General features: G+C 41.1%; 6 protein-coding genes across 10 annotated transcripts in view; 2 read left to right on the top strand and 4 right to left on the bottom strand.

Annotated features, from left to right (window-relative positions):
• Positions 1–8,254: 8,254 nt before the first annotated feature.
• On the bottom strand, positions 8,255–62,034 carry rnf20 (ring finger protein 20, E3 ubiquitin protein ligase). The gene is made up of 22 exons (XM_061930643.1): positions 61,901–62,034; positions 61,440–61,627; positions 61,291–61,359; positions 61,099–61,197; positions 52,663–52,810; positions 52,392–52,577; positions 52,159–52,274; positions 47,481–47,627; positions 47,339–47,413; positions 47,086–47,205; positions 41,320–41,499; positions 41,121–41,256; positions 40,908–41,029; positions 40,654–40,810; positions 38,141–38,441; positions 34,089–34,206; positions 33,811–33,960; positions 33,526–33,738; positions 33,297–33,422; positions 23,174–23,314; positions 12,984–13,088; positions 8,255–8,679 (listed from the first exon to the last, which is right to left on the bottom strand). Exons 2-22 carry the CDS (start codon positions 61,614–61,616, stop codon positions 8,503–8,505), a joined length of 3,063 nt encoding a protein of 1,020 aa, XP_061786627.1. The 5' UTR covers positions 61,617–61,627; positions 61,901–62,034; the 3' UTR covers positions 8,255–8,502.
• An 18,169-nt stretch (positions 62,035–80,203) lies between these two features.
• Positions 80,204–101,379, top strand: aldob (aldolase b, fructose-bisphosphate). Its single transcript, XM_061930692.1, has 9 exons — positions 80,204–80,304; positions 80,728–80,840; positions 80,920–81,131; positions 90,380–90,434; positions 90,609–90,769; positions 100,480–100,563; positions 100,627–100,801; positions 100,863–101,062; positions 101,202–101,379. Exons 2-9 carry the CDS (start codon positions 80,729–80,731, stop codon positions 101,295–101,297), a joined length of 1,095 nt encoding a protein of 364 aa, XP_061786676.1. The 5' UTR covers positions 80,204–80,304; position 80,728; the 3' UTR covers positions 101,298–101,379.
• Positions 101,380–103,691: 2,312 nt separating this feature from the next.
• Positions 103,692–130,929, bottom strand: LOC133577050 (uncharacterized). Of its 4 annotated transcripts, none has more exons than XM_061930565.1 (8): positions 129,315–130,929; positions 129,025–129,166; positions 128,839–128,949; positions 125,040–125,096; positions 124,827–124,967; positions 124,644–124,757; positions 104,103–104,194; positions 103,692–103,763 (listed from the first exon to the last, which is right to left on the bottom strand). In XM_061930565.1, the coding sequence occupies exons 2-7, from the start codon at positions 129,154–129,156 to the stop codon at positions 104,114–104,116; spliced, it is 636 nt and encodes a 211-aa protein (XP_061786549.1). In that variant the 5' UTR covers positions 129,157–129,166; positions 129,315–130,929; the 3' UTR covers positions 103,692–103,763; positions 104,103–104,113. The 4 variants fall into 4 exon arrangements, with proteins under 4 accessions (XP_061786549.1, XP_061786552.1, XP_061786551.1 ...); XM_061930568.1 differs by lacking the exon at positions 103,692–103,763 and having other exon boundaries at positions 103,866–104,194; positions 124,827–124,855; positions 124,948–124,967; XM_061930567.2 differs by lacking the exons at positions 103,692–103,763; positions 104,103–104,194 and adding an exon at positions 115,931–116,114 and having other exon boundaries at positions 124,827–124,855; positions 124,948–124,967.
• Positions 130,930–130,942: 13 nt separating this feature from the next.
• On the bottom strand, positions 130,943–171,384 carry tmco6 (transmembrane and coiled-coil domains 6). 2 transcript variants are annotated; one of them, XM_061930570.1, is made up of 13 exons: positions 170,944–171,384; positions 160,688–160,794; positions 156,538–156,650; positions 156,283–156,466; positions 156,101–156,205; positions 155,946–156,037; positions 149,522–149,638; positions 149,307–149,421; positions 142,506–142,686; positions 142,284–142,378; positions 142,031–142,198; positions 131,190–131,321; positions 130,943–131,117 (listed from the first exon to the last, which is right to left on the bottom strand). In XM_061930570.1, exons 1-13 carry the CDS (start codon positions 171,032–171,034, stop codon positions 131,100–131,102), a joined length of 1,518 nt encoding a protein of 505 aa, XP_061786554.1. In that variant the 5' UTR covers positions 171,035–171,384; the 3' UTR covers positions 130,943–131,099. The 2 variants fall into 2 exon arrangements, with proteins under 2 accessions (XP_061786554.1, XP_061786555.1); XM_061930571.2 differs by lacking the exon at positions 156,538–156,650.
• Positions 171,385–171,393: 9 nt separating this feature from the next.
• Positions 171,394–200,426, bottom strand: tcof1 (treacle ribosome biogenesis factor 1). The gene is made up of 7 exons (XM_061930569.2): positions 200,156–200,426; positions 191,394–191,458; positions 182,047–182,108; positions 181,879–181,928; positions 181,646–181,805; positions 173,769–175,280; positions 171,394–171,691 (listed from the first exon to the last, which is right to left on the bottom strand). The coding sequence occupies exons 1-7, from the start codon at positions 200,261–200,263 to the stop codon at positions 171,615–171,617; spliced, it is 2,034 nt and encodes a 677-aa protein (XP_061786553.1). The 5' UTR covers positions 200,264–200,426; the 3' UTR covers positions 171,394–171,614.
• A 26,095-nt stretch (positions 200,427–226,521) lies between these two features.
• Positions 226,522–228,300, top strand: part of arsia (arylsulfatase family, member Ia) — a 10,514-nt gene continuing 8,735 nt past the window's right edge. The window contains exon 1 of the mRNA XM_061930431.1: positions 226,522–226,835. Coding sequence (XP_061786415.1) covers positions 226,522–226,835 — 314 coding nt within the window. The remainder of the gene's footprint in view (positions 226,836–228,300) is intronic.

The raw sequence follows: 228,300 nt of genomic DNA, 5'->3' as shown, positions 1-228,300 counted from the left end.
AGGTGGACTCCAGTGAGAACCGTCCTCGTTTTCCCGGTGTAAAGCTGCGAGCCATTTGTCTCGTCTCTGTGGGCTTTTAGCACGCTTTGGCAGAACAAAATACGACCATTGTTTTCCCTGTTTCCAGTTGTGGTTTGCACAACCAAAAACAACACAGTTTTTTGGCATTTTGGAGGCAGAATGACGGGTTTAATCAGCGCAGGTCGACAGGTTAAAGAGTAATGGCGACGGTTTGTTTTCAACGCCAGTCAGGTTGCTATGGCTCGAAGAACCCGTATGTAGCTCAGTTGCCCGGATGTCGGCCCTGCCCCATAGACGTGGGGATCTTGAAGAGGCTACGAAGTGCATTCTGGGAAATGTAGTCTTATACCCCCATGGGCGAGGGCGGACCTACGTCACTTCCGCCCTCCAATCCCCTAGCAACGCGGTCGCCATATTGAATTCGTTGAAAACAAACCAGCTCACAGCGAACACAGCATTGACAGAAAAGGCATTTAACGAGGTTTCACGGCATTTTAAACTGTTCTAAATGGCGTATGATTATGTAAATAGTCTTTCCAGTGAGGCTAGGTTAAGATACGAGTTAAAATGTTCTGTAGTTGGATTAAACGACTGCCCTTACCGCCTTCCAGCAGATGATAATCCTACACAATGGCCGGACATGGAATTTGGAAATCTTTATGTCTACCTCACAAGCGCACCAGGTCGGTTGTTAGCTTCGGTTGTTATATAACGAATAAATCACATAAAAATTGTTAAATCACCCAAGGTATGTTGATAAATGATAATAAGGATGACACGGTGGCTACCAGTATCTGTATATTTATTATATCTGTAGAGAGTTCATTCAAATTCAGTTCAGTATTATGATTTATTATTTGCTGAATTACTGGAAATAGCCTTTATACCGTATGTTATTGTTGTGCAACAACAACTTCAGCTGTCGAACGTTATTCAGTAAAAATTCAACGGGTTCAACATTAGCATGGACGGTATAGCCAAGTTGTGGTTAAGAAGGTGGATTTTTGTTCCTTATATTTACCAGAAACGGAAGTAATCCGAACACACGACCCGGGATTTTGGGGGACTCCAGTGAGAACCGTCCTCGTTTTCCCGGTGTAAAGCTGCGAGCCATTTGTCTCGTCTCTGTGGGCTTTTAGCACGCTTTGGCAGAACAAAATACGACCTTTGTTTTCCCTGTTTCCAGTTGTGGTTTGCACAACCAAAAACAACACAGTTTTTTGGCATTTTGGAGGCAGAATGACGGGTTTAATCAGCGCAGGTCGACAGGTTAAAGAGTAATGGCGACGGTTTGTTTTCAACGCCAGTCAGGTTGCTATGGCTCGAAGAACCCGTATGTAGCTCAGTTGCCCGGATGTCGGCCCTGCCCCATAGACGTGGGGATCTTGAAGAGGCTACGAAGTGCATTCTGGGAAATGTAGTCTTTTACCCCACATGGGCGAGGGCGGACCTACGTCACTTCCGCCCTCCAATCCCCTAGCAACGCGGTCGCCATATTGAATTCGTTGAAAAGAAACCAGCTCACAGCGAACACAGCATTGACAGAAAAGGCATTTAACGAGGTTTCACGGCATTTTAAACTGTTCTAAATGGCGTATGATTATGTAAATAGTCTTTCCAGTGAGGCTAGGTTAAGATACGAGCTAAAATGTTCTGTAGTTGGATTAAACGACTGCCCTTACCGCCTTCCAGCAGATGATAATCCTACACAATGGCCGGACATGGAATTTGGAAATCTTTATGTCTACCTCACAAGCGCACCAGGTCGGTTGTTAGCTTCGGTTGTTATATAACGAATAAATCACATAAAAATTGTTAAATCACCCAAGGTATGTTGATAAATGATAATAAGGATGACATGGTGGTTACCAGTATCTGTATATTTATTATATCTGTAGAGAGCTCATTCAAATTCAGTTCAGTATTATGATTTATTATTTGCTGAATTACTGGAAATAGCCTTTATACCTATTTTAGCGTCCCTTCACTGGCTCCCTGTGAAGTTACCGAAGACATTTTAAACTCCTTTTATTTGTTTTTAAGTGTCTAAACAACCTCGCGCCAACCTATCTCTCCGACCTCCTTCAGCCTTACTGCCCCACCCGATCCTTAAGATCAGCCGATCAGCTGCTGTTGACGGTCCCTGACACAAGGCTGAAGCTTAGAGGTGACAGAGCTTTCGCCGTTGCTGCTCCCAAGCTCTGGAACAACCTACCCCTGAGTGTTAGACAAGCCTCCTCTCTTCCTGTTTTTAAATCTCTCTTAAAAACATACTTTTATTCCATGGCTTTTAACACAGTGATATCCATCCTGCAATGGCGCCCCATAATACACCTGCTGTGATCCTGTTTTTATGTTTTTATTAATTCTATTTTAATTATTTATTTTTTATCGTGTTCTGTTTGTGTTGTGTTTGCTCGGTACTCGTTTTATCTTTTAACCTGCTCATTGTACAGCACTTTGGCTACCCCTGTGGTACATTTTAAATGTGCTCTATAAATAAAGTTGATTTGATTTGATTTGATGTTATTGTTGTGCAACAACAACAACTTCAGCTGTCAAACGTTATTCAGTAAAAATTCAACGGGTTCAACATTAGCATGGACGGTATAGCCAAGTTGTGGTTAAGAAGGTGGACTCCAGTGAGAACCGTCCTCGTTTTCCCGGTGTAAAGCTGCGAGCCATTTGTCTCGTCTCTGTGGGCTTTTAGCACGCTTTGGCAGAACAAAATACGACCTTTGTTTTCCCTGTTTCCAGTTGTGGTTTGCACAACCAAAAACAACACAGTTTTTTGGCATTTTGGAGGCAGAATGACGGGTTTAATCAGCGCAGGTCGACAGGTTAAAGAGTAATGGCGACGGTTTGTTTTCAACGCCAGTCAGGTTGCTATGGCTCGAAGAACCCGTATGTAGCTCAGTTGCCCGGATGTCGGCCCTGCCCCATAGACGTGGGGATCTTGAAGAGGCTACGAAGTGCATTCTGGGAAATGTAGTCTTATACCCCCATGGGCGAGGGCGGACCTACGTCACTTCCGCCCTCCAATCCCCTAGCAACGCGGTCGCCATATTGAATTCGTTGAAAACAAACCAGCTCACAGCGAACACAGCATTGACAGAAAAGGCATTTAACGAGGTTTCACGGCATTTTAAACTGTTCTAAATGGCGTATGATTATGTAAATAGTCTTTCCAGTGAGGCTAGGTTAAGATACGAGTTAAAATGTTCTGTAGTTGGATTAAACGACTGCCCTTACCGCCTTCCAGCAGATGATAATCCTACACAATGGCCGGACATGGAATTTGGAAATCTTTATGTCTACCTCACAAGCGCACCAGGTCGGTTGTTAGCTTCGGTTGTTATATAACGAATAAATCACATAAAAATTGTTAAATCACCCAAGGTACGTTGATAAATGATAATAAGGATGACACGGTGGCTACCAGTATCTGTATATTTATTATATCTGTAGAGAGCTCATTCAAATTCAGTTCAGTATTATGATTTATTATTTGCTGAATTACTGGAAATAGCCTTTATACCGTATGTTATTGTTGTGCAACAACAACTTCAGCTGTCGAACGTTATTCAGTAAAAATTCAACGGGTTCAACATTAGCATGGACGGTATAGCCAAGTTGTGGTTAAGAAGGTGGACTCCAGTGAGAACCGTCCTCGTTTTCCCGGTGTAAAGCTGCGAGCCATTTGTCTCATCTCTGTGGGCTTTTAGCACGCTTTGGCAGAACAAAATACGACCTTTGTTTTCCCTGTTTCCAGTTGTGGTTTGCACAACCAAAAACAACACAGTTTTTTGGCATTTTGGAGGCAGAATGACGGGTTTAATCAGCGCAGGTCGACAGGTTAAAGAGTAATGACGACGGTTTGTTTTCAACGCCAGTCAGGTTGCTATGGCTCGAAGAACCCGTATGTAGCTCAGTTGCCCGGATGTCGGCCCTGCCCCATAGACATGGGGATCTTGAAGAGGCTACGAAGTGCATTCTGGGAAATGTAGTCTTTTACCCCCATGGGCGAGGGCGGACCTACGTCACTTCCGCCCTCCAATCCCCTAGCAACGCGGTCGCCATATTGAATTCGTTGAAAACAAACCAGCTCACAGCGAACACAGCATTGACAGAAAAGGCATTTAACGAGGTTTCACGGCATTTTAAACTGTTCTAAATGGCGTATGATTATGTAAATAGTCTTTCCAGTGAGGCTAGGTTAAGATACGAGTTAAAATGTTCTGTAGTTGGATTAAACGACTGCCCTTACCGCCTTCCAGCAGATGATAATCCTACACAATGGCCGGACATGGAATTAGGAAATCTTTATGTCTACCTCACAAGCGCACCAGGTCGGTTGTTAGCTTCGGTTGTTATATAACGAATAAATCACATAAAAATTGTTAAATCACCCAAGGTATGTTGATAAATGATAATAAGGATGACACGGTGGCTACCAGTATCTGTATATTTATTATATCTGTAGAGAGCTCATTCAAATTCAGTTCAGTATTATGATTTATTATTTGCTGAATTACTGGAAATAGCCTTTATACCGTATGTTATTGTTGTGCAACAACAACAACTTCAGCTGTCAAACGTTATTCAGTAAAAATTCAACGGGTTCAACATTAGCATGGACGGTATAGCCAAGTTGTGGTTAAGAAGGTGGACTCCAGTGAAAACCGTCCTCGTTTTCCCGGTGTAAAGCTGCGAGCCATTTGTCTCGTCTCTGTGGGCTTTTAGCACGCTTTGGCAGAACAAAATACGACCTTTGTTTTCCCTGTTTCCAGTTGTGGTTTGCACAACCAAAAACACAGTTTTTTGGCATTTTGGAGGCAGAATGACGGGTTTAATCAGCGCAGGTCGACAGGTTAAAGAGTAATGGCGACGGTTTGTTTTCAACGCCAGTCAGGTTGCTATGGCTCGAAGAACCCGTATGTAGCTCAGTTGCCCGGATGTCGGCCCTGCCCCATAGAGTGGGGATCTTGAAGAGGCCACGAAGTGCATTCTGGGGAATGTAGTCTTTTACCCCCATGGGCGAGGGCGGACCTACGTCACTTCCGCCCTCCAATCCCCTAGCAACGCGGTCGCCATATTGAATTCGTTGAAAACAAACCAGCTCACAGCGAACACAGCATTGACAGAAAAGGCATTTAACGAGGTTTCACGGTATTTTAAACTGTTCTAAATGGCGTATGATTATGTAAATAGTCTTTCCAGTGAGGCTAGGTTAAGATACGAGTTAAAATGTTCTGTAGTTGGATTAAACGACTGCCCTTACCGCCTTCCAGCAGATGATAATCCTACACAATGGCCGGACATGGAATTTGGAAATCTTTATGTCTACCTCACAAGCGCACCAGGTCGGTTGTTAGCTTCGGTTGTTATATAACGAATAAATCACATAAAAATTGTTAAATCACCCAAGGTACGTTGATAAATGATAATAAGGATGACACGGTGGCTACCAGTATCTGTATATTTATTATATCTGTAGAGAGCTCATTCAAATTCAGTTCAGTATTATGATTTATTATTTGCTGAATTACTGGAAATAGCCTTTATACCGTATGTTATTGTTGTGCAACAACAACTTCAGCTGTCGAACGTTATTCAGTAAAAATTCAACGGGTTCAACATTAGCATGGACGGTATAGCCAAGTTGTGGTTAAGAAGGTGGACTCCAGTGAGAACCGTCCTCGTTTTCCCGGTGTAAAGCTGCGAGCCATTTGTCTCATCTCTGTGGGCTTTTAGCACGCTTTGGCAGAACAAAATACGACCTTTGTTTTCCCCGTTTCCAGTTGTGGTTTGCACAACCAAAAACAACACAGTTTTTTGGCATTTTGGAGGCAGAATGACGGGTTTAATCAGCGCAGGTCGACAGGTTAAAGAGTAATGACGACGGTTTGTTTTCAACGCCAGTCAGGTTGCTATGGCTCGAAGAACCCGTATGTAGCTCAGTTGCCCGGATGTCGGCCCTGCCCCATAGACATGGGGATCTTGAAGAGGCCACGAAGTGCATTCTGGGAAATGTAGTCTTTTACCTCCATGGGCGAGGGCGGACCTACGTCACTTCCGCCCTCCAATCCCCTAGCAACGCGGTCGCCATATTGAATTCGTTGAAAACAAACCAGCTCACAGCGAACACAGCATTGACAGAAAAGGCATTTAACGAGGTTTCACGGCATTTTAAACTGTTCTAAATGGCGTATGATTATGTAAATAGTCTTTCCAGTGAGGCTAGGTTAAGATACGAGTTAAAATGTTCTGTAGTTGGATTAAACGGCTGCCCTTACCGCCTTCCAGCAGATGATAATCCTACACAATGGCCGGACATGGAATTTGGAAATCTTTATGTCTACCTCACAAGCGCACCAGGTCGGTTGTTAGCTTCGGTTGTTATATAACGAATAAATCACATAAAAATTGTTAAATCACCCAAGGTATGTTGATAAATGATAATAAGGATGACACGGTGGCTACCAGTATCTGTATATTTATCATATCTGTAGAGATCTCATTCAAATTCAGTTCAGTATTATGATTTATTATTTGCTGAATTACTGGAAATAGCCTTTATACCGTATGTTATTGTTGTGCAACAACAACAACTTCAGCTGTCAAACGTTATTCAGTAAAAATTCAACGGGTTCAACATTAGCATGGACGGTATAGCCAAGTTGTGGTTAAGAAGGTGGACTCCAGTGAGAACCGTCCTCGTTTTCCCGGTGTAAAGCTGCGAGCCATTTGTCTCGTCTCTGTGGGCTTTTAGCACGCTTTGGCAGAACAAAATACGACCTTTGTTTTCCCTGTTTCCAGTTGTGGTTTGCACAACCAAAAACAACACAGTTTTTTGGCATTTTGGAGGCAGAATGACGGGTTTAATCAGCGCAGGTCGACAGGTTAAAGAGTAATGGCGACGGTTTGTTTTCAACGCCAGTCAGGTTGCTATGGCTCGAAGAACCCGTATGTAGCTCAGTTGCCCGGATGTCGGCCCTGCCCCATAGACGTGGGGATCTTGAAGAGGCTACGAAGTGCATTCTGGGAAATGTAGTCTTTTACCCCCATGGGCGAGGGCGGACCTACGTCACTTCCGCCCTCCAATCCCCTAGCAACGCGGTCGCCATATTGAATTCGTTGAAAACAAACCAGCTCACAGCGAACACAGCATTGACAGAAAAGGCATTTAACGAGGTTTCACGGCATTTTAAACTGTTCTAAATGGCGTATGATTATGTAAATAGTCTTTCCAGTGAGGCTAGGTTAAGATACGAGTTAAAATGTTCTGTAGTTGGATTAAACGACTGCCCTTACCGCCTTCCAGCAGATGATAATCCTACACAATGGCCGGACATGGAATTTGGAAATCTTTATGTCTACCTCACAAGCGCACCAGGTCGGTTGTTAGCTTCGGTTGTTATATAACGAATAAATCACATAAAAATTGTTAAATCACCCAAAGGTATGTTGATAAATGATAATAAGGATGACACGGTGGCTACCAGTATCTGTATATTTATTATATCTGTAGAGAGCTCATTCAAATTCAGTTCAGTATTATGATTTATTATTTGCTGAATTACTGGAAATAGCCTTTATACCGTATGTTATTGTTGTGCAACAACAACAACTTCAGCTGTCAAACGTTATTCAGTAAAAATTCAACGGGTTCAACATTAGCATGGACGGTATAGCCAAGTTGTGGTTAAGAAGGTGGACTCCAGTGAGAACCGTCCTCGTTTTCCTGGTGTAAAGCTGCGAGCCATTTGTCTCGTCTCTGTGGGCTTTTAGCACGCTTTGGCAGAACAAAATACGACCTTTGTTTTCCCTGTTTCCAGTTGTGGTTTGCACAACCAAAAACAACACCGTTTTTTGGCATTTTGGAGGCAGAATGATGGGTTTAATCAGCGCAGGTCGACAGGTTAAAGAGTAATGGTGACGGTTTGTTTTCAACGCCAGTCAGGTTGCTATGGCTCGAAGAACCCGTATGTAGCTCAGTTGCCCGGATGTCGGCCCTGCCCCATAGACATGGGGATCTTGAAGAGGCCACGAAGTGCATTCTGGGAAATGTAGTCTTTTACCCCCCATAGCTGTTGCAGCTTCGTCGGAAATAATTTAACTGATGAAAACGAGGGCGCAATTTTAGGCTTTAGTCTCAAGATTTCAGTACAATTTTTCAGCAGTTTTCAGAGAGGAATACTAAAAAAAAGAAACAGCAACAAGTAGACAAACATTACACATTCACACGTTCATTGCAATGCTGCTAATCCTTTGTGTGTGACTGCCTTGTTTTAAGGCCACATACAAATTCAGTCAGTAAAAAAAACAATCACCTAAAAGCTAAGTATTAACGCCTTCAGTTCAGTTTGAGGCCGGACAAATACAGTAGAGCCGTTTTCAACACAAAAGAGGAGAACAAGTGCTGCGGGCAGCATCTGCACTACACTGCTTGTCGTCTTCCTGCCTCACATTAAGGGTGGACTAGCCAATGTAGATGCGATGAAAGTCGTTGGCCCCGAATGCGGCGTTGCACTTGGGGCATTTCCTCTGGCGCGTGTCGTAGCGTGTCTTGACGCACTCGAAGCAGAAGACGTGGAAGCACTTTGTCAGGACGGCGTCCTTCACCCGGGAGTTGCAACAAGGACACGTTAGCCGGGCCTGGGGGGAGGCAGAGAGAGAGCGGAGGTTGTTTTGTACTCAGATGAATGGTATTAATGGCTGCACAGAAATATCTAGGACAGCAAGGGAGGTTATGGGATCATACTGAGTGGCATTCAAGCTCAAGCGTCTCAAAGCACGGCACCATTTGACTGTTTGTTAACTTTGGAGTGAAAAGTAAATAGTAGGGTTGTCCCAACACTAATATTTTGATACCGGTACAAAAATGTATTTTGATACCGCTACCAAAATCATACCTGCCAACTTTTGAAATCAGAAAAACCTAGTAGCCAGGGTCCAGGGGCCGCAGGCCCTGGTAGGTCCAGGACAAAGTCCTGGTGGTGGGTTCAGGCTTCGCCCCCACGACGCAAAATGATTATTAGCATTCAGACAGGTTAAAATGTTGCTAAAACCATCACTTTTCTATCAGTCACAGTGACTTTTCAAAACAAAAATATTACAGCAAAAATCATATGGGTTGATTGACATGTTTATTCTGTAAGCTAACTTCAATAGTTTGAAATTATTTTGACAGTTAATGCCAGTTATCCTGTCAACCTTTCACAAGACTTCAATTTGTTAATTGAAAGTATAAACAGTATAAACACTTTTTACAGTAAACAAATGGTAAAACAGTACTAAACAATTCCATTTAAAAAAAAAAATTGGTGACATTATTAACTTTCTGTCCAAGCTTGTATAATCTACTGCCTTGTTCAATTGTAAAAAATATTCTGTGCCTAAAATTCACATTTCTATCACAATGATCATACTGTAAACATGGTAAGCTAACTTCATTAAAATTAATAGTCCTGTCAATAGCATGGAATTACAATTCAAATGTAGGTTTTTTGTAAGCCTTTCAAAAGAATTCAAAATATGAAAAATTAATGAAAATGAATTCAAGCCATCAGACACTTGAAAAGTGGCACATCACATCTCTAATGTAATCATTTGAACTTTTCAACAGAAATAGCACTGCAAAAATATTAAGGACATACTTCTGTATTTTGGTAGTTATGCTGTCAACATTTAACAAGATTTCTTCAACTTGGACTTGAAAGCATAAATAGTACAAACACTTTTAACAGTATAACAGTACTAAACAATTCCAATAGATAACATTGGTGTCATTACCTTTTTGTGGCTAAAATCCAAATGTATTCTATCAGATTGATCATACTGCAAAAATGATATGGTAACTTTATGATAAGTTTACTTGAAGTGGCATAAAACACTGAAAGTGATTGTTCCTATAACCCCTTTGTTTTAAATGTTTTATGCCACTTCAAGTTGTCAAAGACGTGCTGTGAAATACAGTCGACAGGATTGCGCACCAAACACGAAGCAAGGCCAAAGGGCATGCATGGTGCAGGAGAACAAAGGACTTCTTTCATTTAAGGTTTGTGATAAACCATCAAACTCATTCGTTAAAAGGACTCTATAGTAATATAAAGTGAGTTTTTCTGGACATTATCATGCAAGAAAAGTTTATTTTTGGGACCGCGATCACCGCGTAATGATTTTTAAAGGTTGCATTACAAACATTTAACTGTCCCGTGTGATTGGAAGTCCATGCTCAATTATTGCCTCCGTAAATAAAACTTCGGCATTTATCACATCCAAAGAATCTGTTTGGGCGACGAAAAACGTTGAAAGTTTTCCACTTGTATCGCTAGCAACGGCATTAGACTTGTGTTTTTTTGTCCCAACGTGGTCTTTTACATCGCTAATTCCTCCGTGTCCGATCGAAAAATCTTGTCTGCACAAGGTGCAATTCGCGTAGTTTTCACCCTTTTTTTTTTCATTAATGAAAAACCGTATTTTTTATCACTGCAACCGTAACCCGGAATAGGTTGATGAAAACTGTACTAATTACGGGAAAACCGGAGTAGTTGGCAGGTATGCATATGTTTCTTATAGCAATATATAAAGGGTCCTAATTTAGCTGCTGACGTAGTGAAGTGAATTATTTTTATACAGCGCTTTCCTCTCGTGACTCAAAGCGCTTTACATAATGAAAACCAATATCTAAGTTACATTTAAAGCAGTGTGGGTGGCACTGGGAGCAGGTGGGTAAAGTGTCTTGCCCAAGGACGCAACGGCAGTGACTAGGATGGCAGAAGCTGGGATCGAACCTGGAACCCTCATGTTGCTGGCACGGCCACTCTACCAACCGAGCTATACCGCAGTAACATATGTAATTGTCCATTCTATTATTATTATGTCAAAATTAGTAAGGACAAGAAGAAAATGAATTATTAATCTACTTGTTAATATCTGCTTACTTTCTCTTTTAACATGTTCTATCTACACTTCTGTTAAAATGTAATAATCACTTATTCTTCTGTTTGATACTTTACATTAGTTTTGGATGATACCACAAATTTGGGTATCGATCCGATACCAAGTAGTTACAGTTATCATACAATAGTCATAATTTAAGTCCTCATGTGTCCAGGGACGTATTAACATAATATACTTTTTTTTTTTTTTAATAATTTGGTGATGCTAAAAAAATAGATGTAATCATAGTGGTATCGACTAGATACGCTCCTGTACTTGGTATCATTACAGTAGATGTTAGGTGTAGATCCACCCATGGCGTTTGTTTACATTGTGACGCCGGTGAGCTACAGTGTGTAGTGAAGCATGTTTAGCTATTCCTCGTCCTGCAGTGATAATGCTACTTGTAAGAAACTTACTTTATTTGTCGCCATGGAGGCCAGGATTAGTGATTTAGAAGTAGCTAAAACACTGCGGCTGGACGTTAGCCACTAGCTAGTTAGCCATGTCTTAAAGCACCTGAGGGTGTTTCAGTGTTATAACTTCACCTTTATCTTTTCTTTTTAGGCAAAAATGCATCCATTCTCCCTTTTCTGTCCACACACTGTGTCTGCTTGTAAGTACTCCGTGATTGTGCGCTGCCGAACATACTCCTCTGCTCGGAAAACCAGCGATGTCACAATGTGACGACGCGCCTTCATGCCCGTTAAAAAAAAAAGGGGAGGTGTTTTATACAACCTTTTTAGAGCCTGTATAGTACAGAGTATGATTAATTAGTATCACGGTACTATACTAGTACCGGTATACTGTACAACCCTAGTAAATAGTAGGGGTGTAACGTTACACAAAAATTTCAGTTCGGTACGTACCTCGGTTTAGAGGTCACGGTTCGGTTCATTTTCGGTACAATAAGAAAACAACAAAATATAAATTTTTTGGTTATTTATTTACCAAATTTGTAAACAATGGCTTTATCCTTTTAACATTGGGAACACTATAATAATTCTGCCCACGTTAATCAACATTAAACTGCCTCAAGTTGTTGCTCAGATTAAATAAAATGACAAAACTTTTCTTCTACATATAAAAAGTGCAACATTAAACAGTTTCAAGTCAACTCATCATGCTTAATTTATTACAGCATTTGGGAAGCCTGTAGTTTTTTATTTTTATTATGTAAATGTTATATTTTCATCAACATGTGATAGCAGGGACCCTGCCATTCAAAACTAGGCTGCTGCATTACTAATGATTCATGTAACTATAGCTAAAAAAAAAATAGTACAATAGCAATAGGAGAGACTATTCATCCCTGAACACCATGGAGTTCATGTAGGCTTAATGATGCACTTACATTATTATATCAACTATCAGAGACAGAAACTCTTCATTTAACATAATGTCCTTTTTTGCTGCTTCAACACAGCTCAATCAACACAGAAAAAGGTAAAGTGAAATGACAGACAGGGCTTTGCTGTCCGTAACACACACACACACACTCACACGCACACGCACACGCACACGCACACAAGCTAACGTTACGCTAAAAGCGAATGAGCCTTCACCTCAAGCCAGGACTGCGAGCGAGCTGAGCTGCCATTTATATTTCTAGAAGGTCAACGGGCTCATAGTGATGTTACTAGTAGTTGACTGGGAGGTGTTTATTATCATTTGGAGGGAGTCCGCTGCCTGATGCTTACCTGCTAAACGCTAAGCACTGACTACATGCGCTCTGAATACGCACTGCTGATTGGCTGTTACCGCTCTGTTTGTAACCAATCAGATGGTTGAGTGGGTGGGACAATGCTGGGTGTGTGTAGAGGACTGACAGAGACAGAGGCAGAAGGAAGCGGAGGCGGCTACTTAATATGTTCGTGTGGAAACTTGTTCGGTACATCTCCGAACCGAACCGAAACCCCTGTACCGAAACGGTTCAATACAAATACACGTATCGTTACACCCCTACTAAATAGTGAATAAAATAAAGGATTTGGCAGCTTTGCACCATGACAACTTACCTTATAGTCACTAATTTCTTCATTTAGGAGGTCGTCGCCATTGCTAATTTTCTCAGCGGGTTTCTTGGCCTTTTCGATCTTTCGCCTCAGTTTAGAGATGTCCTCCTAAAACAAAATATACAGCAATGTCATAGCTATTCTGTTCACTCAGGCGGCATCACATTGCATTTTGATGTCGCTGTTATGGAAATAAGATTCTCAACAACACAGGTGTCAAACTCAGTTGTGGCCTGCCACTTCATTTTATGTGGTCCTCGAAAGCCTGCAAATAATATGTATCAATAAAGTACTGTAACTTTTCTTACTAAATGTAATTCTTTCTTTCTATTTTGGGAGGAAAACAATATATGTACTCCATGTAATCGCAAATTATGTTAACTTAAATACCGTGTAATTATTCAAAAATATATTTTCAAACATTCAAACCATTTTTTTTAAATAGAAATAAATACTAATAATAATGATTTCAAAGCAAGTTATCCATCAAATTGTGCAATGTAAAAGTAGCAATAGATTTCATGGTCAAATTGTGAAATGTACTGTGGTTTTTACAGCATTTTTCTTTAAATGAAAAAAAACAGTACGGTACTTTTTTTCATTGTAAAACTGTGGTGCCTTTTTGGCATTTACAGTAATACACCCAAAAATCTACAGTTGTTGATTTGCGGTTAAAAAACAACCCAAAAACTGTCAGCTCAGGTGCCAAGATTTTACTATAAAATTGCATTTTTTTTTTAAATTTACCTTAAAAAAACAAATGTAAATTTTACAGTAATATTCTGCCAACTAAGCGGCCTTTTTTTTTTTTTTACCATAAAAACAGCAATACTGTTTTTTCATTTACAGTAATATATACTACATTTTGAGGTGAAATTATTGCAATTTACCATATTTTTTTGACATTTTAGTTTAAAAAATATATACTAATAAAATGCATTTGACACATCTACTCTACAAAATACACTGCATGATATGCTGCTTGCCTCGCTGAGTGAAATAAATAAAGTGCGCACTAATCTGCAGACGAATAGAGGTAAACTAACATGTTGTAATGAGCTTACTTGTGGGGGAAAAAAATCCAGATTTATTTTGCAGGTCAAATCGAAGGCCAAAGAAAACTAAGGCAGCGCTAGACAAATCACTTGTGTTGCCATCTATTTGGACAATAATGGTTGTGTTTTAACTTATTTTCAATAATGCTGAGACACGAGGCAGTACGGCTGGACGATTATAGCAAAAATAATAACCACACATTATTTTGATTGATATTGTAATAATGAATAACACGATTGTTCATTAATTTAAAAACATGAGTATTTATTGTGCTACCAGCACTTTACTTTAAATGTAGTTTAAAAAAAACTGAGATAAATTAGTAACAAATAAACAAGTAAAACAATAAGCATCATAGACACGATTTAAATTATAGCAATATAAAAAACTATAAAATGTAACTTTTACGTTTTGTTTTTAATTCTTTTTTTTTTACCTTCTACACTTATTTTAGCACCATAGAGTGCATGCTATTTGCGTCAATTACATTGCGTAGGATTAATTACATTGAATGTACCGGTAATAAGATGTTTGTTAATAAATGCAAAAATTCCCACATTTATTGGTGGAAACCAAATTTTGTTGAACTTGTGAAATGACAATAAAGATCCATCCAAAACATCTTTGGAAAATTTTGACCAGTATTTTAGGTCAAAGCATAATAATAATTGTGTAAATGTATCAATAAGTGCTTTAAGTACATTATGCGCGTGTAAAGTATTTTTTTTGAAACCTTTATTTTGTTAGACTTAGACAAACTTTAATGATCCACAAGGGAAATTGTTCCACACAGTAGCTCAGTTACAAAAGATGGAAAGGATAATGCACACAAGGGCACAAGAAGAGGGCGAGAAAAAAAAGGTATAAAAGTAGACTAAAAATGTACCATAGTAGCAATATATGTAATATTTCCATATTATATATACAGTATATAATATATACTATATTATTATATTATATTACATATACATTATACCGTATTTTCCGCACTATAAGCCGCACCTAAAAACCACAAATTTTCACAAAAGCTGACAGTGCGGCTTATAACCCGGTGCGCCTTATATATGGATTAATATAAATATTTATTTTCATAAAGTTTCGGTCTCGCAACTACGGTAAACAGCCGCCATCTTTTTTCCCCGTAGAAGAGGAAGCGCTTCTTCTTCTATGGTAAGCAACTGCCAAGGTAAGCACCCACCCCCGTAGAAGAGGAAGCGCTTCTTCTTCTACGGTAAGCAACCACCCGCCCCCATAGAAGAAGAAGCGCGCGGGTATTACGTTTCATTTCCTTTGTGTGTTCCATGTTGATATACGACTCCATGCGCGCCCACATCACAGATGGTGTCAAAAAACAAGTGAAGCACACAAATACAACACTCGCCGTCATTCCGGGTGGATTAACCAAAGAACTCCAACCGCTCGATATTGGTGTCAACAGGGCATTTAAAGCACGACTGCGAACGGCGTGGGAACAATGGATGACCGAAGGCGAACACACCTTCACTAAGACAGGGAGACAGCGCCGGACGACATACGCCAACATCTGCCAGTGGATCGTAAATGCCTGGGCGGATATTTCGGTCACAACTGTGGTCCGAGCTTTCCGGAAGGCAATGACTTCGACGAGACGGAGCCGGCCATTTTGGATCCCGTATTCGCCCAACTTTTTAATTCGGACACGGAAGGAGAAGAATTCGAGGGATTTATGAATGAAGAATAACTTCAGAAAGTGAGCGTTATGTTTATTTTGTGTGTTGTGACATTAACGTTCGAGCAACATTAAGTTATTGATGTTATTGCTCTGCACTATTTTGAATTTTACTATGTTTGTGATTGCACATTTGCACATTACCGTACATTTTGGGAGTGAACAGAGTTGTTAGAACGCTGGTTTTTAATATATTATTAAAGTTTGACTGACCTATCTGACTGTTTTTTTGACATTCCCTTTAGCGCAGTTAGATGCGGCTTATAACACGGGGCGGCTTATAGGTGGACAAAGTTTTGAAATATGCCGTTCATTGAAGGCGCGGCTTATAACCCAGGGCGCCTTATGGTGCGGAAAATACGGTATAACAAATCCCAATTACCATGTACAATATTACAGGATATGTAACAGCTGCAGCAAAAAAAGGGCAGCATAAAATAAAGAGTAGATCCAGCAGAAATTATACATTATAAACAAAGAGAGGCAATAGAAGCGGTCAGGTAATAGGCAAACATCATCTATTGCTGTGTGGCTGTTTCAAGGGGCCGTATCAAGATTGAATAGTTCAGGACAGGGCGGTTGAGTGTGTCGGGGGATGAATGAACACATTATTTTCACAAACAAATGTTCCTTCTCCTCACAATAACATTTCACTCACATTTATGTCAATTTCCCTAATATTCTGGTTTTAATTATGTGACTCTGTCCGGGTTACGTGAACGCACGCGGAAATCATATGCCTTTTTTTGTCGAGTGATTATTGATTATGCATATTAGCGCTTTGTCAAATAAAACGTAGCAACCATGGCGAGATCCTAAACTTTGAGTAGATGTGGATTTGTTTTCACTTATTTGTTCCTCATCTGTTTCACTGTTATAAGCTCCGGAATTTGCATGCACAATTATTATATTTTCTTAATCGTGAGAAGCCACAATCAAAATTTGATTAATTGTAAAGCCCTACGTGACAGTATCAAACGAAAACTAGGTGAGTGCATGTACGTGTCAGGCTTTTTGTAGGCTCTTTTTGCTTTGCCGGGTCTGAAAATAAACTACATCTCCCATAATCCACTGTGGAGCACAGTAAAGGAGAGCGAGACGGAAGCAGGAAGTGAAGTGTGTTCAACTTCGTAGTCAATAAGAGGAATTGATTTTTTTTCAAAACAACTGAGTTTAAGTTGCTAACAATAGGAGGAATAGTTTTTTTTTCAAAATAACTGAGTTGAAGTTGCCAACAAACAGACAAACCAACCCTGGCAAAAACAAAACGCGCCATGTTCGCCTGGAGCAAAGACAAAACAGACTGCCTCAATGCGCTCTGGGCTGAGGGAAAGCAACTACTGCACACCCAAGCTACTCGATAAGCTACCATCACCCGGAAGAAATTACGCCAGTCAAGCTCAACGTCAATTTGTGAGGTATTTACATTATTGAAAGTCAAAATGTCAGTTAACATTTCTGAGAAACTGCATTTTCCAATCGGATTTAAAATTGTCCACTGTAGAGGACTCAAAGTAAAAGTTGAGAAACACAGTGGATGTTCTATGGCGTCACATTAGTGCCAAAAATCCGAGCGCATAAAAACTGTTATCGCGCGCTGATTCTCCACTTCGTGCGCGACACCCTTTTGCGCGCGCGTGGTGCCTTTTTGCGCGCGCGCGGTGCCTTTTTGCGTGCGCGTGGTGCCTTTCTGCGCGCGCGCGATGCCTTTCTGCGCGCTCTCTGTGTACTCCTGGCATCTCTCCTTGCGCTCTCATGTTTCTTTTTGGCACTTTGGGGGCGGGTATGCTTAGACGGCCCCTTCTTTCTGATTGGTCAGGCGAAAAATGCTGACAAATGCTCAGAGCCAATCAGAAGTATAGCAGGGCGGGTCATCGTCAATATGTATCAAGATTTACGGAGGTAGAAGTGGATAAAAAAAAATGTCGCGCGCTGATGAAGGTTATTTCATACCACATAAACACAATACAGGGTAATACAAAATGTGACCCAAATAAATAATAAGACAACAAACACCATAATCACATCTTTCAGCCAGAACTGGTCCACCAGCAATAACATTATTTTATATTTTCACTTCTTCTTGAACATTTGTTTTCTAATTTATGGAATTTCTTTTGATTCAGCCATATAATTAATAAAATAATCTTTGAATTTTGTTTTTAAAATGTTAAAAATAGCTTTTAATAATGTATTCTGAAACAGTTTAAAATAATCAGAGAACTGACTAACACTGACCCTACACAACTATGTTGCACAATTAAGTCTTTTTTTTTTTTCAAGCGAAAGAGGTAATTTCAACAGGTACAGCATCCTATGTCATATCTACATGTAATAAGATTTGTAACAAGGCAAACCGTTTGTAAATTGGTCGAAAATCGAGCAAGTTATGGTAATTAAGTAGTACATGTACCATTGACATCAATGTAATGATTGAGGCTAGATGTCCGAGGTAAGATGGCTACCAATCATTCTCCAGTGTAGCAACGTTGTAGCCATCTTACCTGTTGAAATTACCTCTTTCGCTTTAAAAAAAAAAAACGACTTAATTGTGCAACATAGTTGTGTAGAGTCAGTGTTAGTCAGTTCTCTGATTATTTTAAACTGTTTCAGAATACATTATTAAAAGCTATTTTTAACATTTTAAAAACACAATTCAAAGATTATTTCATTAATTTTATGGCTGAATCAAAAGAAATTCCATAAATTAGAAAACAAATGTTCAAGAAGAAGTGAAAATATAAAATAATGTTATTGCTGGTGGACCAGTTCTGGCTGAAAGATGTGATTATGGTGTTTGTTGTCTTATTATTTATTTGGGTCACATTTTGTATTACCCTGTATTGTGTTTATGTGGTATGAAATAACCTTCATCAGCGCGCGACATTTTTTTTATCCACTTCTACCTCCGTAAACCTTGATACATATTGACGATGACCCGCCCTGCTATACTTCTGATTGGCTCTGAGCATTTGTCAGCATTTTTCGCCTGACCAATCAGAAAGAAGGGGCCGTCTAAGCATACCCGCCCCCAAAGTGCCAAAAAGAAACATGAGAGCGCAAGGAGAGATGCCAGGAGTACACAGAGAGCGCGCAGAAAGGCGTCGCGCGCGCGCAGAAAGGCACCACGCGCACGCAAAAAGGCACCGCACGCGCACAGAAAGGCACCGCGCGCGCGCAAAAAGGCACCACGCGCGCGCAAAAGGGTGTCGCGCACGCGCGCACGAAGTGGAGAATCAGCGCGCGATAACAGTTTTTATGCGCTCGGATTTTTGGCACTAATGTGACGCCATAATGTTCCTCCACAATTCGACACCCTTTTGCGCGCGCGCGGTGCCTTTTTGCGTGCGCGTGGTGCCTTTCTGCGCGCGCGCGACGCCTTTCTGCGCGCTCTCTGTGTACTCCTGGCATCTCTCCTTGCGCTCTCATGTTTCTTTTTTGGACTTTGGGGGCGGGTATGCTTAGACGGCCCCTTCTTTCTGATTGGTCAGGCGAAAAATGCTGACAAATGCTCAGAGCCAATCAGAAGTATAGCAGGGCGGGTCATCGTCAATATGTATCAAGATTTACGGAGGTAGAAGTGGATAAAAAAAAAATGTCGCGCGCTGATGAAGGTTATTTCATACCACATAAACACAATACAGGGTAATACAAAATGTGACCCAAATAAATAATAAGACAACAAACACCATAATCACATCTTTCAGCCAGAACTGGTCCACCAGCAATAACATTATTTTATATTTTCACTTCTTCTTGAACATTTGTTTTCTAATTTATGGAATTTCTTTTGATTCAGCCATATAATTAATAAAATAATATTTGAATTTTGTTTTTAAAATGTTAAAAATAGCTTTTAATAATGTATTCTGAAACAGTTTAAAATAATCAGAGAACTGACTAACACTGACCCTACACAACTATGTTGCACAATTAAGTCTTTTTTTTTTTTTCAAGCGAAAGAGGTAATTTCAACAGGTACAGCATCCTATGTCATATCTACATGTAATAAGATTTGTAACAAGGCAAACCGTTTGTAAATTGGTCGAAAATCGAGCAAGTTATGGTAATTTAAGTAGTACATGTACCATTGACATCAATGTAATGATTGAGGCTAGATGTCCGAGGTAAGATGGCTACCAATCATTCTCCAGTGTAGCAACGTTGTAGCCATCTTACCTGTTGAAATTACCTCTTTCGCTTTAAAAAAAAAAAAAAGACTTAATTGTGCAACATAGTTGTGTAGAGTCAGTGTTAGTCAGTTCTCTGATTATTTTAAACTGTTTCAGAATACATTATTAAAAGCTATTTTTAACATTTTAAAAACACAATTCAAAGATTATTTCATTAATTTTATGGCTGAATCAAAAGAAATTCCATAAATTAGAAAACAAATGTTCAAGAAGAAGTGAAAATATAAAATAATGTTATTGCTGGTGGACCAGTTCTGGCTGAAAGATGTGATTATGGTGTTTGTTGTCTTATTATTTATTTGGGTCACATTTTGTATTACCCTGTATTGTGTTTATGTGGTATGAAATAACCATCAGCGCGCGACATTTTTTTTATCCACTTCTACCTCCGTAAATCTTGATACATATTGACGATGACCCGCCCTGCTATACTTCTGATTGGCTCTGAGCATTTGTCAGCATTTTTCGCCTGACCAATCAGAAAGAAGGGGCCGTCTAAGCATACCCGCCCCCAAAGTGCCAAAAAGAAACATGAGAGCGCGAGGAGAGATGCCAGGAGTACACAGAGCGCGCGCAGAAAGGCACCGCGCGCACAGAAAGGCACCACGCGCGCGCAAAAGGGTGTCGCGCGCGCACGAAGTGGAGAATCAGCGCGCGATAACAGTTTTTATGCGCTCGGATTTTTGGCACTAATGTGACGCCATAATGTTCCTCCACAATTCTTAGCACTTAAAAACGCTCGTTTGTAGAAATAAATATGATTGGTACATTTTAGCATTACGATTGGGTTAAATTACAGTAGGTGTGTTGATCCTAAACATTCCTGCCACTTCAATTTACACACTATGGCATTTTGAAGTCTTTTTTTTTTTTCAACATTTATCACGTGGCCTTAATACTGTGATAATATCGTACCGTGAAATTTTGATATTGTTACATCCCCAGTGGATAGTAAAATCTATACTGCTATTACGCTGTACACTGACTTACTTTTGGCCCCTTGAGAGAATACTGATTAAATGTGAGGATTGGACAATATTTTGTCTCTCTCAGAAAGCCTACCATATCCTTTGCCAGTCTAACCAGGTACACTGCAAAAAGTCAGTGTTCAAAAACAAGAAAAAAAAATTACAAAAATGAGGGGTATTTTATTTGAACTAAGCAAAATGATCTGCCAATAGAACAAGAACATTTGGCTTGTCAAGACTTTCCAAAACAAGTCCAATTAGCTAATCTCAATGGACCCAAAAATACCTTAAAATAAGTATATTCTCACTAATAACAAGTGCACTTTTCTTGGTAGAAAACAAACAAAAAAAAGAGACCTTTTTGCTCAATATGTTGAACAAATATTCGTAAATGCTAGTGCCATTATCTTGACATAATGATATTACATTTCTTGAAACCAGCAAACTGATACTAAAAACTAATGTATTGTTCTTAATGGAAAGGCAACGCTTGTTACTCTCGGGGTCTCCTAGCCGCTCAGGCAAATCATATTGTCTAAAAATGCATTTTTCCATCGATAACATGACATCATCGCGACAAGTGCGTGCTCTTCCAGTCAATTAGTGCGCATATACTGTATACAGCCCGGCCCCCGGTCAAATTTTTTTAAATTGTAATTTTGAAGATTTTATCGGAATGTGCATGAACTATCTCTTTTCAAAATTGTTTGAAATGTCTCATGTTAAATATTTAATTACTACCGTATTTTTCGGACTATAAGTCGCACCGGCCGAAAAAGCACAATAAAGAAGGAAAAAAACATTTATACGTCGCACTGGAGTATAAGTCGCATTTTTTGGGGAAATGTATTTGATAAAAGCCAACAGCAAGAATAGACATTTGAAAGGCAATTTAAAATAAATGAAGAATAGTGAACAACAGGCTGAATAAGTGTACGTTATATGAGGCATAAATAACCAACTGGTATGTTAATGTAACATATTATGGTAAGAGTCATTCAAATAACTAACATATAGAACATGCTATACGTTTACCAAACAATCTGTCACTCCTAATCGCTAAATCCCATGAAATCTTCCTCCCCGGTGTCGCCTCTGGTATGCGCCGTTTCCTTTTTCTGCTGCTCGATTGCCGTTCTCTGGTGCATATTTCACTACGTCCAGCTTGTAATCTGCAGTATATGATTTCCTTTTCGCTGCCATTTTAGTTCAGCCCTTCTCAGTTTTTAGAAGTTACCGCCAATGTTGATGTGATCCATTTTAATAGTGTGAAGTGAAGTGAGTTATATTTATATAGCGCTTTTCTCTAGTGACTCAAAGCGCTTTTACATAGTGAAACCCAATATCTAAGTTACATTTAAAGCAGTGTGGGTGGCACTGGGAGCAGGTGGGTAAAGTGTCTTGCCCAAGGACACAACGGCATTGAATAGGATGGCGGAAGCGGGGATCGAACCTGCAACCCTCAAGTTGCTGGCACGGCCACTCTACCAAATGAGCTATGCTGTCTTACCTATAGCTACGGCAGTAGCATATAGCAGTTAGCATCCCATGACCCACAATGCACTTCTGCCATGACCCTCCCCCGCCGAATTCTTATTGGTTGACGTGTGTGTGACGATTGCTGCCATTTGCTTCGTCTCTTACGCGAATTAGATAAATATTATTACTTGATATTTGACGGTAATGTGTTAATAATTTCACACATAAGTCGCTCCGGAGTATATGTCGCACCCCCGGCCAAACTATGATAAAAACTGCGACTTATAATCCGAAAAATACGGTAACTGTCAGTTTACTGTACTGTGCCAACTGTACTACTATATGAGTACGTATTTTCTATTGTTTCATTGAAAATAAAACTGCTAAGTCCATTTGGTGGTCATCTGTTTTAATTATAAGACACAATTTTGTCAAAATCATGATTTTTTTTCATGCTTGAAATAAGAAATGATTACTTTAAAAAAGTAGTTTTATACTTGTGAGTGTTGATGACACAGCTTTGCAACACTTGATATTCTAGTTTCAAGCATGTTTTACTCAATATAGGTCATCACATCTCAGCAACAAGCTGTAATATCTTACTGAGATCATTTAGGACCAAAACCCTTAAAACAAGTAAAACACTAACATAAAATCTGCTTAGTGAGAAGAATGATCTTATCAGACAGAAAATAAGCAAATATCAGCCTTATTTGACATATTTAATCTCCCTTAGATATAGTATCTCGTACGCTGGGATTGGAATCCCTTGAGTTTGTTGCGTGCTACCTGTGCTCGTCGGGCGTTGAACGACTCCTTCTCCCTGGAGATGCTGTTCTCTACCACCTCTTCTCTGACCACAACAAGCCTCTGCTGAACCTGCTCCAGCTGAGTTCGCACTTCCTCCGATAACATTGCCGACTCCTGGGCCTGGAGGACAACAACAGGGAAATAAGGGAAGCAAACATGACCGTCAAATCGTCAATGACTTTCATTTGAAACATTCCTCAAGCTTAGGTGAAGGCTTGTGCAGAAAGTTTAGTCATTCCTTTAGAAACTAGAAATCGACCGATATGGTATTTTCAGTAAAAGTTTTTTAAACATGTAAGTAGGGTTGTACAGTATAGCGGTACTAGTATAGTATCATGGTACTCATGAATCAAAAACAGTACTATACTCTGTTTGGAAAGTACCAGTTCGCCATATACAGGTAAAAGCCAGTAAATTAGAATATTTTGAAAAACTTAATTTATTTCAGTAATTGCATTCAAAAGGTGTAACTTGTACATTATATTTATTCATTGCACACAGACTGATGCATTCAAATGTTTATTTCATTTAATTTTGATGATTTGAAGTGGCAACAAATGAAAATCCAAAATTCTGTGTGTCACAAAATTAGAATATTACTTAAGGCTAATACAAAAAAGGGATTTTTAGAAATGTTGGCCAACTGAAAAGTATGAAAATGAAAAATATGAGCATGTACAATACTCAATACTTGGTTGGAGCTCCTTTTGCCTCAATTACTGCGTTAATGCGGCGTGGCATGGAGTCGATGAGTTTCTGGCACTGCTCAGGTGTTATGAGAGCCCAGGTTGCTCTGATAGTGGCCTTCAACTCTTCTGCGTTTTTGGGTCTGGCATTCTGCATCTTCCTTTTCACAATACCCCACAGATTTTCTATGGGGCTAAGGTCAGGGGAGTTGGCGGGCCAATTTAGAACAGAAATACCATGGTCCGTAAACCAGGCACGGGTAGATTTTGCGCTGTGTGCAGGCGCCAAGTCCTGTTGGAACTTGAAATCTCCATCTCCATAGAGCAGGTCAGCAGCAGGAAGCATGAAGTGCTCTAAAACTTGCTGGTAGACTGCTGCGTTGACCCTGGATCTCAGGAAACAGAGTGGACCGACACCAGCAGATGACATGGCACCCCAAACCATCACCCAACCATGCAAATTTTGCATTTCCTTTGGAAATCGAGGTCCCAGAGTCTGGAGGAAGACAGGAGAGGCACAGGATCCACGTTGCCTGAAGTCTAGTGTAAAGTTTCCACCATCAGTGATGGTTTGGGGTGCCATGTCATCTGCTGGTGTCGGTCCACTCTGTTTCCTGAGATCCAGGGTCAACGCAGCCGTCTACCAGCAAGTTTTAGAGCACTTCATGCTTCCTGCTGCTGACCTGCTCTATGGAGATGGAGATTTCAAGTTCCAACAGGACTTGGCGCCTGCACACAGCGCAAAATCTACCCGTGCCTGGTTTACGGACCATGGTATTTCTGTTCTAAATTGGCCCGCCAACTCCCCTGACCTTAGCCCCATAGAAAATCTGTGGGGTATTGTGAAAAGGAAGATGCAGAATGCCAGACCCAAAAACGCAGAAGAGTTGAAGGCCACTATCAGAGCAACCTGGGCTCTCATAACACCTGAGCAGTGCCAGAAACTCATCGACTCCATGCCACGCCGCATTAACGCAGTAATTGAGGCAAAAGGAGCTCCAACCAAGTATTGAGTATTGTACATGCTCATATTTTTCATTTTCATACTTTTCAGTTGGCCAACATTTCTAAAAATCCCTTTTTTGTATTAGCCTTAAGTAATATTCTAATTTTGTGACACACGGAATTTTGGATTTTCATTTGTTGCCACTTCAAATCATCAAAATTAAATGAAATAAACATTTGAATGCATCAGTCTGTGTGCAATGAATAAATATAATGTACAAGTTACACCTTTTGAATGCAATTACTGAAATAAATCAAGTTTTTCAAAATATTCTAATTTACTGGCTTTTACCTGTATATATTTTTTACAGGCATGACAGCACGTCGTCGTCTGCTGGTTTTACGAGCAGACGAGCATTTTCGGCAGCGCACAATCACGGAGTACTTACAAGTAGACACAGTGTGTAGACAGAAAGGGGAGAATGGACGTTTTTTGGCTTAAAAACTAACGATAAACAATATAACACTGAAACGCCCTCAGGAAGAGGTGATTTAAGACATGGCCAGCTAGCTAGTAGCGAACATCAATCCGCAGTGTTTTAGCTACTTCTAAATCACTAATCGTGGCCTCCGTGGCGACAAATAAAATACGTTTCTTACAAGTATCATCCCTGCAGGACGAGGAATATCTAAACATGCTTCACTGCACACCGTAGGAGGATGCAATAGCTCACCGGCAATGTAAACAATGCTATGGGTTAGGGGTGTAACGGTACACAAAAATTTCGGATCGGTACGTACCTCGGTTCAGAGGTCATGGTTTGGTACAGTAAGAAAACAACAACAAAATATACATTTTTTGGTTATTTATTTACCAAATTTGTAAACAATGGCTTTATCCTTTTAACATTGGGAACACTATAATAATTCTGCCCACGTTAATCAACATTAAACTGCCTCAAGTTGTTGCTCAGATTAAATACAATGACAAAACTTTTCTTCTATATATAAAAAATCAACTCATCATGCTTAATTTATTACAGCATTTGGGAAGCCTGTAGTTGATTTTTATTGTGTAAATGTTATATTTTTATCAACATGTGATAGCAGGGACCCTGCCATTCAAAAGTAGGCTGCTGCATTACTAATGATTCATGTAACTATAGCTGAAAAAAATTGTACAATAGCAATAGGAGAGACCACACACACACACACGCACACGCACACGCACACAGCAAAATGAGCTAACGCTACGCTAAAAGCTAATTAGCCTTCACCTCAAGCCAGGACTGCGAGCGAGCTGAGCTGCCTTTTATATTTCTAGAAGGTCAACGTGCTCATAGTGATGTTACTAGTAGTTGACTGGGAGGTGTTTATTATCATTTGGGGAGAGTCCGCTGCCTGATGCTTACCTGCTAAACGCATGCGCTCTGAATACACACTGCTGATTGGCTGTTACCGCTTTTTCTGTAACCAATCAGATGGTTGTGTGGGTGTGACAATGCTGGGTGCTGAGACAGAGGCAGAAGACGCAAAGCAGCTTGTTAAGACTTTTGCTTAGAAACTCGTTCGGTACACCTCCAAACCGAACCGAAACCCCCGTACCGATACGGTTCGATACAAATACCCGTATCGTTATACCCCTACCATGAGTGGATCTACACCTAGACATCTACTGTAATGATACCAAGTACAGGAGCGTATCTAGTCGATATTACTATGATTACATCGATATTTTTTTTAGCATCACAAAATCTTTTTTCCTTTTTTAAAAATGTATATTATCTTTATAAACTCAGGAAATATGTCCCTGGACACATGAGGACTTAAATTATGACCAATGTGTGATCCTGAAACTACGCGGATCGAGACCTAAATTGGTGGTATCATCCAAAACTAATGTAAAGTATCAAAGAAGAGAAGAATAAATGATTATTACATTTTAACAGAAGTGTAGATAGAACATGTTACAACAGAAAATAAGCAGATATCAACAGTAAATGAACAAGTGGATTAATAATATTTTTTTTACAGCTTGTCCTTCATAATTTTGACAAAATAATAGAATGAGAAATGACACAATATGTTACTGCATATTTCAGCAGCTAATTTAGGAGCCGTTGTTTGCTTACTTACTACAAAAAGACAAGTTGTCTTGTATGTTCACTATTTTATTTAAGGACACAATAGTTCTTTGATTGCAATAAGAAAGCTGTTTAATGGACCCTAAGATGTTTTGTTAAAATAAAGCCAACAATGCAATTTTTGTGTGGTCCTCTTTATTTCAAAAAGTATCAAAATACATTTTGGTACCGGTACCAAAATATTGGTATCGAGACAACCCTACATGGAAGTATGCGTCAGTAAACAGCTGGACAAGGCTTTAACCTCTTAAGGCCCAAGCTGTTTGTTTACATGCTTTTTTTTTATTTCTCTTTGCTATTTGGGCTTATTGGACCCTAATTAGAATAAAAACTAAGAATCATCTTTTGATATGATGTACTTAGTCCATAAGTACACAAACGTGTACTTCATGTTTAGTGACATGCTAATTCTTATTTTTACACTTTTTTTTTTCCAAATTCCATTGTATGTTATACTCTTCTGACACCACCAGATGGCAGTATAAGTGTCCACATAAGCGGCCATAAGACCCCAATTCAGTAGTGTACACAATTTTGGAAATAAGAGCTAAACGGTGCTGTCCACGCATGTGGCCACTACGCAGATGTTTTTTTTAAAACATCATTTGTTTAGGAAACATACAGTAGGATGAGTAGCGGTATAATGTTTTACGCGGCGCAAATGTTGTGGTTAATTTACCACTAAAAAATATCAGGGGATTTTACTAACACCTTTATTGCGTGCGCCTGAGAGGACTATCAACATTTGCATTTCAAAATATGGGAAACATTGTAAGGTTTCCTCCTGAGGAACCCTAAAATATAAGTCAATTCTGGGCTTCTTCATGTAGCGAGACATTTTTCAAGCTGACTGACTTTCTTTCTGGATGTTTAAGAAAGTGTGAAAATGCTGCCTCTTCTTTAAGTTAAAGTTAAAGTACCAATGATTGTCACACACACACGAGGTGTGGCGAAATTATTCTCTGCATTTGACCCATCAGCCTTGATCACCCCCCTGGGAGGTGAGGGGAGCAGTGAGCAGCAGCGGTGGCCGCACCCGGGAATCATTTTTGGTGATTTACTTATATTGTCATGCTCTGTCATGCCTTGTTTTTGGTTTTGTGGCATTTTTCCTGTGTTGGGGGTGTTTTCCTATTAAGCACTTTTATTTTGTATTGACCTTGGAGAAACGTGTAATTTAAAACATTTGTATGCACGTACAACACTTAAAACCTTTAGTATGTCAGTATGTGGACTTAAATTATGGAATGGATTAAGCAAATAAATCAATGTACTAATTTGATACAATTCAAGAAACTCTTCAAACTAAAAGTGTTTACAAAGTACAAAGAAGAAGAACTATGATAAACATTCTGAATTTATTCCATCCATCCATTTATTTTATAGATATTATTATTTATCTCACTATATGAAATATAACTTACTAATAATTTATTTTTAATGTTATTAATGATGGAGTTTATTGTGAATAAATTGAGAACAGGAAGTGAACAAAAGTGTTAGCAACTGCTTTGTAAAGGAAAAGGGGTAGAATTAAATAAGCTCTGCTTCTTCCTACTCTTTTTTGAACATGTTGGATATAGTGTATTGATTGATGTATTGTATTGTATTGATGTATCATGTTGTATACATGCATGTTCGAAATAAACTCAAACTCATTTCCTGTTCGGTTGGTGTTGTCGTGCAGCTGCTTCACTACGGCTACGGGTCTCATCATCGGCTGGTCATTAATAATTATTGTTCTCACCTGAGCCAAAGTATCAGAAGGCATGGCAAGACAGTTTCACAGCTTAGTTGGTGTGAGATTATTGTTTTGGTGTTCATGCTTCGCTACGTTGCTTTCCGCGTTCAACCTCCCTGCGCTTTTGGTGCACTCTCCCATTGCACACTTTTCTTTTGTATTTTTGAGCATTAAAGATTATTTTACCTCCACGCTGTTGCCGGCTGTCTATCTGCATCGCGTTATTTGTGAGAGACATGAAACAAAAACCTTTATGTAGGTGTGACTTAGACCTAGATTTCATAATAGTATATTCTCGGGCAAAAATCAACAGGAAGTTGGCAATTCCCCCTTCAAGACAAAAAAGTTCTAAAAACAGTCACTTTTGCCTCTTTGAGCTGTAATTTGACCCCCTTAACATGCTTCAAAACTCACCGAACTGAACACACACATCAGGACTGGCAAAAATTGTGATCTAATAAAAAAACCTAACCCCAAATCTCAAAATGCTCTAGCGCAATTTTTTAATGAAACGCACAAAAAACTGCTCCTCGGATGAAAAAACTGACAAAACTGCCTGTAACTCTCCCTGGGAAGTTCGGAGAGACATGAAACAAAAAACCTCTATGTAGATCTCACTTAGACCTACATTTCATAAATTGACAACCCCCAGCAAAAATCAAAGGAAGTTTGCTATTCCCCCTTCAAAACAAATTTTTTGTAAAAACCGGTCACCTTCCTTCAAAAACTATCTCCTCTGAGCGCGTTTGTCGTTTCGGCTTCAAACTAACACAGGAGAGAGATTAAACCCTTGTGTATAAAATAACAGAACAGCGTTTTAATACCTGCTCCGGTTTTGATTTTATGACCCTTCAAAGACCCGCTGCGCTGATGCTGCTGCGCTGCTGTTTTTTTAAGATGGCTGCTTAAAAGCAGGAAGCACCAACGTGCCCACACAATGCAGACAAGGTAGGTACACTAGACAAAAGTCTTGGGACACTTCAGACTAAAAGTAGACAAAAGTATTGGGACACTTAGGACTAGCACCTGCCAAATACGCGGGCCCGACCAATGCTGCTTGCAGCTTTAATTATAAATTGTTTCTCCCAAAAAGTAATTGATTAACGTGGACCCCGACTTAAACAAGTTGAAAAACCATTTAGGTCAATTGTACGGAATATGTACTGTACTGGGCAATCTACTAATAAAAGTTTCAATCAATCAAAAAAGGTTGTAATTGTAAGAGTAACTACTCAGCAAAGTGACTGAGACGTTATTTTTCATTTCGTTATTTTATAAGCTATTACGTTTGATAAAACATTTTAACGTCAACAATGTTTATATGAACTGATTGAAAAAAAACAACACTGTATACATTATTTTAGAACATTTGGCATTTATCTCAATAGATTGCAGTGTGCTATATGATAAGCATAGCAATGTATAAAAAACATTATATATTGAACCTAGACTTAGGTAAAAAGACACAAAATAGCATTTGGCCTTTAAGTAGTGCAATAAAAATACAAGTAAAATAAACAAAAGTATCCTTCATCCATATTTTTATCAACTATCACAACATTTAGCTTAACTTAATGGTCAAACTTAACATTAAGTAGGACTTCACACACAATAGTCAATATTTACAACACTGAAAAGTAGTAGTCAAAATTCATGTATTCTCCACTCATTCACACAGAGAAATTTAAAAACATGTTTTTATGCGCTGCCTTTGGCTAAGCAGGTATGTATGTGTGTTGTGAAACGGAGTTACGATGCATGCCTTCATCATTATTCGTTTATGAGTGCGGTAGAAGCAGCAAATACACATAGCTCACTTACAGTCTGTAGATGCCACATTGACGTCAAAAATAAAAAGGTGCCCTCTTTACTGTTCACATATTACGGCGTCGAACAAATCCACACATTTTTGCTTTGGCACTGCTGGAGAGAATCTTACCTTCCTAAACAAGGAAGGAAAAGTATTTGATTGGCTCTACATTGTTGCTAACCCCCAGACCTCACCCTGTCTCATATCTAACACTATTCAAGAGCTGTGATTGGGTATAATTTAAACTTGTCACACCCATCGACGAAATGAAATATACCGGTAAATGGATTTTCATCGACACTGGTTTACTGAGGGCTGATATGGGGAGGGGGGCTAGGAGGGTATACTAGTGTATCGTGTCTCTTTTTCAGCGGATTTCTCCGCTATTGGCGATAATTTTCTCATCCCAATCTTTGCTGAAACCAGACATTTTGCGCTTCATTCAACCAAACTAGTAAGACGCGACTTCAAATTCTCAGTAACTGCAACGGCGTTGCAATAATGGCAACAGTCCATCCATCCATCCACTTCCGCTTATCCGAGGTCGGGTCGCGGGGGCAGCAGCCTAAGCAGGGAAGCCCAGACTTCCCTCTCCCCAGCCACTTCGTCCAGCTCTTACTGTGGTACCCCGAGGCGTTCCCAGGCCAGCCGGGAGACATAGTCTTCCCAACGTGTCCTGGGTCTTCCCCGCGGCCTCCTACCGGTCGGACGTGCCCTAAACACCTCCCTAGGGAGGCGTTCGGGTGGCATCCTGACCAGATGCCCGAACCACCTCATCTGGCTCCTCTCCATGTGGAGGAGCAGCGGCTTTACTTTGAGCTCCCCCCGGATGGCAGAGCTTCTCACCCTATCTCTAAGGGAGAGCCCCGCCACCCGGCGGAGGAAACTCATTTGGGCCGCTTGTACCCGTGATCTTGTCCTTTCGGTCATAACCCAAAGCTCATGACCATAGGTGAGGATGGGAACGTAGATCGACCGGTAAATTGAGAGCTATGCCTTCCGGCTCAGCTCCTTCTTCACCACAACGGATCGATACAGCGTCCGCATTACTGAAGACGCCGCACCGATCTGCCTGTCGATCTCACGATCCACTCTTCCCTCACTCGTGAACAAGACTCCGAGGTACTTGAACTCCTCCACTTGGGGCAAGATCTCCTCCCCAACCTGGAGATGGCACTCCACCCTTTTCCGGGCGAGAACCATGGACTCGGACTTGGAGGTGCTGATTCTCATCCCAGTCGCTTCACAATTTAAATTGCTCGTTGCTGAAAAAAACCCTGCCATTATACTCTAACGCCATTATAACCAAGACTGCTGGTATCATGTGTTGGAATAATTGTTTGTAAGTTATCACAAAAGAAACGTTGTATTATGAATGCTGTCTTTCGAGGCCTAACAAGAGGAAGAAGGCTCGTAAAACTCCACTGTGATTTCAACACGGACAGATGGCAGGATCTGCTCAACTTCCAGAGGAACTTTCTTTGAAGTGTTAAACGAACTCTCTTTGAAGTCAACGCTATTTACGACCCGCTGCCCTTTTGAAGCAACTGTGGTCAGGAGACGGGAGGGGTTATCCATTGTCCTCCAACACCTGCCCCAGCTGGATCCAGGAAGAGCCCAAGCCCGAGAAATCCCACTTCTTGGTCTTCAAAGCGACCGAAAACAATGACTGTTTTACATACTCCCCATTCCTGCTGAGACATGTGTTGGTGCGTGAACATTGAATATTGTAATAAAGAGGAGACGAAAACCTTCTTCGTCAGAGCGTGGTGCAGGACTGTACAGAGAGTGCAGTGGCCATGTCTCTCCTCAATATTGAGTCCAAATTGAATTCTGTCTCTGTTTGATTCCTTGCCTTTTGTCTTGTTTAATAGATGTCCTCAGTGTTTGAACGTGACATCATGTGTAGTATGTATTGTATCTGCTGATGTAGTTATGTTGTAGTTGGAAAAATAAATAAATAACTACATTAAAAAGAAAAAAGACCAATAACAACAAAGAGGCTGATACCGATATACAGTACAGGCCAAAAGTTTGGACACACCTTCTCATTCAATGCATTTTCTTTATTTTCATGACTATTAGGACTATACTATATAAACAATGAATGAACAAATAAAGGTGAAATAACCGAAAACATGTTTTATATTTTGTTTTCTTCAAAATAGCCAACCTTTGCTCTGATTACCGTTTTGCACACTCTTGGCATTCTCTCCATGAGCTTCAAGAGGTAGTCACCACCTGAAAGGGTTTTCACTTCACAGGTGTCATAGTTTTGATGCCTTCAGTGACAATCTACAATGTAAATAGTCATGAAAATAAAGAAAACGCATTGAAATGAGAAGGTGTGTCCAAACTTTTGGGCCTGTACTGTACGTCAAAATGCCAAATATTGGTGCCGATAATCGGTCGATATCTATTGGAAACTATGAACCATCTTTAGTTACCACCTCAATTCTTCTCAAATGCTCTGTAGCTAAGTATAGTGTGTTACTAGCTGCAAAGCTACAGCCATAGTAAAGTTAAAGTTAAAGTTAAAGTACCAATGATTGTCACACACACACTAGGTGTGGCGAAATTATTCTCTGCATTTGACCCATCACCCTTGATCACCCCCTGGGAGGTGAGGGGAGCAGTGGGCAGCAGCGGTGGCCGCGCCCGGGAATCATTTTGGTGATTTAACCCCCAATTCCAACCCTAGTACATTAAGGGAGACAAAATTAGCAGTAAAAAGGGCAAAACAAAAGCTTGTGAACATGACGAAATGATGTGCTACCTTGCGTTTGTTCATGTCCAGTGCTTGTGTTCTTAGAGCTAGTTCTCTCTCAGCAGTACTAATAGTGCCCTGCAGCAGGCGCTCCTTCTCCTCAAGCTTTCTCACCACCTGCAGCTGGGCATCCACCTAACAGAAAAGCACACAACACATAAGAGGAAAAACCACAACTGTAACAGACGTGAACAAAAGTGCATGTATTTAGGTCTCGCAATTTCCCCTCAAGGCTCACCTGAGTTTTTAAAGTGAGCAGTTGATCCGACAGCTCCTCCTTCTCCTCTTTCAACAGCTTGTGGATCTGGTTGGACTTGATGCGCTCGCTCATCAGCTTGAAGTTGGCGTCATCTTTTTCTCGGAGCTGCTGCATCAGGCGAATGTTCTGTTCCTGCATGTCCTCAAAGGCCTGGCCCGTCACGTCCATCTCGCTCAGCAGGGCGTCCTCCTCCTGCACAGGCAGCCGTTTTAAAAAGGAAGAAGATCCAAGTTGTGAGCATTCAGCTGTCTGACACTCACACACCTGCTTTGCTATGGAGAGCTTTTTGTTGAGGATGTCGATCTGCTCTTCCACTGAGCGAATCTTTCTTAAGGCTTCCTCGTCGGCCATCTTCTTGCCCTCTCTCCTTTCTCGTTCCTCAAGCTCCCTCAGCCTCTGACGCAGCTCCTCTGCCTGTAATCCGCATCGTCGGAGAAACAATATCTTAAAACATCTTTGCACCATTGACAAAATATCATCGTAAAGATTGAGAACATCGGAAAAACTGCATGCTAGTAACTGGTTTGTGCGAGGCTGATCACCTCCGACTTGGCTTTCTTCTCTGCTGCCATCAACTGGACTTTGTCTCTCTGTTCCTTAGGGGCTGAGCGATACATGTCTAAGAGCAGCTTCATCTCCCTCTGGGACTCCTGGGCTTTTCTGAATAGTCATTGTAAGAGTCATCATTACACCAATAGCACTTTCAGCCAGACGCCAACAAAGCAAACACCTATTCTAATTACCGTATTTTCCGCACTATTAGCCGCACCTAAAAACCACAAATTTACTCAAAAGCTGACAGTGCGGCTTATAACCGGGTGCGCTTTATATATGGATTAATATTAAGATTCATTTTCATAAAGTTTCGATCTCGCAACTACGGTAAACAGCCGCCATCTTTTTTCCCCGTAGAAGAGGAAGTGCTTCTTCTTCTACGCAAGCAACCGCCAAGGTAAGCACCCGCCCCCATAGAACAGGAAGCGCTTCTTCTTCTACTGTAAGCAACCACCCGCCCGCGTAGAAGAAGAAGAAGCGCGCGGATATTACGTTTCATTTCCTTTGTGTGTTTACATCTGTAAAGACCACAAAATGGCTCCTACTAAGCGACAGGGATCCGGTTCATGAAAAGACGCAATCTCTCCATCCGCACACGGACTACTATTTCACAGCAACTGCCTAAAGACTTTCAAGAAAAGCTGGCTACTTTCCGTGCATATTGTAAAAACAAGATAGCTGAAAAAAAGATCCGGCCAGAGAACATTATCAACATGGACGAGGTTCCACTGACTTTTGATATTCCTGTGAACCGCACTGTGGATACAACGGGAGCACGTACGGTGAATATTCGCACCACAGGGAATGAGAAGTCATCCTTCACTGTGGTTCTAGCTTGCCATGCTAATGGCCAGAAACTTCCACCCATGGTGATATTCAAAAGGAAGACCTTGCCAAAAGAGACCTTTCCAGCCGGCATCATCATAAAAGCTAACTCGAAGGGATGGATGGATGAAGAAAAGATGAGCGAGTGGTTAAGGTAAGTTTACGCGAAGAGGCCGGGTGGCTTTTTTCACGCAGCTCCGTCCATGTTGATATACGACTCCATGCGCGCCCACATCACGCTGGTTTTTAATATATTATTAAAGTTTGACTGACCTATCTGACTGTTTTTTTGACATTCCTTTAGCGCAGTTAGATGCGGCTTATAACACGGGGCGGCTTATAGGTGGACAAAGTTTTGAAATATGCCGTTCATTGAAGGCTCGGCTTATAACCCAGGGCGCCTTATGGTGCGGAAAATACGGTACCGTATTTTCCGGACAAAAGGGCGCATTGCTGATAAATGCTCTATTTTCGATCTTTTTTCATATATAAGACGCACCGGATTATAGGTCGCATCGAAGGAGTCACATTATTCTTTTATTTTTTCTTAATTTAAAACACATCCTTGTGGTCTACATAACATGTAATGGTGGTTCTTTGGTCAAAATGTTGCATAGATGATGTTTTACACGGTTTAATACGGTGCGCCTTATGGTCGCGAAAATACGGTATAGTGGCTTTGATAACGGGAACCGGTTCTCAAAAAGGGATTCACATCCATGGAATCGGTTCCGTTCTTATCGAACAATCGGGAGAACTGGTTTCGAACATCATCCCTAGTCTTCTCCCTGTCATCTTTGTTGTGTGTGCAAGGACGGAAGTGGAAGAAGTGTCAAAAGATGGAGCTAACTGTTTTAATGACGTTCAGACTTTACTTAAAATCAATAACGGAGCAGCATCCCCTCCAACGTTCCCTCTAAGGTGCGCGCCTGCGCAATTGCGCACCGCTCAAACGTCCTCTGCGCACAGCAAATTAATGCCGCGCAGGAAATCAAAAATCCCATCTGAACTTTAAACAAAATGAACACATTACAATTTATTCTGTATGATTTTGCAATACAACTCTGTGAGTGACAGGTGACAACAAGAGTGGCCACCAATGAATAAAACAATCTTTGTCAACACAGTTCAATTATCGTCTGTCGAGACACTTTACGGACAGGAATTCCATCAATCACTTTATTGAGCAAAACTGTTTGTAACCACACCAAAAACATGAGTAAAAAAAACTTTTATCTATAAAAACTGGTAATTTTCTGCCATACAAACCAGGCTTAAAACAACGTTATCATCCGTCATTTTAACAGAAGCCGCTCGCTCTCTCACCTGCACCAACTAGGGATGTCCCGATACAACCTTTTCACTTCCGATACGATACCGATATTGTAGCCTTGAGTATTGGCTGATACTGATATCAATACGATACGATATAGGCACGAATCATACATATATTTATTCCTTATTTTGTTGTGTGGAATGTTAGAAAAGGCTTGATAAAGTGATGTTACTGTTACTGATGTTGTAGTGTTAAAACACAAAACAATAGTCAGCAAGAGTAGGTATAGGAAAAACTGACCCATTTATTATTAACCAATTGGTTACATAAATTTTAACCTTCAACATAAGAGTATTACCTCAACAAATCCAATAAAAACAAAATGTTATATTTAAAGTGCAAAATAACCACTAATACCAACATAATTATACAATTGAATAGAATAAATTAAAAATAAATTAGAAGACCCTGAAAAATAACCTAAATAAATCCAATTAAAAAAAAAAAAAACGTTTTAAAGTGCAAACAATTCAAGTTCACTTCAGTTATTTTTTTACTGTCAGCATATGTTGGAAACAACTGTGGGCAGGGACAAAAACAACACAATATTGTCCATGAGTGTTGGTGCCACCAACACTCATGGCACTTAGCCAGTGCTGCGTTTATGGCCACACAAAAAGTCGGACAACCCCAACGCCACACAATGTGTAAATGTTGTAACACTCTGACTCCACAATCAGATGTGTGCTTATTTTACTGCCATTTATTAAGAATGTTAATCTAAGGATATTATTCATGAAATATTGTCACTGGATTTCATAAATGCTAATAAAAAGATGTATTTTACAGACAGAAAGTTACAGGAACTAAATGTAATCTCTGAAAGGGGTAACATTTCTTTTAAAGGCAGAAACCGCAGCCAGACATACAATACTAGCACATAGGTCATGAAAAACATGTTTTTTTGTTATTGTCATTTTAAGAGGGCAAAATCACTTATATCAGAAAATTATTTTAATAAAACATTTACATTGTTATGATGTCAGGTTTGGGACAGGTGTGACGCTGGTGTGGCCACAATGTGCACGTCTGATGTTGCTCACATGTGCTCCACTGAATGCTCAGGGAGTTTGTGCGTTTGCTCACACACAAGAAAAATTAGAGGGAACATTGATCCCCTCATCCGCCGGAAATGTGTTCCGTGAAAAACCATCCGACCGGAAATTTCTAATAACTAAAGCTCCTTGGGTGAATAATGTAAAGTCACTACTAATGTCACATAACAAGAAGATAGAGAAAAAGAAGAAGCTTATCAACTACAGACTACAAAGGCGGAGGCATGCCATTTTTCAGGACTTATGCAGATCCCAAATACAGATCAGCAGGTACCAGAAGGTAAGAAAAGTTGCTTTTGCATAATATTGTGAAACAAAACGCCAGATAATGATTCTTACATTATACACACACTATAATAATATTTGTATGTTGAAGCACAGTACAATTCATCTAGCGGTGTGGCTTCATAGCTTACCAAAGTCATACTAAAACATTTTGATAGATTTTTGAGCACCGTGTGTAATGTTCTAGATTTTCAATGGAACATATCAAATGTTGGTGTTTACTTTAGTCATAATGCAGTCTACACCTATCTCTTGTGTGACTGCCATCATATTGCAGTCTACACATATCTCTTATGTTTGACTGCCATCTACTGGTCACACTTATCATTGCACCATGTACCAAATAAAAACAGCTTCGAGGTCGGAAAGCAAAACCAGAATTATTCTGTACATTAAGCGCACCGGGCTATAAGGCGCACTGTCGAGTTTTGAGGGGAAAAAAAGCATTTTAAGTGCGCCTTATAGTTCGGAAAATACGGTAAGTAATACATTTTAAAATATAACTGACAAAAACATGTGCTACACACATATCACTCACTTGAGCTCTACTCTGACGATCTTTAGCTGCTCCATCTCTTTCCTTTTTGGCACCCCAGCTGAAGAAAGGCGCTCCCCAGAAGATTCCTCAGATTGGTGGCTACTCCCTGATTTATCCTTCTCTTCCTTTATGCCGCTGCGAGTTGGCCGGTCCCTCTCCTTTTCCCTCTCCCGCTCTCTGTCTTTCTCTTCTTTCTTGATAACAATGTCTTTCTTTTCTTCCTTTTCTTTCTTCTCATCTTTCTCCTCCTCTTTGACGGATACCTCAGGTTCGACTCCTGGCTCTGTTTTAACTGATGTGCCTGGAGAGAGAGAGAATCACAATGACAATCCGCTATGATATTCTAAATACGGCGGAACAATTTATAATTTTCAGGGAATGTGGGTCAGTTAAACTGTACAAAAGTTCAACATTTTAGTCAGCTTTACACGTGATGTTATCATGCAAGATCTCAGTGTGCTTCATAACAGCTCAGTTCAAAGATGAACTATGAAACATTAGCGCTTACAAATAAAGTTAAGGCACATTGTTTTTTTGTTGTTTACAGGGGTTAACTTTTTTTTAAACACATTTGAGTAAAAAAGAGTGTTGTGTTGTTTGAATGTCTACATTAGGACTGCAATGATTAATAGATTAGAAAAAAAGCTTTTTTTTTTTGCATTCTGTTGCTTCAGTTATTGTTTAACCCTTGTGTAATGTTCATATTGTTGTTACTCCACCAGCGTTTGTGGGTCTGATGGACCCGTTGCATTTTGTGGCTTTTAATGCCTCACAATCAAACACTTTTATGTTAAAATACTGAACAGATGTTTACCTTATTCCAATAAACATCTGTTCAGTATTTTAACATACAAGAGTTTGATTGTGAGGCATTAAAAGCCACAAAATGCAACGGGTCCATCAGCTGAGTAACAATAATATGAACGTTGCACGGAAAATTTCTCTGCCAGTTTCTGCATCCCACAGGGATTCTTCTTTTGTGTTTCTGCACCTGCGGTTCCCACACAAGGTTGCAACATTGTTTGTCAACACTGTCTGCTCTCATTTTCTCGCACATTTGACCCTCTGATGTTCTGTGTACCTACACTCTGTCCTCCTCCTGTCTAGGCCTGCTCTCTCTCTGTGTGTGTGTGTGTGTGTGTGGGGGTACACAGAACATCAATTTCCACACTTCTATTAGCCCGGGTCCAGTGGACCCGGACATCTTATATGTAATATAAATGTGTAGGGGGGGTGTATGGTGTGTGGTCATTAAATATGTATTCTGATATATGTTCTTCACAGAAAATGAGCCAAAGTCAGTGAGTCTCAGTTTGAAAAATTAATTAATTGTATCATTTTTCTTTTAATAAAAAATGAAAACGGGTCCCACAGACCCGAACACCAGTCGTGGAACTACCAAAATTCATAAAATCCGGAACACAAAGAGTGCCCGGAACTATATATACACAGACATAGTTTTTGCATGACCGCTGCTATACAGTGAACGTGAGCGTGGTGGTGTGTGGGTGGCAGTTAACAACGGAGTTAAAAAAAAAAAATGTTTTAAGAGTACCGGTATTTTTATTATTGCACACATGTTGAAAGTGAAATGTCAATGATAATGATGTACATTTATTATACATAAAGAATGAAGGTAAAGGCAAGCAAACAATATTGTTATGTCAATTATTTCCCCTAAAATACAAATTGAGGCAAAAATGTGTTTTATACTAGTTCTTAGTGCTTGCTCGTTTCTCTTCTTTTATCTTTTAACCTGCCCATTGTACAGCACTTTGGTAAATTTTAAATGTGCTTTATAAATAAAGTTGATTTGCTTTAACAGGGGACAAATATTTTTTTTATATTCCAACTGAATTTTTTTTCATAACTGTAAATGTCTTTAAATACACATTAACATTTGTTTATAAATGGCAGTGACATGACCACCCTACTCACTGCACTGTCAAGGTTTGAAATAAAAACATGGATAAGTATGTATACGATTATAATAATCTTAGCATTGAAAATAGCTAGCCATTATCGCTCCAGTGGCAAGCTAATAATTAGCGGCACTAGCTGCCAGCTAGCTATTAGTGGCGCTATAAAGTATTCTTTAAATATCTTACAATTGCACTATAACAAAGTATCTTTAGGGTCAGTTTAATTAAAAACACAACTTAATGCAGGATATACAAGTAGGGGGTCATTGGCCTGTTTTATACCATGACTTCATTAATTGAACTACTCAATAGATTACTCGATTACTGAAATAATTGATAGTTGCAGCTCTAGTATGTATGTATCAACAGTTATATTTACACTTTTATGACAGTTCACAGTGAACATTGTTTGTCCAGTTAATATAAGTCTTGTAGTAGCGCCACTTTGAAGCAAAAAACTGATTATTTCCCAGATTTTCTGGGAAATGACCAAACAGGAGCATCCCTGAATTGATTTGTGTTCACCCTTAGAGATTGCAAAGTGTCCAACATTGTAACAAATAAAATGTAAACAAATCAACTTGGACCAACCAGTGCTGCTTGGCGTAGAAGAGCCGTTGTCAGGAGGCTCAGTCTTGACTACAGAGTCCCCTGAAATCGCGGTTGTCGTAGGAGACGTCTCCTCCTTCACATCCATCTCTGTGCTGGACTGAGATTGCAAGATGGTGTTCCCCTTTGAAACGCAGATCTACGCAGACAATAAAATACATCATCTTTTGTGCTATTTATTCTGTTGTGTTTTTCTACATCAAATTCTTAAGATTGACTTTCTCTTTGCATCCAACCTGGTTGAGTTCAGCTTGTGTCTCTCTTAGCCTCAGCTTGAATTTCACAACCTCTCCCTTCATCTGCTGGTTGTGAGTTTGTAGGGTGCTGATCAAATGGCGCATCTCTCGGTTTATAGGGCCTGATGACAGAAGAGCGCAATGTCTCTATCAACCTTCACACACACAAGGATCATAAACTGCCGACCTCAAGCAGCACCCCTGGATACACACCCGCTTGCTCGTTGGCGGCAAGAGTCTGTTCGAATTCGATGCGCAGCATCTCATACTCCTTCCTGACTTGAGCCAGCGTATCTTCCAGCTGAAACACCTCAGTGCGAACCTTCCTCTGCAGTGTCACCTCGTCATTCTGTTCGCACCAAAAACAGTATCAGTGAAGCAAAGCTCGATTTGCGGAAACACACCTACTTGCCTCCATGTGCTCCAGTTGTCGAAGTCGTGCCGTCCTCGTCGTGTTGAGACGAGCGCGTGTCTCATCCAACTGAGCCTTGAGTATCAAAGACTCGTTGTAGAGCACAGAAAACTGAGACTGCAGACAGCGATACTCAGAGGTTTCCCTCACCAAGCACTCTGCTCGACTCAGCAGCTCTGCCTGAGAGAGAGAAAGAAAAACTGGTGTGAGATGTGAGCTGAATCTCTGTGAGTGTGAGAGCTCGGCGTTGTACAGGCCACTTCACCGTCTTATATACAGCCAGACATTGCACTAAAAAACTAGTCTTTAACCTTTCAGACCAGTTGATCTGCCGTTTCTTTTCTGCTCTGCCCCCCTCTCCTTCGTGGAGGGAGGTACATAGATTCGGTGACCACAGATGATGCGCTAGCTGTCCAAAGTCGGGACCCAGGGTGGACCACTCATCTGTGCATCAGTTGGGGACGTCTCTGCGCTGCTGACCTGTCTCCGCTCAAGATGATCTCCTGCTGGCCCCACTATGGGCTGGACTCTCACTATTATGTTAGATCCACTATGGACTGGACTCTCACAATATTATGCTAGATCCACTCGACGTCCATTGCACCGGTCGCCCAGAGGGGGGGTCCCCACATCTGCGGTCCCCTTCAATGTTTCTCATTGTTATCCCATTGGGTTGAGTTTATTCTTGCCCTGATGTGGGATCGGAGCCGAGGATGTCGTTGTGGCTTGTGCAGCCCTTTAAGACACTCGTGATTTAGGGCTATATAAGTAAACATTGAATGGTCCATTGCCTGCGCACAATTCCCGAACTTGAGTGCCCAAACAAAGAATCACAGGTGTTGGTGACCGAGTCTTGTTGTGTTATTAAAACAACTGCATGAGGGCAATTGTGCTCATAATGTGTCTTCATTACAAAATGTCCTGTGTTCACCTGCTTTCAACTCCTCACCCAGAAGTCATTCACTCCAAGTTCTGTTGCCGTTTAATGTCATCACTGGTTAACTCTGTTGCTACAGTATTTGCAAACTAACACAGTTACACCACTGGTCTCTTTTAATCAAGTACGTCTGCAAAATAAGCCACCATTAAAGTTGCAAGTATAGGCACTTTGATAACAAATGCTGAAAACACTATTCAAGGTTAAGGGTTAAGATACCTGAAGCGGTGGAGGCGTGGCTAGGGACGTGGTCAATATGACATTATTTTCTATGATACATACAGTATACTTTCTTTAAAAAGGCAAACAAATATACATACATTTAAAACAAGTCTGTTCTTTTTATAGTATCAACATATATCTTTCCTTACATTATATCCTTTTATTTTTCAATTGTTACTGCTTATTGTACAATGTACTTTGATATTTTTTCCTAGAGACTTTTCCAATCCTTTTAGACACGATTTATTAAAAACGACTGGTAACAAATCTAGCATCTATCTATGGTGTTATTTTAGACTGTACTCGTGTTTAGAGACACTTTACTTCTGTTGCTCCATGTCCACGACAAAAAGCGAGCTGCGGAGAGCTTGACACCACACTTGCTTCCATTGTGTGACGTAAGTGTCAACTTAAATTTTGTAGATGGCTGTTCGCAGGTATATCTTGGATATATTAAGGAGTAAAGCATGGAGGCGGGCGTGTGTGCACTGAGCAAATACTTGCTGGAATTGGGCCCGATGGTAGTATGAGATTGGCAATAAAAGCTAAAAACAGCGTCGGACTTTGTGTGTCTTCTTTTTGATGCAACAACACAATATCTTACTTAATTTTGTTTTCACATTAAAAAAACACATTTTTAAGGTGTGGCGGCTAATATGTTGACGTGGCGCACCGTCAAACTCAAATACATTACGGGTAAACTCTGCTTTCACGTTCAACAAGTTTGTGAGGCTCTACCTGCTTCCATATCCGCTCATCGCCATCTTTGCCAACAAAAGTCTTCAATAAAGTGATTTTATTTCATTCATAATTTTTATGTTTTCTGCATGTGAAACTTTAAATATTGTTTAAAAACGTACATACAAATTGCGATTTTCATTTAATCCAATTCGAAATAGATTCATAATTTTTAAGAATCGATAAACTTTTTTTTTTTTAAAGTACTTTGTCAAATACATTTTTGGATTGAAAACATAGACCAGCTCTTATTAATATTATTGATACTGTGGCTTTTATTCATTTTAGATTGTCCTTTTTTCAAGTATTGTACAGTGCATCCGGAAAGTATTCACAGCAATTCACTTTTTCCACATTTTGTTATGTTACGGTCTTATTCCAACATGGAATACATTCATGTTAAGCCCTTTGAGACACTTGTGATTTAGGGCTATATAAATAAACATTGATTGATTGATTAATTGATGTTTGTCCTCAAAATTTTACACACAATACCCCTTGACAATGTGATGTTTTTTTATTTTTTAGAATATTTAGCAAATTTTTATATATATTTTTTTAAACTACAAAATCACTTGTACATACTGTAAGTATTCATAGCCTTTGCCATTGAGCTCTATCGTGAGATCAGGGGCTTCCTGTTTCAACTGATCATGCTTTATCTGTTCCAACACCTGATTTGTTGGGAGTCCACCTGTGGTAAATTCAGTTGGTTGGACATGCTTTTGAAAGGCACACACCTGTCTATACATAAGGTCCCACACTTGACAGTGCATGACAGAGCACAAATCAAGAAGTAGTGTCAGTAGACTTCAGAGACATGATTGTCTTGAGGCACAAATCTGGGCATGGGTACAGAAAAAATATCTGCTGCCTTGAAGGTCCCAATGAGCACTGTGGCCTCCATAATCCATAAATGGAAGAAGTTTGGAACCCCCAGGACTCTTCCGAGAGCTGGCTGGCCGTTTAAACTGAGTGATCGGGGCATAAGGGCCTGAGTCAGGGAGATGACAAAGAACCCGATGGTCACTCTGTCAGAGCTACAGCATTCCTCTGCGGTACACTGTTCTCTTCCACACCTTTCTTTGCACTTCTATATTTTTATATATTTACACATTGTTTTCTTGCATGCACACATCGCACTGTATGGAATGGCCTCAATCTCGTTACCCTGCATAATGACAATAAAGCTGATTCTGATTCTTCTGAATGCCAGGCATCATGTTTGAAGGAAACCAGGCACCGCTCATCACCAGACCAATACCATCCCTACAGTGAAGCATGGTGGTGGCAGCATCATGGTGTGGGGATGGTTTTCAGCGGCATGAACTGGGAGACTAGTCAGGATAGAGAGAAAGATGAATGCAGCAATGTACAGCGACATCCTGAATTAAAACCCGCTCCAGAGCGCTCTTGAACTCAGACTTGGGCGACGGTTCATCTTTCAGCAGGACAACGACCCAAAGCGCACAGCCAAGATATCAAAGGAATGGCTTCAGGACAACTCTGGAAATGTCCTTAAGTTACCCAGTCAGAGCCCAGACTTGAATCCCTGGAGAGATCTGAAAATGAATGAGCACCGACGCTTCCCATCCAACCTGATGACGCTTGAGAGGTGCTGCAAAGAGGAACGGGTGAAACTGCACAGAGATAGGTGTGCCAAGCTTGTGGCATCGTATTCAAAAAGACTAGTGGCAGTAATTGCTGGCAAAGGTGCATCAACAAAGTATTGAGCAAAGGTTGGGACTACTTTTTTATTTTTAATACATTTGCAAAAATGTCTCCAAAAAAAAAAAAAACTTTTCACATTGTCATCATGGGGTATTGTGTGTAGAATTTTGAAAACAAAAACGAACGGGGCGGCATAGCTCGGTTGGTAGAGTGGCCGTGCCAGCAACTTCAGGTTTCCAGGTTCGATCTCCGCTTCCACCATCCTGGTCACTGTCGCTGTGTCCTTGGGCAAGACACTTTACCCACCTTCTCCCAGTGCCGCCAAACACTGCTTTAAATGTAACTTGGGTTTCACTATGGAAAACGCTTTGAGTCACTAAAGAAAAGCGCTATATAAATATACTTTACATACTTATAAATGATAAATGGGTTGTACTTGTATAGCGCTTTTCTACCTTCAAGGTACTCAAAGCGCTTTGGCACTACTTCCACATTTACCCATTCACACACACATTCACACACTGATGGAGGGAGCTGCCATGCAAGGCGCTAACCAGCACCCATCAGGAGCAAGGGTGAAGTGTCTTGCTCAGGACACAACGGACATGACGAGGTTGGTACTAGGTGGGGATTGAACCAGTGACCCTCGGGTTGCGCACGGCCACTCTCCCACTGCGCCACGCCGTCCCTTCACATGTATTCCATTTTGGAATAAGGCTTTAACCTAATTAAATGTGGAAAAAGTGAAGCGCTGTGAACACTTTCTGGGTGGACTGTATTTAAAGTATTGTATTTGTATGTCTTCTCAATTGCTTTTTGACATTTCTATCCTAAGTATTGTAAAGCTGGGATTGGGTTGGGATTGCTTTACTGTATTTTATTAGATTGAGTAACATTCTGTGGTTTTGGTAAGTATAATTTTAAAAGACGTTTTAGGCCAAAATCATACAATATTAGCCTTTTTTTTAATTACAATTTATATACTAAATAATATATCTTACGAGAATGGTGTTGAATCGAGAATGGTTTCCGAATCGTCACCCTAAGAATGGAAACATGAGGTGCCCAAATATTTCCACCTCTACTTAAAATATATTTTGTGTACCGTATTTTCCGCACCATAAGGCGCCCTGTGTTATAAGCCGCGCCTTCAATGAACGGCATATTTCAAAACTTTGTCCACCTATAAGCCGCCCCGTGTTGTAAGCCGCATCTAACTGCGCTAAAGGAATGTCAAAAAAACAGTCAGATAGGTCAGTCAAACTTTAATAATATATTAAAACCAGCGTGATGTGGGCGCGCATGGAATCGTATATCAACATGGACAGAGCTGCGTGAAAAAAGCCACCCGGCCTCTTCGCGTAAACTTAAACTTACCTTAACCACTCGCTCATCTTTTCTTCATCCATCCCTTCGAGTTAGCTTTTATGATGACGCCGGCTGGAAAGGTCTCTTTTGGCAAGGTCTTCCTTTTGAATATCACCATGGGTGGAAGTTTCTGGCCATTAGCATGGCAAGCTAGAACCACAGTGAAGGATGACTTCTCATTCCCTGTGGTGCGAATATTCACCGTACGTGCTCCCGTTGTATCCACAGTGCGGTTCACAGGAATATCAGTTGCTGTGAAATAGTAGTCCGTGTGCGGATGGAGAGATTGCGTCTTTTCATGAACCGGATACCTGTCGCTTAGTAGGAGCCATTTTGTGGTCTTTACAGATGTAAACACACAAAGGAAATGAAACGGTAATATCCGCGCGCTTTTTCTTCTTCTACGCGGGCGGGTGGTTGCTTACAGTAGAAGAAGAAGCGCTTCCTGTTCTATGGGGGCGGGTGCTTACCTTGGCGGTTGCTTGCGTAGAAGAAGAAGCGCTTCCTGTTCTACCGGGAAAAAAGATGGCGGCTGTTTACCGAAGTTGCGAGACCGAAACTTTATGAAAATGAATCTTAATATTTATCCATATATAAAGCGCACCAGGTTATAAGGCGCACTGTCAGCTTTTGAGAAAATTTGTGGTTTTTAGGTGCGCCTTATAGTGCGGAAAATACGGTATGTATTTTCAGATGTCTGGAATGAACAGACATTTTTATGATAAAATTGCCTTGGTTGTTCACACATTTCGGTCTGCGTCTGACATTTTGGAACATATTACTAAGGAAAACGGCGCTCCCACTGTAATGTACTGTTTTATGACACGCACCTTCATGTTGTTGTTCTCCTGCAGCACATTTTGGAGGTCCTGCTGGAGTTTCTGAAGCTCAGTGAAACGATTGTCTGCCAGCTCTTGGTTCTCCTCCAACTCGCTGTCCATTTCCTCAAACTGCACGAGCAGGATTAAAAAATAAAATAAAATCACAAAAGGAACAAAGCAAAAAAAGTGAGGAAAATAATTACCGGTACAATGAAACATGTGGGTACTATCAATGCAATATTAAATTGTAAAATGTTCCCACCTTCCTCTTGTTGATTGTGATGGTTCCACAAACACTGCTGGCCTCCCCACACACCTTATAGCCTTTGCTGTTTACCTGATGTGATGACAGAAAGTGTCATTTTAAACCAAACGCGGTAAATAGTCTGGTAATTCCACCTCACCCTTTCAAGTATTTCGCTCATGTGCGCATTGAGGCGATTTTCTCGCCGACGTATCTTCTCCATATCCCACTGAAGCTCTTCGATCAGAACCTGCAGCTCGCTGACACGCTGGTCTGCCTTGTTTGCAGCGCGGGCCAGAGATCGGGACTGGACAAGTAAGAAAGAGAGGACAAGATTTAACGCACACATGTCTAACAGATCCGGCCCAACACGTCATTTAATGTGGACCGCGAAAGCCTGGGAACAATGTGCATACTTCATCTTTCTTACTTTCATTGTTTCAATTTTGAGAGAAAAAAATGTATGTAATACATGAAATTTCATACGTTTTAAACTTTGTTATATTTACAAATATATTTAATTGTTATTGGTGTGAATCTTTGGGCACCTCACCATTCGATTCCGGTTCTTAGGGTGAGGATTTGATTCCTAATCAATACTCTATTCTGGATTCAAACTGATTTTTGCAATGTATTATTTGGTATAATAATAACAACAAATAACAAGACCGCTTACAGGTTAAAAAAACTCTTTTTGGTTGCTGACGTATGACTCATACGTGCACTAAGTAAGCATAGATATGGCCTAAATTATTTTTATTTGTTTTAATTCGTTCAAAAAGATAAAATAAATTAAATTTTTGAAAATTACAACAAAGAAAAATCGGGATTTGAATGTGATAAAAAACATTTTTTAGCACTCCTAATTATTATATACCGTATGATAGTTTGTAAAAACAACAATATATATATATATATATATATATATATATATATATATATATATATATATATATATAAAAGGTTTATTTGAAATAGGGAGAGATACGGAAACATAGATATCTGAAACAGTTATCTAATGTATGCATCATAGTGTTTGTAGCCAAAGCTAATTTACAACACTTGTCCCCAACAACAACAACAACAACAACACAGATCTAACATTAAAAATAGGAAAATAAAAAGAATAAGGCAAAGAGGAGTCGATAATAATGATAATAATAATAATACAGACAAAGTGCAAACTAGATAAAAGCCAATAATAATAATAATAATAATAATAATAATAACACAGACAAAGTGCAGACTAGATAAAAACCAAATAGTAAAAACTAAACATGGGAACACGGTTGTTGCTCAACTAGCCACAATTTTGTTTGTTTTTTGAAAGTGACAAGTGCAGGTATACTTTTCAAAGTGTTACGTAGAGAGTTCCATAGTTGTATTCCTTTTATTGAAAAGGCAGTCTGGGCAAAAGATGTTCTACGGAATGGAACGCAACAGTTGCCTTTTGACCTTGCTCGGGTGGTAGATCTGGTACCACTTTGCAGTCTTGTAATTGCCTTGCAGAGCAATTGGGGAGCAGAGTTATCCAAGCATTTAAAAAACAGTCTGACTGTGTAACAAAATAAAATTGGTAAAACTTAAAATATTGTATTTGGTTAAAATTTGGCAATGATGATATTGTATACTATTCTTGTTGATACTTAAATATCTGCTTGTCACCTTGACTTACGATTTCAAAGCAAGTTATCCATCAATTTGTACGTACAAAAATCAAATAACCAAATGCATAGGCAATAATATGAGGCAATTATACTTTTATATTCTTACATTCACTGTTACATGCGGCCCTCTGAGGGCAGCCATGACTGAAAACACGTTCGACACCCCTGATATAACACGCTCTATGCCTTGACATGCAATAGCCACACCTTGGGATGTAAGGATTACCGTTATAAATAATAAATTGCAGTAAAATTCTAGGCGGTTAGCATTGACGTTGTAAATTCTAATTATCGTAAAAGATTGAGTGATTACCGCACTTGGATAAACTCACTGCATGGTGACACTGCTTATTTTCTAGGGCTGCAGCTACCGCTTATTTTAGCTATCGAGGGATTAGATTGTTTGATCGATCAAGTAAATCAGACAATTATATAACCTCAATTTAGGGAAAACAGTTTAAATAAAACAATTTTTTCTTCTTGTCATAACTTTCATCCTCTTTAAATAACAAATACATATACAGTACAGGCCAAAAGTTTGGACACACCTTCTCATTCAATGCGTTGTCTTTATTTTCATGACTATTTACATTGTAGATTGTCACTGAAGGCATCAAAACTATGAATGAACACATGTGGAGTTATGTACTTAACAAAAAAAGGTGAAATAGCTGAAAACATGTTTTTATATTCTAGTTTCTTCAAAATAGCCACCCTTTGCTCCGATTACTGCTTTGCACACTCTTGGTATTCTCTCGATGAGCTTCAAGAGGTAGTCACCTAAAATGGTTTTCACTTCACAGGTGTGCTTGAAGCCAGGTTTTTAATTCAAAAATAAAGGTGCATTGTGAAGTGTTTTGCTGTCCTCGTGGCATTGACAACACTACAACTCTCTTCGAACAACTTTTAACGCCATCACAAAGTACAGTATGATGAAAGTACAGTATGATGAAAGTGTACAAGGCAAGTAAACAGTTGTCAATAGCCGCAACCAATAGCCCAACTACTCCAATAGGCACAAGGTCAGAGTGTTTTTTTCCAACCCGTTTGGCGTTATGCTCAACAGCAATCATAGCAATAAGCAAAGTTCCTGCTCGAGGTCTCGGCAGGTTTCAAGAAGTCAATGTTAAGACTTATTTTAAACCATAATGACTAAACTTTAGGATCATTTCACATCCAAACTGACAAGAAATGAGAAAGACATAGGAAAACCATAGGTCCAGAATTACTTGTAACTACTGTATATAAATACATCCACTGCCCTTTCGATGCTTGATTTAACAAATAACACCACATATTGGCAAATATTCAAATAGCCATTTTCCAGACTTTCCATTGAATTCCAAAACCTTCATGCCCAATGTTGTAGTAAAAGAAAGGTACACTGTGCTGTTTTAACAACCAGAAAGTTGGCCATGATGGAGGAAAACGCAACAATATATCGTCTGTGAAAGGGACCGTTAGCACCTCTGCTAAATTTAAATGGTTAACTCGTTTTTGACGGTCAGAATTGAGCAAGCAGAGAAAAATGTCAACACTACCACCATCCATCCATCCATCTTCTTCCGCTTATCCGAGGTCGGGTCGCGGGGGCAGCAGCTTAAGCAGGGAAGCCCAGACTTCCCTCTCCCCAGCCACTTCGTCCAGCTCCTCCCGGGGGATCCCGAGGCGTTCCCAGGCCAGCCGGGAGAGATAGTCTTCCCAGCGTGTCCTGGGTCTTCCCCGTGGCCTCCTACCGGGCGGACGTGCCCGAAACACCTTCCTAGGGAGGCGTTCGGGTGGCATCCTGACCAGATGCCCGAACCACCTCATCTGGCTCCTCTCGATGTGGAGGAGCAGCGGCTTTACTTTGAGCACCCCCCGAATGACAGAGCTTCTCACCCTATCTCTAAGGGAGAGCCCCGCCACTCGGCGGAGGAAACTCATTTGGGCCGCTTGTACCCGTGATCTTGTCCTTTCGGTCATGACCCAAAGCTCATGACCATAGGTGAGGATGGGAATGTAGATCGACCGGTAAATCGAGAGCTTTGCCTTCCGGCTCAGCTCCTTCTTCACTACAACGGATCGATACAGCGTCCGCATTACTGAAGACGCCGCACCGATCCGCCTGTCGATCTCACGATCCACTCTTCCCCCACTCGTGAACAAGACTCCGAGGTACTTGAACTCCTCCACTTGGGGCAGGGTCTCCTCCCCAACCCGGAGATGGCACACCACCCTTTTCCGGGAGAGAACCATGGACTCGGACTTGGAGGTGCTGATTCCCATCCCAGTCGCTTCACACTCGGCTGCGAACCGAACCAGTGAGAGCTGAAGATCTTGGCCGGAGGAAGCCATCAGGACCACATCATCTGCAAATAGCAGTGACCTAATCCTGCAGCCACCAAACCAGATCCCCTCAACGACTTGACTGCGCCTAGAAATTCTGTCCATAAAGGTTATGAACAGAATCGGTGACAAAGGGCAGCCTTGGCGGAGTCCAACCCTCACTGGAAACGTGTCCGACTTACTGCCGGCAATGCGGACCAAGCTCTGGCACTGATCATACAGGGAGCGGACTGCCACAATAAGACAGTCCGTTACCCCATACTCTCTGAGCACTCCCCACAGGACTTCCCGGGGTACACGGTCGAATGCCTTCTCCAAGTCCACAAAGCACATATAGACTGGTTGGGCAAACTCCCATGCACCCTCAAGGACCCTGCCGAGAGTATAGAGCTGGTCCACAGTTCCACGACCAGGACGAAAACCACACTGTTCCTCCTGAATCCGAGGTTCGACTATCCGGCGTAGCCTCCTCTCACTACCACCATCATCTCACTACACTACCACCATCTGCACAAATTTGTGAAAAACAGTGAGCGCAGACAGAACAATTTTCCAGAAAGAAAGAAGGCGAATAAGGATTGCAAGCAGATAATCATGCCAGAGAATCGTGATTTTAATTCTAAGTAAAAAACCAATCGCGATACACATTTTTACTGAAACCGTGCAGCCCTAGTCAACTGTATAACGTTCAAAGTGTAAGTATAAAGACTATTTTTTAATACAAAATTGCGATCTCTTAAACATATTTCAAATGGTTGAAAAATAGTACAATAAGGGAGCTCTGATAGTCTTTATAATGTAAAAAAAGTTAAATACCAAAACAACATGGTTTTAGATGCCTACCTCACTGGTCATGTGACTGTGTTTCCGCTTGAGGTCTTCAGTCATCTGTTGAAGACGCTCGTTTTCACTGGTCAGGAGTGCATTGAGTTTGGAAGCTGCAGGCCACAAACTACCTCCTAAGGAAGAAAGCATCCACTGTAATGGACCATCGTGAAGCACTTTGGGAGAGCCGCAATTAATTCTACTGCTCTCTACACATGTTCACATTAATTAGATGATTCTCTTTAACTCACCAACTCCGGAGTCCACGTCTGCATTTAGCTGGTCCACAGTGCTCTTCAGACACTTGTAGATCTCCACAATACGAGCAGCCTGCATCTGACTGGACTGCACTCTCTCTTGGAGCTCTGCCTCCATCTCCTCACTGGTGCTGCTGGCCAGCGTGGCCAGGAAAGAGTTGGACGTCTCTCCCTGGTGGCCTGCGTGACAACAGAGCATAGAATAGAGAATCAATGGAATAGCAACGTCTTCCTCTCCTGTGCACAATGATGTGTCACTTTTTACCTCTGTCCTTGGCCCTCTCTTGATTAGAGTCTCCATCAGGTTCAGGGGTTTCTGGCTTTAGGTTCCTTCCCTCTATTGTTGGAGACTTCTCAGGTTCGCTGGGCGATTGGTCATAACGCCTGATGAACAGCTTTATATTTTCATCAAACTGAAAGCAAAGGAAGCAGACCATTTAACATTCTGTTGCAATTTTTCATGGTGCTTAAGTTGGTCTAGTTCAGGGGTTGGCAACCCAACATGTTGAAAGAGCCATATTGGACCAAAAATACAAAAAACAAATCTGTCTGGAGCCGCAAAAAGTTAAAAGCCTTATGTAAGTGTTATAATGAAGGCAACACATTAAGTAAGTGTCTCAGAGGGTGAGATAACTCCCGGAAATGACTGGCTTAAAACTGTCAAAGGTATAGATGTGTGTGCCCAAGTTAAAGGAAAGGACAAGCTGTCTTCTTCTAATGAATTTATTATAATCTTTGCCAGCTGGATAACGTTTGCTGTGGTCTGGAACAACATGGCACACAATCAGAAATGCAGCCAATATTACATACAGATAATGTGTCATGAGATATGCAAATTTGCGTTAATTACAAAGAGGACATAAGTAAAGGAAATTTTATGAACTCAAATATAGCTACAAACGAGGCATAATGATGCAATATGTACACACAGCTAGCCTAAATAGCACGTTAGCGTCAAGTCATTTAACATCAACAAAGCTCAGCTTTGTGCATTCACGCACAGCATAAAACATTTGGTGGACAAAATGAGACAAAGGAGTAGCAGCATTAAACACGTCTTTCTGTGGCAGCGACGGAGAAAGTTGTACACGTAAACCAACTACGGTGAGTTCAAGGACCGCCAAAATTAGTAAGACAAAACGGCGCTGGCCAAATACTGTCATCATTGAAGCATAAACACAAACATATTACACAGTGGGCTTTCTAACAATTAGGGTTGTGTGGTATACCGGTATTGGTATAGTACCGCGATACTAATGAATCATTCGGTACTATACCGCCTCTAAAACACAACCCGGTACAAACACCGCCCCTCCACCGTCATCACGTCATGTCATTGTTGGTTTTATGAGCAGAGTATGTTCGGCAGCGCACAATCACAGAGTACTTACAAGCAGACACAGTGTGTAGACAGAAAAGGGAGAATGGACGCATTTTGGCTTAAAAACTAATAATAAAGGTGAAACTATAACACTAAAACAACCTCAGGAAGAAGTGCTTTAAGACATGGCTAGCTAGCGGCTAAAGTCCACCCGCGGTCAGCAGTGTTTTAGCTACTTCTAAATCACTAATCCTGGTCTCCATGGCGACAAATAAAGTACGTTTCTTACAAGTATCATTATCACTGCAGGACGAGGAATAGCTAAACATGCTTCACTGCACACCATAGCTAATGACGCCGTTCCTGAATATAAACAAATGCCATGGGTGGATCTACATCTGACATCCACTGTAATGATACCTAGTACAGGAGCGTATCTAGTCGATACTACTATGATTACATCGATATTTTTCAGCATGACAAAATCTATTTTTGTTTTTTTTAAATGTATATTATGTTTATAAAGTCAGTAAATATGTCCCTGAACACATGAGGACTTTGACTATGACCAATGCATGATCGATCCTGTAACTACTTGGTATTGGATTGATACCTAAATTTGTGGTATCATCCAAAACTAATGTAAAGTATCAAACAACAGAAGAAAAAGTGATTATTACATTTTAACAGAAATGTAGATAGAACATGTTAAAAGACAAAGTAAGCAGATATTAACAGTAAATGAACAAGTGGATTAATAATCAATTTTCTACCACTTGTCCTTAATAATGTTGACAAAATAATAGAAGGGAAAATGACAATATGTTACTGCGTATGTCAGCAGACTAAATTAGGAGCCTTTGTTTGTTTTCTTACTACTAAAAGACAAGTTGTATTGTATGTTCACTATTTTATTTAAGGACAACATTGCAATAAAAACATATGTTTAATGTACCCTAAAATGTTTCGTTAAAATAAAGCCAATAATGCAATTTTTGTGGTTCCCTTTATTTAGAAAAGTACTGAAAAGTATTGGAATACATTTTAGTACTAGTACCAAAATATTGGTATCGGGACAACACTACCTCCTACAGAAACATTTTTAAAGCAACAAATATATCCCCCCCCCCCCCCATCTTTTTCCATTTATGAAAAAGCTCCAGGGAGCCACTGGAGCGGTGCTAAAGACCCGCATGTGGCTCGATAGTTGCCGGTTGCTGACCGTTGGTCTAGTGCAGAGCTGGGCAAATATTTTGACTCGAGGGCCACATTGAGAGAGAAAACAATGTGTCTGGGGGGCCTATGTGTATGTGTTTAAATTATATATACACATTTAGCTGTAAAAATATGCTGTACAGTATGTGTGTTTGGTTCTCTTTTTTTCAGGAACAAATTAGTGCTCATTGTGACTTTTGGTATTGACCAAAAGTCACAATGTCCGATAGAGTTCTAAAAACGTTATGACAGACCACCCCAAAAAAACGGAATGGAATTTTACAGTTTTTCTTATTGAATGGGACACCCAAAATGTACGTTAATATAAAGAAAGTGGGATTCACAATATTAACTATGAACAATAAAAGACTGAATATCAACAACATACGAATGTCGCTCCTCTTTTACTTCTCAGACAAGCTCCTCCATAGTTGTGTATCTTTTACAATCAAGCAAAACACAACAAAAATGTAAAAACCAGAAAAATATGAATGCAAAGTGTAATAAACACCTACAATATGATATCACGTAGAAATTTCTGACACGCTGCTCTGAAAACAAACCCCGCCCACTCTACTTTGTTACTAGTCTGAGCTGCTGTGACGTAGATTAGAATAGAATAGAATATATCTTTATTGTCATTGTACATGCCATCCATCCATCTTCTTCCGCTTATCCGAGGTCGGGTCGCGGGGGCAGCAGCTTAAGCAGGGAAGCCCAGACTTCCCTCTCCCCAGCCACTTCGTCCAGCTCCTCCCGGGGGATCCCGAGGCGTTCCCAGGCCAGCCGGGAGAGATAGTCTTCCCAGCGTGTCCTGGGTCTTCCCCGTGGCCTCCTACCGGTCGGACGTGCCCGAAACACCTTCCTAGGGAGGCGTTCGGGTGGCATCCTGACCAGATGCCCGGACCACCTCATCTGGCTCCTCTCGATGTGGAGGAGCAGCGGCTTTACTTTGAGCACCCCCCGAATGACAGAGCTTCTCACCCTATCTCTAAGGGAGAGCCCCGCCACTCGGCGGAGGAAACTCATTTGGGCCGCTTGTACCCGTGATCTTGTCCTTTCGGTCATGACCCAAAGCTCATGACCATAGGTGAGGATGGGAACGTAGATCGACCGGTAAATCGAGAGCTTTGCCTTCCGGCTCAGCTCCTTCTTCACTACAACGGATCGATACAGCGTCCGCATTACTGAATACGCCGCACCGAGCCGCCTGTCGATCTCACGATCCACTCTTCCCCCACTCGTGAACAAGACTCCGAGGTACTTGAACTCCTCCACTTGGGGCAGGGTCTCCTCCCCAACCCGGAGATGGCACACCACCCTTTTCCGGGAGAGAACCATGGACTCGGACTTGGAGGTGCTGATTCCCATCCCAGTCGCTTCACACTCGGCTGCGAACCGATCCAGTGAGAGCTGAAGATCTTGGCCGGAGGAAGCCATCAGGACCACATCATCTGCAAATAGCAGAGACCTAATCCTGCAGCCACCAAACCAGATACCCTCAACGCCCTGACTTCGCCTAGAAATTCTGTCCATAAAGGTTATGAACAGAATGGGTGACAAAGGGCAGCCTTGGCGGAGTCCAACCCTCACTGGAAACGTGCCCGACTTACTGCCAGCAATGCGGACCAAGCTCTGACACTGATTATACAGGGAGCGGACTGCCACAATCAGACAGTCCGTTACCCCATACTCTCTGAGCACTCCCCACAGGACTTCCTGGGGTACACGGTCGAATGCCTTCTCCAAGTCCACAAAGCATATGTAGACTGGTTGGGCAAACTCCCATGCACCCTCAAGGACCCTGCCGAGAGTATAGAGCTGGTCCACAGTTCCACGACCAGGACGAAAACCACACTGTTCCTCCTGAATCCGAGGTTCGTCTATGTTACAACGAAATTGTAAGCAAAACTAATTTAGTGAAAATTCATAATAACACATAAAAACATAGATAAATAGATAAAAATAGATCAAATACATAAAAATACCAAGCACACAGCTCACATGCACAGTCATTCTTGTCTTGTGTTCAGTGACACTATTGCCCTCGGGTAAAAAGTGTTCTTAAATCTGTTTGTCTGGCATTTTATTGTATCTCCTGCAGTTTTGCAGAATTACCGTAATAACTCGTATAACACCCAAAAGCGCAGATTAAACATTGAAATACTTTCAATAGGCGAGGGCGGACCTACGTCACTTCCGCCTGCCAATCCCCTAGCAACCGGTCGCCATATTGAATTCGTTGAAAACAAACCAGCTCACAGCGAACACAGCATTGACAGAAAAGGCATTTAACGAGGTTTCACGGCATTTTAAACTGTTCTAAATGGCGTATGATTATGTAAATAGTCTTTCCAGTGAGGCTAGGTTAAGATACGAGTTAAAATGTTCTGTAGTTGGATTAAACGACTGCCCTTACCGCCTTCCAGCAGATGCGTGGACTGATAATCCTACACAATGGCCAGACATGGAATTTGGAAATCTTTATGTCTACCTCACAAGCGCACCAGGTCGGTTGTTAGCTTCGGTTGTTGAAAAGTTGATTAAATGGCAACATGAAAATTATAGGGTTTATTGGTTTTTAAAAACCCAACCGTTAAGTGCAAATTTAAATGAAACCGGTTTTCGAAAATAGCCTTTATACCGTATGTTATTGTTGTGCAACAACAACAACTTCAGCTGTCGAACGTTTTTCAGTAAAAATTCAACGGGTTCAACATTAGCATGGACGGTATAGCCAAGTTGTGGTTAAGAAGGTGGATTTTTGTTCCTTATATTTACCAGAAACGAAGTGATCCGAACACACGACCCGGGATTTTGGGGGACTCCAGTGAGAACCGTCCTCGTTTTCCCGGTGTAAAGCTGCGAGCCATTTGTCTCGTCTCTGTGGGCTTTTAGCACGCTTTGGCAGAACAAAATACGACCTTTGTTTTCCCTGTTTCCAGTTGTGGTTTGCACAACCAAAAACAACACAGTTTTTTTGGCATTCTGGAGGCAGAATGACGGGTTTAATCAGCGCAGGTCGACAGGTTAAAGAGTAATGGCGACGGTTTGTTTTCAACGCCAGTCAGGTTGCTATGGCTCGAAGAACCCGTATGTAGCTCAGTTGCCCCGATGTCGGCCCTGCCCTATAGTTCAAGTTATCTTTATTGACCTCACCAAGGCCTTTGACACAGTTGACCGTGATTTGCTCTGGAGCATCCTCAAGAAATTTGGTGTCCCCCCCAAGTTTCTCAACATACTAAAACAGTTTCATGATGGTATGCAGGCCTGTGTACTTGTAGGCAGTGAGCAGTCCTCCTCTTTCCCCGTGAAAGTAGGGGTGAAGCAGGGGTGTGTACTGGCCCCAGCGATCTTCAATCTTTTCCTGGCAGCAGCCACACTCCTATTCCGGCAGTCCATCACGAAGGATAGTGGTGTCTCCATCGAGTTTCGCCTGGATGGGAGCCTATTCAACATCCGGCGCCTACAGGCAAAGACGAAGATGGCAGGCACCAACATCCAGGAGCTGCAATATGCAGACGACTGCGCACTCCTCGCTCACACTCCTGATGCCATGCAGCATGCACTAGACACCATGTCATCAGTCTACCGCTCACTAGGTCTGGTGATCAACATTCAGAAAACAGAGGTTCTCATCCAGGAGAGGTCCCCATCCCCTACACCCCCTGTCTTTACCATCAGCGGCACACCCCTCAAGCTCGTTGAGCAGTTTTGCTACCTCGGCAGTATTCTGACCCCAAAATGCCAGATTGATGATGACATCCAGGCTCGTATCAACTCAGCCTCCTCTGCCTTTGGAAGACTGCGCTCCCGGGTGTTTGAAAACAATCACCTTCGAATCTCAACGAAAGTGTCAGTCTACAGGGCGGTGTGTGTTTCAACTCTGCTGTATGGGTCAGAAGCCTGGACAATATACCGCAGACACATCCGCTGCCTTGATGCATTTAACATCAGATGTCTCCAACGCATTCTTGGCATCACATGGCAGGACCGAGTTCCTCATACGGACATCTTGCAGCGCACTGAGTCCATGGAATGGCCTCAATCTCGTTACCTTGCGTAATGACAATAAAGCTGATTCTGATTCTGATAAGCATAGAGGCCACCCTGGCAAAGCGACAACTCCGGTGGGTTGGTCACACCATCCGGATGCCAGGACACCGATTGCCTCGTCAGATGCTTTATGGTCAGCTCCTTTCAGCCAGCAGAAAGTCCGGAGGACAAAAGCTGAGGTACAAAGACCAACTGAAAGGGATATTGAAGAGGTGCAACATCAAACCCCACGAACTTGAGACAGCTGCAGCCAATCGATCGCTGTGGCGTTTGCTGTGCCATGACGGGGTCATGTATCTGGAGGAGTGTCGGAACCAACACCGGAGGGATCAGCGGAGGCGAAGACACCACCCTGCAGTTCCAGAACCATCCCAGCCCCCTGATCCAGGCCTGACATGTCCCCACTGTGGCAGGACGTGTGGTTCCAGGATCGGACTTCATAGTCATATGGAGTGGCATCGTCGCCAGCAACGATAGCCACCGACCAGAGCAACAAAATGGAAGCTACGTCATCTTCGACTACGCTGGACCGCCTAAGCAAGCAATAGTTCAAGACTTGTGGTCATTTAAAAACAGCACTACACATCATAATGGCGGCTACAGTTTTGATGTTAAAGGTCTAAAAAAATGATGTAGAACGTCATACGGACATCTTGCAGCGCACTGAGTCCATGGAATGGCCTCAATCTCGTTACCTTGCGTAATGACAATAAAGCTGATTCTGATTCTGATTCTGATAAGCATAGAGGCCACCCTGGCAAAGCGACAACTCCGGTGGGTTGGCCACACCATCCGGATGCCAGGACACCGATTGCCTCGTCAGATGCTTTATGGTCAGCTCCTTTCAGCCAGCAGAAAGTCCGGAGGACAAAAGCTGAGGTACAAAGACCAACTGAAAGGGATATTGAAGAGGTGCAACATCAAACCCCACGAACTTGAGACAGCTGCAGCCAATCGATCGCTGTGGCGTTTGCTGTGCCATGACGGGGTCATGTATCTGGAGGAGTGTCGGAACCAACACCGGAGGGATCAGCGGAGGCGAAGACACCACCCTGCAGTTCCAGAACCATCCCAGCCCCCTGATCCAGGCCTGACATGTCCCCACTGTGGCAGGACGTGTGGTTCCAGGATCGGACTTCGTAGTCATATGGAGTGGCATCGTCGCCAGCAACGATAGCCACCGACCAGAGCAACAAAATGGAAGCTACGTCATCTTCGACTACGATGGACCGCCTAAGCAAGCAATAGTTCAAGACTTGTGGTCATTTAAAAACAGCACTACACATCATAATGGCGGCTACAGTTTTGATGTTAAAGGTCTAAAAAAATGATGTAGAACGTCATACGGACATCTTGCAGCGCACTGAGTCCATGGAATGGCCTCAATCTCGTTACCTTGCGTAATGACAATAAAGCTGATTCTGATTCTGATAAGCATAGAGGCCACCCTGGCAAAGCGAAAACTCCGGTGGGTTGGTCACACCATCCGGATGCCAGGACACCGATTGCCTCGTCAGATGCTTTATGGTCAGCTCCTTTCAGCCAGCAGAAAGTCCGGAGGACAAAAGCTGAGGTACAAAGACCAACTGAAAGGGATATTGAAGAGGTGCAACATCAAACCCCACGAACTTGAGACCGCTGCAGCCAATCGATCGCTGTGGCGTTTGCTGTGCCATGACGGGGTCATGTATCTGGAGGAGTGTCGGAACCAACACCGGAGGGATCAGCGGAGGCGAAGACACCACCCTGCAGTTCCAGAACCATCCCAGCCCCCTGATCCAGGCCTGACATGTCCCCACTGTGGCAGGACGTGTGGTTCCAGGATCGGACTTCATAGTCATATGGAGTGGCATCGTCGCCAGCAACGATAGCCACCGACCAGAGCAACAAAATGGAAGCTACGTCATCTTCGACTACGATGGACCGCCTAAGCAAGCAATAGTTCAAGACTTGTGGTCATTTAAAAACAGCACTACACATCATAATGGCGGCTACAGTTTTGATGTTAAAGGTCTAAAAAAATGATGTAGAACGTCCGGCGGGCCGAATTGAAAATCTTAGCGGGCCGTATATTGCCCAGAACTGGTCTAGTGTGTCCTGGATGTTCACCTGATTCCAGTATCTATTGAGGATCAGCAGACTTGCATCATCGGTGGCCTGGCGCGTCTCGAGTCTTTCGATTCTCTCTCGTAGTTCATCTTCAATCCCCTGCAAAACAGCAAACCCCAGAGGTCAATCTTAGCCCCGATCATTAAAAGCACACATGTCCAAAATGTTCAGGTGAAAGCTCAAATCACGCACCTGTCTTTGATCTAAGGATTCTCCCAGTTTACGGTTCTTCGTCTGGAGAGCTTTGATATCTTGTTCTTCCTGAAAGGCAACAATTACCAAGAACATTCACACATATTTGGTTCACGTTACAGGCTGACCGTGCAAAACAACCATCTCACCGAGTTGGAAACACCTCCGAGTTTGATGACGGTCTCAACGGCTGTGCTCCCACCTGCAGCCGCGCTGACACCGGAACCTCCTCCGTCCTCACCATCCCGCTCCCTTCGCTTTTCTGGGTGCACACCCGAGGAGGACGCGGGGCCGCTGGGGTCTGCAGGACGCTTCTGCCCCGACATCCTCAAGACACCTAAAACAACACAAGTGGACAACTGGTGAGGTAAGATAAGATCATTGTGGTTTGTGCTTGGAGCTTGAGGTACTAATAAGGTTGTTCAAAGATGACTTAAAACAAAAAGAACATTTCAAAGAGCAGAAGCCACACAAGAAGTGTTTCGCCCGTTAGCAGCAGCTACCAGGCTAATGTTAGCCACTTGCTAACATAACCACTGAGAATAAACCCCGTTTCACCCACCACCGAATTTATAAACCTCAACCCGAGCCTGTCTTTAAAAAGGCTTACCACTTAAAACGCAGCGCTTTTTACTAGAAGGAAGAAAAAAAGTCAATTGAATCGAACAAATGTTGATGTTGCGAGTCGTCTCCTCACGGAAACGCAAGCTGGAAAGATGCAGTGTTATAAACTGCAAGCGCGCCCTCTAGCGACCTGGAGGCCATATAGCGTATTGCACCATATACACTACTTTACTCTAATTGATTAACTCCATTCATCAATCAATCAATCAATGTTTATTTATATAGCCCTAAATCACAAGTGTCTCAAAGGGCTGCACAAGCCACAACGACATCCTCGGTACAGAACCCACATAAGGGCAAGGAAAAACTCTCCCCAGTGGGACGTCGATGTGAATGACTATGAGAAACCTTGGAGAGGACCGCATATGTGGGTAACCCCCCCCCCCCCCCCCCCTCTAGGGAGACCGAATGCAATGGATGTCGAGTGGGTCTGACATAATATTGTGAGAGTACAGTCCATAGTGGATCCAGCATAACAGTAAGAGTCCAGTCCACAGTGGGGTCAGCAGGAAACCACTATAGTACCAATATATATATATATATATATATATATATATATATATATATATATATATATATATATATATATACATAACACTATAGTTCTAATATATATATATACACACACACACACACACACATACACACACATATATATATATATATATATATATATATATATATATATATATATATATATATATATATATATATATATATATGTATAGATATATATATATATAGGCAGGGCCGGCCCGTGGCATAGGTCGTATAGGCAAATGCTAAGGGCGCCGTCCATCAGGGGGCGCCACGCCAGTGCCACAAATGTTGGAGAAAAAAAAAAAGAAAAAAAAGTTAGTACTATTATTTCTAAATACAAAAAATAATCCCACGTTAATTAAAATGCAAAGTAAAGCCTATTTAATAGAAATATTATTTGTTACAACATTACGACCCAACCGCCCCCTCCCTTCCCGTATCATGACTCTTTTTGGACGTCACCACATCAAAAAATTCAACACAAGATGTCAAAACGGCCAAAACTGTCAGGTGCCCAAGGAAGAAAAAAAGAGAAAAGAAGAGGAGTAGAAACGAGAAAAGACAGAGGTAGCAGGTAGGTAACGTTAGCCTACATGAAATTATTTGTCTGTTACAGAATGTGATAGTAACCTGGCTTTTTAGCATTAAGCTAATGTTACATGATTCGGCAACTGCTAATCAATAAATAGCTAGTTCTGTTTTAACGTCGGGTTAATATTGTGGAGTGGGCTAAATTGTTATGGAAAATAATAATGTAACGTTAGGTAATTACAGTACTCCCACCTTACATTCCTCAGGGACATTTGTATTAGATCTTTTAAGCAGGTGTTTTTTGTTTACATTGTTATTGCCTTCTGGTTAGCTAATGTTTGCCCTGCAGGTAATAGTCACTTGTCCACCCCTTTATATATTAGGTATAGTTGTAAGTAAAAAAAAAGATCAAAGACAAAGCTATTCTTTTTCTTGTGAGTATATACACTTCACTGACGATGTGGGGGGGCGCCACCTAAAATCTTGCCTAGGGCGCCAGATTGGTTAGGGCCGGGCCTGTATATAGGCACTATAGTGTTATGTATGTTTGTATGTATGTATATATATATATATATATATATATATGTATATATATATATATATATATATATATATATATATATATATATATATATATATATATATATATATATATATATGTATGTGTGGGAAAAAAATCACAAGACTACTTCATCTCTACAGGCCTGTTTCATGAGGGGGGGTACCCTCAATCATCAGGAGATTTTAATAGAAGCATTCACATACCATGGTTTATATAGGGCACAGAGTGGGTGGGTACAGGCTGGCGTAGGGGCGTGGTGATTGGCTCATGTGTTACCTAGGAGGTGTTTCCGTCTGTGGCGGCATGCTGATACAATTTCGCTGCGCTTGTTGAGGGATGACAGGTCTGGACGGTATATAATAAACAGTTTCTCTTTCAAGCATAGATTGCATCTTTTATTACCACTATTGTAAGGTGTGCTGGATGCAAGAATTTGCCATGTTATTGAATGCTTCTATTAAAATCTCCTGATGATTGAGGGAACCCCTCATGAAACAGACCTGTAGAGATGAAGTAGTCTTGTGATTTTTTTCCCACTCATACATATATTGCGCTCTACCACGGTATCGAGCACTATTTTTTGGATAATCTTATTAAGACATATATATATATATATATATATATATATATTGGCACTATACATATATATATATATATATATATATATATATATATTGGCACTACTCCTCTCTGAGCTGCCTCCTTAACGTGGTAGAGGAGTTTGCGTGTCCCAATGATCCTAGGAGCTATGTTGTCCGGGGGCTTCCATGCCCCCTGGTAGGGTCTCCCAAGACAAACAGGTCCTAGGTGAGGGATCAGACAAAGAGCAGCTCGAAGACTTCTATGGAAATGCAAGAACCGAGACTCAGATTTCCCTCGCCCGGACGCGGGTCACCGGGGCCCCCCTCCGGAGCCAGGCCCGGAGTTGGGGCACGATGGCGAGCGCCTGGTGGCCGGGCCTGTCCCCATGGGGCCCGGCCGGGCACAGCCCGAAGAGGCAACGTGGGTCCCCCCTCCAATGGGCTCACCACCCATAGCAGGGGCCATAGAGGTCGGGTGCAATGTGAGCTGGGCGGTAGCCGAAGGCAGGGCACTTGGCGGTCCGATCCTCGGCTACAGAAGCTAGCTCTTGGGACGTGGAACGTCACCTCGCTGGGGGGGAAGGAGCCTGAGCTAGTGCGCGAGGTAGAGAAGTTCCGGTTGGATATACTCGGACTCACCTCGACGCACAGCAAGGGCTCTGGAACCAGTTCTCTCGAGAGGGGCTGGACTCTCTTCCACTCTGGCGTTGCCAGCAGTGAGAGGCGACGGGCTGGGGTGGCAATTCTTGTTGCCCCCCGGCTCAGAGCCTGCATGTTGGAGTTCAACCCGGTGGACGAGAGGGTAGCTTCCCTCCGCCTTCGGGTGGGGGGACGGGTCCTGACTGTTGTTTGCGCTTACGCGCCAAACAGCAGCTCAGAGTACCCACCCTTTTTGGATTCACTCGAGGGAGTACTTGAGAGTGCTCCCCCGGGTGATTCCCTCGTTCTACTGGGGGACTTCAACGCTCATATTGGCAACGACAGTGAAACCTGGAGAGGCGTGATTGGGAAGAATGGCCGCCCGGATCTGAACCCAAGTGGTGTTTTGTTATTGGACTTTTGTGCCCGTCACGGATTGTCCATAACGAACACCATGTTCAAGCATAAGGGTGTCCATATGTGCACTTGGCACCAGGACACCCTAGGCCGCAGTTCTATGATCGACTTTGTAGTTGTGTCATCGGATTTGCGGCCTCATGTTTTGGACACTCGGGTGAAGAGAGGGGCGGAGCTTTCTACCGATCACCACCTGGTGGTGAGTTGGCTGCGATGGTGGGGGAGGATGCCGGACAGACCTGGCAGGCCCAAACGCATTGTGAGGGTTTGCTGGGAACGTCTGGCAGAGTCTCCTGTCAGAGAGAGTTTCAATTCCCACCTCCGGAAGAACTTTGAACATGTCACGAGGGAGGTGCTGGACATTGAGTCCGAGTGGACCATGTTCCGCACCTCTATTGTCGAGGCGGCTGATTGGAGCTGTGGCCGCAAGGTAGTTGGTGCCTGTCGTGGCGGTAATCCTAGAACCCGTTGGTGGACACCGGCGGTGAGGGATGCCGTCAAGCTGAAGAAGGAGTCCTATCGGGTTCTTTTGGCTCATGGGACTCCTGAGGCAGCGGACAGGTACCGACAGGCCAAGCGGTGTGCGGCTTCAGCGGTCGCGGAGGCAAAAACTCGGACATGGGAGGAGTTCGGGGAAGCCATGGAAAACGACTTCCGGACGGCTTCGAAGCGATTCTGGACCACCATCCACCGCCTCAGGAAGGGGAAGCAGTGCACTACCAACACCGTGTATGGTGCGGATGGTGTTCTGCTGACCTCGACTGCGGAAGTTGTGGATCGGTGGAGGGAATACTTCGAAGACCTCCTCAATCCCACCAACACGTCTTCCTATGAGGAAGCAGTGCCTGAGGAATCTGTGGTGGGCTCTCCTATTTCTGGGGCTGAGGTTGCTGAGGTAGTTAAAAAGCTCCTCGGTGGCAAGGCCCCGGGGGTGGATGAGATCCGCCCGGAGTTCCTTAAGGCTCTGGATGCTGTAGGGCTGTCTTGGTTGACAAGACTCTGCAGCATCGCGTGGACATCGGGGGCAGTACCTCTGGATTGGCAGACCGGGGTGGTGGTTCCTCTCTTTAAAAAGGGGAACCGGAGGGTGTGTTCTAACTATCGTGGGATCACACTCCTCAGCCTTCCCGGTAAGGTCTATTCAGGTGTACTGGAGAGGAGGCTACGCCGGATAGTCGAACCTCGGATTCAGGAGGAACAGTGTGGTTTTCGTCCTGGTCGTGGAACTGTGGACCAGCTCTATACTCTCGGCAGGGTCCTTGAGGGTGCATGGGAGTTTGCCCAACCAGTCTACATGTGCTTTGTGGACTTGGAGAAGGCATTCGACCGTGTCCCTCGGGAAGTCCTGTGGGGAGTGCTCAGAGAGTATGGGGTTTCGGACTGTCTGATTGTGGCGGTCCGCTCCCTGTATGATCAGTGTCAGAGCTTGGTTCGCATTGCCGGCAGTAAGTCGGACACGTTTCCGGTGAGGGTTGGACTCCGCCAAGGCTGCCCTTTGTCACCGATTCTGTTCATAACTTTTATGGACAGAATTTCTAGGCGCAGTCAAGGCGTTGAGGGGATCCGGTTTGGTGGCTGCAGGATTAGGTCTCTGCTTTTTGCAGATGATTTGGTCCTGATGGCTTCATCTGGCCAGGATCTTCAGCTCTCACTGGATCGGTTCGCAGCTGAGTGTGAAGCGACTGGGATGAGAATCAGCACCTCCAAGTCCGAGTCCATGGTTCTCGCCCGGAAAAGGGTGGAGTGCCATCTCCGGGTTGGGGAGGAGATCTTGCCCCAAGTGGAGGAGTTCAAGTACCTCGGAGTCTTGTTCACGAGTGAGGGAAGAGTGGATCGTGAGATCGACAGGCGGATCGGTGCGGCGTCTTCAGTAATGCGGACGCTGTATCGATCCGTTGTGGTGAAGAAGGAGCTGAGCCGGAAGGCAAAGCTCTCAATTTACCGGTCGATCTACGTTCCCATCCTCACCTATGGTCATGAGCTTTGGGTTATGACCGAAAGGACAAGATCACGGGTACAAGCGGCCGAAATGAGTTTCCTCCGCCGGGTGGCGGGGCTCTCCCTTAGAGATAGGGTGAGAAGCTCTGTCATCCGGGGGGAGCTCAAAGTAAAGCCGCTGCTCCTCCGCATCGAGAGGAGCCAGATGAGGTGGTTCGGGCATCTGGTCAGGATGCCACCCGAGCGCCTCCCTAAGGAGGTGTTTAGGGCATGTCCGACCGGTAGGAGGCCACGAGGAAGACCCAGGACACGTTGGGAAGACTATGTCTCCCGGCTGGCCTGGGAACGCCTCGGGATCCCCCGGGAGGAGCTGGACGAAGTGGCTGGGGAGAGGGAAGTCTGGGCTTCCCTGCTTAGGCTGCTGCCCCCGCGACCCGACCTCGGATAAGCGGAAGAAGATGGATGGATGGATGGATGGATATTGGCACTATAGTGTAGTGTTACGTACATGTATGTATATATATATATACATATATATATATATATATATATATATATATATATATATATATGTATATATATATATATATATATATATATATATATACATATATATATATATATATATATATATATATATATATATATATATATACCGGTATATATATATTGGCACTATAGTGTTACGTACATGTATATATATATATATATATATATATATATATATATATATATATATACATATATATATTGGCACTATAGTGTAGTGTTACGTACATGTATGTATATATATATATATATATATATTGGCACTATAGTGTTACGTATGTGTATATATATATATATATATATATATATATATATATATATATATATATATATATATATATATATATATATATATATATATATATATATATATATATATATATATATATACATATATATATATATATATATATATATATATATATATATATATATATACACACACACACATATATTGAATTGTTGAAGTGTAACTATATTATGTTCCCTATTGTAATTCGGTTTCGTAATAATACAATAAAAATGATGCACTTCTCTCTGTTCTGGGTCTAAGAATTAACTGCTCTTCCCTCCCTCTTTATTCCTCAGTCCTTACATAAAAGTGACTGATGGACCCTCGACTGAACTGTGATCAGCAATACCTAAAAGTACATTGCACCCAGTTCACAGTCCATATTGTGCAAAGGCATACCCAATCACACAAGTTGGTTGATGTCTGTGGCTGTATGTAACATGCAGTAACACACAAGTTAGTGCAATGATGAAACAACTGCTGCAATATTTTTTTGTTTAAAAAAATAAAATAAAATAGATGCGGTTGACCAATTATACTGATAATGGCACTTTATACGGACGGGAACAAACTATGCCTGAGGGCCTGGCTAGTTCTTCCAAAAGGTTGTCGATGTGTTGTTTTTCCACACCCGACACGTCCAAACATGCCCCTAATGCTTTATACATCAAGCCAAATAAAGTCATGTTGGAACAGAACAGGTTTAGTTTGAACATGCTTACATGAAAAAACACCTCATGTTTGCATGTCCAGAAAGGGTTTGGTCGAAAGTAAAGCTTATTTAATTAGACCATTGTTTTCTAATCTCAGCAGTCACTGTTGATAATAAATAGAATAATAAATATAAGAAATGCACTGTGTAAGTACAGATAAATCTGAGGATGCAGTGCCCACTTTGATGCATTTTATGCATTGAAAATGTTCGAATCAACCTAATATTGTATAATACAGTATATGCTAAGCTATCTGAAGAAACACATCTGTCTTAGTGTTGATTTTATAGGTGACAAAGGAAATAGTAAAATATATTATTATATGTTATTAATAATGAATCATTGTCAGTTTATGCAGGTCAATAAATATCCCCCCGAGCTGCACTTTGGACTCACGCTGTTAAAGCAGCATTTCCCAAACTTAATTTAATTCCCAGTTTAGATTTTGCTTAGTTAAATACTTAAATGTAGTGGCCGTTTCTGTGGATTGTCGGATAAACAAACATTAGCTTTTGATTATTTTTGTTGTAGTAATGGTTTGTTTGTACATACAGTACAGGTTAAAAGTTTGGACACACCTTCTCATTTAATGTGTTTTCTTTATTTTTATGACTATTTACATTGTAGATTGTCACTGAAGGCATCAAAACTATCAATGAACACATGTGGAGTTATGTACTTAACAAAAAAAAGGTGAAATAACTGAAATCATGTTTTATATTCTACAAACCCCGTTTCCATATGAGTTGGGAAATTGTGTTAGATGTAAATATAAACGGAATACAATGATTTGCAAATCATTTTCAACCCATATTCAGTTGAATATGCTACAAAGACAACATATTTGATGTTCAAACTCATAAACTTTTTTTTGTTGTTGCAAATAATCATTAACTTTAGAATTTGATGCCAGCAACACGTGACAAAGAAGTTGGGAAAGGTGGCAATAAATACTGATAAAGTTGAGGAATGCTCATCAAACACTTATTTGGAACATCCCACAGGTGAACAGGCAAATTGGGAACAGGTGGGTGCCATGATTGGGTATACAAGTAGATTCCATGAAATGCTCAGTCATTCACAAACAAGGATGTGCAAATGTTGAACAGTTTAAGAAAAACCTTTCTCAACCAGCTATTGCAAGGAATTTAGGGATTTCACCATCTACGCTCCGTAATATCATCAAAGGGTTCAGAGAATCTGGAGAAATCACTGCACGTAAGCAGCTAAGCCTGTGACCTTCGATCCCTCAGGCTGTACTGCATCAACAAGCGACATCAGTGTGTAAAGGATATCACCACATGGGTTCAGGAACACTTCAGAAACCCACTGTCAGTAACTACAGTTGGTCGCTACATCTGTAAGTGCAAGTTAAAACTCTGCTATGCAAGGCAAAAAACGTTTATCAACAACACCCAGAAACGCCGTCGACTTCGCTGGGCCTGAGCTCATCTAAGATGGACTGATACAAAGTGGAAAAGTGTTCTGTGGTCTGACGAGTCCACATTTCAAATTGTTTTTGGAAACTGTGGACGTCGTGTCGTCCGGACCAAAGAGGAAAAGAACCATCCGGATTGTTATAGGCGCAAAGTGTAAAAGGCAGCATGTGTGATGGTATGGGGGTGTATTAGTGGCCAAGACATGGGTAACTTACACATCTGTGAAGGCGCCATTAATGCTGAAAGGTACATACAGGTTTTGGAGCAACATATGTTGCCATCCAAGCAACGTTACCATGGACGCCCCTGCTTATTTCAGCAAGACAATGCCAAGCCACGTGTTACATCAACGTGGCTTCATAGTAAAAGAGTGCGGGTACTAGACTGGCCTGCCTGTAGTCCAGACCTGTCTCCCATTGAAAATGTGTGGCGCATTATGAAGCCTAAAATACCGCAACGGAGACCCCCGGACTGTTGAACAACTTAAGCTTTATGTTTAATAAAGTTTAGGTGTTGAACATCAAATATCTTGTCTTTGTATCTTGTCTACTCAGTGGCCTAGTGGACCTACTCAGTGGCCTAGTGGTTAGAGTGTCCGCCCTGAGATCGGTAGGTTGTGAGTTCAAATCCCGGCCGAGTCATACCAAAGACTATAAAAATGGGACCCATTACCTCCCTGCTTGGCACTCAGCATCAAGGGTTGGAATTGGGGGTTAAATCACCAAAATGATTCCCGGGCGCGGCCACTGCTGCTGCCCACTGCTCCCCTCACCTCCCAGGGGGTGATCAAGGGTGATGGGTCAAATGCAGAGAATAATCTCGCCACACCTAGTGTGTGTGTGACAATTATTGGTACTTTAACTTTTAACTTTAACTTTGTAGTGCATTCAATTGAATATGGGTTGAAAAGGATTTGCAAATCATTGTACTCTGTTTATATTTACATCTAACACAATTTCCCAACTCCCATGGAAACGGGGTTTGTAGTTTCTTCAAAATAGCCACCCTTTGCGCTGATTAATTTTTGCACACTCTTAGCATTCTCTCGATGAGCTTCAAGAGGTAGTCACCTGAAATGGTTTTCACTTCACTGGTGTGCTTGAAGCTCATGGAGAGAATGCCAAGAGTGTGCAAAGCAGTAATGAGAAGGTGTGTCCAAACTTTTGGCCTGTACTATATCTGTTTATTTTGGCAATGAATATTTGATGTGATATTTTGAGTGACTAATTCCTTTGCATTAAAGTAATCCCTGACGTGACCGTGATGAATGATATCATTATTATAAACAAAATATTTTCATAACTAGAGCGTAAAAAATGTGAACTTCTTTCAAGTAGATTTTTAGCATGATAATGAAATAACACCCTTTAGCCACCTTCAATCCAATATAGCAGTGATATCAAACTCAAGGCCCAGGGGCCAGATCTGGCCCGCCGTATCCTTTTATGTGGCCCACAAAGGCCTGGAAATAATATGCGTCAATAAAGTACCGTATTTTTTGGACTATAAGGTGCACTTAAAATCCTTTCATTTTCTCAAAACTCGACAGTGCGCCTTAAAACCCGGTGCGCCTAATGTACGGAATAACTTTGGTTGTGCTTACCGACCTCAAAGCTATTTTATTTGGTACATGGTGTGACCAGTAGATGGCAGTCACACATAAGAGGTATGTGTAGACTGCAATATGACTCAAGTAAACAACACCAACATTTTTGTATGTTCCATTGAAAATATAGAACATTACACACGGCGCTCAAAAATCTGTCAAAATGTTTTAGTACGAGTTTGGTGAACTATGAAGGGAAATTCTGTTGACTGAGCTGCCAGTGTTATTACTGTAAGATCTATGATCAGGCCCGGCCCTAATCAATCTGGCGCCCTAGGCAAGATTTTAGGTGGCGCCCCCCCACATCGGCAGTGAAGTGTATATACTCACAAGAACCCGAATAGCTTTGTCTTTGACCTTTTTTTTTTTACTTACAACTATACCTAATATATAAAGGGGTGGAAAAGTGACTATTACCTGCAGGGCAAACATTAGCTAACCAGAAGGCAATAATGTAAACAAAAAACACCTGCTTAAAAGATCTAATACAAATGTCCCTGAGGAATGTAAGGTGGGAGTACTGTAATTACCTAACGTTACATTATTATTTTCCATAACAATTTAGCCCCCTCCACAATATTAACCCGACGTTAAAACAGAACTAGCTATTTATTGATTAGCAATTGCCGAATCATGTAGCATTAGCTTAATGCTAAAAAGCCAGGTACTATCACATTCTGTAACAGACAAATAATTTCATGTAGGCTAACGTTACCTACCTGCTACTTCTGTCTTTTCTCGTTTCTCCTCTTCTTTTCTCTTTTTTCTTCCCTGGGCACCTGACAGTTTTGGCCGTTTTGACATCTTGTGTTGATTTTTTGATGTGGTGACGTCCAAAAAGAGTCATGATATGGGAAGGGAGGGGGCGCACCGGCGCGTAATGTTGTAACAAATAATATTTCTATTAAATAGGCTTTACTTTGCATTTTAATTAACGTGAGATTTTTTTTTTAATTTAGAAATAATAGTAACAACTTTTTTTTCTCTTTTTTTTTTTCTCTAACATTTGTGGCACTGGCATGGCGCCCCCTGATGGACGGCGCCCTTAGCATTTGCCTATACGGCTTATGCCACGGGCCGGCCCTGTCTATGATTACTATTTTTTTTACTGTTAATGGTAAAACAGTATCACAGTTTTTCGAACGATAAAAAATTGGCAGCTCAGTTGCCAGAATAAAATAAAAACGATGGTAAAGTTTTTCCATTTACCGTAATATGTTGCAAAAAAACACTCATATTTTTGTTTTAAATGTGAGAATCTTTGCCGACACACTTAAGTCAGGAGATGTTGGAGAGGGGGCGGGGTCAAAGGCATCGTAACGTACGATAATTATGTACTTGATACATTTGTTGCATTTTATAGTAAAATTCTGATGATTGAGTTGCTAGTTTTTTTATCGTAAAAAATAAAAAAAGTTTTTTTACAGTTTACGTAAAAAATATGTATAATAATCAAATGCATAGGCAAATTCATAGATCATTCGTTGTTACTGAGAGCAGCCATAACTACCATGTGGCCCTCAATGAAAATGAGTTGGACAGCCCCGCACTATAGTCGTCATGCTGGCTGAGGCTGAGCCAATCAGTGGCTTTGATACAGAAAAGCGTGCTCTGATTGGTTCGGGCTCAGGGCCGGCCCGTGGCATAGGCCGTATAGGCAAATGCTAAGGGCGCCGTCCATCAGGGGGCGCCACGCCAGTGCCACAAATGTTGGAGAAAAAAAAAAAAAAAAGAAAGTTGTTACTATTATTTCTAAATACAAAAAAATAATCTCACGTTAATTAAAATGCAAAGTAAAGCCTATTTAATAGAAATATTATTTGTTACAACATTACGCCCCCCCTCCTCCCCCTGCACGGTGCGCCCCCTCCCTTCCCGTATCATGACTCTTTTTGGACGTCACCACATCAAAAAATCAACACAAGATGTCAAAACGGCCAAAACTGTCAGGTGCCCAGGGAAGAAAAAAGCGAAAAGAAGAGTAGAAACGAGAAAAGACAGAGGTAGCAGGTAGGTAACGTTAGCCTACATGAAATTATTTGTCTGTTACAGAATGTGATAGTACCTGGCTTTTTAGCATTAAGCTAATGTTACATGATTCGGCAATTGCTAATCAATAAATAGCTAGTTCTGTTTTAACGTCGGGTTAATATTGTGGAGGGGGCTAAATTGTTATGGAAAATAATAATGTAACGTTAGGTAATTACAGTACTCCCACCTTACATTCCTCAGGGACATTTGTATTAGATCTTTTAAGCAGGTGTTTTTTGTTTACATTATTGCCTTCTGGTTAGCTAATGTTTGCCCTGCAGGTAATAGTCACTTTTCCACCCCTTTATATATTAGGTATAGTTGTAAGTAAAAAAAAAAAGGTCAAAGACAAAGCTATTCGGGTTCTTGTGAGTATATACACTTCACTGCCGATGTGGGGGGGCGCCACCTAAAATCTTGCCTAGGGCGCCAGATTGATTAGGGCCGGGCCTGGGTGAGACTAGACTTTATTTATCCCACAATGGGGAAATTATGTGGTTGCAGTGCATATTTAAAAAGTCCACAAAAATAAACAACACATGGAAACACAACGGAACAATCTAAGGACATAAAATAGCACAAAGCTGATGCAACTTTCTACATAAAGCCGTTTCTCCTTTCTTTCGTAACAGGTAATGACTTTCAACCAAGTTCCCTGCGTGACATGTTTTCCTCACAGCTAAACAAGACCACGAAGGTGTGTTGCCACATTAGATGACACAATTTGTACCGTTTTGATTCTTCAATCTCCACACAGATCTTTACCATGAATTGATTAACAAGTTGAAAAACTTATTGGGGTGTTACCATTTAGTGGTCAATTGTACGGAATATCAATCAATCAATCAATGTTTATTTATATAGCCCTAAATCACAAGTGTCTCAAAGGGCTGCACAAGCCACAACCACATCCTCGGTACAGAGCCCACATAAGGGCAAGGAAAAACTCACCCCAGTGGGACGTCGATGTGAATGACTATGAGAAACCTTGGAGAGGACCGCATATGTGGGTAACCCCCCCCCCCCCCCCCCTCTAGGGGAGACCGAATGCAATGGATGTCGAGTGGGTTTCACATAATATTGTGAAAGTCCAGTCCATAGTGGATCTAACATAATAGTAAGAGTCCAGTCCATAGTGGATCTAACATAATAGTGTGAGAGTCCAGTCCATAGTGGATCTAACATAATAGTAAGAGTCCAGTCCATAGTGGATCTAACATAATAGTGTGAGAGTCCAGTCCATAGTGGATCTAACATAATAGTGAAAGTCCAGTCCATAGTGGATCTAACATAATAGTGAGAGTCCAGTCCATAGTGGATCTAACATAATAGTGAGAGTCCAGTTCATAGTGGATCAAACATAATAGTGAGAGTCCAGTCCATAGTGGATCTAACATAATAGTGAGAGTCCAGTTCATAGTGGATCAAACATAATAGTGAGAGTCCAGTCCATAGTGGATCTAACATAAAAGTGTGAGAGTCCAGTCCATAGTGGATCTAACATAATAGCAAGAGTCCAGTCCATAGTGGATCCAACATAATAGTGAGAGTCCAGTCCATAGTGGATCCAACATAATAGTGAGAGTCCAGTCCATAGTGGATCAAACATAATAGTGTGAGAGTCCAGTCCATAGTGGATGTAACATAATAGTGAGAGTCCAGTTCATAGTGGATCAAACATAATAGTGAGAGTCCAGTTCATAGTGGGTCTAACATAATAGTGTGAGAGTCCAGTCCATAGTGGATCTAACATAATAGCAAGAGTCCAGTCCATAGTGGATCCAACATAATAGTGAGAGTCCAGTCCATAGTGGATCCAACATAATAGTGAGAGTCCAGTCCATAGTGGATCAAACATAATAGTGTGAGAGTCCAGTCCATAGTGGATCTAACATAATAGTGAGAGTCCAGTTCATAGTGGATCAAACATAATAGTGAGAGTCCAGTTCATAGTGGGTCTAACATAATAGTGTGAGAGTCCAGTCCATAGTGGATCTAACATAATAGTGAGAGTCCAGTCCATAGTGGATCTAACATAATAGTGTGAGAGTCCAGTCCATAGTGGATTTAACACAATAGTGAGAGTCCAGTCCATAGTGGATCTAACATAATAGTGAGAGTCCAGTTCATAGTGGATCAAACATAATAGTGAGAGTCCAGTCCATAGTGGATCTAACATAATAGTGAGAGTCCAGTTCATAGTGGATCAAACATAATAGTGAGAGTCCAGTCCATAGTGGATCTAACATAAAAGTGTGAGAGTCCAGTCCATAGTGGATCTAACATAATAGCAAGAGTCCAGTCCATAGTGGATCCAACATAATAGTGAGAGTCCAGTCCATAGTGGATCCAACATAATAGTGAGAGTCCAGTCCATAGTGGATCAAACATAATAGTGTGAGAGTCCAGTCCATAGTGGATCTAACATAATAGTGAGAGTCCAGTTCATAGTGGATCCAACATAATAGTGAGAGTCCAGTCCATAGTGGATCTAACATAATAGTGAGAGTCCAGTCCATAGTGGATCTAACATAATAGTGTGAGAGTCCAGTCCATAGTGGATTTAACATAATAGTGAGAGTCCAGTCCATAGTGGATCTAACATAATAGTGAGAGTCCAGTTCATAGTGGATCAAACATAATAGTGAGAGTCCAGTCCATAGTGGATCTAACATAATAGTGAGAGTCCAGTCCATAGTGGATCTAACATAATAGTGAGAGTCCAGTCCATAGTGGATCTAACATAATAGTGTGAGAGTCCAGTCCATAGTGGATTTAACACAATAGTGAGAGTTCAGTCCATAGTGGATCTAACATAATAGTGAGAGTCCAGTTCATAGTGGATCAAACATAATAGTGAGAGTCCAGTCCATAGTGGATCTAACATAATAGTGAGAGTCCAGTTCATAGTGGATCAAACATAATAGTGAGAGTCCAGTCCATAGTGGATCAAACATAATAGTGTGAGAGTCCAGTCCATAGTGGATCCAACATAATAGTGAGAGTCCAGTCCATAGTGGATCTAACATAATAGTGTGAGAGTCCAGTCCATAGTGGATTTAACATAATAGTGAGAGTCCAGTCCATAGTGGATCTAACATAATAGTGAGAGACCAGTTCATAGTGGATCAAACATAATAGTGAGAGTCCAGTCCATAGTGGATCTAACATAATAGTGAGAGTCCAGTCCATAGTGGATCTAGCATAATAGTGAGAGTCCAGTCCATAGTGGATCCAACATAATAGTGAGAGAGTCCAGTCCATAGTGGATTTAACACAATAGTGAGAGTCCAGTCCATAATGGATCTAACATAATAGTGAGAGTCCAGTTCATAGTGGATCAAACATAATAGTGAGAGTCCAGTCCATAGTGGATCTAACATAATAGTGAGAGTCCAGTTCATAGTGGATCAAACATAATAGTGAGAGTCCAGTCCATAGTGGATCTAACATAAAAGTGTGAGAGTCCAGTCCATAGTGGATCTAACATAATAGCAAGAGTCCAGTCCATAGTGGATCCAACATAATAGTGAGAGTCCAGTCCATAGTGGATCCAACATAATAGTGAGAGTCCAGTCCATAGTGGATCTAACATAATAGTGTGAAAGTCCAGTCCATAGTGGATCTAACATAATAGTGAGAGTCCAGTCCATAGTGGATTTAACATAATAGTGAGAGTCCAGTCCATAGTGGATCAAACATAATAGTGAGAGTCCAGTCCATAGTGGATCTAACATAATAGTGAGAGTCCAGTTCATAGTGGATCAAACATAATAGTGAGAGTCCAGTCCATAGTGGATCTAACATAATAGTGTGAGAGTCCAGTCCATAGTGGATCAAACATAATAGTGAGAGTCCAGTCCATAGTGGATCCAACATAATAGCAAGAGTCCAGTCCATAGTGGATCCAACATAATAGTGAGAGTCCAGTCCATAGTGGATCCAACATAATAGTGAGAGTCCAGTCCATAGTGGATCAAACATAATAGTGTGAGAGTCCAGTCCATAGTGGATCTAACATAATAGTGAGAGTCCAGTTCATAGTGGATCAAACATAATAGTGAGAGTCCAGTCCATAGTGGATCAAACATAATAGTGTGAGAGTCCAGTCCATAGTGGATCCAACATAATAGTGAGAGTCCAGTCCATAGTGGATCTAACATAATAGTGAGAGTCCAGTCCATAGTGGATCTAACATAATAGTGTGAGAGTCCAGTCCATAGTGGATTTAACATAATAGTGAGAGTCCAGTCCATAGTGGATCTAACATAATAGTGAGAGACCAGTTCATAGTGGATCAAACATAATAGTGAGAGTCCAGTCCATAGTGGATCTAACATAATAGTGAGAGTCCAGTCCATAGTGGATCTAGCATAATAGTGAGAGTCCAGTCCATAGTGGATCCAACATAATAGTGAGAGAGTCCAGTCCATAGTGGATTTAACACAATAGTGAGAGTCCAGTCCATAATGGATCTAACATAATAGTGAGAGTCCAGTTCATAGTGGATCAAACATAATAGTGAGAGTCCAGTCCATAGTGGATCTAACATAATAGTGAGAGTCCAGTTCATAGTGGATCAAACATAATAGTGAGAGTCCAGTCCATAGTGGATCTAACATAAAAGTGTGAGAGTCCAGTCCATAGTGGATCTAACATAATAGCAAGAGTCCAGTCCATAGTGGATCCAACATAATAGTGAGAGTCCAGTCCATAGTGGATCCAACATAATAGTGAGAGTCCAGTCCATAGTGGATCTAACATAATAGTGTGAGAGTCCAGTCCATAGTGGATCTAACATAATAGTGAGAGTCCAGTCCATAGTGGATCTAACATAATAGTGAGAGTCCAGTCCATAGTGGATCAAACATAATAGTGTGAGAGTCCAGTCCATAGTGGATCCAACATAGTAGTGAGAGTCCAGTTCATAGTGGATCAAACATAATAGCGAGAGTCCAGTCCATAGTGGATCAAACATAATAGTGTGAGAGTCCAGTCCATAGTGGATCTAACATAATAGTGAGAGTCCAGTTCATAGTGGATCAAACATAATAGTGAGAGTCCAGTCCATAGTGGATCAAACATAATAGTGTGAGAGTCCAGTCCATAGTGGATCTAACATAATAGTGAGAGTCCAGTCCATAGTGGATCAAACATAATAGTGTGAGAGTCCAGTCCATAGTGGATCTAACATAATAGTGTGAGAGTCCGGTCCATAGTGGATCTAACATAATAGTGTGAGAGTCCAGTCCATAGTGGATCTAACATAATAGTGAGAGTCCAGTCCATAGTGGATCTAGCATAATAGTGTGAGAGTCCAGTCCATAGTAGATCGAACATAATAGTGAGTGTCCAGTCCATAGTGGATCTAACATAATAGTGAGAGTCCAGTTCATAGTGGATCAAACATAATAGTGAGAGTCCAGTCCATAGTGGATCAAACATAATAGTGTGAGAGTCCAGTCCATAGTGGATCCAACATAATAGTGAGAGTCCAGTCCATAGTGGATCTAACATAATAGTGAGAGTCCAGTCCATAGTGGATCTAACATAATAGTGTGAGAGTCCGGTCCATAGTGGATCTAACATAATAGTGTGAGAGTCCAGTCCATAGTGGATCGAACATAATAGTGAGTGTCCAGTCCATAGTGGATCTAACATAATAGTAAGAGTCCAGTCCATAGTGGATCTAACATAATAGTAAGAGTCCAGTCCATAGTGGATCTAACATAATAGTAAGAGTCCAGTCCATAGTGGGGCCAGCAGGAAACCATCCTGAGTGGAGACGGGTCAGCAGCACAGAGATGTCCCCAACCGATGCACAGGCGAGCGGTCCCCTCCGGGTCCTGACTCTGGACAGCCGCACTTCATCCATGGCCACCAGACCTGTGTGTCCTCCCCCTCCTCCACAAGAGAGAGGAGGGCAGAGGAGAAAAGAAAAGAAAAGAAATGGCAATATGTAAGTACTATGCAATCTACTAATGAAAGTTTCAATCAATCAATCAAAAAGTTGTTTACTGAAATTGAGTGAGCCTATGGCTTTGCACTTTGTTTTATATATATATATATATATATATATATATATATATATATATATATATATATATATATATATATATATATATATATATATATGTATATATATATATATATATATCCATCTATCATCCATATTTTTGCATTGTATTTTAGTTACTTTGAATTTACAACCCCCTGCCGCTGTTTTGTACTGTTTTTGTACTTACTTGGATTATTATTTCTCAACTGTTTGTAAATGTTTAAATTAATAAATAAAGGTTTCAAAAAAAAATAAAAAAATAAAAAAATAAAAAAATAAATAAATAAATAAATAATCTCCACACAGATCCGCCCCCTGCCAAACCCCGCCCATGTCTATCCTTTGGACCAATAGCGTTATCCTCTGTGAGACACGCCCTCCCCGTCACCTCCTCTAGCCCCGCCTCCTCGCCCTTTAAAAGCGACTTCCCGTCGTCCTGTCCGCCGCTCTTCCGTCTTTTTACATTCCTCCTCGCCGCTGCACGAACCTGTCAAGTAAGTTGTCAACTTTGATCACGTTTGTTTTGGAAGGGTGACATTTTACGGAAGTTTTATTCTGCCCTCTAAAGTTTGCGGAAGTTGCTTGACGAGATTGCCTGCTGAGTCATGCATGCTTTTGTTTGCTTACTGAACATTTTATTTTGAAAAGCGGGCGAGTGCTGACGCGTCAGAATGAATGCAACGTCGTCTGTGTCAGCTCGCAAGTTATGCAGCCATTGTTCCCCCTCTCATGTGATATAATCCCCTGTAACTTTCCTACAAGCATCCTAAGGCTGCAACTCTTACACTGAAGGCCAAAGTTCAACCGAGCAAGCCAAATATTTACATGGGTGACGCAACAGCCTTGATCTGATCATGGAAAAACAACAAGTTCCTCATACTTCTGCAAAGACTAACCAGTTTGTTGTCCCGCTGCAGGATGGCTCAGCAATTCCCATCTCTCTCCACGGAGCAGAAGAAAGAGCTGGCAGAAATCGCCTTAAAGATTGTGGCCACAGGGAAGGGCATCCTGGCGGCGGATGAGTCCACTGGTCAGTTCACTATCTTAAAAAAAAAAAAAAAAAAAGTGATTAAATGCACTGATTTATCTCTAAAATCCCCTTTTAAAAGGCACCATGGGAAAGCGTTTGCAGAACATCAAGGTGGAGAACAACGAGGAAAACCGCCGGTACTTCCGCGAGCTCCTCTTCACGTCCGGTGCCTGCATGTCCAACTCCATAGGAGGGGTCATCTTCTTCCACGAGACGCTCTACCAGAAGGCAAGCAGCGGCAAGCCCTTCCCCCAAGTCATCAAAGACCAAGGCATCGTCGTGGGCATCAAGGTGAGGAAAAATAACTACAAATACGCCGTACTTTTTCTTTTTTTTTTTAGGGCTTGGTGGCTGGAGGTTCAATCTTGGCCTGGGGAGCTCATGTGGAGGTGTCCCAATGGGTGGTGGTTAGTGCCTTGCACTAATACAGACCATAGGATAGACTTGATTCAGCCCATAAAATAAGGCATTAAAACAAGAAACATCAATCAGAAATTAAAGCTGCAAGCAGCGTTGGACGGGCCCGCGTATTTGGCAGGTGCTAGTCCTAAGTGTCCCAATACTTTAGTCTACTTTTAGTCTGAAGTGTCCCAAGACTTTTGTCTAGTGTACCTACCTTGTCTGCATTGTGTGGGCACGTTGGTGCTTCCTGCTTTTGAGCAGCCATCTTAAAAAACCAGCAGCGCAGCAGCAGCAGTGTAGCGGGTCTTTGAAGGGTCATAAAATCAAAACCGGAGCAGGTATTAAAAATCCCATCTATACTTTTAATCACAAGGGTTTAATCTCTCACCTGTGTTAGTTTGAAGGCGAAACGACAAACGCGCTCAGAGGAGATAGATTTTGAAGAAAGGTGACCGGTTTTTACAAAAATTTTGTTTTTTGAAGGGGGAATAACAAACTTCCTGTTGATTTTTGCTGGGGGTTGTCAATTTATGAAATGTAGGTCTAAGTGAGACCTACATAGAGGTTTTTGTTTCATCTCTCTCCGACCTTCCCAGTGGGAGTTACAGGCAGTTTTGTCAGATTTTTCATCCGAGGAGCAGTTTTTTGTGGTTTTTATAAAAAAAATTGCTGTAGATCACAGTTTTAGCCAGTCCTGATGTGTGTGTTAAGTTTGGTGAGTTTTGAAGCATGTTAAGGGGGTCAAATTACAGCTCAAAGAGGCAAAAGTGACTGTTTTTAGTACTTTTTTGTGTTGAAGGGGGAATTGCCAACTTCCTGTTGATTTTAGCCCGAGGATATACAATTGTGAAATGTAGATCTAAGTCAGACCTACATAAAGGTTTTTGTTTCATGTCTCTCCGACCTTCCTAGTGGGAGTTACAGGCAACGTAGTTTTTTCTTCTTCCTAGGGGGCGCTAGAGCGCAATTTTGAGTTTTGGGGTTTGGTTTTTTTATTAAAAGGCAATTTTTGCAGGTCCTGATGTGTGGGTCAAATATGGTGAGTTTTGAAGCATGTTAAGTGGGTCAAATTAGTGCTCAAAGAGGCGGCGGAAGAAGAAAGAAAGAATAATTAAAGCTGCAAGCAGCGTTGTTCGGGCCCGCGTATTTGGCAGGTGCTAGTCCTAAGTGTCCCAATACTTTTGTCTACTTTTAGTCTGAAGTGTCCCAAGACTTTTGTCTAGTGTACCTACCTTGTCTGCATTGTGTGGGCACGTTGGTGCTTCCTGCTTTTGAGCAGCCATCTTAAAAAACCAGCAGCGCAGCAGCAGCAGTGTAGCGGGTCTTTGAAGGGTCATAAAATCAAAACCGGAGCAGGTATTAAAAATCCCATCTATACTTTTAATCACAAGGGTTTAATCTCTCACCTGTGTTAGTTTGAAGGCGAAACGACAAACGCGCTCAGAGGAGATAGATTTTGAAGAAAGGTGACCGGTTTTTACAAAAATTTTCTTTTGAAGGGGGAATAACAAACTTCCTGTTGATTTTTGCTGGGGGTTGTCAGTTTATGAAATGTAGGTCTAAGTGAGACCTACATAGAGGTTTTTGTTTCATCTCTCTCCGACCTTCCCAGTGGGAGTTACAGGCAGTTTTGTCAGATTTTTCATCCGAGGAGCAGTTTTTTGTGGTTTTTATAAAAAAATTGCTGTAGAGCACAATTTTTAGATTTGGGGTTAGGTTTTTTCATTAGATCACAGTTTTAGCCAGTCCTGATGTGTGTGTTAAGTTCGGTGAGTTTTGAAGCATGTTAAGGGGGTCAAATTACAGCTAAAAGAGGCAAAAGTGACTGTTTTTAGTACTTTTTTGTGTTGAAGGGGGAATTGCCAACTTCCTGTTGATTTTAGCCCGAGGATATACAATTGTGAAATGTAGATCTAAGTCAGACCTACATAAAGGTTTTTGTTTCATGTCTCTCCGACCTTCCTAGTGGGAGTTACAGGCAACGTAGTTTTTTCTTCTTCCTAGGGGGCGCTAGAGCGCAATTTTGAGTTTTGGGGTTTGTTTTTTTTATTAAAAGGCAATTTTTGCAGGTCCTGATGTGTGGGTCAAATATGGTGAGTTTTGAAGCATGTTAAGTGGGTCAAATTAGTGCTCAAAGAGGCGGCGGAAGAAGAAAGAAAGAATAATTAAAGCTGCAAGCAGCGTTGGTCGGGCCCGCGTATTTGGCAGGTGCTAGTCCTAAGTGTCCCAATACTTTTGTCTACTTGTAGTCTGAAGTGTCCCAAGACTTTTGTCTAGTGTACCTACCTTGTCTGCATTGTGTGGGCACGTTGGTGCTTCCTGCTTTTGAGCAGCCATCTTAAAAAACCAGCAGCGCAGCAGCAGCAGCAGTGTAGCGGGTCTTTGAAGGGTCATAAAATCAAAACCGGAGCAGGTATTAAAAATCCCATCTATACTTTTAATCACAAGGGTTTAATCTCTCACCTGTGTTAGTTTGAAGGCGAAACGACAAACGCGCTCAGAGGAGATAGATTTTGAAGAAAGGTGACCGGTTTTTACAAAAATTTTCTTTTGAAGGGGGAATAACAAACTTCCTGTTGATTTTTGCTGGGGGTTGTCAATTTATGAAATGTAGGTCTAAGTGAGACCTACGTAGAGGTTTTTGTTTCATCTCTCTCCGACCTTCCCAGTGGGAGTTACAGGCAGTTTTGTCAGATTTTTCATCCGAGGAGCAGTTTTTTGTGGTTTTTATAAAAAAATTGCTGTAGAGCACAATTTTTAGATTTGGGGTTAGGTTTTTTCATTAGATCACAGTTTTAGCCAGTCCTGATGTGTGTCTTAAGTTCGGTGAGTTTTGAAGCATGTTAAGGGGGTCAAATTACAGCTAAAAGAGGCAAAAGTGACTGTTTTTAGTAATTTTTTGTGTTGAAGGGGGAATTGCCAACTTCCTGTTGATTTTAGCCCGAGGATATACAATTGTGAAATGTAGATCTAAGTCAGACCTACATAAAGGTTTTTGTTTCATGTCTCTCCGACCTTCCTAGTGGGAGTTACAGGCAACGTAGTTTTTTCTTCTTCCTAGGGGGCGCTAGAGCGCAATTTTGAGTTTTGGGGTTTGGTTTTTTTTATTAAAAGGCAATTTTTGCAGGTCCTGATGTGTGGGTCAAATATGGTGAGTTCTGAAGCATGTTAAGTGGGTCAAATTAGTGCTCAAAGAGGCGGCGGAAGAAGAAAGAAAGAATAATAAAACCTTAGAATAACAATAGGTCCTTATGTCCCATTGCATAAGGACTCCCTTCGGGAGTCCTTTTGCAATGGGCCATTGCGGGCCCTAATGACATAAAATATGTTAAAAAAAACAAAAAACCCTCAGCGTTTCAGTGGTGCCATTTCTACATACAGCATACCTGCCAACTACTCCGGTTTTCCCGTAATTAGTACGGTTTTCATCAACCTATTCCGGGTTACGGTTGCAGTGATTAAAAAATACCGTTTTTTCATTAATTAAATTTATTTTTATTTTTTTATAAAGTTTTATTCACGAAATCGCGTAACAATGACAATCGACACTGCTTCCCGTAACTTCCTATCGAGCCATTCCGAATTCCACGAGCGAGGCTATTTATAGCACCGCTGCCAAGCAGTTGCCATTGTTTCCAAACGAGCGAACGATCATGGAATCAGCCGGAGAAAAATCGCAAACGAGTCTTAAACCGAAAAGAAAACTGCAGTCATTCCGTGAAGAATATTCAAAAGCCTATCCGGGAATAATTATCCGTTCCAAAAAGGGTGAAAACTACGCGAATTGCACCTTGTGCAGACAAGATTTTTCGATCGGACACGGAGGAATTAGCGATGTAAAAGACCACGTTGGGACAAAAAAACACAAGTCTAATGCCGTTGCTAGCGATACAAGTGGAAAACTTTCAACGTTTTTCGTCGACCAAACAGATTCCTTGGATGTGATAAATGCCGAAGTTTTATTTACGGAGGCAATAATTGAGCATGGACTTCCAATCGCACTGGCTGATCACATGGGACAGTTAAAGGTTTGTAATGCAACCTTTAAAAATCATTACGCGGTGATCGCGGTCCCAAAAATAAACTTTTCTTGCATGATAATGTCCAGAAAAACTCGCTTTATATTACTATAGAGTCCTTTTAACGAATGAGTTTGATGGTTTATCATAAACCTTAAATGAAAGAAGTCCTTTGTTCTCCTGCACCATGCATGCGCTTTGGCCTTGCTTCGTGTTTGGTGCGCAATCCTGTCGGCTGTATTTCACAGCACGACATACTGTTAAAAGTGTTTATACTATTTATGCTTTCAAGTCCAAGTTGAAGAAATCTTGTTAAATGTTGACAGCATAACTACCAAAATACAGAAGTATTTCCTTAATATTTTTGCAGTGCTATTTCTGTTGAAAAGTTCAAATGATTACATTAGAGATGTGATGTGCCACTTTTCAAGTGTCTGATGGCTTAAATTCATTTTCATGAATTTTTCATATTTTGAATTCTTTTGAAAGGCTTACAAAAAAAACTACATTTGAATTGTAATTCCATGCTATTGACAGGACTATTAATTTTAATGAAGTTAGCTTACCATGTTTACAGTATGATAATTGTGATAGAAATGTGAATTTTAGGCACAGAATATTTTTTACAATTGAACAAGGCAGTAGATTATACAAGCTTGGACAGAAAGTTAATAATGACACCAATTTTTTTTTAAATGGAATTGTTTAGTACTGTTTTACCATTTGTTTACTGTAAAAAGTGTTTATACTTTCAATGAACAAATTGAAGTCTTGTGAAAGGTTGACAGGATAACTGGCATTAACTCTCAAAATAATTTCAAACTATTGAAGTTAGCTTACAGAATAAACATGTCAATACAACCCATATGATTTTTGCTGTAATATTTTTGTTTTGAAAAGTCACTGTGACTGATAGAAAAGTGATGGTTTTAGCAACATTTTAACCTGTCTGAATGCAATCAATCATTTTGCGTCGGGGGGGCGAAGGAACCCCCCACCAGGACTTTGTCCTGGACCTACCGGGGCCTGCGGCCCTTGGACCCTGACTACTAGGTTTTTCTGATTTCAAAAGTTGGCAGGTATGATACAGCTACAAAAGTAAAACAACGAAAAATCAAAAATGAAGCAATAAATAATACATACTGCCCACATCCCATTGCATAGACTAAATAGACTGTTGAACAATTTCCCTTATGGATCATTAAAGTTTGTCTAAGTCTAACAACAAAAGTAACTTGCAAACACCATGCAGGAGTATGTTGCCAGGCAGAATTCAAAGGATTGGACAAAAAGGTTATGTTTGATGTACAGTACAGGCCAAACGTTTGGACACACCTCAGTGGCCTAGTGGTTAGAGTATGAGTTCAAACCCCGGCCGAGTCATACCAAAGACTATAAAAATGGGAGCCATTACCTCCCTGCTTGGCACTCGGCATCAAGGGTTGGAATTGGGGGTTAAATCACCAAAAATGATTCCCGGGCGCGGCCACCGCTGCTGCTCACTTCTCCCCTCACCTCCCAGGGGGTGAACAAGGGGATGGGTCAAATGCAGAGGACACATTTCACCACACCTAGTGTGTGTGTGTGTGTGACAATCATTGCTACTTTAACTTAACTTAACTGAAGGTATCAAAACTATTGACACCTGTGAAGTGACTACCTCTTGAAGCTCACAGAGAGAATGCCAAGAGTGTGCAAAGCAGTAATCAGAGCAAAGGGTGGCTATTTTGAAGAAACTAGAGTATAAAAACGTGTTTTCAGTTATTTCACCTTTTTTGTTCATTCATAGTTGTGGTGTGACAATCTACAATGTAAATAGTCGTGAAAATAAAGAAAACTCATTGAATGAGAAGGTGTGTCCAAACGTTTGGCCCGTACTATACCCTCTGTCATTTAGTGGAAGAGCGTTGGTCTGTGCTGCTTGTCGCTGGTATAGGAAAGAAACAAAGCTACATCATTTGCAGTAAATGGAAGTGCCACATTTTTGATACTATTTGTCTCACCTGACAACACGCCCGGTTACAAGCTCAAGCATTCAGAGCAGACTCAGTCAGTCTCCCTCGAGGTAATGTTAGAATTTTTCCAAGCCAAAAAGGTGCTTAAAACTACAATAATGCTCCACTTTTCAAAATGTGTCAGCTTGATGCTAATTAGGGCCCGCATGGCCCATTGTATAAGGACTCCCAAAGGGAGTCCTTATGCAATGGGACATAATTAGGGCCCGCATGGCCCATTGTATAAGGACTCCCAAAGGGAGTCCTTATGCAATGGGACATAAGGACCTATTGAATTTCTAAGGTTTTATTAGGGCCCGCATGGCCCATTGTATAAGGACTCCCAAAGGGAGTCCTTATGCAATGGGACATAAGGACCTATTGAATTTCTAAGGTTTTATTAGGGCCCGCATGACCCATTGTATAAGGACTCCCAAAGGGAGTCCTTATGCAATGGGACATAAGGACCTATTGAATTTCTAAGGTTTTATTATTATTATTATTATTATTCTTCCGCAACTTTGCGCTGTAATTTGACCCCCTTAACATACTTCAAAACTCACCAAATTTTACACACACATCAGTAATATACGGCAAAACTTTTTATCAAAAAACCAAACCTCAAAACTCAAAATTGCGCTCTAGCGCCCCCTACGAAGAAAAAAAACTAGACTGCCTATAACTCCCACTAGGAAGGTCGGAGAGACATGAAACAACAACCTTTATGTAGGTGTGACTTAGACCTAGATTTCATAATAGTATATTCTCGGGCAAAAATTAACAGGAAGTTGGCAATTCCCCCTTCAAGACAAAAAAGTACTAAAAACAGTAACTTTTGCCTCTTTGAACTGTATTTTGACCCCCTTAACATGCTTCAAAACTCACCAAACTGAACGCACACATCAGGACTGGCAAACATTGCGATCTAAAAAAAAAAAAAAAACTAACCCCAAATCTCAAAATTGCGCTCTACTGCAATTTTTTTAATAAAACGCAAAAAAAACTGCTCCTCGGAAGAAAAAAATGACAAAACTGCCTGTAACTCCCACTGGGAAGTGGAAAACCTCTATGTAGGTCTCACTTAGACCTACATTTCATAAATTGACAACCCCCAGCAAAAATCAACAGGAAGTTTGCTATTCCCCCTTCAAAACAAATTTTTTGTAAAAACCGGTCACCTTCCTTCAAAAACGATCTCCTCTGAGCGCGTTTGTCGTTTCGCCTTCAAACTAACACAGGAGAGAGATTGAACCCTTGTGATTACAATGACAGAAGCGCTTTTTTTCTAACTGCTCCGGTTTTGATTTTATGACCCTTCAAAGACTCGCTGCGCTGATGCTGCTGCGCTGCTGTTTTTTTTAAGATGGCTGCTTAAAAGCAGGAAGCACCAACGTGCCCACACAATGCAGACAAGGTAGGTACACTAGACAAAAGTATTGGGACACTTCAGACTAAAAGTAGACAAAAGTATTGGGACACTTATGACTATCACTGGACAAAAGTATTGAGACATTTAGGACTAGCACCTGCCAAATACGCGGGCCCGACCAATGCTGCTTGCAGCTTTAATTTTCATTGGATTTGCTATAGACATGCTAAAGATTAGCATTAGCAATTTTAACACATCAAAAGTTGGTAATGAAAAATGTAATACTACAACTAAGTTAAAGTAGCAATGATAGTCCCACACACACTAGGTGTGGTGAAATTGGTCCTCTGCATTGGACCCATCCCCTTGTTCACCCCCTGGGAGGTGAGGGGAGCAGTGAGCAGCAGCGGTGGCCGCGCCCGGGAATCATTTTTGGTGATTTAACCCCCAATTCCAAGCCTTGATGCTGAGTGCCAAGCAGGGAGGTAATGGCTCCCATTTTTTATACATGTGTAATAACTGATACTTACAGTACGAACACTTTGTAGGGTGCAACAAAAAAAGCCAGGTGTATTCAATTAATTGGGGCGGCATGGCGTAGTGGGTAGAGCAACCGTGCCAGAAACCTGAGGGTTGCAGGTTCGCTCCCCGCCTCTTACCATCCAAAAAATCGCTGCCGTTGTGTCCTTGGGCGGGACACTTCACCCTTTGCCCCCGGTGCCACTCACACCGGTGAATTGAATGATGAATGATAGGTGGTGGTCGGAGGGGCCGTTGGCGCAAATTGCAGCCACGCTTCCGTCAGTCTACCCCAGGGCAGCTGTGGCTATGAAAGTAGCTTACCACCACCAGGTGTGAATGATTGATGGGTTCTACATGTAAAGCGACTTTGGGTACTTAGAAAAGCGCTATATAAATCCCAGTTATTATTATTATTATTAATTAAATGGTAAATGATCAACAGTATCAAATGCCTTTGAAAAGTCAATAAAGAGGGACAGACAGCACTGCTTCTTGTCAAGAGCTTTAGTTACATCATTTATAAACTTCATAGCAGCAGTAACAGTACTGTGATTTCTACGAAAACCTGACTGAAATGGTGACAGAATAAAATTGGTGTCCAAAAAGTCTTATCTGTTCACTGATATGGGTTATACTTGGATAGCTTTTCTACCTTAAAGGAACTCAAAGCGCTTTGACACTATTTCCACATTCACCCATTCACACACACATTCACACACTGATGCCATGCAAGGCCCTAACCAGCACCCATCAGGAGCAAGGGTGAAGTGTCTTGCTCAAGGACACAACGGACGTGACGAGGATGGTAGAAGGTGGGGATTGAACCAGGAACCCTCAGATTGCTGGCACGGCCACTCTCCCAACTTTGCCACCCGTCCCGTAATGGCAACTCCTACTTCCTGACGAGGAATAACACACCCTAGTCAATATCTGACGTGTTTGAATTGCAAAGTGGACTATATAATACTTACCAATGAGACTCACAAGTGTAAGAAGAAAAGAAATGACTGGAAAGCGTTAAATAAAAAAAAATGTAGATATATATTTTTTGACACACATTTCAAAACCCAAGCACTGAAAATTGTCAGTTATTTATTTATTGTTTAAGAAATGTCTCCTCCGAGTTTTGCACCTAAATCCTTTAAACGCTTGAAGGAATGAAGGAACTTGCCCGCTGGTAGAAGAGTAAAAAAGCCACTCTTATTTTGAAAGTGAATGTGTTTCCTGCTCCAGGTGGACAAAGGCACAGCCGGTCTGAGTGGAACAGACGGCGAGACGACCACACAAGGTAACTTTACCATCAATTGATTCACGTGGACAAGGTTACCATTTTAGTGGTCACTTGTAGGGAAGATGTGCAATCTACTAATAAAAGTTTCAATCCGTCATTTTTAAACGACTTCCTTCTGCAAATAAGTAGGAATTAAAGCAAAAAACCAAACGCTATGCTGTCTCCCCGCAGGTCTGGACGGCCTGTCTGAGCGCTGCGCCCAGTACAAGAAGGACGGCTGCGACTTTGCCAAGTGGAGGTGCGTGCTCAAGATCTCGGACAGCTGCCCCTCGGCTCTGGGCATCGCCGAGAACGCCAACGTCCTGGCGAGATACGCCAGCATCTGCCAACAGGTGTGTGTGTGCACCTGAACTAACGTATTTCTCAGGCTATAAGGCGCACTTAAAATCCTTTCATTTTGTTCAAAACTCGACAGTGCGCCTAATGTACAGAATCATTTTGGTTGTGCTTACTGACCTCGAAGCTATTTTCTTTGGTACATGGTGCAATACGTGTGATCAGTAGATGGCAGTCAAACTTATTGGGGTGTTACCATTTAGTGGTCAATTGTACGGAATATCAATCAATCAATGTTTATTTATATAGCCCTAAATCACAAGTGTCTCAAAGGGCTGCACAAACCACAACCACATCCTCGGTACAGAGCCCACATAAGGGCAAGGAAAAACTCACCCCAGTGGGACGTCGATGTGAATGACTATGAGAAACCTTGGAGAGGACCGCATATGTGGGAAACCCCCCCACCCCCTCTAGGGGGTACCGAATGCAATGGCTGTCGAGTGGGTCTGACATAATATTGTGAGAGTCCAGTCCATAGTGGATCTAACATAATAGTGTGAAAGTCCAGTCCATAGTGGATCTAACATAATAGTGAGAGTCCAGTCCATAGTGGATCTAACATAATAGTGAGAGTCCAGTCCATAGTGGATCTAACATAATAGTGTGAGAGTCCAGTCCATAGTGGATCTAGCATAATAGTGTGAGAGTCCAGTTCATAGTGGATCAAACATAATAGTGTGAGAGTCCAGTCCATAGTGGATCAAACATAATAGTGTGAGAGTCCAGTCTATAGTGGATCTAACATAATAGTGTGAGAGTCCAGTCCATAGTGGATCTAACATAATAGTGTGAGAGTCCAGTCCATAGTGGATCTACCGGTAGCATAATAGTGTGAGAGTCCAGTTCATAGTGGATCAAACATAATAGTGTGAGAGTCCAGTCTATAGTGGATCTAACATAATAGTGTGAGAGTCCAGTCCATAGTGGATCTAACATAATAGTGTGAGAGTCCAGTCCATAGTGGATCTAACATAATAGTGAGAGTCCAGTCCATAGTGGATCTAACATAATAGTGTGAGAGTCCAGTCCATAGTGGATCTAACATAATAGTGTGAGAGTCCAGTTCATAGTGGATCAAACATAATAGTGTGAGAGTCCAGTCTATAGTGGATCTAACATAATAGTGTGAGAGTCCAGTCCATAGTGGATCTAACATAATAGTGTGAGAGTCCAGTCCATAGTGGATCTAACATAATAGTGAGAGTCCAGTCCATAGTGGATCTAACATAATAGTGTGAGAGTCCAGTCCATAGTGGATCAAACATAATAGTGTGAGAGTCCAGTCCATAGTGGATCTAACATAATAGTGTGAGAGTCCAGTCCATAGTGGATCTAACATAATAGTGAGAGTCCCGTTCATAGTGGATCTAACATAATAGTGAGAGTCCAGTTCATAGTGGATCAAACATAATAGTGTGAGAGTCCAGTCCATAGTGGATCTAACATAATAGTGAGAGTCCAGTCCATAGTGGATCTAACATAATAGTGTGAGAGTCCAGTCCATAGTGGATCTAACATAATAGTGTGAGAGTCCAGTCCATAGTGGATCTAACATAATAGTGTGAGAGTCCAGTCCATAGTGGATCTAACATAATAGTGTGAGAGTCCAGTCCATAGTGGATCTAACATAATAGTGTGAGAGTCCAGTCCATAGTGGATCTAACATAATAGTGTGAGAGTCCAGTCCATAGTGGATCTAACATAATAGTGAGAGTCCAGTCCATAGTGGATCAAACATAATAGTGTGAGAGTCCAGTCCATAGTGGATCAAACATAATAGTGTGAGAGTCCAGTCCATAGTGGATCTAACATAATAGTGAGAGTCCAGTCCATAGTGGATCTAACATAATAGTGTGAGAGTCCAGTCCATAGTGGATCTAACATAATAGTGTGAGAGTCCAGTCCATAGTGGATCTAACATAATAGTGAGAGTCCAGTCCATAGTGGATCTAACATAATAGTGTGAGAGTCCAGTTCATAGTGGATCAAACATAATAGTGTGAGAGTCCAGTCTATAGTGGATCTAACATAATAGTGTGAGAGTCCAGTCCATAGTGGATCTAACATAATAGTGAGAGTCCAGTCCATAGTGGATCTAACATAATAGTGAGAGTCCAGTCCATAGTGGATCTAACATAATAGTGAGAGTCCAGTCCATAGTGGATCTAACATAATAGTGTGAGAGTCCAGTCCATAGTGGATCTAACATAATAGTGTGAGAGTCCAGTCCATAGTGGATCTAACATAATAGTGTGAGAGTCCAGTCCATAGTGGATCTAACATAATAGTGTGAGAGTCCAGTCCATAGTGGATCTAACATAATAGTGAGAGTCCAGTCCATAGTGGATCAAACATAATAGTGTGAGAGTCCAGTCCATAGTGGATCAAACATAATAGTGTGAGAGTCCAGTCCATAGTGGATCTAACATAATAGTGAGAGTCCAGTCCATAGTGGATCTAACATAATAGTGTGAGAGTCCAGTCCATAGTGGATCTAACATAATAGTGTGAGAGTCCAGTCCATAGTGGATCTAACATAATAGTGAGAGTCCAGTCCATAGTGGATCTAACATAATAGTGTGAGAGTCCAGTTCATAGTGGATCAAACATAATAGTGAGAGTCCAGTCTATAGTGGATCTAACATAATAGTGTGAGAGTCCAGTCCATAGTGGATCTAACATAATAGTGAGAGTCCAGTCCATAGTGGATCTAACATAATAGTGTGAGAGTCCAGTCCATAGTGGATCAAACATAATAGTGTGAGAGTCCAGTCCATAGTGGATCTAACATAATAGTGTGAGAGTCCAGTCCATAGTGGATCTAACATAATAGTGAGAGTCCAGTCCATAGTGGATCTAACATAATAGTGAGAGTCCAGTCCATAGTGGATCTAACATAATAGTGAGAGTCCAGTCCATAGTGGATCTAACATAATAGTGAGAGTCCAGTCCATAGTGGATCTAACATAATAGTGAGAGTCCAGTCCATAGTGGATCTAACATAATAGTGAGAGTCCAGTCCATAGTGGATCTAACATAATAGTGAGAGTCCAGTCCATAGTGGATCTAACATAATAGTGAGAGTCCAGTCCATAGTGGATCTAACATAATAGTGTGAGAGTCCAGTCCATAGTGGATCTAACATAATAGTGTGAGAGTCCAGTCCATAGTGGATCAAACATAATAGTGTGAGAGTCCAGTCCATAGTGGATCTAACATAATAGTGTGAGAGTCCAGTCCATAGTGGATCTAACATAATAGTGAGAGTCCAGTCCATAGTGGATCTAACATAATAGTGAGAGTCCAGTCCATAGTGGATCTAACATAATAGTGAGAGTCCAGTCCATAGTGGATCAAACATAATAGTGTGAGAGTCCAGTCTATAGTGGATCTAGCATAATAGTGTGAGAGTCCAGTTCATAGTGGATCAAACATAGTAGTGTGAGAGTCCAGTCTATAGTGGATCTAACATAATAGTGTGAGAGTCCAGTCCATAGTGGATCTAACATAATAGTGTGAGAGTCCAGTCCATAGTGGATCTAACATAATAGTGTGAGAGTCCAGTCCATAGTGGATCTAACATAATAGTGAGAGTCCAGTCCATAGTGGATCGAACATAATAGTGTGAGAGTCCAGTCCATAGTGGATCAAACATAATAGTGTGAGAGTCCAGTCCATAGTGGATCTAACATAATAGTGAGAGTCCCGTTCATAGTGGATCTAACATAATAGTGAGAGTCCAGTTCATAGTGGATCAAACATAATAGTGTGAGAGTCCAGTCCATAGTGGATCTAACATAATAGTGAGAGTCCAGTCCATAGTGGATCTAACATAATAGTGAGAGTACAGTCCATAGTGGATCTAACATAATAGTGAGAGTCCAGTCCATAGTGGATCTAACATAATAGTGAGAGTCCAGTCCATAGTGGATCTAACATAATAGTGTGAGAGTCCAGTCCATAGTGGATCTAACATAATAGTGAGAGTCCAGTCCATAGTGGATCTAACATAATAGTGTGAGAGTCCAGTTCATAGTGGATCTAACATAATAGTGTGAGAGTCCAGTCCATAGTGGATCTAACATAATAGTGTGAGAGTCCAGTCCATAGTGGATCTAACATAATAGTGAGAGTCCAGTCCATAGTGGATCAAACATAATAGTGTGAGAGTCCAGTCCATAGTGGATCTAACATAATAGTGAGAGTCCAGTCCATAGTGGATCTAACATAATAGTGAGAGTCCAGTCCATAGTGGATCCAACATAATAGTGAGAGTCCCGTTCATAGTGGATCTAACATAATAGTGAAAGTCCAGTCCATAGTGGATCTAACATAATAGTGTGAAAGTCCAGTCCATAGTGGATCTAACATAATAGTGAGAGTCCAGTCCATAGTGGATCTAACATAATAGTGAGAGTCCAGTCCATAGTGGATCTAACATAATAGTGAGAGTCCAGTCCATAGTGGATCTAACATAATAGTGTGAGAGTCCAGTCCATAGTGGATCTAACATAATAGTGTGAGAGTCCAGTCCATAGTGGATCAAACATAATAGTGTGAGAGTCCAGTCCATAGTGGATCTAACATAATAGTGTGAGAGTCCAGTCCATAGTGGATCTAACATAATAGTGAGAGTCCAGTCCATAGTGGATCTAACATAATAGTGAGAGTCCAGTCCATAGTGGATCTAACATAATAGTGAGAGTCCAGTCCATAGTGGATCAAACATAATAGTGTGAGAGTCCAGTCTATAGTGGATCTAGCATAATAGTGTGAGAGTCCAGTTCATAGTGGATCAAACATAGTAGTGTGAGAGTCCAGTCTATAGTGGATCTAACATAATAGTGTGAGAGTCCAGTCCATAGTGGATCTAACATAATAGTGTGAGAGTCCAGTCCATAGTGGATCTAACATAATAGTGTGAGAGTCCAGTCCATAGTGGATCTAACATAATAGTGAGAGTCCAGTCCATAGTGGATCGAACATAATAGTGTGAGAGTCCAGTCCATAGTGGATCAAACATAATAGTGTGAGAGTCCAGTCCATAGTGGATCTAACATAATAGTGAGAGTCCCGTTCATAGTGGATCTAACATAATAGTGAGAGTCCAGTTCATAGTGGATCAAACATAATAGTGTGAGAGTCCAGTCCATAGTGGATCTAACATAATAGTGAGAGTCCAGTCCATAGTGGATCTAACATAATAGTGAGAGTACAGTCCATAGTGGATCTAACATAATAGTGAGAGTCCAGTCCATAGTGGATCTAACATAATAGTGAGAGTCCAGTCCATAGTGGATCTAACATAATAGTGTGAGAGTCCAGTCCATAGTGGATCTAACATAATAGTGAGAGTCCAGTCCATAGTGGATCTAACATAATAGTGTGAGAGTCCAGTTCATAGTGGATCTAACATAATAGTGTGAGAGTCCAGTCCATAGTGGATCTAACATAATAGTGTGAGAGTCCAGTCCATAGTGGATCTAACATAATAGTGAGAGTCCAGTCCATAGTGGATCAAACATAATAGTGTGAGAGTCCAGTCCATAGTGGATCTAACATAATAGTGAGAGTCCAGTCCATAGTGGATCTAACATAATAGTGAGAGTCCAGTCCATAGTGGATCCAACATAATAGTGAGAGTCCCGTTCATAGTGGATCTAACATAATAGTGAAAGTCCAGTCCATAGTGGATCTAACATAATAGTGTGAAAGTCCAGTCCATAGTGGATCTAACATAATAGTGAGAGTCCAGTCCATAGTGGATCTAACATAATATTGTGAAAGTCCAGTCCATAGTGGATCTAACATAATAGTGAAAGTCCAGTCCATTGTGGATCTAACATAATATTGTGAGAGTCCAGTCCATAGTGGATCTAACATAATAGTGTGAGAGTCCAGTCCATAGTGGATCTAACATAATAGTGTGAGAGTCCAGTCCATAGTGGATCTAACATAATAGTGAGAGTCCCGTTCATAGTGGATCTAACATAATAGTGAGAGTCCAGTCCATAGTGGATCGAACATAATAGTGTGAGAGTCCAGTCCATAGTGGATCTAACATAATAGTGAGAGTCCAGTCCATAGTGGATCTAACATAATAGTGTGAGAGTCCAGTCCATAGTGGATCAAACATAATAGTGTGAGAGTCCAGTCCATAGTGGATCTAACATAATAGTGTGAGAGTCCAGTCCATAGTGGATCTAACATAATAGTGTGAGAGTCCAAAAATAAGAGATGCGTGTAGACTGCAATATGACTCAAGTAAACCACACCAACATTCTATGTCCCATTGGAAAATCTAGAACATTACACACGGCGCTCAAAAATCCATCAAATGTTTTAGTCGGACTTTGGTAAGCTATGAAGCCACACCGCTTGATGGATTGTACTGTGCTTCAACATACCAGTATTATTATGCTGTGTGTGTATAAGGTAAGACATTATTTGGCGTTTTGTTTCGCAATATTATGCAAAAGCAACTTTTCTTACCTTCTGGTACCTGCTGATCTGTATTTGGGATCTGCATAAGTCCTGAAAATTTGCGCACGTCCATGACAACGTAGTCTATAAGATTCTTCTCTTTCTCTTATGTGACATTCATCCTCCGCTATTGCCATTTCTAATACAAAGTAGTGTAAAGTTCTTACTTATATCTGTCAGTAAACTCACCACCATGAAAGCGCTAAAACATACCGGTGTAGTGACTTTACATTATTCACCCAAGGAACTTTAGTTATTAGTCTTGTCGTCGGATTGGATTTTCACAGGACACATTTCTGGTGTTTCCGGATGAGGGGAAGATGCTCCGTTGATTGAAGTAAAGTCTGAATGTCATTAAAACTAGAGATGTCCGATAATATCGGCAGATAAATGTTTTAAAATGTAATATCGGTAGTTATCGGTATCAAATTCAGAATTATCGGTATCTGTTTCAAAAAGTAAAATGTATGACTTTTTAAAAGGCCGCTATGTACACGGACGTAGGGAGAAGTACAGAGCGCCAATAAACCTTAAAGGCCCAATCACACACACACAAGTGAATGCAAAGCATACTTGGTCAACAGCCATACAGGTCACACTGAGGGTGGCCGTATAAACAAGTTTAACACTGTTATAAATATGCGCCACACTGTGAACCCACACCAAACAAGAATGACAAACACATTTCGGGAGAACATCCGCACCGTAACACAACATAAACACAACAGAACAAATACCCAGAAGCCCTTGTAGCACTAACTCTTCCGGGACGCTACATCATACACCCTAACCCCTAACCCTCCTCATGCTCTCTCAGGGAGAGCATGTCCCAAATTCCAAGCTGCTGTTTTGAGGCATGTTAAAAAAAAAATAATGCACTTTGTGACTTCAATAATAAATATGGCAGTGCCATGTTGGCATTTTTTTCCATAACTTGAGTGGATTTATTTTGGAAAACCTTGTTACATTGGGGCATCACAACAAAATGAGGCATAATAATGTGTTCATTCCACGACCGTGTATATCGGTATCGGTTGGTACCGGAATCGGTAATTAAGAGTTGGACAATATCGGCAAAAAAGATATTATTGGACTTCTCTAATAAAAACAGTTAGCGCCATCTTTTGACACGTCTTCCACTCCCGTCCTTGCACGCTACAACAAAGATGACGGGGAGAAGACGCTGTCCAAGGTGAGCCACGTAAATAAGACGCGCCCACAAAACGGTGCACCCTGCGGCGACTGTCAGAAAGCGACTTGAAGATGTGTAAAACATCATCTATGCAACATTTTGAGCAAAGAAGCACCATCACATGTTATGTAGACGACAAGGAAGTCTTTTACATTTAGAAAAAAAAGACCCTGTCACGTTCAAACACTGAGGACATCTATTAAACAAGACAAAAGGCAAGGAATCAAACAGAGACAGAATTCAATTTGGACTCAATATTGAGGAGAGACATGGCCACTGCACTCTCTGTACAGTCCTGCACCACGCTCTGACGAAGAAGGTTTTCGTCTACTTCAGATGTTCAATGTTCACGCACCAAGACATGTCACAGCAGGAATGGGAAGTATTTAAAACAGTCACCCCTTTTTTAGACCAGTTGATCTGCCGTTTCTTTTCTTTTCTCCTCTGCTCCCCCCTATCCCTTATGGAAGGGGAGACACACAGATCCGGTGGCCATGGATGGGGTGCTGGCTGTCCGGGGTCGGGACCCGGGGTGGACCGCTCGCCTGTATATCGGTTGGGAACATCTCTGCGCTGCTGACCCGTCTCCGCTCGGGATGGTTTCCTGCTGACCCCACTGTGGACTGGACTCTTACTGTTATGCTGGATCCACTATGGACTGGACTCTCACAATATTATGTTAGACCCACTCGACATCCATTGCATTCGGTCTCCCTAGAGGGGGGGGGTTACCCACATATGCGGTCCTCTCCAAGGTTTCTCATAGTCATTCACATCGACGTCCCACTGGGGTGAGTTTTTCCTTGCCCTTATGTGGGCTCTGTACCGAGGATGTCGTTGTGGCTTGTGCAGCCCTTTGAGACACTTGTGATTTAGGGCTATATAAATAAACATTGATTGATTGATTGATTGTTCACGAGTGGGGGAAGAGTGGATCGTGAGATCGACAGGCGGATCGGTGCGGCGTCTTCAGTAATGCGGACGCTGTATCGATCCGTTGTGGTGAAGAAGGAGCTGAGCCGGAAGGCAAAGCTCTCAATTTACCGGTCGATCTACGTTCCCATCCTCACCTATGGTCATGAGCTTTGGGTTATGACCGAAAGGACAAGATCACGGGTACAAGCGGCCGAAATGAGTTTCCTCCGCCGGGTGGCGGGGCTCTCCCTTAGAGATAGGGTGAGAAGCTCTGTCATCCGGGAGGAGCTCAAAGTAAAGCCGCTGCTCCTCCACATCGAGAGGAGCCAGATGAGGTGGTTCGGGCATCTGATCAGGATGCCACCCGAACGCCTCCCTAGGGAGGTGTTTAGGGCATGTCCGACCGGTAGGAGGCCGCGGGGAAGACCCAGGACACGTTGGGAAGACTATGTCTCCCGGCTGGCCTGGGAACGCCTCGGGGTCCCACAGGAAGAGCTGGACGAAGTGGCTGGGGAGAGGGAAGTCTGGGCTTCCCTGCTTAAGCTGCTGCCCCCGCGACCCGACCTCGGATAAGCGGAAGAAGATGGATGGATGGATGGATGGATGATTGATTGATTGTTTTCGGTCGCTTTGAAGTCCAAGAAGTGGGATTTCTCGGGCTTGGGCTCTTCCTGGATCCAGCTGGGGCAGGTGTTGGAGGACAATGGATAACCCCCTCCCGTCTCCTGACCACAGTGACTTCAAGAGGGCAGCGGGTCGTAAACAGCGTTGACCTCGGTCACCAAACAGTTGGAAGAGAGTTTGTGAAACACTTCAAAGAGAGTTCGTTTAACACTTCAAAGAGAGTTCCTCTGGAAGTTGAGCAGATCCTGCCATCTGTCCGTGTTGAAATCACAGTGGCGTTTCACGAGCCTTCTTCCTCTTGTTAGGCCTCGAAAGACAGCATTCATAATACAACGTTTCTTTTGTGATAACTTACAATTATTCCAACAGACCCCTTTTATGCGCCTTATAATCCGTTGCGCCTTTTGTATGGAAAAAGACCCGACTAGACCCGCTCGTCGGCAGCGCGCCTTATAACCCGGTAATACGGTAATGATGTTTTCTTCTCAGAATGGTCTGGTGCCTATCGTGGAGCCAGAGATCCTTCCTGATGGAGACCATGACCTGCAGAGGTGCCAGTATGTCACAGAGAAGGTTGGTTAAAGAATGATTTGAGTTCCAAAAGAATGTTCTATAAATAAATGTGTCCACGTTCAGGTGCTGGCTGCCGTGTACAAAGCTCTCTCCGACCACCACGTGTACCTGGAGGGCACGCTGCTCAAGCCCAACATGGTCACGGCCGGGCACTCCTGCGCTAAAAAGTTCACCCCTCAGGAGGTCGCCATGGCTACCGTGACAGCTCTGCGGCGCACCGTCCCAGCCGCCGTGCCGGGTAACGTCTAAGCGTTATTTGAAGACGGCAACCGGATTTTTTTTTACCGTTGACTTTGCAGGCGTCTGCTTCCTGTCCGGGGGTCAGAGTGAGGAGGAGGCCTCGCTCAACTTGAACGCCATCAACCAGGTGTCCCTCCATCGCCCGTGGAAGCTCACCTTCTCGTACGGCCGCGCGCTGCAGGCGTCCACGCTCGCAGCCTGGCAGGGAAAAGCCGCCAACAAGGCCGCAGCACAGGAAGTTTTCTGCAAGAGGGCCAAGGTAAGCCAATAAATGTACCAATGCACTCTTATCTTGCGTTACTCAACTTTATTCTGGCTGGTGAATGATTTGTCACAAGCTGCTTGTTGGCCGAGCCGCCTGGCTGATGATTAACGCTCGGACGTGACTCTGCCCACAGATCAACGGCCTGGCTTCCAAAGGAGAGTACAAGGCCAGCGGCTCGGCCGACCAGGGCGCCATGCAGTCTCTGCACACCACCAACTATGTCTATTAATTTAAACGTGGACCAAATGATATCAAGGAACATCTGTAATGGCTGGACAAGATTCTGTAATAAAACTGTTTAAGTGACCAAAGTGTCTTAAGTCTTTACGTATACCAATCTGGCGCCCTAGGCAAGATTTTAGGTGGCGCCCCCCCACATCGGCAGTGAAGTGTATATACTCACAAGAACCCGAATAGCTTTGTCTTTGACCTTTTTTTTTTAACTTACAACTACAGGTAAAAGCCAGTAAATTAGAATATTTTGAAAAACTTGATTTATTTCAGTAATTGCATTCAAAAGGTGTAACTTGTACATTATATTTATTCATTGCACACAGACTGATGCATTCAAATGTTTATTTCATTTAATTTTGATGATTTGAAGTGGCAACAAATGAAAATCCAAAATTCCGTGTGTCACAAAATTAGAATATTACTTAAGGCTAATACAAAAAAGGGATTTTTAGAAATGTTGGCCAACTGAAAAGTATGAAAATGAAAAATATGAGCATGTGCAATACTCAATACTTGGTTGGAGCTCCTTTTGCCTCAATTACTGCGTTAATGCGGCGTGGCATGGAGTCGATGAGTTTCTGGCACTGCTCAGGTGTTATGAGAGCCCAGGTTGCTCTGATAGTGGCCTTCAACTCTTCTGCGTTTTTGGGTCTGGCATTCTGCATCTTCCTTTTCACAATACCCCACAGATTTTCTATGGGGCTAAGGTCAGGGGAGTTGGCGGGCCAATTTAGAACAGAAATACCATGGTCCGTAAACCAGGCACGGGTAGATTTTGCGCTGTGTGCAGGCGCCAAGTCCTGTTGGAACTTGAAATCTCCATCTCCATAGAGCAGGTCAGCAGCAGGAAGCATGAAGTGCTCTAAAACTTGCTGGTAGACTGCTGCGTTGACCCTGGATCTCAGGAAACAGAGTGGACCGACACCAGCAGATGACATGGCACGGTCTCGCAACTACGGTAAACAGCCGCCATCTTTTTTCCCCGTAGAAGAGGAAGTGCTTCTTCTTCTACGCAAGCAACCGCCAAGGTAAGCACCCGCCCCCATAGAACAGGAAGCGCTTCTTCTTCTACTGTAAGCAACCACCCGCCCGCGTAGAAGGAGAAAAAGCGCGCGGATATTACCGTACGTTTCATTTCCTTTGTGTGTTTACATCTGTAAAGACCACAAAATGGCTCCTACTAAGCGACAGGTTTCCGGTTCATGAAAAGACGCAATCTCTCCATCCGCACACGGATTACTATTTCACAGCAACTGCCTAAAGACTTTCAAGAAAAGCTGGCTACTTTCCGTGCATATTGTAAAAACAAGATAGCTGAAAAAAAGATCCGGCCAGAGAACATTATCAACATGGACGAGGTTCCACTGACTTTTGCTATTCCTGTGAACCGCACTGTGGATACAACGGGAGCACGTACGGTGAATATTCGCACCACAGGGAATGAGAAGTCATCCTTCACTGTGGTTCTAGCTTGCCATGCTAATGGACAGAAACTTCCACCCATGGTGATATTCAAAAGGAAGACCTTGCCAAAAGAGACCTTTCCAGCCGGCGTCATCATAAAAGCTAACTCGAAGGGATGGATGGATGAAGAAAAGATGAGCGAGTGGTTAAGGTAAGTTTACGCGAAGAGGCCGGGTGGCTTTTTTCACGCAGCTCCGTCCATGTTGATATACGACTCCACGCGCGCCCACATCACGCTGGTTTTTAATATATTATTAAAGTTTGACTGACCTTTCTGACTGTTTTTTTGACATTCCTTTAGCGCAGTTAGATGCGGCTTACAACACGGGGCGGCTTATAGGTGGACAAAGTTTTGAAATATGCCGTTCATTGAAGGCGCGGGTTATAACCCAGGGCGCCTTATGGTGCGGAAAATACGGTAGATAAGCAGGCCCAGGTGGGCCATCTACACACCTGTCGCTGATCTCGAAGCCGGTCCTGGCACACCCTGCTTCGCTGCAGGTCCACAGGCCACGCCCCCCTCCACACCTACTACTTAAACTGGTGGTTTGCTTTCTCCCAGATGAATATAAACATTCACCATATGCAAAGCATAAAATTAATTAATTCACGTCAACTCAATTCCATGTCAAAAAAACAAAACAAAAAACACGTATTTCATGCCAGAAAATGTGTCCCACATACGTCTCTCAAGCTATGTACTTACATGTGTCCTGGGCATGACGTTAAAGTGCATCAGGCAGTGGAGGCTCCTCTATGGGGTCTTGGGGCACTAGGAGGTTAACCCCTTTACTACTGTTACCCCAGGTGGCCCTTGGCAAAGGCCTAGTACCTGACTGTCCTCTAGCCAGGGATACGGTGAAGACGTCAACGGCGGAGCAGGCGGAAGACGGTAGATTTAAGAACTACCACAACGGCTGCGATGGCGGAAGAAGGCTGCAGCAGAAAAGGGTCCCCAGTCGTCTTGGACTCCATGCCACCGGACCCCGACCCGGATCTGTCAAGGATGGTGTGGTGACTATCTGTGCACCAGTCTCCCCCACGTTGAACTAAGTCACGCACAGGCACCCTCCATAAAGGGATACACCCCTACCAGGAGGATCGTCATACTTGTTCGAGTGACCGCCGATAATAAACTAACATGTGGATTATATGTACAGACTTGGCATTGTACAAAACTTGTAATTTTGGACTCATTTTATTAATGATAAACAAGTTAGTAGGGGATACATAATATGTCAGCACATTTTTGTGCGCTATAAAATGTGCCCTCTATTTTCCTCAATTGATGTACTAACATCATGTATTGATTTTAAAACCTTGCATGGACTCGCACCTCATCCAAATTTACACTCCTGCGCGCTCTGAGGTCCGAGAGCCAGCTCCAGCTCGTGGTGCCCAAGTGTCAGGTTCAAACACCGATGACATCTATTAAACAGACAAGAAGCAAGGAATCATGCAGAGACAGAGTTCAATTTGGCTCAATGAGGAGAGACGTTTGGGACTGTACTCTAGTTACAGAACCAACCTACGCTCTAAAGTCCAGCCCACATGCTCCTCTATTTGAGAGGTCCCTGGTTACATCACTGAGGCTGCCTCTAAAAGGAGTGGCCACACATTTCATGCAAAGCAGCTTCCAGTACGCACAATACGTGACAGAATGTGCTGGGGCCTTGTCTCTGCTTCATCTGCGTGCTGTCTTTTTTTATCTTCGTTGAGGTCCTCGAAGTCCTTGGCTGTTAGTGGGCTAAGACAAACTAAATATCTGCGGCGAAGCAACCCCTCATGCCGTGGCTGATAACAAAATGTGTCCTTGCACAGATAGAAAAGTACAACTTGAGCACAATAGCTAATAACTATAGCAACGGCCTTTAAGCATAAGAGTTGTGTGATAACTTACACATCATTATTCTAACACCAAGACCAGACTTAAAGCCAGGGCCTTTTCTGTGGTCGGCCCTAAGCTCTGGAACACTCTGCCCCTCCATGTTCAAACTGCTCCCACAGTGGACTGTTTTAAGACTCGTCTTAAGACCCACTTTTATTCTTTGGCTTTTAACACTACGTGAGTTGTGTGGTCCTCTGTTATTTTAAATTTTGAGTTCTAATTGGTTTTACCCTTTAAAATCGTTTTAACTTAATCATATTTATTTTTTGTTTTTATTCAGTCATTGGTGGAGTTAAGGATAATATTTGAATATTGTTTTTAATATTGTTGTGCAGCACTTTGGAAACAATGTTTGTTTAAATGTGCTATATAAATAAAGTGGATTGTTTTATTCTGTAGATACTCAGCATCATCAACAACAAACCTTGTGAATTTGGACTCATGTTATTAATCAGAAAAAAAGTTAGTTGTGGATAAATAATATAGTATTTATAATCATTGACCTCACTAATAACACGGAAGTGCTGCCGGGGAGAACATGCAAACTCCACACAGAAAGATCCCGAGCCCGGGATTGAACCCAAGACTACTCAGGACCTTCGTATTGTGAGGCAGATGCACTAACCCCTCTGCCACCGTGAAGCCCCATTCAAACTCAATAACATAAAATAACATTAAGTTCAATAATAAATAAAATAACTGTGCAGCTGTGGTATAACTTGCATCAAGTTCAATAATAAATCAAAAAAAGTGTTATAACTTGCATCACGTTCAATAATAAATCAAAAAAACTGTTATAACTTGCATCAAGTTCAATAATAAATCAAAAAAAGTGTTATAACTTGCATCACGTTCAATAATAAATCAAAAAAAGTGTTATAACTTGCATCAAGTTCAATAATAAATCAAATAAGTGTTATAACTTGCATCAAGTTCAATAATAAATCAAAAAAAGTGTTATAACTTGCATCAAGTTCAATAATAAAAAAAAGTGTTATAACTTGCATCAAGTTCAATAATAAATCAAAAAGTGTTATAACTTGCATCACGTTCAATAATAAATCAAAAAAAGGGTTATAACTTGCATCAAGTTCAATAATAAATCAAATAACTTGCATCAAGTTCAATAATAAATCAAAAAAAGTGTTATAACTTGCATCAAGTTCAATAATAAATAAAACAAAAGTGTTATAACTTGCATCAAGTTCAATAATAAAAAAAAGTGTTATAACTTGCATCAAGTTCAATATTAAATCAAATAAAAGTGTTATAACTTGCATCAAGTTCAATAATAAATCAAATAACTTGCATCAAGTTCAATAATAAATCAAAAAAAGTGTAATAACTTGCATCAAGTTCAATAATAAATCAAAAAGTGTTATAACTTGCATCAAGTTCAATAATAAATCAAAAAGTGTTATAACTTGCATCACGTTCAATAATAAATCAAAAAAAGGGTTATAACTTGCATCAAGTTCAATAATAAATCAAATAACTTGCATCAAGTTCAATAATAAATCAAAAAAAGTGTTATAACTTGCATCAAGTTCAATAATAAATTCAAAAAAGTGTTATAACTTGCATCAAGTTCAATAATAAATCAAAAAGTGTTATAATTTGCATCACGTTCAATAATAAATAAAAAAAAGGGTTATAACTTGCATCAAGTTCAATAATAAATCAAATAACTTGCATCAAGTTCAATAATAAATCAAAAAAGTGTTATAACTTGCATCACGTTCAATAATAAATCAAAAAAACTGTTATAACTTGCATCAAGTTCAATAATAAATAAAAAAAAGTGTTATAACTTGCATCACGTTCAATAATAAATCAAAAAAAGTGTTATAACTTGCATCAAGTTCAATAATAAATCAAATAAGTGTTATAACTTGCATCAAGTTCAATAATAAATCAAAAAAAGTGTTATAACTTGCATCAAGTTCAATAATAAAAAAAAGTGTTATAACTTGCATCACGTTCAATAATAAATCAAAAAAAGGGTTATAACTTGCATCAAGTTCAATAATAAATCAAATAACTTGCATCAAGTTCAATAATAAATCAAAAAAAGTGTTATAACTTGCATCAAGTTCAATAATATATCAAAAAAAGTGTTATAACTTGCATCAAGTTCAATAATAAAAAAAAGTGTTATAACTTGCATCAAGTTCAATATTAAATCAAATAAAAGTGTTATAACTTGCATCAAGTTCAATAATAAATCAAATAACTTGCATCAAGTTCAATAATAAATCAAAAAAAGTGTTATAACTTGCATCAAGTTCAATAATATATCAAAAAAAGTGTTATAACTTGCATCAAGTTCAATAATAAATCAAAAAGTGTTATAATTTGCATCACGTTCAATAATAAATCAAAAAAAGGGTTATAACTTGCATCAAGTTCAATAATAAATCAAATAACTTGCATCAAGTTCAATAATAAATCAAAAAAAGTGTTATAACTTGCATCAAGTTCAATAATAAATTAAAAAAAGTGTTATAACTTGCATCAAGTTCAATAATAAATCAAAAAGTGTTATAATTTGCATCACGTTCAATAATAAATCAAAAAAAGGGTTATAACTTGCATCAAGTTCAATAATAAATCAAATAACTTGCATCAAGTTCAATAATAAATCAAAAAAAGTGTTATAACTTGCATCAAGTTCAATAATAAATTAAAAAAAGTGTTATAACTTGCATCAAGTTCAATAATAAATCAAAAAGTGTTATAATTTGCATCACGTTCAATAATAAATAAAAAAAAGGGTTATAACTTGCATCAAGTTCAATAATAAATCAAATAACTTGCATCAAGTTCAATAATAAATCAAAAAAGTGTTATAACTTGCATCACGTTCAATAATAAATCAAAAAAACTGTTATAACTTGCATCAAGTTCAATAATAAATAAAAAAAAGTGTTATAACTTGCATCACGTTCAATAATAAATCAAAAAAAGTGTTATAACTTGCATCAAGTTCAATAATAAATCAAATAAGTGTTATAACTTGCATCAAGTTCAATAATAAATCAAAAAAAGTGTTATAACTTGCATCAAGTTCAATAATAAAAAAAAGTGTTATAACTTGCATCAAGTTCAATAATAAATCAAAAAGTGTTATAACTTGCATCACGTTCAATAATAAATCAAAAAAAGGGTTATAACTTGCATCAAGTTCAATAATAAATCAAATAACTTGCATCAAGTTCAATAATAAATCAAAAAAAGTGTTATAACTTGCATCAAGTTCAATAATAAATAAAACAAAAGTGTTATAACTTGCATCAAGTTCAATAATAAAAAAAAGTGTTATAACTTGCATCAAGTTCAATATTAAATCAAATAAAAGTGTTATAACTTGCATCAAGTTCAATAATAAATCAAAAAAAGTGTTATAACTTGCATCAAGTTCAATAATAAAAAAAAGTGTTATAACTTGCATCAAGTTCAATAATAAATCAAAAAGTGTTATAACTTGCATCACGTTCAATAATAAAAAAAAAAAAAGGGTTATAACTTGCATCAAGTTCAATAATAAATCAAATAACTTGCATCAAGTTCAATAATAAATCAAAAAAAGTGTTATAACTTGCATCAAGTTCAATAATAAATAAAACAAAAGTGTTATAACTTGCATCAAGTTCAATAATAAAAAAAAGTGTTATAACTTGCATCAAGTTCAATATTAAATCAAATAAAAGTGTTATAACTTGCATCAAGTTCAATAATAAATCAAATAACTTGCATCAAGTTCAATAATAAATCAAAAAGTGTTATAACTTGCATCAAGTTCAATAATAAATCAAAAAAAGTGTTATAACTTGCATCAAGTTCAATAATAAATTAAAAAAAGTGTTATAACTTGCATCAAGTTCAATAATAAATCAAAGTGTTATAATTTGCATCACGTTCAATAATAAATCAAAAAAAGTGTTATAACTTGCATCAAGTTCAATAATAAATCAAATAACTTGCATCAAGTTCAATAATAAATCAAAAAAAGTGTTATAACTTGCATCAAGTTCAATAATAAATAAAACAAAAGTGTTATAACTTGCATCAAGTTCAATAATAAATCAAAAAGTGTTATAATTTGCATCACGTTCAATAATAAATCAAAAAAAGTGTTATAACTTGCATCAAGTTCAATAATAAATCAAATAACTTGCATCAAGTTCAATAATAAATCAAAAAAAGTGTTATAACTTGCATCAAGTTCAATAATAAATAAAACAAAAGTGTTATAACTTGCATCAAGTTCAATAATAAAAAAAAGTGTTATAACTTGCATCAAGTTCAATATTAAATCAAATAAAAGTGTTATAACTTGCATCAAGTTCAATAATAAATCAAATAACTTGCATCAAGTTCAATAATAAATCAAAAAAAGTGTTATAACTTGCATCAAGTTCAATAATATATCAAAAAAAGTGTTATAACTTGCATCAAGTTCAATAATAAATCAAATAACTTGCATCAAGTTCAATAATAAATCAAAAAAAGTGTTATAACTTGCATCAAGTTCAATAATAAATTAAAAAAAGTGTTATAACTTGCATCAAGTTCAATAATAAATCAAAAAGTGTTATAATTTGATCACGTTCAATAATAAATCAAAAAAAGGGTTATAACTTGCATCAAGTTCAATAATAAATCAAATAACTTGCATCAAGTTCAATAATAAATCAAAAAAAGTGTTAACTTGCATCAAGTTCAATAATAAATAAAACAAAAGTGTTATAACTTGCATCAAGTTCAATAATAAAAAAAAAGTGTTATAACTTGCATCAAGTTCAATATTAAATCAAATAAAAGTGTTATAACTTGCATCAAGTTCAATAATAAATCAAATAACTTGCATCAAGTTCAATAATAAATCAAAAAAAGTGTTATAACTTGCATCAAGTTCAATAATAAATTAAAAAAAGTGTTATAACTTGCATCAAGTTCAATAATAAATCAAAAAGTGTTATAATTTTCATCACGTTCAATAATAAATCAAAAAAAGTGTTATAACTTGCATCAAGTTCAATAATAAATCAAATAACTTGCATCAAGTTCAATAATAAATCAAAAAAAGTGCTATAACTTGCATCAAGTTCAATAATAAATAAAACAAAAGTGTTATAACTTGCATCAAGTTCAATAATAAAAAAAAGTGTTATAACTTGCATCAAGTTCAATATTAAATCAAATAAAAGTGTTATAACTTGCATCAAGTTCAATAATAAATCAAATAACTTGCATCAAGTTCAATAATAAATCAAAAAAAGTGTTATAACTGGCATCAAGTTCAATAATATATAAAAAAAAGTGTTATAACTTGCATCAAGTTCAATAATAAATTAAAAAAAGTGTTATAACTTGCATCAAGTTCAATAATAAATCAAAAAGTGTTATAATTTGCATCACGTTCAATAATAAATCAAAAAAAGGGTTATAACTTGCATCAAGTTCAATAATAAATCAAATAACTTGCATCAAGTTCAATAATAAATCAAAAAAAGGGTTATAACTTGCATCAAGTTCAATAATAAAAAAAAGTGTTATAACTTGCATCAAGTTCAATAATAAATCAAATAACTTGCATCAAATTCAATAATAAATTAAAAAAAGTGTTATAACTTGCATCAAGTTCAATAATAAATCAAAAAAAGTGTTATAACTTGCATCAAGTTCAATAATAAATTTAAAAAAGTGTTATAACTTGCATCAAGTTCAATAATAAATCAAAAAGTGTTATAATTTGCATCACGTTCAATAATAAATCAAAAAAAGGGTTATAACTTGCATCAAGTTCAATAATAAATCAAATAACTTGCATCAAGTTCAATAATAAATCAAAAAAAGTGTTATAACTTGCATCAAGTTCAATAATAAATAAAACAAAAGTGTTATAACTTGCATCAAGTTCAAAAAAAAAAAAAGTGTTATAACTTGTATCAAGTTCAATAATAAATCAAATAAAAGTGTTATAACTTGCATCAAGTTCAATAATAAATCAAATAACTTGCATCAAGTTCAATAATAAATCAAAAAAAGTGTTATAACTTGCATCAAGTTCAATAATAAATCAAAAAAAGTGTTATAACTTGCATCAAGTTCAATAATAAATTAAAAAAAGTGTTATAACTTGCATCAAGTTCAATAATAAATCAAAAAGTGTTATAACTTGCATCACGTTCAATAATAAATCAAAAAAAGGGTTATAACTTGCATCAAGTTCAATAATAAATCAAAAAAAGTGTTATAACTTGCATCAAGTTCAATAATAAATTAAAAAAAGTGTTATAACTTGCATCAAGTTCAATAATAAATCAAAAAGTGTTATAACTTGCATCACGTTCAATAATAAATCAAAAAAAGGGTTATAACTTGCATCAAGTTCAATAATAAATCAAATAACTTGCATCAAGTTCAATAATAAATTAAAAAAAGTGTTATAACTTGCATCAAGTTCAATAATAAATAAAACAAAAGTGTTATAACTTGCATCAAGTTCAATAAAAAAAAGTGTTATAACTTGCATCAAGTTCAATATTAAATCAAATAAAAGTGTTATAACTTGCATCAAGTTCAATAATAAATCAAATAACTTGCATCAAGTTCAATAATAAATAAAACAAGTGTTATAACTTGCATCAAGTTCAATAATAAATCAAACAAAAGTGTTATAACTTGCATCAAGTTCAATAATAAAAAATAAAAAAAGTGTTATAACTTGCATCAAGTTCAATAATAAAAAAAAAAAGTGTTATAACTTGCATCAAGTTCAATAATAAATAAAAAAAAGTGTTATAACTTGCATCAAGTTCAATAATAAATCAAATAACTTGCATCAAGTTCAATAATAAATCAAATAAAAGTGCCACTTTGCAATCTTTGCAAAAAAAAAAGGAGGAGCTATGCATTTGGCAAGACAGGGCAAGTGACAGCACTTTCCCCCAGGAGAGCCACCTTGCTTCACTGTGAAACAGCACGGCTGTATGATCAGCTCCCATTTCCTCACACAGTGCAGAGAACAGTCGCGCTTTCAGTGGTCGTGTTTTGATCAAATTTACCGCGCTCACAACATCTGTTAAAACCTCATTGAGTTCGGGGCTGAGCTGCCTTGACGCGAGTGCTTCCCGGTGAATGACACAGTGTGTGCCCGTCACATTTTTGTTTCTCTGCAGGCGCTGGCTCTGGCTCTGGCTCGACGACCTTTGAGGTGTGAGTCACAAATGTATATATTTGTGTAATTGTGGTCCACACATTAGCCTGCTACCCATCCGCGCGAAAGTTTGTCCGCTTAGCCCCGCCCCCATTAGTTACTGTTGCTATGTCTGTCAAACTTTCGCTTGTACCGAGAAATATAAAGCCTACAGTAAAAATAAGTACCGGTAATTTCCATTTATTTATATAGCGGATTTCACAGACAGAATCACAAAGTGATTTACAGTGTGTATAGAAAAAAAATAATCTAAGAATATAATAATTTAAAAAAAAAATTTAAAGTGAAATTTCCTCCCGTTCCTCGCGCCCCACCTGTCATGTCTCTATTACCCACCAGTGGGGCGCGCCCCACACTTTGAGAAACGCTGCCCTAACCTATAGAGATGCATCGCAATTATGAAACGTCAAGGATATGTATTGCACGGGAATGATAGATTTAAAAATCGTTTCAAAAAGGACACATTTGGCAAACATTTGTCTCACTCACAAGACAAAAATATCGTTATCACGATCATAAAGAGGTGCGCTGTTGGGATGATGTTCGAAACCGGTTCTCCCGGTTGTTCGATAAGAAAAGAACCGATTCCATGGACTCGAATCCCTTTTTGACAACCGGTTCCCGTTATCGAGGCCACTATAGCAGTTCTCCCCAACCACTGGGCCGTGGATCAATTGGTACCGGGCCGCACAAGAAATAATTAAAAAAAACATTTTTTATTAATTTTTATTTTTTATTAAATCAACATAAAAACCACAAGATACACTTACAATTAGTGCACCAACCTAAAATTCACACAAAAGGGTTGTTTCTTTCTGTTATTAATATTGTGGTTCCTACATTATATATCAATACAGTCTGCAGGGATACAGTCCGTAAGCACACATGATTGTATTTCTTTATGACAAAAAAAAATCCGCCCCCCTCGGGGCATTCGGGCGGAAGGCGGGGTACACCCTGGACAAGTCGCCACCTCATCACAGGGCCAACACACTAGTGACCATTTAGTGTTGCCAAACAACCTATCCCCAGGTGTATGTCTTTGGAAGTGGGAGGGGCCTATCCCCAGGTGCATGTCTTTGGAGGTGGGAGGGGCCTATCCCCAAGTGCATGTCTTCGGAGGTGGGAGGGGCCTATCCCCAGGTGCATGGCTTCGGAGGTGGGAGGAGCCTATCCCCAGGTGCATGTCTTTGGAGGTGGGAGGAGCCTATCCCCAGGTGCATGTCTTTGGAGGTGGGAGGAAGCCGGAGTAGAACCCACACAGTCACGGGGAGAACATGCAAACTCCACACAGAAAGATCCCGAGCCCGGGATTGAACTCAGGACTACTCAGGACCTTCGTATTGTGAGGCAGATGCACTAACCCCTCTCCCACCGTGCTGTCCCATGCTAATAATTGAATAGTTTTAATATTTTTTTCATGTATACTGTAAAAACAAGTAGATTTTACGGGATGAAACATGTAGCTCAGTCATCAGAATTTCCCCATAAAAATAACTGGTGAAATTGTTCAATTTACAGTAATGGACTGTAAAACAACAACCAACGATTTTATGGTTGGTAAAAAAAAAAAAACCTGTCAGCTCAGTCTCCAGACTTACAGTAGGGAAAAGATTCATATGGCCCCATTCCTGGGTGGATCTGGTGTGAGATGGGGTAATCATTTTGGAAATGCAGTGTGTTGAAAATGACGCTGTGGTCGAAGTTGGAATTGCCATAAAGCACATTTGAAGAAAGTCAACACTAATGACATCTGGCGGCTCAAGTGGATAGTGCACCCCCCCCAATTCGTCACGTTTCATGTGTCAGGGAAACCCATGGCGAATGAGGCTATATGAATCATCATTTCTGCTGTATACCGCATACTTGCCAACCTTGAGACCTCCGATTTCGGGAGGTGGGGGGAGGGGGGTGGGCGTGGTCGGGGTGGGAGGGGGCGTGGCTAAAAGGGGAGGAGTATATTTACAGCTAGAATTCACCAAGTCAAGTGTTTCATATATATATATATATATATATATATATATATATATATAACAAATACTTGACGTTCAGTGAATTCTAGCTATATATATATATATATATATATATATATATATATGTATGTGTGGGGAAAAAAATCACAAGACTATTTCATCTCTACAGGCCTGTTTCATGAGGGGGGGTACCCTCAATCGTCAGGAGATTTTAATGGGAGCATTTGCATACCATGGTTTGTATAGGGCACAGAGTGGGTAGGTACAGGCTGGCCTAGGGGCGTGGTGATTGGCTCATGTGTTACCTAGGAGGTGTTTCCGTCTATGGCGGCATGCTGTGACAATTTCGCTGCGCTTGTTGAGGGATGACAGGTCTGGACGGTAAATAATAAACAGTTTCTCTTTCAAGCATAGGTATTTACCGTCCAGAAACTGTTTATTATTTACCGTCCAGACCTGTCATCCCTCAACAAGCGCAGCGAAATTGTCACAGCATGCCGCCATAGACGGAAACACCTCCTAGGTAACACATGAGCCAATCACCACGCCCCTAGGCCAGCCTGTACCTACCCACTCTGTGCCCTATATAAACCATGGTATGCAAATGCTCCCATTAAAATCTCCTGACGATTGAGGGTACCCCCCCTCATGAAACAGGCCTGTAGAGATGAAATAGTCTTGTGATTTTTTTCCCCACACATACATATATTGCGCTCTACTACGGTATCGAGCACTATTTTTTGGATAACCTTATTAAGACATATATATATATATATATATATATATATATATATATATATATATATATATATATATATATATATATAAAATAAATACTTGAATTTCAGTGTTCATTTATTTACACATATACACACACATACCACTCATCTACTCATTGTTGAGTTAAGGGTTGAATTGTCCATCCTTGTTCTATTCTGTCACTATTTTTCTAACCATGCTGAACTCTGATGATGCATTGATGTGTGGCACGCACAAAAGTGCTTTCATCAAATGCACTAGATGGCAGTATTGTCCTGTTTAAGAGTGTCACAACATTGCTGTTTACGGCAGACCAACTGCTTTACGGTATATAAAAACGTGACTGCTGTTGTTGTGTGTTGTTACCGCGCTGGGAGGACGTTAATGAAACTGCCTAACAATAAACCCACATAAGAAACCAAGAACTCGCCCTCCATCATTCTACAGTTATAACGTGATTGGGCAGGTATGCTGTTTATGTTGTGGGTTAGAGGACCTGAGTCCGCCTGAATTTCGGGAGATTTTCGGGAGATAATTTGTCCCGGGAGGTTTTCGGGAGAGACGCTGAATTTCGGGAGTCTCCCGGAAAATCCGGGAGGGTTGGCAAGTATGGTATACCGTAAAAATAAAAGTAGTGCCTATTTTCCATTGACAGTAATGCACTGTAAAAATGAATGTTGATTTTGTGGTAAAAATAACTGGAAGTTTAGTCACCAAAATGATACCGTTAAAATAACACTGGTGCCCTTTTGCCATGCACTGTAAAAACGGCCGTAGATTTTACGGTACAAAGTGGCAGTTCGGTGGGCAGAATTTTACGTGAAAATAACAGTGGCATTATTTTTACATTTAGAGTAATGGACAGGAAAAAAAACACCAGATATTTTTGGGTAAAAAAAAAAGAAGGTCAACTCAGTTGCCAGAGTTAAACCATTTACGGTAAATAAAAGTGGTACCTTTTTCCCAATTTACAGTAATGTACTGTAAAAACCAGCAAACAGATTTTATGGTAAAAACTGTCAGATTAGTTGCTAGGGTTTTACTGCAAAAACGTGGTAGTTTTTTTCCTTTACAGTAATGCACTGTAAAAACAAGGACCGTTGGTTTAAGGTAAAAACTGGAAGCTTGGTGCCCAGAATTGTATGGTAAAAATAAGTGGTATTGTTTTCCCATTTGCAGTTATTCCGAGTAAAAACCACTGTGCATTTTACGATAAAATACTGGAGACTGAGCTGCCATTTAAAGAAAATCCTAAAATCTAAACTTTGTTTTTTTCTCTCACAGTGATAAGGTAAGCGAAATATTAGACGGCTCTCTCACATGAATACTGAATACATGTGCAAAAATGTATTAAATCTCATTAAATGGAGCGAGTATTCCTAAAGTTGTAATGTATAATATAGTATAGAAAACTGTACAGATTTATGATCGTTAAGTGAGAAGGATCCAAAATTATTGTTGGGATGTTGTGTCACTCTGTGGTGTTGATATCTGCTGGAAAATGACCTGTCGGAGGAGGACCTGGTTACTTCACTGCAACATCATGACTAACATATTTATCACAATGACAAATAGTCATCATCAACATCATGTAAAGACCTAATCTGTCTTTGGTCTGGAGTTCCAATGAAGCTTTTCATGTTACAGTATTGCCAAAAACTACCCGAGACTAAAGAATTGCATTTTAGTTTGTAGGCATAAAGCCAAACGTCATCACAAGATTGTCTAATTGAGGACTCTTTCAGTGAAGTAAAATAGCAAAATATGTGTAAGTAAACCAAGTACCGTATTTTCCGCACTATAAGGCGCACCTAAAAACCACAAATTTTCTCAAAAGCTGACAGTGCGCCTTATAACCCGGTGCGCTTTATATATGGATAAATATTAAGATTCATTTTCATAAAGTTTCGGTCTTGCAACTACGGTAAACAGCCGCCATCTTTTTTTCCCGTAGAAGAGGAAGTGCTTCTTCTTCTACGCAAGCAACCGCCAAGGTAAGCACCCGCCCCCATAGAACAGGAAGCGCTTCTTCTTCTACTGTAAGCAACCACCCGCCCGCGTAGAAGAAGAAGAAGCGCGCGGATATTACGTTTCATTTCCTTTGTGTGTTTACATCTGTAAAGACCACAAAATGGCTCCTACTAAGCGACAGGGATCCGGTTCATGAAAAGACGCAATCTCTCCATCCGCACACGGACTACTATTTCACAGCAACTGCCTAAAGACTTTCAAGAAAAGCTGGCTACTTTCCGTGCATATTGTAAAAACAAGACAGCTGAAAAAAAGATCCGGCCAGAGAACATTATCAACATGGACGAGGTTCCACTGACTTTTGATATTCCTGTGAACCGCACTGTGGATACAACGGGAGCACGTACGGTGAATATTCGCACCACAGGGAATGAGAAGTCATCCTTCACTGTGGTTCTAGCTTGCCATGCTAATGGCCAGAAACTTCCACCCATGGTGATATTCAAAAGGAAGACCTTGCCAAAAGAGACCTTTCCAGCCGGCGTCATCATAAAAGCTAACTCGAAGGGATGGATGAAGAAAAGATGAGCGAGTGGTTAAGGTAAGTTTAAGTTTACGCGAAGAGGCCGGGTGGCTTTTTTCACGCAGCTCCGTCCATGTTGATATACGACTCCATGCGCGCCCACATCACGCTGGTTTTAATATATTATTAAAGTTTGACTGACCGATTTGACTGTTTTTTTGACATTCCTTTAGCGCAGTTAGATGCGGCTTATAACACGGGGCGGCTTATAGGTGGACAACGTTTTGAAATATGCCGTTCATTGAAGGCGCGGCTTATAACCCAGGGCGCCTTATGGTGCGGAAAATACGGTACTAACAAATACAATAGTTTTATTTAAGTCCCATCTTAAAACTCATTTGTATACTCTAGCCTTTAAATAGCCCCCCTGTTAGACCAGTTGATCTGCCGTTTCTTTTCTTTTCTCCTCTGCTCCCCTTTTCCTTGAGGGGGGGGGCACAGGTCCGGTGGCCATGGATGAAGTGCTGGCTGTCCAGAGTCGGGACCCGGGGTGGACCGCTCGCCTGTGCATCGGCTGGGAACATCTCTGCGCTGCTGACCCGTCTCCGCTCGGGATGGTGTCCTGCTGGCCCCACTATGGACTGGACTCTTACTATTATGTTGGATCCACTATGGACTGGACTCTCACAATATTATGTCAGACCCACTCGACATCCATTGCTTTCGGTCTCCCCTAGAGGGGGGGGGTTACCCACATATGCGGTCCTCTCCAAGGTTTCTCATAGTCATTCACATCGACGTCCCACTGGGGTGAGTTTTTCCTTGCCCGTATGTGGGCTTTGTACCGAGGATGTCGTTGTGGCTTGTGCAGCCCTTTGAGACACTTGTGATTTAGGGCTATATAAATAAAGATTGATTGATTGATTGATTATGAAGTTGTGTAATGATCATGTACAGCATTGGAGAGTGGATTTTTACAGCATCTCCTTCCAGCTGCTTTCCCGTCAAACACAGCAGCTTTTCTATAATGTCATGGATAAATGTGCGCCATTTCGATTTTACTTTAACATTCTTGGCTGGCGTTGAGGCTCATTCTGCTTCAGCATGGTGCAGACTGACAGTGATGTGCACAAACTGCTTCACCAACTTGACTATACGCTCCGCCATGCTTTTGATGAGCACCGTCCTTAACACTCGTGATGTGCGATACCACTCATTTTCTTTCCGATGTGATAACGAGTAAAATTCAGGCTGGTATCGGCGATACCTATCCGATACTTTGTGCAAATATACCTAATGTGTCTGATAAAATGTAAAAAGTGGTGCGTTTGCAAATAATAACATCCAGTCATCCATTTTCTACCGCTTATCCTTTTATAACATATCTATCTAAAATAATAACAGTAAAAATGTAAGAAAAAAAGAGAAAAAAATCGGAATGTAATGACAAAAAGCTGACATTTTTAAACGTATAATTAATAGTAATAATATACTTAGTCACCTATAACACAGAGTTTTGTCTTTAAATATATAATTTGTTTATAGCATTTAAAAAAGATCAAAACGGCCCCACAATACTTAACTTCTCAGTATGCGTCCCACGGTGAAAAAAGCGAAAACACCCCTGATCTAAAATATCAAGAGCTCTCAAAATAAAAATACAATATACTTAAAATTAGAGATGTCCGATAATATCGTCTGATAAATGCTTTAAAATGTAATATCGGAAATTATCGGTATCGTTTTTTTTATTTATTATCGGTATCGTTTTTTTCCATTCATCCATCCATCTTCTTCCGCTTATCCGAGGTCGGGTCGCGGGGGCAGCAGCCTAAGCAGAGACTTCCCTCTCCCCAGCCACTTCGTCCAGCTCTTCCCAGGGGATCTTGAGGCGTTCCCCGGCCAGCCGGGAGACATAGTCTTCCCAACGTGTCCTGGGTCTTCCCCGTGGCCTCCTACCGGTCGGACGTGCCCTAAACACCTCCCTAGGGAGGCGTTCGGGTGGCATCCTGACCAGATGCCCGAACCACCTCATCTGGCTCCTCTCCATGTGGAGGAGCAGCGGCTTTACTTTGAGCTCCTCCCGGATGGCAGAGCTTCTCACCCTATCTCTAAGGGAGAGCCCCGCCACCCGGCGGAGGAAACTCATTTGGGCCGCTTGTACCCGTGATCTTGTCCTTTCGCTCATAACCCAGAGCTCATGACCATAGGTGAGGATGGGAACGTAGATCGACCGGTAAATTGAGAGCTTTGCCTTCCGGCTCAGCTCTTTCTTCACCACAACGGATCGATACAGCGTCCGCATTACTGAAGACGCCGCACCGATCCGCCTGTCGATCTCACCATCCACTCTTCCCTCACTCGTGAACAAAACTCCCAGGTACTTGAACTCCTCCACTTGGGGTAAGATCTCCTCCCCAACCAGGAGATGGCACTCCACCCTTTCCCGGGCGAGAACCATGGACTCAGACTTGGAGGTGCTGATTCTCATCCCAGTCGCTTCACACTCTGCTGCGAACCGATCCAGTGAGAGCTGAAGATCCTGGCCAGATGAAGCCATCAGGACCACATCATCTGCAAAAAGCAGAGACCTAATCCTGCAGCCACCAAACCAGATCCCCTCAACGCCTTGACTGCACCTAGAAATTCTGTCCATAAAGGTTATGAACAGAATGGGTGACAAAGGGCAGCCTTGGCGGAGTCCAACCCTCACTGGAAACGTGTCCGACTTACTGCCGGCAATGCGGACCAAGCTCTGACACTGATCATACAGGGAGCGGACCGCCACAATCAGACAGTCCGATACCCCATACTCTCTGAGCACTCCCCAAAGGACCTCCCGAGGGACATGGTCAAATGCCTTCTCCAAGTCCACAAAGCACATGTAGACTGGTTGGGCAAATTCCATGCACCCTCAAGGACCCTGCCAAGAGTATAGAGCTGGTCCACAGTTCCACGACCAGGACGAAAACCACACTGTTCCTCCTGAATCCGAGGTTGGACTATCCGGCGTAGCCTCCTCTCCAGTACACCTGAATATACCTTACCGGGAAGGCTGAGGAGTGTGATCCCACGATAGTTGGAACACACCCTCCGGTTCCCCTTCTTAAAGAGAGGAACCACCATCCCGGTCTGCCAATCCAGAGGTACCGCCCCCGATGACCACGTGATGCTGCAGAGTCTTGTCAACCAAGACAGCCCCACAGCATCCAGAGCCTTAAGGAACTCTGGGCGGGTCTCATCTCAGGAGAATTTGAAATACATCAGCAACCTCAGCCCCAGAAATGGAAGAGCCCACCACAGATTCCCCAGGCACTGCTTCCTCATAGGAAGACGTGTTGGTGGGATTGAGGAGGTCCTCGAAGTATTCCCTCCACCGATCCACAACATCCGCAGTTGAGGTCAGCAGAACACCATCCTCACCATACACGGTGTTGACAGTGCACTGCTTCACCTTTCTGAGGCGGCGGATGGTGGTCCAGAATCGCTTCGAAGCCATCCGGAAGTAATTTTCCATGGCTTCCCCGAACTCCTCCCATGTCCGAGTTTTTAACTCTGCGACCGCTGAAGCCGCATACCGCTTGGCCTGTCGGTACCTGTCTGCTGCCTCAGGAGTCCTATGAGCCAAAATAACCCGATAGGACTCTTTCTTCAGCTTGACAGCATCCCTCACCGCCAGTGTCCACCAACGGGTTCTAGGATTACCGCCACGACAGGCACCAACCACCTTGCGGCCACAGCTCCAATCAGCCGCCTCGACAATAGAGGCGCGGAACATGGTCCACTCAGACTCAATGTCCAGCGCCTCCCTCGTGACATGTTCAAAGTTCTTCCGGAGGTGGGAATTGAAACTCTCTCTGACAGGAGACTCTGCCAGGCGTTCCCAGCAAACCCTCACAATGCGTTTGGGCCTGCCAGGTCTGTCCGGCATCCTCCCCCACCATCGCAGCCAACTCACCACCAGGTGGTGATCAGTAGAAAGCTCCGCCCCTCTCTTCACCCGAGTGTCCAAAACATAAGGCCGCAAATCCGATGACTCAACAACAAAGTCGATCATGGAACTGCGGCCTAGGGTGTCCTGGTGCCAAGTGCACATATGGACACCCTTATGTTTGAACATGGTGTTCGTTATGGACAATCTGTGACGAGCACAAAAATCCAATAACAAAACACCACTCGGGTTCAGATCCGGGCGGCCATTCTTCCCAATCCCGCCTCTCCAGGTTTCACTGTCGTTGCCAACATGAGCATTGAAATCCCCCTGTAGGACAAGGGAATCACCTGGGGGGGGGGCACTTTCCAGTACTCCCTCGAGTGCATCCAAAAAGGGTGGGTACTCTGAACTGCTGTTTGGTGCGTAAGCACAAACAACAGTCAGGACCCGTCCCCCCACCCGAAGGCGGAGGGAAGCTACCCTCTCGTCCACCGGGTTGAACTCCAACGTGCAGGCTTTGAGCCAGGGGGCAACAAGAATTGCCACCCCAGCCCGTCGCCTCTCACTGCCGGCAACGCCAGTGCGGAAGAGCGTCGAGCCCCTCTCGAGAGAACTGGTTCCAGAGCCCTTGCTGTGCGTCGAGCCGAAACTTCTCTACCTCGCGCACTAGCTCAGGCTCCTTCCCCCCAGCGAGGTGACGTTCCACGTCCCAAGAGCTAGCTTATGTAGCCGAGGATCAGACCGCCAAGTGCCCTGCCTTCGGCTTCCGCCCAGCTCACAATGCACCCGACCTCTATGGCCCATCCCATGAGTGGTGAGCCCATTGGGGGGGGGGGCCCACGTTGCCTCTTCGGGCTGTGCCCGGCCGGGCCCCATGGGGATAGGCCCGGCCACCAGGTGCTCGCCATCGTGCCCCACCTCCGGGCCTGTCCCCATGGGAGGGCCCCGGTGACCCGCGTCCGGGCGAGGGAAATGTCTTTGTTGATGCATTTTTTATTTTTATTAAATCAACATAAAAAACACAAGATACACTTACAATTAGTGCACCAACCCAAAAAAACTCCCTCCCCCATTTACACTCATTCACACAAAAGGGTTGTTTCTTTCTGTTATTAATATTGTGGTTCCTACATTATATATCAATATATATCAATACAGTCTGCAGGGATACAGTCCGTAATGTTGGGAACTTGCATGGCTGCCGTTTTGTGACCCCAAGATGCAAGAACCAGGAGAGCGGAGAGCAGGTATGATGAGTTTTAATCTCATACCAACAGAAAATGAAGCAGTCTCGCATACAAAGGTTCCAAACATAAAGTGTTATCATCGAGCACTGAGGAGTGCTCAAGTCAAAGTACAAATAGGATGCATGTTGATTGGCAGCAGGTGTGGACCGGCTGCCAATCAACAGCAGGTGAGGAAAAAACAGTGCTCCGCGGAACAAACAGGAAATATAACAAAATAAGAGCACTGACGGGAAGTAAATACAAAAACAAGGAAACAAACAGAAATGAAGTGACAGATCGTCACATGTAAGCACACATGATTGTGCGTGATGCTGCTCCACTAATAGTACTAACCTTTAACACTTCATTTTACTCATTTTCATTCATTACTAGTTTCTATGTAACTGTTTTTATATTGTTTTACTTTCTTTTTTATTCAAGAAAATGTTTTTAATGTATTCATCTTAATTTATTTTATACATTTTTTAAAAAAGGACCTTATCTTCACCATACCTGGTTGTCCAAATTAGACATAATAATGTGTTAATTCCACGACTGTATGTATCGGTATCGGTTGATATCGGTATCGGTAATTAAAGAGTTGGACAAAATCGGAAATCGGCAAAAAGCAATTATCGGACATCCCTAATTTTAAGGTAATTGTGGGTCCATTGAGGTTAGCTAATTTGACTTGTTTTGGAAAGTCTTGACAAGCCAAATAATAATAATAATAATAATAACTGGGATTTATATAGCGCTTTTCTAAGTACCCAAAGTCGCTTTACATGTAGAACCCATCAATCATTCACACCTGGTGGTGGTAAGCTACTTTCATAGCCACAGCTGCCCTGGGGTAGACTGACGGAAGCGTGGCTGCAATTTGCGCCAACGGCCCCTCCGACCACCACCTGTCATTCATCATTCAATTCATCGGTGTGAGTGGCACCGGGTGCAAAGGGTTACCGTATTTTCCGCACCATTAGCCGCACCTAAAAACCACAAATTTACTCAAAAGCTGACAGTGCGGCTTTTAACCCGGTGCGCTTTATATATGGATTAATATTACGATTCATTTTCATAAAGTTTCGATCTCGCAACTTCGGTAAACAGCCGCCATCTTTTTTCCCGGTAGAACAGGAAGCGCTTCTTCTTCTACGCAAGCAACCGCCAAGGTAAGCACCCGCCCCCATAGAACAGGAAGCGCTTCTTCTTCTACTGTAAGCAACCACCCGCCCCGGAAGAAGAAGAAGCACGCGGTGCATGCTGGGATATGTGACGTTTCATTTCCATTTGTGTGTTTATGTAAAGACCCCAAAATGGCTCCTATTAAGTGTGTTGTCTGTCTAATTATAAATAATGCAGACGAGGCGTGTTAACTGAGTTCTCAACGTTTACTCACAGCGTGCTCATAACCACATTCTAACTGCCAGCATACAACAACGCTTCTCAGGGCTACCGCGCATGCTCGTCACTATCGTTGCATGCTGGGTAGTGTAGTTGTTATATTTGCTAGCTCATAACATCACATTGAGAGACACGCTTACGCGCTTAATTCAATACCGGGTGGATTGACAAAAGACCTCCAGCCGCTAGATATTGGTGTCAACAGGGCATTCGAAGCTAGACTGCTAACTGCGTGGGAACAATGGATGACCGAAGGCGAACACACCTTCACTAAGACAGAGGCAGCGCCGGACGACATTCGCCCAACTTTTCAATTCGGACACCGAAGGAGAAAAATTCGAGGGATTTATGAATGAAGAATAACTTCAGAAAGTGAGCGTTATGTTTATTTTGTGTGTTGTGACATTAACGTTCGAGCAACATTATGTTGCTATTGCTCTGCACTATTTTGAATTTTACTATGTTTGTGATTGCACATTTGCGTACATTTTGGGACAGAGTTGTTAGAACGCTGGTTTTTAATATATTATTAAAGTTTGACTGACCTATCTGACTGTTTTTTTGACATTCCCTTTAGCGCAGCGTAGGCGCGGCTTATAGTCCGGGGCGGCTTATTGGTGGACAAAGTTATGAAATATGCCATTCATTGAAGGTGCGGCTAATAATCCGGTGCGCCTTATAGTGCGGAAAATACGGTAAGTGTCCTGCCCAAGGACACAACGGCAGCGATTTTTGGATGGTAAGAGGCGGGGAGCGAACCTGCAACCCTCAGGTTTCTGGCACGGTTGCTCTACCCACTACGCCATGCCGCCCCTTAAATGTTCTTGTTCTATTGGCAGATCATTTTGCTTAGTTAAAATAAAATACCCCTCATTTTTGTATTTTTTTTTCTTGTTTTTGAACACTGACTTTTTGCAGTGTGTAAACGCGCCCGCAGCTCCTTAGGTGTATTTTTCACTGGTAATTTAGATGCTTACCTGAGTGTTTGTGGATTTGAGAGCCAGGCGGGCCACCGCTGACAAGAAGATGAGAAGCACCGCCACGCACGCAGAGAAGGTGAACAAAATGCATTCCGTGGCAAAAAGTTGCATCTAAACAGGAGGAGAGAGATGTGTATTTCAAGCACAGTGCAAATGTGTTGAGTGTAAAATGTCCTTCACCACTTCGCTGTAGCCCCACTGTGAGTCCACTAAGGGTTGGCGGGAGATGTAGGCATAGAAAACAAAGCAGTGTATCCTATAACAGCAAGACACCATGACTCCCAGGATGGACATCACATACATGGACAGACAAACGGTCACCTGCGGGGGAAATATATCACAATTTATACTTGCTGCCACTGGCATAATCACATGTGCTCAACAATATACTACCATCTTTTTGGATGGACATGCTCCCGTGTAGACGGACAAGATTCCACAGGTGAGAAACTAAAAGAAATGAGAGCAAAAACAAAGCCACATGTGTACACTTACAGTATCAGCTAATAACGTATCAAAGTGATATGCTTAGTTCATTTTATTTGATTGTACTCAGTGGTGGTCCAACAATGCACTCCAGCCCCGCACGTGCTGGGTTCAAACCAAGGAGCCCCCAAATATCCACCCATGGAAAGATGTTGGAGCAGTGCTAGCCAATGAGCTACATCACCAATGATCCCTCTCATTTTTCATGTGTGTGAGCAAACGCAAAAACTCCTTGAGCATTTAGTGGAGCACATGTGAGCGACGTCAGACGTGCACACCTGCAGCACACCTGTCCCAAACCTGACTAATTAACAACTTATTGTTATGATCAGGGCAAATCACTCTACGGAGACAGCCCTCGCAAAAATGACTAATGATCTACTGCTAACGATGGATTCTGATGCGTCATCTATGTTGCTGCTTCTTGATCTTAGCGCTGCTTTCGATACCGTCGATCATAACATTTTATTAGAGCGTATCAAAACACGTATTGGTATGTCAGACTTAGCCTTGTCGTGGTTTAACTCTTATCTTACTGACAGGATGCAGTGCGTCTCCCATAACAATGTGACCTCGGACTATGTTAAGGTAACGTGCGGAGTCCCCCAAGGTTCGGTTCTTGGCCCTGCACTCTTTAGCATTTACATGCTGCCGCTAGGCGACATCATACACAAATACAGTGTTAGCTTTAACTGTTATGCTGATGACACCCAACTCTACATGCCCCTAAAGCTGACCAACACGCCGGATTGTAGTCAGCTGGAGGCGTGTCTTAATGAAATTAAACAATGGATGTCCGCCAACTTCTTGCAACTCAACACTAAGAAAACGGAAATGCTGATTATCGGTCCTGCTAAACACCGACATTTATTTGATAATACCACCTTAACATTTGACAACCAAACAATTACACAAAGCGACTCAGTAAAGAATCTGGGTATTATCTTCGACCCAACTATCTCCTTTGAGTCACACATTAAGAGTGTTACTAAAACGGCCTTCTTTCATCTCCGTAATATCGCTAAAATTCGTTCCATTTTGTCCACTAGCGACGCTGAGATCATTATTCATGCGTTCGTTACGTCTCGTCTCGATTACTGTAACGTATTATTTTGGGGTCTCCCTATGTCTAGCATTAAAAGATTACAGTTGGTACAAAATGCGGCTGCTAGACTTTTGACAAGAACAAGAAAGTTTGATCATATTACGCCTATACTGGCTCACCTGCACTGGCTTCCTGTGCACTTAAGATGCGACTTTAAGGTTTTACTACTTACGTATAAAATACTACACGGTCTAGCTCCAGCCTATCTTACCGATTGTATTGTACCATATGTCCCGGCAAGAAATCTGCGTTCAAAGAACTCCGGCTTATTAGTGATTCCCAGAGCCCAAAAAAAGTCTGCGGGCTATAGAGCGTTTTCTATTCGGGCTCCAGCACTATGGAATGCCCTCCCGGTAACAATTAGAGATGCTACCTCAGTAGAAACATTTAAGTCCCATCTCAAAACTCATTTGTATACTCTAGCCTTTGAATAGCCCCCCTTTTTTAGACCAGTTGATCTGCCGTTTCTTTTCTTTTCTCCTCTGTTCCCCCCTATCCCTTGTGGGAGGGGAGACACACAGATCCGGTGGCCATGGATGGGGTGCTGGCTGTCCGGGGTCGGGACCCGGGGTGAACCGCTCGCCTGTATATCGGTTGGGAACATCTCTGCGCTGCTGACCCGTCTCCGCTCGGGATGGTTTCCTGCTGACCCCACTATGGACTGGACTCTTACTGTTATGCTGGATCCACTATGGACTGGACTCTCACAATATTATGTTAGACCCACTCGACATCCATTGCATTCGGTCTCCCTAGAGGGGGGGGGGGGGTTACCCACATATGCGGTCCTCTCCAAGGTTTCTCATAGTCATTCACATCGACGTCCCACTGGGGTGAGTTTTTCCTTGCCCTTATGTGGGCTATACCGAGGATGTCGTTGTGGCTTGTACAGCCCTTTGAGACACTTGTGATTTAGGGCTATATAAATAAACATTGATTGATTGATTGATGATTGATCTAACGACAGCAGAGATTATTTTCTAATAATGTTTTGGCCCACTTACAATGACAATAACAAAAAATAATGTTTTCCATGAGCTGTGTCCTTGTATTGTACAGTACAGGCCAAAAGTTTGGACACACCTTCTCCTCATTCAATGCTTTTTCTTTATTTTCACGACTATTTACATTGTAGATTGTCACATCAAAACTATGAATGAACACATGTGGAGTTATGTACTTAACAAAAAAAAGGTGAAATAACTGAAAACATGTTCTGTGTCATGTCTGTGTAATCATGTTTTGTTTTAAGTCATGTTTTGTTTAGTTATAGGACTCTTTAGTTTGTCTTTTGACTCCCTTGTCTTGTTTCCATGATTACCCCATTAGTTTCACCTGTTCCACGTTTGGACTCATTGTGCACTCTTGATTGTCACCATAGCAACCCATTAGTTTTCACCTGTCACGTCACGCACCTGTTTCACGTCTTGAGTCACGCACCTGTTTTCGTTAATCATGTCTGTAGTATTTAAGTTCAGTGTTTTTCAGTTTGTCTTTCTGACGACCTCACCACATTTATGTTCTGTCCATGCCTGATACTTCTTTCCATGTCCATTCTTCATGCAACTATTTTTGTCCAAGCCAAGTAAGTTTTTGTTCCATGTTTATAGTCTTTTTGTTTTTCATAGTTTGTTCTCCGCCACTGTGCGTGCTTTTCATTTGTACTTTTTTGCTATAGTCTTTTGGTTTCATAGTTTATTCTCCGCCACTGTGCGCGCCTTTCGTTTATTCCTTTTTTTTGATAATAATAAATAAATCATGTACCTTCATTCCCGTCTCGCCCGTGCCAACTTTCCGTTGCATCCCGGAAAAGCAAACACCCAAGACCAAGTCTTGACATTCTGTATTCTAAGTTCTTCCAAATAGCCACCCTTTGCTATAATTCCTTTTTTGCACACTCTTGGCATCCTCTCAATGAGCTTCAAGAGGTAGTCACCTGAAATGGTTTCCACTTCACAGGTGTGCTTGAAGCTCATCAAGAGAATGCCAAGAGTGTGCACAGCAGCTTCAAACTAGACATTTTAGCAGGGTACTGCCAACAATCTGTCCCGACTCCCGACGAAAACATTGCTGCGTAACTTCACAAATACATTTGGCTAATTGACCTCAGCAAAATGTGGTATAATTACTTAGTAAACCATCTTGCAAGAAGCATAAAGAAGAGAAACCTACAGCGTAAGACTCGTCGATTGCCATTTGAAGTTCCTTGCAGTAGGATTGGGATTCGGCTGTGTGTCTGGCAACCTCAGCCAAGGAGGTTGGGAGGGGACTACAGAATTTTGACCGTGATTGCAGTACTATTTCTGGCCACATCTCCACATGGAGAGGAGCCAGATGAGGTGGTTCGGGCATCTGGTCAGGATGCCACCCGAACGCCTCCCTCGGGAGGTGTTTAGGGCACGTCCGACCGGTAGGAGGCCACGGGGAAGACCCAGGACACGTTGGGAAGACTATGTCTCCCCGCGACCCGACCTCGGATAAGCGGAAGACGATGGATGGATGGCACATTTAATGGAGAGTAACCTGTAGCTTAGTTTACTACATTTTCCAAGTAGCTTGCCCATCACTGGCACCTCAGCACTGCGAATGAGTGTTGCATACCAGAGCTCCCTGACAGAAAGGAACGTAGATGTCGCCGGAGTTTGTCACGGTTTGCCTGAACAAGATGCATCCCATGATCAGCTCTGCACAGCCACAGATCCCGATGACAACCTGGTGGTGAGAAGAGCATCTGATCTGCATGCACTATTTACCACAGCTTGAGACTGACTTTAAGGGATGTATTACACCGAGACTCTGGGGCTCCTTTTGGAGAAAGCGATGAAGAGGTTTGCTGGACGGCGACGCCTTAAAGTCTGCATTCTGTTGTCCTCTTGTGACCTCCGCAGTGGTGGTTGGTGTTGTCGTCCTGTCATCCATGGTGGGGAAGCTGCGGGAAAAACATTGTTAGTCAAAGCAGATGTGCATTCCAAAGCCCTTGTTTTATTCACCACGCTTCCAGCAGGGAAGTTACACAATAAAAGTTCCCACATCCAACTGTAAGGAAAAGAAAGGTGTGAAATAAAAAATATGCTTACCAGGCTTAGTCTTTGATGGAGAGATGCAGTACGGGGAATAACGGTTTAGGAATGTGGGCGGTAGGAAGAGAGAAGGAAGAGAAATTTGAGACTTTTTTTTTTTTTACATTAAAAGGAGGAGCTCAGAAGTTTTGGTGACGCAGTGGAAGAATGTGAGGAAGTGTCATTGAATTAAACAAAATAATAGAATTCATAATAAATACAAGAGGTGGAGGACATAGGGTAATTTGTGGAGACAATGATTAAAAAATATATCAATTCCACATTCTCATCTGATTCAATGTCAAATTGCAAATGTTAGTGAAATAAAAACCAAACAATGCTGAAGGACGTGCATCCTCTTCGCTTACAATAACAAAAATGTTGTGTTAGCTATCCTCATAATTTATTTAACAACTGGAGGCAAAAGGTGCTAAAACAATCCTTTATGTTCCATTAGGTAGGATACAGGAAGCAGTCTTTGACATTTTGATATAAAATAATATCCACAATCAGTTTAAAAATTGACCTGCAGGGTACAAGCATTCAAATGTATGATCACCACAGCACTTAAAATAAATAGACATTTTAAAAAGAACATGTAATATGAAAAGCTTTCTTCCGTGAGAGAGAACACCATCCAGGTCCAAGTTTAGAATGATTGAGTACTGGGGGTCTCCAAACTACGGCCCGCGGACCGGATTCTATCTGCCAGCGTCCACAATCCGGCCCGCAAGACGTACCCCAAAAAAAAGGGGGAAAAAAAAGTCTGGTTAAGTACAAAAAGTAATGGGTAGTAACGAAAAGAAATCAGAAGGATTTTGTAGGGTACTCGACAAATCTTAATTATTAAAATTAGGGGCGTGGGAAAAAAAACGATTCGAACTCGAATCGCGATTCTCACGTTGTGCGATTCAGAATCGATTCTCTTTTTTTTTTTAAATCGATTTTTTTAATTTTATTTATTTATTTATGTTTTAAATTAAAAAAAAAAAAAAAATTTTTTTTTTTAAATTAATCAATCCAACAAAACAATACACAGCAATACCATAACAATGCAATCCAATTCCAAAAGCAAAGCCGAGCCAGCAACACTCAGAAGTGCAATAAACAGAGCAATTGAGAGGAGACACAAACACCACACACAACAAACCAAAAGTAGTGAAACAAAAATGAATATTATCAACAACAGTATCAATATTAGTTACAATTTCAACATAGCAGTGATTAAAAATCCCTCATTGACATTATCATTAGACATTTATAAAATAAAAAAAGAACAATAGTGTCACAGTGGCTTAGACTTGCATCGCATCTCATAAGCCTGACAACACACTGTGTCCAATATTTTCACAAAGATAAAATAAGTCATATTTTTGCTTCATTTAATAGTTCAAACAAATGTACATTATTGCAATCAGTTGATAAAACATTGTCCTTTACAATTATAAAAGCTTTTTACTCTGCTTGCATGTCAGCAGACTGGGGTAGATCCTGCTCAAATCCTATGTATTCAATGAATAGACAATCCTTTTGAATCGGGAAAATATCCTTTTTCAATCCAGAATCGCATTGAATCGGAAAAAATTGATTTAGAATCGAATCGTGACCCCAAGAATCGATATTGAATCGAATCGCAATGGACTATTTCCTGTTTAATACATTCGTACAAGTTTGTTAGAGAGTAAAATCCATCCCATCCATCCATTTTCTCCCGCTTGTCCCTTTCATATATGTTAAAACGTAGTATTCTATTGTCATATGTACATAATGTCAGTGCACACATCTTTCGGACTTGCTGTTGGGTCAAGAAGGCGTGGAGTCCTGCAACACAAAATTATTCTTACTTAAATTCGGGGTTACAAGGCACATGTAACAACACAGCGAAATATTCACCGTGTGTGAAGAAGAAGACAACAGGTGGCGCTCCAGGAGGTACGCTGACCTTCTCCTCAAGTCTTCTTCGCTGTGGTATTGAAAACTTTCTAGAAGCGAAATGCCGCCCTGCCTGACAAAATCCTCTACCACCTGAGGAAGAGTAGGAGACGACGCTGATGGAAGATGCTACAACCAGCATGCTAACATTAACATGCTAACAGGGAATTGATTTTTTTTTATTGAAACTTTTATTAGTAGGTTGCACAGTACAGTACATATTCCGTACAATTGACCACTAAATGGTAACACCCCAATAAGTTTTTATACTTCCTTAAGTCGGGGTCCACATTAATCAATTCATGGTAAACAGCTTGTATACTTCTAAAATGGCGGCAAGTAACACAATGCATAATTATTAGGTTAAAAAAAACGGTACAAAATTAGTTAAAATGCCGGCAAAAAACATTAGCGTGCTAACATTAACATGCTATCAGGGGACAGCTTGTATACTTCTAAAATGGCGGCAAGTAACACAATCCATAATTATTAGGTGAAAAAAGGTAGAAAATTAGCTAAAACGTCAGCAAAAACATTAACATGCTAATAGGGAACAGCTTGTATACTTCAAAAATGGCGGCAAGTAACGCAAATCATAATTATTAGGTTAAAAAAGGAAGAAATTTAGCTAAAATGCCAGCCAAAAACATTAGCATGCTAACAGGGAACAGTTCGTATACTTCAAAAATGGTGGAAAATAACACAATCCATAATTATTAGGTGAAAAAAGGTAGAAAATTAGCTAAAATGCCAGCAAAAAAACATTAGCATGCTAACATTAACATGCTAACAGGGAGCAGCTTGTATACTTCTAAAATGGCGGCAAGTAACACAATCTATAATTATTAGGTTAAAAAAGGTAGAAAATTAGCTAAAATGCCAGCAAAAAACATTAGCATGCTAACATTAACAGCTTGTATACTTCTAAAATGGCGGCAAGTAACACAATCCATAATTATTAGGTGAAAAAAGGTAGAAAATTAGCTAAAACGTCAGCAAAAACATTAACATGCTAATAGGGAACGGCTTGTATACTTCAAAAATGGCGGCAAGTAACGCAAATCATAATTATTAGGTTAAAAAAGGAAGAAATTTAGCTAAAATGCCAGCCAAAAATGCTAACAGGGAACAGTTCGTATACTTCAAAAATGGTGGAAAATAACACAATCCATAATTATTAGGTGAAAAAAGGTAGAAAATTAGCTAAAATGCTAGCAAAAAAACATTAGCATGCTAACATTAACATGCTAACAGGGAGCAGCTTGTATACTTCTAAAATGGCGGCAAGTAACACAATCTATAATTATTAGGTTAAAAAAGGTAGAAAATTAGCTAAAATGCCAGCAAAAAAACATTAGCATGCTAACAATAACAGCTTGTATATTTCTAAAATGGCGGCAAGTAACACAATCCATAATTATTAGGTTAAAAAAGGTAGAAAATTAGCTAAAATGCCAGCAAAAAAACATTAGCATGCTAACATTAACAGCTGGTATACTTCTAAAATGGCGGCAAGTAACACAATCCATAATTATTAGGTGAAAAAAGGTAGAAAATTAGCTAAAATGCCAGCAAAAACATTAGCATGCTAACATTAACATGCTAACAGGGAGCAGCTTGTATACTTCTAAAATGGCGGAAAGTAACACAATCCATAATTATTAGGTCAAAAAAGGTACAAAATTAGCTAAAACGTCAGCAAAAAACATTAGCATGCTAACAGGGAACAGCTTGTATACCACTAAAATGGCAGAAAGTAACACAATCCATAATTATTAGGTGAAAATAGGTAGAAAATGAGCTAAAATGCCAGCAAAAAACATTAGCATGCTAAAACAGCTTGTATACTTCTAAAATGGCGGCAAGTAACACAATCCATAATTATTAGGTCAAAACAGGTACAAAATTAGCTAAAACGTCAGCAAAAAACATTAGCATGCTAACATTAACATGCTAACAGGGAGCAGCTTGTATACTTCTAAAATGGCGGAAAGTAACACAATCCATAATTATTAGGTCAAAAAAAGTACAAAATTAGCTACAAATTCAGCAAAAACATTAGCGTGCTCACAGGGAACAGCTCGTATACTTCTAAATTGGCGGCAAGTAACACAATCCATAATTATTAGGTGAAAAAAGGTAGAAAATTAGCAAAAATGCCAGCAAAAAACATTAGCATGCTAACATTAACATGCTAACAGGGAGCAGCTTGTATACTTCTAAAATGGCGGAAAGTAACACAATCCATAATTATTAGGTCAAAAAAGGTACAAAATTAGCTACAAATTCAGCAAAAACATTAGCGTGCTCACAGGGAACAGCACGTATACTTCTAAATTGGCGGCAAGTAACACAATCCATAATTATTAGGTTAAAAAAGGTAGAAAATTAACTAAAATGCCAGCAAAAAACATTAGCATGCTAACATTAACATGCTAACAGGGGACAGCTTGTATACTTATAAAATGGCGGCAAGTAACACAATCCAAAATTATTAGGTTAAAAAAGGTAGAAAATTAACTAAAATGCCAGCAAAAATAATTAGCATGCTAACATTAACATGCTAACAGGGGACAGCTTGTATACTTCTAAAATGGCGGCAAGTAACACAATCCATATTATTAGGTTAAAAAAGGTAGAAAATTAACTAAAATGCCAGCAAAAAACATTAGCATGCTAACATTAACATGCTAACAGGGGACAGCTTGTATACTTCTAAAATGGCGGCAAGTAACACAATCCATAATTATTAGGTGAAAAAAGGTAGAAAATGAGCTAGAATGCCAGCAAAAAACATTAGCATGCTAACATTAACATGCTAACAGGGAGCAGCTTGTATACTTCTAAAATGGCGGAAAGTAACACAATCCATAATTATTAGGTCAAAAAAAGTAGAAAATTAGCTAAAATGCCAGCAAAAAACATTAGCATGCCAACATTAACATGCTAACAGGGAGCAGCTTGTATACTTCTAAAATGGCGGAAATTAACACAATCCATAATTATTAGGTCAAAAGAGGTACAAAATTAGCTACAAATTCAGCAAAAACATTAGCGTGCTCACAGGGAACAGCTCGTATACTTCTAAATTGGCGGCAAGTAACACAATCCATAATTATTAGGTTAAAAAAGGTAGAAAATTAACTAAAATGCCAGCAAAAAACATTAGCATGCTAACATTAACATGCTAACAGGGGACAGCTTGTATATTTCTAAAATGGCGGCAAGTAACACAATCCATAATTATTAGGTGAAAAAAGGTAGAAAATTAGCTAAAATGCCAGCAAAAACATTAGCATGCTAACATTAACATGCTAACAGGGAGCAGCTTGTATACTTCTAAAATGGCGGAAAGTAACACAATCCATAATTATTAGGTCAAAAAAGGTACAAAATTAGCTAAAACGTCAGCAAAAAACATTAGCATGCTAACAGGGAACAGCTTGTATACCACTAAAATGGCAGAAAGTAACACAATCCATAATTATTAGGTGAAAATAGGTAGAAAATGAGCTAAAATGCCAGCAAAAAACATTAGCATGCTAACATTAACAGCTTGTATACTTCTAAAATGGCGGCAAGTAACACAATCCATAATTATTAGGTCAAAACAGGTACAAAATTAGCTAAAACGTCAGCAAAAAACATTAGCATGCTAACATTAACATGCTAACAGGGAGCAGCTTGTATACTTCTAAAATGGCGGAAAGTAACACAATCCATAATTATTAGGTCAAAAAAGGTACAAAATTAGCTACAAATTCAGCAAAAACATTAGCGTGCTCACAGGGAACAGCTCGTATACTTCTAAATTGGCGGCAAGTAACACAATCCATAATTATTAGGTGAAAAAAGGTAGAAAATTAGCAAAAATGCCAGCAAAAAACATTAGCATGCTAACATTAACATGCTAACAGGGAGCAACTTGTATACTTCTAAAATGGCGGAAAGTAACACAATCCATAATTATTAGGTCAAAAAAGGTACAAAATTAGCTACAAATTCAGCAAAAACATTAGCGTGCTCACAGGGAACAGCACGTATACTTCTAAATTGGCGGCAAGTAACACAATCCATAATTATTAGGTTAAAAAAGGTAGAAAATTAACTAAAATGCCAGCAAAAAACATTAGCATGCTAACAGGGGACAGCTTGTATACTTATAAAATGGCGGCAAGTAACACAATCCAAAATTATTAGGTTAAAAAAGGTAGAAAATTAACTAAAATGCCAGCAAAAAACATTAGCATGCTAACATTAACATGCTAACAGGGGACAGCTTGTATACTTCTAAATTGGTGGCAAGTAACACAATCCATAATTATTAGGTCAAAAAAGGTACAAAATTAGCTACAAATTCAGCAAAAACATTAGCATGCCAACATTAACATGCTAACAAGGAGCAGCTTGTATACTTCTAAATTGGCGGCAAGTAACACAATCCATAATTATTAGGTTAAAAAAGGTAGAAAATTAGCTAAAATGCCAGCAAAAAACATTAGCATGCTAACATTAACATGCTAACAGGGAGCAGCTTGTATACTTCTAAAATGGCGGAAAGTAACACAATCCATAATTATTAGGTCAAAAAAGGTACAAAATTAGCTACAAATTCAGCAAAAACATTAACATGCTAACATTAACATGCTAACAGGGGACAGCTTGTATACTTCAAAAATGGCGGCAAGTAACACAATCCATAATTATTAGGACAAAAAAGGTACAAAATTAGCTACAAATTCAGCAAAAACATTAACATCCTAACATTAACATGCTAACAGGGGACAGCTTGTATACTTCTAAAATGGCGGCAAGTAACACAATCCATAATTATTAGGTCAAAACAGGTACAAAATTAGCTAAAACGTCAGCAAAAAACATTAGCATGCTAACATTAACATGCTAACAGGGAGCAGCTTGTATACTTCAAAAATGGCGGCAAGTAACACAATCCATAATTATTAGGTCAAAAAAGGTACAAAATTAGCTACAAATTCAGCAAAAACATTAGCGTGCTCACAGGGAACAGCTCGTATACTTCTAAATTGGCGGCAAGTAACACAATCCATATTACCGGTAGGTTAAAAAAGGTAGAAAATTAACTAAAATGCCAGCAAAAAACATTAGCATGCTAACATTAACATGCTAACAGGGGACAGCTTGTATATTTCTAAAATGGCGGCAAGTAACACAATCCATAATTATTAGGTTAAAAAAGGTAGAAAATGAGCTAAAATGCCAGCAAAAAACATTAGCATGCTAACATTAACATGCTAACAGGGAGCAGCTTGTATACTTCTAAAATGGCGGAAAGTAACACAATCCATAATTATTAGGTCAAAAAAGGTACAAAATTAGCTACAAATTCAGCAAAAACATTAGCATGCCAACATTAACATGCTAACAAGGAGCAGCTTGTATACTTCTAAATTGGTGGCAAGTAACACAATCCATAATTATTAGGTGAAAAAAGTTAGAAAATTAGCTAAAATGCCAGCAAAAACATTAGCATGCTAACATTAACATGCTAACAGGGAGCAGCTTGTTTACTTCTAAAATGGCGGAAAGTAACACAATCCATAATTATTAGGTCAAAAAAGGTACAAAATTAGCTACAAATTCAGCAAAAACATTAGCATGCCAACATTAACATGCTAACAAGGAGCAGCTTGTATACTTCTAAATTGGTGGCAAGTAACACAATCCATAATTATTAGGTGAAAAAAGTTAGAAAATTAGCTAAAATGCCAGCAAAAACATTAGCATGCTAACATTAACATGCTAACAGGGAGCAGCTTGTTTACTTCTAAAATGGCGGAAAGTAACACAATCCATAATTATTAGGTCAAAAAAGGTACAAAATTAGCTACAAATTCAGCAAAAACATTAGCATGCCAACATTAACATGCTAACAAGGAGCAGCTTGTATACTTCTAAATTGGTGGCAAGTAACACAATCCATAATTATTAGGTGAAAAAAGTTAGAAAATTAGCTAAAATGCCAGCAAAAACATTAGCATGCTAACATTAACATGCTAACAGGGAGCAGCTTGTTTACTTCTAAAATGGCGGAAAGTAACACAATCCATAATTATTAGGTCAAAAAAGGTACAAAATTAGCTACAAATTCAGCAAAAACATTAACATGCTAACAGGGGACAGCTTGTATACTTCAAAAATGGCGGCAAGTAACACAATCCATAATTATTAGGTTAAAAAAGGTAGAAAATTAGCTAAAATGCCAGCAAAAAACATTAGCATGCTAACATTAACATGCTAACAGGGAGCAGCTTGTATACTTCTAAAATGGCGGAAAGTAACACAATCCATAATTATTAGGTCAAAAAAGGTACAAAATTAGCTACAAATTCAGCAAAAACATTAGCATGCCAACATTAACATGCTAACAAGGAGCAGCTTGTATACTTCTAAATTGGTGGCAAGTAACACACTCCATAATTATTAGGTGAAAAAAGGTAGAAAATTAGCTAAAATGCCAGCAAAAACATTAGCATGCTAACATTAACATGCTAACAGGGAGCAGCTTGTATACTTCTAAAATGGCGGAAAGTAACACAATCCATAATTATTAGGTCAAAAAAGGTACAAAATTAGCTACAAATTCAGCAAAAACATTAGCATGCCAACATTAACATGCTAACAAGGAGCAGCTTGTATACTTCTAAATTGGTGGCAAGTAACACAATCCATAATTATTAGGTGAAAAAAGTTAGAAAATTAGCTAAAATGCCAGCAAAAACATTAGCATACTAACATTAACATGCTAACAGGGAGCAGCTTGTATACTTCTAAAATGGCGGAAAGTAACACAATCCATAATTATTAGGTCAAAAAAGGTACAAAATTAGCTACAAATTCAGCAAAAACATTAGCATGCCAACATTAACATGCTAACAAGGAGCAGCTTGTATACTTCTAAATTGGTGGCAAGTAACACAATCCATAATTATTAGGTGAAAAAAGTTAGAAAATTAGCTAAAATGCCAGCAAAAACATTAGCATGCTAACATTAACATGCTAACAGGGAGCAGCTTGTTTACTTCTAAAATGGCGGAAAGTAACACAATCCATAATTATTAGGTCAAAAAAGGTACAAAATTAGCTACAAATTCAGCAAAAACATTAGCATGCCAACATTAACATGCTAACAAGGAGCAGCTTGTATACTTCTAAATTGGTGGCAAGTAACACAATCCATAATTATTAGGTGAAAAAAGTTAGAAAATTAGCTAAAATGCCAGCAAAAACATTAGCATGCTAACATTAACATGCTAACAGGGAGCAGCTTGTTTACTTCTAAAATGGCGGAAAGTAACACAATCCATAATTATTAGGTCAAAAAAGGTACAAAATTAGCTACAAATTCAGCAAAAACATTAGCATGCCAACATTAACATGCTAACAAGGAGCAGCTTGTATACTTCTAAATTGGTGGCAAGTAACACAATCCATAATTATTAGGTGAAAAAAGTTAGAAAATTAGCTAAAATGCCAGCAAAAACATTAGCATGCTAACATTAACATGCTAACAGGGAGCAGCTTGTTTACTTCTAAAATGGCGGAAAGTAACACAATCCATAATTATTAGGTCAAAAAAGGTACAAAATTAGCTACAAATTCAGCAAAAACATTAACATGCTAACAGGGGACAGCTTGTATACTTCAAAAATGGCGGCAAGTAACACAATCCATAATTATTAGGTTAAAAAAGGTAGAAAATTAGCTAAAATGCCAGCAAAAAACATTAGCATGCTAACATTAACATGCTAACAGGGAGCAGCTTGTATACTTCTAAAATGGCGGAAAGTAACACAATCCATAATTATTAGGTCAAAAAAGGTACAAAATTAGCTACAAATTCAGCAAAAACATTAGCATGCCAACATTAACATGCTAACAAGGAGCAGCTTGTATACTTCTAAATTGGTGGCAAGTAACACACTCCATAATTATTAGGTGAAAAAAGGTAGAAAATTAGCTAAAATGCCAGCAAAAACATTAGCATGCTAACATTAACATGCTAACAGGGAGCAGCTTGTATACTTCTAAAATGGCGGAAAGTAACACAATCCATAATTATTAGGTCAAAAAAGGTACAAAATTAGCTACAAATTCAGCAAAAACATTAGCATGCCAACATTAACATGCTAACAAGGAGCAGCTTGTATACTTCTAAATTGGTGGCAAGTAACACAATCCATAATTATTAGGTGAAAAAAGTTAGAAAATTAGCTAAAATGCCAGCAAAAACATTAGCATGCTAACATTAACATGCTAACAGGGAGCAGCTTGTTTACTTCTAAAATGGCGGAAAGTAACACAATCCATAATTATTAGGTCAAAAAAGGTACAAAATTAGCTAAAACGTCAGCAAAAAAACATTAGCATGCTAACAGGGAACAGCTTGTATACCACTAAAATGGCAGAAATCACCACGCCCCTAGGCCAGCCTGTACCCACCCACTCTGTGCCCTATATATATATATATATATATATATATATATATATATATATATATATATGTATGTGTGGGGGAAAAAAAATCACAAGACTACTTCATCTCTACAGGCCTGTTTCATGAGGGGGGTACCCTCAATCGTCAGGAGATTTTAATGGGAGCATTCGCATACCATGGTTTATATAGGGCACAGAGTGGGTGGGTACAGGCTGGCCTAGGGGCGTGGTGATTGGCTCATGTGTTACCTAGGAGGTGTTTCCGTCTATGGCGGCATGCTGTGACAATTTCGCTGCGCTTGTTGAGGGATGCCAGGTCTGGACGGTAAATAATAAACAGTTTCTCTTTCAAGCATAGGTTGCATCTTTTATTACCACTATTGTAAGGTGTGCTGGATGCAAGAATTTGCCATGTTATTGAATATTCAACATTATTGTCTTTGAGGTCCCAAATGTGTTTGCTGAGTTCTGTGGTATTTCGCAGGTTTTTGTTCCTGAAAGAAGCCTTGTGATTGTTCCATCTGGTTTTGAATTCTCCCTCGGTTAATCCTACATATGTGTCGGATGTGTTAATGTCCTTGCGTATTACCTTAGATTGGTAGACAACTGATGTTTGTAAGCACCCCCCGTTGAGAGGGCAATCAGGTTTCTTTCGACAGTTACAGTCTTTGTTGGTTTTGGAGTCGCTCTGTCTGGGGGCCGACGGCTCATTTGCAATTGTTTTGTTGTGGTTTGAGATGATTTGTCGTATATTGTTCATGCAGCTGTAGCTCAATTTAATGTTGTTCTTGTTGAATACTCATGAAACAGGCCTGTAGAGATGAAATAGTCTTGTGATTTTTTTCCCACACATACATATATTGCGCTCTACTACGGTATCGAGCACTATTTTTTGGATAACCTTATTAAAACATATATATATATATATATATATATATATATATATATATATAATTCCTCTTTGACAAAGATCCCCTCATCCCATTCAGAGGTGTGTAGAGTAGCCAGAAATTGTACTCAAGTAAGAGTACTGTTACTTTAGAGATTTATTACTCAAGTAAAAGTAAGGAGTAGTCACCCAAATATTTACTTGAGTAAAAGTAAAAAGTATGTTCAAGTACTGAGTAACTGATGAGTAACCTGTTCGTTTAATGATGACGTCAACAAATAATGCACAAAAACATAAAAATAGCAATGAGCAAATTCAGAGCCAGGAATATCTCTTAAGCAACTAAAACAATAATATAAATTAAATAATAATACATTAAAATAAAAAACATTAAGGCAAATTGAGCCACAATAACTTAACAGCACCATAGGCTCAGTAGGCATTCATTGATTGATTGATTGAAACTTGTATTAGTAGATTGCACAGTACAGTACATATTCCGTACAATTGACCACTAAATGGTAACACCCCAATAAGTTTTTATACTTCCTTAAGTCGGGGGTCCACGTTAATCAATTCATGGTAAACAGCTTGTATACTTCTAAAATGGCGGCAAGTAACACAATGCATAATTATTAGGTTAAAAAAAACGGTACAAAATTAGTTAAAATGCCGGCAAAAAACATTAGCGTGCTAACATTAACATGCTATCAGGGGACAGCTTGTATACTTCTAAAATGGCGGCAAGTAACACAATCCATAATTATTAGGTGAAAAAAGGTAGAAAATTAGCTAAAACGTCAGCAAAAACATTAACATGCTAATAGGGAACAGCTTGTATACTTCAAAAATGGCGGCAAGTAACGCAAATCATAATTATTAGGTTAAAAAAGGAAGAAATTTAGCTAAAATGCCAGCCAAAAACATTAGCATGCTAACAGGGAACAGTTCGTATACTTCAAAAATGGTGGAAAATAACACAATCCATAATTATTAGGTGAAAAAAGGTAGAAAATTAGCTAAAATGCCAGCAAAAAACATTAGCATGCTAACATTAACATGCTAACAGGGAGCAGCTTGTATACTTCTAAAATGGCGGCAAGTAACACAATCCATAATTATTAGGTCAAAAAAGGTACAAAATTAGCTAAAACGTCAGCAAAAAACATTAGCATGCTAACAGGGAACAGCTTGTATACCACTAAAATGGCAAAAAGTAACACAATCCATAATTATTACGATAAAAAAAAATGTAGAACATTTGCTAAAATGCCAGCAAACAACATTGGTGTGCTAACAAGAGAACAGCTAGCATACTTTTTAAGATGGCGACAAGTAACAAAATCCATGATTATCAAGTTAAAAAGAAAGAAAACATTAGCATGCTAACATGGGAACCGCTGGCATTCTTCTAAGATGGCGCAGGTGTGTGACTTACTTGAGGACTACTAGCCAGCAGCATGTAAAGGATGTCCATACTCAGGGTCAGCGCCTCATGATCGGCTAGTTTGAGCGTGGCCGAGAGACAAGACCGCAGCCCCGCGTGTGCCAGCTGGACGCAGGACTCCTTTTTGTTGTGGGCCACATTTGCTAGAACTCTCAGGATCTGGAGGGCACATTGAGGTGGACAAGAGTGTGACAAATCATCATCTTAAAAGAAATAAATACAACTAAAAAGGTATTGCACTGGCCATCGTGTTGATGCCCTGAGAGAATGGCAGAAGTTGGAGAAGTCCCGGGACCAAGTTGAGAGTCAGCAGAGCCGAGCAGAAAAAGCTGGACTGAGCTGGATCACATCAAAGAGGACCAAGTGTTGATTATATCAACATACACACAAATACAGTACTGTAATACCATCAGAGGGATTGTTTGACTTCATTTTGCGTGTGCAGAAAGAATGCCCTGGACCCCACCTGTGAGGTTGTTGAGGACCCATGCGGTCTCCCTGGCCAAGGCGGGTCGAGTCCGCACGTAAGCCTGAAGCAGCGCGCACAGAGCGGCCGCCAGCTTCACGTCACTCAGGCAGGCGCTTGGCTGGTCTGGCGTGCAGGAGGACAGCAAGTTGGCCATGCACCTCAGTAGAGGACAGACCAGCTAAAGAGGAAAATTGAGGGAAGAAGACCTGTGTCAATCAGAATCAGAATCAGAAATACTTTATTAATCCCCAAGGGGAAATTAAGATTTTCAGCACAATCCCATTCAAGAGCAGACAAACATTACAGGGAGACAGAACCGGACAGAAGAACTCCGCCTTATTAGTGATTCCCAGAGCCCAAAAAAGAGCGTTTTCTATTGGGGCTCCCTCCCTTAAATGCTGCTACCTCAGTAGAAGCATTTAAGTCCCATCTTAAAACTCATTTGTATACTCTAGCCTTTAAATAGACCCCCTTTTAGACCAGTTGATCTGCCGTTTCTTTTCTGCTCTGCCCACCTCTCCCTCGTAGAGGTGGGGGCACAGGTTCAGTGGGCACGGATGAAGCGCTGGCTGTCAAAAATCGGCACCCGGGGTGGACCGCTCGCCTGTGTATCGGTTGGGGACATCTCTGCACTGCTGACCCGTCTCCGCTCGGGATGGTTACCTGCTGGACCCACTATGGACTGGACTCTCACTATTATGTTAGATCCACTACGGACTGGACTCTCACTATTATGTTAAATCCCCTATGAACTGGACTCTCACACTATTATGTTAGATCCACTATGGACTGGACTCTCACTATTATGTTAGATCCACTATGGACTGGACTCTCACTATTATGTTAGATCCACTATGGACTGGACTCTCACAATATTATGCTAGATCCACTACGGACTGGACTCTCACTATTATGTTAGATCCACTATGGACTGGACTCTCACACTATTATGTTAGATCCACTATGGACTGGACTCTCACTATTATGTTAGATACACTATGGACTGGACTCTCACACTATTATGTTAGATCCACTATGGACTGGACTCTCACTATTATGTTAGATCCACTATGGACTGGACTCTCACTATTATGTTAGATCCACTATGGACTGGACTCTCACAATATTATGCTAGATCCACTACGGACTGGACTCTCACTATTATGTTAGATCCACTATGGACTGGACTCTCACACTATTATGTTAGATCCACTATGGACTGGACTCTCACTATTATGTTAGATACACTATGGACTGGACTCTCACACTATTATGTTAGATCCACTATGGACTGGACTCTCACTATTATGTTAGATCCACTATGGACTGGACTCTCACTATTATGTTAGATCCACTACGGAACTGGACTCTCACTATTATGTTAGATCCACTACGGACTGGACTCTCACTATTATGTTAGATCCACTATGGACTGGACTCTCACCCTATTATGTTAGATCCACTATGGACTGGACTCTCACTATTATGTTAGATCCACTACGGACTGGACTCTCACTATTTTGTTAGATCCACTATGGACTGGACTCTCACACTATTATGTTAGATCCACTATGGACTGGACTCTCACTATTATGTTAGATCCACTATGGACTGGACTCACACTATTATGTTAGATCCACTATGGACTGGACTCTCACTATTATGTTAGATCCACTATGGACTGGACTATCACACTATTATGTTAGATCCACTATGGACTGGACTCTCACTATTATGTTAGATCCACTATGGACTGGACTCTCACTATTATGTTAGATCCACTATGGACTGGACTCTCACTATTATGTTAGATCCACTATGGACTGGACTCTCACTATTATGTTAGATCCACTATGGACTGGACTCTCACTATTATGTTAGATCCACTACGAAACTGGACTCTCACTATTATGTTAATAATATAACATATATATATATATATATATATATATATATAAATATATATATATATATATATATATATATATATATATATATATATAATATATATATATATATATATATATATGGAGCAGCGAGAATACCAAGAAGCGCATATGCCAAATTTTCAAAGAGAACGGCCTACGGATCACGATTGAAGCCAACAAGCAAACCGTCAACTTCCTTGACGTCACTTTCAACCTGAGAAATAACAGCTACCAACCATTCACGAAACCCAACACAACACTCCAATACGTGCACCATGACAGCAACCACCCACCCACCACCACGAAAAGAATACCTACCGGAATCAATAAAAGGCTATCGATGCTGTCATCTAGCAAAGCTGAATTTGACCAAGCAACCCCCCCGTACCAAAAAGCCCTTGATGAAAGCGGATACAATTTCACCCTCACCTATGAACCCACGCCAGGAAACCAGCCAAAAAAGAACAGAAAACGAAACAGCATCATCTGGTACAACCCCCCATACAGCAAAAACGTCTCAACGAACATTGGACACAAATTCCTCAATCTGATTGACAAACACTTTCCCAAAGACAACAACCTAAGAAAAGTATTCAACAAGAACAACATCAAATTGAGCTACAGCTGCATGAACAATATACGACAAATCATCTCAAACCACAACAAAACAATTGCAAATGAGCCGTCGACCCCCAGTCAGAGCGACTCCAAAACCAACAAAGCATGTAACTGTCGAAAGAAACCTGATTGCCCCCTCAACGGGGGGTGCTTACAAACATCAGTTGTCTACCAATCTAAGGTAATACGCAAGGACATTAACACATCCGACACATATGTAGGATTAACCGAGGGTGAATTCAAAACCAGATGGAACAATCACAAGGCTTCTTTCAGGAACAAAAACCTGCGAAATACCACAGAACTCAGCAAACACATTTGGGACCTCAAAGACAATAATGTTGAATATTCAATAACATGGCAAATTCTTGCATCCAGCACACCTTACAATAGTGGTAATAAAAGATGCAACCTATGCTTGAAAGAGAAACTGTTTATTATTTACCGTCCAGACCTGTCATCCCTCAACAAGCGCAGCGAAATTGTAACAACATGCCGCCATAGACGGAAATTCCTCCTAGGTAACACATGAGCCAATCACCACGCCCCTAGGCCAGCCTGTACCCACCCACTCTGTGCCCTATATAAACCATGGTATGCGAATGCTCCCATTAAAATCTCCTGATGATTGAGGGTACCCCCCCTCATGAAACAGGCCTGTAGAGATGAAATAGTCTTGTGATTTTTTCCCCACACATACATATATATATATATATATATATATATATATATATGTATGTGTGGGAAAAAAAATCAGCTTGAGCCGACGGCTCATTTGCAATTGTTTTGTTGTGGTTTGAGATGATTTGTCGTATATTGTTCATGCAGCTGTAGCTCAATTTAATGTTGTTCTTGTTGAATACTCATGAAACAGGCCTGTAGAGATGAAATAGTCTTGTGATTTATTTCCCACACATACATATATTGCGCTCTACTACGGTATCGAGCACTATTTTTTGGATAACCTTATTAAGACATATATATATATATATATATATATATATATATATATATATATATATATATATATATATAATTCCTCTTTGACAAAGATCCCCTCATCCCATTCAGAGGTGTGTAGAGTAGCCAGAAATTGTACTCAAGTAAGAGTACTGTTACTTTAGAGATTTATTACTCAAGTAAAAGTAAGGAGTAGTCACCCAAATATTTACTTGAGTAAAAGTAAAAAGTATGTTCAAGTACTGAGTAACTGATGAGTAACCTGTTCGTTTAATGATGACGGCAACAAATAATGCACAAAAACATAAAAATAGCAATGAGCAAATTCAGAGCCAGGAATATCTCTTAAGCAACTAAAACAATAATATAAATTAAATAATAATACATTAAAATAAAAAACATTAAGGCAAATTGAGCCACAATAACTTAACAGCACCATAGGCTCAGTAGGCATTCATTGATTGATTGATTGAAACTTGTATTAGTAGATTGCACAGTACAGTACATATTCCGTACAATTGACCACTAAATGGTAACACCCCAATAAGTTTTTCAACGTTAATCAATTACTTAATAAATGACCAAGTCGAGGTGATCTACCTCATATATACATATACACACACATATCATATATATATATATATATATATATATATATATATATATATATATATATATATATATATATATACACACACACACACACATATATACAGTATATCATTTATATTTATTTATTTTGCCGTTTTTGTTCACATGTTAAAGGTGTTTTAATGAATATACATGCATGTTTAACATATAGATTTCTTTCTTTTATGAAGACAAGAATATAAGTTGGTGTATTACCTGATTCTGATGACTTGCATTGATTGGAATCAGACAGTAGTGATGATAACTTCCACATTTTCAAATGGAGGAGAAAAAAAGTTCCTCCTTTCTGTCTAATACCACATGAAAGTGGTTGTTTTTTGGCATCTTATTTGTCCAGCTTCCATACTCCTTTTTATACACTTTACAAGAAATACATTGGCGGCAAACTCCGTAGCTTGCTAGCTTGTTTGCGCTGGCTTTCGGAGACTCTTATTTTGTTAGCGCAGGCGCGATGGAGCGGCACTTTTATTGTGAAGACAGGAACTGTGCGGTCAGTCTTTAGGCTTTTGAGAGAGGTACGGTTGAAATAAAAGAGTGTCTTTTTTCCTTCACGCTTTTGATTGATTGATTGAAACTTGTATTAGTAGATTGCACAGTACAGTACATATTCCGTACAATTGACCACTAAATGGTAACACCCCAATAAGTTTTTACACTTGTTTCAGTCGGGGTCCACGTGCGACGGTCATGTGACCGCCTGGCTCTGTTTGATTGGTCCAAGATCACCAGTGACTGCATTTGATTGGTGAAACGGAGTCAAATGTCACCGGTGACTGTATTTGATTGGTGAAACGCAGGCATGCGATAGATCCTACTTTGAAGGTCTGTCTGACAAACCAAAACAAACAAAGCGAGCATTAACAGATCGATAAAAATCAGTCGTGCATACCTGCCAACTTTTGAAATCAGAAAAACCTAGTAGCCAGGGTCCAAGGGCCGCAGGCCCCGGTAGGTCCAGGACAAAGTCCTGGTGGAGGGTTCAGGGCTTCGCCCCCCCGACGCAAAATGATTGATTGCATTCAGACAGGTTAAAATGTTGCTAAAACCATCACTTTTCTATCAGTCACAGTGACTTTTCAAAACAAAAATATTACAGCAAAAATCATATGGGTTGATTGACATGTTTATTCTGTAAGCTAACTTCAATAGTTTGAAATTATTTTGACAGTTAATGCCAGTTATCCTGTCAACCTTTCACAAGACTTCAATTTGTTAATTGAAAGTATAAACAGTATAAACCCTTTTTACGGTAAACAAATGGTAAAACAGTACTAAACAATTCCATTAAAAAAACAAATTGGTGTCATTATTAACTTTCTTTTCAAGCTTGTATAATCTACTGCCTTGTTCAATTGTAAAAAATATTCTGTGCCTAAAATTCACATTTCTATCACAATTATCATACTGTAAACATGGTAAGCTAACTTCATTAAAATTAATAGTCCTGTCAATAGCATGGAATTACAATTCAAATGTAGTTTTTTTGTAAGCCTGTCAAAAGAATTCAAAATATGAAAAATGAATGAAAATGAATTTAAGCCATCAGACACTTGAAAAGTGGCACATCACATCTCTAATGTAATCATTTTAACTTTTCAACAGAAATAGCACTGCAAAAATATTAAGGACATACTTCTGTATTTTGGTAGTTATGCTGTCAACATTTAACTAGATTTCTTCAACTTGGACTTGAAAGCATAAATAGTATAAACACTTTTAACAGTATAACAGTACTAAACAATTCCAATAGATAACATTGGCGTCATTACCTTTTTGTGGCTAAAATCCGAAAAACGTTGAAAGTTTTCCACTTGTATCGCTAGCAACGGCATTAGACTTGTGTTTTTTTGTCCCAACGTGGTCTTTTACATCGCTAATTCCTCCGTGTCCGATCGAAAAATCTTGTCTGCACAAGGTGCAATTCGCGTAGTTTTCACCCTTTTTAGAACGGATAATTATTCCCGGATAGGCTTTTGAATATTCTTCACGGAATGACTGCAGTTTTCTTTTCGGTTTAAGACTCGCTTGCGATTTTTCTCCGGCTGATTCCATGATCGTTCGCTCGTTTGGAAACAATGGCAACTGCTTGGCAGCGGTGCTATAAATAGCCTCGCGCATGGCATTCGGAATGGCTCGATAGGAAGTTACGGGAAGCAGTGTCGATTGTCATTGTTGTTACGCGATTTCGTGAATAAAACTTTAAAAACATTTTTTTTTTTTAAATTAATGAAAAACCGTATTTTTTATCACTGCAACCGTAACCCGGAATAGGTTGATGAAAACCGTACTAATTACGGGAAAACCGGAGTAGTTGGCAGTTATGGTAGTGAGTAGCGAGCTGAATGTAGATAAATGGAGCGCAGTAAAAGTAGCGTTTCTTCTCTATTAATATACTCAAGTGAACCCGTTCTCAAACAATGGCAATAAAACGATTCTGATTCTGAAATAAAAGTAAAAGTATGTTGTATTAAAACTACTCTTAGAAGTACAATTGATCCCAAAAGTTATTCAAGTAGATGTAACGGAGTAAATGTAGCGCATTACTACCCAACTCTGATCCCATTACTCGACACCTAAAATATTCAATGGCTGCAGGCCTTATGCAAAGTATATGTAGGTATAAGCAATAGAATTAGCTCACCAGTTCGAGCCCATCCTCTTTGTTTCCTTGAGCAGCAGCACCGCCAAGCGACACGATCAAGGTACTGCACTGCAACAGTGCTCCACAAGCCAACAGTTCTTTGTTTTCCTCACAACTTTGTAAAAGACGCAGACAAGTATGAGTCATGTTGTTCAGTGTGTGCGCAGCAATTACTACAAGTGAAGATTGGATTGAAGTGCTTGTACAACACTTACCTGCAAGTAAGGTAGTGTAAGCACCATGCACATTCGATGGCGGGGCCCAATGAAAAATGATGGTCAGGTGTCAGAACTGCTAAGAGTTGTGTAGGTAAAGTAGAGGCCAGAACACACCTATAAAACAGTGAGAGAGATTTGTGATGCAACAGCAGTAGAAAATCCAAATTCTAACAATGAAATATTTGGTTGCGGTGTTTCCAATTTAAACTCACACCTAACCATTTATCGATCCAATACCAAGTAGTTACAGGATCATACATTGGTCATTATTAAAGTTCTCATGTGTCCAGGGACGTATTTCCCGAGTTTATATCAATCAATCAATCAATCAATGTTTATTTATATAGCCCTAAATCACAAGTGTCTCAAAGGGCTGCACAAGCCACAACGACATCCTCGGTATAGCCCACATAAGGGCAAGGAAAAACTCACCCCAGTGGGACGTCGATGTGAATGACTATGAGAAACCTTGGAGAGGACCGCATATGTGGGTAACCCCCCCCCTCTAGGGAGACCGAATGCAATGGATGTCGAGTGGGTCTAACATAATATTGTGAGAGTCCAGTCCATAGTGGATCCAGCATAACAGTAAGAGTCCAGTCCACAGTGGGGTCAGCAGGAAACCATCCCGAGCGGAGACGGGTCAGCAGCGCAGAGATGTTCCCAACCGATATACAGGCGAGCGGTTCACCCCGGGTCCCGACCCCGGACAGCCAGCACCCCATCCATGGCCACCGGATCTGTGTGTCTCCCCTTCCACAAGGGATAGGGGGGAACAGAGGAGAAAAGAAAAGAAACGGCAGATCAACTGGTTTAAAAAAGGGGGGCTATTCAAAGGCTAGAGTATACAAATGAGTTTTGAGATGGGACTTAAATGTTTCTACTGAGGTAGCATCTCTAACTGTTACCGGGAGGGCATTCCATAGTGCTGGAGCCCGAATAGAAAACGCTCTACAGCCCGCAGACTTTTTTTGGGCTCTGGGAATCACTAATAAGCCGGAGTTCTTTGAACGCAGATTTCTTGCCGGGACATATGGTACAATACAATCGGTAAGATAGGCTGGAGCTAGACCGTGTAGTATTTTATACGTAAGTAGTAAAACCTTAAAGTCGCATCTTAAGTGCACAGGAAGCCATAATACAATATGATTATTTTTTTTAAAAAGAAAAAAGATTTTGTGATGATAAAAAATATTGATGTAATCATTTTAGTATCGACTAGATACGCTCTTGTACTTGGTATCATTACAGTGGATGTCAGGTGTAGATCCACCCATGGTATTTGTTTACATTGTGACGCCGGTGAGCTACGGTGTGTAGTGAAGCAAGTTTAGCTATTCCATGTCCTGCAGGGATGATACTTGTAAAAAAACTCACTTTATTAGTCGCCATGGAGGCGAGGATTAGTGATTTAGAAGAAGCTAAAACATTGCCGATTGCGTATGGACATTAGCCGTTGACTAGCTAGCCATGTCTTAAAGCACCTCTTCCTGAGGGCATTTCAGTGTTATAACTTCACCTTTATCTTTACTTTTTAGGTCAAAATGCATCCGTTCTCCCTATTCTGTCTACACACTGTGTCTGCTTGTAAGTACTCCGTGATTGTGCGCTGCCAAACATGCTCATAAAACCAGGAATGTCACAACATGACGACGACGCGCCGTCATGCCTGCAAAAAAATATATATATATGGCGAACCGGTACTTTTCATACAGAGTATAGTACCGTTTTTGATTCATTAGTTAGTGCGTCTGCCTCACAATACGAAGGTCCTGAGTAGTCGTGAGTTCAATCCCGGCCTCGGGATCTTTCTGTGTGGAGTTTGCATGTTCTCCCCGTGACTGCGTGGGTTCCCTCCGGGTACTCCGGCTTCCTCCCACCTCCAAAGACATGCACCTGGGGATAGGTTTATTGGCAACACTAAATTGGCCCTAGTGTGTGAATGTGAGTGTGAATGTTGTCTGTCTATCTGTGTTGGCCCTGCGATGAGGTGGCAACTTGTCCAGGGTGTACCCCGCCTTCCGCCCGATTGTAGCTGAGATAGGCTCCAGCGCCCCCCGCGACCCCGAAGGGAATAAGCGGTAGAAAATGGATGGATGGATAGTACCGCGATACTATATTAGTACCGGTATACCGTACAATAATGTGTCTATTGCGTGACAGAAGGTCAATGCCTCTCACCCAAAGTCAACTGGGTTCCAGCCATACTTGCCAACCCTCCCGGATTTTCCGGGACACTCTCGAAATTCAGCGCCTCTCCCGAAAACCTCCCAGGACAAATTTTCTCCCGAAAATCTCACAAAATTCAGGCGGAGCTGGAGGCCACGCCCCCTCCAGCTCCATACGGACCTGAGTGACGAGTCGACAGCCTGTTTTCACGTCCGCTTTCCCACAATATAAACAGCGTGCCTGCCCAATCATGTTATAACTGTAGAATGATCGAGGGCGAGTTCTTGGTTTCTTATGTGGGTTTATTGTTAGGCAGTTTCATTAACGTCCTCCCAGCGCGGCAACAACACACAACAACAGCAGTCACGTTTTCGTCTGCCGTAAAGCAGTTGGTCTGCCGTAAACAGCAATGTTGTGACAGGGCTTTTAGAGAGTGCAGTGCACAACTGCGCACACAACAAGGAGACGAAGCAGAATGCATCATCAGAGAGGGTGTTCAGCATGGTTAGAAAAATAGTGACAGAGAATAGAACAAGGATGGACAATTCAACCCTTAAAGGGGAACACTATCACAATTTCAGAAGGGTTAAAACCATTAAAAATCAGTTCCCAGTGGCTTATTTTATTTTTCAAAGTTTTTTTTCAAAATTTTACCCATCACGCAATATCCCTAAAAAAAGCTTCAAAGTGCCTGATTTTAACCATCGTTATATACACCCGTCGTGTGACGTCACATAGTGATGCCAATACAAACAAACATGGCGGAAAGAACAGCAAGGTATAGCGACATTAGCTCGGATTCAAACTCGGATTTCAGCGGCTTAAGCGATTCAACAGATTAAGCATGTATTGAAACGGATGATTGTATTGTGGAGGCAGGTAGCGAAAACGAAAGAAGAAACTGAAGCTATTGAGCCATATCGGTTTGAACCGTATGCAAGCGAAACCCACAAAAACGACACGACAGCCAGCGACACGGGAGAAAGCGAGGACGAATTGGGCGATCGCCTTCTAACCAACGATTGGTATGTGTTTGTTTGGCATTAAAGGAAACTAACAACTATGAACGAGGTTTACAGCATATGAAATACATTTGGCAACAACATGCACTTTGAGAGTGCAGACAGCCCAGTTTTCATCAATTAATATATTCTGTAGACATACGCTCATCCGCTCTCTTTTCCTGGGGGTCTGGCGGCAGATTTCTTTGACTTTATCGTTGGAAATGCATCTGCTTTGAGTGTCGCAGGATATCCACACATTCTTGCCATCTCTGTCGTAGCATAGCTTTCGTCGGTAAAGTGTGCGGAACAAACGTCCAATTTCTTGCCACTTTCGCATCTTTGGGCCACTGGGGCAACTTGAATCCGTCCCTGTTCCTGTAGTTACACCAGTGGTTCTCAAACTTTTTTTGTCATCCCCCACTTTAGACAAGGGGGAGTTTTCAAGCCCCACCTGCCCCCATCGCCCCAACAGAACGCCAAGCTTAACATTTTCAAATTTATTGAACATCAAGTAACATTAAGTTGTATACATTCAAACTCAATAACATAAAATAACATCAAGTTCAATAATAAATAAAATAACTGTGCAGCTGTGGTATAACGTGCATCAAGTTCAAAATAAATAAAATAACTTGCATCAAGTTCAATAATAAATCAAATAAAAGTGTTATAAGTTGCATCAAGTTCAATAATAAATCAAATAAAAGTGTTATAACTTGCATCAAGTTCAATAATAAATCAAATAAAAGTGCCACTTTGCAATCTTTGCAAAAAAAAAAGGAGGAGCTATGCATTTGGCAAGACAGGGCAAGTGACAGCACTTTGCCCCGGGAGAGCCACTTTGCTTCACTGTGAAACAGCACGGCTGTATGATCAGCTCCCATTTCCTCACACAGTGCAGAGAACAGTCGCGCTTTCAGTGGTCGTGTTTTGATCAAATTTACCGCGCTCACAACATGTTAAAACCTCATTGAGTTCGGGGCTGAGCTGCCTTGACGCGAGTGCTTCCCGGTGAATGACACAGTGTGTCCAATGCGCATTTGGCGCAACCCTCTTTATTAGAGCCTGCAGCCTGTTTCTTGACCCTGCCATGGTCTGTGCGCCATCAGAGCAAAAGCCCACACCGTTTTCCCATTTAAGGTCGTGTTCTTTGAGGAAACTGTCCATTATCTTGAACAGCTCATCAGCAGTGGCTCTATTGTTTATGTATTTGCAAAACAGCAAATCCTCGCACAGTGACTCGCCATTCACAAAGCGGACGTATGTGATGAACAGGCAGTCTTTATTGCTGTCAGTAGCTTCGTCCACTTGTAAAGCAAAAGGACTTTCTTTTCATTTGTCTACGAGTTGTTCCTCAAGATCACTTGCAATGTCGCATATACGTCTCGCCACTGTGTCGTTTGACAGTGGGACAGCTTTTAATTTTGCTGCGCTTGTCTCGTCAAATTTGTTCCGCTTAGCCCCGCCCCCATTAGTTACTGTTGCTATGTCTGTCAAACGTTCGCTCCTCCCTAGAAATGTAAAACCTACAGGAAAAATAAGTAATTTACATTTATTTATATAGCAGATTTCACAGACAGAATCACAAAGTGATTTACAGTGTGTATAGAAAATGAAAGCATAGTAAAAAAAAAATATCTAAAAATATAATAATAAAAAAAAAAGAATTAAAGTGAAATTTCCTCCCGTTCCTCGCGCCCCACCTGTCATGTCTCTATTCCCCACCAGTGGGGCTCGCCCCACACTTTGAGAAATGCTGTGTTACACCCTCCGACAACACACCGACGAGGCATGATGTCTCCAACGTACGGAAAACAGTCGAAAAAACGGAAAATAACAGAGCTGATTTGACTCGGTGTTTGTAATGTGTTTGAGAAAATGGCGGATTGCTTCCCGTTGTGACGTCATCGCTCCGAGAGGGAATAATAGAAAGGCGTTTAATTCGCCAAAATTCACCCATTTAGAGTATATATATATATAGCTAGAATTCACTGAAAATCAAGTATTTATTATATAAATATATATACCGTATTTTCCGCACCATAAGCCGCCCTGGGTTATAAGCCGCGCCTTCAATGAACGGCATATTTCAAAACTTTGTCCACCTATAAGCCGCCCCGTGTTATAAGCCGCATCTAACTGCGCTAAAGGAATGTCAAAAAAACAGTCAGATAGGTCAGTCAAACTTTAATAATATATTAAAAACCAGCGTGATGTGGGCGCGCATGGAGTCGTATATCAACATGGACGGAGCTGCGTGAAAAAAGCCACCCGGCCTCTTCGCGTAAACTTACCTTAACCACTCGCTCATCTTTTCTTCATCCATCCATCCCTTCGAGTTAGCTTTTATGATGACGCCGGCTGGAAAGGTCTCTTTTGGCAAGGTCTTCCTTTTGAATATCACCATGGGTGGAAGTTTCTGGCCATTAGCATGGCAAGCTAGAACCACAGTGAAGGATGACTTCTCATTCCCTGTGGTGCGAATATTCACCGTACGTGCTCCCGTTGTATCCACAGTGCGGTTCACAGGAATATCAAAAGTCAGTGGAACCTCGTCCATGTTGATAATGTTCTCTGGCCGGATCTTTTTTTCAGCTATCTTGTTTTTACAATATGCACGGAAAGTAGCCAGCTTTTCTTGAAAGTCTTTAGGCAGTTGCTGTGAAATAGTAGTCCGTGTGCGGATGGAGAGATTGCGTCTTTTCATGAACCGGAAACCTGTCGCTTAGTAGGAGCCATTTTGTGGTCTTTACAGATGTAAACACACAAAGGAAATGAAACGTAATATCCGCGCGCTTCTTCTTCTTCTATGGGGGCGGGTGGTTGCTTACAGTAGAAGAAGAAGCGCTTCCTGTTCTATGGGGGCGGGTGCTTACCTTGGCGGTTGCTTGCGTAGAAGAAGAAGCACTTCCTCTTCTACGGGGAAAAAAGATGGCGGCTGTTTACCGTAGTTGCGAGACCGAAACTTTATGAAAATGAATCTTAATATTAATCCATATATAAAGCGCACCGGGTTAAAAGCCGCACTGTCAGCTTTTGAGTAAATTTGTGGTTTTTAGGTGCGGCTAATAGTGCGGAAAATACGGTATATGAAATACTTGACTTGGTGAATTCTAGCTGTAAATATACTCCTCCCCTATTAACCACGCCCCTCCCGAAATCGGAGGTCTCAAGGTTGGCAAGTATGGTTTCAGCCCTAACGAGGACAAGAATTGCATGGCTGGGGGAAAAAAGTAAAAGGTGCTTACGGTATTATTTTGCTTGATGCTTCTTTGGTTTGGAGAAGCTGAGAAAGAGTGAAGCCCACAGCTTCCACTACCACCGAATTATGCTTCTGGTTCTGAACACACATCATAAGTACATTTTACATCCTTTAATGCAGGGTTTATTTTAAATCTCGTACCTCCATACAGTTGGCAAGCGCTGGTATGATTCCCTGAGCCAGAAGTTTGTCCCTCACAAGGTCGCTGTCCGGGCACAAGTTGCCGAGCGTGTAGAGACACAGCTCCTGTGTGAACGCACAAAACAAGGAGATGATTGCTTCTATGCTATGGCAGGGTGCTGGAGGAGGAGACGGGTACTGACGGTGAACATGGTGCTTTGTCCAGACAGGTAGGTGAGGAGGTAAGGGGTGGCGGGCAGACAGGCCGACGCCACACTAGGGTGAGGGGAGTGAGACAGCTCGTGGAGACAGCGGACGGAGTGCAGGCGGCATCGAGTGTCGGTGCCAGTGAGGAGGCCAACCAGCATGTGGATACTGTTCTCTTGCCTGGACAGAATGCACAGGAAGATATTTAGCATCCCCTTCTTTCATATCATAATAACAAGACAGCGGCGTACTTGATGAAGGCGAGTTGAGCCGAGGAGTCACGGAGAAATAGACTCAAAGTTTTGAGGACGGCTTCCCTCTCAGGACCACTGTGTTGAAGTTGGTTGAACAAACCGACAATATCCTGCACACACGAGACATAAACTACCGTCAATTCCGGACTACAAACCCCTATTTTTCCCCACACTTTGAACTAGGGCTGGGCGATGTATCGATATACTCGATATATCGCGAGTTTGTCTCTGTGCGATATAGAAAATGACTATATTGTGATATTGGAGTATACGTTCTCACGCGGTTGCTTTTAGCTGCGGGGCATTAAACTGCAGGCGTTTCTCACTCTTTCTTGTCTCTCCTTCTCACAGAGACTTTAAAAGAAGCCATACTTGCCAACCCTCCCGGATTTTCCGGGAGACTCCCGAAATTCAGCGCCGCTCCCGAAAACCTCCCGGGACAAATGTTCTCCCGAAAAACTCCCGAAATTCAGGCGGAGCTGGAGGCCACGCCCCCTCCGGCTCCATGCGGACCTGAGTGACGTGTTGACAGCCTGTTCACACGTCCGCTTTCTCACAATATAAACAGCTAATGATCGAGGGCGAGTTCTTGGTTTCTTATGTGGGTTTATTGTTAGGCAGTTTCATTAACGTCCTCCCAGCGCGGTAACAACACACAACAACAGCAGTCAAGTTTTCGTCTACCGTAAAGCAGTTCGTCTGCCGTAAACAGCAATGTTGTGACACTTTTAAACAGGACAATACTGCCATCTACTGTACATGCATATGTGACCCACCCATAATGTGTCACATTTTTGTGTTGATTTATTTATTTTATTTTGTGGTTTGAATTCGTTTTTGGAGCTGTCATTACACATTTATCAGTATTCACATTGGTCAGTAAGGGGGCAGTAGGGCGTTTCTTCCCAATTGAATGCTATCACCTGCAGACCGGAAGTGTCTTGTCATTCTGATGCGCGCGACCAGTCTGTGAACAATTGAAACGTCCTGTGTGCTTTTTCCTCCTGTATAACAGGTTAGTTTTGGTGAATCAACTCACTGAATAATATCCATGTGATCTTTATAAGTTTAAGTACACATTCTGATGGTGGAGCCTAACTCTAAAGTGTTTGTGAGTTGTAGTTTGTATTTGTCCAGTGCACAGCTGCAGTAATCAAAACAAAAAGGCGGCGTGAGTGCGCAATGTTTATATAGGAACTTCTGATCCTAATTCAGACTCCCAAATTAGAGCTCACGTTTTCTTATTGATTTTATAATGTATATTTGTATAATGTGTGTGTTCTGAAATAGTGACAGAGAATAGAACAAGGATGGACAATTCAACCCTTAACTCAACAATGAGTAGATGAGTGTTATGTGTGTGTATATGTGTAAATAAATGATCACTGAAATTCAAGTATTTCTTTTATTTATTTATATGTGTATATATATATATATATATATGTAATAAAATAAATATATATAGCTAGAATTCACTGAAAGTCAAGTATTTGTTATATACCGTATATATATATCTTAACCACGCCCCCCACCCCCCGAAATCGGAGGTCTCAAGGTTGGCAAGTATGAAAGAAGCGCACCTTCTTACATACGTCACATGAGCAACGTCACACGCTCCCAGACAGGTAGCAACATGGTAACGTTAGCTGTGATGCTAACAGCTAACGGTGTGGTTTGAGTGGTAATACGAGTGAAAGAAGGTGCGAATCTGGTAACAAATGGAGGAAGAATTAATTCCCAAGAAAAACAGCACAGGGTCCATCGTCTGGCGGTGGTTTGGCTTCAAGCGGGAATATGTCTTTACATGTCAACATCTCCGTTCGGTGCCACACCAACTAAATGCCGAAGCAACTATTTCCACATCAACACCGTAGGACATATACTATTTGATATGTAGCTCATTTTTATGTGACACTTATTGAAATATCTTGTGTCATCATGCACAAAAGTGCACTAATAGCTTGTTTTAAAATGTCTCTGACAATCTTGCACTTTCTGTTTTGGAAATGACATGAATGTTTGTGCCACTGCTTAATAACTGTTTAATAAATACACTTTTGCTTAATTGACTTAGTTGTGATTTCCCTCTCTGCATGAAAGTTTAAAAGTAGCATATATTAATGCAGCATGAAGAAGAATGTTTTAATGTAGACACATAGAATCATCATACTGCTGTCATTATATGCATCAAGTGTTCATTCAAGGCTCAGGCTAAATATCCACATATATATCGTGTATCGCGATATGGCCTAAAAATATTGAGATATTAAAAAAAGGCCATATCGCCCAGCCCTACTTTGAACCCTGCTGCTTATAAAATGGCTAATTTATCGATTTTTCTTCGCTGACGGCCATAATGGAAATCCATCAATCCATTTTCTACCGCTTGTCCCTTTCGGGGTCGCGGGGGGTGCTGGAGCTTATCTCAGCTGCATTCGGGCGGAAGGCGGGGTACACCCTGGTCAAGTCGCCACCTTATCGCAGGGCCAACACAGATAAACAGACAACATTCACACTCACATTCACACACTAGGGACCATTCAGTGTTGCTAATCAACCTATCCCCAGGTGCATGTCTTTGGAGGTGGGAAGGGCCTATCCCCAGGTGCATGTCTTTGGAAGTAGGAAGGGCCTATCCCCAGGTGCATGTCTTTGGAGGTGGGAGGGGCCTATCCCCAGGTGCATGTCTTTGGAGGTAGGCGGGGCCTATCCCCAGGTGCATGTGTTTGGAGGTGGGAGGGGCCTATCCCCAGGTGCATGTCTTTGGAGGTGGGAAGGGCCTATCCCCAGGTGCATGTCTTTGGAAGTAGGAAGGGCCTATCCCCAGGTGCATGTCTTTGGAGGTGGGCGGGGCCTATCCCCAGGTGCATGTCTTTGGAGGTGGGAGGGGCCTATCCCCAGGTGCATGTCTTTGGAAGTAGGAAGGGCCTATCCCCAGGTGCATGTCTTTGGAGGTGGGCGGGGCCTATCCCCAGGTGCATGTCTTTGGAGGTGGGAGGAAGCCGGAGTACCCGGAGGGAACCCACGCAGTCACGGGGAGAACACGCAAACTCCACACAGAAAGATCCCGAGCCCAGGATTGAACCCAAGACCTTCGTATTGTGAGGCACACGCTCTAACCCCTGTACCACCGTGCTGCCCCCATTATGGAAATAACTTAAAAAAAAACATACAAGCAAACACACTGAAAAGGTGTAGTGTTTGTGCTATGGCGCCATCTATTGGACGAGTTCGCTCACTGCAGATGCTGCAGTGCCCTTTCATTTAGTGCTTTCAACCATAGCGTTTTTTTGCTCGTATGCATTCTTCTTCCATCACTCCAAGCAACGTTTTACAGTATAACTAAAACAATTCTTACTTACTAAACCGTCCCCATGTGTGATGTCTGTAGAAGTGTTTTCATGCATATTTTTTATGTGCTATCATAATGTAAACAAGCAAGCGTTGATAGCATTAGCTAATATGCTAACATGTTTGCGAGTGTCTGTGTTAGTATTAGTACCTTACAATGGCATTCTGTTTGTATTGTTCCAGTTTCACTAATTCCTCAGTAAATTCACCAAAATGTCACCGTGGAGTTATTGAGTCCGTTTAGTTGGTTAGAGAGCTAGCATCCACAGCTAGTGGGCGACGATGACTTCTGTTTTGTTTGATCAGCCGTTTTACTGCCGTGTCACAGGCACCGTTTGGAGACAATTAAGGTATGGAAATAAACATTTACAAAATAAATGATAAATGGGTTGTACTTGTATAGCGCTTTTCTACCTTCAAGGTACTCAAAGCGCTTTGACACTACTTCCACATTTACCCATTCACACACACTGATGGAGGGAGCTGCCATGCAAGGCGCTAACCAGCACCCATCAGGAGCAAGGGTGAAGTGTCTTGCTCAGGACACAACGGACATGACGAGGTTGGTACTAGGTGGGGATTGAACCAGGGACCCTCGGGTCGCGCACGGCCATTCTTCCACTGCGCCACGCCGTCCCAAATACTTATTTGTCAATAACTAATTTCACAACGTATATATCTGTGGATTGTAGCCCGGTGCGGCTAATATATGGAAAAATATATGACTTATGTATCTGTAGTCCAGAAAATACGGTCAGTACGATGTTACATTTTCTTCTTTTAAATTCTAGCTCACCTTTTCCTCAGAGGAAGTGTCCATGGTGGCTTCTTGCTGCACCTCATCATCATTCAGCAGGAGTCTCTTGCTCACCAGTTGTTTGTCTCTGCGAGCCTGACGAAGAGCTACAGCACATAAAAAACCTTAACAATTAGAGATGTCCGATAATATCGGCAGGCCTATATTATCGGCCGATAAATGCTTTAAAATGTAATATCGGAAATTACCGGTATCGGTTTCAAAAAGTAAAATTAATGACTTTTTAAAATGCCGCTGTACGGAGTGGTAGGTATCCGGTAAAACACGGACGTAAGGGGAAGTACAGAGCAGATGCGTCTCCCAGTCAGTAGCCCCTCCCCTCTGCCCTCTACAACACAGGAGTTGACGACTGCAGCATGAGAGGTTTACTGGCGACGCTTGATGACCTCATCAAACCGCCGCGGGCGGAGCATAACAACAACACGGGTGTGTTGTTGCCGGTGCTGTAGCCGTGGTTAACAAGCCAGCGAGCTCGGTGACTGACTAACGACACCATGTCTATGGTTTGGTATTATTTTAAAGTGTGTCTGACGGATAAAAAAACTGGCAATTTGCAATGACTGCAAAAAGTTGGTTATGCGAGGAGGAACCAAGACGTCTTCCTTTAATACGAGCAATTTGATCTCCCACCTCTTCAAGAATCATAAGGAGATACACGATGAATACAAGTGGAAGATGGATGAAAAGCAAACACCGAAAAAAAGTAGCACCACACAGTTGTCGCTTAAAGACTCTGCCGAGAAAAAACAAAAATATAACAAAAACCACCCCAAGGCGAAAGCCCACGCAATGTGGCAAAACCTACGGTGGAGTTTGGTGTGGCTAGTCTGGCCTGCATGGCGCACACTTTGCAGCTCGCAGTGAACGGAGGTGCCCTGTCTCAACGCAGCATTTCAGAAGCTCTGACTGACTGCTAGGCCACTTCAAGCACTCACCACTAGCTTGCAGCACATTTGTTACACTCGTACAAATACGTTAGAGCAGGGCAGATTGAGCCCGGTTGATAACACATAATAGTGTGTTAATTCCACAACTGTATATATCGGTATCGGTTGATATCGGAATCGGTAATTAAGAGTTGGACAATATCGGAGTATCGGATATTGGCAAAAAAGCCATTATCGGACATCTCTATTAACAATATTTAAGAAATGACAACTATCAAATTGTCAAAACAACAGATGTGCTGGAAACCAGGAAGTACTTTTCTGTCTGTACTAGGGGTGCAGCCGGCAATAAAATGTGTCGCCAACCAATGGATTTGTCGACAATAGTCGTCGGGTGACATTACTTGTGTTTTTCTGGACGTAAGCAAGTCACTCGCAACAATCAAGTGTGGGAACATTTCACCCTAATCTTGTTAAAGACATGTTAAATAATTAATCGTGTCTATTAGATGTCTACAAATGCCAGGAGTTAATCAATAATACACCTGTGTGCAGTTTTTTTAAACACAACATCACAAAATCCTTCTTTCTGTTTGACAACGTTTGATAGTGTTTGTTTTTATTGTTGCTATTTTTACTGACCTATGTTTTCAATAATAAAAGTATTTTTTTTCCTCTCAGCACTGGGCCTATCTTTGCTTTTGACTTGGACAAGGTTTAATTAGGGCCCGCAATGGCCCATTGCAAAAGGACTCCCACAGGGAGTCCTTATGCAATGGGACATAAGCACCTATTGTTCTTCTAAGGTTTTATTATTAGGGCCCGCAATGGCCCATTGCAAAAGGACTCCCACAGGGAGTCCTTATGCAATGGGACATAAGGACCTATTGTTCTTCTAAGGTTTTATTATTATTATTATTATTATTATTATTCCGCCGCCTCTTCGAACAGTAATTTGACCCACTTAACATGCTTCAAAACTCACCATATTTGACCCACCCATCAGGACCTGCGAAAATTGTCTTTTAATAAAAAAACCAAACCCCAAAACTCAAAATTGCACTCTAGCGCCCCCTAGGAAAAAAACAAACTAGACTGCCTGTAACTCCCACTAGGAACGTCGGAAAAACATGAAACAAAATCCTCTATGTAGGTCTGACTCAGACCTAACTTTCATAATGGTACCTTCTCGGGCTAAAATCAACAGGAAGTTGGCAATTCCCCCTTCAAGACAAAAAATTACTAAAAACAGTCAGTTTTGCTTCTTTGAGCTGCAATTTGACCCCCTTAACACGCTTCAAAACTCACTGAACTGAACGCACACATCAAAACTGGCAAAAATTGCGATCTAATAAAGAAACCTAACCCCAAATTTTAAAATTGCCCTCTACAGCAATTTTTGAATAAAACTGATAAAAAACTGCTCCTCGGAAGAAAAAAATTACAAAACTGCCTGTAACTCCCACTGGGAAGGTCGGAGAGACATGAAACGAAAACCTCTCCGTAGGTCTCACTTAGACCTACATTTCATAAATTGACAACCCCCAGCAAAAATATACAGGAAGTTTGCTATTCCCCCTTCAACACAACATTTTTGTAAAAACCCGTCACCTTTCTTCAAACATTATCTCCTCTGAGCGCGTTTGTTGTTTCGGCTTCAAACTAACACAGGAGAGAGATTGAACCCTTCTGATTAAAAGTTGGTGAAAGAGTTGTGATACCTGCTCCGGTTTTGATTTTATGACCCTTCAAAGACCTGCTGCACTGATGCTCCTGCGGTGCTGTTTTTTTAAGATGGCTGCTCAAAAGCAGGAAGCACCAACGTGCCCACACAATGCAGACAAGGTAGGTACACTAGACAAAAGTCTTGGGACACTTCAGACTACAAGTAGACAAAAGTATTGGGACACTTAGGACTAGCACCTGCCAAATACGCGGGCCCGTCCAACGCTGCTTGCAGCTTTAATAGTCTTTTTGGTTTTTGCAACAGCCTCAAGCAGCAGAGTTACAGTATAAATAAACATTTAGAAATGATTGAGTCAACTTTGTCAGTGAGTAGTTAACACATGGCAAATATATATTGAGATGAAATTCAAAGCAGTTGGCTAAATTAGAGCCACTGAATAAATAGGTTTATACGTCATTATCCAATTAGTCGTTGACTAATGGTTAAGATAATCGATGACCACAATAGTCGTTTGTTGCAGCCCAAGTCTGAACATTTCAGCAGTGCAGCTGCAACATAGGGATAAATGAACAAGTGACTATAACATGCCAGTAAATCACTTAACTTGCACATGTCTGCAACTCGGCTTTAATTTGGTTTGTTTAATCTGTCATTGTTTTTACAATGAATTTGCACAATTTATTCTATTCTATTTATAATCATTTCTCATCAACCTATGCTATGCATAACCTACTCTATTCAAAGTATTTTGTACATACATACAGTACAGGCCAAAACTTTGGACACACCTTCTCATTCAATGCGTTTTCTTTATTTTCATGACTATTTACATTGTAGATTGTCACATCAAAACTATGAATGAACACATGTGGAGTTATGTACCGTATTTTTTGGAGTATAAGTCGCACCAGCCGAAAATGCATAATAAAGAAGTAAAAAACATATATAAGTCGCACTGGAGTATAGGGCAGGGCCGACATCCGGGCAACTGAGCTACATACGGGTTCTTCGAGCCATAGCAACCTGACTGGCGTTGAAAACAAACCGTCGCCATTACTCTTTAACCTGTCGACCTGCGCTGATTAAACCCGTCATTCTGCCTCCAAAATGCCAAAAAACTGTGTTGTTTTTGGTTGTGCAAACCACAACTGTAAACAGGGAAAACAAATGTCGTATTTTGTTCTGCCAAAGCGTGCTAAAAGCCCACAGAGACGAGACAAATGGCTCGCAGCTTTACACCGGGAAAACGAGGATGGTTCTCACTGGAGTCCCCCAAAATCCCGGGTCGTGTGTTCGGATTACTTCCGTTTCTGGTAAATATAAGGAACAAAAATCCACCTTCTTAACCACAACTTGGCTATACCGTCCATGCTAATGTTGAACCCGTTGAATTTTTACTGAATAACGTTCGACAGCTGAAGTTGTTGTTGCACAACAATAACATACGGTATAAAGGCTATTTCCAGTAATTCAGCAAATAATAAATCATAATACTGAACTGAATTTGAATGAGCTCTCTACAGATATAATAAATATACAGATACTGGTAGCCACTGTGTCATCCTTATTATCATTTATCAACATACCTTGGGTGATTTAACAATTTTTATGTGATTTATTCGTTATATAACAACCGACCTGGTGCGCTTGTGAGGTAGACATAAAGATTTCCAAATTCCATGTCCGGCCATTGTTTTGGATTATCAGTCCACGCATCTGCTGGAAGGCGGTAAGGGCAGTCGTTTAATCCAACTACAGAACATTTTAACTCGTATCTTAACCTAGCCTCACTGGAAAGACTATTTACATAATCATACGCCATTTAGAACAGTTTAAAATGCCGTGAAACCTCGTTAAATGCCTTTTCTGTCAGTGCTGTGTTCGCTGTGAGCTGGTTTGTTTTCAACGAATTCAATATGGCGACCGCGTTGCTAGGGGATTGGCAGGCGGAAGTGACGTAGGTCCGCCCTCGCCTATAAGTCGCATTTTTTGGGGACATTTATTTGATAAAAGCCAACACCAAGAATAGAGATTTGAAAGGTAATTTAAAATAAATGAAGAATAGTGAACAACAGACTGAATAAGTGTACGTTATATGAGGCATAAATAACCAACTGGTATGTTAACGTAACATATTATGGTAAGAGTCATTCAAATAACTATAACATATAGAACATGCTATACGTTTACCAAACAATCTGTCACTCCTAATCGCTAAATCCCATGAAATCTTATACGTTTAGTCTCTTACGTGAATGAGATAAATAATATTATTTGATATTTTATGCTTAAGTGTTAATCATTTCACACATAAGTGGCTCCTGAGTATAAGTCTATGAAACTAACTATGAAAAAAAACTGCGACTTATAGTCCGAAAAATGCGGTACTTAACAAAAAAAGGTGAAATAACTGAAAACATGTTTTATATTTTTTAAGTAAGTAAGTAAAGTTTATTCTTCGGTCAATGGTCAACAAAAAATAAACAAACAGTTGTACATTCATAGATTGAAAATGAAAATGTTACAGACCGAAAGGGTTTAGGCTGAAGTTGAACACTTATAGCGCCTAACCCTATAAACAATGTCAAGTACAAGATGAACTTCCGAAAATTATGAAATGTCTTTTGTACAACATATTATAAATACACATTATACACAATATGAACACTGTTCAATTATATACACAGTAAAGGCATGGGAAATATCCTTGTACGCGTGTTAAACCTTTGTACCAATTTATATACTATATACAAACAATTATACTTCCATTATTATTTATATCCCACATTTAGTATTTTAATTACCATTGATCATAGTATTAACTACTGTGTTGATTCAAGAGTGATATATTTTTCCAAGACATTGGTCTTAAAGTGTTTTTTAAATGTGTGAATGGACCTGGAACATTTGAAGGAATCATCCAAGCTGTTCCACAGTTGGACCCCCCTGACACAAACACATCTACTTTTTAAGCTTGTTCTTATCTTAGCTTTCTAGAAGACAGCTGAACCTCTGAGGTCATAGGGATTCTCTCTGGGTTTGAACCTCTCCTGTAGACACCGAGGCAGCATGTGCTTATGAGCTTTGTACGTCACAATAGCAGTGTTGAGGTCAACAAGATCATGCAGTTTTAATGTTTTTAATTTAATAAACAGAGCATTGGTATGGTCATGATAATCTGCATAATTTACAATTCTAATCGCTTTCTTTTGAAGTAAGAATGTAGAGTTGATGTTTGTTTTGTAATTGTTACCCCAGATTTCAACACAATAATTAAGATAAGGGAGTACGAAAGAATTATATAACATATTAAGAGCCTTTTGATTTACGGAGTTTTTGATTTTATGTAACATAGCAATATTCTTTGCCATCTTTGTCTTAAGTATATTTATGTACAGTTTCCAATTTAATTTATCATCTACCGTATTTTCCGCACTATAAGGCGCACCTAAAAAACACAAATTTTCTCAAAAGCTGACAGTGCGCCTTATAACCCGGTGCGCTTTATATATGGATAAATATTAAGATTCATTTTCATAAAGTTTCGGTCTCGCAACTTCGGTAAACAGCCGCCATCTTTTTTCCCGGTAGAACAGGAAGCGCTTCTTCTTCTACGCAAGCAACCGCCAAGGTAAGCACCCGCCCCCATAGAACAGGAAGCGCTTCTTCTTCTACTGTAAGCAACCACCCGCCCGCGTAGAAGAAGAAAAAGCGCGCGGATATCACCGTACGTTTCATTTCCTTTGTGTGTTTACATCTGTAAAGACCACAAAATGGCTCCTACTAAGCGACCGGGATCCGGTTCATGAAAAGACGCAATCTCTCCATCCGCACACGGATTACTATTTCACAGCAACTGATATTCCTGTGAACCGCACTGTGGATACAACGGGAGCACGTACGGTGAATATTCGCACCACAGGGAATGAGAAGTCATCCTTCACTGTGGTTCTAGCTTGTCATGCTAATGGCCAGAAACTTCCACCCATGGTGATATTCAAAAGGAAGACCTTGCCAAAAGAGACCTTTCCAGCCGGCGTCATCATAAAAGCTAACTCGAAGGGATGGATGAAGAAAAGATGAGCGAGTGGTTAAGGTAAGTTTAAGTTTACGCGAAGAGGCCGGGTGGCTTTTTTCACGCAGCTCTGTCCATGTTGATATACGTATGTTTGTGATTGCACATTTGCGTACATTTTGGGAGTGAACAGAGTTGTTAGAACGCTGGTTTTTAATATATTATTAAAGTTTGACTGACCTATCTGACTGTTTTTTTGACATTCCTTTAGCGCAGTTAGATGCGGCTTACAACATCGGGCGGCTTATTGGTGGACAAAGTTTTGAAATATGCCGTTCATTGAAGGCGCGGCTTATAACCCAGGGCGCCTTATGGTGCGGAAAATACGGTATATAGATTCCCAAAAATGTTGTTGAATACACCCTTTCTATCTCCATATCATCAATTCTTATATGACACTGTATGTTATTTTTCCTATTTCCAAAAATTATATATTTTGTTTTATTTAGGTTGATTGACAGTTTATTGGCATCAAACCATTGCTTTAGTATGTGGAGTTCGCTCTCTACAGTCTCTAAGAGTTGGCCAAGGTCTTGCCCAGAACAGTACAGACTTGTATCGTCAGCAAAGAGAATACAATTGAGTTTTTTTTTAAAGATTTTGCAGATATCATTAATATACAATAAAAACAATTTTGGTCCCAGTACAGAACCTTGGGGCACTCCATGTGTTATAATCTTTTTATCTGAATCTACATTGTTGATATGCACATACTGTTCTCTACCACCAAGATAACTTTTCAACCAATCATGAGCAAGACCTCTAAAACCATACCTCTGCATTTTGTTTAAAAGTAATGTGTGATCGATGGTGTCAAAGGCCTTGCTCAGGTCAATAAAAACGGCAACAAACTCCCTCTTATCAATAGCAGTGGTTATCTCCTCAACTAGTTCCATCACTGCCATGGAAGTGGACCTGTTTGGTCGAAAACCGTATTGGTGTTCACATATTCTAGTTTCTTCAAAATAGCCGACCCTTTGCTCTGATTACTGCCTTGCACACTCTTGGCAACTAGAATATAAAACATGTTTTCAGTTATTTCACCTTTTTTGGTAAGTACATAACACCACGTGTTCATTCATATTTTTGATGCCTTCAATGACAATGTACAATGTAAATAGTCATGAAAATAAAGAAACGCTTTGAATGAGGAGGTGTGTCCAAACTTTTGGCCTGTACTGTATACACATACATATACCGGTAATTGTCTTTGTGGTACTCCTTGGGGGCAGCACCAGGGCCGGCCCGTGGCATAGGCCGTATAGGCAAATGCTAAGGGCGCCGTCCATCAGGGGGCGCCACGCCAGTGCCACAAATGTTGGAGAAAAAAAAAAAAAGTTGGTACTATTATTTCTAAATACAAAAAATAATCCCACGTTAATTAAAATGCAAAGTAAAGCCTATATAATAGAAATATTATTTGTTACAACATTACATAGCCCCCTCCCTTCCCGTATCAAGACTCTTTTTGGACGTCACCACATCAAAAAATCAACACAAGATGTCAAAACGGTCAAAACTGTCAGGTGCCCAGGGAAGAAAAAAGAGAAAAGAAGAGGAGAAACGAGAAAAAGACAGAGGTAGCAGGTAGGTAACGTTAGCCTACATGAAATTATTTGTCTGTTACAGAATGTGATAGTAACCTGGCTTTTTAGCATTAAGCTAATGTTACATGATTCGGCAATTGCTAATCAATAAATAGCTAGTTCTGTTTTAACGTCGGGTTAATATTGTGGAGGGGGCTCAATTGTTATGGAGAATAATAATGTAACGTTAGGTAATTACAGTACTCCCACCTTACATTCCTCAGGGACATTTGTATTAGATCTTTTAAGCAGGTATTTTTTGTTTACATTGTTATTGCCTTCTGGTTAGCTAATGTTTGCCCTGCAGGTAATAGTCACTTTTCCACCCATTAGGTATAGTTGTAAGCCTAGTTGTTAAAATGCACATCATTAATGTTAATTAAGCAATATGTATGTAAAAAATATTGTATTTCATACATTCATTTTTTATTTTTTGCATTCATTTATTTATTCATATTTTTTTTTAATCTTTTTTCTCCCTATGTCTAGCATTAAAAAATTACAGTTGGTACAAAATGCGGCTGCTAGACTTTTGACAAGAACAAGAAAGTTTGATCATATTACGCCTATACTGGCTCACCTGCACTGGCTTCCTGTGCACTTAAGAAGTGACTTTAAGGTTTTACTACTTACGTATAAAATACTACACGGTCTAGCTCCGTCCTATCTTGTCGATTGCATTGTACCATATGTCCCGGCAAGAAATCTGCGTTCAAAGAACTCCGGCTTATTAGTGATTCCCAGAGCCCAAAAAAAGTCTGCGGGCTATAGAGCGTTTTCTATTCGGGCTCCAGTACTATGGAATGCCCTCCCGGTAACAATTAGAGATGCTACCTCAGTAGAAGCATTTAAGTCCCATCTTAAAACTCATTTGTATACTCTAGCCTTTAAATAGCCCCCCTGTTAGACCAGTTGATCTGCCGTTTCTTTTCTTTTCTCCTCTGCTCCCCTTTTCCTTGAGGGGGGGGGGGGCACAGGTCCGGTGGCCATGGATGAAGTGCTGGCTGTCCAGAGTCGGGACCCGGGGTGGACCGCTCGCCTGTGCATCGGCTGGGAACATCTCTGCGCTGCTGACCCGTCTCCGCTCGGGATGGTGTCCTGCTGGCCCCACTATGGACTGGACTCTTACTATTATGTTGGATCCACTATGGACTGGACTCTCACAATATTATGTCAGACCCACTCGACATCCATTGCTTTCGGTCTCCCCTAGAGGGGGGGGGTTACCCACATATGCGGTCCTCTCCAAGGTTTCTCATAGTCATTCACATCGACGTCCCACTGGGGTGAGTTTTTCCTTGCCCGTATGTGGGCTTTGTACCGAGGATGTCGTTGTGGCTTGTGCAGCCCTTTGAGACACTTGTGATTTAGGGCTATATAAATAAAGATTGATTGATTGATTGATCTTGTTAACTATTCTGATTGTTAATTTGCTTTCTTTAAGTAAAAAAAAGGTCAAAGACAAAGCTATTTGGTTTCTTGTGAGTATATACAGTTCACTGCCGATGTGGGGGGGCGCCATCTAAAATCTTGCCTAGGGCGCCAGATTGGTTAGGGCCGGGCCTGGGCAGCACGGTGGTAGAGGGGTTAGTGCGTCATACGAAGGTTCTGAGTAGTCGTGAGTTCAATCCCGGCCTCGGGATCTTTCTGTGTAGAGTTTGCATGTTCCCTGTGACTGCGTGGGTTCCCTACCCCCAGTCAAAATAATTGCCATAACCAAACCAACATCGTGGACACGTTACCCACTGGTGTGTTAAGAGAAATCCAACAGACATCACGTTATCTGGGGGTTAAATCAACAAAATTATTCCCGGGCGCGGCACCACTGCTGCCCACTGCTCCCCTCACCTCCCAGGGGGTGAACAAGGGATGGGTCAAATGCAGAGGACAAATTTCACCGCACCTAGTGTGTGTGTGACTATCATTGCTACTTTAAATTAACTTACCTTTCCTTAATGCACATTTGTGTAGCCGAACACAACACATGTCCAACTCGTTACCTTTTTCGCGTTCTCGTCTCTTTAACCTGAAGTCCTCCAAACTGTAGCCAGCTCGACGAGTTTTATGGCAGACTCTACTTAATCTCCACATATTTGACAGTTTATCAACAAACACTGAAGTTAATTCGACAGAGTGTCACAGTCCTTTTCTCCCCCTCACGCACACAAGTTAGAACGTCTTCTTCGGCATTGGAAATGTGACCACCACAAATCACAGCACCACCTGGCGGTACAAAATCAAATACAGACTCGTCACCACTTCAAATACCTTAGTAAAAACATGTTTTTATTTGTATAAAAGAAGATTCTACAAGAGGTGCAAACTAATATTTAAAATTATTTTCATTATAAAACTGCTTGTCAGTGTTGTGGCAAGAAGCACGGCGGTTTATTTAGACTCCAATATTAAAAACAAATGAAGATATTACAAAACACTTTCTGACCCTGCCGAATCTCGGGGTGCAACAACATGACATTTGTAAACATCACGTGTATAAAAGCAGTTGAAAACTGACCAATATGTGCCTAAAGTAAATATTCATATTTTTTCTCTCAATAAAATGGTGGTGTTTAATCTTCCAGATTGTCAGTACTATCCCACATCTGGAGTACTTAGCTTGTTCCATTAAAAAGGAAAATGACACGTGACTTGACTCTGGATGGGCGATGTGTCAGGCTGGCTCCTGGGGTTTGTCATGTGACCATGTAGGTGTTGCTGGGAACTCTTCTGAATCCTGTTTCCCTTTCTCTGCAGACACAAAAGATGACAAAACATCACACTGGAATTAGAAGCACTTATTAGGTCCATCAGTGCTAAATATTATAAACTTATCACTTTCCTCTGGCACTGTTCCACTAGCATTCAAGAAAGCGGTTATTCATCCTCTGCTCAAAAGACCTAACCTCGATCCTGACCTCATGGTGAACTACCGACCGGTGTCCCACCTTCCCTTTATTTCCAAAATCCTCGAAAAGATTGTTGCACAGCAGCTAAATGAACACTTAGTGTCTAACAATCTCTGTGAACCTTTTCAATCCGGTTTCAGGGCAAATCACTCTACGGAGACAGCCCTCGCAAAAATGACTAATGATCTACTGCTAACGATGGATGTCATCTATGTTGCTGCTTCTTGATCTTAGCGCTGCTTTCCATACCGTTGATCATAATATTTTATTAGAGCGTATCAAAACACGTATTGGTATGTCAGACTTAGCCTTGTCGTGGTTTAACTCTTATCTTACTGACAGGATGCAATGCGTCTCCCATAATAATGTGACCTCGGACTATGTTAAGGTAACGTGCGGAGTTCCTCAGGGTTCGGTTCTTGGCCCTGCACTCTTTAGCAGTTACATGTTGCCGCTAGGCGACATCATACACAAATACAGTGTTAGCTTTAACTGTTATGCTGATGACACCCAACTCTACATGCCCCTAAAGCTGACCAACACGCCGGATTGTAGTCAGCTGGAGGCGTGTCTGAATGAAATTAAACAATGGATGTCCGCTAACTTTTTGCAACTCAACACTAAGAAAACGGAAATGCTGATTATCGGTCCTGCTAAACACCGACATTTATTTAATAATACCACCTTAACATTTGACAACCAAACAATTACACAAAGCGACTCGGCAAAGAATCTGGGTATTATCTTCCACCCAACTCTCTCCTTTGAGTCACACATTAAGAGTGTTACTAAAACGGCCTTCTTTCATCTCCGTAATATCGCTAAAATTCGTTCCATTTTGTCCACTAGCGACGCTGAGATCATTATTCATGCGTTCGTTACGTCTCGTCTCGATTACTGTAACCTATTATTTTGGGGTCTCCCTATGTCTAGCATTAAAAGATTACAGTTGGTACAAAATGCGGCTGCTAGACTTTTGACAAGAACAAGAAAGTTTGATTATATTATGCCTATACTGTATATACCTTTATATATATATATATACACCTATACTGGCTCACCTGCACTGGCTTCCTGTGCACTTAAGATGCGACTTTAAGGTTTTACTACTTAGGTATAAAATACTACACGATCTAGCTCCATCCTAGCTTGCTGATTGTATTGTACCATATGTCCCGGCAAGAAATCTGCGTTCAAAGAACTCCGGCTTATTAGTGATTCCCAGAGCCCAAAAAAAGTCTGCGGGCTATAGAGCGTTTTCTATTGGGGCTCCAGTACTATGGAATGCCCTCCCGGTAACAGTTAGAGATGCTACCTCAGTAGAAGCATTTAAGTCCCATCTTAAAACTCATTTGTATACTCTAGCCTTTAAATAGCCCCCCTTTTTTAGACCAGTTGATCTGCAGTTTCTTTTCTTTTCTCCTCTGCTCCCCCCTATCCCTTGTGGAGGGGGAGACACACAGGTCCGGTGGCCATGGATGGGGTGCTGGCTGTCCGGGGTCGGGACCCGGGGTGGACCGCTCGCCTGTGTATCGGTTGGGAACATCTCTGCGCTGCTGACCCGTCTCCGCTCGGGATGGTTTCCCGCTGACCCCACTGTGGACTGGACTCTTACTGTTATGTTGGATCCACTATGGACTGTACTCTCACAATATTATGTTAGACCCACTCGACATCCATTGCATTGGTCTCCCCTATAGGGGGCGGGTTACCCACATATGCGGTCCTCTCCAAGGTTTCTCATAGTCATTCACATCAATGTCCCACTGGGGTGAGTTTTTCCTTGCCCTTATGTGGGCTCTGTACCGAGGATGTCGTTGTGGCTTGTGCAGCCCTTTGAGACACTTGTGATTTAGGGCTATATGAATAAACATTGATTGATTGATTGATTGACTTATTCTATTCAACTTAAGACTTACTTTGCTTTTTCACAGACGGAAGTTGTGGCGTGTACAGGGTCAACAGAGGCTGTGTATCGATAAACCACAGTTTTTTCTTCTTCTTCTTCTTGACTTCTGTGTTGGGCTCTCCTGTTTCTTCACTGCTTTCGTTCTCTTTTTCATTTTCATCCACTGGATCCTCATCAGGAAAATATTTGTCATTTTTTTTCTCCGTTTGGTCCTCTGTCTGCTGAGGATTTTCCTCCACATGATGACTCTTTTTCTTCCTCTTCTTGGATTTATTTCCCCTCACATCAGCACTTGGATTGTCCATCTCCTCGCTCCTGCTTGCCTCCTTGTCGTCGTCAGTCCGCTCTGGATTTTCCTGCTCGGAGATTCTTACATCGTCCGTTTTCCTTCTCTTCTTGTGGGATTTTTTCACTTTAACTGTGAGCTCTTCTGTGTTGGGTTCTTCTGCTGTTTCTTCACTGATTCCAATCGCTTTTTCATTTTTAGCCAATGGATCAGAAGATGTGTCTTGTTTCTTCTGTGTTTGGTCATCTGGCTGCGGAGTATTTTTTTCCACATGATGACTCTTTCTCTTCTTCTTCTTCTCCTTTGATTTATTTCCACTCACATCAGCACTTGAACTGTCCACATTTAAAGCCGTCTCCTTGTCGTCGTCAGTCCGCTCTGGAGTTTCCTGCTCGGAGATTCTTTCCTCGTCTGTCCTTTTCTTCTTGTGGGATTTCTTCTTCTTGACTGAAAGCTGAGAAGTCCCCTCACCATTACCTATTTCCTCCTTTTTCTTCTTCCTCTTGACTTCCGGGTTGGGCTCTCCTCTTTCTTCAGTGCTTCCGTTCTCTTTTCCAGTCTTAGCCATTGGATCCTCATCTGGAGAAGATTTGTCTTTTTTCTTCTTTGATTTGTTTTCCCTCACATCAGCACTTGAACTGTCCACACTTGGAGCCACCTCCGCGTTCCTGCTTGTCTCCTTGTCATCACCAGTCCCATGTGGATTTTCCTGCTCACAGATTTTCACTTCGTCAAGTTTCTTTTTCTTCTTCAGGGCTTTCTTCTCCTTGGAGTTAAGATCAGAAGCTTCCTTGCTATCACCTACCTCCTTCTTCTTGGATTTCTTGTCTTTTAAAATGGGCTCTAAAATATCAAGTCCGTTAGCAGGCTCCTTTCTCTTTTTCTTAGTCTTCATTTCTTTTCTCTTCCCCACTTTGTCTACTACTATCTTTTTATTACAGCTTGCTACGTCCTCCACAGGTTTATCCTTGATAGATGAAGCCGCAGCCGTCGCACCTTCTGATGATATCAGACTTTGTGCCATGCTCAAGGAAGCCAAGGAGGTCAAAGGTGAGGTCTTCTTTTGTAGACTAGACTTAGATTGTTTCTTTGTCACTGCTTTCTCCTTGCTCTTCTTTTTAGCTGGCTCTTTAACAGGCATGTCAGTTTTAGGCTTAGCCCGAGATTTCCTAACTCTCTTTTTCGGTGCAGAAGAGTCCAAAGAGTTGATGGTATCTATCTTGGCTGCATCAACCTCTGCGGAAAAGAAAATATATCTTGTGTGAATTCAGGTAAGAGAAAACATGGCACTAAATAAGTCTATGAATGTTCTCATTCATCCAGGTCATTGTCATCTGAAGACATTCAATCGATCGCAACTGGACTGTTGGGTTTGTCTTGGAGTAGGCTTCATCAGTTGGTGCTCATAGACTTAGATCTGACCAATCGGATGAGAGGAGACAACCCAAACAGTCCATGGAACTAAATATGTTTTAGAATACAGTAAAATGATAAAGAAGAACAGAAAGAGAGTGGAATAGAACCTAAATGCCACCATTACAAGAACAATAAAAATAAGTTTGGCATCCCTTCACATATAGCAGCAATAATGATAAAAATAAGAAGTTTTCTATGCGTTGGTACTTGTAGAGTACCAACACATAGACAACTTTGGAACCAGAAGTATAGACTAAAGAACGAGCAGAGATATGATCAAGTACGAGTATCATGCAGAGTTGCAAATAAAAAGTTGATGTTTAGCTGAAAGCTGCTGTTCCTGCATAACATCATTATTTTTTGAGTCAACATTTTTTTCATTAAAGCAAGTTCAAGACAAACAGTGCAACATTTTTTTCTCTCTCGGAAATAGTATCTATGGTCCTAAAAACTGTCCCTGCATTTTTAAAACAAGCAACAATTACACAATTTTGCACTTTGCACGCAATTGTGTTCTCGCTGTGGAGGAGGATCGCCACTTGCACGCCGCAAATACTTTGCCATTTGTGGCCGCTTGTGTCTTATTACCCAATAAATGCATGACTCAAAGACACACTCCTCTCTTTCTCTTTCAGTGTAAACCTCTAATACGGGGATGTCAAACATGCGGCCCGCGAGATGAGTTTGCATAGTGTAAAATTGAGCTGCATTTTTAAATGAAAGAAACCGCTGTTCTAAATGTGTCCACTGGAGGTCGCAATAGCAATTCTGTTAGGCAAGCAAATAGTTTATAGCAGGGCGAGCAAAACAGTTACACAGTAAAGCGGGGCTGTAACTCCTCCCCCTCGACCCAACGTAAAACAAAGAGGAGTAAAATAAAGACTTCAAATGCTGCATGAGACACTGTACATTGATATAGTTCTGTGAACATTTTTGTCTTCTGTGAGAATTTAAAGAAAGTGAACTGTGGAAATGACAAATGAGGTAGTTGATACATAGAAGAGTTTTTATTCATGCTTTATTTTGTTTTTGTTCAATCCTGTGACTTAAACTTTAGTTACTTTGTAGATACACAGAATGTGCTGCCGCAGTATTCATGGACTTAACAAAAGCATTTGACACAATTAATCATGATATTTTAATACGAAAATTAGAACGATATGGCATCAGAGGTTTGGTATTGAATTGGGTAAGAAGTTATTTAACCAACAGGAAGCAATATGTAAAGATGGGTGAAAATATGTCAACACGGCTAGATATATCCTGTGGTGTACCCCAGGGATCAATACTGGGACCAAGATTGTTCAATCTTTATATAAACGACATTTGTAAGGTTACGAAGGACTTAAAGTTGGTTTTATTTGCAGACGACACAACTGCTTTCTGTTCAGGAGAGAGCACACAGAAGATAATACAAATAATAACAGAAGAAATGAACAAATTAAAAAGATGGTTTGACAAAAACAGACTATCTTTGAATCTCAGTAAAACTAAAATAATGCTATTTGGTAAAAGTAGTAAAGAGCATCATACACAAATACAAATAGACGGAGTAGACATAGAAAGGGTAAAAGAAACTAGATTTTTGGGAGTATTAATAGATGATCAAATGAACTGGAAATCTCATATACAAAACATACAACATAAGGTGGCAAAAAACATTTCAATAATGAATAAAGCAAAATATGTCCTGGGCCAAAAATCACTACATATTCTCTACTGCTCGCTAGTGTTACTATATCTGAGTTATTGTGCAGAAATATGGGGAAATAACTACAAAGGTGCGCTACATTCGCTAACCGTGTTACAAAAAAGATCAGTTAGAATAATACATAATGTTGGATATAGAGAACACACAAACCCTTTATTTATTAAGTCAGAAATATTAAAGTTTGGTGATTTGGTAAAATTGCAAACAGCTAAAATGATGTACAAAGCAAACTATAACCTGCTACCAAAGAATGTACAACAATTCTTCTCAACTAAAGAGGAGAAATATAACCTTAGAGGAAAAAATAATTTAAAACATTTATATGCACGTACAACACTTAGAACTTTTAGCATATCAGTATGTGGAATTAAATTATGGAATGGATGAAGTAAAGAAGTTAAAAATTGTACTGATATGATCCAGTTTAAGAGGTTGTTCAAAATAATAGTGCTTACAGAGTACAAAAAAGAAGAATTATGAGAAATACTTTCAACCTTATTGAAAATACGATATTCTTCATCTCAGTATGTTAATAATGACTGAATTAATTAATTAATTACATATTACAAAACTGTTGTATACTAATTCATAGATGTTATTTTATTATATAAAAAGGTCAGTAAATGATTCTATATATTTGTAAACGCTTTGAAGTGGGAAAGGGGTAGGATTAAATAAGCTTTGCTTCTTCCTACTCCTTTTCGGGCATGATGTAAAATGAAATGATATGAAATTGTGTGATGTATTATGATGTAAGTGTGTTCATGTTCCAAATAAACTAAAAGAAAGAAAGAAAGATTAAGTCTAAGTTCATTGTGTTCCGGTTTTGAAACTGCACCAATTTTCAGCGAGATTTAAGTGTTTTGTTGAGAGGATAGTTTGTGATATGTACATTTTCAAAATGTGTTTCTTCTATTTTGGGCCAAAGTAAAACAAAGAAAACAATCTGAAGTTGTCTTTATTTTTAAGTTATCATGCCATGATTTTACCCGTTTGGCCCACGTGGGAATAGATTTTCCTCCATACGGCCCCTGAGCTAAAATGAGTTTGACACCACTGCTCTTATACCTCGCTAAATATAGCGTCAAAGTCGCAAAATTGGCACCACAGAAATCTTCGGTTACGTCTTATTCTCTGGCAGGTGTGTTGTAAAGTTGATTCACGATACATCCGCAACACTTGCACTATAATTTACTAATGAACGAGGGCGCCAGATGTGCATTTATTCATTTGTATATGGCCACAGAATGGGAAACACTGACCCTGTATTTTCACTGAATGCGGACCGGCTGAGATCGACAGGCGGATCGGTGCGGCATCTTCAGTAATGCGGACGCTGTATCGATCCGTTGTGGTGAAGAAGGAGCTGAGCCAGAAGGCAAAGCTCTCGATTTACCGGTCGATCTACGTTCCCATCCTCACCTATGGTCATGAGCTTTGGGTCATGACCGAAAGGACAAGATCACGGGTACAAGCGGCCGAAATGAGTTTCCTCCGCCGGGTGGCGGGGCTCTCCCTTAGAGATAGGGTGAGAAGCTCTGCCATCCGGGGGGAGCTCAAAGTAAAGCCGCTGCTCCTCCATATCGAGAGGAGCCAGATGAGGTGGTTCGGGCATCTGGTCAGGATGCCACCCGAACGCCTCCCTCGGGAGGTGTTTCGGGCACGTCCGACCGGTAGGAGGCCACGGGGAAGACCCAGGACACGTTGGGAAGACTATGTCTCCCGGCTGGCCTGGGAACGCCTCGGGATCCACCGGGAGGAGCTGGACGAAGTGGCTGGGGAGAGGGAAGTCTGGGCTTCCCTGCTTAGGCTGCTGCCCCCGCGACCCGACCTCGGATAAGCGGAAGAAGATGGATGGATGGATGGACGGACCGGCTTCACCGCGGAAGGGCACCGCCATCTGCCGGCAATCCCCACCGCCGTTCAGTTCCAGCTAAATAGCGCAGACTTTTACGAGATCTCGCAAATCCGCGCATAATCACGGGATAATAAAGCGAACCACAAAAAGTTTACTCTGTCCTTCCAGAGAAGCAGAAGCAAACAAACTCGGTCCTGCCACTTTATTTTTTTGCAGTGAGCAACAATACAACAGTAACATCATCCCTGGCGAGCGTGTCACACAACCCGTCCTCTGCTTTCCCGGTCTTCCGTAGCAGCTGATATTTGACACAGGCTCGGTATATGCCTGCACATTATTCTTTAATTTTGGACCTCCAGAATCACCATGTCCTCATCCATTTGTGTCAACAAGATGACATTAAGTACGAAAACCTTTGACTTCATATCGGGAAGTCGCCCATTAAGACCTTTCAAAGTCTAAAATACGATCCGGCTAGGAAAAGAGGGGGTATTTTATTTTGAAAGTAAACCGGATACTATATTTTGTGTTTGTGCATGACGTCCTGTCCAACATTAGCAGATTTTAGCTGAATTGAACGGGTTTGTTGTGGCGTCCGGAAATAATAGAAGCTCTGCGTACCGTATTTTCCGCACTATAAGGCGCACCTAAAAACCACAAATTTTCTCAAAAGCTGACAGTGCGCCTTATAACCCGGTGCGCTTTATATATGGATAAATATTAAGATTAATTTTCATAAAGTTTAGGTCTCGCAACTACGGTAAACAGCCGCCATCTTTTTTCCCCGTAGAAGAAGCGCGCGGTGCATGCTGGGATATGTGACGTTTCATTTCCATTTGTGTGTTTATGTAAAGACCCCAAAATGGCTCCTATTAAGTGTGTTGTCTGTCTAATTATAAATAATGCAGACGAGGCGTGTTAACTGAGTTCTCAACGTTTACTCACAGCGTGCTCATAACCACATTCTAACTGCCAGCATACAACGCTTCTCAGGGCTACCGCGCATGCTCGTAACTATCGTTGCATGCTGGGTAGTGTAGTTGTTATATTTGCTAGCTCATAACAGCACATTGAGAGACACGCTTACGCGCTTAATTCAATACTCGCCGTCATTCCGGGTGGATTGACAAAAGACCTCCAGCCGCTAGATATTGGTGTCAACAGGGCATTCGAAGCTAGACTGCTAACTGCGTGGGAACAATGGATGACAGAAGGCGAACACACCTTCACTAAGACGAGGAGGCAGCGCCAGACGACGCCAACATCTGCCAGTGGATCGTAAATTTGCCCAACTTTTCACTTCGGACACCGAAGACGAAGGATTTACGAATGAAGAATAACTTCAGAAAGTGAGCGCTATGTTTATTTTGTGTGTTGTGACATTAACGTTCGAGCAACATTATGTTGCTATTGCTCTGCACTATTTTGAATTTTACTATGTTTGTGATTGCACATTTGCGTACATTTTGGGAGTGAACAGAGTTGTTAGAACGCTGGTTTTTAATATATTATTAAAGTTTGACTGACCCATCTGACTGTTTTTTTGACATTCCCTTTAGCGCAGCGTAGGCGCGGCTTATAGTCTGGGGTGGCTTATTGGTGGACAAAGTTATGAAATATGCCATTCATTGAAGGTGCGGCTAATAATCCGGTGCGCCTTATAGTGCGGAAAATACGGTATATTTAGCGATGGAATGGAACGCAATGTCGGTGAAGTTTCGCGAGTAGTGGAAATTCGGGGTCACACTTGTATGGAGCACCAAGTGTTTTTGCACACCGGCGTAAAGAGAGCTCTCACAGGAAGGAGGAGACAAGCTTGGATGTGCAAGAAATGGTAGAAGGATAGGATAGGATAGGATAGGTCTTTATTGTCATTGTACAAGTACAATGGAACTTTGTTTTCAGCACAAACCGTTCAAGATGAGACAAACAAACAGTGTACAGAGTTACAGAACAGGAACGCTGATGGGTCGCCACAAGGCGCCCCGTAAAAGATGGGAAAAAGGTAAAACGCTGGGGAAGGATGAGTAAACAAATACAATCTAGACTGGGCTCCTAAGGGGGCCCAGTCTGGAGTGGGAAAAAACCTCCATAGCAAAGCACATATACATATTACAACGTACATCTCCAGATATCTAGCAACAGAGGGAAGGGAGTGAGGGGCCATGGTGGCAGGCCGCAGCTCTCAGGCGCTGCCCATCCCTCCATCACCCCTATGAGATTTGCGTCGCCTAAACATTGTTGTCTTTTTTAACATTGTCTTAATTATTTAATTGGATTACGATTTAAAATCGATTAATTATGCAGCTCTACATCAAACTGTCCAACAGCTAAGAAATGTGATATCCAGTTGATATTGCACTGATATTGAAAACCTAATTTTAAAATAATATTTGGATTTTTCTTGGATTTTGTCGTAAAAAATATTTTTCCAAAAATGGATCTTAAAAAAAAAAAAGCAACACACACACACACACACACACGCACACACACACACACACACACATGCACACAACCACACACACACACACACACACACACACACACACACACACACACACACACACACACACACACACACACACACACACACACACACACACACACACACCCTACCTGTCATCTGTAGGAGCATGTTCTTCCATTTCTCTACGTCCAAACTACTGTCAGAGTCAGAATCATCTTGACAAGCAGCCACCACCGTTTCTTGCTTCTTGGCTGGTATGGCACTTTCTAACACCTTTTCATCTTTTTTGCTCCTTTTTGGTGCAACAGACTGCAAAGACAACAGGTTAGCACTCTGGCTCGCAAATAAGCAAAGCATTTTTCAGCGTCATGTACAAACTCACTTTCTGTTTTTGCAATTTCTTTGCAGATTTGTTCTCCTCCTTAGAAGCAACTATATTGTGGGGATGGAAGGAACAAATATGTCAGAAATGCAACAATCAAACACTGTTTTCTTACTAATGTACAGTCTTCCTGATGTATTTGTTGTATTTTGAATGTAATACATTTACCTTTAGCTGAAACTGGGCTTGATGCACCTCCATTAGACCTGGAGTGTCTGTTCTTTGAGTGCCTGCAAAAAATTGGAACACATAATATTCACTAAAACGGTATTCAACTTTTTTTTTTAAATAACCTAATCACTGAAATGATGCCAAATTGAACAAAACTTGGCAACACGTTATATTCCTTGATGAATAAATAACTAATATGCTACTGCTTAATCTACAGCTAGTATTTATTTTTGTGTGTGCAAAATTTGTCTCCAGATTGTATCTACTAATGTCTTTACTCTAACACAGTACCGTATTTTCCGCACCATAAGGCGCCCTGGGTTAAAAGCCGCGCCTTCAATGAACGGCATATTTCAAAACTTTGTCCACCTATAAGCCGCCCCGTGTTGTAAGCCGCATCTAACTGCGCTAAAGGAATGTCAAAAAAAACAGTCAGATAGGTCAGTCAAACTTTAATAATATATTAAAAACCAGCGTTCTAACAACTCTGTTCACTCCCAAAATGTACGCAAATGTGCAATCACAAACATAGTAAAATTCAAAATAGTGCAGAGCAATAGCAACATAATGTTGCTCGAACGTTAATGTCACAACACACAAAATAAACATAACGCTCACTTTCTGAAGTTATTCTTCATTCATAAATCCCTCGAATTATTCTCCTTCGTTGTCCGAATTGAAAAGTTGGGCAAATGTGGGATCCAAAATCTCGTCTGGGGCTGTCTCCGTCTCCCTGTCTTGGTGAACGTCACGTGTGTTCGCCTTCTGTCATCCATTGTTCCCACGCAGTTAGCAGTCTAGCTTCGAATGCCCTGTTGACACCAATATCTAGCGGCTGGAGGTCTTTTGTCAATCCACCCGGAATGATGGCGAGTATTGAATTAAGCGCGTAAGCGTGTCTCTTAATGTGATGTTATGAGCTAGCAAATATAACAACTACACTACCCAGCATGCAACGATATTGACGAGCATGCGCGGTAGCCCTGAGAAGCGTTGTTGTATGCTGGCAGTTAGAATGTGGTTATGAGCACGCTGTGAGTAAACGTTGAGAACTCAGTTAACACGCCTCGTCCGCATTATTTATAATTAGACAGACAACACACTTAATAGGAGCCATTTTGGGGTCTTTACATAAACACACAAATGGAAATGAAACGTCACATATCCCAGCATGCAGCGCGCGCTTCTTCTACGGGGAAAAAAGATGGCGGCTGTTTACCGAAGTTGCGAGACCGATACTTTATGAAAATGAATCTTAATATTTATCCATATATAAAGCGCACCGGGTTATAAGGCGCACTGTCAGCTTTTGAGAAAATTTGTGGTTTTTAGGTGCGCCTTATAGTGCGGAAAATACGGTAGTTATTTGTATTGATTGAAAACAATATACTCCTATTTTTTTTGCTCTGATTACTTTTTTGCACACTCTTGGCATTCTCTCGATGAGCTTCAAGAGGTAGTGACCTGAAAGGCCAGTACTGTACTTGAAATTTAGGAATATAAATTGATCGATCCATTGTTACACCCCTAATATATATAACTTCCTTTAGCAACCATTTTTCTTGATTTTTTCATGAACATTTCACAAGCTCTATATTGTATGCCCCCCCCCACCCTCTATTTTAAACTCATATTTGCTAATTAGTATTGTATTTTTTTTAACACATTGTCTTTTATCAATCATACACTTTCTCTATTCTATTCTATGATATAAATTAATTTATAGTTTGTGAAGAAAGAGGTAAAATTAGAAAAGCTCTGCTTCTTACTACTCATTTTCATATACAGTACAAGCCAAAAGTTTGGACACACCTTCTCCTCATTCAATGTGTTTTCTTTATTTTCATGACTATTTACATTGTAGATTGCCACTGAAGGCATCACCACCATGAATGAACACATGTGGAGTTATGTACTTAACAAAAAAGGTGAAATAACTGAAAACAGAGTGTGAATGTTGTCTGTCTATCTGTGTTGGCCCTGCGATGAGGTGGTGACTTGTCCAGGGTGTACACCGCCTTACGCCTGAATGCAGCTGAGATAGGCTCCAGCACCCCCTGCGACCCCGAAAGGGACAAGCGATAAGAAATGGATGGATGTTTTATATTCTAGTTTCTTCAAAATAGCCACGCTTTGCTCTGATTACTGCTTTGTACACTCTTGGCATTCTCTCCATGAGCTTCAAGAGGTAGTCACCTGAAAGTTATTGAGAAGGTTATTGGCTGCAAACTCCCATCCCTCCAGGACCTGTTCTCCTCCAGGACCAGGAGGCGTGTGGGTCGGATCACAGCTGACTCTTCTCACCGTGGACACAAACTATCCTCCCCTGTACCCTCAGGCAGGAGTCTACAGGCCATCCAGACCTACACCTCTCACCACCTGAACAGTTTTTTCCCCTCGGCCATCAGGCACATGAACAATAACAAGATCTGATAGCTCAGTTACAGCTCATGTTATTCTATTCTGTTATACAGGTAAAAGCCAGTAAATTAGAATATTTTGAAAAACTTGATTTATTTCAGTAATTGCATTCAAAAGGTGTAACTTGTACATTATATTTATTCATTGCACACAGACTAATGCATTCAAATGTTTATTTCATTTAATTTTGATGATTTGAAGTGGCAACAAATGAAAATCCAAAATTCCGTGTCACAAAATTAGAATATTACTTAAGGCTAATACAAAAAAGGGATTTTTAGAAATGTTGGCCAACTGAAAAGTATGAAAATGAAAAATATGAGCATGTACAATACTCAATACTTGGTTGGAGCTCCTTTTGCCTCAATTACTGCGTTAATGCGGCGTGGCATGGAGTCGATGAGTTTCTGGCACTGCTCAGGTGTTATGAGAGCCCAGGTTGCTCTGATAGTGGCCTTCAACTCTTCTGCGTTTTTGGGTCTGGCATTCTGCATCTTCCTTTTCACAATACCCCACAGATTTTCTATGGGGCTAAGGTCAGGGGAGTTGGCGGGCCAATTTAGAACAGAAATACCATGGCCCGTAAACCAGGCACGGGTAGATTTTGCGCTGTGTGCAGGCGCCAAGTCCTGTTGGAACTTGAAATCTCCATCTCCATAGAGCAGGTCAGCAGCAGGAAGCATGAAGTGCTCTAAAACTTGCTGGTAGACGGCTGCGTTGACCCTGGATCTCAGGAAACAGAGTGGACCGACACCAGCAGATGACATGGCACCCCAAACCATCACCTAACCATGCAAATTTTTCATTTCCTTTGGAAATCGAGGTCCCAGAGTCTGGAGGAAGACAGGAGAGGCACAGGATCCATGTTGCCTGAAGTCTAGTGTAAAGTTTCCACCATCAGTGATGGTTTGGGGTGCCATGTCATCTGCTGGTGTCGGTCCACTCTGTTTCCTGAGATCCAGGGTCAACGCAGCCGTCTACCAGCAAGTTTTAGAGCACTTCATGCTTCCTGCTGCTGACCTGCTCTATGGAGATGGAGATTTCAAGTTCCAACAGGACTTGGCGCCTGCACACAGCGCAAAATCTACCCGTGCCTGGTTTACGGACCATGGTATTTCTGTTCTAAATTGGCCCGCCAACTCCCCTGACCTTAGCCCCATAGAAAATCTGTGGGGTATTGTGAAAAGGAAGATGCAGAATGCCAGACCCAAAAACGCAGAAGAGTTGAAGGCCACTATCAGAGCAACCTGGGCTCTCATAACACCTGAGCAGTGCCAGAAACTCATCGACTCCATGCCACGCCGCATTAACGCAGTAATTGAGGCAAAAGGAGCTCCAACCAAGTATTGAGTATTGTACATGCTCATATTTTTCATTTTCATACTTTTCAGTTGGCCAACATTTCTAAAAATCCCTTTTTTGTATTAGCCTTAAGTAATATTCTAATTTTGTGACACACGGAATTTTGGATTTTCATTTGTTGCCACTTCAAATCATCAAAATTAAATGAAATAAACATTTGAATGCATCAGTCTGTGTGCAATGAATAAATATAATGTACAAGTTACACCTTTTGAATGCAATTACTGAAATAAATCAAGTTTTTCAAAATATTCTAATTTACTGGCTTTTACCTGTATATGTTGCACGATTACGCCAAGTAAAATTCCTAGTTTGTGAACCCGCTCTCAAACAATGGCAATAAAAACTCTCAGCTCATCGAGAGAATGCCAAGAGTGTGCAAAGCAGTAATCGGAGCAAAGGGTGGCTATTTTGAAGAAACTAAAATATAAAACATGTTTTCAGTTATTTCACCTTTTTTTTTGTCAAGTACATAACTCCACATGTGCTCATTCATAGTTTTGATGTGACAATCTACAATGTAAATAGTCATGAAAATAAAGAAAAAGCATTGAATGAGGAGAAGGTGTGTCCAAACTTTTGGCCTGTACTGTACAATACAAGGACACAGCTCATGAAAAACATTATTTTTTGTTATTGTCATTGTAAGTGGGCCAAAACATTATTATTAGAAAATAATCTCTGCTGTCGTTAGATCATGACAATATTACATACCTGCCAACTACTCTGGTTTTCCCGTAATTAGTACGGTTTTCATCATCAACCTATTCCGGGTTACGGTTGCAGTGATAAAAAATACGGTTTTTCATTAATTAAAAACATTTAAAAAAAAAAAAAGTTTTATTCACGAAATCGCGTAACAACAATGACAATCGACACTGCTTCCCGTAACTTCCTATCGAGCCATTCCGAATGCCATGCGCGAGGCTATTTATAGCACCGCTGCCAAGCACGAGGCACCTGTTGCCATTGTTTCCAAACGAGCGAACGATCATGGAATCAGCCGGAGAAAAATCGCAAACGAGTCTTAAACCGAAAAGAAAACTGCAGTCATTCCGTGAAGAATATTCAAAAGCCTATCCGGGAATAATTATCCGTTCCAAAAAGGGTGAAAACTACGCGAATTGCACCTTGTGCAGACAAGATTTTTCGATCGGACACGGAGGAATTAGCGATGTAAAAGACCACGTTGGGACAAAAAAACACAAGTCTAATGCCGTTGCTAGCGATACAAGTGGAAAACTTTCAACGTTTTTCGTCGCCCAAACAGATTCTTTGGATGTGATAAATGCCGAAGTTTTATTTACGGAGGCAATAATTGAGCAAACAAAAAGGTAATGACACCAATGTTATCTATTGGAATTGTTTAGTACTGTTATACTGTTAAAAGTGTTTATACCATTTATGCTTTCAAGTCCAAGTTGAAGAAATCTTGTTAAATGTTGACAGCATAACTACCAAAATACAGAAGTATGTCCTTAATATTTTTGCAGTGCTATTTCTGTTGAAAAGTTCAAATGATTACATTAGAGATGTGATGTGCCACTTTTCAAGTGTCTGATGGCTTAAATTCATTTTCATTCATTTTTCATATTTTGAATTATTTTGAAAGGCTTACAAAAAAACTACATTTGAATTGTAATTCCATGCTATTGACAGGACTATTAATTTTAATGAAGTTAGCTTACCATGTTTACAGTATGATAATTGTGATAGAAATGTGAATTTTAGGCACAGAATATTTTTTACAATTGAACAAAGTAGTAGATTATACAATCTTGGACAGAAAGTTAATAATGGCACCAATTTTTTTTTAATGGAATTGTTTAAATGATAATAAATGGGTTGTACTTGTATAGCGCTTTTCTACCTTCAAGGTACTCAAAGCGCTTTGACACTACTTCCACATTTACCCATTCACACACACATTCACACACTGATGGAGGGAGCTGCCATGCAAGGCGCTAACCAGCACCCATCAGGAGCAAGGGTGAAGTGTCTTGCTCAGGACACAACGGACATGACGAGGTTGGTACTAGGTGGGGATTGAACCAGGGACCCTTGGGTCGCGCACGGCCATTCTTCCACTGCGCCACGCGTTTGGTACTGTTTTACCATTTGTTTACTGTAAAAGTTGTTTATACTGTTTATACTTTCAATGAACAAATTGAAGTCTTGTGAAAGGTTGACAGGATAACTGGCATTAACTGTCAAAATAATTTCAAACTATTGAAGTTAGCTTACAGAATAAACATGTCAATCAACCCATATGATTTTTGCTGTAATATTTTTGTTTTGAAAAGTCACTGTGACTGATAGAAAAGTGATGGTTTTAGCAACATTTTAACCTGTCTGAATGCTAATAATCATTTTGCGTCGGGGGGCGAAGGAACCCCCCACCAGGACTTTGTCCTGGACCTACCGGGGCCTGCGGCCCCTGGACCCTGGCTACTAGGTTTTTCTGATTTCAAAAGTTGGCAGGTATGCAATAAATTGTTATTTAGTCAGGTTTGGGACAGGTGTGCTGCAGGTGTGCACGTCTGACGTCGCTCACATGTGCTCCACTGAATGTACATAACTCCACATATAGACGGAAATAGAAATTGACAAATAGACGGAATAGAAATTGAAAGAGTAAATGAAACCAAATTTCTAGGTATAATGATTGATGATAAATTGAACTGGGAATCTCATGTAAAAAATATACAACATAAAGTAGCAAGAAACACATCAATAATGAATAAAGCAAAACATATTCTAGACCAAAAATCACTTCATATTTTCTACTGCTCGCTAGTTATTGTGTAGAAATATGGGAAACAACTACAAATGTGCGCTTCATTCATTAACGGTGTTACAAAAAAGATCAGCTAGAATAATACATAATGTTGGCTATAGAGAACATACAAACACATTATTTATTGAATCAAAAATACTGAAATTCCACCACATAGTGAATTTGCAAACAGCTAACATTATACACAAAGCAAACTATAACCTGCTAGCCAAGAATATACAACAATTCTTCTCAAAAAAAGAGGACAGATATAATCTTAGAGAAAATTGTAGTTTAAAACATTTGTACACACGTACAACACTTAAGACCTTCAGTATATATCAGTATGTGGAATTAAATAATGGAATGGATTAAGCAAAGCAATCAAACAATGTACTAACATGATCCACTTCAAGAAACTCTTCAAACTTAAAGTGTTTACAAAGTACAAAGAAGAAGAACCATGATAAACATTCTCAATTTATTTCATCCAACCATTCATTTTCAAGATAATCTTACTAATCTCTCTATATGAAATAAGGCTGAAACGACGCGTCGACGTAGTCGACGTCATCGGTTACGTAAATACGTCGACGCCGTTTTTGTGCGTCGGCACGTCGCATATTTACGTCACACTACTTTACTGTCATGGCGGAGCGCAAAGCAGACGATGCGAGCGAGGGGAAAAAAGCACGCCAAAAATCGTCAAAAGTGTGGGAGTATTTCAATAAACGGCCTAATAATGTTGTTGTATGCACACTGTGTCGAGCGGAAATGGCCTATCATAGCAGCACAACGGCTATGAACGAACATTTGAAAAGAAAACCCCCGACAGCGTTCTTGCCATCACCATCAACAAGTCAATCGTCCGCGTGCGTATACGTTGTCATTATTACACAAAAACATGAATGTGTCATTTGTATCTGCGTTGTAAATTCATAAACTAAAGCACCGTTTCGCTCTGAGAGGCGCGTTTGGCGTGCCTGTTCAGTGTTTACAAAGACGCGCTCCTCTTTAACGCTGTGGAGAGGCGGCGGCGGCGAGCGAGCGGCGAGGCGGGGCGCGCCGGGAGCGACGCCGCAATCGTGCCCAGGTGCGCGATCCGCGCAGTTGGAAGAGAAAAGACTTTGTGTAAAATTAAAAGATTGTAAACCTGGCAAAGCCGTCTGGCGTTCAGTCTGTCGGTCCTGAAAGAACCCCACGGCACAAGACGTGTCACAAACGCTAACGTTAATTAGTTGTGCAAATACCTTTTACAACATTAACAGTTACATATACTATGTACAAACCAACAATTAACTTTCACTTTAATCATACTATCATTGTTGTGTTATTAAGCAAAATAAGCAATACTTTTACTTTTGTTGAAATGTTTACACTGTACACTTTTTTGTATTGGATGTTTAGCTTTATTTTTGCACATTTTAGCAAATAAGCAATACTTTTACTTTTGTTGAAATGTTTACACTTGTTACAGAATATTTCCGTTTTGCACTTTTTTGTATTGGATGTTTATCTTTATTTTTGCACATTTTAAAGCAAAATAAGCAATACTTTTACTTTTGAAATGCTTATACTATTCCAGAATATTAAGATTTGCACTGGATGTTTACTTTTATATTTGCACATTAAAAAGCAAATAAGCTACTTTTAATTTTGTTAAATGTTAAAAGTTTTAAATGTTTACATTGTTACAGAATATTTTGTCATGTTGTTGTCAATGTTGACTGAGTGGCCATCCTTTTTTTTTGTAAATAAAAGCCATGCCTTTTGAAAAAACTGGCCTACATTTATTTTTTCCTCATTTTAAATTAAAAAAAAAATCGGTAAAAGGAAAAATAATCTATAGATTAATCGAAAAAAATAATCTATAGATTAACCGATTAATCGAAAAAATAATCTATAGATTAATCGATAGAAAAATAATCGTTAGCTGCAGCCCTAATATGAAATATAACTTACTTCACCGAGCATTATTTAATTATTTTCATTGTGATTACTTATGGAGTATATTGTGAATAAATTGAGAACAAGAAGTGAACAAAAGTTTTAGCAACTGTTATGTAAAAGAAAAGGGGTAGGATTGAATAAGCTCTGCTTCTTCCTACTCCTTTTCCAACATGTTGAATAGAGAAACTGGAAGTTGTGGCGCATCATGTTGTATGCATGCATGCTCCAAATAAACTCAAACTCAAACATGTGTTCATTGTTAGTTTTGATGCCTTCAGTGACAATCCATCCATCCATTTTCTACCGCTTGTCCCTTTTGGGGTGGCGGGGAGTGCTGGAGCCTATCTCAGCTGCATTCGGGCGGAAGGCGGGGTACACCCTCGACAAGTCGCCACCTCATCGCAGGGCCAACACAGATGGACAGACAACATTCACACTCATATTCACACACTAGGGCCTGGCCACATCTAGGTGCATGTCTTTGGAAGTGGGAGGGGCCTATCCCCAGGTACATGTTTTTGGAGGTGGGAGGAAGCCGGAGTACCCGGAGGGGACCCACGCAGTCACGAGGAGAACATGCAAACTCCACACAGAAAGATCCCGAGCCCGGGATTGAACTCAGGACCTTCGTATTGTGAGGCAGATGCACTAACCCCTGTTCCACCGTGCTGCCCATCTACAATGTAAATAGTCATGAAAATAAAGAAAACACATTGAATGAGGAGAAGGTGTGTCCAAACTTTTGGCCTGTACCGTATGTTGAATTGTGGTGTTCTTCAATGTACCCAATTGAGCATGTCTGAAACAAATAAACCATAACAAAGTAGATACTCACTTTAACCAGGAACTGTAAATTTCTTGTAAGGATGCAGATGACGTCCAATCTCCTTCCACACAACACTGTAAGACAGTTACAGCGTTTTTAACCCTTGTGTAATGTTCATATTGTTGTTACCGTATTTTCCGCACTATAAGGCGCACCTAAAAACCACAAATTTTCTCAAAAGCTGACAGTGCGCCTTATAACCCGGTGCGCTTTATATATGGATAAATATTAAGATTCATTTTCATAAAGTTTCGGTCTCGTAACTACGGTAAACAGCCGCCATCTTTTTTCCCGGTAGAACAGGAAGCGCTTCTTCTTCTACGCAAGCAACCGCCAAGGTAAAGCACCCGCCCCCATAGAACAGGAAGCGCTTCTTCTTCTACTGTAAGCAACCACCCGCCCGCGTAGAAGAAGAAAAAGCGCGCGGATATTACCGTACGTTTCATTTCCTTTGTGTGTTTACATCTGTAAAGACCACAAAATGGCTCCTACTAAGCGACAGGGATCCGGTTCATGAAAAGACGCAATCTCTCCATCCGCACACGGATTACTATTTCACAGCAACTGATATTCCTGTGAACCGCACTGTGGATACAACGGGAGCACGTACGGTGAATATTCGCACCACAGGGAATGAGAAGTCATCCTTCACTGTGGTTCTAGCTTGCCATGCTAATGGCCAGAAACTTCCACCCATGGTGATATTCAAAAGGAAGACCTTGCCAAAAGAGACCTTTCCAGCCGGCGTCATCATAAAAGCTAACTCGAAGGGATGGATGAAGAAAAGATGAGCGAGTGGTTAAGGTAAGTTTAAGTTTACGCGAAGAGGCCGGGTGGCTTTTTTCACGCAGCTTCGTCCATGTTGATATACGATTCCATGCGCGCCCACATCACGCTGGTTTTAATATACCGTATTTTCCGCACTATAAGGCGCACCTAAAAACCACAATTTTTCTCAAAAGCTGACAGTGCGCCTAATAACCCGGTGCGCTTTATTACGATTCATTTTCATAAAGTTTCGGTCTCGCAACTTCGGTAAACAGCCGCCATCTTTTTTCCCGGTAGAACAGGAAGCGCTTCTTCTTCTACGCAAGCAACCGCCAATGAAAGCACTCGCCCCCATAGAACAGGAAGCGCTTCACCCGCCCCCATAGAACAGGAAGCGCTTCACCCGCCCCCGGAAGAAGAAGAAAAAACGCGCGGATATCACCGTACGTTTCATTTCCTGTTTACATCTGTAAAGACCACAAAATGGCTCCTACAAAACGATCCGGTTCATAAAAAGACGCAATCTCTCCATCCGCACACGGATTACTACCGTATTTCACAGCAACTGAACCGCACTGTGGAACGGGAGCACGTACGGTGAATATTCGCTCCACAGGGAATGAGAAGTCATCCTTCACTGTGGTTCTAGCTTGCCATGCTAACTTCCACCCATCCAAAAGAGACCTTTCCAGCCGGCGTCATCATAAAAGCTAACTCGAAGGGATGGATGGATGAAGAAAAGATGAGCGAGTGGTTAAGGGAAGTTTACGCGAAGAGGCCGGGTGGCTTTTTTCACACAGCTCCGAAGGCGAACACACCTTCACTAAGACGGGCAGATAGCGCCGGTCGACATACGCCAACATCTGCCAGTGGATCGTAAATGCCTGGGCAGATAGTTTCGGTCACAACTGTGGTCCGACCTTTCCGGAAGGCAGGATTCACAGAACTGCTGCACAACAACAGCGACACTGACTCCGGTGACTTCGACGAGACGGAACCGGCCATTTTGGATGCCGTATTCGCCCAACTTTTCAATTCGGACACCGAAGACGAAGAATTCGAAGGATTTACGAATGAAGAATAACTTCAGAAGGTGAGCGCTATGTTTATTTTGTGTGTTGTGACATTAACGTTCGAGCAACATTATGTTGCTATTGTTCTACACCATTTTGAATTTTACTATGTTTGTGATTGCACATTTGCGTACATTTTGGGACAGAGTTGTTAGAACGCTGGTTTTCAATATATTATTAAAGTTTGACTGAACTATCTGACTGTTTTTTTGACATTCACTTTAGCGCAGCGTAGGCGCGGCTTTTAGTCCGGGGCGGCTTATTGGTGGACAAAATTATGAAATATGTAATTCATAGAAGGTGCGGCTAATAATCCGGTGCGCCTTATAGTGCGGAAAATACGGTATTATTAAAGTTTGACTGACCTATTTGACTGTTTTTTTGACATTCCTTTAGCGCAGTTAGTTGCGGCTTACAACACGGGGCGGCTTATAGGTGGACAAAGTTTTGAAATATGTCGTTCATTGAAGGCGCGGCTTATAACGCAGGGCGCCTTATGGTGCGGAATATACGGTACTCAGCCAGCGTTTGTGGGTCTGATGGACCCGTTGCATTTTGTGGCTTTTAATGCCTCACAATCAAACACTTTTATGTGAAAATACTAAACAGATGTTTACCTTATCCCAATAAACATCTGTTCAGTATTTTAACATACAAGTGTTTGATTGTGAGGCATTAAAAGTCACAAGATGCAACGGGTCCATCAGCTGAGTAACAACAATATGAACGTTGCACGGAAAATTTTTCTGCCAGTTTCTGCATCCCACAGGGATTCTTCTTTTGTGTTTCTGCAACTGCGCCTCCCACACAAGGTTGCAACATTGTTTGTCAACACTGTCTGCTCTCATTTTCTCGCACATTTGACCCTCTGATGTTCTGTGTACCTACACTCTCGTCCTGGGCATTACGTTAAAGAGCGAGGCTCCTCTATGGGGTCTTGGGGCACTAGGAGGTTAACCCCTTTACTACTGTTATCCCAGGTGACCCTTGGCAAAGGCCTAGTATCTGACTGCCCCCTAGCCAGGAATACGGTGAAGACCTCAACGGCGGAGCAGGTAGATTTAAGAACTACCACAACGGCTGCGATGGCGGAAGAAGGCTGCAGCAGAAAAGGGTCCCCAGTCGTCTAGGACTCCATGCCACTAGACCTGACCCGATTCTGTCAAGGATCGTGCGGTGACTGTCTGTGCACCAGTCTCCCCACGTTAAACTAAGTCACGCACAGGCATCCTCCATAAAGGGATACACCCCTACCAGGAGGATCGTCATACTCGTTCGAGTGACCGCCGATGATGACCTGCACTCTGTCCTCCTCCTGTCTAGGCCTGCTGTGTGTGTGTGTGGTACGCAAAACATCAATTTCCACACTTCTATTATCCAGCGGACCCAGATATCTTATATGTAATATAAATGTGTAAGGGGGGGTGTATGGTGTGTGGTCATTAAATATGTATTCTGATATATGTTCTTCACAGAAAATGAGCCAAAGTCAGTGAGTCTCAGTTTGAAAAATGAATTACCGTATTTTCCGCACTATAAGGCGCACCTAAAAACCACAAATTTTCTCAAAAGCTGACAGTGCGTCTTATAACCCGGTGCACTTTATATATGGATAAATATTAAGATTCATTTTCATAAAGTTTCGGTCTCGCAACTTCGGTAAACAGCCGCCATCTTTTTTCCCGGTAGAACAGGAAGCGCTTCTTCTTCTACGCAAGCAACCGCCAAGGTAAGCACCCGCCCCCATAGAACAGGAAGCGCTTCTTCTTCTACTGTAAGCAACCACCCGCCCGCGTAGAAGAAGAAAAAGCGCGCGGATATACCGTACGTTTCATTTCCTTTGTGTGTTTACATCTGTAAAGACCACAAAATGGCTCCTACCAAGTGACAGGGATCCGGTTCATGAAAAGACGCAATCTCTCCATCCGCACACGGATTACTATTTCACAGCAACTGATATTCCTGTGAACCGCACTGTGGATACAACGGGAGCACGTACGGTGAATATTCGCACCACAGGGAATGAGAAGTCATCCTTCACTGTGGTTCTAGCTTGCCATGCTAATGGCCAGAAACTTCCACCCATGGTGATATTCAAAAGGAAGACCTTGCCAAAAGAGACCTTTCCAGCCGGTGTCATCATAAAAGCTAACTCGAAGGGATGGATGAAGAAAAGATGAGCGAGTGGTTAAGGTAAGTTTAAGTTTACGCGAAGAGGCCGGGTGGCTTTTTTCAGCAGCTCCGTCCATGTTGATATACGATTCCATGACTGTTTTTTTGACATTCCTTTAGCGCAGTTAGATGCGGCTTACAACACTGGGCGGCTTATGGGTGGACAAAGTTTTGAAATATGCCGTTCATTGAAGGCGCGGCTTATAACCCAGGGCGCCTTATGGTGCGGAAAATACGGTAATTGTATCATTTAAAAAAAAAAGAAAACTGGTCCCACAGACCCGAACACCACACAAGGGTTAAGACAGTTCAAGACAAGACTACCTTTGTATCAATTGGTGTCATTAGGAGTAGTATACTGTCGTCTTAATTGCACGCATACAGGTAAACAAAGTACACGCAGTGCCCTGCACTAAAACAGTTGTATATCAATACAAGTACTGTACTGTTCGAGGTATTCCCGTCAATAATGTCAGCTTACAAGTATTATTATTGTTAGTGTGTTTACCTGTGTGTTCACCTGTGTGTTTACGTGTGTGTTTACGTGTGTTTACGTGTGTGTTTACCTGTGTGTTTACGTGTGTGTCAACTCTACATGCCCCTAAAGCTGACCAACACGCCGGATTGTAGTCAGCTGGAGGCGTGTCTTAATGAAATTAAACAATGGATGTCCGCTAACTTCTTGCAACTCAACGCCAAGAAAACGGAAATGCTGATTATCGGTCCTGCTAAACACCAACATTTATTTAATAATACCACCTTAACATTTGACAACCAAACAATTACACAAGGCGAATCAGCAAAGAATCTGGGTATTATTTTCGACCCAACTCTCTCCTTTGAGTCACACATTAAGAGTGTTACTAAAACGGCCTTCTTTCATCTCCGTAATATCGCTAAAATTCGTTCCATTTTGCCCACTAGTGACGCTGAGATCATTATTCATGCGCTCGTTACGTCTCGTCTCGACTACTGTAACGTATTATTTTCGGGTCTCCCTATGTCTAGCATTAAAAGATTACAATTGGTACAAAATGCGGCTGCTAGACTTTTGACAAGAACAAGAAAGTTTGATCATATTACGCCTATACTGGCTCACCTGCACTGGCTTCCTGTGCACTTAAGATGTGACTTTAAGGTTTTACTACTTAGGTATAAAATACTACACGGTCTAGCTCCGTCCTATCTTGTCGATTGTATTGTACCATATGTCCCGGCAAGAAATTTGCGTTCAAAGAACTCCGGCTTATTAGTGATTCCCAGAGCCCCAAAAAAGTCTGCGGGCTATAGAGTGTTTTCTATTGGGGCTCCAGTACTATGGAATGCCCTCCCGGTAACAATTAGAGATGCTACCTCAGTAGAAGCATTTAAGTCCCATCTTAAAACTCATTTGTATACTCTAGCCTTTAAATAGCCCCCCTGTTAGACCAGTTGATCTGCCGTTTCTTTTCTTTTCTCCTCTGCTCCCCTTTTTCTTGAGGGGGGGGGGGGGGCCAGGTCCGGTGGCCATGGATGAAGTGCTGGCTGTCCAGAGTCGGGACCAGGGGTGGACCGCTCGCCTGTGCATCGACTGGGAACATCTCTGCGCTGCTGACCCGTCTCCGCTCGGGATGGTGTCCTGCTGGCCCCACTATGGACTGGACTCTTACTATTATGTTAGATCCACTATGGACTGGACTCTCACAATATTATGTCAGACCCACTCGACATCCATTGCTTTCGGTCTCCCCTAGAGGGGGGGGGGTTACCCACATATGCGGTCCTCTCCAAGGTTTCTCATAGTCATTCACATCGACGTCCCACTGGGGTGAGTTTTTCCTTGCCCTTATGTGGGCTTTGTACTGAGGATGTCGTTGTGGCTTGTGCAGCCCTTTGAGACACTTGTGATTTAGGGCTATATAAATAAAGATTGATTGATTGATTGATTGATTGATTTACCTGTGTGTTTACGTGTGTGTTTACCTGTGTGTTTACATGTGTGTTTACGTGTGTGTTTACATGTGTTTACGTGTGTGTTTACCTGTGTGTTTACGTGTGTGTTTACCAGAGGTGGGTAGTAACGCGCTACATTTACTCCGTTACATCTACTTGAGTAACTTTTGGGATAAATTGTACTTCTAAGAGTAGTTTTAATGCAACATACTTTTACTTTTACTTGAGTATACTTATAGAGAAGAAACGCTACTTTTACTCCGCTACTTTTACTCCGCTACTTTTATCTACATTCAGCTCGCTACTCGCTACTAATTTTGATCGATCTGTTAATGCACGCTTTGTTTGTTTTGGTCTGTCAGACAGACCTTCATAGTACCTGCGTTTCAACAAATACAGTCACTGGTGACGTTCACTCCGTTCCACCAATCAGATGCAGTCACTGGTGACGTTGGACCAATCAAACAGAGCCAGGGGTCACATGACCTGACTGAAACAAGTTGAAAAATTTATTCGGGTGTTACCATTTAGTGGTTAATTGTATGGAATATGCACTGTACTGTGCAATCTACTAATAAAAGTTCCAATCAATCAATCAAAAGTGTGAAGGAAAAAAGACCATTTTTTCTTTCCACCGTACATCCCGTCAAAAGCCTAAAGACTGACTGCACAGTTCCTGTCTTCACAATAAAAGTGCCGCTCCATCGCGCCTGCGCTTTCAAAATAAGAGTCTCCGAAAGCCAGCGCAAACAAGCTAGCAAGCTACGGAGTTTGCCGCCAATGTATTTCTTGTAAAGTGTATAAAAAGGAATATGGAAGCTGGACAAACAAGATGCCAAAAACCAACCACTTTCATGTGGTATTAGACAGAAAGGAGGAACTTTTTTTCTCCTCCATTTGAAAACGTGGACGTTATCATCACTACTGTCTGATTACAATCAATGCAAGTCATCAGAATCGGGTAATACACCAACTTATATTCTTGTCTTCATGAAAGAAAGGAATCTATATGTGTTAAACATGCATGTATATTCATTAAAACACCTTTAACATGTAAACAAAAACGGCAAAATAAATAAATATAAATTATATACTGTATATATCAATGTGTGTATATATATATATGTGTGTGTGTGTGTATATATATATATATATGTATGTGTGTGTGTGTGTGTGTATATATATATATACATATATATATGCGTATATATATATATGTGTATATATATATATATATATATATATATATATATATATATATATATATATATATATATATATATATATATATATATATATATATATATATATGATATGTGTGTGTATGTTACTCATCAGTTACTCAGTACTTGAGTAGTTTTTTCACAACATACTTTTTACTTTTACTCAAGTAAATATTTGGGTGACTACTCCTTACTTTTACTTGAGTAATAAATCTCTAAAGTAACAGTACTCTTACTTGAGTACAATTTCTGGCTACTCTACCCACCTCTGGTGTTTACCTTTGTGTTTACGTGTGTGTTTACCTGTGTGTTTACGTGTGTGTTTACCTGTGTGTTTACGTGTGTGTTTACCTGTGTGTTTGCGTGTGTGTTTACGTGTGTGTTTACCTGTGTGTTTGCGTGTGTGTTTGCGTGTGTGTTTACCTGTGTGTTTACCTGTGTGTTTGCGTGTGTGTTTACGTGTGTGTTTACGTGTGTGTTTACCTGTGTGTTTACGTGTGTGTTTACATGTGTGTTTACATGTGTGTTTACCTGTGTGTTTACGTGTGTGTTTACGTGTGTGTTTACCTGTGTGTTTACGTGTGTGTTTACATGTGTGTTTACATGTGTGTTTACCTGTGTGTTTACGTGTGTGTTTACCTGTGTGTTTACGAGTGTGTTTACCTGTGTGTTTACATGTGTGTTTACCTTTGTGTTTACATGTGTGTTTACGTGTGTGTTTACGTGTGTTTACGTGTGTGTTTACCTGTGTGTTTACATGTGTGTTTAGGTGTGTGTTTACATGTGTGTTTAGGTGTGTGTTTACATGTGTGTTTACGTGTGTGTTTACGTGTGTTTACCTGTGTGTTTACATGTGTGTTTACGTGTGTGTTTACGTGTGTTTACATGTGTGTTTACGTGTGTGTTTACGTGTGTGTTTACCTGTGTGTTTACGTGTGTGTTTACCTTTGTGTTTACGTGTGTGTTTACGTGTGTGTTTACCTGTGTGTTTACATGTGTGTTTAGGTGTGTGTTTACCTGTGTGTTTACATGTGTGTTTAGGTGTGTGTTTACCTGTGTGTTTACATGTGTGTTTAGGTGTGTGTTTACGTGTGTGTTTACATGTGTGTTTAGGTGTGTGTTTACCTGTGTGTTTACGTGTGTGTTTACCTTAGTGTTTACATGTGTGTTTACGTGTGTGTTTACATGTGTGTTTAGGTGTGTGTTTACATGTGTGTTTAGGTGTGTGTTTACGTGTGTGTTTACGTGTGTGTTTACCTGTGTGTTTACGTGTGTGTTTACCTTTGTGTTTACATGTGTGTTTACGTGTGTGTTTACCTGTGTGTTTACATGTGTGTTTAGGTGTGTGTTTACATGTGTGTTTAGGTGTGTGTTTACATGTGTGTTTAGGTGTGTGTTTACGTGTGTGTTTACATGTGTGTTTAGGTGTGTGTTTACCTGTGTGTTTACATGTGTGTTTAGGTGTGTGTTTACATGTGTGTTTAGGTGTGTGTTTACCTGTGTGTTTACATGTGTGTTTACGTGTGTTTACGTGTGTGTTTAGGTGTGTGTTTACCTGTGTGTTTACGTGTGTGTTTACGTGTGTGTTTAGGTGTGTGTTTACCTGTGTGTTGTCCCTCAGCAGTTCTGTAGCAGCGGATTGGAAACCATGCTCCTTCAAATGGCGATAAATGAGCGGGATAAGCTCTTGTTTGCACGCATTTACAGACATAATGTTCTCATAGCTGACAACAGTAACGTTAATGATAAACGCACCCTCGCTCTCATTATTACCTGGTTTTAAAACAAACGCGCAAAAGAGATTCTGCTACTCCGTGACTTCACACATGTTCGCGGCGTCCCTTTTGACCCCGGAAGTACTTCCTTCTCAGTCGCGCCGCGTTGCATCATGGGAGGTGTAGTTCTGCCGTTCACTCGCTTGTGGAATACAAATACTGAAAGTTGGTGTTTTCAGACGATAATGATTTATGACTTATGAAAATACAAATCCGTGATCCACAATATAAAAAGGAGAAAGTGTGGAATCAAACGACTGCTACTGTGGGAGGGAAAAAAGTTGGCACGTTGTGTAATTCGTAACCAATCTGGCGCCCTAGGCAAGATTTTAGGTGGCGCCCCCCCCCACATCGGCAGTGAAGTGTATATACTCACAAGAAACCGAATGGCTTTGTCTTTGACCTTTTTTTTACTTAAAGAAAGCAAATTAACAATCAGAATAGTTAACAAGATTAAAAAAAAAAAGAATAAATAAATGAATGCAAAAAATAAAAAAATGAATATATGAAATACAATATTTTTTACATACATATTGCTTAATTAACATTAATGATGTGCACTTTAACAACTAGGCTTACAACTATATCTAATTAATAAAGGGGTGGAAAAGTGACTATTACCTGCAGGGCAAACATTAGCTAACCAGAAGGCAATAACAATGTAAACAAAAAACACCTGCTTAAAAGATCTAATACAAATGTCCCTGAGGAATGTAAGGTGGGAGTACTGTAATTACCTAACGTTACATTATTATTTTCCATAACAATTTAGCCCCCTCCACAATTAACCCGACGTTAAAACAGAACTAGCTATTTATTGATTAGCAATTGCCGAATCATGTAACATTAGCTTAATGCTAAAAAGCCAGGTTACTATCACATTCTGTAACAGACAAATAATTTCATGGAGGCTAACGTTACCTACCTGCTACTTCTGTCTTTTCTCGTTTCTCCTCCTCTTCTTTTCTCTTTTTTCTTCCCTGGGCACCTGACAGTTTTGGCCGTTTTGACATCTTGTGTTGATTTTTTGATGTGGTGACGTCCAAAAAGAGTCTTGATACGGGAAGGGAGGGGGCGCACAAATATTATTTGTTGTAACAAATAATATTTCTATTATATAGGCTTTACTTTGCATTTTAATTAACGAGGGATTATTTTTTGTATTTAGAAATAATAGTACCAACTTTTTTTTTTTCTCCAACATTTGTGGCACTGGCGTGGCGCCCCCTGATGGACGGCGCCCTTAGCATTTGCCTATACGGCCTATGCCACGGGCCGGCCCTGATTCGTAAATAAAAACAGAATACAATGATTTGCAAATCCTATTCAACTTATATTCGATTGAATAGACTGCAAGATATTTAATGTTAGAACTGAGAAAACATGTATGTATTAGGGGTGTGGGAATAAATCGATTTGAATTCGAATCACGATTCTCACGTTGTGCGATTCAGAATCGATTCTCATTTTTAAAAAATCTATTATTTTTTAAATTATTTTTAAATTTTTTTTTTTTTTTTTTTTTTTTTTTTAAATTAATCAATCCAACAAAACAATACACAGCAATACCATAACAATGCAATCCAATTCCAAAAGCAAAGCCGAGCCAGCAACACTCAGAAGTGCAATAAACAGAGCAATTGAGAGGAGACACAAACACCACACACAACAAACCAAAAGTAGTGAAACAAAAATGAATATTATCAACAACAGTATCAATATTAGTTACAATTTCAACATAGCAGTGATTAAAAATCCCTCATCGACATTATCATTAGACATTTATAAAAATTTAAAAAAGAACAATAGTGTCACAGTGGCATACACTTATTTTCCACAAAGATACAAACCCCGTTTCCATATGAGTTGGGAAATTGTGTTGAGTGTAAATATAAACGGAATACAATGATTTGCAAATCCTTTTCAACCCATATTCAATTGAATGCACTACAAAGACAACATATTTGATGTTCAAACTCATAAACTTTATTTTTTTTTGCAAATAATATTCAACTTTCATGGCTGCAACACGTGCCAACGTAGTTGGGAAAGGGCATGTTCACCACTGTGTTACATGGCCTTTCCTTTTAACAACACTCAGTAAAGGTTTGGGAACTGAGGAGACACATTTTTGAAGCTTCTCAGGTGGAATTCTTTCCCATTCTTGCTTGATGTACAGCTTAAGTTGTTCAACAGTCCGGGGGTCTCCGTTGTGCTATTTTAGGCTTCATAATGCGCCACACATTTTCAATGGGAGACAGGTCTGGACTACAGGCAGGCCAGTCTAGTACCCGCACTCTTTTACTATGAAGCCACGTTGATGTAACACGTGGCTTGGCATTGTCTTGCTGAAATAAGCAGGGGCGTCCATGGTAACGTTGCTTGGATGGCAACATATGTTGCTCCGAAACCTGTATGTACCTTTCAGCATTAATGATGCCTTCACAGATGTGTGAGTTACCCATGTCTTGGGCACTAATACACTCCCATACCATCACAGATGCTGGCTTTTCAACTTTGCGCCTAGAACAATCCGGATGGTTCTTTTCCTCTTTTGTCCGGAGGACACGACGTCCACAGTTTCCAAAAACAATTTGAAATGTGGACTCGTCAGACCACAGAACACTTTTCCACTTTGTATCAGTCCATCTTAGATGAGCTCAGGCCCAGTGAAGCCGACAGCGTTTCTGGGTGTTGTTGATAAACGATTTTTTCCTTGCATAGGAGAGTTTTAACTTGCACTTACAAATGTAGCGACCAACTGTAGTTACTGACAGTGGGTTTCTGAAGTGTTCCTGAGTCCATGTGGTGATATCCTTTACACACTGATGTCGCTTGTTGATGCATTACAGCCTGAGGGATCGAAGGTCACGGGCTTAGCTGCTTACGTGCAGTGATTTCTCCAGATTCTCTGAACCCTTTGATGATATTACGGAGCGTAGATGGTGAAATACCTAAATTCCTTGCAATAGCTGCTTGAGAAAGGTTTTTCTTAAACTGTTCAACAATTTGCTCACGCATTTGTTAACTAAGTGGTGATCCTCGCCCCATCCTTGTTTGTGAATGACTGAGCATTTCATGGAATCTACTTTCATACCCAATCATGGCACCCACCTGTTCCCAATTAGCCTGTTCACCTGTGGGATGTTCCAAATAAGTGTTTGATGAGCATTCCTCAACTTTATCAGTATTTATTGCCACCTTTCCCAACTTCTTTGTCACGTGTTGCTGGCATCAAATTCTAAAAATAATGATTATTTAAAAAAAAAAAAAAGTTTATGAGTTTGAACATCAAATATGTTGTCTTTGTAGCATATTCAACTGAATATGGCTTGAAAAGGATTTGCAAATCATTGTATTCCGTTTATATTTACATCTAACACAATTTCCCAACTCATATGGAAACGGGGTTTGTAAGTTTTTGGGTTTATGCTTTACGATCAAGTGTTTTAACTTCAACTTTATGACAGTTAAGATGTTCTTATTCAACACTCAATTCAGTTTGATCATATGAAGTATATTATCATATTTCTCTGACTATAAGGTGCACTTAAAATCCTTTAATTTTCTCAAAAATCGACAGTGCGCCTTATAACCCAGTGCGCCTAATTTACAGTATAATTCTGGTTGGGCTCACCAACCTGGAAACTATTTTATTTGGTACATGGTGTAATGATACGTGTGACCAGTAGATGGCAGTCATACATAAGAGATACGTGTAGACTGCAATATGATGGCAGTAAACAACACCAAAACTGTTCCATTAAGAATATAGAACATTACACGCGGCACTCAAAAATCTGTCAAAATGATTTTAGTACGACTTCGGTAAGCTATGAAGCCGCACCGCTTGATGGATTGTCGGCGCATTAAACATACAAGTGTTATTATGGTGTGTGTATAAGGACCTATGCAGATATATTACCTGGCGTTTAGTTTCACAATATTATGCAAAACCAACTCTTCTTACCTTCTGGTACCTGCTGATCTGTATTTGGGTTCTGCATAAGTCCTGAAAATGTGCGCAGATCCCCAATTGTAGTCCGTGCCGACGCCGTAGTCATAAGCTTCTTCTTTTTCTCTACTTTATTATGTGACATTCATCTTCCGCTGTTGCCATTTCTAATATAAAGTAGCGTACAATTCTTACTTACCGTATATTCCGCACCATAAGCCGCCCCGTGTTATAAGCCGCGCCTTCAATGAACGCCATATTTCAAAACTTTGTCCACCTATAAGCCGCCCCGTGTTGTAAGCCGCATCTAACTGCGCTACAGGGAATGTCAAAAAAAACAGTCAGATAGGTCAGTTAAACTTTAATAATACAGGTAAAAGCCAGTAAATTAGAATATTTTGAAAAACTTGATTTATTTCAGTAGTTGCATTCAAAAGGTGTAACTTGTACATTATATTTATTCATTGCACACAGACTGATGCATTCAAATGTTTATTTCATTTAATTTTGATGATTTGAAGTGGCAACAAATGAAAATCCAAAATTCCATGTGTCACAAAATTAGAATATTACTTAAGGCTAATACAAAAAAGGGATTTTTAGAAATGTTGGCCAACTGAAAAGTATGAAAATGAAAAATATGAGCATGTACAATACTCAATACTTGGTTGGAGCTCCTTTTGCCTCAATTTCTGCGTTAATGCGGCGTGGCATGGAGTCGATGAGTTTCTGGCACTGCTCAGGTGTTATGAGAGCCCAGGTTGCTCTGATAGTGGCCTTCAACTCTTCTGCGTTTTTGGGTCTGGCATTCTGCATCTTCCTTTTCACAATACCCCACAGATTTTCTATGGGGCTAAGGTCAGGGGAGTTGGCGGGCCAATTTAGAACAGAAATACCATGGTCCGTAAACCAGGCACGGGTAGATTTTGCGCTGTGTGCAGGCGCCAAGTCCTGTTGGAACTTGAAATCTCCATCTCCATAGAGCAGGTCAGCAGCAGGAAGCATGAAGTGCTCTAAAACTTGCTGGTAGACGGCTGCGTTGACCCTGGATCTCAGGAAACAGAGTGGACCGACACCAGCAGATGACATGGCACCCCAAACCATCACCCAACCATGCAAATTTTGCATTTCCTTTGGAAATCGAGGTCCCAGAGTCTGGAGGAAGACAGGAGAGGCACAGGATCCACGTTGCCTGAAGTCTAGTGTAAAGTTTCCACCATCAGTGATGGTTTGGGGTGCCATATCATCTGCTGGTGTCGGTCCACTCTGTTTCCTGAGATCCAGGGTCAACGCAGCCGTCTACCAGCAAGTTTTAGAGCACTTCATGCTTCCTGCTGCTGACCTGCTCTATGGAGATGGAGATTTCAAGTTCCAACAGGACTTGGCGCCTGCACACAGCGCAAAATCTACCCGTGCCTGGTTTACGGACCATGGTATTTCTGTTCTAAATTGGCCCGCCAACTCCCCTGACCTTAGCCCCATAGAAAATCTGTGGGGTATTGTGAAAAGGAAGATGCAGAATGCCAGACCCAAAAACGCAGAAGAGTTGAAGGCCACTATCAGAGCAACCTGGGCTCTCATAACACCTGAGCAGTGCCAGAAACTCGTCGACTCCATGCCACGCCGCATTAACGCAGTAATTGAGGCAAAAGGAGCTCCAACCAAGTATTGAGTATTGTACATGCTCATATTTGTCATTTTCATACTTTTCAGTTGGCCAACATTTCTAAAAATCCCTTTTTTGTATTAGCCTTAAGTAATATTCTAATTTTGTGACACACGGAATTTTGGATTTTCATTTGTTGTCACTTCAAATCATCAAAATTAAATGAAATAAACATTTGAATGCATCAGTCTGTGTGCAATGAATAAATATAATGTACAAGTTACACTTTTTGAATGCAATTACTGAAATAAATCAAGTTTTTCAAAATATTCTAATTTACTGGCTTTTACCTGTATATTAAAAACCAGCGTTCTAACAACTCTGTTCACTCCCAAAATGTACGGTAATGTGCAAATGTGCAATCACAAACATAGTAAAATTCAAAATAGTGCAGAGCAATAGCAATAACTTAATGTTGCTCGAACGTTAATGTCACAACACACAAAATAAACATAACACTCACTTTCTGAAGTTATTCTTCATTCATAAATCCCTCGAATTCTTCTCCTACGGTGTCCGAATTAAAAAGTTGGGCGAATACGAATTTCCAAAATGGCCGGCTCCGTCTCGTCGAAGTCATCAGAGTCAGTGTCGCTGTTGTTTTTCCAGCAGTTCCGTGAATCCTGCCTTCCGGAAAGCTCGGACCACAGTTGAGACCGAAATATCCGCCCAGGCATTTACGATCCACTGGCAGATGTTGGCGTATGTCGTCCGGCGCTGTCTCCCTGTCTTAGTGAATGTGTGTTCGCCTTCGGTCATCCCTTCGAGTTAGCTTTTATGATGACGCCGGCTGGAAAGTTCTCTTTTGGCAAGGTCTTCCTTTTGAATATCACCATGGGTGGAAGTTTCTGGCCATTAGCATGGCAAGCTAGAACCACAGTGTGTCGCTTAGTAGGAGCCATTTTGTGGTCTTTACAGAGGAAATGAAACGTAATACCCGCGCGCTTCTTCTTCTATGGGGGCGGGTGCTTACCTTGGCGGTTGCTTACCGTAGAAGAAGAAGCACTTCCTCTTCTACGGGGAAAAAAGATGGCGGCTGTTTACCGTAGTTGCGAGACCTAAACTTTATGAAAAGGAATCTTAATATTAATCCATATATAAAGCGCACCGGGTTATAAGCCGCACTGTCAGCTTTTGAGTAAATTTGTGGTTTTTAGGTGCGGCTAATAGTGCGGAAAATACGGTATATCTGTCAGTAGACTAGCTATCAAAGCGCTAAAAAGTGTAGTGAGTTTACATTATTCACCCACCGAACTTCCGTTTGGACGTTTTTTCACATTTCCGGCGTTGATGTTGCATTATTGAGCCACGGATGAGAAGATGCTGCTCCGTTATTGATTTATGTAAAGTCTGAATGTCATTAAAACAGTTAGTGCCATCTTTTGACATTTCTTCCACTCCCGTCCTTGCACGCTACACCGCTACAACAAAGATGACGGTGAGAAGACGCCGTCGAAGGTGAGCCACGTAAATAAGACCGTCCACAAAACGGCGCATCCTTAAGCGACTGTCAGAAAGCGACTTGAAGATGATCTGTAAAACATAATCTATGCAAAATTTTGACCAAATAACCACCATTACATGATATGTAGATCACAACATCGTGTTTTCCATTGAAAAAAAATATATATGACCCCTTTAATGCGCCTTATGATCCGGTGCGCCTTTTGTATGAAAATAGATCTGACTAGCCCTGCTCATCGGCAGTGCGCCTTATAATCCGATGTGCCCTATGGTCCGAAAAATATGGTAAGTAAAATTGGGGTTTACTATCAAGTGTTTAACTTTGACTTTATGACAGTTAAGATGCTCTTATTTGACACTTAATTCAGTTTGACCATATACTGTATAGTATATTAATACAGTTAAAAAATATTTTATTCAGGGAAAAGTTTGAACCTGGAACAAATGAGCAGAATATTACATAAATGTTTTCCCCCAAAACTACACCTTTCAATCTACTTTGTGTTGGAACTGTTTCAATAAATTGTATGGTTTGTTTATTGAGACACTGCAAGCAGGCCCGGCCCTCACCAATCTGGCGCCCTAGGCAAGATTTTAGGTGGCGCCCCCCCACATCGGCAGTGAAGTGTATATACTCACAAGAAACCGAATAGCTTTGTCTTTGACCTTTTTTTTTTTTTTTACTTACAACTATACCTAATATATAAAGGGGTGGAAAAGTGACTATTACCTGCAGGGCAAACATTAGCTAACCAGAAGGCAATAACAATGTAAACAAAAAACACCTGCTTAAAAGATCTAATACAAATGTCCCTGAGGAATGTAAGGTGGGAGTACTGTAATTACCTAACGTTACATTATTATTGTCCATAACAATTTAGCCCCCTCCACAATCTTAACCCGACGTTAAAACAGAACTAGCTATTTATTGATTAGCAATTGCCGAATCATGTAACATTAGCTTAATGCTAAAAAGCCAGGTCACTATCACATTCTGTAACAGACAAATAATTTCATGTAGGCTAACGTTACCTACCTGCTACCTCTGTCTTTTCTCGTTTCTCCTCCTCTTCTTTTCTCTTTTTTCTTCCCTGGGCACCTGACAGTTTTGGCCGTTTTGACATCTTGTGTTGATTTTTTGATGTGGTGACGTCCAAAAAGAGTCATGATACGGGAAGGGAGGGGGCGCACCGTGCGGGGGGAGGGGGGCGGGGGGGCGTAATGTTGTAACAAATAATATTTCTATTAAATAGGGTTTACTTTGCATTTTAATTAACATGGGATTATTTGTTGTATTTAGAAATAATAGTACCAGCTTTTTTTTTTTTTTTTTTTCTCCAACATTTGTGGCACTGGCGTGGCGCCCCCTAATGGACGGCGCCCTTAGCATTTGCCTATACGGCCTATGCCACGGGCCGGCCCTGACTGCAAGGCAACTGGCTGTGACAGGCTGCCGGTCAGTGGACTTCAACAACTGACAGGAGCCCCTTTATGAACCAAGTACGTATTCCATACTGAATCTCAGTGCCCAGAGCTTACTAGGGGTAGACCCTTGAGGACGAAATTACCATCCGGCATCACTTGTCCTCTATAAAAACACATCCGCTTTGAGATTCTTTCAATTAAACAAGCTTAAAATGAGACCAACTTGGCTGCAGAGTTACTGGAAAAGACCACCAAGGTTTTATGGAAGGAAATAATTGTTAACATTTGAAATGTAATATTTCTTAAGGTCTATTACTCTATTTACTATACACATATTAAGTGGACGGGAATGTTGAAACAACCTTCGGGGGCCTGTAAAAAATTTCCCTGAGCACATAAAAAAAATAGAGCATTTCCTTCAGCTTCAACGGCATGCAGGAAATGTGAGTCGTTACCCTTATAAATGGCACTCTGTTCTCTTTTTCTAGGAAATACTGTATCTATTTTCCATGTAACACTCTTAACTACAGGCTGTCAGGTGTGTGATTTCCAGGGATTTTCAATGTGACACAAGGATGTCTCTAAGTTGTTGTAAAACTGAAAAAAAAAAATCCTTTGACAACAAAAAATTACCTACGACGTGCCTTATTTTGAGTTTCTTGGTAATTTTCTGGGTGTAGTTTTAGTTCCTGTCTTGAGCTCTTCACTGGTCACTGTGGACTATTCTTTCCATGCTGAGCTCAAGTACACACATACTTTGTGGACGCCGTCTGCTCCACATTCCTTGTAAGTGTTTTTGCTGTGTTCCAGCGTTTCCTTCAAATTCCTTCATAGTCTGTCCAGTCGGAGCACTTCCCTTTTTGTTTGTGTAATCATTAAATACCCTTTTTTTTTTTTACTGCAAGCTGCCTCCTCTTTCGTCTGGATTTGAAATCACTACAACCTCCTTCGTCTCACACGACACACCGCTTGACAAATATACGGTATACATGCAAATATATACGCCAATATAAATGCATTGTAACATAATAGAACAAAAGTTAAAAGGAAGAAATGACAAAGCAAGGTCTGCTGTGGAGCATGGAGAAGGAAAAAGACCGATGGTCAGGAGAAGGGCCCAAAACACCTTGCATGTTGTAGAGAGATATGGAAAACATTTGATGTATCATATTGAAAATGCTATCATCCATCCATCCATCCAGTTTCTACCGCGTATTCCCTTCGGGGTGGCAGGGGGCGCTGGAGCCTATCTCAGCTACAATTGGGCGGAAGGCGGTGTACACCCTGGACAAGTCGCCACCTCATCGCAGGGCCAACACAGACAGACAGACAACATTCACACTCACATTCACACACTAGGACCAATTTTAGTTTTGCCAATCAACCTATCCCCAGGTGCATGTCTTTGGAGGTGGGAGGAAGCCGGAGTACCCGGAGGGAACCCACGCAGTCACGGGGAGAACATGCAAACTCCACACAGAAAGATCCCGAGCCCGGTATTGAACTCAAGACTACTCAGGACCTTCGTATAGTGAGGCAGACGCACTAACCCCTCTTCCACCGTGCTATCATGTTCGATTTAAACTTCAAACAACCAACAATATTCTAACCCTCTCATTATGTAGACTTGCTACTGTTGTATATTTGTTGGTCGTGCAATGGGTGATGAGCCAAGAAGACGCCAACAAGGAATCGTCGAACAAAAAACGTTATTTGTTTCAGCGAGCCTCAGACTGTGAACTGCAGATTCCAGGAGATAAGAGTATGGGCCTGATCACTCCTCTGATGTCCTCTAGGACCACAGTGACGAAATACCCCTTCCTGAAGACCCCCACTCTTTGTAACTCTAGCCTTAGAGCCGGCTGGTCAATCTTTCCCTGACATTATTCCTTTGATCAGTTTGAGTCGGGTGACCTACGATCCCTATCATTTACTCCTACCTGTGGGGGCTTCGTTGAGGTGTCCTCGGGGGTGTTTTTCAGAACAGCCTGTTCCTGATAGCGTCAAGGCCATTCGAGGGAGTCAAATCGTAGATTAGGATGTTGTTTTCCTCGAGCAGTCAAAAACAATGACTTGCCTGCTCTATTTGTCCATGCTGGTTTCTCTCAAATTCAATTAAATTCTCCTTCTCAGCAAACTTCTTCATGATGTGATCCATCTTGCGATTCAGTTCAGAAATCGCCACAGTCTGTGTTACCACAGCCTGGCCCAAACCTTCCATTGCGACGAACAGCCGTTGGGCTCCTTGAGTGGCTGCCATCGTCTTCCGAATTTGACGATACACCAGAGCAATGCCCAGCCCAATCAGCAGGTGCCCCGCGATCACGGTTCCAAATAGGTAGATGTCTTCTACGTCCTCAATGGAAAGGACTAAGAGGCACATTATTCTCCATTTATCCCAGGAGTCTCTCACGTACCCCGCAGCAATGGTTCCATCAGGGCAGCCAGGCTCCCCCGAACCTCTTTTCTTTGTCGAAAAGACTTTGTCAATTGCGTCGAGAGTCCAGCTGATCACATCCATGTTTGATGTTTAGATTTGAGGACAGCGCAAAGAAAGAGGCTTCAAAAAAGTTCAGACAAGACAAAAATGAAGAGAGCAAGCAGGGAAGGAGGTAGCGGGGAAAAATGTGACCGCCCTCACCAGAGGCAAGACAGAAATAAGGCCTGGAAACATCTTGTAACAAGTACAAAATTGCTTAGAAAATAAAAATGCAGATGCATTTGATTGACCGGATCTTGTTGCTTCCATTTAGATAATCCTCTATTCGATTTGATTTGTTTCTCTTCTTTTGCAATCTGCAACCCTATCAGTAAACTTAGCAAATTGATTGTGTAATAGTAAATAATGTGCAACCTTTTACAAACAAAGACGTCTTTGTTTGCAGTTGAAGGGTGACAAGATGGTGCAGAGGCAAAGAGAAAACCCCTGTCCATTCCTCAGATTAGAAAATTGGGGTAAGAGGTGGAGGTTTCCTGGCAAGGCTGTACTGATTAGAAAGGAGGCAGTGTTCACATGGGGAAGGGGAGCAGCCATATACAGAAACAGCACCTCTTCCGTCAACCAAAGCCAAACATACAGGGCTTATAATAACAATAATGCTAATACTGGGTTAAAATTCAGGTCATGAGATGTAAATGGAATATTGTTGGTGGTTTTTGGATGGTCATTTAGAGGGGTTTGTGTGAGGAATAGAGGAGCTCCCATTAGCTGCATTGTTAGCCACTTTGTACTTGCCATATGTTACAAGTTAGAATGCATAAAGAAGAGAAAACATGTTCTTGCCCTACATAGGGGTTGTGAATGATAGGCAAAATTCCCAAAAAAGTGTATAACATTCAACAAACATGTGCAAAGGATTGATGCAATTTCCCTTTTTCTCTCTCATCTCCCTCAGTTTGTTGCACACGACTTGTAGTTTTTGGAGGCCTCTTGTTGCTGGAAAACAATCTCTTTCAATTTAATCTTGAGTATCTTTATATGATTTTCTAGTAAATCAAAAAAATATTTCACATGATCAATTTGATGTTGGTTTTGTTATAACATGGAAGTGAAGCTCTTTGTCAGCCTTTTCATTTCTTGCCGTTTCCCTTATTTCACCGGACTCTTTTTAGAGTCACATTTATCCCAATCTTTGGAGCTGTCTTTTTTTGTAGTCCTGGTTTTGGTACCATTCTTCAAGACGACTGCACTAGATGCAAGGCATGCCTACTACAAGATTTGTTGTGTCGAGCTTTAGGGGCCGTTGAGCAATCCTGGTGAACTGAAAAATATAAACAAGCTATAGTGACTATAGTGGACACCAGAGGTGTGGACTCGAGTCACATGACTTGGACTCATACAAAAAGGTTAATCAATCAACTACAATTCAACCACATCTCAATCAGAGCCAAACTTGAGATCACTCTCCTCAACATATCTTAGGAAACCAAACAAAAGGCTCATCAATCAACCACAATTTAACCATGTCCCTATCAGAGCCAAACTTGAGATCAGTCTCCTCAACATATTTTAGGAAACCAAACAAAAGGCTCATCAATCAACCACAATTTAACCATGTATCAATCAGAGCCAAACTAGAGATCAGTCTCCCTTACATATTTTAGGAAACCACACAAAAGGCTCATCAATTAACCACAATTCAACCACGTCTCAATCAGAGCCAACCGAGAGATCAGTCTGCTTTACATATTTTAGGAAACCACCCTATACTTCCTGAAGCTTCACAGAACAACCATTCAATGATGGCTGGCTGTCCAGAGTTGGGACCCGGGGTGGACCGCTCGCCTGTGCATCGGCTGGGAACATCTCTGCGCTGCTGACCCGTCTCCGCTCGGGATGGTGTCCTGCTGGCCCCACTATGGACTGGACTCTTACTATTATGTTGGATCCACTATGGACTGGACTCTCACAATATTATGTCAGACCCACTCGACATCCATTGCTTTCGGTCTCCCCTAGAGGGGGGGGGGGTTACCCACATATGCGGTCCTCTCCAATGTTTCTCATAGTCATTCACATCGACGTCCCACTGGGGTGAGTTTTTCCTTGCCCTTATGTGGGCTTTGTACCGAGGATGTCGTTGTGGCTTGTGCAGCCCTTTGAGACACTTGTGATTTAGGGCTATATAAATAAACATTGATTGATTGATTGATTGAATGTCAGCCTAATCCTCTCCAGTTTGAGAAAATAAAGAACATCTTTAATCCAGCGGGTGTGGCAAGGTGGCGCTGTTGCCTTCCAATTTAACACACTGAGTCTTCTAGCCAATAAAGTAGTGAATGCTACAAGATTCTTCCAAATAGTCCGCTTCGATGATTCGGCTTAATCTTTTTGCCAATTACCAAAGACCAAGTATTCAAAGTGTCAGTCCAATTGCTGCACAGGGATGAACAAAGCCATAACATATGTATTAAATCAGCTGGAGACTTGGCACTAAGGCTGAAACGACGCGTCGACGTAGTCATCGGTTACGTAAATACGTCGACGTCGTTTTTATGCTTCGAGGGGGGGGGTTGTGTGCATGTAGCGTGCTTAGTCTGGAGGCTAAATACACACAGTGTTTGTGTAACTGTTGTTTAGTAAGGAAGTGTTGATATTCTTTGCTTAGTTTGATAAATGTTGGAGCAGTTTGCTTCATCAGGAGGGTGAAGTCGCTCAACTTAAAGTGTTGGATTTAACTGTGTTGGATCATTGGCTGCTGGTGAGGGCATAGAAAAAGGGGCATTTTTCTACCAGTAGACAGCGTTTAAGATTGAGTGTTTCACTGCTAAATTAATAATATATTTATATTGAATATGGATTTTAAATATGTATCTAAATAGGTGGTTAATTGGTTAGGTATTTATGTATTTGCATATTGGGTTTTCTGTTGCATTTATCTATTGTGTTTCTGGTGTTAAATGTATTTTATATGTATCTTGGTGCATTTATGTTGAGACAATTTATTTAAAATCTGTTTTAACTTAAAGGGAAAAGATGTGTCCATTTTCTTGCACTTGTTTAATGGTTAAGAGTTTGATAGCCTAATTAATAGTTGTAAATTATGGGATTGATAATTGATTGATTTTTTACAGCATGTTAATCTTGTGGTGTTTTGTCCTTAAAGGTTTTTCACCTACTAAAGAAGCTAAAGGCTACTAAAGGCTACTAAAGGCTACTAAAGACAGCTAATGACAGCTAAAGAAACTAAAGTCTATTAACACTGCTAAAGACTGCTAAAAAGACTAAAGAAGAAAAAAGAAGCTGTTTCTTGGTTGGAAAAACTGTTGCAAACTAAAGGAAAATAAAAGGAAAAAGTAACTACGGTCTGGTCTTTTGAGTGAAATCCAGAAGCCACATTCAGCATTGGTACATCCCTTCAAGTGTGGGATAAGCACAGCGAAAAAAGCCAAACACTTGACAGTTGTTGTATGCACACTGTGTCGAGCCGAAATGGCCTATCATAGCAGCACAACGGCTATGAAGGAACATTTGAAAAGAAAACACCCGACAGCGTTCTTTCCATCACCATCAACTAGTCAATCGTCCGCGTGAGTATACGTTGTCATCATTACACAAAATCATGAATGTGTCATTTGTATCTGCGTTGTAAATTCATAAACTAAAACACTGTTTCGCTCTGAGAGGCGCGTTTGGCGTGCCTGTTCAGTGTTTACAAAGACGCGCTCCTCTTTAACGCTAACGTTAATTAGTTGTGCAAATACCTTTTACAACATTAACAGTTACATATACTATGTACAAACCAACAATTAACTTTCACTTTAATCATACTATCATTGTTGTGTTATTAAGCAAAATAGGCAATACTTTTACTTATGTTGAAATGTTTACACTGTTACAGAATATTTCGTTTTGCACTTTTTTGTATTGGATGTTTATCTTTATTTTTGCACATTTTAAAGCAAAATAAGCAATACTTTTACTTTAGAAATGCTTATACTATTGCAGAATATTAAGATTTGCACTGGATGTTTACTTTTATATGTGCACATTAAAAAGCAAATAAGCTACTTTTAATTTTGTTAAATGTTAAAAGTTTTAAATGTTTACATTGTTACAGAATATTTTGTCATGTTGTTGTCAATGTTGACTGAGTGGCCATACTTTTTTTTTGTATATAAAAGTCATGCCTTTTGAAAAAACTGGCCAACATTTATTTTTTCATCTTCATTTTAAATAAAAAAAAAAAAATCGGTAAAAGGAAAAATAATCTATAGATTAATCGAAAAAAAATAATCTATAGATTAACCGATTAATCGAAAAAAATAATCTATAGATTAATCGATAGAAAAATAATCGTTAGCTGCAGCCTTACTTGGCACCCATCACATACAGGTAAAAGCCAGTAAATTAGAATATTTTGAAAAACTTGATTTATTTCAGTAATTGCATTCAAAAGGTGTAACTTGTACATTATATTTATTCATTGCACACAGACTGATGCATTCAAATGTTTATTTCATTTAATTTTGATGATTTGAAGTGGCAACAAATGAAAATCCAAAATTCCGTGTGTCACAAAATTAGAATATTACTTAAGGCTAATACAAAAAAGGGATTTTTAGAAATGTTGGCCAACTGAAAAGTATGAAAATGAAAAATATGAGCATGTACAATACTCAATATTTGGTTGGAGCTCCTTTTGCCTCAATTACTGCGTTAATGCGGCGTGGCATGGAGTCGATGAGTTTCTGGCACTGCTCAGGTGTTATGAGAGCCCAGGTTGCTCTGATAGTGGCCTTCAACTCTTCTGCGTTTTTGGATCTGGCATTCTGCATCTTCCTTTTCACAATACCCCACAGATTTTCTATGGGGCTAAGGTCAGGGGAGTTGGCGGGCCAATTTAGAACAGAAATACCATGGTCCGTAAACCAGGAACGGGTAGATTTTGCGCTGTGTGCAAGCGCCAAGTCCTGTTGGAACTTGAAATCTCCATCTCCATAGAGCAGGTCAGCAGCAGGAAGCATGAAGTGCTCTAAAACTTGCTGGTAGACGGCTGCGTTGACCCTGGATCTCAGGAAACAGAGTGGACCGACACCAGCAGATGACATGGCACCCCAAACCATCACCCAACCATGCAAATTTTGCATTTCCTTTGGAAATCGAGGTCCCAGAGTCTGGAGGAAGACAGGAGAGGCACAGGATCCACGTTGCCTGAAGTCTAGTGTAAAGTTTCCACCATCAGTGATGGTTTGGGGTGCCATGTCATCTGCTGGTGTCCGTCCACTCTGTTTCCTGAGATCCAGGGTCAACGCAGCCGTCTACCAGCAAGTTTTAGAGCACTTCATGCTTCCTGCTGCTGACCTGCTCTATGGAGATGGAGATTTCAAGTTCCAACAGGACTTGGCGCCTGCACACAGCGCAAAATCTACCCGTGCCTGGTTTACCGATATTCCGTCATACATTCCAGCCAGTCGGACCTTGGTATAACAGGTACCACGTACTGACTTGCTTGGCTTCTAAGTTGTTCCTGTTTTATTTTCTGACACTAACAATGTTGTCTGCCTCAGTGTCATGGCACAGTGGTTCTCTTACTGTAGTGTGTAGTTTTACCTCTATAACCTACATCCTCTGGGATATGCAGCGGTCCCAGAGGACCATACACCCCCCCCAAAAAAGAGATCTTAACTTCAGATGCACCTCAGTCGTTTTTCCCTTCACACACTTTGACCTGCTTTAAACTCAGTCACTGCGTCAGGAATGCGTCTGCTTAGCAAACATCCATGGCCACATTTTCTTGCTCTTTACGGGAGGCTCATTAGTTGACCAGCAGCCTTCAAACCCACAAGCCTTCCTGTTGCCAACGTCAACATTTGCTGGGTATGATGTGTTTCTCTCAGATTTTTTTTATGGGCTTTTGCAGATATGTTTAATCTGCAAAGCTCAGCATCATGATCTGTTTGTTACTCATTAACATTTTGACTGCAGGGCTTAGGGCCTTTGCAGAGTCCCCTTACACATATTGTATATACCTAGGGGCCACTTGGGTTAAAATAATATCTATCTATCTATCTATCTATCTATCTATCTATCTATCTATCTATCTATCTAATCCATCCGTACAGGGGTGTCAAACGTTTAAACAGGTTTTATCCGGCCCGCGATAGAATTTTGGCGAGTATAAAAACTGACATTTTCGAATGAAAGAAACTGCTCTTCTTAATGTATCCACTGGATGTCGCAATAGCAATTCTTTGTATCCCCTGCCGCAGGAGTGCGCATGACTTCATTATCTGGGCGCTAGAGATGCGCGGTTTGCGGACACAACCGCGGAGTCCGCGGATTATCCGCGGGTCGGGCGGTTGAAATAAAAAAAAATTAGATTTTATCCGCGGGTCGGGTCGGGCGGTTGAAATAAAAAAAAAATTAGATTTGAGGCCCGTAACATGCACGAAAAGTCCCCATATTTTGCATGCTCGTCAGCTATGACGAAAAAATTTATATTTTGGGGTCACTAAATTTTTGGTGGTGGGTCCTCCAAAGATATGCACCTGGGGTAAGCGGTAGAAAATGGATGGATGGATAGATTTTAAATAGATTCAGGCGGGTGGCAGTTAAACCAATTCGGAAATATATATACATAGTTAAATGTTGTTACCCACATACGAAAAACGAGCAGGCACCTGCAGCATATGCCACAACAGAAGAAGAAAAAAAAAAGAGATGGACACTTTTACGGAGCGGAGAAGGGACGCGTCGCCGGGGTCCGGGACCGAGGCCCCCTTCCCCCGAGAGGGCCCCACCGGGAGCCGTAGCTGAGGTGATCCGCGCGAAGGGCCCGACGCACGTCCAGGGTCACCACCGCGCCCACCGCACCGACACCCTGCCTCGTCCGCCTTCGCCGCGGCCGGCGTCACGCGCAGCAGGTAAGCAGCTTACCTGCCCGCCACCCCCGTGGCCGGGGGCTCGTAACAGGGGTCACTCCGCGCGCTCCGCCCGCGCAGCTTACCTGCCCACCACCCCCGTTGCCGGGGGCGCGTAACAGGGGTCACTCCGCGCGCAGTGCGCTCACGAAAGGGGCGGGGCTCACCCTGGTGAGCCGAGTGGGCCACTTTTGGTAAGCAGAACTGGCGCTGCGGGATGAACCGAACGCCGGGTTAAGGCACCCGATGCCGACGCTCATCAGACCCCAGAAAAGGTGTTGGTTGATATAGACAGCCGGACGGTGGCCATGGAAGTCGGAACCCGCTAAGGAGTGTGTAACAACCCACCTGCCGAATCAACTAGCCCTGAAAATGGATGGCGCTGGAGCGTCGGGCCCATACCCGGCCTTCGCCGGCAGCGAGAGCCGCGAGGGCTAGGCCGCGACGAGTAGGATGGCCGCCGCGGTGCGCGCTGAAGCCTCGGGCGCTAGCCCGGGTGGAGCCGCCGCGGGTGCGAGGGACATCGCACCTCCACGCGCTTGGAGGTGCGCTCAGCGCGGCTCCCAGATGATTGCGCACTGGTGTGCGTCTGGGCCGTGACAGCGTGGCATGCGAATGTCTCTGCTGCATTGGATCAGTCTCCTTTCTTTAACAGGCAAAAGCTTTATAACCTCACTAATGCCTTGCATCGTCTATATTAGATATATAACAACGGGCGGGTGCGGTTTTGATTAAATGTTAGATCGGGTGGATGGCGGATGGTTGACGACTTTTGTGATGCGGTTGCGGATGAAATAATTGTCTATCCGTGCATCTCTACTGGGCGCACATAAATATGCTGAAATAACATGTATCCCCTTCTAACTTCATGTGTGATTCATGAAACGAGTCCAAATTCACAAGTTTTGTTATAGATGATGCTACACATGTACAGAATAAACCACATGGTGTTAGTACATCAGTTGAGGAAAATTAGTAAATGACATTAATAACATGCTGTAAATTGATTTTGATATTATTATTTATTACATCTTCCCTCACTCGTCTTGTTCACGAGTGAGGGAAGAGTGGATGGTGAGATCGACAGGCGGATCGGTGCGGCGTCTTCAGTCATACGGACGCTGTATCGATCCGTTGTGGTGAAGAAGGAGCTGAGCCGGAAGGCAAAGCTCTGAATTTACCGGTCGATCTACGTTCCCATCCTCACCTATGGTCATGAGCTTTGGGTTATGACCGAAAGGACAAGATCACGGGTACAAGCGGCCGAAATGAGTTTCCTCCGCCGGGTGGCGGGGCTCTCCCTTAGAGATAGGGTGAGAAGCTCTGCCATCCGGGGGGAGCTCAAAGTAAAGCCGCTGCTCCTCCACATGGAGAGGAGCCAGATGAGGTGGTTCGGGCATCTGGTCAGGATGCCACCCGAGCGCCTCCCTAAGGAGGTGTTTAGGGCATGTCCGACCGGTAGGAGGCCACGAGGAAGACCCAGGACACGTTGGGAAGACTATGTCTCCCGGCTGGCCTGGGAACGCCTCGGGATCCCCCGGGAGGAACTGGACGAAGTGGCTGGGGAGAGGGAAGTCTGGGCTTCCCTGCTTAGGCTGCTGCCCCCGCGACCCGACCTCGGATAAGCGGAAGAAGATGGATGGATGGATGGATGGATGGATGGATGGACATCTTCTGATAGATTAAAATTGTACACCAATGAAAGTGAAGTGAATGAATTAACTCATATTATATTCTACATAGGGTGAATGTTGATTTCATATTGGCGAAAGCAAACCACCAAGTTGAAGTAAATAGTGGCATTTCAGTTTGAGCAGTCTGTTGGTTTTTGATTATTCGGAGCATGGGTGGGAAAGGTTGTCTGAATTGCTGCCTATATATTGCTTCTATGCATTCTTAGGCTGACGTAATGCTCAAGGTCTTTGACTAATAACATTGAAACATATCCATTCGTTGTCAGGACATTTACAATAATTAAATTTTAATGTTATCACAAATGAGCTTGGGACGTCCCACGGGCCAGATTGTGGATGCTGGCCCGCAGGCCATAGTGTGGGCGTCCCTGGTACATACAGTCATGTTTCAACACAATATGTAACGAGGGGCTGCAGCCTCACAGAAGTTGTGAGACTGAGGTACTGCAGTCCTGTTATGTGGTGGATGATTTGTGAAGTGCGTATTTTACGCTTGCTTGGAGATGTTATCTGAGTCTGGGCAGTACGGTCTGTCTCTTTCCTCAACTCTGCATTAGTCAAGAAACAGCAAGTATATTGACTGAAGGAGCGTTTGTAAGAGGGCTTTGCAGTGTGGAACAGGGGCCGTGATTGTGTCTGTGGGGGCCCGATGCTGCGCCGTGACTTAAATCTCCCCTGAGCACCGAGGTCTCTGACTGGGGGTCTGTCTCTCAGCTATTGCCAAAGTAGTGTTTTTCTCTGCGTTCCAGTCATGTGTCATGATAGAAATGTCGTCTATAGAAAAAAGGTGCTTTTGGTGCTCATATTAAATGGAAGGGCGTGTACTGTACTGGTCACATTGCAAGCAAACCAATGGGCTAGTATTGCAGTTTTTTAACAGGTTCCATTGTTGGAAGTGTAAGTCGCTTTCATATTGGAGTCAGTCCTAGCACATTTAAGGGGTTTGCGCAACCCAAGTCAAATGTATTATTTTACATGATGAGATTATTGAAAGAGGTGAGGGTTGGACTCCGCCAAGGCTGCCCTTTGTCACCGATTCTGTTCATAACTTTTATGGACAGAATTTCTAGGCGCAGTCAAGGCGTTGAGGGGATCTGGTTTGGTGGCTGCAGGATTAGGTCTCTGCTTTTTGCAGATGATGTGGTCCTGATGGCTTCATCTGGCCAGGATCTTCAGCTCTCACTGGATCGGTTCGCAGCTGAGTGTGAAGCGACTGGGATGAGAATCAGCACCTCCAAGTCCGAGTCCATGGTTCTCGCCCGGAAAAGGGTGGAGTGCCATCTCCGGGTTGGGGAGGAAATCTTGCCCCAAGTGGAGGAGTTCAAGTACCTCGGAGTCTTGTTCACGAGTGAGCGAAGAGTGGATTTTGAGATCGACAGGCGGATCGGTGCGGCATCTTCAGTAATGCGGACGCTGTATCGATCCGTTGTGGTGAAGAAGGAGCTGAGCCGGAAGGCAAAGCTCTCAATTTACCGGTCGATCTACGTTCCCATCCTCACCTATGGTCATGAGCTTTGGGTTATGACCGAAAGGACAAGATCACGGGTACAAGCGGCCGAAATGAGTTTCCTTCGCCGGGTGGCAGGGCTCTCCCTTAGAGATAGGGTGAGAAGCTCTGTCATCCGGGGGGAGCTCAAAGTAAAGCCGCTGCTCCTCCACATCGAGAGGAGCCAGATGAGGTGGTTCGGGCATCTGGTCAGGATGCCACCCGATCGCCTCCCTCGGGAGGTGTTTAGGGCACGTCCGACCGGTAGGAGGCCACGGGGAAGACCCAGGACACGTTGGGAAGACTATGTCTCCCGGCTGGCCTGGGAACGCCTCGGGATCCCCCGGGAGGAGCTGGACGAAGTGGCTGGGGAGAGGGAAGTCTGGGCTTCCCTGCTTAGGCTGCTGCCCCCGCGACCCGACCTCGGATAAGCGGAAGAAGATGGATGGATGGATGGATGAAGTTTGTGAAAACAAATGCCATTATCACAGGGCCGTGCGCTTTTAGAAAATAATTTGGCATTGATCAACCCCATCGTGAGAGCATTCGACGGTGTGTTAAACCGTTTTAAGAAACTGTCTGCTTGTTTAAAGGAAAGAGTCCTGGAAGACCTCGATCCCATGAAAGATCAGCAATCAACACGGTGGATGGCGACATCCTGGGTTGCGTTTGGGAGGAATTCTCATATCGTCTTGATGTTGTCCGTGCTGCCGGTGGTGGCCATGTTGAGCATGTAAGGAATAAGTTTGGTTGAGCTTACCCACCTCAAATCAATTTTATTTGGTACATGGTCTAATGATAAGTGTGACCAGTAGATGGCAGTCAAATATAAGAGATAAGTGTAGGCTACATACAAGTATTATTATGCTGTGCGATTGAGGTAAGACATATTATTTGGCGTTTTGTTTTGCAATATTATGCAAAAGAAACTTTTCTTACCTTCTGGTACCTGCTGAGCAGAGGTGGGACCAAGTCATTGTTTTGCAAGTCACAAGTAAGTCTCAAGTCTTTGCCCTCAAGTCCGAGTCAAGTCCCGAGTCAAGACAGGCAAGCCCCGAGTCAAGTCCAAAGTCAAGACTGGAAAGTCTCAAGTCAAGTCCTAAGTCCTGCATTTTGAGTTTCGAGTCCTTTCAAGTCCTTTTAACCACAGACTAATATATTAACACAGATTGTGTATGCTTTTCAAACGCTGTATTTATTTATTAAAACAAGTGCATTTTAAATTGCAGGAAAGAAAATTGTGCTGACATTGCACTTTATAATAGCACTATTAACCAGTCATTTTAAACATTAACTCATTCCTTTACAGAACAAACACATTGAAAAATAAAGTGCAAATGTACTTATTTGTACAAAAGTGTTAACATTGAAAAAACATGACATATACGTGAACATAACAAAAAAGTTGTACTTTTTATATGTCAGGGCCCTATGCTGCATTGCATTTGCAAAAGACCAAATTAGCCAAGAGTCTGTCAGTCATTTGTGCACGATGGGGGCGTAGTATGATGCCACCATGGCTGAAAACTCGCTCCACTGGAGCACTGGAGGCAGGCACTGCCAAGACTCTTATGGCCACTCGGAACAGTGAAGGAAGAGTCTTCATGTTCAATGCCCAGAACAAAAGGGGGGAGAGAGTTGTTTTGGGTTGGTGCACTACTTGTAAGTATATCTTGTGTTTTTTATGTTGATTTAATTAAAAAAATAAAAAAAAATAAAAAATTATTGTGCGGCCCGATACCAATCGATCCACGGACCAGTACCGAGCCGCGGCCCGGTGGTTGGGGACCACTGAGGTAAACAACCAACAGTATGTCAGAAAGCTAGCTAAAACGGTACACATATTCATAATATAGTATACATTTTAACTGACCTTTATTTGACTATTTTTGTCTTTTTTTAGGTGGCTAAAATACGCGGTGCTGCTGACCGCCGTCTAACGTTACGTGTGATATATTGACTAACGTAACCCTGCTTAAAAAAAATCACTGAACAAAAAGTATGAATAAGGTAGTGAACTGCAACAGATTCCTGTGTTTGCAATAACGTTATAACGTTAGCAGTGAGTTTACAGCCTCACTGATTTAACTACACAGCAAATAAAAGTCACGTTACTTAGCCAATAAACGTTATCTTACATTCAAAACTTACCCTTCTTTGTGCAACTTCAAATGCCGGACGAAGTTGGAAGTTGTTGCCTCTCCATCAGTCATTTTCGAACCGCATGTGTTGCATACTGCAAACCGTTTTGTGTTGACCACCTCGTAATTTTTATACCCAAACGAAATTATTTTAGGTATCATTTTTTGTTCACTGGCGTGTGGTTTGGACATGTCTTCTTCGTTGGTTGTCCTGCAATTTGATTGGATGAATGCTGTGTGATGAAAACAAAGTAGATCTAATTTGATTGGCTGTTGTACTGAGAGCACACCAGCTGACACACGCAACGCTGATAGACAAGTACACAATGAAAAATACGGAGCGCTCCCGAATAACTTTTTCATCTTTGGGTTTTGGGGAAAGTAGCAAGTCATGTCAAGTCATGTCAATTCAAAAGGCTCAAGTCCAAGTGAAGTCACAAGTCATTGATGTTAAAGTCTAAGTCGAGTTGCAAGTCTTTTTACATTTTGTCAAGTCGAGTCTAAAGTCATCAAATTCATGACTCGAGTCTGACTCGAGTCCAAATCATGTGACTCGAGTCCACACCTCTGCTGCTGAGTGTATTTGGGATCTGCATAAATCCTGAAAAATTGCGCAAGTCCGCCTTTGTAGTCCGTGACGACGCCGTAGTCGATAAGCTTCTTCTTTTTCTCTATCTTCTTGTTATGTGACATTCATCCTCCACTGTTGCCATTTCTAATATAAAGTAGTGTAAAGTTCTTACTTATATCTGTCAGTAAACTCGCCATGAAAGCGCTAAAACATACCGGTGTAGTTAGTTGACATTATTCACCTGAGGAACTTTAGTTATTAGAGAGTGCCGCTCGGACGTTTTCTCACGGGACACATTTCCAGCGTTGTTGTTGTTTCTGGATGAGGAGATGCTGCTCCGTTATTGATTGAAGTAAGGTCTGAATGTCATTAAAACAGTTGGCTCCATCTTTTCACACTTCTTCCACCCCCGTCCTTGCACGCTACACCGCTACAACAAAGATGATGGGGAGAAGACGCTGCCGAAAGTGAGCCACGTAAATGAGGCCGCCCACAAAACGGCGCATCCGGAAGCGACTGTCAGAAAGAGGCTTCAAGATGATGTGTGAAACATCATCTATTCAACATTTTGACCAAATAACCACCATTACATGTTATGTAGACCACATAATAATAAGACTCCTTAAGTGCGTCCTATAATCCGGTGAACCTTATATATGAAAAAAGATCAAAAATGGACCAATCATCGGCAGTGTGCCTTATAATCCGGTGCCCTCTTTGGTCCGGAAACTACGGTACTCAATGTTATTTACAACACATGTGTTCAAGATAGGTTTTCTATTGTTTTTCATTTTTGAAATATCGAGTGAAAGTTTTGGCGTATTCTTTTTGGATCATCTGATTTATATCCAAATCCGGAAGACACCTGAGTTGGATTTAAAAAAATGTAATTGTACTGTTCACATTGATATGACAAAAATCAGATACAGGTCACAAATGGGCTGAAAGGAAATCGGAATGGACCTGCAGTTTAAACATGTTCTAAGATCAATCCCTGCTATTTTATCCACTAGCGACGCTGAGATCATTATTCATGCGTTCGTTACGTCTCGTCTCGACTACTGTAACGTATTATTTTCGGGTCTCCCTATGTCTAGCATTAAAAAATTACAGTTGGTACAAAATGCGGCTGCTAGACTTTTGACAAGAACAAGAAAGTTTGATCATATTACGCCTATACTGGCTCACCTGCACTGGCTTCCTGTGCACTTAAGAAGTGACTTTAAGGTTTTACTACTTACGTATAAAATACTACACGGTCTAGCTCCGTCCTATCTTGTCGATTGCATTGTACCATATGTCCCGGCAAGAAATCTGCGTTCAAAGAACTCCGGCTTATTAGTGATTCCCAGAGCCCAAAAAAAGTCTGCGGGCTATAGAGCGTTTTCTATTGGGGCTCCAGTACTATGGAATGCCCTCCCGGTAACAATTAGAGATGCTACCTCAGTAGAAGCATTTAAGTCCCATCTTAAAACTCATTTGTATACTCTAGCCTTTAAATAGCCCCCCTGTTAGACCAGTTGATCTGCCGTTTCTTTTCTTTTCTCCTCTGCTCCCCTTTTCCTTGAGGGGGGGGGGGGGGGGGGCACAGGTCCGGTGGCCATGGATGAAGTGCTGGCTGTCCAGAGTCGGGACCCGGGGTGGACCGCTCGCCTGTGCATCGGCTGGGAACATCTCTACGCTGCTGACCCGTCTCCGCTCGGGATGGTGTCCTGCTGGCCCCACTATGGACTGGACTCTTACTATTATGTTGGATCCACTATGGACTGGACTCTCACAATATTATGTCAGACCCACTCGACATCCATTGCTTTCGGTCTCCCCTAGAGGGGGGGGGGGGTTACCCACATATGCGGTCCTCTCCAAGGTTTCTCATAGTCATTCACATCGACGTCCCACTGGGGTGAGTTTTTCCTTGCCCTTATGTGGGCTTTGTACCGAGGATGTCGTTGTGGCTTGTGCAGCCCTTTGAGACACTTGTGATTTAGGGCTATATAAATAAAGATTGATTGATTGATTGATTGATTGATAATGAATTGCTTAAGATGTGTCTCAATATTTTTAGTAAAATCAACGTAAAATAATCAACTGCCGCCGACCTGTTTAAAAGAATGTTAACCTCTCAGAACTGGAATGTGATGTAGACCCACGAGTGCCACTTGGCCATAGCAGAAACTTTACTCTGTGTGTGTTTTAAGGTGGTCGGGGGCTGATGTTTTTTTCATCCAGGCTGCAAGGCAAATGGGTGGAGTTAACAGGACGTGTTTTCCTAAGTGCTTTAAAACATTTTTGGAGTAGTATTGAGGAATGAACCTGTAGCTGAGTTTCTTTCAAACTCGCAGAGTTGGGGACTCGACAGTTATTTAACACTGCAAGATGCTTTGGTGACTGTACACTGGAAACTGTTTTGTTCAGTCAGAAGAATAACAATGGCTACAGCAGCTCTTACGGGTTTCTCCATGATGAGTCTGCTCAGCCTAGGATACCTGTCATGGGATAGGATGAGTCCTAATCAGGTGGAAAAAGAGCCGAGTCAGACTTCCAGTGGGGGGTCTCTCGGTCCAAAGCCTCCGCACATAATCTTCATCATGACAGATGATCAGGGATTCAACGACATAGGATATCACAGCTCGGACATCAGGACCCCGGTGTTGGATAAGCTGGCTGCTGATGGGGTGAAGCTGGAAAATTATTACATACAACCCATCTGTACCCCATCCCGCAGCCAACTCATCACTGGCAGGTAAAGTTTCGCTCACTCAGCCCAGTGTGCACTTTTATCATACCCTGTAACCTGTGACGGTATTGGACTTCTTGGGTTGCAAACTTTTGCTACTGCACGCTTTTATTATGTAATAGTTGGATGACAAAGTGTCAACTAATTCATTTGAACTAGGGCTGGGAGATATGGACGAAAAAGTATATATCAATATATTTTTGCTTAAACTCGCTATTTGATATATATCTTGATATATTTTTCGGTGAAAATATACATATAACGATATTCATTTTTTAGCGATATTCACTGAAATTGAAGTGAATGACAACTGTACTGTAAACACTTTTATTAACCCACTTAGTCAAGATGGGTATTAACAGCACAGAAAAGAAACTGTTACTCAGACAAACTTTATTAAGTTAAAGTACCACGGATTGTCACATATACACTAGGTGTGCCACAATTATTTTGATCCACAAGGGAAATTGTTCAGAATTACATAACATAAATAAAATAGAAATCTATTCTTTCTACATAAAATCAATCAATCAATCAATCAATGTTTATTTATATAGCCCTAAATCACAAGTGTCTCAAAGGGCTGCACAAGCCACAACGACATCCTCGGTATAGCCCACATAAGGGCAAGGAAAAACTCACACCAGTGGGACGTCGATGTGAATGACTATGAGAAACCTTGGAGAGGACCGCATATGTGGGTAACCCCCCCCCCTCTAGGGAGACCGAATGCAATGGATGTCGAGTGGGTCTAACATAATATTGTGAGAGTCCAGTCCATAGTGGATCCAGCATAACAGTAAGAGTCCAGTCCACAGTGGGGTCAGCAGGAAACTATCCCGAGCGGAGACGGGTCAGCAGCGCAGAGATGTTCCCAACCAATATACAGGCGAGCGGTCCACCCCGGGTCCCGACCCCGGACAGCCAGCACCCCATCCATGGCCACCGGATCTGTGTGTCTTCCCCTCCACAAGGGATAGGGGGGAGCAGAGGAGAAAAGAAAAGAAACGGCAGATCAACTGGTCTAAAAAAAAGGGGGGCTATTCAAAGGCTAGAGTATACAAATGAGTTTTGAGATGGGACTTAAATGTTTCTACTGAGGTAGCATCTCTAATTGTTACCGGGAGGGCATTCCATAGTGCTGGAGCCCGAATAGAAAACGCTCTACAGCCCGCAGACTTTTTTTGGGCTCTGGGAATCACTAATAAGCCGGAGTTCTTTGAACGCAGATTTCTTGCTGGTACAATACAATCGGTAAGATAGGCTGGAGCTAGACCGTGTAGTATTTTATACGTAAGTAGTAAAACCTTAAAGTCGCATCTTAAGTGCACAGGAAGCCAGTGCAGGTGAGCCAGTATAGGCGTAATATGATCAAACTTTCAAAATAAATAACATAGCTGTGTAAATAATACAACATGTATCAAACTCAGATAACTAATGCCTTTTCAAGCAGGCACTTTTTAATTCCCAG

Source organism: Nerophis lumbriciformis, linkage group LG36 (genome assembly GCF_033978685.3).
Source record: "Nerophis lumbriciformis linkage group LG36, RoL_Nlum_v2.1, whole genome shotgun sequence".
NCBI classification, from domain to species: domain Eukaryota; kingdom Metazoa; phylum Chordata; class Actinopteri; order Syngnathiformes; family Syngnathidae; genus Nerophis; species Nerophis lumbriciformis.
This window is presented reverse-complemented; position numbering and strand designations above follow the sequence as displayed.

What these genes read in the sequence shown, in the direction of transcription:
- rnf20 (XM_061930643.1), bottom strand. Translation starts at nt 61,616, where the DNA reads ATGTCGGGGCAGAAGCGTCCTGCAGACCCCAGCGGCCCCGCGTCCTCC. An exon ending in TTCTACGCCAAGCAGCACTG is followed by an intron (nt 38,442 to 40,653) that starts GTTGGTCCAAGT and finishes CTCTCTCTCCAG; the next exon opens with GCACATCAGTTAAAACAGAG. An exon ending in AGAAGAAAGCCAAGTCGGAG is followed by an intron (nt 33,961 to 34,088) that starts GTGATCAGCCTC and finishes TGCGGATTACAG; the next exon opens with GCAGAGGAGCTGCGTCAGAG.
- aldob (XM_061930692.1), top strand. Translation starts at nt 80,729, where the DNA reads ATGGCTCAGCAATTCCCATCTCTCTCCACGGAGCAGAAGAAAGAGCTG. An exon ending in CGGCGAGACGACCACACAAG is followed by an intron (nt 90,435 to 90,608) that starts GTAACTTTACCA and finishes GTCTCCCCGCAG; the next exon opens with GTCTGGACGGCCTGTCTGAG. An exon ending in TTTTCTGCAAGAGGGCCAAG is followed by an intron (nt 101,063 to 101,201) that starts GTAAGCCAATAA and finishes CTCTGCCCACAG; the next exon opens with ATCAACGGCCTGGCTTCCAA.
- LOC133577050 (XM_061930565.1), bottom strand. Translation starts at nt 129,156, where the DNA reads ATGGATGACAGGACGACAACACCAACCACCACTGCGGAGGTCACAAGA. An exon ending in AGGAGCCCCAGAGTCTCGGT is followed by an intron (nt 128,950 to 129,024) that starts GTAATACATCCC and finishes TCTCACCACCAG; the next exon opens with GTTGTCATCGGGATCTGTGG. An exon ending in AGTGGGGCTACAGCGAAGTG is followed by an intron (nt 124,758 to 124,826) that starts GTGAAGGACATT and finishes CCTCCTGTTTAG; the next exon opens with ATGCAACTTTTTGCCACGGA.
- tmco6 (XM_061930570.1), bottom strand. Translation starts at nt 171,034, where the DNA reads ATGTGGAGATTAAGTAGAGTCTGCCATAAAACTCGTCGAGCTGGCTAC. An exon ending in GAGACGAGAACGCGAAAAAG is followed by an intron (nt 160,795 to 170,943) that starts GTAACGAGTTGG and finishes TATGTGCTGTAG; the next exon opens with CTCTTCGTCAGGCTCGCAGA. An exon ending in GCATCAAGCAAAATAATACC is followed by an intron (nt 149,639 to 155,945) that starts GTAAGCACCTTT and finishes ACTGTTTTATAG; the next exon opens with GTGTGTTCTGGCCTCTACTT.
- tcof1 (XM_061930569.2), bottom strand. Translation starts at nt 200,263, where the DNA reads ATGTCTGTAAATGCGTGCAAACAAGAGCTTATCCCGCTCATTTATCGC. An exon ending in AAGCCCAGTTTCAGCTAAAG is followed by an intron (nt 181,929 to 182,046) that starts GTAAATGTATTA and finishes CCCACAATATAG; the next exon opens with TTGCTTCTAAGGAGGAGAAC. An exon ending in CATGCTCCTACAGATGACAG is followed by an intron (nt 175,281 to 181,645) that starts GTAGGGTGTGTG and finishes TCTTTTCCGCAG; the next exon opens with AGGTTGATGCAGCCAAGATA.